At 46.8% G+C, this 288,358-nt stretch overlaps 1 protein-coding gene across 3 annotated transcripts; it reads left to right on the top strand.

The window, feature by feature from the left end:
• Positions 1 to 46,858: 46,858 nt before the first annotated feature.
• COL5A1 (collagen type V alpha 1 chain) lies at positions 46,859 to 268,788 on the top strand. 3 transcript variants are annotated; one of them, XM_088453033.1, is made up of 66 exons: positions 46,859 to 47,317; positions 94,281 to 94,448; positions 103,016 to 103,229; positions 107,902 to 108,064; positions 138,139 to 138,270; positions 139,956 to 140,096; positions 140,587 to 141,039; positions 145,873 to 146,073; positions 147,300 to 147,359; positions 154,283 to 154,324; positions 154,693 to 154,755; positions 159,778 to 159,852; positions 163,303 to 163,395; positions 164,111 to 164,167; positions 164,529 to 164,582; positions 164,925 to 164,978; positions 165,311 to 165,364; positions 165,460 to 165,513; positions 165,603 to 165,656; positions 166,102 to 166,146; positions 167,863 to 167,916; positions 171,253 to 171,297; positions 171,389 to 171,442; positions 173,419 to 173,463; positions 174,179 to 174,232; positions 175,116 to 175,160; positions 185,745 to 185,798; positions 189,430 to 189,474; positions 195,746 to 195,799; positions 197,416 to 197,523; positions 199,180 to 199,233; positions 199,711 to 199,764; positions 200,684 to 200,728; positions 200,833 to 200,886; positions 201,412 to 201,456; positions 204,063 to 204,116; positions 204,619 to 204,672; positions 206,690 to 206,743; positions 207,140 to 207,247; positions 207,342 to 207,431; positions 207,552 to 207,605; positions 208,202 to 208,309; positions 217,382 to 217,489; positions 217,637 to 217,690; positions 217,774 to 217,827; positions 217,915 to 218,022; positions 219,340 to 219,393; positions 219,758 to 219,865; positions 219,955 to 220,008; positions 221,174 to 221,281; positions 221,380 to 221,433; positions 221,636 to 221,689; positions 221,771 to 221,824; positions 221,964 to 222,017; positions 222,095 to 222,202; positions 222,297 to 222,350; positions 223,313 to 223,366; positions 227,799 to 227,906; positions 229,335 to 229,388; positions 229,493 to 229,528; positions 229,659 to 229,712; positions 229,805 to 230,066; positions 231,731 to 231,843; positions 233,907 to 233,975; positions 237,978 to 238,211; positions 266,426 to 268,788. In XM_088453033.1, exons 1-66 carry the CDS (start codon positions 47,218 to 47,220, stop codon positions 266,570 to 266,572), a joined length of 5,766 nt encoding a protein of 1,921 aa, XP_088309159.1. In that variant the 5' UTR covers positions 46,859 to 47,217; the 3' UTR covers positions 266,573 to 268,788. The 3 variants fall into 3 exon arrangements, 2 of the variants coding, with proteins under 2 accessions (XP_088309159.1, XP_088309158.1); XM_088453032.1 differs by lacking the exon at positions 233,907 to 233,975 and adding an exon at positions 233,786 to 233,854; XR_015871843.1 differs by lacking the exon at positions 266,426 to 268,788 and having other exon boundaries at positions 233,786 to 233,975; positions 237,978 to 238,002.
• Positions 268,789 to 288,358: the final 19,570 nt, after the last annotated feature.

Raw genomic sequence — 288,358 nt, 5'->3', positions numbered from 1 at the left:
TGCATAGTGTAAAATAACAGGCACTGGTCCTGATTCAGACCCGCTCGCAAGAGGGTCGATGGCCGGGCAGTGCGCACGCCCCGGAGCGAGCGAGAAATCGCTCGCTCCGGGGCTCGCAGCAAAAACGGGGCGGCTGTCGATGTTGATCGACAGCTCGCCCCGTTTTGTAGACGGGGAGGGGGGTTTGCTGGACAAACAGAGGTTTGAGGGCGGCCCTACTGACATCACTCGTGATGTCAGTAGTTGAATTTCCTGCTCTATTAGAGCCGGAAGCTCACTGGGGCTTGTGGGAACGAGACCCTACCACAAGGGTCTCGTCGCAAGCCTGATGGTCGCGACCATCACCTGCTCGCTTGCAAATGCTATGGGTGCTCACCCACAGCTTAGCGAGTGGCCAGGACCCGGCTCCAAAAAAAAAAAAACGACCCTGATTCAGAGCGAGCGATCTGAAAGAGCGTCCGGCTCTGAATCAGGGCCACTGTTCTGTCCAGCGTAGCCCGAGAAAACCTCCAATACAATACACTTATTTTCTATCCCCTGAGGTTGTACTAATTGCATTAGGAGACACATGTACAACAGGCCTGGGCACAATAAAAAATGAATAGAAAAAATGAAATTCCGCTATTCTTACAATATTTATTCCTAATTGTAAAGTAAAACAAAGTGTTACAGTGTGTCTGCCCTCTGGGTGAGGAACCGCCTGGCGTACTCCACCTGAGAGTAGGGAGCAGTAGGGAGTGCCTGCTTTGTTCTGCTACATCTTCAGCCAGCAGCCTACATCCAAGCCCGCTGCTTCCTGCCCTGGATGTTGCTGCACTACCTCACTCAATATGGGCATCTTGCAGAAATACGGCGCTTGGCAGCCTGTGCCAGTACTGATACCGGCCCCATTGTGGAGAGGAAAGATGTGCCAGCTCATAACGTGTATCCTGCCAGCAGAACGGCGCTCTCTAATTATACTGCGTAGGAATTTGGAAAGGCGACACCTGCCAAATGCTCTGCACTCGCAGCACAATACAGGCTTTCTTGTTTCAGCAATTTAAAGAACATCCTACGATGGGAGCACAATCCATAAAGGATCTCACAGGTCACTTCCTAGAAGGGAGAAGTGCTATACGTATGTGGTGTCACTCAGACCCAACATTATTAGGCTGCAATGATAAGTAACCATCATATCCTGCAGGGTCCGTTTATCCCCTATTCACATCCTGAGACCCCAAGTACAGTATGTGCTGTTCCGGGGCCCCAGAATCCTCACTGCGGCTCTGACCTCAGCATCCACACTGAGAGTAAGAAGAAGAATGGACGCAACTTTTACAGCGCACTCAACGGGCACATGGAGGCGATTCAGTTATTTTATCGGGCGCCCGAGTGAGTAATCCAATCGTTGCTCCGTTTGGGCGTCCGTGACGCGGGTAGACACCTTTCTGCTCGCAGCCTCCTTAGGTGGAGAGCAGAAATGTGAGAGAAGTTGGCACTTTGGGCGCCGAAACGGGATTTGGGTCGTCCTAAGCAGTGTTTTAGACGGGTTTCACTCATGCACCCACACGGAGCAACAATTGAATTGCTCCATGGCGTGACCGTTAGTTAAGGCGCCCGATAAGAGATTTCAATCGCTCCTTAGAAGTTAACATCTCTGAAATTCCCCTATTTGCCCAAATTGGTTCATACTTGGGCAAAAAATGCGGAGTGTAATAAGCCTTGTTGCTCTAATGAGGAGCTGGTGCATAATACAGGTTGTTAGCACCTCATTTTACCATTACATAGTGTCACAATACAATTTCACATCCGTAACGATCAGAGGACCTCATTCATAGGCGCTCGCAAAAAGCGAGCGTTCGCTCTGAATGAGGACGGCCGCTTTTTTTTTAAACCGACCTCCTGGCCGCTCGCTAAGCTTTTGCGAGCGGCCAGGTGATGGTCGCGATGAGACCCTTGTGGTAGGGTCTCGTCTGCCGCAAGCCCCAGCGAGCTTCCGGCTCTAATAGAGCCGGAAGCTCACTACTGACATCACTCGTGATGTCAGTAGGGCCGCCCCCAAACGTCAGACGTTCCTTCAGTAACGCCTCCGTTTGTACAGCCACCCCCCCCCCCCTCGCCTGCAAAACTGGGCAAGCTGTCGTTCAACATCGACAGCCGCCCCGTTTGTAGCGTGCCCCGGAGCAAGTGAATTTGTCACTCGCTGTGGGGCTTGCGCACACGCGCGGCGCATGCGTAGTGCCCCACCATCGACCCGCTTGCAAGCGGGTCTGAATGAGGGCCAGAGAGAGTACAGTAGGTTCTATGTGGAAAAGCCAACAAAAGTGCCTCAAATAATGTCATATTTGTTCTGCGTCCACGGACAACTCCCTCGGGCACTTGCTGCCATAGATGAAATTTCCAGCGATATGTTTCATGTTTATTGACCGGTCCGTATAACCTGGAGTTTCACATCTCTACACAGCATAGCCGCCCGATATCTGACGTTTACAGCGTAACGTTATTGTACCAGAGTTTTACAGTTTCTGAAATCCGCACCCCAGTTCCTGATACCATCACGTCCCCTCTCTCACAGTCTTTAGAGTTACTGCCAGAATAATTCCCAAAGGTATTTTCCCTTCAGCCACCTGTGATCACCTAGCAATGCAGCTTAGCAAATGCTTTCCCATGTAATTGTCGGGCTTTTCTGTCTACAACGTCACTGAGGAAAGAGAAGCCGGAATAGAGTTTCGCCATTGCGCGGAGATGCGTTATCCTGCAGATGCTGTTCTGCTTTTGTTTTTGCTATTCCAAGTAATGCCATTTCCACACTTTATGAATGACTGGGTCAATGCAGGGTAAATAAATACTGGCTGTTTTTTTGCATGTTGCCCACAGAAGGTTGAACAGTTTTATTACACTGCAATTTAGCTTTCAGTTTGGACACACTCCTCCCAAATCTAAGGGACCTATTTATTAAAGTATATTTGCAGCATATATCCCCCACAAATATTAAATATCCCCAAGAAGTAACAAGGAGGGGACCACAGGAGATATCTCCGATACACTATAGAATAGGGGGGGGCAATAATCTGCTCCCTACCTGTTTGAAGAAGGGTGTAGTATGTATTACTGCCAGCCGCGGAAGCCCGGCAGAGGTGAAGATCCCGATCGCTAATTAGGTAAATATAACTAACCCTATTTTCCACCCTAACTCTCCCTTAGGGGTGCCTAACTCTAACCTCCCCCCAAGTGCCTAACCCTAACCCCCCTCTAAGTGCCTAAATCTAATCCCCCCTTCCCCGCAGCCTAACCCTAACCTCCCCCGGGGGTGCCTAACCCTAAGTCCTCCCGGGAGCCCTAAAACCTAACCCTCTCACCCCCCCCCCCCCACGCGCAGTCCTACCTTCGTTCGGTATGCTGGGCGTAGGTCTAATGACAGGCGTCGGGATTCGACGCCTGTCATTAGTACCTTGCCGGGATTTGACAGTCGGGCAGTCGGCGGTCGGTATTTAGACCGTCGGCTTCCTGACTACGTCCCATTGAAGAACTACACATCCCAGGATGCCTTGCCACAGTTTTGCTTTTTTGTCAGGTCAGATCTTCTGTAAATGTGTCAATAGCTGATGTGCATCGATGGTACCACACAGGAGTGTGATGTATGTATATGAGAATATTTATGTCGCTGCGTTCCCTATGGATTTGCTGCTGTGATCGCAATTGCGATCTCTACCGAATCAGGCCCTTAGTACACGGGAGCCGGCATTCTGCTGCCGATGTCCTGCTTGTCGACATTATGATTGCCGATATGCAGAAGCACCCGGGTGACGCACAGAAGTATTCGTATCCCCGACTGCTTCATGTTCCTGTAGCAAATGCCGTCTTCATCATGAGAAAACAGGGAACCCATGAATAACGATCTGTAATTGGGGATTATAGCGAAGCTGCGTAGGACGTGTGTACAGCCAGTGCAGAGCTGTGTGTGAGAACAAGGATTCAGTGTGTTACATGTAGATTTGTGACACTCCTCAGACAGCTGATGATACAAAGCAGTGTGGGGAGCCGGGATGAGAAGGAAGCATGAATTCTGACTGCTGTACAGCGGATGACGGACGGTGTCTGATCAGAGACAAGCGATGGGTGCAAGGTGTGAAACCTAAGTTTGCAGTGCACGATTTGGCACATTACATTGCTGGTGTTGTGGTGGGTGAAATCATTAATGCCAGAGGTGAGACGGGAAGGCGAGGCTCCCATATAACCCTCTGCGCAGAGCGAACGCTGGCTTCTGCTCGGCGAGGATTCTGGCTGATCCCTGGAAGGTCCTACACACCTATAACAAGGAATTTATTATTATTATTCAACTTTCAGACAAAACCCTGCTCATGTCAAAGTGTAAGGAGCAATCACTTTAGCTGTATAATGCAATAGGGGCACGTGACTGCGCCATTGTACTCTTTGCGTTATGAATAGCGACTGATAACCAAAAACTGTACATTAGGGGATTGGAGGCTGGTTGTGTTTGGAGTTTGCCTGTGGGCACTAATAGTGCTTGTACCCCCATGTGATGCCATCTCCACTCTCCTCACCTATGCTGCCCCCATCATTCTCACATGTGTGCCCAAACCACACCGGTGCAATGTAGTATAGCTACGATCTGTATAGCAGCGATCACTTTTGCTTAAAGTGGGAATTGGGGGTATGGAAATGTGAATATCGCTGGCACTGTAAAGTAGCATTTTGCATGCAGATGCACCCGCAGTTGCACACAGAATGGAGGCATTGCCGCATATCATTACTTTGTGAATAAGATGCATTTGAAGGTAAAAAGTTGCATGGTAAGACAATGGGCACTCCCGCGTTGCATGGCACTCACACGTTATGTTTAACGAGACTCGTAGAGCATTGAGGATAGATGTATGTGGACACATCTGTATAAAAGGATAATAATAACATGGCTACTATACAAAGCGCAGCCTCATTATGGAGCCTAATATACAAAGCACAGTTCCATTATGGTGGCTGTTATACAAAGCAGAGGCCCATTATGGTGGCTGTTATACAAAGCAGAGACCCATTATGGTGGCTGTTATACAAAGCAGAGGCCCATTATGGTGGCTGTAATACAGAGCAGAGGCCCATTATGGTGGCAGTTATACAGAGCAGAGGCCCATTATGGTGGCAGTTATACAAAGCAGAGGCTCATTATGGTGGTTACTACAGTATATAAACCAGAGGCCCATTATGGAGACTGCTATACAAAGCAGAGGCCCATTTTGGTGGCCACCACTATATAAAGTAGGTGCCCATTATGGAGGCTACTATACAAAGCAGAGGCCCATTATGGTGGTATTATACAAAGCAGTGATCCATTATGGTGGCTATTATACAGAGCAGAGGCCTCATTATGGTGGTTACTGTACAAAGCAGATGCCTATTATGGTGGTTACTGTACAAAGCAGAGGCCTATTATGTTGGTATTATACAAAGCAGAGGCCCATTATGGTAGTTACTGTACAAAGCAGAGGCCCATTATGGTGTCTACTATACAAAGCAGAGGCCTCATTATGGTGGTTACTGTACAAAGCAGAGGCCTATTATGTTGGTATTATACAAAGCAGAGGCCCATTATGGTGGTTACTGTACAAAGCAGAGTCCCATTATGGTGTCTACTATACAAAGCAGAGGCCTCATTATGGTGGTTACTGTACAAAGCAGAGGCCCATTATGGTGGTTACTGTACAAAGCAGAGGCCCATTATGGTGTCTACTATACAAAGCAGGGTGCCATTATGGTGGTTACTATACAAAGCAAATGCCCAGTATGTTGACTACAATTCAAAGCAGGTTCCCATTATGGTGTCTACTATACAAAGCAGAGGCCCATTATGGTGTCTACTATACAAAGCAGAGGCCCATTATGGTGGTTACTGTACAAAACAGAGGGCCATTATGGTGTCTACTATACAAAGCAGAGGCCCATTATGGTGTCTACTATACAAAGCAGAGGCCCATTATGGTGGTTATTGTACAAAGCAGAGTCCCATTATGGTGTCTACTATACAAAGCAGAGGCCCATTATGGTGGTTACTGTACAAAGCAGAGGCCCATTATGGTGGTTATTGTACAAAGCAGAGGCCCATTATGGTGTCTACTATACAAAGCAGGGTCCCATTATGGTGCTTACTATACAAAGCAAAGGCCCAGTATGTTAACTACTATACAAAGCAGATGCCCATTATGGTGGTTATTGTACAAAGCAGAGGCCCATTATGGTGGTTACTGTAGAAAGCAGAGGCCTATTATGGTGTCTACTATACAAAGCAGAGTCCCATTATGGTGTCTACTATACAAAGCAGAGGCCCATTATGGTGGTTACTGTACAAAGCAGATGCCCATTATGGTGGTTATTGTACAAAGCAGAGGCCCATTATGGTGGTTACTGTACAAAGCAGAGGTCCATTATGGTGTCTACTATACAACGCAGATGCCTATTATGGTGTCTACTATACAAAGCAGAGGCCTATTATGGTGTCTGCTATACAAAGCAGAGTCCCATTATGGTGTCTACTATACAAAGCAGAGGCCCATTATGGTGGTTACTATACAAAGCAAAGGTCCAGTATGTTAACTACTATACAAAGCAGTGGCCCATTATGGTGGTTATTGTACTAAGCAGTGGCCCATTATGGTGGTTATTGTACAAAGCAGAGGCCCATTATGGTGGTTACTGTACAAAACCGAGGCCCATTATGGTGTCTACTGTACAAAACAGAGGCCCATTATGGTGTCTACTATACAAAACAGAGGCCCATTATGGTGTCTACTATACAAAACAGAGGCCCATTATGGTGTCTACTATACAAAACAGAGGCCCATTATGGTGTCTACTATACAAACAGAGGCCCATTATGGTGTCTACTATACAAACAGGCCCATTATGGTGTCAACCACTATACAGATCGGAGGCTTATTTTGGTGGCTACTATACAGAGCAGAGGCCCATTATGGTGGTTACTATACAGAGCAGAGGCCCATTATGGTGGTTACTATACAGAGCAGAGGCCCCTTATGGTGCTTACTATACAAATCAGAGCACAAACAGAGTATGAAGTGGAAGAGTTAGAGGATTGGAATGGAAGTGGAGGATCTCTGACAGCCAACTGCTACCTTCCAGAACTCTAGCCCTGTGGGTGTCTGTCACTTTGATGTAGCCCAGCCCAGGTTACATAGGGTTCAGACAGGTACAGAAATCAGATGTTCCCGTCCTTCCCACAGATCGTTAGACAGCTCATCTGAGCCAAGATGGTTTATTACTCTATAAAACCCAGCTAGGAACAGTCTGTTTCCTTCATCTGCAGCTGTATATTTATTTATAGCCTTTAATCACTTTAAAACTAGAGGATCATTCCTTTCTATTCCCTTTACATTTTATTATATTATTATATAGCAATATCTGCCAAACAACCCTTGTGCCATCATATACTTTAAAACATAAACACTTTTTTCACGAGGTAATATATATATTTAGCTTTCCTGAGCTACTAAGTAATGGCCCTGCCTAAATGTCACAGTTATGAGGAGGAGATGTATCAAACCTTCTAAAGAGAACAAGTGGAGACGTTACCCATAGCAACCAATCAGTTACTATAAGTGACAGCTAAAAGCGGTTTTGTTGCTATTGGACAACTTCTCTACTTGTCCTATTTAGAAGGTTCCATAAGTCTCCCTGTTAGAGGGGACGCTATAAGGCCACAGAAAGCTAAGACATTACTATTGTCCGAAATGACTCTTACTTGTTGAAGTGACCGATTTGTTTTATTATTGCAAGTTGTCCAGAATTGGTACGAGAAGCATTCTGTAAAGTTCTGACGAATGGTGTGGCCACCACGTTCGCCCGACATGAACCCAATTCAGCATTTATGGGACGTGGTGGAGGGGTCCAGGCGCACCCACGATCTGCACCTACAAATATCAGAGCTGTGGGAAGCTATCCAGAAGGCATGGGTCAGCATCTCTCCAGAGGTCTTCCGTCCACTTGTGGAATTGATGCCACGTTGAATTGCTGCACATGGCTGGGCTAGAGGGGGTCCTACTTTAGATTAGGCATCTACACCATGACTTTTGGCATATCTTTGTATTATTATTATTATTATTCACATTTGACTGCAATACCCCATTTTCAGCAGACATAACTTAATTAATAATGTGTAAATATTTATAAGACAAACCACTGTAATTGTGCCAGCACAGCTCAAACCCATTATTCTGTTCTATAAAACAAGTACATTGTCTTAAATTGAGTTGTAAACTGTGTGCTGGCATTCTCTAAAGTTCAATTACAGGTTCAAGAATAGCCAAAACTAAACCTCTTTCCTAGCAAACATGTCAGTCTATTGTTCATTTGAAAAATGAAGGTTATTCCATGTGTCAGATTGTCCAGAAACTAGAGATTTCATACAAATCCATGAGAGAAAAGGGAAATCTAGATGTTACCAGGAGAGAAAGAGAAGCAGAAGACCCAGGTGTACAACCGCTCAAGTGTACAACCGCTCAAGTGTACGACCGCTCAAGTGTACGACCGCTCAAGTGTACAACCTCTCAAGTGTACAACCTCTCAAGTGTACAACCGCTCAAGTGTACAACCGCACAAGTGTACGACCGCTCAAGTGTACGACCGCTCAAGTGTACGACCGCTCAAGTGTACAACCGCTCAAGTGTACAACCGCACAAGTGTACAACCGCTCAAGTGTACAACCGCTCAAGTGTGCAACCGCTCAAGTGTGCAACCGCTCAAGTGTACAACCGCACAAGTGTGCAACCGCTCAAGTGTACAACCGCTCAAGTGTACAACCGCACAAGTGATAAGTGCACTAGAGTCTGCAGTTTGAGAACCAGACGCCTATTCACTTTTGCCGGAGAGCTGCACCTTGTGAGTGTCGACGTATAGAGGTTAGTTGTAAATAATGTGGTATGCGGCCATTATGGGTTGTAGTTCAGATCCAAGCGCACACATTGCCGGCGGCCGCAATACCGACGCCGGAATCCCGACAAGGGTCAGAAACCCGGCTCCACAGTCCTGGTGGCCACGATTCTGAAAGTAAGTTTTAGTGTTAGATACTAGGGGAGGGTTAGCGTTATGCTGCAAGAGCAGAGGGTTAGGGATAGGGTAAGGGTTAGTTTATTTACCTGCAGGCGTCTGCATTTCAACCGTCGGGATTCCGGCGTCGTTATTGTGGCTGCCGGCATTCTGCGCGCTGGGATCACGTACCCAACCTGCAATTATGACAAGGCACCAATGTGAATTTTAAAGGGCTTATTGGATAAATGAGTCACAGTGCTCTCTTAAGGTATTTGTCTGAAAGTTTAAAACAGAGGTTCCCAAACGCGGTCCTCAAGGCTCCCCAACAGTTCATGTTTTAGAGATATCCATGGTTAAGCACAGGTAATTAAATCAAATTGACTGAGGTACTAATTACATCACCTCTGCTCAACCATGGATATCTCTAACACCTGAACTGTTGGGGCGTCTTGAGGACCATGATTGGGAACCTTTGGTCTAGGATATTATGCCCTTTAGACAATACTTGGGTGACAAAGACTACTTGGGCCTTTTGATGGCCTTTGGTGTTATTGAGGTGTAGGTTACTCCTGCAGGGAGTACCTTCCGTACATACCTGGTCCTGATGGCCTTCGTTATACGCCCCCCTTTGTTTGACTAGCCGTGAGATCTACCTCTTTGTATCAGGTGGGGTTTCGGTGTCCCGCAGTTTGGATAGGCTGACACCTCACTGGTGTGGTACGCTGATAATCCTCCGGCACTGGAGCTTAGGGGCTGCGGGCCTTATAGGCCAAATTGCAAAAACTGGCGAATGGCGAGGCTGCGGGGTGGGGGGAGGTTAAAATAGACCAAAAACACAGACGTTAGGTGGCAGATGGCTGGAAAGAGTATTATGGACGGATGAGTCTAATTGGAGACTGTGAACAATGGAAGGGTGCGCTGCAGGAGTGCTTGTTGCCGTCTGTCCAGCATGGTGCAGGAAATGTAATGGGTATGGGACTGGTTTGGTACAGAGGGGATAATTACACAGAGTGCAGGGAATAATGAACCAGGAAGGCTAGCACTCTATTTTGCAGCATCATACCACTATACTTTCAATTCAACTTAATGGAACCATTTAAAACATCTTGGTTCCCTAAAAAAACCTCTTGTTAATTGTCCACAAAGCCCAGACTTCTCCCTTCCCTCTGCCCCATGCTCATTATTCCATAAGCCCATTGCCCGGGGCGACATCTACATGGACTTGTGTATATCAAGCTCCAGTGCTTGTTTTGAACTTTATAAGTGATTTCCTGCGATTATTATGATGCAGTTGATTCCTTTCCACTAAATGTCTGTTTTCTCCATTGAAATTGTTAGATTTTGTGAGCGGTACCTTCTCTTCCTCTGCGTGTTTCCCATTTTACTTGCTTTCTTTTCTTGTCTCTATAGTGCCGTGGGTTGTTATTAGTCCATGAACGTAGACTGATCACTTCCACGTTGCCACCAGGTCAGGATAATCTCTACATTATGGGGTCAGCGTTTCTTGTACAGAAGAGCATGCCCAGCTGATAACCGTGGCTTGGAACTGTGGGCCTGATTCAGAGCTGAACGCTCTGACCAGAGCGCTCGTTCTGAATCAGGGCCCTCCTACCTGTTTTAGGAGCGTCCTCATGGACGCTCGCATAGCTGTGGGTTACCACCCACAGCTTATGCGAGCATCCATGATGATGGTCGCGATGGTCAAGACCATCGCGACCATCGGGCTTGCGACGGAGACCCTGCGGTAGGATCTCGCTGCCGCAAGCCCTGGAGTGATTTTGGCTCTATCAGAGCCAAAATCACTCCCACTGACATCACTAGTGATGTCAGTGGGGCCGGCTTCAGACGGTAGGCATTCCCATGGGAACGCCTACGTCTGGCAGGCACGCCCCGGCACGCCCACCAAAGGGGGCGTGCTGTCAATCTACATCGACAGCACGCCCCCTTTGGTGCGAGACCCGGAGCGATGGAAAGCCCGTCGCTCCCCGGGTCTCGCGCATGCGCACGACGGAGCTCCCTCCGTCGTGCACATGCGCAGTGGGGAACATTGACCCACTTGCGAGCGTACTGCCGCTCGCGAGCGGGTCTGAATGACCCCCTAAGGCCCTGATTCAGAGGCAAATGAAAAATCAAATCTTTACTGCGCTAAGCACTTCTAATAAATTTATGTATAAATATCTATATCAGGTTTGCTGTCTGTTAATAAACAGGAGGCTTGGTATAACATAATATTAATATTTTAATAAATACAATACAATCCACCTACAAAAACAACAGAAAATGAAATCATGTGCACATGAATAGAAATAGATCATATAGATAACTGTAGCAAGTATATATCTCTCTAACTGTAATATGTTTACTAAAAGAAATTAAATGTAAGTAGCACTGGCTGAGGTTCCACAGCACAGCATTCTAGTGATGCCTCTAATGATGCCTCTAATGATGCCTCTAATGCAACAATGTAGCTTTGGGAGCAACAATTGGATTCCAATGATGAGATAGTCTAAGCAGCTTCGTTCCGCTGCTGGTAATACATTCACTACTGGCGTCCCTGTGTGAAGTAAAGTCACGCTGGAGAATAAAGGGTGGAAGGGGGGAAGAAAATAATACCTCAGCCCCTGGAAGTCTGTATCCACGCTGTTGTCCGTCCTGGCTCAGCCCGTCTATTTCCTGTGAAGCCGCGGCTGAGTGAAGCCGACTGCCGTGTAGCGGAAGACCAGGGCTGCCTGATTCAGAGGCGCTCGCGCTTTGCAAGCGCTCGCTCTGAATCAGGGCGGGCCGTTTTTTTTTTTTAGCCCCGGCCTCCAGGCCGCTTGCTAAGCTGTGGGTGGCAACCCACAGCTTTAGCGGGCAACCTGACGATGGTCACGATTATCGCAACCATTGGGCTTGCGACGAGACCCTTGTGGGTCTAATAGAGCAGGAAGTTCTCTACTGACATCACGAGTGATGTCAGTAGGGCCGCCCACAAACGTCAGGCGTTCCTAAGGGAACGCCTCCGTTTGTGCAGCCACCCCCTGACCCGCCTACAAAATGGGACGAGCTGTCGATCAACATTGACAGCCGCCCCGTCTTGTGGCGAGCCCCGGAGCGAGTGATTTCTCGCTCGCTCCGGGGCTCGCGCACGTGCAGTCGTGCGCACCGCCCGGCCATCGACCCGCTTGCGAGCCCTATGTGCTCGCGAGCGGGTCTGAATCGGGCCCTAAATGTTCAATGTGTGAAGCTTTGAAGTTGGATTACATGTATGTGGAAACTACGGGGCACCATGTTCTGTCTGGTTGGTGTATATTGTTCCATTATTTGGTCATTTAAGGAGATATTTATCAAAGCTTCCAAAGGGCACAAGTGGAGGTGTTTGCCCCTACCAACCAATCAGATCCTAGCTCTTATTTTGTAGAATGTATTGGATAAATGACAGGTAGAAGCTATTTGGACGCAAGAGGCAACACCTCCACTAGTCCTCTTTAGAAGGTAAAGTGATGTTAGTTACCCAGAGTAAAGGCCTTCTGATTGCATTCAAACCGTGGTACCCTAACCTATGTAAACCTATGTGTTTAGCCAGTGGGGTATCGGTTCTCAGGTGTCCAGTAGTGGAGTCTCCTAGTACAAGAGACAGACAGCCAGTGTTCCTAAAAAGTACTTAAGTATGTTTTCAGACGTTCCCTCCGGATGCTCCGGTTCCTTCCCAAAATATTATAGTAAGTTAATTGGCTGCTGATCAAATGGACCCTAGTATGTATGTGGCAGGGAATTTAGGCTGTAAGCACCTGTAGTGTGACTAATAAAATATTCTGGGGAAAGCGCTGGCTGAGTGCTATGGTGGCGCTATGTAAATAAGCAATAATAATGTCTAGCACCCCTCTCCACAAGTTACAATGAGCCTCACGGTCTGTACTGCCTGAGCATAATGCCTTACGGTATCAGTGACTGTTGCTGGTTCCCTGGAACCAAGGTGTGACACTGGCCCTATAGTAACCTTATTATCCGCACCATGCCGCCGCTATTCTGTGTTTGTGCAGGGTTCAGAGTACGTGCAGCGAATCCCCGTTTGGACGAGGGATGGTCATAGGAACAGTGGTATTAGGCAACAAACATCAATGGTTGCTAACCATGGGTTACCGATGGCCTTCCCGTATGACCAGCTTCGCCAAACCCTGGAACCAAGGTGTGACACTGGCCCTATAGTAACCTTATTATCCGCACCATGCCGCCGCTATTCTGTGTTTGTGCAGGGTTCAGAGTACGTGCAGCGAATCCCCGTTTGGACGAGGGATGGTCATAGGAACAGTGGTATTAGGCAACAAACATCAATGGTTGCTAACCATGGGTTACCGATGGCCTTCCCGTATGACCAGCTTCGCCAAACCCCCTTTCATTGTCGTAACGGCTGCTCCAACGCCACATCCCTGCTCTTTTAATGCGGCTGGAAATAATTAAGGAGTTGAGAGCAACAAATACTCTTTACAAAATATCTCTTCATTGCATAAGGGCAGATTTGAGCCTTGAAGACAGATTTGTACTTTTGTTGCAATTTGGTTTCAATCGACATTTGTACAGGTATGCGCAACGGAGTCCGAATCTCTGTACAAACGGCTCCATTGTGAACAGCCACGATTTACTCTCAATTTGACCATATTTTACACGATCTGTCGTTCCAATGTGTCGGAATCGGCCAGATCGGGTAAAATATCGCCATGTGGTGGCCAGCAAAATACAGCGTGCTGCTCATCTAGGAGCGTCTCGGCCATGCCGGGTGTATGATCGCCAATGGTTCTTGTGTTGAGTAGTATTGAAGTTAGAAAATAAATAACGGGGAATAAGAAAGTAAGTAAGAAACCTGCGGAGAATACTCTGTGGCATGCTCCGACAGTAACGGCAGGCGTAATTCAGGGTGTGTGCATTCCGCACTAATACCGATGCAGTTTTACTCTAACGCATAGTAATTCAGGAATTTAGGAGCTCTCCGTAATGAGGTCTGAGGGGCTTTGCTCAGGTGCCTATCCCGGGGGTTTTCCGTGAGAATAAACTCCTCTAGGGCCATTTATTCAGTGTAAATATTCTTCTGGAATCTTTCTGAAATGCTGATGAGGTTTTCCCAGAGGCAGCTGCTGTTTGTGTCTATGGACCTGATAATGGATGGTCTTTCTGTAAGCGCATCCCCATTCACCTTTTGTCTTCTATGTAAATACTGTTATTTTTCCTTAGAATTCTCTGCAGCCACAATGAGGAGAAATTCTTATAATTCCCGAGGAACTCTTCCCAGCCGTTAAAGAGGTGAATACAATGATGATTATCCTAGTAACTGGATCTCCTGGGCGTCCCTACTGCTGGGCTTCTAACTCTAGCACTCCTTTCCCTCTCACTTTCACCCGTCTTTACTGTAGCCAGGGGTGTATCTAGGGATCCGAGCGCCCCTGGCACGGTAATGGACTGGCGCTTCCCTCCCCCCCGTGATTTCAGGAAGTGCCCCCTATGCAGTGCCCACAGTAGTAGTTCCCTCTCTGCAGTGCCCCCAGTAGTAGTCCACCCTATGCAGTGCCCCCAGTAGTAGTCCATCCTATGCATTGCCCCAGTAGTAGTCCCCCCTATACAGTGCCCCCAGTAGCGCCCCCCCTATACAGTGCCCCCAGTAGCGGCCATCCCCCCATAACGTGCCTCCAGTAGCGTCCCCCCTATACAGTGCCCCCAGTAGCGGCCATCCTATGCATTGCCCCAGTAGTAGTCCCCCCTATACAGTGCCCCCAGTAGCGCCCCCCCTATACAGTGCCCCCAGTAGCGGCCATCCCCCCATAACGTGCCTCCAGTAGCGTCCCCCCTATACAGTGCCCCCAGTAGCGGCCATCCCCCCATAACGTGCCTCCAGTAGCGTCCCCCCTATACAGTGCCCCCAGTAGCGGCCATCCCCCCATAACGTGCCTCCAGTAGCGGCCCCGCTATACAGTGCCCCCAGTAACGGCCACCCTCTATTCAGTGCCCCCTAGTAGCCACCCTCCCCTCCCCCACTGTGTTATAGTGTCTGAGGGTGTGATTCACTACGGAACGCTATTCTGCTTAGACGCAGCACAGTTGCTAATATCAGCGGTGATATGTAAATGTTTGTAATCGCATTGCGATCGCAGCCTGGCATTAGGACTCCCACTTCCCCTTACTCACATCCGTATACATGTCAACATAGCGAAACCATCGGTACAAGCGCGTTCCATCTGACCCATACGCACACTTGCACAAGCCCTGACCTCACTGCTAACAGCCACGCACGCTATGAGGCCTCAGGCTGCGTATAATATCACGGTGGATTATTTACGCACGCCCCCACAACGGGCGAACATCCCCACCCCCCGTTACCACCCACGTACGGCACTTCCTGTCAATCACTCTGCCATGGGTCTGCGGATCCTATGTGATCTCATTCCCGTGGCTAGTTTTCGCACAGCGATGCATGCGCAGTACGCAACAGTCGGCCGACTGCGTGCGTCTTAGCGCTTGCGTTCCTTGCTCAATCAGGCCCTGAGCCATATACCAAGGGATTACTGCAGCCGGTGTCAGAGATATATGCTGCCATTAAATAGCCCATTTTCCAAAGCTTAGCTGTACAGAACTTGGCCCACTAGCTGATGCCATCTTCAGATGGCGTTAGCGTATTATGCCCTATGGGCGACATCCACAATCCCTCTGTTTCCCATGAACTCTGAGCCTGGTTCAGAGATGTACGGTAATGCCTCCGCAGCGGCAAATTTGTACGCAGCGACTGTGCGAAAATATGCAGATGACGCAGCCACCGGGATTTGTATTAAGACGCAGCTCAGTCGCAGATCAGCCAGTTACCGGACTTCTAAGCATCTCGATAGTCTTGCAGAATGGCCACCGGAACTGAGATGACGGAACCATTTTCATTGCACATGGGGTCGCAGACAGAGAAACGCCTCGAAAACTGCTGCAACGCGCCTGCGTTTTTGTCGCATCCTCCCCGTTGCTGCCCATGAGCCTGTCTACCTGCCTGTCTACCAGTTTGTCAGTAAATCTAAATTTGTGAGCGACATCGGTAATGAAACTTGGCGCATGCACAGACCACCGATAATTGCTCAACTGCGTAAAACATCGTCACGGCATCCATCTTTGAAACAGGCGCTCTCTCCGGTAAATACAGCTTGCACCTGCACGGCCCGATAGCTGCATATTAGCTCAGCCAGATACCAGCCTGGAAGACACTGATGGTGGAAGCGCGATCACTTTAATTGTTATTTTCCTTCGGGCAGGCGCGTTTTTGAGCCCTTGTCCTGGCTAGTGACTTTAGTAGACTGATTTGATAAAACATTTTGTCAGCGACATCGCCTGTCAGACCTGCATGCCGAATGCAGCATGGCCCCCGCTGACACACCGTCGCTCCCGGCATTGGCAAGTGTGTACGCACTCCCCCCCCTCCATCCCCCGGGACCCGCCGCACGATAGATTGCGCTGGGTACACATCATTTAATGTGTACCCAGCATCACAATATATAGAACGTTACAGCTTTCACGGATCAGTTTCTGCGCTCAGCAGGTTCCACAACTATAAAGTAATCAGTTCCTGTCCCTCTAATGACTCTGCAGCAATAATATTGATGTCTTTTTTTCTATGAACCTTTTTTAGTTAATTAGGTAGTAAGTATTTTATTTTACTTCAAGTATCGCATGACACAATCTGAATGACTTGTAGGATGTTAATTATGTATATGATAGAACAAAGCCTCTGTTACTGCTGTTTTGTTTGAGAGATTTATCAAGCCTTGGAGCGTTGCCCATAGCATCCAATCAGCCTCTAATTGTCATTTTTCTAGCACAACCTGTAGAGCGATGCTGATCAGTTGGGTTTTTATCTATTTCCACTTTATCTCTCTCTAAGATTTGATAAATCTCCCCCAATTGTGTGACCAGGTTCTTGTGTGGAAGAAGTACTGGCCCGCAATGTGGATCACCCCTCCAAGGGGCATAGTCATGTTGTGATTCGTGTCATTATGCCCAATGCAGCGTCTTCCTGCAGTTTGGGAATGTGAGGAGCCACGATGATGCAATTCACAGCGAAACGCATTATCAAGACTCCAACCAGGTCAGCGGGGAAACACCGCTGACTCAGTGATACTGGCCTTGGCAGTAAGGGCTAAATTACCACTTATCGAAGCAGGGGTATTCGCATGCCAGAGCCACATGGCATGGGGAGCCTACTGTGGGCATACAGTGAGTGAATGAATCTTTAAGCAGACAGTAACCCACTCATGTACAGGACAAAGTGATAACAAGTCCTGTCGCCGACAAACAGCTATGGGATTCTTCACACTTTTATAATCTGTTGAGATTTCTTCGAAGAGAAATCTTCTTTCCCTTGTTTCACACCATCATGTACAGTTCTGTGCAAAAGTTTTAGGCAGGTGCGCAAAAAATCATGCAAAGTAAGAATGCTTTCAAAAATAGTAGTGTTAATAGTTTATTTTTATCAATTAACAAAATGCAGAGTGAATGAACAGAAGAAAAATCTAAATCAAATCAATATTTGGCGTGACCACCCTTTGCCTTCAAAACAGCATCATTTCTTCTAGGTACACTTGCACACAGTTTTTGAAGGAACTCGGCAGGGAGGTTGTTTCAAACATTATGGAGAACTAACCCCAGATCTTCTGTGGATGTAGCTGGCTCAGATCCTTCTGTCTCTTCATGTAATCCCAGACAGACTCGATGATGGTGAGATCAGGGCTCTGTGGGGGCCATATCATCACTTCCAGGACTCCTTGTTCTTCTTTACGCTGAAGATAGTCCTTAGTGACATCGGCTGTATGTTTGGGGTCGTTGTCCTGCTGCAGAATAAATTTGGAGCCAATCAGATGCCTCCCTGGTGGTATTACATGATGGATAAGTACCTGCCTGTATTTCTCAGCATTGAGGACACCATTAATCCTGACCAAATCCCCAACTCCATTTGCTGAAATGCAGCCTCAAACTTGCAAGGAACCTCCACCATGCTTCACTGTTACCTACAGACACTCATTATTGCACCGCTGTCCTTTGTGGCTCTGTCACAGCCATCAGTCATAAGTTCAGAGCACCTGCTGCCATTTTTCTGCACCCCAGATCCATGTTTTTGTGCATAGTTGGGTCGCTTGGCCTTGATTCCACGTAGAAGGTATGGCTTTTGGCCGCAATTCTTCTATGAAGACCACTTCTGGCCAGACTTCTCCGAACAGTAGATGGGTGTACCTGAGTCCCACTGGTTTCTGCCAGTTCTGAGCATCCAATTAAATGACTGCGTTAAGTTTCTATTTTGCAAGATGTCCTTTGGGTCGACTTTCCACCATTGGCACACAAATAATTCTACTAATTATTATATATTACCAATACATGGAGATTATCTTTATCATTTATGACCGTTTCCTGTTTGCTGCTGACGCTACGGAAATTTTCCTGCGATCGATTTTGGAGCATTGTCCGCCTATGAACGCGCTTTCCTACTGAAGTGCGCTTCTTATTAAAAATATAGGAGATCAAATTTCCGATGAGCTCAGGTACAGTAGAGAAAAATAGTTAATTTGCGAGAAAGAGTTTACGTCCTCCCACTAAGCCGCTCGCACCCCCACACACTGTATGATCATACGCATTTTCTTTCTTTTTCTATGCAGTTTCGTGAGGCGTTCCCAATCTTTACATTCTCCCAGGTTACTTTCTGCTACTTGTGAATTATTGGCCGTGAAGTGGTTGCCAAATCCCCCACCATCTCCTCCGACATATGTCCGGCTTATTGGATGCACATTGTCAGCCGAATGGGTGTAACCCACATTTCTACCCAATTGTGGAGTCATTTTGGACGTCTCGCCTTCACCGGCGTCCAGAACGGATTGTGAATGGTTTCAGAAATGGTGACGATGTTCTAACTGATCTTGAGGGGTCCGAGCAGGTGGTCACCGTTATTAAACCTCTGGGTCCTCTGCTCCAGATGTGCAGCATTGTTTCAAGATGGAGTAAAACGAACTTGCAAGTCCCTGATTTAATAGACATATTCCATAGTGTGAACATTGTTTTGCTGGAGCTGCTCCTATAGCATTTTATTAAAAAGAATCTGCTCTATGATGTGGTGACAGATTAACGGTTGCTTTACTCAGTATCTACCCAGCGCGGCGTCCTGCGTCCAGCTTCCTGCTTACCTGGCGTAAACGCTAAATGTCCATAATATGTAACATCAGGTGATTATAGGTTTCTAATACTTTGGGAATCTTTTTTTATAAATTAACATCTAAATATATAAATATATATATATTACCACAATTAATCAATAAAAAAATTTGCTAAGGGCATCAGAGCGATATTCACCTGCCTTGGTAATACTGATTCGGTGTCATAAATTTAACGTACGACTTTGCCAAGCAAGCCTCTGCACCTGCGGGACCTGGCTAGCTGGCTCAGAACTGTCAGTCTTTGGGTTTTATTCTATATGTTTCATGGATTTATAGAGAAGCAAATTTGTACAGTAGGTGCCTGTAAGCTACAGTAAGAAAGGGTCTCATATGCACAAAAAAAGTCATTGGCCCGTCCCGCTGTCCCCTTCTCTTGTATGGGTAATTGAAGCCTTAAATGTAGCTACACAGAACAACGTTGAAAGAGAAAAATATAAATCTACTCGTTAATGAAAGGGATATTGCTGAAGTGGCGGGTGGGACGGACTCTTAATATAATATAACTCTCTTGCACACTGCACCATAGTTTGCATCTCTTTGTACATTTAACACACTTATCTGTGACTCAGTAGTTTCACCTTGAGATGTATTTTGGTGGACCATCCAGCCTGGTGTGTCTATTGTATTGGATGCGATACTATGGAAACAGCCTTAAACACGTTCACTATTCGCTTTCCACAATTTCCGCATGTACAAAGTTGCATGTAAGATGCGTGTAGGTCGACTCCAGTAGCGTATGCGCTAGCTTTGCGCCAGGCACACATCATACACTTACACCTGTGTTCTTAACTCTTTGTTTTGCTTGCAAACTACGAATTCACTATTAGGCTTCCAAGAAACTTTGCAACCCTCTCTCTAACATACAGACAGATAAGCTAAAACATGATATGTACTTGAACAACGAAGAAAGCACCTTTCAGTGTCAGCGCTGTGTTCGCAATCAGCCAATCGCAGGAGGTTCTATAGTGCCGGCAACTGTCGACGTGTATTTTCACCAACCGGAAACTGCATATAGGGACTGATTCTGGGTTGTGCGCTACGTTGATGTCGGACGTAGTTGTGCAATTTTTTTCACAGCACACTAAGGGCCTGATTCAGAGGTGCTCACTATTTGCGAGCGCACGCTCTGAATCAGGGCGTTTTTTTTTTTTTTTTTTTAGTTTCGGCCTCCAGACCGCTCGCAAAGCTGTGGGTGACCAGGGAAGGGAACGCCTGCGTTTGTGCAGCCACCCCCACTCCCTGCCTACAAAACGGGGCGAGCTGTCAATCAACATCGACAGCCGCCCCGTCTTGTAGTGAGCGACGGAGCTGCTGGGGCTCACGCATGCGTACGCCGGAGGCGGCGCATACGCAGGGGCCAAACATCGACCCGCTCGAGCGGGTCTGAATCAGGCCCTAAGTCTCCCGGTACGTGCGTCCCGATTGTGTTCGTACAGAGTCGCAGTTGCGATTTCAGATGCACTCAGGGAGAAGTACATTGAAAATGTTTTGGGCATTCCTGGCAGAGACTGGGCCACATCTTTGGCCAAACATGTTACATTTAAAACCATGTTAATTATTGCAGTCTATTATAGATATTTTGATCATTTGTATTCTTAGTGCTTATAGTGTGCACCTGCTCCCCCCCCCCCTCCTTTGTGCTGTAGAACTACTGGTCTCAGCATGGTAGCACCTATTATCATGTTTAATATTAGGATGTGCAGCCCAGCCCCTCCCATTTCCTGTGTGTGTGTATTTAAGGTACATTCTAAAGGTGAGACCCCTTCTTTGGGCTAGCACTCTTCCTGCCTGCCCCAGGTGATTTTAACTGGTATGGGTCCTTGCATTGCAGTACACACATTTAATGGGCTCTATGATAGGTAAGACCTAGATACATTAATTAGTGTGTCAGTATTAGAGATGTTAGGGACCCACCTGTATAAGGTTCACCGTGACGTGTTAGGTGGGCAAACATCTTTGGCCAAACATGTACTAAGAAACCTTACATTTAAACCATGTTAATTATTGCAGTCTATTATAGATATTTTGATCATTTGTATTCTTAGTGCTTATAGTGTGCACCTGCTCCTCCCCCCCCCCCCTCCTTTTTGCTGGAGACTGGGGTGGCTAACCAGATGCACCGCACACATATGGTCCATCTTATGGGCGTGTTATGGGTGTCGCTGAAGTGTTTGTATACACAGACGGTCAATCGTTCACATAGGGGCCAAAATCAGATGAAAATCTGCACCTATAGTACTGCAGGGCTAAAAAAGCACCAAGTGGTATTTCAACATCTACAGAAGCTGACAGTGGACGTCTAAGACCTCACAGCAGGGGTGGGGAACCTTTTTTCTGCCGAGGGCCATTTTGATATATATAACAGTATGCGTGGGCCTGCTGCAGGCCACGCTCCCTCCGTGTGACATCACAAGGTGGCGAGGCCACAATCGCCGGTGATTACAGCAATGCATGGAGCATCCTGAGGATGCTTCGGGGAGCTGTAAGGGCAGCGATGTGACCATCTGAAGCATCCTAAGGATGCTCCAGGCCGCACTGCTGTATAGATTCTAGCTGCAGGGTGCCATTCTAGGCACCCTGGTACCCAGATGAGGCTAGCAGAAAAAAGCTCCGAGGGCCATACCAAATGATTCCGGGGGCCTTATACGGCCCCCAGGACTGAGGTTCCCCATCCCAGCCTTACAGATTGGGACGCACAGATGCAGAAAGTCACAGACCTGTGACCGGCAGGAGACACGGAAGCGTCCGACTCAGGATAAGGACCATAATGAAGCTTGGACAGGCGTAGGACTCACTATCCAATAGCCCCAGAGTTAGTAACGATGACATTATTCCGCCAAGTTCCCCCAATTCCCTGAGCTCATCATTCAGTGGTTCTCTTGGTGCATGTCTTTCATTTCTGTACCTAGCTGAGCTCGCAGGATGTAAGGCACGTACATGAAAGGAACATGTATATTGTAGCACCGTGTGGCATTCAGATGAAGGCATATTTGTACTAATCAGGTCAGAGCCGTGTGAATGATGAAAAAGGGAGTCTCGTCTATTGGGAGATAGCTGCTCAGTGATGTCCATGGGGAGAAGAGGATTTGGTGCAGAGGCTTCGTCTCCCCTTCAAGTAACAGGAACCACATTGCCGGCATGTTTGTGAGAGGATTGTAAAATAATAAAGATATTAAAGTGCTGATTACTCGTAAGGAAAACATCCCTTTACTTCAAAGGAGAATATCTACTCGGCTTTATTACTACCGCTTTCCTGCTAAATGAGAAAAATAAAAGTATATTCTGCAGGGAAACTGCTTTCTAGTAACATAATAGAGAGAATAGGATGAGACACTCAGAGCTGATGCAGCATTTTAAGAAGCTTTATAAGCAACTTGTCACCCTCTAGTAAACATCACTGGTATATTAAAATCCGATAACGATTTGTCTGGCTCATACGAACGGATGTAATGGTTTCTCTATGTAAATTGCTGCAGTCCCTAATAAATCCAGCTCCTCTTACTTGTAGGTATATAATGCAAAAACCGGACATAAGCCAGAAGATTGATGTTAGAACTGGGAAAATGTAGTTGCTCGGATTGGTTACGCGTTTCACTAACTGCTCCCACTATAAGTTTGCTTATATACGTATAGGGGCGAATTTAATTACATGCAAACTATCATTGCTTGTTCTGGTGCGAGGCACGGGCGATGTGCAGTCACGCCTCTCTGATTGTGCCCTCCCTGTAGTGCATCTCCAAGACATTGCAGTGTTTAGCCGCATCCAAATAAATTCTACATGTCCCAGTTTTAAAGGGTGACTGCTATAGGTGCTTTCACCCTAGTGGAAAAGACATTAAATTACGTACTTCCGAACCACTTAACGCTAATGTAAAATAGACTGTAAGGTAATACTGTTTAAGTAAAGGTTCATATAACCTTTTTGTTGCTAGGGAATTCTTTTGTACTCATTTTCTATGTCCATTTATATTCTGTAACAAGCCCCTCCCACTTTTCTATGTCCATCTATATTCTGAAACAAGCCCCTCCCACTTCTCTATGTCCGTCTATATTCTGTAACAAGCCCCTCCCACTTCTGTCTATATTCTGTAACAAGCCCCTCCCACTTCTCCATGTCCATCTGTATTCTGTAACAAGCCCCTCCCACTTCTCCATGTCAGTCTATATTCTGTAACAAGCCCCTCTCACTTCTGTCAGTCTATTCTGTAACAAGCCCCTCCCATTTCTCTATGTCCATCTATATTCTGTAACAAGCCCCTCCCACTTCTGTCAGTCTATATTCAGTAACAAGCCCCTCCCACTTCTCTGTCCGTCTAGTCTAACAAGCCCCACCCACTTCTCTTTCTATATTCTGTAACAAGCCCCTCCCACTTCTCTGTCTGTCTATATTCAGTAACAAGCCCCTCCCACTTCTCTGTCCATCTATATTGTGTAACGAGGCCCTCCCACTTCTCTGTCCGTCTATAGTCTGTAACAAGCCCCTCCCATTTCTCTATGTCCATCTATATTCTGTAACAAGCCCCTCCCACTTCTGTCAGTCTATATTCAGTAACAAGCCCCTCCCACTTCTCTGTCCGTCTAGTCTAACAAGCCCCACCCACTTCTTTCTATATTCTGTAACAAGCCCCTCCCACTTCTCTGTCTATATTCTGTAACAAGCCCCTCCCACTTCTCTGTCCGTCTATAGTCTGTAACAAGCCCCTCCCATTTCTCTATGTCCATCTATATTCAGTAACAAGCCCCTCCCACTTCTCTGTCCATCTATATTGTGTAACAAGGCCCTCCCACTTCTCTGTCCGTCTATAGTCTGTAACAAGCCCCTCCCACTTCTCTGTCTATTCTGTAACAAGCCCCTCCCACTTCTCTGCCTATTCTGTAACAAACTCCTCCCACTTCTCTGTCTATATTCTGTAACAAGCCCCTCCTACTTCTCTCTATATTCTGTATCAAGCCCCTCCTACTTCTCTGTCTATATGCTGTAACAAGCCCCTCCCACTTCTCTGTCTATATTCTGTAACAAGCCCCTCCCACTTCTAGAATCCCTTTTAGTCCGTGACGCCACATTTTTGTTCTGCGGATAATTCTGTATCAGTAACTTGTTACAGTCCTGCAGTTTAGGATCATGTTCTCAATAATCTTAGAATCTCCTCAGATCTCTCTAAGGGGCCCATTTATTAATGATGGCATCTGGGCATGATATTACCGCCCTTAAACGCATTGCAGGACGCGATCATAGCGCCGGAATGTGTCATCCAGGACATGCAGGAACAGGGGCTTCTGAAAGGAGCCCGCCCCTGCGATGTGCCCGGAGTGCTGTCGGGGATACGGCGCATACACAGTCCCGCTGACTGCACATGCGCGGCCGCCATTGCTGGTGGAGGCTTCCCATGGAACCCTCTCCCGGTAAGTTTTGCGATCCACATTCCGGATGTTGGTAAATCTGGCAGCACCTATGGGGCGAATGGAGGGATTGCAGCAAGTATCGGAGATATCTGCTATGGTCCCCCCTTCATACATTGAGGTGATACTAATTATTTGCAGTTACCCCTGAGAATAAGCCGCAGATATTTAACGATAAAAGGGCTCCTTAGGGGGGGAACTCAATTCAAAGCGGTAATCTGCCGGGTATTGCCGCGGTGCCCTGCTGCATACATATCAGACGCTTACAGTCCTGCCGACCATGCAAGTTTGTCCTCGCACCCCTGTGCCTGGGTGATGTCAGGGAATTGAATTCTGTTCTTCGGGGGAGATACACGTATTAAACATACTAAAGAGGAGAAGTTGCCATAGCAACCAGTCTGGTGCTACCTAGCTTTTATCTGGTGCAGTGTTCCTCATGGAACCCTAACAGTGCATGTTTTCCAGATCATCTATCTGGAGCACAGATGTGTTGTTTGACTAACACAATAGAGCTACAGTACAGGTGGTGCCGACTATTCCTGAGGATACCTTGAAAATACGCTCTGGGTTCCACGAGGTCCGAGATTGAGAAACACTGATCTAGCACATTCTATAAAATCATATCTAGAATCCATCTGGCCTCTTTGGGTTTGATACATCTCCCCCAAAGTATTTTATCAACTTCTCGTACCTTTTTTAAATACTTTAAAAAGTTTCAGATTTATTTTATGTTTCGGGTATAAAGCAGGGGTTGCATACTAATGTCCTGTGAGCGTCTGTAATATCCACCTGGTGCCAACTGACACAGAGACGACCAGCGATTCGCACTGGTTTAATAACGCATTTATAAACCACAAAGAGGGGGTGTTAGGGTTAGGCACCCCTAGGGAGGGTTAGGGGAGTTAGGTTAGGACGATCGGGAATTCCGTTGTCGGGCAGCTGCTGTCTGAAATTGAACCGCCGGCCATTGAAGTTGCGCCTACGTCAGCCTTTGGCGGGATGTGGGCTACAGACAAAGCAGGTAAACAAGGAGGGTGTATATGTAGCCGGCACATAACTGTATAGACCTCAGCACTATTCCAGAATGTAATCATTTAATAAACTCCAGCCCTTCATCAGATGAGAGCGGGTAAGTTACACTGCGGAGATATCACTTTTTGGGATGATTGCGGACTTCTAAATGGAAAATCTTACAGGCGTGGGTTGTCCGCTATGTTATACTGGAGAGATAAATATTCCCATCTCATCACCTTTCTCAAAAGGGGATATTTCAGACAGCGTGGTTCCTTCAGATGTACAGTAATACAGAGTCATTTCTTTTCTCGTAGATGAAAGAGGAGCGAGTTTAAATGCACTTATTATTATTAGTGTGGTACACTGGCTACTAAGTATATTGAGTATATGATTTCATCTAGCATAGAAATGATGTTTGATCCACTGCTCATCTTTCCTAATCAATATAATCTGATACATAATAGCAGTGGGGACTTTATCAGAATGCGGAGCGATGGCATCAAACACAGGAGTAATTATTCCTCTGTAGACGATCAGTGTCTGTGATATAAATGTTATAGCAGATTGGAACACTGTAATTACTTAGATTAGATATCATCTATAATTGTGTAGTCTTTAGTATGTATACATAATATATTTATTGTATATAATCATCAATACATACCCTGCTTTTTTGATTTATACTTCATATCCAGTGTAGCATTCTATTAAAAATCGATATAATTAAATCCCGGCGCCTTAGAGTGCGTCCCCTGCTACAGCCCCCTACCCTGGTGCCTTAGAGTGCGTCCCTTGCTACAGCCACCTACCCTGGCGCCTTAGAGTGCGTCCCCTGCTACAGCCACCTCCCCCGGCGCATTAGAGTGCGTCCCCTGCTACAGCCGCCTACCCTGGCGCCTTAGAGTGCTTCCACTGCTACAGCCACCTACCCCGGCGCCTTAGAGTGCGTCCCCTGCTACAGCCACCTACCCTGGTGCCTTAGAGTGCGTCCCCTGCTACAGCCACCTCCCCCGGCGCCTTAGAGTGCGTCCCCTCCTACAGCAACCTACCCCGGCATCTTAGAGTGCGTCCCCTGCTACAGTCACCTACCCTGGCGCCTTAGAGTGCGTCCCCTGCTACAGTCACCTACCCCGGCGCCCTAGAGTGCGTCCCCTGCTACAGCCACCTACCCCGGCGCCTTAGAGTGCGTCCCCTGCTACAGCCACCTACCCTGGCGCCTTAGAGTGCGTCCCCTGCTACAGCCACCTCCCCCGGCGCCTTAGAGTGCATCCCCTCCTACAGCCCCCTACCCTGGCGCCTTAGAGTGCGTCCCCTGCTACAGTCACCTACCCCGGCGCCTTAGAGTGCGTCCCCTGCTTCAGCCACCTACCCCGGCACCTTAGAGTGCGTCCCCTCCTACAGCCACCTACCCCGGCGCCTTAGAGTGTGTCCCCTCCTACAGCCACCAACCCCGGCGCCTTAGAGTGCGTCCCCTGCTACAGCCACCTACCCCGGCGCCTTAGAGTGCGTCCCCTCCTACAGCAACCTACCCCGGCACCTTAGAGTGCGTCCCCTGCTACAGCCACCTACCCCGGCACCTTAGAGTGCATCCCCTGCTACAGCCTCCTAACTGAAATGTTGCCGTTCTTATTGCGTTACGAATACACCACTCGCCAAGAGGCTCCAGAAGGCGACCGATGGTCGGTCCCTGCCAAACGCTTCAAATGCTAATAAATAAGTCAGACGGTATATTTAGTTTAATTGACTCCTAAATGAATAACCGTTTATAGGCCAACACAAACAAGGAGAAACCTTTCCATAAACACATTCTTTTCACATGCTGTTCAGTTGTCCTTGGGCATATTTTTTTCCATGTTATAGATGACGGTTCTGTTGTGCTTTGCAATCTCCATTGAGATCTCAAGATTTGTATAATTTGTCCAGTGTGTAAGATGGTTTTCAGAAAGCAGAATGGTGGTACTCCCATAGCTGAGCAAGCATCCATACCTGTAGGCAGCAAGACTGCGGTTACTCTCTGACCGAGTCTCCCTGGCTGGTTAGCGGTTAACCTAAGGTTGTGCAGTGTTTAATTATACCTATTTCACCATCTGCTATGCCGGTAAGAGACGATTTTCAAAACTCTGGGGGTGTTCTGTGGTCTGTGGCTGTTCCCCCTACCCTACAGAAATGTAAAACTTCTGGACTTCATAGAGTCACTAGAAATACAACACCCGCCCCAAAACTAACGCGTTTTACTCTCCATGAAATCAGTTTGTACCTTTTAAGAATGTGAGCAAGGATCTCACTTCATTTAAAACATAACATAACAAGATTTCAAATAAAAATAAAGTTTTTTTTTTTATTTATTCATTTGTATTTTTTTAAATCAGAAAATAAGTTAACTTAAAAACATTTAATCCTTTAAAACTGAGAATAAATTTCAGACAGAGAGATCTGAAAATGAAACAAATAATTGTACAAGATTAAAGGGGGGATTTATTTAGCCGCTGTACTTTACCGCAGTGTGCGCTGGGCTGCTGACGGGTAAAGGGGTCAGCAGGAGGGGGGTGGGGGTGCACATTTTCCTCCAAAAATAAAAAACCCTTGTGTCAGTGATGATGATGACATTTCATTTGGCTTTAAATACCTCATTGAGCCCTAGGCAATAAACTGCTTTAGAACCTCACTTAAAAAAAAAATTGATCAGTGTAATCCCGGTTCCTGAGCACATAAAGGTTCCTAGGTAGGAGCCCAGGTTGTTTCTGATATAAATTAACCCTAGTGTGTGTATGTCCATGTGATAGGGAACATAGATTGTAAGCTCCACTGGCGCAGGGACTGATGTGAATGAGTAAGATATTCTCTGTAATACTGTATGGGTGCGCTATATAGAAATAACTGTAAATAAGTAGCAAATAAAGCATTGAGTAAACTCCCCATCGTCTGATGAGTGTTCTTCCTCCTAACAGTGCAGGATAAACCATCAACCCTAATCATAATGAAATAACGACACAGAGACTTGTATAAGGGGAAAGGAGGGTCAGCTTTATTTATTTGAAACTAATTAAACTATTTAATGTATAACTGAACTAACTAAGAAGAAGAAAGAAAGACAGACAAAGTATGGTGGCGCTGAAAGAACGTCCCCACAATGCAAGATCACCAACTTTATATTCACACCCATCTTCTAAATGGGAGGCGAGCAGCCAGCCCATTACCACGCCCAAGGTATCCACCTCCCACCCCAATGACACGACGTGTGGCCCACCTGGTTAGGTGGTTGCCGCTGACCCCAGTAGGGTAGAATCAGCCTAAGCCATGTATTGGAAGGGAGAGCACCTCAAGCTCCAAAGTCAGATGGCGACTGCTACCGTTCTTTCCCGCCAACAGCGGTTCCCAGATTAGAACCGCACCGCCATCATACCCTAATCTACCACACCTTGACTCCCTCCAACTAACTCCTCAATAAATCTACCGAAACACCCTTTGACATTCCAATGCACCATCCATTCTTCAGTGATGAACATCCCTTGACCTAATCAAAGCATGTAAAAGGACCACTCCTCCAAAACCCAGGACACTGCAACTCACAACCAAGTTTATCTATCTTCTGACCACCTCCAGGGCCCTAGGAGACAAAACCAGCTCTCTAGACCCACTGTGGAATGATATCAAACCACAAAACTAAACAATAGTGGGCACATGGCAATGATTGTTTCCAAATGAGCTGAAATGGGACACCCCAAAACCCCTAAGCCATCTAACCCTCTCCAAAACCGGGAATAAATACTGTATATTAAATAAATGCACAACAAAAACAGAAATAGGAAAGAAAAGAGTAGCAAAGACAGAAGCCTAATACAGGGGGAGAGAGGGAGGGTGGGGAGGGGGGATCCTAACTTGACCTGAGGCAAAACACAAAACGTCCACCAGCCGGCATGCAGCCTAAGTTAAAAACCAGTGGTAAAACAAAATTCCTCAGGACCCCCAAGTATGACGAGTAGCTAGTCCTCAAGTTAGGATGCAAAGCAACATTTTGCCGAAGTCTAAGGTATGTTTATAAGCACTAGACTTCCATCGGCCCATGGCCTTACTCTGATCAATGAAAAACCAGATGCAGCAGTCAACACAGCTGCATCGATCCGGACTCTAAAAAAAAAAAACAGGCAGAATAAACTTGCAATAACCACGCAGAATGACGCAAATAGATTGGGCGCCGACCAGCAGGAGGAACAGGGACCAACTTGGCCCACCCCTTCAAGGCTCTCTTGATCACACAGGCAAGCAGCAACTCTGGAATAGCACTGAAAAACCCAATCCTATAGGCTAACCAAACCTAACCCCACCCCCTGCCCAATCCTATAGGCTAACAAAACCTAACCCCACCACACAACACTACCTCACTAAACAACTAGCACCTTCATGTCCAGAGGCCAACACCCACAGGCTCGGGTGTTTAATTACCTCCATGCATATGAAATGCACTCCGTCCTACTTCTTCTGTATGCTCTGTGGTTTTAAGAGACTCCAATTTTCGGGACTCGTTCGCCGGCATCTATAGTGTGGGCGAGCAGGATTCCCCACTTGTGTTTCCCAGGTCGCTAGGGCACAGGGAAGTTGTCAGCCCAGGGAATTGTGTCCACATCCCAGAACAGAGGGGTTTATGAGGCAGGAATTCTGTGCACATCTGTGTCTTTACTGCTGGAGTAGCACAAATCTAAGTGCTAGATAAATGACAGCTGGAGAACCCTATAGGGATGTGTTAGTACTTCATAGTGAGGGTCTGGGATACATTAACATACTTCCTTTCAAGGTGGACATAAAGGGAGAGGAGAGGACTGCAAGCTGTGCGGCAAGAAGCCATCGAGCTCAAGGTGTGGATGCATCTCCTGAGATGTTACAGAGGCCACTAATGATATTAAACATCGCGCAAGTAGACTGATAGGAAACTGGGGACATCAGAAAGCAGAAACGTCTGCAAAGTTTGAATTGATTTCCTGCTCCGAAATGCAACCTCTCTGGGAGATTGTTCCATGTTCTTACAAGTATTTTATGTCTGACAATCTGCCTAATCTGAAACAAATGTCCTGTGGGTCCAGGAAACTAAGGTGAGTCATCCAGGGCTGAGGGTCCTGAGTCAGGTTCCTAATATGGAGCAGAGGCGAAGCTATGAAGTCATCTTTCCTTTTGCACAAACACAAATCTGTGCTGTTACAGTAGCCACGGTCTGACTACTCCTTCCTACGTGTCAGAGAGCAAAGTGCCGACTGGCCCAGTAATCGCAGCTTGTGCTGCAGATCAGGGTGCACGGGAGACCTATAGAGCTTACCCGTGCTGGTAACTACTGTGATAGGAGCTTGGTCCTGGAGACTTGCGCGACCGGTTACGGTGATGATGGGGGACATTGTTTAACCTGTGCCATATGGGAGCAGGATCTGTGCTGATTATCATGGAGCATGTTAGTATTGGGTGAAATAAAGGTGATTAATATTCATCACAGTTGGAATTATCAGCACAAAGGAACATGCACATGTTCAACACCATTCAGAGTCCGAGGATGCAGGAATAATCGTCTGCTCCAGAGGTGTCGTTTAGGCCCCTGGTGCAAAATTCGGGCACTCCCCCCCCCAAAGTGACTATCTCCTCCACTATGAAGTCTATAAGTCAGTTTGTAATATGAGTAATGGATGCTCATGTACATGGACCATTACATTGCGGGAAGAAAAACATGACCCCCTCCTTTTTACCATACACCAGGGGCATTTTAATAAATTAAAGTGCCTGAATGCAATTTGGGCTGATTGAAAAGTAATGAGACTGCCTCTGGTTTTCTGTCCCAGAGGTAGACGTGACAACGCTATGCTGGTTATTGTGAGGCTCATACATCCATGTGTCTGAACCTACGGTTGGACTCTTCTTTGTTTGGTCACAGCGAGTGGAAGATCTTCGTACGTTTTGAGGAAAACGTGTCTGTGAGATTACGTCAGAGATGTGTGATTGAATGTTGGGTTAAATCGGAACCCCCCACCCAGTCTTTCAGAAGAGGAGGCTCCCTGTTCTGCCTCCATCTTTTGCTCTTTGCAGACTGATGATGAGGCACTTCAGACATTATAGCTCCATATGAAGGAAGCTCACCTCTAATAACACAAGAGGCCTCTTTCTCTGCTCTTGATGTTTTTGTTGCAAGGAGCCTCAGTATTCAAGCCCTTATGTTATTCCTTAGGTCTCCAAATTTCTGTGCCATTGTATCCTGGAAAATATGCTGCTAGGATATATCGATAGCAGATAAAAGGACAGGAGTTTGTCACCAGTAATGCTTCCCACATGGGAAAAGGTCAATATTACTGTCAGACAACAGACATAAACTTTATTTACAAAGCAACACTAGCTTATACATTGAACTGTCAAAAGTCATGGGATAGCAGTATGTGAAGGTAATGGTAGAGGGCATCACCGCACTGTGACGTCTTGGAAATGCCCAGACCTGCATCAGTGGCAATCTGACATCTCGTGAGTTCGTTTGAACACCGACTAGGCTGCTCTTGGCAAGGCGACGTGAATTATCAGAGTACGAATGGGGCATGATTGTGGGTGCCAGACGGATGGGACATTCCACTTCTGAAGTCGTGTGGACATTCAACATTCCTCGATTTACGGTGTCACGTGTGTGCCGGTAATATCTTACCACCCACCATGGACAGTGCAGTGGCTGGCCACCAGAATGGTTCGTGTTAACAGACAAGCGACACAGGTTCAAATCACATCCACCTTCATTGCTGGAGGTATCCAACAGGTCAGTGCAGTGCTCTTTAGCTTCCTTTAGCTTCCATGGGATATATGGAAGCAGAAGACCCACCAGAGTGCTCATGGTAACATTATGACACCCGGACAAAGCGCCTCACCAGGGCTTGTGATGTCGCTACTGGCAACATGTGGCATGGTCCAATGAATCATGGCTCGAGTTGTTTCGGGCTGATGGTAAGGTTCGGGTGTGACGCAGACCCCATGAGGCCATGGATCCCAGTTGTCAACAAGGCACTGTGCAGGCTGGTGGTGAACACATCGTTGACCAGTAACCGCTACGTTACAATGCTTGATTACATTTGCAGCCCTTCATGGTCTTCATGTAACCCTACAACAATGGAAAATTCCAGCAGGATAATGCACCGTGTCATCATTCCCAGGTTGGCCAGAATTGGTTCAAGGACAATTCTGGAGAGTTCCGATGAATGGTGTGGCCACCACGTTCGCCTGACATGAACCTAATCGGCCATTTATGGGATGTGGTGGAGAGGTCAAGATTCTGCACCTACAAATATCAGGGAGCTGTGAGAAGCTATCCACATGGCATGGGTCAGCATCTCTCCAGGGGTGTACTGTCCACTTGTGGAATCAATGCCACATTGAGTTGCAGCACTATGCCGGGCTAGAGGGGATCCTACACAATATTAGGCATCTATCCTATACATTTTGGTACTTCAGTGTATAAAACTGCGCAAAAAGGAAAATGTGTGACCAGACATTGCACACAATTGATACAGATATTTTTGCATGTGAGAACTTGCAATCTATTTTAAAGGTCCAAGACCAAGGTCTGAGAATGGCAGTCAAAGCTTATTTGAAAGCTGATGGTTGTAATAAGCATCAGCTTTGGTCAGTAATTGGATTTGTGGATGTAAGAAGAAGTCCAAGGCTTTGTTTGGACAGGTCAGGGCTGTAGGATGGTCTTGGTAGTGCCGTTACAATTCACACGTGCGGTTGGAGTTATCGTGCAGCAATGTAACGCCTGTTCTCAGCAACCCAGGTCGTTTTCCACTAATTGTCCTTCACAAACGGCTCAATGTGTCCAAATAGCGGACAGCATAAATAGTGTCTCCCTTGGTGAGGAAAGCAATAAGAAGCACGCCCTTGTGGTCCCAGAACACAGAAGGAGTTGTTTTAAATTGCTTTGAAGGTAGGGATGATGCATATTTTAATGTCATAGATGCTTCTTCTCTGTTATCACATGATGCACCCCCATTCAGTCACTTGTAACAATGTGCTGCAGGAACTGCAGTCCCTCCTTATGGTACCGCATTAAGGCCCTGATTCAGAGGCGGCCATACGGTCTACGACCGCACGGCCGCCTCGATGTTTTGCCAGTGCGCATGCGCATGAGGCAGCCGGCTCCCTCGTGCGCATGCGTGAGACCCGCTACGACCGACAGCGCTGGTCGTAGCGGGTCTCTTTCCAAAGGGGGCGAGCTGTCGATGTTGATTGACAGCTCGCCCCGTTTGGAAGGCGGGCTGGGGGGGTGGCAGCCCAAACGGAGGCGTTCCTATGGGAACGCCTGCCGTTTGGGGGAGGCCCCACTGACATCACTAGTGATGTCAGTGGAGAGCTTCCGGCTCTGACAGAGCCAGAAGCTCTCCGGGGCTTACGACAAGTGAGACCCTACCCTAGGGTCTCGTCGTAAGCCCCGATGGTCGCGATGGTCTCTGACCATCGCGACCATCACCCGAGCGGTCGTTAGAGCTGTGGGTGTTAACCCACAGCCTAACGACCGCAACAGAGGCAGGCGGTCAGGATGCAAGTGGCCTCCCAGTTTCTGAGCGACCGCTTGCATCCTCCGACCGCCTCTGAATGAGGCCCTCAGGCCCTGATTCAGAGGCGCTTGCAAAAAGCGAGCGCTCGCTCTGAATCAGAGAGGCCGCTTTTTTTTTCTTAACCCGGTCTCCTGGCCGCTCGCTAAGCTGTGGGTGACCACCCACAGCTTTTGAGAGCGGCCAGGTGATGGTCGCGATTATCGCGACCATCGGGCTTGCGACAAGACCCTTGCGGTAGGGTCTCGTCTGCCGCAATCCCCAGTGAGCTTCCTGCTCAAATAGAGCAGGAAGCTCAATACTGACATCACGAGTGATATCAGTAGGGCCACCCACAAACGGCCTCAGTTTGACCAGCCTACGAAACGGGGCGAGCTGTCGATCGACATCAACAGCCGCCCCGTTTTAGCGAGCCCCGGAGTGAGAGAATTTCTCATTCACTCCGGGACTCGCGCACGTGCAGTGCCCCACCATTGAACCGCTTGCGAGCGAGTCTGAATGAGGCCCTAAGTGCACAAGAGACAATCCCATGCTATTGGTTTTGTGAACTTCTGTGAGATGATTCTGTACCCAGTGTGATCACTTTTTCCTGTACCCCAGTTGCTCATGAACGATGTTGTGCACTGTACCCACTAAGATGTTCAGTTCCTCAGCAATATCACTAACGCGAATGCATCTGTCCTCCTGAATCAGACCTTCAGTGAGGCACAAATTGTCATCTGTGGTGGACGTGCTTGGCCGGCAGGATCGCTGCTCATCTTGAATGTCTGTCCTGCCATTATCAAAGGCAGAGACCAAACCCAAACCTGTTTCCGTGACATGGCGTTATCACCGTACACCTCGACACGTTGGCGATGAATTGCAGCTGCTGATGAGCCCTTAGACACAGAAATCTCATCACAATACGCACCTCAATGTGTGAGCATGTTTCCGCCAGCACCGACATCTCACATGAGATATGAGGCGCAGTCTAATGGCTGTGAGGGGCAGCAGTGGTCTACCTGGTGGGAAATAGAGAATATTACACACGTGAAAGGTCTTCTTACCTTATTTATTGTACCACCCTTGTACATCATTAGAGTGGTAATGGAAGTTGATTGTTTTAGATGATCAAGAGAGAATGTGTTGATTGATCATAGTGGAGGACCAGCTTGAGGTGCACCATTAACAAATAAAAGACACTAAGTAGTCGTTAATTTGTGGCGCATAACAATATGCACTACCGTACTGTGCGTATGTATTATAAAGCAAAGCAGTACCATCAAAACTCTTATTCATCCACTCATCCTATCCCGTCTGGACTACTGCAACCTCATCCCTTTTGGCCTCCCTCTCGCTTGTGCTGTGTAATTAGTCAATTTCATTAGCCCAGTCTCAGTGGAGGGCTGTGGCCAGGTATCACGTTGTAGCTGGTAAAGTTGGTGAATGGAAGTAGGTCCAGAACTTCATGGACTCACATATTCCCAGAACAATCCATATTCTTTTTTCCCCCAGTAGAATTTTCTTAACCTGCCCTGCTACTTTTCCCACAGCAATGATGCCCCTAAATTAGCAGGACAAGCCGGGATAGATTTAGCTCATTTGCAACCTAAAAGACAGTATGGGGTAAATTGTATGGCTTGAGTAAGCTCAAGTCACAAGGGGGTCAATTCTATTAACTGCGATGTTGAATTGCAGCAGGAGCGAGAGCCCGGAGCTATTCAGTTGGCTGTTAACCTGCGACTATAGGATTTCTGCTCGCACCCTCCAGAGCAGTAATCCGGGTTAACTAGCGCCGCGATGCTAGTTGCGGGCTTAGCGCATGCGCTAACAGCATCACGGCCGACACTTAAGACGGAGAATGCTGTTTACCACGACTGCACAACCCGCATTACACGCCGTAAACGGCATCTCCTGACTTAAGTGCATAATGCGATGGAGACAATTGAATAACTCTGGGCACTCATTCCCAGCGCAATTTAACATTACATTTAATTGAATTACCCCCAAGGTGTCCCGGAGTATCATTCCTAGATGATGGGTCAGATGAATGGGCCAGTTACTCCAAGGGTTTGATGAATAGGCGAAAGGAGATGCAAGTTGTTGAAACAAATTTGGGCAAATAAGATGTTCTGTATAGTTAGGGGTATATTTACTAAAATGCGGGTTTTTAGATGTTGCCCATAGAAACCAATCAGGTTCTAGCTATTATATTCTAGATAAATGTTAAGTAGAATCTGATTGGTTGCTATGGGCAACATCTCCACTTCTAAAATAATGCACTTTAGTAAATATATCCCCTTGGAGTATTGGGGGTATGTTTTGGGGAAGAGGAAAAAAATGTTGAAGAGAATAATATATATGAAGATGGAGACGGCCCCGATGTGGGTGAGCGATCGCCTTGTCCGGACTCCTCCTGCACAGCCTGCGTAGCAGAGGTGCAATTGTCCTGTAACGTTTTATGACTGAGGGTGGGGGGTGGGATGGGGAGCAGTGGAGCAAACAGGACCAAGGGGGCAGGTAGTTACGGTGAGAGAATCAGCGGCTCTTACAGAACTGAATGAATAAAGAAGGAATCTCTGCGGAGCAAGATGGAGACCGGAGGACTGATGCGCAGAAACGTAATTTACTCTGTGCTGCTTTTCCAGTTCTTTCTGCACAGAATGTGTCCCTGGGCTGCCCTAGTGGAGAAATGACTCTCTGGATATTAAGATGTTTCAAATTATAGAAACAACATTGAAGGCCGGGTAATTTTCTCCTCCAGTTAGTTTCTGATTAGTGTAACTTTATACATTTGCACTAATATGGCTCAAGTCAGCAATTTCAGTTATCTAGAATTACCTTTTTAGATCACTGTTTTCAACTGTAAACACGTAGACGGCTTTTTCCAAAGACTTCATAAGGTTTCATTTTTATTTTTGTATTTTTAACGTTTGAGCTGTGTTGCCACTGGGTGAGCTGGGAAGATGCTGTTGGGTAAGCTGGGAAATGGCTACTGGGTGAGCTGGGAAGATGCTGTTGGGTGAGCTGGGAAATGGCTACTGGGTGAGCTGGGAAGTTGCTGCTGGGTGAGCTGGGAAGATGCTGCTGGGAAGTTACTGGATGAGCTGGGAAGTTGCTGCTGGGTGAGCTGGGAAGTTGCTGTTAGGTGAGCTGGGAAGTTGCTGTTGGGTGAGCTGGGAAGTTGCTGCTGGGTGAGCTGGGAAGTTACTGCTGGGTGAGCTTGGAAGTTGCTGCTGGGTGAGCTGGGAAGATGCTGTTGGGTGAGCTGGGAAATGGCTACTGGGTGAGCTGGGAAGTTGCTGCTGGGTGAGCTGGGAAGTTACTGCTGGGTGAGCTGGGAAATGGCTACTGGGTGAGCTGGTAGGTTACTGTTGGTTGAGCTGGGAAATTGTCGCTGGGTGAGCTGGGAAGTTGCTGCTGGGAAGTTACTGGGCGAGCTGGGAAGTTGCTGCTGAGGGTTCAGGAAACTTGCCACTGGGAGAGCTGTGAAGTTGCCACTGCGTGAGCTGGGAAATTACAGTTGGGTGAGCTGGGAGGTTGCCGCTGGGTGAGCTGGGAGCTTGCCGCTGCGTGAGCTGGGAAGTTGCCGTTAGGTGAGCTGGGATGTTGCCGTTGGGTGAGCTGGGAAGTTGATGCTCGGTGAGCTGGGAAGTTGCTGCTGGGTGAGCTGGGAAGTTGCTGCTGGGTGAGCTGGTTAGTTTCTGCTGGTTGAGCTGGTTAGTTGCTGCTGGGTGAGCTGGGAAGTTGCTGCTGGGTGAGCTGGGAAGTTGCTGCTGGGTGAGCTGGGAAGTTGCTGCTGGGTGAGCTGGGAAGTTGCTGCTGGTTGAGCTGGTTAGTTGCTGCTGGGTGAGCTGGGAAGTTGCTGCTGGGTGAGCTGGGAAGTTGCTGCTGGGTGAGCTGGTTAGTTGCTGCTGGGTGAGCTGGGAAGTTGCTGCTGGGTGAGCTGGGAAGTTGCTGCTGGGTGAGCTGGGAAGTTGCTGCTGGGTGAGCTGGGATGTTGCTGCAGGGAAATTGCTGCTGGGTGAGCTGGTTAGTTGCTGCTGGGTGAGCTGGGAAGTTGCTGCTGGGTGAGCTGGGAAGTTGCTGCTGGGTGAGCTGGGAAGTTGCTGCTGGGTGAGCTGGGATGTTGCTGCAGGGAAATTGCTGCTGGGTGAGCTGGTTAGTTGCTGCTGGGTGAGCTGGGAAGTTGCTGCTGGGTGAGCTGGGAAGTTGCTGCTGGGTGAGCTGGGAAGTTGCTGCTGGGTGAGCTGGGATGTTGCTGCTGGGTGAGCTGGGAAGTTGCTGCTGGGTGAGCTGGGAAGTTGCTGCTGGGTGAGCTGGGAAGTTGCTGCTGGGTGAGCTGGGATGTTGCTGCTGGGTGAGCTGGGATGTTGCTACTGGGTGAGCTGCGTTCCTGGATGCTAGGAAGAAACTTTTCAAAATTAGTTTTCTGCATTTCCTTTTATCCATTGCAACTTCCCTATAGCTCCCACCAGTCGTACTTTAACTATATGGAATCATATACATGGATGTACTGCAGTGAGATCCTTCCTGTATTCCAATCAATGCTTTTAAAACAATTTATTATTGATTATAAAACAAATGTGGGTTGTTTGAAAATCGCAGCCCTGTTATACATTAAATTGATATTTCTATTTTGAGGCAGGTACATGATTATGCTGAATACATTTAGATTGAGTAAAGCCTCTATAGGATAGGAATGGACTATTATGTACAGTGTTGTTGATTGAGAGATTTACGTTGAATCAATATTCACTCAAACCTCTGTTTTCTTTGTAAATATGCTCAGCAGGTGCACTGCGCGAGTGCAGACCTGGACCTGTGACGTCGGTCGCAGTACCCCGAAAGTCGCAGCATGACTGACAACGGGGAGCACGCCAGACAGAAAACGGGGGCATCAGACCCGTTTTCTGGGCGTGCCGAAGCCAGTGGTTGAGTCCTGCGGCTTTTGCATGTTTTAGTACAAAGACCCACCGGGGTGTGTTGGCCAATGGGCCGTTTTGAACAGAATAACATTTGTATGTGCACTAACAGTTTTGTACATAAAGATTGTCATTATCTCTCTATAATAACTTTCTTTTATTTCCATTTACTAAGACATAATCCGCCAGCATTTCTCACATGACTCTACAAGCTCCCACAGCTCCAGGAAAGCAAATGTTGGAACCCACCATAGACCTTTATTTGTTTTATTTTGAGTGCATATTTCATCTGGTTGCAACGCCTGGAAACCGGATGAGAATGGCACACATGTAAGTGAGCTTGTACGTTCTGCGTTAATGGATTATGTTGACTCTCCGGGCATTCTCAGTGCATTTTTTTGGCATGGGTGCAGTACAGAAATGACTATTATGATGATTATTTTGTAATTAACCCTCTCCCCTCTACGCTTACCTGAAATGGATAACTGAGACCTGGGACATAGACAGTAGTGCTATTTACATGAAGCTGAGAAAGAAATGTTCGTCACGTTGCTGCCAGCAAGAACAGAATGCGTCTCAGAATCCTCGCCGGTAACCAAGCAAAAGACTTCATTGACAAAGTGAACATAGCGCAGAGGTTCCTCGAGGCACCCCAACAGTCCAGCTTTTAGAGATGTCCATTGTTGAGCACAGGTTTTTAAATTAAATTGGCTGAGGCACTAATTAAGTCACCTATGGTCAAGCATGGATATCCTGAAAACCTGGACTGTTAGGGTGCCTTGAGGGAACCTCTGATCTAGCGAGTATAATGCAGTTCCTTTTTATGTACAGGAAGTGGACAATAAATGTAAATGGCAATCAAGTCATTTAATAAGAGGTCCAGCTGCCACGCGTGACTAGACATCGGAGAGAGATAAAATAGCCACCAATCAGCTCCTGTCATTTTACAGACTGCGGGCCTGATTCTCTACTGATCGCTATTCTGCTAGAACGCACACACCGCAGTTGCTAATATCAGCGGGGATATGTAAATGTTTGCAATCGCATTGCAATCACAGCCTGACATAAGGACGCCCACTTCCCCTTACACACATCCGTATACTTGGACAATATAGCGAAATAATCGGTAACATCGGACCCTTGCGCACAGATAAGGCAGGTCAGACCTTACTCGGGAATTGCTCATTTCAGCACACGCTATGAGGCCTCAGGCTGCGTATGGTATCGCAGTGGATAATTTATGCACGCCCCTACAACGGCGTTGCAACGTACTGGTACGCCTGCGTTTGCCAAACCACCCCCCCGTCACCACCCACAAATGGCACTTCCTGTCAATCACTGGGTCTGCGTAGCCTCTGCAAATACATTTCCCATCGCAATTGCTTGTTTGCGCACTCGCACTGCAATGCATACGCTTGCGCAATGCGAATTAATCAACCGATTGCATGTGTCTTTGCTACGGCGATCCTTGCTGAATCAGGCCTTGTGTTTGCAAAATGACAGGAGCTGATTGGTTGGTACTTTATCTTACTCCACCTTATCTCTTTCCAAGGCTCAGTACATCTACCCCTAAAAGAGCTATTCATTTCTCTGAGATGTGCCACTGCTTACATTAGCCGCTGGTAAGCAATCTTCGATCGTTTTCCAGTGGGAGGAAAAATGAGGGAAACTGTTGCGCAATGGCTTCGCAAACGTTACTTAGGCATAGGAAGAATTTAATTGGACCCCAAAGTACTTTAACCCTAGGCCATGTACGTCAATTGGGAGAATGTTGAAGGGCTTGTGCAGCAATCCTGGCCTGGGGCGCACTGAAGGGGTGAATCCACCAGGGGCAGGCGAGGCATAAGATGGGTGAAGTTAGCTGTGGGCAACAACCCGGGGTCTATTGAGAACTATGGGCCTGATTCAGAGGCGCTCGCTGTTTGCGAGTGCTCGCTCTGAATCAGGGCGGGGTTTTTTTTTCTCTAGCCCGCTCGCTAAGCTGTGGGTGCCCGCCCACAGCTTGTGCGAGCGAGCTGGAGATGGTCGCGATTATCGTGACCATCGGCATTGCGAGGAGACCCTAAGGTAAGGTCGCAATACCGAGTGAACTTCCTGCTCTAATAGGAAAACACCTCAGTTTGTGCAGCCACCCCCCCCTACCCGCCTACAAAAAACGGGGCGAGCTGTCGATCAACATCGACAGCCGCCCCGTTTTGTTGCGAGCCCCGGAGCGAGTGAAGTTCTCACTCGCTGCGGGGCTTGCACGTGCGCACTGGGCCACCATCGACCTGCTTGCGAGTGCTATGCGCTGAATCAGGCCCTATGCCCCTGAAGCAGGCTGCATGGTAATATAGATTTAGAAGTCAAGCAGGTAATTTGGAGCAAAGGATGAATTTTCATACGTGCAGATTTATGCTTCAGGCTTCAAAGAAGATCAGTTTAAAGGGAACGGAAGACAGGGATATAAAAAGAGGGACAGTCAGGAGTCATGGAGTATGAATGTGTCACCTTGTGATACACTGAACAGTGTACTGTAGTACTCAGGAACGGCATGAGTAATATGTGGTTCTGTTCAGTAGCGTCGAGCTATACAGTGTGTTTTATATAACTTACCACCCAGTCTCAGGAATTCCTGACACATTTATAGAATCAGATGGTTTATAACTGAGATTCATCCTCCATGCAAATCACAGAGGTTTCTAATACGCACACACCGTCCGTGCTGCAAGTTCCCTAACTATACACATGTTTTACACCTAAGCTGACCGCACGCCAGAGCCACCTAGTAAATGGAGCCTTCACATCAATGGAGTTTTTCATTCCCGAGGTTCATTCAAAAATTCCAATCAAACAAATTCCTTGTTGAGTAGAAAGCTGCAGCACATTTTTCTTTTTTTTTCCGCCCTTTCGTCCCATTTGGTTCCGTCCCTGAATTGAATATGTACAGGACCAGGAATGTCAGGAAGCCATGAATCTGACAGATATATGCAGTGATAAGACGGGGAAGTGGGTAGTTTTATCCCCCTGATTTAACAGGTATGAAGAAGGATAACGGTTGTCTTTTCCGGGCTGTGCTGGGTCTTTGGTAGTCAGCCTAGATATGAGCGTGTCTTGTGCTGCAGAATACTCTGTACATCATGTCAGAACATTTGGCTTCTGTCAGTATGTGCCACAGCGGAAACATGTTTTCCTTTAGTTCTGTAAAAGAAATGTGATGATTCCCCAGTGTGGGACTAAGGATCTGTACATGATTTGCACCAAACAACCATGTGGTCTGCATCAGGGCTAGATAAACAATGGGTCGGATGGAGCTACAGCTCCAGGCCTCCAAATAAAAATAGGCCCATCATCATGGTAGCAGAATAATGACGAGCTGCTTAGCTGGCACTCAGTCGGCCATAAATTCTAAGTATTAATATTCTATTTCTAGTTTTGTCACAAAATTAGGCAATTTTTCTATTTTTATGTATTTAGGGAGACAGTGGGCTTGATAGTGTAGGCGGTCTTCACGCCCACATGGCTCTGGCCACACCCACACAGCACTGGTCACACCCAGTGGCACTGGCAACACCCACACAACTCTGGTCACAGCTCCTCCCCTTCATAGTATAGGCCCTTGAACATTTTTAGCCCCAGGCCCATATGGCTCTTAATATGTGTCTGTCAAAGGGTGTGAATTATATAAAATGACACAGGTTAAGGAATCAGAGACACAGGGGAAGGTAGAGAGAGACGAAACGGCATGAGAAATGTGTTAATCAGTAGGAAGTCCCAAATATAGTTGGAGAAGAGCCAAGTGTCTACTTTGGGGAAGAGTAAGCGACATAAAAACCAGATCACTACATTACAAGTACTTGTGCATCATGTTATGGTAGAAGATGGGACAGGGAGTCAGATGGTGGTCCTAAAGAGACAGGATGCCATGTTATGGCAGAGGAAAGGCTAGCCAATACTATGTGTGAGAAAAATGACTTAAGCACCATGTTATGCCAGATGAAGGGCTCAGGAAAAATGTCATGGTATACAAAGGACATGGGCACTAGGTTATGGCAGAGGAAGGGCTCGGGGAGCATATGGTAGAGGAAGGACTTGGGCACCGTGTTATTTCAGAAAAAGGGCTTAGGAAGCATGTTATGGCAGAGGAAGGGCTCAGGAAGCATGTTATGGCAGAGGAAGGGCCCGGGCACCATGTTAGGTCAGAAGAAGGGCACAAAAAGCATGTTATGGCAGAGGAAGGGCTCAAGTACAATGTTATGGCATAGGAAGGGCTCAAGAACAATGTTATGGCAAAGGAAGGACTCAAGAACATTGTTATCCCAGTGAAAGAGCTCGGGAGCATGTTATGGCATAAGAAGGACTCAAGAACAATGTTATGGCAGAGGAAAGGCTAGGCAACAATATGTCTGAGAAAAATGACTTAGGCACCATGTTATGCCAGATGAAGGGCTCAGGCTCAATGTTATGGCATAGGAAGGACTTGGACACCAGGTTATGGCAAAGGAAGGGCTCAGGGAGCATATGGTAGAGGAAGGACTCTGGCATCATGTTATGTCAGAAAAAGGGCTTAGGAAGCATGTTATGGTAGAGGAAGAGCTCAAGTACAATGTTATGGCATACAGTAGGATGGACTCAAGAACAATGTTATGTCATAAGAAGGACTCAAGAACAATGTTATGTCATAAGAAGGACTCAAGATCAATGTTATGGCATAGAAAGTATTCAAGAAAACTCAAAAACAATGTTATGGTAGAGGAAGGACTCAAGAACAATGTTATGGCATAGGAAGAGTTCAAGAACAATGTTATGTGATAGGAAGGACTCAAGCACAATGTTATGGCATAGGAAGAGCTCAAGAACAATGTTATGGCATAGGAAGAGTTCAAGAACAATGTTATGTGATAGGAAGGACTCAAGCACAATGTTATGGCATAGGAAGAGCTCAAGAACAATGTTATGGCAGTGAAAGAGCTCGGGAGCTTGTTATGGCAGAGGAAGGGCTCAGGTAGTCTATTATGGCAGAGGAAGAGGTCGGAGAACATGCTATGGCAGAGGAAGGGCACATGGAGCATGTTATGGCAGAGGAAGGACTCAAGAACAATGTTATGGTCTAGGAAGGACTCAAAAACAATGTTAGGAAGGCCTTGGGCAGTGTATTATGGCAGAGGAAGGGCCTGGGTAGTGTATTATGGCAGAGGAAGGCCTTGGGTAGTGTATTATGGCAGAGGAAGGGCTTGGGTAGTTGTACAGATCTGTATGTGCATATACTGTACTGTGACGTAAGCCGCACCTTACCATGATTTACTTAGCAGCCACTTTGTGGAGCTGGTGAAGGACACCCAAAGAAGCAAATATAAAGGGCGATAGTGAAAGAAAGGGAGAATATGAGGTCCATGATAGAGACCGTTGGGACTAAGGGCCTGATTCAGAGCCGCTCGTAAGCGGCAGCTCGTTCGCTCCGAGTGATGTTTGCCCAACTGTGCATGTGTACGGATCGTTATACGCATGCGCGAACCAGTCAGTGCGGTCGAAATTCATGTGCTCGCAAAATAGCCAATGCCTGATAATTTGAGTGACAGGAGGAGGCGTATGTGGGTGGTAACGGGGGAAGGTGCTTGAAAACGGGGAGTGGAGATCCGATCGCAGGCGTGCTTAAAGGTCAAAACGGGCGTTTTATGGGTGTGCATAATTAATACAGCAGCGTCATTGACCACGTCACTGGGTTATTTTATAGCCAGAACTGCTCGCAAAATTGTGGTAGCAAAAACCAACCACAAGAATAGCGAGCAGCTCATACCCTGGTCAATGTACTCGATTAATCTAATAAATAGCGGACATGACGTAGGATGCGAGCTGCCAGGGGGCGTAGTTTCCCAAAAAACGACCGCAAGTTTTGTTCGCTCGTTCAGACCTAGAGGCGTGAACAGACCGCAAACAGCGAACGGTTCATTTGAATATCCACCCCTATTTTCTGGACGAGCGAGCGCTAATTGCGTCCGGCTCTGAATCAGGCCCTAAAGCTGGCCACACATCTAAAGATTATCTGTCCAACCAGCCAACTAGTTGATTGATTGGAATGAAAATCTGGTAAGGAATTCAATCAGCAATTTGCTCCCAAATGCTGAAAAATAGACAAAAACTGTTTGAAAAAATTGTTCAGATCAAACATTTAACAAACTTGTCTGACGTCATTTTCATCTGTTTTCTGGCATTTAGGAGCAAATTGCTGATCATCAGTTACTCCCCATACGTTACCAGATTTTCATTCCAACCAATCAACTAGATGGCTGGTTGGATGTAAGTTGGTCTAGTGTGTGGCCAGCTTTAGAAATGTGGGTTGTCAGTGGCCTTAATATTGCACTTTGTATATTTCCAGCTGTTACGGTCCCATTAATTCGCCTGAAGGGTTTTTGTGGTCTGTGCTTATTTTTCTTTCTTTGTTTACGCTGCTGTAATAAACGCCGTCTCTCCCTTATATACTCCAGAAGGCTGCTGGTGGAGGCCTTACCCAAATCAATGTGCTCATTCGTGTTGCGATCATCACATCCTCTTCTAAGCAAGCACTGCGCTGTTATTGGCCTATTCAGGCTCTTCACAGTCTTTTTGGACAAAATTTGCTAAGCGGCGGGTTCAAAACCCCGGCGGTCTGGTGGCGGTTTTGCTATCCGCAGATTTACTAAGGCCAAAACCGCTGCAAAACCGCAGACAAAACACATTTTAGAATAGAATAGAACAGGGCTGTCATTTAGAAACTGCCGCAAAACGGCCACCAAACCCCCGGGGTTTAGACCCCGCTGCTTCGTAATTTTTGCCCTTTGTGCTTGATGCAGCGCACACATAAGAATATGCTTTCATTGGCCTGTATGCAGCGCTGAGTTTAGATGCGTACGCTTGGCTTGATACTAGTCCACCACCATGGGTGAGTAGTTTCACCTGCCCTATATTTGTTGCAGAAGATAACCAGGAAAACAGATGTAATTATATGTATGTCCAGGTTTGTGTTGCCAACACTTCCGCCAACACTCCCTCACTGAGCTCCCCTTAATGAAAGAACGCACCATTACAGCCCAGTTACCCCCCTTCATTCGTAAGCATAGCTGCAACTAAGAGCCGCGGTGCTCTATGCGCCTATATGCAGTGTGAAAAACGCACAAGGCTCCGCTGGCAGGTGTGCATCTTAACTCTGCATGAGACCCTAGAACTGTTCGAGGAGTTAAAAAAAAAGAAGGGGTCTCATCTGTCATTGTTTGCATCCCGGTAATAAAGGGGAGCAGTTGTAGGAACAGCACGCCAGGCGATCACTCAATGGCATTTGGCTCTAATTTGTAGCTACTGCAGAACCTCTTGCAAACCACAGCTGTCAATCACCGTCCCTTGCAGTGACAGCTGTTTAACAAGCCCTTCACTCTGTGTGAATAGTCTGATGCTTTGTCCAGCCCTGTGTGTATTCTCTGGAACTGGGCGCCCAGAGCCAGTAAAAATCATCTGTTCTCTAGTTTAACACGGCATGTCTGCCCGAAGTTATAAAAAAAATGGAGTTGGATCTTGGGAATGTTCTTGGTTTAACCCTTTGCGGCCCTCGCAGCGTGGTCTCTGAACATGCCTCTGTCCCACACTTTTTTTTTTCTTTCCTCTCTTCTCCAAACTGTTTTTTTTTTTTTTTTAACACAATCTTTCCTCCACCCTTCTCCCCACCCTTTTCTCTCCCCCTTTTCCTGGTCCCAGGGATAGGAGGCTGAGCTAGCAAGGCAGTTCAGTTTCTGATTTGCTGTCCCTGTCTGGGACTCGACAGTCCTCACATCTCCCTAAAAAAAGTTTTTCACTCTCCAATCGGTCGACCAGGGGGCATCACCTCTCAAGACAACCCCAGTAGGACCAGACCAGAGAAGGGGACAGGAGAGGAGAAGGAACAGCAGGACCTGGGGCTTTGCAGGCACTCAAAGTAACTGCCCAGAAAATACAGCTGCCCCCCCATCCCCCCCCCAAACACCCACAAAATCACAACCTAATGGCTTTATAAAAAAGTGCAATTGCTCCAGGGTTCCTGCCCTATCATTTTCCTCCTTTTTGCATTCCATAATCTGAATCCTAAGGAATTGGCCCCACAGTGGTGGAGAGGTAATGAACATGGATACACATACGAGATGGAAAAGAAGAACTTGGAGGAAAGACTTGTCCCTTCTTGTAGCACTAAGCTTTATATGTACCCAGTGCCATGCAGGTAAGGACCCTCTAACCCTGAACTGGTCCTCAGCTTAACCCTTCCCATAACCCACCGACAGTCTGTGCATGAAACCAGCACCGCAACACTTTCCCCCTTTTTGGTTGCTTTAGCATTTGTGCAGACCTTTTTGTCTTTATTCGGATACCATTTGTTAGGAGGCCCATTTAAGGGCAAAACTTCTTAAAAACCTGGCTTGTGTGTATTCTCCATCCATCACCAGAGACTTTCTGCACCTATCCTTGCTGCCTGTGTCTCCTCCTTTCCTTCTCAGATATTCCATAATTCAACCTCCGCTACACAGAGAAAACTTTCTGACATGTAATCTTAGATCATTCTGCAGCCAACTTACAAACTTGAAAAACTTTTTCTCTCCCCCCCCCCCTTCTGTGAAACTAGCGGCATAGCGCCACCTATAGTCTGATTGTGGAACTGCCCAGAGTGATTCCTTTCTCCAGTTACTGGTGTGTACATGATAAGGGAGGCATTGGCAGGCTGCTGCACTCCCAAAATAATACTGGTTTGTTTTACAATTTTGTGGAGCGAATATTGAGAGATATCTAAGGATTCAAGTGCACTTACAGAGTTTTTCTTGCTAAATGTTCTGTAACGTAAGGCAGATGCCTTAACACACAACCAAATTAGGATACTTACCTTTCTAGAGTTTTGGAGCCATTTACTGTATAGTGATAATCATCAACTTACCGAACACCTATTGCTGCCTACACCTATGAGCATGGGCGATAGTTCTGTATTGGTTACTAGGACTGATGAATTATTCTTGGAGATATGTATGTATGTGTGTGTATATATATATATATATATATTTATATATATATACAAACACACACAGTATGCATACATGAGCATTGTATAATGCCAAATCAATTAAGTTGTCTGTTTCCATCTTGTTCTGGTGCTGAACGGCCATTGGATGGGTGTGCTCAGTGTACACTATACCGTATATTATTACACGGCATATGACCATATAACATTCCAATGGCGACTCGTGTAACCTGGTGACTTACTGTAGCCACCCCGCAGTTCTGTTCTGTTTGGGTTTTTCAGCTCTTTGACAATTATATAGGTTTACACTGTCCTCCATGCAATATTTATTCCTGTCCATGTCACGTATATAATGCTATTTCCCCATTATTCTCAAATTCATCTTCTTGGTTACTTTACTGCAGCGTTTAGTCAGCCCGGTCTTGTTTGGCTTTATCTGGATGGAAGCCGGTATGTTCCCAGCTGGAGAGAGGATGTTTGGCAGAATTTCCATTTCAGCATTTTGTGGTTTTATGTTTTGCAGTAAACGTTTATAACTCGAGTTCAGTCTCGTTTAGTTTTGTAACCAATATATAGTTTTAGAGTAGAAATAGATGACATAAGTGTCTGTAGCTATTGTGCAGCTATACGTCTGTGCTGTGGCATGATGATGCTTGTAGTTCCACGACAGATAGCGACCCTAAAATTGCGGGAGTCTACTATAAATTATGTGTGCGTATATATATATATATATGTATATATATATATATATATTTATATTTGTGTGTGCGTGTAGGCATCTATATGTTTGTGTGTGTGTATACATGTATATGTGTGCGTGCTTATATATATATATATATATATGTGTGTGTACTGTATGTATGTGTATAAGTGTGTGTGTATATATATATATGTGTGTGTGTACTGTATGTATGTGTATAAGTGTGTGTGTGTATATATATATATGTGTGTGTACTGTATGTATGTGTATAAGTGTGTGTGTGTGTATATATATATATATATATATGTGTGTGTGTACTGTATGTATGTGTATAAGTGTGTGTGTGTATATATATATATGTGTGTGTACTGTATGTATGTGTATAAGTGTGTGTGTGTGTGTATATATATATGTGTGTGTGTACTGTATATATGTGTGTATATATATATATATATATAAATATATATAATGTGTGTAATATATGCTATATTTTATCAGAGATGGACTATTCTTGGTGATGATAAGCTAGTACTTGATGACAGAAGATAAATGCTATATACTGTAACCCGCAGGGTACACATTGCTGAGTAGACATCTGGAGAAATGGCTTAGTGACAAGTAGTTATCTGCGTATGTGAGAGTGCAGGAAGGACTGGAGTAACAGTGGAGTGAAGTCATGGCTATAGAATTCTAAGTAAATACCCTTTTAACCCCAGTGTATCTCTTCTTCTTTTTCATAAATACAAAGTTACTGGGTCACGTGGCTTCAAAAGGAGTCGCTCCTTAATTTGCTGTGTAATTGCTGTGTTGTTACTTAGCTTCATGGTCTTGCTCTCAAGAGCTTACAATCTAGTATTATTTATTTATTACCAGTTATTTATTTAGCGCACACATATTCCGCAGCGCTTTACAGAGAGTATGTGACCAATCACAACAGTCCCTGCCCCAGTGAGGCTTACAATCTATGGGGCTCATTCAGACCTGCTCGCACCTAGCGTATGCAAATCCAGCGCGCGCCCAGCAAGGCAGGCGATCGCACGGCAAGGCATTTGCACGCCCACTATGTCTTGGCGTGCGATCACTTTGTGTAAGCAGATGCCCACCAGCCATTCATAAGACGCCCACTTGCGCACATCATTTCCTGGAAGTGCATGAAAACATCGGTACATCGAGCACCATCGGAAGCGGTCGCAGTGCTTGAGGTTGACTATACCCTGCCGCAAACACTGCAATCACTTCAGTGTGAAATTCAACCAGGTGACGTATATAAAGACGCTGCCTGTTAATTATGCACGTCTCTGAAACAGCGTTGAGACGCCCAGGCACGCCTGCGTTCGCACCTCCACTCCCCCGTTTCTTGTGGCCTGCCCCTGTCACCACCCATAAACGGCTCCTCCTGTCACTCACTCTGGTGGGCAGTCTATGCGCAACGAGCGACTGCTTCCCGTTCTCTCGCGCTGGTTCACGCACGCGCACTGGGATGCGTACGCATGCTCAGAAAGCGACAATTGTCCAGCTACGAGCAAACGCCTCCTAGCGAGCGGGTCTGAATCAGCTCCTATGTTCCCTACCACAGGCACACACATATACACACTAGGGTTAATTTTTGTTGGGAGCAAATTAACGTACCAGTATATTTTTGGATTGTGGGAGGGAACCGGAGCACCCGCAGGAAATCCACACATTAACCATTATAAAAACTTTGGTGCTTTATGGAATTGAGGGCCTGATTCAGATCCGCTCACAAGCGGGACGATATTTGCCCCCTGCGCATGCGCGAGCCCCTGCGAGCGACTGAAGTTCAGTCGCTCCGGGGCTTGCTACAAGACGGGGCGGCTGTCGATGTTGATTGACAGCTCGCTTTGTTTTGTAGGCGGGTAGGGGGGTGGTTGAGCAACCCCAGGCGTTTGTGGGCGGCCCTACTGACATCACTAGTGATGTCAGTAGTGGACTTCCTCCTCTGTTAGAGCAGGAAGTCCACACGGGCTTTCGAGAGCTGAGACCCTACCACAGGGTCTCCTCGCAAGCCCGATGGTCACGATAATCACAACCATCTCCAGGCCGCTCACCCACAGCTTAGCGAGCGGCCTGAACAAAAAAAAAAAAAAACCCGCCCTGATTCAGAGCGAGCGACTCTGAATCAGGCCCTGAAACATTTATCACAGAGAAACGAGAAGCTGAAGTGTAAAGATAAATACTCTGCATTACCTGGTAGGAGATGGTCTTGAGCAGTGTTTCTCAAAGGCATTCTTCAGGGAGCACTAGCCGTGCATGTTTTCCAGATCTCCTAGTTGGTGTACAGGTGTATTTATTACTGTCTGACACATTTTAAAAGAAGCACAGTTGGAGCTAATTATTTCACTTGTGTTTCTGCGAGGAGACTTGGAAAACTGTTAGTGCTCCCTGAGGAATGAGTTTGGGAAACCCTGGTCTAGGGATGCCACTGCTGGTCCTCTTCTTCAAGTGTTTGGTCCCTGATAATTGAGCTGAGCTCTCCGCAGACCAGGTGAATGAGTAATCCCAGTGCTGACTATGAGAAGATTAGGTGGATATAAAGTGCCTGGATTGTGTTTCCCTAGTACAGTGTGTGGCGTCAGATTACACAGAGCGGAGCTATGACCTCTCATAGTGAAGGTGAAACTGGTGCAAACGCTTAGTGCTCGGCCCCAGCTTACCAGGAAATGCTGTACGGTGAGGCATGGATAATGCATCGTGTTTCACCTGGTAACACCATAGTGTAGTATAGAGTCTGGATATAAAGTCAGTATAGAATGTGGACAGTGGCTCAGTATGTCAGTATAGAATGTGGACATTGGATCAGTATAAGTTCAGTATAGAATGTGGACAGTGGCTCAGTATAAGGTCAGTATAGAATGTGGACAGTGGCTCAGTATAAGGTCAGTATAGAATAGAATGTGGACAGTGGCTCAGTATAAGGTCAGTATAGAGTGTGGACATTGGATCAGTATAAGATCAGTATAGAGTGTGGACATTGATTCCATATAAGGTCAGTATAGAGTGTGGACATTGATTCCATATAAGGTCAGTATAGAGTGTGGACATTGGCTCAGTATAAGGTCAGTATAGAGTGTGGACATTGGCTCAGTATAAGGTGAGTATAGAATGTGGAAATTGGCTCAGTATAAGATCAGTATAGAGTGTGGACATTGGATCAGTATAAGTTCAGTATAGAATGTGGACATTGGCTCAGTATAAGGTCAGTATAGAGTGTGGACATTGGATCAGTATAAGGTCAGTATAGAGTGTGGACATTGGATCAGTATAAGGTCAGTATAGAATGTGGACAGTGGCTCAGTATAAGGTCAGTATAAAGTGTGGACATTGGCTCAGTATAAGGTCAGTATAGAGTGTGGACATTGGATCAGTATAAGGTCAGTATAGAGTGTGGACATTGGATCAGTATAAGGTCAGTATAGAATGTGGACAGTGGCTCAGTATAAGGTCAGTATAAAGTGTGGACATTGGCTCAGTATAAGGTCAGTATAGAGTGTGGAAATTGGCTCAGTATAAGATCAGTATAGAGTGTGGACATTGGATCAGTATAAGTTCAGTATAGAATGTGGACATTGGCTCAGTATAAGGTCAGTATAGAGTGTGGACATTGGATCAGTATAAGGTCAGTATAGAGTGTGGACATTGGATCAGTATAAGGTCAGTATAGAATGTGGACAGTGGCTCAGTATGTCAGTATAGAATGTGGACATTGGATCAGTATAAGTTCAGTATAGAATGTGGACAGTGGCTCAGTATAAGGTCAGTATAGAATGTGGACAGTGGCTCAGTATAAGGTCAGTATAGAATAGAATGTGGACAGTGGCTCAGTATAAGGTCAGTATAGAGTGTGGACATTGGATCAGTATAAGATCAGTATAGAGTGTGGACATTGATTCCATATAAGGTCAGTATAGAGTGTGGACATTGATTCCATATAAGGTCAGTATAGAGTGTGGACATTGGCTCAGTATAAGGTCAGTATAGAGTGTGGACATTGGCTCAGTATAAGGTGAGTATAGAATGTGGAAATTGGCTCAGTATAAGATCAGTATAGAGTGTGGACATTGGATCAGTATAAGTTCAGTATAGAATGTGGACATTGGCTCAGTATAAGGTCAGTATAGAGTGTGGACATTGGATCAGTATAAGGTCAGTATAGAGTGTGGACATTGGCTCAGTATAAGGTCAGTATAGAGTGTGGACATTGGCTCAGTATAAGGTCAGTATAAAGTGTGGACATTGGCTCAGTATAAGGTCAGTATAGAGTGTGGACATTGGATCAGTATAAGGTCAGTATAGAGTGTGGACATTGGATCAGTATAAGGTCAGTATAGAATGTGGACAGTGGCTCAGTATGTCAGTATAGAATGTGGACATTGGATCAGTATAAGTTCAGTATAGAATGTGAACAGTGGCTCAGTATAAGGTCAGTATAGAATGTGGACATTGGCTCAGTATAAGGTCAGTATAGAGTGTGGACATTGGCTCAGTATAAGGTCAGTATAGAGTGTGGACATTGGCTCAGTATAAGGTGAGTATAGAATGTGGAAATTGGCTCAGTATAAGATCAGTATAGAGTGTGGACATTGGCTCAGTATAAGGTCAGTATAGAGTGTGGACATTGGCTCAGTATAAGGTCAGTATAGAGTGTGGACATTGGCTCAGTATAAGGTCAGTATAGAGTGTGGACATTGGATCAGTATAAGGTCAGTATAGAGTGTGGACATTGGATCAGTATAAGGTCAGTATAGAATGTGGACAGTGGCTCAGTATGTCAGTATAGAATGTGGACATTGGATCAGTATAAGTTCAGTATAGAATGTGGACAGTGGCTCAGTATAAGGTCAGTATAGAATGTGGACATTGGCTCAGTATAAGGTCAGTATAGAGTGTGGACATTGGCTCAGTATAAGGTCAGTATAGAGTGTGGACATTGGCTCAGTATAAGGTCAGTATAGAGTGTGGACATTGGCTCAGTATAAGGTCAGTATAGGGTGTGGACATTGACTCCGTATAAGGTCAGTATAGAATGTGGATATTATCTCATTATAAGGTCAGTATAGAGTCTGGACATTATCTCAGTATGAAGTCAGCATAGAGGGCCTGATTCATCAAGGAACGCAGTTGTTAATACGCACGCAATCAGACGATTGTTGCATACTGCGTATGCGTAAACATCACAGTGTGCATGCGTGAATCAGCCACTGCAATCAGAACCACGATCGCCGTGACTACGCAGACCCATTGCAGAGTGATTGACAGGAAGTGCCGTTTGTGGGTGGTAACGGGGGGGGGGCGAACGCAAGCGTGCATAAATTATCCACTGCGATGCCCTACGTAGCCTGATATTATTGCGTGGATGTTAGCAATCCTGAGTAAGGTCAGGGCTTGTGCAAGTGTGCGTGAGGCTGCGTTGGTACTCGATTGTACCGATGGTTTCGCTTTCTTGCTAAACATTACGGACGTGTGTAAGGTAAAGTGGGCGCCCTTATGTTGTGCAGCAGTGGCATAGCGATTGCAATGGATTAGCATACTATCGCAGTTGAACGGCGTGTGTAATAGCTATTGCATTCGCAATTGCGTTCCTTGCTGAATCAGGCCAAGAGTCTGGACATTGGGCCTGATTCAGACCCACTCGCGAGCGGCTGTCCGCTCGCAAGTGGGTCGATGTTATGCACTGAGCATGCGCACGACGGAGGGAGCTCCGTCGTGCGCATGCGCCAGACGCGACGAGCGAAGGAAAGTCCTTCGCTCGTTGTGTCCGATCAAAGGGGGCGTGCTGTCAATGTTGATTGACAGCACGCCCCCTTTGGTGGGCGTGCCTCCCTGACGGGGGCGTTCCCACAGGAACGCCTCCCGTCAGAAGCCGGCCCACTGACATCACTAGTGATGTCAGTGGGAGTGATTTTGGCTCTGATAGAGCCAAAATCACTCCGGAGCTTGCGGTTGAAAACCTCAACCGCAGGCTTCGGCTCGCAATTTCGATGGTTGCGATGGTCTCGACCATCGCGGCCATCAAAAAGCACGCTCGTATAGCCTGTGGGTGGTGACCCACAGCTATACGAGCGTCCAGGAGGACGCTCCATGAAAATGGAGCCCGGCCCTCATTCAGAGCGTGCGCTCTGCTCAGAGCGTACGGCTCTGAATGAGGGCCATTGTCTCAGTATAAGGTCAGTATAGATAGGGAGCAATATCTCAGTATAAGGTGAGTATAGAATGTGGACATTGGCTCAGTATAAGATCAGTATAGAACGTGGACATTGGCTCAGTGTATGCTCAGTATAGAATGTGAGCATTGGCTCAGTGTATGCTCAGTATAGAATGTGAGCATTGGCTCAGTGTATGCTCAGTATAGAATGTTGGCATTGGCTCAGTTTATGCTCCGTATAGAGTGTGGACTTTAGCTCAGTATAGAGTGTGGACTTTAGCTCAGTATAGAATGTGGACATTGGCTCAGTATAAGATCAGTATAGAATGTGGACATTGGCTCAGTGTATGCTCAGTATAGATTGTCAGCATTGGCTCAGTGTATGCTCAGTATAGAATGTGAGCATTGGCTCAGTTTATGCTCAGTATAGAGTATGGACTTTGGCTCAGTATAGAGTGTGGACTTTGGCTCAGTATAGAGTGTGGACTTTGGCTCAGTATAGAGTGTGGACTTTGGCTCAGTATAGAGTGTGGACTTTGGCTCGGTATAGAGTGTGGACTTTGGCTCAGTATAGAGTGTGGACTTTGGCTCAGTATAGAGTGTGGACTTTGGCTCAGTATAGAGTGTGGACTTTGGCTCAGTATAGAGTGTGGACTTTGGCTCAGTATAGAGTGTGGACTTTGGCTCAGTATAGAGTGTGGACTTTGGCTCAGTATAGCGTGTGGACTTTGGCTCAGTATAGCGTGTGGACTTTGGCGCAGTATAGAGTGTGGACTTTGGCTCAGTATAGAGTGTGGACTTTGGCTCGGTATAGCATGACATTGGATCAGTATAAGTTCAGTATACAGTGTGGCCATTGGATCAGTATAAGATCAGTATGGAATTCTAGAGGGCCAATCTGCCGTATAATTTACAGATCTGAATAACACTTTATATAGCTGACATCTTATATACCAGCCCCAATTATGTACCAGCCCCAAACAAGAGTCTTATCTAGAACTTATATGTGTCACACAGCCTGGTGGTTCATTTCAAATCAGCTCATTCATTCCCAAGGATGTGGCTTAGGACATCCCCAACCGATAAAGCATGTTGTGGGGGAAACAATCATTTCCTGTGTCTTGTGGTGGGAAAATGGGTGGAGCTTCATGGAAAGGAGGTGTGGCCTATCAGTGGTAATGTACTTAGACTAGGGAATGGTAGGTGACATTATATTTAAAACTAGCTATTATGTTTCTACAGATCTTTTCATCAGTTCCTCCTGACAATATCACTTATATAAAGTCCCCCCTGGAGTCGTCACTACGTGATACTGGTGTCGCTGGAGTGTTTGTCGTGTTTCATCATATACCACAAATCTCCGTCTTCACTGTCAACATCGAGAGGATTTATTAAAGACCCATTTTCCTATCGTACTGAGTATGTCTGGTACAGAACACAAATAGTACTGAAGAAATAATTGGCAGGGTATTTTAGCTGGCTTAGTGACTTTACCTAAATCAAATTTCCTTTGTACTCCCTTGTGAATAACCTTATGCGGTTCGTTACAGGATTACATCATTCCCCCAAACGTGCCAAAGAAGCACTCATATATATTTTTTTAGATTTAATAGCCCATGCCGAACCCATAAAGACAGGATGTAAATCCCAGTTCCCAATGAACTCCTAAGGATTTAATCCTTTGTGGTTTGCATCAAATCTGTATCCAACTGGGATCTCAGCTTCTCTGTCTATAACGAAGATCTTCGGCCTCGGGCCATGTGCTTTATTGAAAACCCCCCAAAAATAGAGGATTTTGTCACCACCTATCGTTTGTAGATCTTACCCCAGTTCCAGACATTAGGTCACGGCAGCTGCCCGGGTCCATGGCTCCATGATGCGTAGGGTTTGTAACACTCTTTGGAACAGTCCCCTGATTAAAAATCACTTTTGTTTGGTAAATATTACACCAAAGCAACCGCTGAACCTCCCATATGTTTTTAAGGGTTTGGCAGAGGCGTGATGCTGTTGTTGAGGGAGAACACAGATGTTGCCAATTTAAAGCCCCCAATTTACTATACATCAAACTCCCTCTTATGGGACATGTGTTTCCGATCACCCAAATTCTGAGTATCTGTCTATTAAATGAAGCCAATAAAAAAAAAAAAAAAAGATTTCTTTAAAGCGCAGGAATCCTGCCAGCGTGGTTTATGTGTTTTGTCCTTGCTCGTCTTTTATCGTCCTTCCAATTCCCAGCACGTTTCCTGTCGTTTTAAGTTTGACTTTAGCGCCCACTGATGTAATCAGGGAGAGGATTTTTTTAGCTTCTATGGGACTGATTAGTTGGGGGATTTGTTTCTATAAGATCCGTTTAGGGGACGCTTAGATGGATCGTAGTGCAGAGGCACGCATCACCATTATTGGATAGCACCATGGAGGAGAAAAGTATCGGGGTTAGGGGGCGGGATAGGCTGTGAGGGGGGGGGGGGTTAGGGTTAGGCTGCGGGGAGATTGGGTTAGGGATAGGCTGTGGGGAGAGAGGGTTAGGGTTAGGCTGCGGGGAGAGAGGGTTAGGCTGCGGGGAGAGAGGGTTAGGGTTAGGCTGCGGGGAGGGAGGGTTAGGTATAGGCTGCAGGGAGAGAGGGTTAGGGATAGGCTGCGGGGAGAGAGGGTTAGGCTGCGGGGAGAGAGGGTTAGGGATAGGCTGCGGGGAGAGAGGGATAGGCTGCAGGGAGAGAGGGTTAGGGATAGGCTGCGGGGAGAGAGGGTTAGGGATAGGCTGCAGGGAGAGAGGGTTAGGGATAGGCTGCGGGGAGAGAGGGTTAGGGATAGGCTGCAGGGAGAGAGGGTTAGGGATAGGCTGCAGGGAGAGAGGGTTAGGGTTAGGCTGTGGGGAGAGAGGGTTAGGGTTAGGCTGCGGGGAGATAGGGTTAGGCTGTGGGGAGGGAGGGTTAGGGATAGGCTGCAGGGAGAGAGGGTTAGGGATAGGCTGTGGGGAGAGAGGGTTAGGCTGTGGGGAGAGAGGGTTAGGGTTAGGCTGTGGGGAGAGAGGGTTAGGGATAGGCTGCAGGGAGAGAGGGTTAGGGATAGGCTGCGGGGAGAGAGGGTTAGGGATAGGCTGCAGGGAGAGAGGGTTAGGGATAGGCTGCGGGGAGAGAGGGTTAGGGTTAGGCTGTGGGGAGAGAGGGTTAGGGTTAGGCTGTGGGGAGAGAGGGTTAGGGATAGGCTGCAGGGAGAGAGGGTTAGGGATAGGCTGCAGGGAGAGAGGGTTAGGGAGAGGGTTAGGGTTAGGCTGCGGGGAGAGAGGGTTAGGCTGTGGGGAGAGAGGGTTAGGGATTGGCTACGGGGAGAGAGGGTTAGGGATAGGCTGCAGGGAGAGAGGGTTAGGGATAGGCTGCAGGGAGAGAGGGTTAGGGTTAGGCTGCGGGGAGAGAGGGTTAGGGATAGGCTGTGGGGAGAGAGGGTTAGGGTTAGGCTGCGGGGAGAGAGGGTTAGGGATAGGCTGCGGGGAGAGGGTTAGGGATAGGCTGCGGGGAGAGGGTTAGGGATAGGCTGCGGGGAGAGAGGGTTAGGGATAGGCTGTGGGGAGAGAGGGTTAGGGTAATTACTCACCTGTAGGCGTCGGGATTGTGACCCGGTCGGGATGGCGGCATCAGGATTTTCACCGCCTGGATCCTCAGTGCCGGCATCTCCTACCCAGTCCAGGTATTGGATTAATCCCTGACATTTAATGTACAGATACATTTTTATGAATTAATACCAGGCTTATCAATAGCTCCCCAATATCTATACCATTCTCTTTTGCTCTGAATGATAATAGAAAAAAAAAATCACAATGCCGATGTTTGAGCGATTAGCAGTAATCTGCGCTTGCGTCTCAGTCGCACGGTGCATGCATTAAGTTTCATTTTCGTTGTGGCTCGTAGCGAGGATTTATTCGCAAAGCAAATGACAGGCAGGGACCTATTATGTCCATAAAAAAGGAAGGTTTTCTCCACGGCCGTATAAAGAAATAGACTTTTCTGTAGTCATTGTCCTTCTGTGTACTTAGGGCCTGATTCAGTGCCGCTCGTAAGCGGACGCTCGTTCGCTCCGAGCGATGTTCGCACAACTGCGCATGTGTATGGGTCGTAATGCGCATGCGCCAACCAGTCATTGCGGTCGGAAATCGCGAAATAGCGAGTGCCTGCTAATTTGAGTGACAGGATGAGGCGTTTGTGGGTGGTAACAGGGGAAGGTGCTTGAAAACGGGGAGTGGTGATCCGAACGCAGGCGTGCCAAACGGTCAAAACGGGCGTTTTAAGGGTGTGCATAATTAAAAAAGCAGCGTCATCGACCACGTCACTTGGTTGTCTCTTAGCCTGGACTGTTCGCATGATTGCGGTAGAAAAATCCAACCACAAGCACTGCGAGCAGTTCAGACGCCTTTCGATGTACTCGATGAATCTAATAAATAGTGGAGATGACATAGGATGCGAGCGGCCAGGGGGCGCCTTTACAAAATAGCGAGCGCATGTTTAGTTCGCTCGCTCAGACATAGAGGCGTCAACAGACCGCAAAGAGCGAGCGCTCAATTTAAATAGCCGGCCCCTTTTTCTGAACGAGCGAGCGCAAATAGCGTCCGGCTCTGAATCAGGCCCTTAGCGCCGCTGATTTTCAGTGGGGATAAAAACATGTGAAATATGTCTAAATAACATAATTGTGTTGTTACTTAAACCCCATCTAGTTCTAAAGTCTTCATATCAGACATATGGAATAAATGCTGTTACCACCTTGTAGACAATGAAGTGCAACTAAGGACAGTCCTTGTATCTTTGTTTAGGCAAATCCAATCCCCCTGATTTACTGACTATGCCGCAGAGATGGCTGCTTCGGGCTAATTGACAACATCCCCTTCTCTGCACGCTGTAGCCAATTTCCTTATTTCGGTGACTCCTTTGATATAAATGAAGCTGATTGTGTTTTATTTATTACAAAGCAGATGTATATTTATCATTGGCAGCGAGGTTGTCACAGTCGGTTTGTTTTTTGAGCCTGGCTACGCTCGTTGGAAGTGCAGATTACCCTCTTGCCGATTCATGCCTGGCATATCCCATTCCGTGTGATGCCCAGCACAGCCTCTGTAGCTGTCCTCGGTGTGCGGAGCAGCCAGCTCTTACCTAGTCTGTTGGAGTTTGGAAACTTTCTGTCTCACCTGGAGATTCGCTTGGCCTCCTAGGACACAGCAGTGACGCTCTTTGGAAAGTTTGCAAGAACTATTTTTGCCACTTTTTATTTTCTCTATGTAAATGTTCAATGACCTATTTTCTCACAGGTCATTCAGCAATAATAAACATTTTGTTAAAACAGTTAAATATATTTGTCTTCATATCTACATGAGAAGCATCTGCCCCGGGGAGATAATAGTTCAACAGCTTAGCACAGAGCGTGAGTGCCCAGCTACATAGGGGGCATGTCTGACACTAGACTACCCAATACCCTCCTTCCTCAACATCCAGGGAAGAGTCTGCACCCACCTACCTTCCAGGCACCAGGCACGCCCCCATAGCTCCACCCTCTCCACCTGTTGTAGAAACCATTTTGCATGAGCTTCATCTTGCTACCCTTATCACCAACCTACTGTATACCATTATATGCAGCTAATGGGGTCTGTAGAATCCCCCTGAAAGTGATGCAGTGGTGAGGTCTTTGCAGGTGCCGAGGAGTGTAGGGAGCACAGGGTAGTTAGTGCACATGGATGACGGCAGAGGAATGGGTCAGGGTGGCAGGTCCTGGGGGAAGCCCACCATCAGGAAGTGTAGCTATTGTGGGTTAATCATAGGTAATAAAAACAGGGAGTAGGAATAAAGTTCCCTGATCAGGGGAGTCTCTTCTTGGGCAGCGGTTTGGTGATGCCCATGTCTAGGGTGGCTCAGGCAGTCCACTATAGAAGAGGCCTGTGGGGCATATACCATCCTGCCTCATGACCCATAGCTTGTGCACTGTTGACTAGTATCTCCAGTAGAGCATATTTACCTCTCATGCATATCCTGCTATCTTAGGGGTGACGGGTGTCTGTAGAGCGCCCTCCATCTGCTGTCTATCTCCACCATTCTCTATTCCAGTGATGCCAGCAAGAAGGAGAGGCCTCGCTATGACCGGTGCCCCGGAAATGGCCATAGTTTAGTGTCGCAACACAATGTGACAAAACCGCTTCACAAGACTGCAGTGACTCATTTGATATGCGTCACTTGTGTATCTGTGTGCGACTGAGGGCCATAACCAATTAGCCGCGGTAAATTACCGCGGCTAATTAGCTCGCTTGGGGCTATCCAATTAGCCCCGTAGTCGGCCTGACGACGGCACTTATCGGGGTTTTTTTTCCGGGACCTGATGTGTCCCGAAAAATAATCCACGATAAGTGCCGTTTTTCGCCCCAAAAAAGGCGAGAACACATAGGGCCGGGAGCTTATCGCGGCTCCTATGTGAAAACGGGCGAACTATCCTATTATTTTGCCCGATTTAATAGGATAGGGAGTAAATAAATATCAGCGAAAATTGGGGATTATTGTCGAAAAATCCGCCGATAACGGGGAACAATTAGTGCCCGCACAGTGTTCGGGGCTAATTGGATATGGCCCTGAGTCTGAATCTGTGCAACGGAAATTGGCGTGGAAAAAATCCGCAACTGCTGTATCGTAGCCCTTTGTATTCAGATTCAGGGGTCCATTCATCATCGCTAAATCTCTACAAAAAAAATTTTAATTTTCACCTACTTTTGTAGAATTTAAGGATCGGGGCCATTCGCTATAAAGGTAACACATGAGATATCACTGATATCTCCTGCTTACCTTTCAGCCCCGCTGTCCCCATACACTAGTATGGGGACCTAAATTCATGAAGTTTCTGAAAATATTATATTGTCGGAGCTTGACTGCGGGAGCTTTCACTTCTCATGTTTGCTCCTGCACCTCCTGCTCCTTCCGCCGGACGCCGGGGTTTTGTGCGTCCGCGTGAATCCCAGTTCAGTCAGACTTCGCAGTGCTAAGTTTCTCTGCGCAAAAGGAGCATTAAGGGGAACGAGGAGATGGCTGATTTTCAGATCAGCTGTCTCCGAACCAGAGCAATGTTGCTCCGGTGAACTTGTATCTACCGCTGCAACCCGCAATGAGTTGGATACTTAATTATCAGGAGCCGTCCCAGCCCCCAATAATTAACATAATGAATGGACCCCAAAATAACTCATGAGGTGACAGCTAGGTCCTTCTGTAGGAGGATTATGGCGCCAACTTTTGCTCCTACAGCCTTGAGGGACATTTCCTGTGTGACTACTGTCCGGATATATATATATATATATACATGATTTTTTTGCAGTGTATGGTCAGTTAAAGGTTAGCGTTATAGTGTGAGGGTTTTAAGAGGGGCAGGAGGGCCTATTGGTGTTTTTGCAAATAAGGGCCAGAAAAGAGAGAAGGAAAAAGATCCGTGTTGGTGCAGTGTTTGTGTGTGTGTGTATATATATATATATATATATATACACACATTTGTTTCCTTTTCTCTTTCCTGCTACCCTTTAACTGACCATACACTGCAAAAAAATCATGCAACATTTATCATTCACTGTCCTGTACCATAATCGCTCACAGCCTGAAAACTGCCAATAAACTCTCTGCATTGTCCCATTTGGATATCAAATGTATCTGATCCACAGGAACCCATCATTCAGCCAACTTTAGGTAGTGAATGGCGATGGCCTGTATACATTGCTCCGATTATAGGGCTGTCACCCCGGCCCTCTTCCCTGTCGGCTGGCCGGCGACACTGCATGGCCAGTTTTAAATTACAACCACTCTGCCACAAAGAAACATCTTGCTGACTAACTTCCCCAGTGTATGGCGCTATCTGCGCTCCCTGTCCTGCGCTGGAATGTGGGAATGGACACACATGAGTGGGACCTCCGGTCAGGGAGAGAGGGCAGCTGGTACGGGGTTACTCTAAATTTCCCAGCAGTCCCTCTTTTTCCCATAATCACAGAGAGATACACAGCCTAAATTATTGCTTAATGTGCACTTTGCTTTAATTAGTCATAATAATCTCTTTAAAGTTCTTTCTCGCTGTCAGGAGACGGAAGCCATATGTTTTATATCACAGGGAAAGAGAAAATGGCAGGAGGCAGCAAATTTGTGTCATCATTATAGCACCCCTGTGATGGTCAATCTGTGACTCTCCAGCTCTTGTGGAACTACAAGTTACAGCATGGCTTGATAGTGCTAGAGGTGGCTTTGGATGGTTGTCTAAGATCCATTGACCATAGGTCAGGGGTTCACAACCTCTGGGCCTGGTCCAGGTTGGATCGCGGCTGCGATTACGCACGCAGTCTCACTGCGATAGTACGCTAATCCACTGCGATTGCTATGCCATCACAGCACAACATAAGGACTCCCACCTTACCTTACACACATCCGTAATACTTAGCAAGACTAAGAAACCATCGGTAACAGCGAGTACCATCGCAGCCTCACGCACACTTGCACAAGCTCTGACCTTACTCAGAAATTGCTAACCTCATCGCACGCCATCAGGCCTCAGACTGCGTACGGCATCATAGTGGATAATTAATGCACGCCCCTGCAATGGCGTTCAAATGCCCTGGTACGCCTGCTTTTCTCTGACCACCCCTCCCCCCGTCACCACCTCCAAACAGTACTTCATGTCAATCACTCTGCGATGGGTCTGCGTAGACACTATGATCGCAGTCGCGATCGCAGTGAAGCATTCGCGCTAGCGCACTGCGATGCATGCGCAGTACACAACTATCGGACGATTAGCGTGCGTAATTGCAGTTGCGGTCCCACCTGAATCAGGCCCTCTGTCCTCAAGGCACCCTAACAGTCCAGGTTTTAAGGATATCCATGCTTGTGCATAGATGGTATAATCAAAATGACTGAGGTACTACTTAAGTCATGGATGTCCTGAAAACCTGGACAGTTAGGACTGAGGAGCTCATTCAGACCTGCTCACAAGATGCGGGCGCCCGCTGGCAAAAAGGGGCCAGATATTCAATTCCACGCTCGCACTGCGAGGCGTAAGGACGACCTCTATGTCTTAGCGAGCTACGGCACTGAGCGCTCGCTAGTGTATGAAGACGCCCCCTTTCCCCTCGCAACATACATCATCTCTTGGAATTGTTGGATTAATCGGTAACATCGAGAGCCATCGGAGCTGCTCGTAGCCCTTGAGGTAGCCCTACCCCGCCGCAAGCACAGCGATCAGTGTGAGCTGAAATTCATGCAGGAGGCATGTACAATGACGCTACTTTGCTAATTATGCACGTCCTTTAAACGGCGTTTTGTTGGCCTGACGCGCCTGCGTCCGCAACACCACTCCCTCGTTTACAAGCACCTTCCCCTGTAACCACCCACAAACGGCGCTATCTGTCACTCAAAGTAGCGCTCTGGCTTTGTGCTACGAGCACACGACTCCCCATCACAGTGACTGGCTTACGCATGCGCACTGCGAATTATACGCATGCGCACTGAGCAACAATCGCCCGGCAGCGAGCGATCGCACCTTAGCGAACGGGTCTGAATCAGGGCCTGAGTTTGGGGACCATTGCAATAGGTAGATAAGTGAACTATTCATACGCGCCTAACCCCTGTAATCACTAATTGGGTTTCATTGATATCCCGTAATGTAGATTGTAAGCTCTCCACAACCTGTGCCAGAAATACAAGCATTTTTGTAGCATATTTACAGAAGGGATCTCAGTAGGTTGTTTGCACATCGGCTTCTGTCTCCCACACACAGACAGAGGATTCTCAGCCCCTCTCCTCATACATACCATTGCACATTGCCTCCAGTTGTTTGTTGTAGCACTGGAGAGTATTTGAAGTGGACAGGACTCCCATACAGACATGGCACTTGACAGCTGTGGGATATTTTGGCTTTGGAGCATGCTATTTACAGTGCCGGGACACTCATCCGTCTCCATTTAGAATACTGAATACCTTTTAAAAAGTTTGCAGTCATCGTTTCTGGTCAGAAAGTTTATTTGTCCCTGAGGGTGAGAAAAGCAAATGTCGTATTTAATCCTTAAGGAAATCTGAAGTTTAATGGAAAAGAAAGTTGTGTTTTTTATGTTTTTAACTGCAGACGGAATGTCCTGTAATCAGTTTTGCAATAAAATAATTATCTGTTCAGTGTTCTGTTCTGTTTTAGTGGTTATATGGATGGTATCAGTGGAACTCGGTCATCATGGAACCCTAACCGTGCGTGTTTTCAAGGCATCCTCGGGAATAATTGGTACCACCTGTAGATCTATTGTGTTAGTCAATTAACACAGCTGTGCTCCAGCTAGATGATCTGGTAAACATGCACTGTTAGGGTTACATGAGGACCTAGTTTGAGAAACACTGGTGTAGGTCAACTGTGTTTGTACAAAAAGCCCTGCGCATAGTTGGGACTCAGCTGGTGATATCGCAATATGCTGGGTCTGCTCCGAATCTTTAAGGACAATTCCGTCTATATACCGGTCTCACAGCAGCCTGGCCAGGTGCACTGTGAAAAGTAACCAAAGATTGTAATTGTTAGGGAGAAAGCTGTAGAGATAGCCGTTGCATGGCAACAATTCAGCAATAGTATTATATCAATGTAGCCTTAAGGTGCATATATACATACACACAACGATTTTGTTACCAACGATTTAATGAACGATTTTCTGTCAGATTTTTTAAAGAGTAATTAACGAATTTTTTTTTAACTACAAAGATTTTTTGCATATTCCCTTAATGAAAGTTGGTCAGTCTGACTGAACTGCAAACGTGAACTCGCATGAACAATAATCGTTCATCGTTTTAACTTAGAAAGTGAACGATTTTTTCAATGATGAACAATAATCGATATATTTTAACAATAATCATTCAAAAAAATTGTGTATGTGTGCACCTTTAATGTGATATAATATATTTCACTATGGCAGTGGTTCTCAAACTCTGGGCCTGATTCAGACCCGCTCGCGAGCGCTCGCAAGCGGGTCGATGTTGGCCCAGTGCGCATGCGCACGACGGAGGCGTCTCCGTTGTGCGCATGCACGAGACCCGGATAGCGACGGGCAAGCCGTCGCTCCGGGTCTCGCTACAAAGGGGGCGTTGCTGTCGATGTTGAGTGACAGCACGCCCCCTTTGGTGGGCGTGCTGGGGGCGTGGCTGCCCAGACGGAGGCGTTCCCATGGCTCTGATAGAGCCGAAAGCACTCCAGGGCTTGCGGCAACGAGACCCTACCAGAAGGATCTCGTCGCAAGCCCAGTGGTCGCGATGGTCTTGACCATCGTGACCATCTTCCTGGCCACTCGCTATAGCTGTGGTTGGTCACCCACAACTATACCAGCGGCCAGGGGGCCGCTCTAAAAATTAAGAGGGACGGCCCTGATTCAGAGCGTGCGCTCTGTCAGAGCGTCCGGCTCTGAAGCAGGGACTCTGTCCTCAGGACCCCACACAGGTCACATTTTCCAGGTCACTCAGCAGGTGCACAGGTGTAGTCATTGTTCACTGACACATTTTAAAAGATCCACAGGTGGTAGCTAATTATTTCACTTCTGTGAGGAGACCTGGAAAACATGCACTGTGTGGGGGTCCTGAGGACCGAGTTTGAGAACCTCTGCACTATGGGGATTGGTCTTTAGATATTGGGCCCATGCGCACAATTATATGGGGATTATCTCCGGCTGATAATTAGATATTTTGGGGTGCGTCTGCGTCTTTATGCTAATCCCACGGGCGATTTTGTGAATAATGAGACCCCCACTTACATCAACTTGCGGTGGTGCAAATCACCATCAAAATTTGCATCAGCGCTATGGCAGGTGTAGATTCTCCGTCTGAGTTAGGGCGTCCTGAGTGAGTGTTTGTACTAGTCTAGGCGCAGCCGCTTACAACAAGACGCCCGCATCTGCTTAGCCACCCCCTGTTACCGCCCAGGAGCGCCCACTGAATTCCACTGACCGCGTGTGTAATTCTGTTCTGCGTCTCTGATTTGAGCACTAACAATTGTGGCGTATGCGCATCGCAACTTAAAACATCGGGCAACCGTGTGCGGCATCGGGTTCTGTGGAAATAGTCACGTTTGTTGGATGTACATTTTTTTTTTAGGTTTGATTCTTAAGTTTTCTGTTTTCATTAGTTCTGGTATTCAGTGAATTGTATGTAAATAAATTGACGGTGTTGTAGTATTAGAGAGATTTCAGATCCTATCCCGCAGGGCACAGCTATTCGCAGATACACTAATCTACGCTGGCTGGATGCCCGGTCTGCCGAGGTGCACTCAGGCCTCCTAGACCAGCGTCAGGTGTGCCCGAATAATGCAGTGGGAATTGCAGAATCCCTTCCCCGGCAACAGATCCAAAGCTTGGGAAGAACGTCTGCGACTCTCGACTCAGACGCTGTCCTATTTGCACCTCGATTCAACATCGTACAGATAATAAATAGGTTCCTGGCTGCCAATGGACTCTGAATAACCCCAGCAGCAGATTGGTTTCTCCGCCAATCCCCTCCACCCTCCTCTCTCTCTCCCTCTTGAAATATATTGTAGATTTGTCTTTGATGCTATATCATGTCCTTGACATAAGTTTGCCCTACAGGTAATCAGATAAGGAATTAATTCTTTCCATATCTAAAATAGGAATCTGGAAGACTTGCGGCCAGGCATGCAGCGTATCTGCAAGGTGTGTTTGGCACTGATTGTGGGGAAAGAATCCTAGAAAATAAATAGCATATTCTAAAGCTTGCAATTAATTACCTAAAAACAAGAGTAATCCCTACTGATTTATGACCCCTTGTTTATTAGACATGTGGTGCAAGACTCAAGGGCTTATTTATTTTGAGAGCGCTGGATACTCTACCGGTTCCAAAAGCTGGCAGGTTCCATTTAATAGCGTCTCTGTATATTAGCAAGTTCTCCGGATCAAAAGGAGATGTACCCTTCAGTCAGTCAAGGAAGCTTGGGCAACATCTGGTCCAGAAGGGCTTCCGAATGTACGCAGAGCAAGTTAGGACCCCACCTGGCCCCAGACAAGATTCTGGTTTTGGCCTCCTTGCCCCCTCCCTCCAACTGTTTGTTAAATTTAAAAAGATTTATAAAAATGGTTTATAGTACTCCAGGCGTCTCCATGCCTACTGGGCTCTAGGCGGGAGTCTAGGCTGAGTGATGGATGAGTGCGAGTAGTCAGTGCTGTCTTCTTGCTGCATAGCCATAAGTCTTGTTAAAGCTGGACATCCTAGGTGTTCTCCTGAGGCCTTGTGGGCAATCTACCAAGGGTTCCAGGTATAGGCAGTGAGACAGGAAACATTTAAACGTAGGTGTTCTACACGCTGACTGTATACGGCAGAAAAATCTCTGCCTCTCAGTGCCAGTCCCATCGCTAAGAACAGGAATGGCCCAAGGGTGCTGCCCCTTCACCCGCTGCTGCAACTTTTCCACTAACTTCCTGTTTTACTATTAATAGCAAATGAAAGTTCAAATACAGAAAAAGAAAAACTATTCTCAGCCACAGTGATGGATTTTCTGGCTGCTCAGCCTGGGATGATCAAACAGGGACATGCTTCATTCCTGACCTGCCCGCGCATACACTGTGCAAGCGTGAATGTGTTCATATGAATAAATGGCCTTGTCTGGACACTGAATGAATGGAGCTAGGCTGACATAGACCCCGTGGGAGAGATTTCAAAGTACTTTTGTTTTACTTTGTAGGGTCTTGTACCCTGTACCCCCTCTGACGTGTTACCATATATTCTAGTTCTTCCCGCTCCACTTTTTACATACAATGAAAAAGATATAAAAGTTTAGCTGCACCATAGTCAGGTAGCAGTTCTTAATGATTATCAGTATTTTAATTATCAGTCCTATTGCAATAGTTGAGGTAGCCATTGGTACTAGCTACCTGTCTGTACAATCTTCTGGCTATACTAAGAGACCCCCTATTGGAGTCGAAGTGTCAAGATCTCAGATCTCATCCGATTTGTCTGCCTATATTTATGGGCAAATAAAAAAACGACCGTGTCGCTCAGTGCGCGATATGCGGCAGAATGGACTGTTATAGTCACTGACCAATTAATAACGTCTACGGTTACAGCAGCATTAGCCATATCCATATTTTATGCATTAATCACAATTTTTGCTTTTTCCTGACAATTTTAAGCTTGTTCCCAAAAGTAAAAATTTCCCTGTGATTCATTTTAGTTTCAGCTATATCTGTGGAGGAGGAAATATAACACAGAGGCGAAATGCGTAGTTAGTTGTTCTGATATAATGACTCTTTCTGGTGGCTGTAGGCAGCTAGTTTGTGGCCCGGGATGGAACCGTATTCATAAGAACCCAGCCTATCACTTTGTCTGGGGTCCAGGTGACCTACAGCACTTTCTCTAACCACTCTTACATTCAATACTTTCAGTTAGTTTTATATTAAGTTTTACAAATGAACAGTTGGGAGCTGGGAGGGCGGCTGAATACGAAGCCGTCACAGAGTATCATGGAACGGACCTGATACTGATTGTGTTGCAGCTTTTTCCGGAACAGCATAATATAAGCATGAATTCATTTATGTTGATTTATATTTGTTCTATGCCCATCAATCCTGTAATGCTCTCATCTTTGTAAGTATGATCGAAGGCTTTGTCGTTAAGGCTCACATTAATGGCATTTTGTGCAGCTTTTTTGTGTTTCATTGTATATATTGTAGGGCAAGGGGAAGCTTCCTGCTATATTTGTTATTCATCCAATAGTTTCTTTTCTAGTTTTTATTGTTATTATTTGTTTACCATTGGGGGTTCTGTTACTCTAAGTCAGTGTACCATTGGGGGTTCTGTTACTGTAAGTCAGTGTACCATTGGGGTTCCTGTTCCCCTAAGTCAGTGTACCATTGGAGGTCCTGTTCCCCTAAGTCAGTGTACCATTGGAGGGGGTCCTGTTCCCCTAACTCAGTGTACCATTGGGGGGGTCCTGTTCCCCTAACTCAGTGTACCATTGGGGGGGTCCTGTTCCCCTAAGTCAGTGTACCATTGGGGGTCCTGTTCTCCTAAGACAGTGTACCATTGGGGGTTTTGTTCCCCTAAGTCAGTGTACCATCAGGGGGGTCCTGTTCCCCTAACTCAGTGTACCATTGGGGGGGTCCTGTTCCCCTAACTCAGTGTACCATTAGGGGGTCCTGTTCCCCTAAGTCAGTGTACCATTGGGGTTCTGTTCCCCTAAGACAGTGTACCATTGGGGGTCCTGTTCCCCTTAGTGTACCATTAGGGGTCCTGTTCCCCTTAATCAGTGTACCATTGGGGGTCCTGTTCCCCTAAGTCAGTGTACCATTGGGGAGTCCTCTTTCCCTAAGTCAGTGTACCATTGGTGGGTCCTGTTCCCCTTAGTGTACCATTAGGGGTCCTGTTCCCCTTAATCAGTGTATACCATTGGGGGTCCTGTTCCCCTAAGTCAGTGTACCATTGGGGTTCTGTTCCCCTAAGACAGTGTACCATTGGGGGTCCTGTTCCCCTTAGTGTACCATTAGGGGTCCTGTTCCCCTTAATCAGTGTACCATTGGGGGTCCTGTTCCCCTAAGTCAGTGTACCATTGGGGAGTCCTCTTTCCCTAAGTCAGTGTACCATTGGGGGTCCTGTTCCCCTTAGTGTACCATTAGGGGTCCTGTTCCCCTTAATCAGTGTATACCATTGGGGGTCCTGTTCCCCTAAGTCAGTGTACCATTGGGGAGTCCTCTTTCCCTAAGTCAGTGTACCATTGGGGGTCCTGTACCATTGGTGGGTCCTGTTCCCCTAAGACAGTGTACCATTGGGGGTCCTGTTTCCCTAAGTCAGTGTACCATTGGGGGTCCTGTTCCCCTAACTCAGTGTACCATTGGGGGGGTCCTGTTCCCCTAAGTCAGTGTACCATTGGGGAGTCCTCTTTCCCTAAGTCAGTGTACCATTGGGGGTCCTGTACCATTGGTGGGTCCTGTTCCCCTAAGACAGTGTACCATTGGGGGTCCTGTTCCCCTAAGTCAGTGTACCATTGGTGGGTCCTGTTCCCCTAAGACAGTGTACTATTGGGGGTCCTGTTCCCCTAAGACAGTGTAGCATTGGGGGTCCTGTTCCCCTTAATCAGTGTACCATTGGGGGTCCTGTTCCCCTAAGACAGTGTACCATTGGGGGACCTGTTCCCCTTAATCAGTGTACCATTGGGGGTCCTGTTCCCCTAAGACAGTGTACCATATGGGGGTCCTGTTCCCCTTAATCAGTGTACCATTGGGGGTCCTGTTCCCCTAAGACAGTGTACCATTGGAGGTCCTGTTCTCCTAAGTCAGTGTACCATCAGGGGGGTCCTGTTCCCCTAAGACAGTGTACCATTAGGGGGTCCTGTTCCCCTAAGTCAGTGTACCATTGGGGTTCTGTTCCCCTAAGACAGTGTACCATTGGGGGTCCTGTTCCCCTTAGTGTACCATTAGGGGTCCTGTTCCCCTTAATCAGTGTACCATTGGGGGTCCTGTTCCCCTAAGTCAGTGTACCATTGGGGAGTCCTCTTTCCCTAAGTCAGTGTACCATTGGTGGGTCCTGTTCCCCTAAGACAGTGTACCATTGGGGGTCCTGTTCCCCTTAGTGTACCATTAGGGGTCCTGTTCCCCTTAATCAGTGTATACCATTGGGGGTCCTGTTCCCCTAAGTCAGTGTACCATTGGGGAGTCCTCTTTCCCTAAGTCAGTGTACCATTGGGGGTCCTGTACCATTGGTGGGTCCTGTTCCCCTAAGACAGTGTACCATTGGGGGTCCTGTTTCCCTAAGTCAGTGTACCATTGGGGGTCCTGTTCCCCTAACTCAGTGTACCATTGGGGGGGTCCTGTTCCCCTAAGTCAGTGTACCATTGGGGAGTCCTCTTTCCCTAAGTCAGTGTACCATTGGGGGTCCTGTACCATTGGTGGGTCCTGTTCCCCTAAGACAGTGTACCATTGGGGGTCCTGTTCCCCTAAGTCAGTGTACCATTGGTGGGTCCTGTTCCCCTAAGACAGTGTACTATTGGGGGTCCTGTTCCCCTAAGACAGTGTAGCATTGGGGGTCCTGTTCCCCTTAATCAGTGTACCATTGGGGGTCCTGTTCCCCTAAGACAGTGTACCATTGGGGGACCTGTTCCCCTTAATCAGTGTACCATTGGGGGTCCTGTTCCCCTAAGACAGTGTACCATTGGGGGTCCTGTTCCCCTTAATCAGTGTACCATTGGGGAGTCCTCTTTCCCTAAGTCAGTGTACCATTGGGGGTCCTGTACCATTGGTGGGTCCTGTTCCCCTAAGACAGTGTACCATTGGGGGTCCTGTTTCCCTAAGTCAGTGTACCATTGGGGGTCCTGTTCCCCTAACTCAGTGTACCATTGGGGGGGTCCTGTTCCCCTAAGTCAGTGTACCATTGGGGAGTCCTCTTTCCCTAAGTCAGTGTACCATTGGGGGTCCTGTACCATTGGTGGGTCCTGTTCCCCTAAGACAGTGTACCATTGGGGGTCCTGTTCCCCTAAGTCAGTGTACCATTGGTGGGTCCTGTTCCCCTAAGACAGTGTACTATTGGGGGTCCTGTTCCCCTAAGACAGTGTAGCATTGGGGGTCCTGTTCCCCTTAATCAGTGTACCATTGGGGGTCCTGTTCCCCTAAGACAGTGTACCATTGGGGGACCTGTTCCCCTTAATCAGTGTACCATTGGGGGTCCTGTTCCCCTAAGACAGTGTACCATATGGGGGTCCTGTTCCCCTTAATCAGTGTACCATTGGGGGTCCTGTTCCCCTAAGACAGTGTACCATTGGGGGTCCTGTTCTCCTAAGTCAGTGTACCATCAGGGGGGTCCTGTTCCCCTAAGACAGTGTACCATTAGGGGGTCCTGTTCCCCTAAGTCAGTGTACCATTGGGGTTCTGTTCCCCTAAGACAGTGTACCATTGGGGGTCCTGTTCCCCTTAGTGTACCATTAGGGGTCCTGTTCCCCTTAATCAGTGTACCATTGGGGGTCCTGTTCCCCTAAGTCAGTGTACCATTGGGGAGTCCTCTTTCCCTAAGTCAGTGTACCATTGGTGGGTCCTGTTCCCCTAAGACAGTGTACCATTGGGGGTCCTGTTCCCCTTAGTGTACCATTAGGGGTCCTGTTCCCCTTAATCAGTGTATACCATTGGGGGTCCTGTTCCCCTAAGTCAGTGTACCATTGGGGAGTCCTCTTTCCCTAAGTCAGTGTACCATTGGGGGTCCTGTACCATTGGTGGGTCCTGTTCCCCTAAGACAGTGTACCATTGGGGGTCCTGTTTCCCTAAGTCAGTGTACCATTGGGGGTCCTGTTCCCCTAACTCAGTGTACCATTGGGGGGGTCCTGTTCCCCTAAGTCAGTGTACCATTGGGGAGTCCTCTTTCCCTAAGTCAGTGTACCATTGGGGGTCCTGTACCATTGGTGGGTCCTGTTCCCCTAAGACAGTGTACCATTGGGGGTCCTGTTCCCCTAAGTCAGTGTACCATTGGTGGGTCCTGTTCCCCTAAGACAGTGTACTATTGGGGGTCCTGTTCCCCTAAGACAGTGTAGCATTGGGGGTCCTGTTCCCCTTAATCAGTGTACCATTGGGGGTCCTGTTCCCCTAAGACAGTGTACCATTGGGGGACCTGTTCCCCTTAATCAGTGTACCATTGGGGGTCCTGTTCCCCTAAGACAGTGTACCATTGGCGGTCCTGTTCCCCTTAATCAGTGTACCATTGGGGGTCCTGTTCCCCTAAGACAGTGTACCATTGGGGGTCCTGTTCTCCTAAGTCAGTGTACCATTGGGCAGGTCCTGTTCCCTTAAATCAGTGTACTATTGGGGATCCTGTTCTCCTAAGTTATAAGGTGCCAAGATTTCTGGGAATCCTGTATTATACGCCTTGTGATGGACGAGCTCGATCCCAGTCTTGCGTGCACTTTTCACAATGTTTTATTAGTTTTTAGATGTATTAGTCTATGTTCTAAGCATGCACTTGTCTAGCATATTGTGTGTAATCTTCCTTTGAACATTGTGAATATATTGTGTTTCGGCTGTCTCTCTTTAGCCAGGGCCTCGAACATGTTCTTGTCCGTGCGTGCTGGGAACATGGCAGAGACTCATTGGAATTCCTCCTAATTGTTGTCAACTTGTCTTTTGGATTGGAGCGATATTTATCTGTTGTGACGTTACATGACTGCAATGACATCAGCAGCTCCCGCAGGCAGTTTCCTGTGCACTAGGAAGGACGGTTAGGGTTAGGCACTAGGAGGAACGGTTAGGGTGAAGATTAGGGTTAGAAAAAAACCTAAGTTGACTATTTTTTTGAGACGACGATCATATGGCGACCTTTTGGACATGTCGACTTTACGTCCATGTCGACCTTTTGACTATACTGGACACACAGCACCTCTTAATTGGTACATATGCCAGATGTAATACTCTGTTTACCTGCACTTATATTGTATAAATGGTATAATAGCCAGTGCCCGTCTCATGCTCTGTGTGCTGTAGGGTATTCAGAGTATCTTCTATTATTCTCTCTCTGTACCATATGTACACAAGATTTGCGGAAGGACTCGGAGTCTTTGCACGGAATATAACTGTAATTGGCTTTGGAAAATTAACTTTGCAGGTGGAAATACTCATTAATTCTACAGCAGGATGTTTGTCATAGCAAAGTCTGATACGTGCTATATAATGTGCAGATTACAAGTAGTGTTTTGCTGTTACAGTTGATGCTTATTTTAGGTTTGGGGCGTTGGCAGGATAAGAAGTGGGATCAGCTAAGTGTACGAGGGACCGTCCTGCCTTGTGGTCCCGTCTTTACCTCCTGTCGGTACTGTCGGAGGGTGGGGTCCTCAGACCTGCATACCGCACCTTTCCGCATGTTCCAGCCTGAGACTGCGGGATCGCTTCCAAGCCATAGGTGATGGATTTTCATTATTATACAAGGTGTTATGAAATATGTTGCCAGCAGGCAATAAGTAGATGACTTGAGAGCAATCATCCAAGCTTTCCACGTCGGCTGGATATATTCCTATCTAAGAACAGGAAAATCTACAGCTAGCGACAATCTCTTACAAAAAAAAATACTATAGGTGTCGTATCACATCCCCCAAGGCGTGTATACATACCTACTGTACGTCCTCTGCCGGGGTACATGCAAATGGGTCATTCCATGGTAACTCACGTTACAACGTGACATAGCAAACAATTAGCAATTCCTGTGTGCAGTTTTTTAAAGCATGACCTGTCTCATTATTTTCTTAATGCATAAAATAAATTTCACATAAATTCCTTTTGCTGTTGATAGCCATGCATATACTTGCTAATGTCACTTTGTAACGTGAGTTACCATGGAATGACCCAGATTAACCGCAAAGACATTTGCATATATTCATTACTTTTAATGGAGAACAACCAGCATAAAGGTACAGTACAGTAGGTACAGTACACACCAGACAGATAATGGGAACCATCCACAATTTTATTTTCTGGGAGCTGTAACATTCCTATTCGCTATCCTGTATATACACTATATATATATCACGCACGCACATAGCCATCGCAGAGTGAGTGATGGGATGTCAGCATTTGGGGATGGTGATGAGGGAGTGGTCAGAGGAACGCAGGCGTGCCAGTCCGTTTAAACGTTACGTGGGCGTGCATATATTAGCCACTGCGACAGAATACGCAGCTTGAGTACTGACTGCGTGCGACGGGACTTGTAATTTCTGAGACAGGTCAGAGCTGCTGTAATTGTGCGTGAGAGTCCGATATTACTGATCTGTACACAGGACTGCGAGTTATTACGGATGTGAGAAAGCCGTAGTGGGCGACTCTATGCTGGCTGAGCGGTTGCAAACATTAGCATATTATCACAGCAGAACTGCGTGCGATTACGGAGCTGCGATCGCAATAGCGATATGTGCTGAATGATAGGCCCAATTAGCGCAAGCCGAGCTTTGAGTGTCTTGCAGGGAAAGGCTCGCCGTCATATCGGCATACATGTGTGCGCATCCATGCAGAATTGTGTGAATCTGACACGCCCACTGTTGCCTGGAGAAGCGGATTGGGGGAGGGAAATTGGGGAGAGTACAGTAAGGGCGTGCTTGTGAACAGATGCTCACCTGCACAGAGACACAGTATGACCTGGAGATAGCAGGGCAATGGTCACCAGCATTAGCTAGCAGCTGCTGATTGGCTGACTACAAACACACAGCTGATAGGTGCGTTCTGTATTGCTCGTACCTGTGTGCATGTCTCGGCACATGTATACATTGTTTGTACAGGGGATGGATAGCTCCTGCTGATGTCATTGTCCGGTTATCTATGTTTTATTGAAGCCTAATAGCAAAAGCACTTGTGTGGCACGCTTTCAGAATATACAGTATTGTTCTCTAGGGTGTACAGATGTGCCCACAGACACCTATCCTCAGTTTTTGTTACCAAATTTGAGTCTTATTCACATCACTTATGCAACAAAAGCACAATGCACGGGTACCCTGGCACCCTGGCACTGACATTGCATGTAGTAGCTGTGTACGGCCTCCTTCAGTCACAGCGCCCCCTCTAGTCACAGTGCCCTTTCCAGTCACAGCACCCACTCCAGTCACAAGGCCCCCTCCAGTCACAGCACCCCCTCCAGTCACAGCACCCCTTCCAGTCACAAGGCCCCCACCAGTCACAGCGCCTTCTCCAGTCACAGCGCCCCCTCCAGTCACAGCACCCATCCAGTCACAGCACCCATCCAGTCACAGCACCCTCTCCAGTCACAGGGCCTCTCCAGTCACAGGGCCTCTCCAGTCACAGCACCCCCTCCAGTCACAGCGCCCCCTCCAGTCACAGGGCCTCTCCAGTCACAGCACCCCCTCCAGTCACAGCGCCCCCTCCAGTCACAGGGCCTCTCAAGTCACAGCACCCCCTCCAGTCACAGCACCCCCTCCAGTCACAGCACCCATCCAGTCACAGCACCCCCTCCAGTCACAGCACCCATCCAGTCACAGCACCCCCTCCAGTCACAGGGCCTCTCCAGTCACAGCACCCCCTCCAGTCACAGCGCCCCCTCCAGTCACAGCACCCCCTCCAGTCACAGCGCCCCCTCCAGTCACAGCACCCCCTCCAGTCACAGCGCCCCTTCCAGTAGTAGAATATCTTGGATGGTTGAACAATTGCTGGAATAGGCTCCTGATCCCCCCCCCCTCCCCCTCCCTTCTCATCCCTCATTGCTATGATCTAGACTTTCCCCTGGAGTTTTCCCATCCTGTGTTGTTTTAATATAATGCATTATTTTGTTGGCAGTGGGAATATGGCTTTCCCTGGAGGGATGCAGTGATTCATTACTGAAATATCCTCTCATAATACTGAGTTTAGGACTTTTTTTTTTTTGGCTCTGACAGACGCTCAGATTTTGGGGGATAATATTCCTAATGTGATTCAGCCCTTGACATACTTAAGAATGGCCACAGCCTGTATATGAGAGAATAGTGAGTGATGTGGTAAATAGAATATGCTGCTTGCTGATTGTGTAACTCTCCCATTCTGCCTCCTGGAGTACCTGTGTTACCCTGCTGCTGCCTGGTCCCATGTTTGGGGTCATTGGGAGATGCTGACTCACATACCGTGTAAATTGGAGTCAGACCGACCCACGACTGTGATGTCTGTAACCTAGTTTTCCAAGTGGGTTAAAATTGTAACTTGCACTATCTAGGATGGCTTAGGTAACTGCGCAGTTAGAGAACTAGAAAACCCAGTAGGTTGCACCTGGATCATAGTAAAGTACAGCTGGAAATACAGATGTGTCCTCATACATCTCGCCTCCTTGCGCGTTAAACAGCCCTTGTAATAGAGCTATGCCGTGGCAAGACTTGATAGCGCCAAGCGTATTTTTCTGCTACTTTTTCCCTTTAAATGCGTCTTATTTACACTGTGATGCGAATTTGACGCACAAGCATCTTCTCCTGATTAAAATTATATGCAGATGCCTATGTTCTCTGTGCGATTGCGGCTGTATCTGCATGCGAAATGCTACGTTAGTGTCACAGTTACTGACACTGTAACACAGCCGCTGACACTGTAACGTTGCATTTCGCGTGCAAATACAGCCGCAGTCGTACACAGAATATAGGCGTGCTTTCTGTCCCGACACTGCTGCTGCGTTCCGTCCCGAGGCTGCTGCGTTCTGTCCCGAGGCTGCTGGGTTCTGTCTCGGGGCTGCAGGGTTCTGTCTCGGGGCTGCAGGGTTCTGTCTCGGGGCTGCAGGGTTCCGTCTCGGGGCTGCTGGGTTCCGTCCCGAGGCTGCTGCGTTCTGTCCCGAGGCTGCTGGGTTCTGTCTCGGGGCTGCAGGGTTCTGTCTCGAGGCTGCTGGGTTCTGTCCCGAGGCTGCTGGGTTCTGTCTCGAGGCTGCTGGGTTCTGTCTCGGGGCTGCAGGGTTCTGACCCGAGGCTGCTGGGTTCTGTCTCGGGGCTGCTGGGTTCTGTCCCAAGGCTGCTGGGTTCTGTCTCGAGGCTGCTGGGTTCTGTCTCGGGGCTGCTGCGTTCTGTCCCGAGGCTGCTGGGTTCTGTCTCGGGGCTGCAGGGTTCTGTCTCGAGGCTGCTGGGTTCTGTCCCGAGGCTGCTGGGTTCTGTCTCGAGGCTGCTGGGTTCTGTCTCGGGGCTGCAGGGTTCTGTCCCGAGGCTGCTGGGTTCTGTCTCGGGGCTGCTGGGTTCTGTCTCGGGGCTGCAGGGTTCTGTCCCGAGGCTGCTGGGTTCTGTCTCGAGGCTGCTGGGTTCTGTCTCGGGGCTGCAGGGTTCTGTCTCGAGACTGCTGGGTTCTGTCTCGGGGCTGCAGGGTTCTGTCCCGAGGCTGCTGGGTTCTGTCTCGGGGCTGCAGGGTTCTGTCATGACATTGCTGCATTCTGTCCCAGGACTGCTGGGTTAGATCCTGACACTGCTGGATTTTGTCCCAGTGCTGCTGGATTTTGTCCCGGCGCAGTGTTTCCTACACAAAGAGTAGGGACTCTAAAAGAGTGGAGGGAACAGTCGCTTTGTTCCATTGGACAGAGACTGCTAACGCCATATGAAGATGCCAATCGCTATCGGAGACAGGCTAGGAGAAATTTAGTTTTTCTTGCTTGATAAATACAATATTGCGATGTCCCCCTATACATTGAATCGGGATGGTGGTATGCACCGATTATGTCTATAATGCTGATATCTGCAATATATTCTACATTACACAATGGTAAAATCATGCACAAGCTACGTGATTTTATGTGCTTGATAGATAGGCCCCTAACACTTCCCCTTTTATTCAATTCTAGATGAAACCAAATCCTCTATGAGTAACGTTTTGTATAGTCTGGGAGCTGCTCATCCAGCTAAACGTTTTCCATATGCAAATGAGCTGCGCACTTCTCCCAATCGCACCAGTTTGACTTCTGGATCTGACGATGGGGGTGGTTTAGAAAAGGCCTGTACTGTAGGTTTTTACCGGGCTCCTGTGCCTAAACCTATACCCATTTTCATTAATGTCCCCGGGGGCAAGAATTTGTCTCTTCAGTCATTTGTTGGCGTAATGAACGTTACTATCCACTATGAGCAAAACAAACAGATTTAAGCGGCTGTGTACTGCGCTGCTGGGAATGAGCCCCGGGGGCCGGGGGAAGATGTGTGAAGAACATTGACAGCAGAAATAAGAGCTTGGTCATTGTAACAGCAGCTGTGTACGCACTGTCAGATTGTCCCTCTTTTCTGCAGGCTTTAGCCAAATACCGGGCACAAAGAGCAGAGAACAGGCCGCTCGCTCGCTTTGTTTTGATACCTGTGAGCTAATATTGACTCTTTAATTACTAACATTCCATTTTTAGGAACTGGGAAACTTACGCGTTTCTCTTTTAATTGCGTTCAATGTGAACTTTTTAACTTTCTTATAACCTGATCCATTATTATCTGTTTTACTCCTGAAGATAGGCAGCAAAATAAATGTGCAGCTCCAAACCATGCGAGAGTGAAACCGTTTCTTCATTCCCCGTCGTTCAGCGCTTAACGCCACATTATCCTGACACCGAACCTGCAACATGTATTGCTACTCCTGCGCCAATGTCTGTTCCCCCAGGTGCCGGGCCCGGACCTGGCGGAATTATTTGGCACTTGATAAAGGGTGGATTTAGAAGTGGTTAATCCACCTCAGATTGCGTGTTCGTGTGTCTGTGTCCTCGTATATTGCGGCACTGCTGTCATTATACGTTCTAGGTGTCTGGCTGATGGCTCGCCCTGCAGAACGTTTTGCTGATGCTGCGTGAATATGTTTCCAGCTCCTTGTACACACTCCTGGAATGTCTGGGTATTCTCAAGTTTTTGGGCGACCCTCCTGGAATCCCAGATACAATGTGAATCGGGTCATCACGGTTACGCCCCTGATACAGGATGCACATCAAATCATAAGCCCCCCCCGCACTTTGGGTCCAAAAGGCAGGCAGCATGTGAATAAATGCCTGGGAATAAGACCTGGCACTTAATTAGATGTGTGAGCTTTGGTTTAGTGCACCAGTGCGTTAGATGCGCCGTACGCCATCACCAGGGAGCCTCACATCGCTGCCGTGTCTGATGTAAATGTTCATTGGATTGGCTAAAGCCCACCCATATTGCAGATAGTCACACATATAGCGCCTGATACAGCGATGTACGCAACCCAATGGTTTGCATACAACGCCAATGGTTGCAAATCGGCGCATGCGTGTGATCTGTACTGTGCACGTGCCGATCATTGTCTGCAACAACGGTCGCAGTGTCCCCTAAGCTGCAGCATGGTTGACATGCTGCAGCCGTTGCAGTGGCATGGAAGGAGTGGCGACGACCCAGCGTCCTAGTAAATGGAGGCGTGTTGGCCATATTTTGTGGCCATGCCGAGGCCAGTGTCTGCGTCTTGTGACCGGGGCCGTAACTAGGGGGGGTGGGTGCGGCCGCACAAAGTGCAGGGCTCTGTGGGCGACGCCGGCACCACCCCACGGCCCCATGACGCTACAGGCAGGCACCCTGCCATAATTACAGCTGCCTGGAGCGTCTTGAAGATGCTTCGGGCACTGCTGCAGCTTCAGGTGCCAACGGCCCCACCCCCTTATAGATGACATCACGCGCAAAGGGGGCGGGGACGGCACAGGGCGCTCAGAGCCCTAGTTATGGCTCTGCTTTTAACGCAGCTTCACTGGCCCCGGCAGCGTGAATTTCACGAGTACCCTGAGTGTTAGTCAGGTGTCCGATGCTCACGCAAGCGATCCGATGGCTTGGGCACAGCGTCGGATCACAGAAGTCAGCAGGAGGCTCATAACTCCGGATCAGGCCCCTAGTTAGCTGGTGAAAAATACTCTGCACTGCTGTTAATATTCTGATGTTCCAACTGGCTACACAGATGCTCCTCTCGTACTTCTTACATCCGCAGAGTCCATAAACCGTCGGTTAGCGGCTCTAAGACGTTCTGTTGTTCCGGTAATCCGGGACGAGACATTTTACTTGCACAATGGAACCCGAGAAGCCTTCTTGTGCCCATAGGACTTGTCCATGGAGATTTATTGGAATCGGGAGTTCTGCGTCTGAGTTTACCGCCCACTGACACCCATTTAGTCTGCAAGCCGCAAACCCTCATTAAGACAGCGCGCCGGTGTTATAGAGGCTGGAGAAAGGTGACCCAATCTTCCTCCTGTATACAGCACCGTCTGTAATCCGTGTGACCTGATCCAGCGCAGAACGATTCTCTCTTCCTGTGGAGCAGATGTTACGTTACTGCTGCTCCAAAACTGTCCTCGCTCCATTCACAAAGCGGAATTTCTCCTCTCACCGCGATAGACGCGTCTGTCCGCCAGGTACATGGCGATCATCGGGACAGTGCTTTCTCTGACCGGGCACAGGAGAGCCGGCGATATTGAAGATGGTTCATAGAGCATACTGTAAAGTCTTCCATCTGGGGCCTTGGTTTGGTCGCTGTTCCAGGCCTCAAATGCAGTAATTAGAACATAAGGAACTTCCTGTACTGCATGAGCCTGCCAATGTACCCCTGGCATATCAAACTTGATGGATATTGGGGGGAACAGAATTTGTATTCTCTGTCTGTATTTCATTTATATTATAATTGAAAACAATCTTTGCTGCTGTTTTTAATATTTTTTAAATGGAAATGCAGAGAGGTGATAATCTGCAGATAATCTGGTTAATCTCTGTACGGCCTCTGGATATGCTCCAGGATCACGTTCCCAGGGGATGAGGGGGTGGCTGATGGAGATCTAACGTCTGAGCGTTATAGGGGGGGTTCACATTGGCCGTCCTCTTTTTCTCAGGGTCTCAGGGCTTTATTCAGAGGTGGCCGTACGGTCTACGACCGCACGGCCGCCTCGATGTTTGTCTACTGCGCATGCGCACGAGGGAGCCGGCTCCTTCATGCGCATGCGTGAGACCCGCTACGACCGACAGCGCCGATCGTAGCGGGTCTCTTTCCAAAGGGGGCGAGCTGTCGATGTTGATTGACAGCCCGCCCCGTTTGGAAGGCGGGCCGGGGAGGTGGCAGCCCAAACGGAGGCGTTCCCATGAGAACGCCTGCCGTTTGGGGGAGGCCCCACTGACATCACTAGTGATGTCAGTGGAGAGCTCCCGGCTCTGACAGAGCCAGAAGCTCTCCGGGGCTTACGACAAGTGAGACCCTACCCTAGGGTCGTTAGAGCTGTGGGTGTTAACCCACAGCCTGACCGAAACAGAGGCGGGAGGTCAGGATGCAAGCGGCCGCCCAGTTTCTGAGCGACCACTTGCATCCTCCGACCGCCTCTGAATGAGGGCCTCAGTGTCTTGTGGGGAGGCCCCTAGATGTCTCCTGTAGGCAGTTTAGATGCCCCATTAATTAATCTGTAACACGATGAATACCCGGTGCCCACCACATACCCAGATGTGACCTGGATACTTCTATTCCTAAAATTGTACTCTCTGTTGTACTGTAGCACAAGGCGGACTGAATCGTTGATTTGAATAGGATTAATATTCATTTTGTAAGGCTAGAAAAATATTAATAACGACCTCAATTGTTAATCCATTCCACTGAAACCAGTCATATGTACTTTATTACATACAGCACGTGGTGTACAAGCCGTGTTCACAACAAGCATCAGATATGTAATTCCGTAACTCACCCATTCATGGGCATAACTATCATAGGTGCAAGGAGTGCAGCTGCTATAGGGCCCAGAGCTGAGGGGGCCATCTTCCTTGTCACATGGGTGTAATTACCATAGGTGTAAGGGGTGCAGCTGCTATAGGGCCCAGAGCTGAGGGCCCATCTTCCTTGTCACATGGGTGTAACTACCATAGTTGCAAGGGGTGCAGCTGCTATAGGGCCCAGAGCTGAGGGCCCATCTTCCTTGTCACATGGGTGTAACTACCATAGGTGTAAGGGGGCAGCTGCTATGGGGCCCAGAGCTGAGAGGGCATCTTCCTTGTCACATGGGTGTAATTACCATAGGTGTAAGGGGTGCAGCTGCTATGGGGCCCAGAGCTGAGGGCCCATCTTCCTTGTCACATGGGTGTAACTACCATAGGTGTAAGGGGTGCAGCTGCTATAGAGCCCAGAGCTGAGGGCTCATCTTCCTTGTCACATGGGTGTAACTACCATAGGTGTAAGGGGTGCAGCTGCTATAGGGCCAGAGCTGAGGGGGCATCTTCCTTGTCACATGGGTGTAACTACCATAGGTGTAAGGGGGGCAGCTGCTATAGGGCCCAGAGCTGAGGGGCCATCTTCCTTGTCACATGGGTGTAACTACCATAGATGTAAGGGGGGCAGCTGCTATAGGGCCCAGAGCTGAGGGGCCATCTTCCTTGTCACATGGGTGTAACTACCATAGGTGTAAGGGGGGCAGCTGCTATGGGGCCCAGAGCTGAGAGGCCATCTTCCTTGTCACATGGGTGTAACTACCATAGGTGTAAAGGGTACAGCTGCTATAGGGCCCAGAGCTGAGGGGGCCATCTTCCTTGTCACATGGGTGTAACTACCATAGGTGTAAGGGGGGCAGCTGCTATAGGGCCCAGAGCTGAGGGGCCATCTTCCTTGTCACATGGGTGTAACTACCATAGATGTAAGGGGGGCAGCTGCTATAGGGCCCAGAGCTGAGGGGCCATCTTCCTTGTCACATGGGTGTAACTACCATAGGTGTAAGGGGGGCAGCTGCTATGGGGCCCAGAGCTGAGAGGCCATCTTCCTTGTCACATGGGTGTAACTACCATAGGTGTAAATGGTACAGCTGCTATAGGGCCCAGAGCTGAGGGGGCCATCTTCCTTGTCACATGGGTGTAACTACAATAGGTGTAAGGGTGCAGCTGCTATAGGGCCCAGAGCTGAAGGCCCATCTTCCTTGTCACATGGGTGTAACTACCATAGGTGTAAGGGGTGCAGCTGCTATGGGGCCCAGAGCTGAGGGGCCATCTTCCTTGTCACATGGGTGTAACTACCATAGGTGTAAGGGGGGCAGCTGCTATAGAGCCCAGAGCTGAGGGCTCATCTTCCTTGTCACATGGGTGTAACTACCATAGGTGTAAGGGGTGCAGCTGCTATAGGGCCAGAGCTGAGGGGGCATCTTCCTTGTCACATGGGTGTAACTACCATAGGTGTAAGGGGGGCAGCTGCTATAGGGCCCAGAGCTGAGGGGCCATCTTCCTTGTCACATGGGTGTAACTACCATAGATGTAAGGGGGGCAGCTGCTATAGGGCCCAGAGCTGAGGGGCCATCTTCCTTGTCACATGGGTGTAACTACCATAGGTGTAAGGGGGGCAGCTGCTATGGGGCCCAGAGCTGAGAGGCCATCTTCCTTGTCACATGGGTGTAACTACCATAGGTGTAAAGGGTACAGCTGCTATAGGGCCCAGAGCTGAGGGCCCATCTTCCTTGTCACATGGGTGTAACTACCATAGGTGTAAGGGGGGCAGCTGCTATGGGGCCCAGAGCTGAGAGGCCATCTTCCTTGTCACATGGGTGTAACTACCATAGGTGTAAATGGTACAGCTGCTATAGGGCCCAGAGCTGAGGGGGCCATCTTCCTTGTCACATGGGTGTAACTACAATAGGTGTAAGGGTGCAGCTGCTATAGGGCCCAGAGCTGAAGGCCCATCTTCCTTGTCACATGGGTGTAACTACCATAGGTGTAAGGGGTGCAGCTGCAATGGGGCCCAGAGCTGAGGGGCCATCTTCCTTGTCACATGGGTGTAACTACCATAGGTGTAAGGGGGGCAGCTGCTATAGAGCCCAGAGCTGAGGGCTCATCTTCCTTGTCACATGGGTGTAACTACCATAGGTGTAAGGGGTGCAGCTGCTATAGGGCCAGAGCTGAGGGGGCATCTTCCTTGTCACATGGGTGTAACTACCATAGGTGTAAGGGGGGCAGCTGCTATAGGGCCCAGAGCTGAGGGGCCATCTTCCTTGTCACATGGGTGTAACTACCATAGATGTAAGGGGGGCAGCTGCTATAGGGCCCAGAGCTGAGGGGCCATCTTCCTTGTCACATGGGTGTAACTACCATAGGTGTAAGGGGGGCAGCTGCTATGGGGCCCAGAGCTGAGGGCCCATCTTCCTTGTCACATGGGTGTAACTACCATAGGTGTAAGGGGTGCAGCTGCTATGGGGCCCAGAGCTGAGGGGCCCATCTTCCTTGTCACATGGGTGTAATTACCATAGGTGTAAGGGGTGCAGCTGCTATAGGGCCCACAGCTGAGGGGCCATCTTCCTTGTCACATGGGTGTAATTACCATAGGTGTAAGGGATGCAGCTGCTATAGGGCCCAGAGCTGAGGGGGGACATCTTCCTTGTCATAGTTACATGTGTTATTTACATTTTTCACCATTGGGTGGTACATAGGGGCCCTTACAAACTTGGCTATGGGGCCTTCAAATACCTAGTTACATCCGTCCACCCAAGGACTCCATATTGTACAGAGCGGCATGGTGCTGCTAATTAGAAGAATGACAGGGTCCTAAAAGTGCACAGCTCACCCTCACAGAGGCGGCAGCCATGTTTGTGGTCTGATCCGCTGCACAATGCTTCAGATTTCATGGAGGTCATTGGCAACTCGTGAATTGTCTGCAAATGAATGAATGTTGGATTCAGCCCACAAGATGGCTGACTCCTCTCACACTGGCCTTCTTTTCCCAAGATGTCTGGGAGACCCTCAAATTTATGTGCCTTTCTCCCCAATTCCAGAGGGACTAGGCCAACCTCCTGGATCCCGCCCACTTCCGTAGTGACCTGAAATATTTGCTGCAGTTGATGTCATCATAACCTTGCCCACTGCACAATGACATTGCGCAGCGGCGGGGGTTGGGGGCAGTGTCATGATGTCGCAAATCTTAAAGGGGCGGGCCTTGGGGAAATGTCACTGCTGTGTGTAGCGGGCAGCGCTCCCTGTCGCTGACATCCTCCCCATCCGCTCTGTTCCTGGCACCCGTCTTCCCTCTCAGGATGGCAGATCAAAGCTTTATATTCAGGGCCTGACCAGAGCGAGTCACAGCTGTGCTAGATCAGGGAACTCGCAGCTCATTTATCAGCTTCCAGAATTTTGTTTGAAAGTTAGAATTTCCCTGAAGGGTCTAAGCTGGAGCGTCGGGGTCTGTATCCGCTCATCTGTTTTATAGTGAGAATATTCCTGTGTGATGTTCATGTATGTAAGCCCTGCTTTCTGCAGCAGGGCCTAGTGACCAATACGTCCATTTAACGGCAATAACTTAGTATTTTTTTATAGGTCTCTGTATGCAAAGTTCCTGTGCGGAACCTAGAATAGCCACGCCATTGCTGGCAGTATGTATAGTGCGAATTGTTTAATATTGAATGAGTTTCATAAGGAAGAAGATTGTATTCACTGTCAACACATGGAAAGTATATATATGTAAGAAGTAAGAAAATATATATAAGTATCAATGTTCCGCTGGATGTTTCCTGTACTAGGGTTTGGCTGCTGGCCTATGAGAGACCGCTGGATGTGTCCTTTGAGCCCGTATTCCCATAGGGTGCTATCAGCTGTCTGTCCGGTATCACCGCACACATACTGGCAGTAATGGCAGTGGAGAGGACGCATTGACACCCCAAATATGATGGAGTCTACAGGCTACACACTTCCAAAGGAGATTGCTGGGACACACTTAAAAAATTGAATAAATGACGGAACGATCACTGGGCCTGATTCAGAGCCGGACGCTATTTGCGGACGGTCGTTCTAAAAAAGGGTCCGGATATTTAAATTGAGCGATCGCTCTTTGCGGTGTGTTGACGCCTCTATGTCTTAGCGAGCGTCCAAAAAATGCGCTCGCTATTTTGTAAAGACGCCCCTTTGCCGTTCGCATCACACGTCATCTCCAGTATTTATTAGATTAATCGGGAACATCGAAAGGCATCTGGTAGGTTTTTCTTACCGCTATCACTGCGAGCAGTTCAGGCTAAAAGACAACCAAGTGATGTGGTCGATGACGCTCCTTTACTAATTATGCACTCCCATTAAACGCCCTTTTTACCGTTAGGCACGCCTGCGTTCGGATCTCCACTTCCCCGTTTTCAACCACCTTCCCCTGTTACCACCCACAAACGGTACATTCTGTCAACCAAATTAGCAGCCCCTCGCTGTTTTACGAGCGCACGATTTCCGACCGCAATGACTGGTTTGCGCATGCGCATTACGACTCATGCGCATCGCTCAGAGCGAACGAGCGGCCGCTTACGAGCGGCTCTGAACCAGGCCCACTGTTCCTTCACTAATGTTTACAGCCTCGCATGCGATATCGTATGATTGGCCGTGCAGCACGACCAATCACACGACATCGCATGCGACCCGCATCGCGTGCGTGATGTGCCCGATCTGTCATTCTGATTTACCCAAATAGGGCCAGTATTGTGCAAGTGTGTACCCGCCCCAGGCCTGACCATGACTGGGCCTTAGTGGTGCAGCAACAACTGCAGAGCCAGCAATATCCCCCCATGCTCCCAGCAATGCTCCGCATACTGTTCCTTTGTCCCTCCAGTCGGATGCTCCAGGGCAGGTGTCTGCTTAATTTACCTCCGGGATTGGATGATAGGAGCTTAGTGTAAGGTAATAAGGTTTGTGGGAAAAATCAGACACCACAGAAAAGCAGAATAACCTGTAGTAATATTGAATCTGACATTCCGTTATTTTAGAGATAATTAAGAGAGATGTTGTTGCTTTAATACGTGGTGTTTGTTGATGGATGCGGTAATCGGCGCCATTGTTCCGCATGGTGGATTGTAACAAATTGAGGAAGTCACAGAAAGCTTTTTAGTGGCAGAGATGTATTAATCTGCTGCTCCCGAGCTGACATCTCCCTGCGCTTTATATGTCTGCATTACACTCTCCGTCTCCAGCAGTCAGACAGCAGCGCTGGATGCGATCATCAATCAGTCGCTTCCATCTCAGAAGCCGCAGCAGTTTCCTGAGCACTCGGCCTTCAGCAGCTGAAAGTTCTGACTTTGATCAGCTTTAGGTGCAGCTGTCACCCGTACACAGTGGGAGCACCATGCACAGTGGGAGCACCATGCACAGTAGGAGCACCATACACAGTGGGAGCACCATGCACAGTGGGAGCACCATGCACAGTGGGAGCACCATGCACAGTGGGAGCACCATACACAGTGGGAGCACCATGCACAGTGGGAGCACCATGCACAGTAGGAGCACCATGCACAGTGGGAGCACCATGCACAGTGGGAGCACCATGCACAGTGGGAGCACCATGCACAGTGGGAGCACCATGCACAGTAGGAGCACCATGCACAGTGGGAGCACCATGCACAGTGGGAGCACCATGCACAGTGGGAGCACCATGCACAGTGGGAGCACCATGCACAGTGGGAGCACCATGCACAGTGGGAGCACCATGCACAGTGGGAGCACCATGCACAGTGGGAGCACCATGCACAGTGGGAGCACCATACACAGTGGGAGCACAATGCACAGTGGGAGCACCATACACAGTGGGAGCACCATGCACAGTGGGAGCACCATGCACAGTGGGAGCACCATGCACAGTGGGAGCACCATGCACAGTGGGAGCACCATGCACAGTGGGAGCACCATGCACAGTGGGAGCACCATGCACAGTGGGAGCACCATGCACAGTGGGAGCACCATGCACAGTGGGAGCACCATGCACAGTGGGAGCACCATGCACAGTGGGAGCACCATGCACAGTGGGAGCACCATGCACAGTGGGAGCACCATGCACAGTGGGAGCACCATGCACAGTGGGAGCACCATGCACAGTGGGAGCACCATGCACAGTGGGAGCACCATGCACAGTGGGAGCACCATGCACAGTGGGAGCACCATGCACAGTGGGAGCACCATGCACAGTGGGAGCACCATGCACAGTGGGAGCACCATGCACAGTGGGAGCACCATGCACAGTGGGAGCACCATGCACAGTGGGAGCACCATGCACAGTGGGAGCACCATGCACAGTGGGAGCACCATGCACAGTGGGAGCACCATGCACAGTGGGAGCACCATGCACAGTGGGAGCACCATGCACAGTGGGAGCACCATGCACAGTGGGAGCACCATGCACAGTGGGAGCACCATGCACAGTGGGAGCACCATGCACAGTGGGAGCACCATGCACAGTGGGAGCACCATGCACAGTGGGAGCACCATGCACAGTGGGAGCACCATGCACAGTGGGAGCACCATGCACAGTGGGAGCACCATGCACAGTGGGAGCACCATGCACAGTGGGAGCACCATGCACAGTGGGAGCACCATGCACAGTGGGAGCACCATGCACAGTGGGAGCACCATGCACAGTGGGAGCACCATGCACAGTGGGAGCACCATGCACAGTGGGAGCACCATGCACAGTGGGAGCACCATGCACAGTGGGAGCACCATGCACAGTGGGAGCACCATGCACAGTGGGAGCACCATGCACAGTGGGAGCACCATGCACAGTGGGAGCACCATGCACAGTGGGAGCACCATGCACAGTGGGAGCACCATGCACAGTGGGAGCACCATGCACAGTGGGAGCACCATGCACAGTGGGAGCACCATGCACAGTGGGAGCACCATGCACAGTGGGAGCACCATGCACAGTGGGAGCACCATGCACAGTGGGAGCACCATGCACAGTGGGAGCACCATGCACAGTGGGAGCACCATGCACAGTGGGAGCACCATGCACAGTGGGAGCACCATGCACAGTGGGAGCACCATGCACAGTGGGAGCACCATGCACAGTGGGAGCACCATGCACAGTGGGAGCACCATGCACAGTGGGAGCACCATGCACAGTGGGAGCACCATGCACAGTGGGAGCACCATGCACAGTGGGAGCACCATGCACAGTGGGAGCACCATGCACAGTGGGAGCACCATGCACAGTGGGAGCACCATGCACAGTGGGAGCACCATGCACAGTGGGAGCACCATGCACAGTGGGAGCACCATGCACAGTGGGAGCACCATGCACAGTGGGAGCACCATGCACAGTGGGAGCACCATGCACAGTGGGAGCACCATGCACAGTGGGAGCACCATGCACAGTGGGAGCACCATGCACAGTGGGAGCACCATGCACAGTGGGAGCACCATGCACAGTGGGAGCACCATGCACAGTGGGAGCACCATGCACAGTGGGAGCACCATGCACAGTGGGAGCACCATGCACAGTGGGAGCACCATGCACAGTGGGAGCACCATGCACAGTGGGAGCACCATGCACAGTGGGAGCACCATGCACAGTGGGAGCACCATGCACAGTGGGAGCACCATGCACAGTGGGAGCACCATGCACAGTGGGAGCACCATGCACAGTGGGAGCACCATGCACAGTGGGAGCACCATGCACAGTGGGAGCACCATGCACAGTGGGAGCACCATGCACAGTGGGAGCACCATGCACAGTGGGAGCACCATGCACAGTGGGAGCACCATGCACAGTGGGAGCACCATGCACAGTGGGAGCACCATGCACAGTGGGAGCACCATGCACAGTGGGAGCACCATGCACAGTGGGAGCACCATGCACAGTGGGAGCACCATGCACAGTGGGAGCACCATGCACAGTGGGAGCACCATACACAGTGGGAGCACCATGCACAGTGGGAGCACCATGCACAGTGGGAGCACCATACACAGTGGGAGCACCATGCACAGTAGGAGCACCATGCTACAGTGATCGGATATTCAGCCTACTGTATCCGCTCACCATAGCGACATTACTGAGACACCAAGTATAGCACTGGCTGTATTGTTATTATTGTGCGGTGGTCTGTATATATATGTACAAGCCACTGCACTATACTCCGTGTAATATGTACAAACCACTGCGCTGTACTGTAATTTACACCAATCACTGTGCTGTACTGTAATATACACAAACCACTGCAATGTACTGTAATATACACAAGCAACTGCACTGTACTGTAATTTACACAAACCACTGTGCTGTACTATAATATACACAAACCACTGCACTGTACTGTAATATACACAAGCAACTACGCTGTACTGTAATATACACAAGCCACTGCACTGTACTGTAATATACACAAGCCACTACGCTGTACTGTAATATACACAAGCCACTGCGCTGTACTGTAATTTACACCAACCACTGTACTGTAATATACACAAGCCACTGCACTGTACTGTAATTTACACAAACCACTGCGATGTACTGTAATATACACAAGCCACTGCGCTGTACTGTAATTTACACCAACCACTGTACTGTAATATACACAAGCCACTGCACTGTACTGTAATTTACACAAACCACTGCGATGTAATGTAATATACACAAGCCACTGCACTGTACTGTAATTTACACAAACCACTGCGCTGTACTGTAATATACACAAGACACTGTGCTGTACTGTAATATACCCAAACCACTGTACTGTAATATACACAAGCCACTGTGCTGTACTGTAATATACACAAACCACTGCCCTGTACTGTAATATACACAAGACACTGCACTGTACTGTAATATACACAAGACACTGCGCTGTACTGTAATATACACAAGACACTGCACTGTACTGTAATGTACACAAGACACTGCGCTGTACTGTAATATACACAAGACACTGCGCTGTACTGTAATATACACAAGACACTGCGCTGTACTGTAATATACACAAGACACTGTGCTGTACTGTAATATACACAAGACACTGCACTGTACTGTAATATACACAAGACACTGTGCTGTACTGTAACATACACAAGACACTGCACTGTACTGTAACATACACAAGACACTGTGCTGTACTGTAATATACACAAGACACTGTACTGAACAGTACTGTAATATACACAAGACACTGTGCTGTACTGTAATATACACAAGACACTGCACTGTACTGTAATATACACAAGACACTGTGCTGTACTGTAATATACACAAGACACTGCTGTACTGTAATATACACAAGACACTGTACTGTACAGTACTGTAATATACACAAGACACTGTGCTGTACTGTAATATACACAAGACACTGCACTGTACTGTAATATACACAAGACACTGTGCTGTACTGTAATATATACAAGATACTGTGCTGTACTGTAATATACACAAGACACTGCACTGTACTGTAATGTACACAAGACACTGTACTGTAATATACACAAGACACTGTGCTGTACTGTAATATACACAAGATACTGTGCTGTACTGTAATATACACAAGACACTGCACTGTACTGTAATATACACAAGAAACTGTACTGTAATATACACAAGACACTGTGCTGTACTGTAATATACACAAGACACTGTGCTGTGCTGTACTGTAATATACACAAACCACTGCGGTGTACTGTAATATACACAAGACACTGCGCTGTACTGTAATATACACAAGACACTGCACTGTACTGTAATATACACAAGACACTGCGCTGTACTGTAATATACACAAGACACTGCACTGTACTGTAATGTACACAAGACACTGCGCTGTACTGTAATATACACAAGCCACTGCGCTGTACTGTAATATACACAAGACACTGCGCTGTACTGTAATATACACAAGACACTGCGCTGTACTGTAATATACACAAGACACTGTGCTGTACTGTAATATACACAAGACACTGCACTGTACTGTAATATACACAAGACACTGTGCTGTACTGTAATATACACAAGACACTGCACTGTACTGTAATATACACAAGACACTGTACTGTAATATACACAAGACACTGTACTGTACAGTACTGTAATATACACAAGACACTGTGCTGTACTGTAATATACACAAGACACTGCACTGTACTGTAATATACACAAGACACTGTGCTGTACTGTAATATACACAAGACACTGCTGTACTGTAATATACACAAGACACTGTACTGTACAGTACTGTAATATACACAAGACACTGTGCTGTACTGTAATATACACAAGACACTGCACTGTACTGTAATATACACAAGACACTGCACTGTACTGTAATGTACACAAGCCACTGCGCTATACTGTAATATACACAAGCCACTGTACTGTAATATACACAAGATACTGCGCTGTACTGTAATATACACAAGACACTGCACTGTACTGTAATATACACAAGACACTGCACTGTACTGTAATATACACAAGACACTGCACTGTACTGTAATCTCTATCTCTCATCTGTTTTTCAGTAACTTAAAACTTTATTGGTTTTGCTAAACCCTGTGTTCAGTCATTGCCTTGTTCCAGTTCCATGTTCGTATAAGGTTTCGGTTAGATGTTTTTGCTGTTGTGTCTCTTTAGTTACTATGTTACAGAGGGACAGACGGACGGGTTACACCTTTCATGTGGATACTGTCCCTGGAGTGTCCCTCTGGTCTATGGATGACACTGACTATCAGCAGCTGACCGTCCCCGCAGTGCTGGTAACTCTCTGCCAGCTGTAAGGAAGCTGGCAATCAGCAGTCAGGGCTGCCCATGTGGGTTATAGATAGAATAGGATATGAGGCACTGACACTGAAACAGGGACATGTTACTCACCCCTCGTGCCTCTTCCTTTCATTTCCGTCCTTTATGAGGTCAGAAAGAGGAGTAGCAGCAGCAGGCGGGAGATGTCGTGACCCTAAATCCACCTCTAAGGCGACACTATTCCTGTTTTGTTAGCAGGAAATTGGCGCCACCAGTTCTGCACCCGAGAGCCCGGTATATCCCTCCTATGGAGTGCGTCACATATGATATGTATGCTGCGTTAGCACGCCGGGCTATGTGTGTGGTATTGTTCTGCGGTTCAGGCTCGTTGCCGTATTACTATGATTATAATACTCGTATTTATACCGATGTAATGATCCTCTTTCTCGTCCTCTCCCGGCAGGTGACCCCGCAGATGTTTTGAAGGTATTAGATTTTCACAATTTACCTGACGGAGTAAAAAAAACGTCAGGGTTTTGTGCGTTCAGAAAATCTTCAAAGGGACCAGACGTAGCGTACCGGGTGTCAAAGCACGCGCAGCTCAGCGCACCGACCAAGCAACTGTTCCCAGGTAAGATACTGTTATCCTGCCGATGATGGCGTGGGCAGCGCTGCTCCGGTTCTGTGTGCTCGGACTGTTATATCAAACATAGGGGGGGAATTACATGCATTAACCTATAACCCTCTACCACTTACATTATGACCTTATACAGATGTGTCCACATGCATCTAGCCCCCTTGCACGCTAAACAGCCCTTCTAGTCACGCCATGTCGTGGTATGACTTGGTAGCGCTGAGTGTCTTTTTGTGCGACTCTTTACCTTCAAATGCCTGTTAGTCGCATAGCGATTCAAATAGCTAGCACAAGCAGCTTCTGCTGAGTAAAATGATATGCAGCATACCTATGTTCTGTGTGTGACTATGGGTGTAACTGCCTGCGAAACGCTATGTTACAGTGTCAGCGACTGTAACGTAGCGACTGTAACACTGTAACGTTGCATTTTGCTGATACACCCGTAGTCACACACAGAACACAGGCATGCTGCATATCATTTTAATCAGCAGAAGCTGCTTGTGCTAAATATTCACATCACGTTGCTTATAAGATGCATTTGAAGGTAAAAAGTCACACAGAGCTCCCACGTTATGTCCGAGTCACACACAGCTCCCACGTCATGTCCGAGTCACACACAGCTCCCACGTCATGTCCGAGTCACACACAGCTCCCACGTTATGTCCGAGTCACACACAGCTCCCACGTTATGTCCGAGTCACACACAGCTCCCACGTTATGTCCGAGTCACACACAGCTCCCACGTTATGTCCGAGTCACACACAGCTCCCACGTTATGTCCGAGTCACACACAGCTCCCACGTTATGTCCGAGTCACACACAGCTCCCACGTTATGTCCGAGTCACACACAGCTCCCACGTTATGTCCGAGTCACACACAGCTCCCACGTTATGTCCGAGTCACACACAGCTCCCACGTTATGTCCGAGTCACACACAGCTCCCACGTTATGTCCGAGTCACACAGAGCTCCCACGTTATGTCCGAGTCACACACAGCTCCCACGTTATGTCCGAGTCACACACAGCTCCCACGTTATGTGTGGCGCAACTTGTAGCGCACGGAGGATAGATGTATGTGGACACATCTGTATATTGTCTTTTATATAAGTAGGATACAGTTATAACAGTTATTTATATAGAGCACTCATATTCTGCAGCGCTTTACAGAGAATATTTGTAGCATTCACATCAGTCCCTGCGCCAGTGGAGCTTACACTCTATATTACCTACCACATGGATAAAATATATACACATTAGGGTTAGTTTTTGTCAGGAGACAATTAACCTACCGGTACCAGTATGTTTTTGGACTGTGGGAGGAAACCGGAGCACCCGGAGGAAACCCATGCACACACACATGGGAAGAACATACAAACCCCACACAGACAGGTTATTGGTGGGAATCCAACCCAAGACGGCATGGCTGTGAGGCAGTAATGCTAACCACTATGCCATCCGTGCTGCCGCTCAGATATACACATACGTAATATTACACCAATAGTGTTGTCCTATTATATAGTGCTGTATTAGGGTGTATGTTTCTCCGGCTTTTATTTTTAACAATCCCGAATTATTGTGTGCTGAGATATGTTTGTATTAAGCCGCTGCCTGAGCTGCGGAACTGGTTTTTTTCACTGTGCTCTATTATTCTGAGATGTGTCGGCAGAGTAACGGCAGGGCAGCTTTACAAGATAGCTCATTCAATCCAGTTACAATTTATTTTGCAGTGCAGACACTGACCTCCCATTTAGCTTAGTCGGTGCCGGCTTCCTGCATTTGCTAAATTGAACGACAATCGGATGTAACCTTCAGCTAACCTTCGTTCCGACAAAAACACTTTTCTGCCGCTAATAGGGTGAACGTTTGGCGGCCCATTCATACAGCGAGATGTTCCCAATAGTTTATTGAAATAATAATCCAGCTATTCCGTGTCACCCTGATAATGAGAACTGAGCGTTCTTGTTTTTTTGTGGGAGCTGAACATTATCCTTTCTAATAAAAGCTATAAAATGACAGGGGCGCCTCTGATTGCTGTACCTACGTGGATCGATTCTTCGGCCTACGGTCATAGTATATACAAGTAACCGTATAACCCATATACTGCCCATTGCTACATCAGACACGTCTCCTGCTGACCTGTTGCATGTTTTCAGTGGGGGAGGGGGGGGTTCCTGGAGGATCATCTGGTAGCTCAGCCGGTGGTCTCTTGTTGTAAATTTAGGACCATTGCCTGGAAGTGCAGTGTGTGATTTTATTACAGCAGGTGATAATACCTCCAGCAAGTCTCACCCTCTCCGGGATGGGATGAGTTGCTGACTCTGAGGGCCCTAGCTGGTCCCTCATGACAGGTCAGTCCATCATTATAGGGGGCGGCAAATATATAGGTTGCAGGGGGAACCCCAGGCTGAGCAACCAGTTATGAAATGAAAAATGACAGCCTGCTATGATTAGTGATCAGTGCTAATCTGCAAGGTGTATTTAGGAAGTAAATAGTCCGCTCACTCTGCCTCCTGCTCTGTCACATGATCGCTATTTAAATGTTAAGAAATCCCAGTAGAGGACATAAGGGCTTTTAAATAACCTTGCTCTAATCTGAAAATCTGCAGCAACCAATCAGACGCTGGTTTTTATCTGTATATTGCAAGTTGGACAATGAGCAAACGCCTGGCTGGCTGCATTGGTCTCAGTGAATAGACGCAGCTTTGAGCCATGATAATAAATTAACTTATTGACTGTTCGTCCCCAGAGTCATCGCTGATCACTGCAGAAATAATAAAAGCATTTATTATTCCGCGATGTGCGCCAACTACATGAATAAGATAATAAGGCGAGTGGCCTACAGAAAAATATCGCCACTGAGCACGCACCGCCTTTTCACCTCGCTTGCTCAGTTACTTCAGCAGGGGACACCCAGGAAGAGATGACCTTCTCCGCAGACTCATCTCATCATCTCAGAAAGAGAGCCACTCATCTCCAGCCACTAATATCTGACTTTGTGGCGCTCCCACGTGAGCCGGAATACCGCATTTCCCATTTAGTGCAATGTTGGCGTGTCTCATTGTAGATTTTTAAATATCTTCATCACGTGGGGATCTGAATAGCCCAAATCTTTACTCAGTCATCCTAAACGGGTCATCACTTTATCTGTGTTCGGAGGCGAGGTTGCCAGCGTATCCCTTCAGTATGGGAATATTAGATTTATCCGGGTCCTGGGAACTCGTGACGGGTACGATGGAGTCTGCAGAAATCGTGTGTGTCCCTTGTTATTGAGACTCGCTGGCAAAATCATTAATGGAGATCTGGAAAACATGCACTGTTTGGGCAGCGGAATTTGGAAAAACACGTTTCACAAGGGAAAGAATGGATATAAGGCAACGGAAAAGGCTGGGAATAGAGATAGCACTTGATAGATGAAGGGTATGTTTAATCCTTTTTTATAGTAATCAGACTTACAGCAGGTGATGAGGGAAAGGAATGGGTCTGATTAAGCTGCTGTTCTCCTCATCACCTACGCGTTTCGGATTTCTCCTTGCTGAGGCCGTATGGAGACAATTCACTGTGACCCGTTCATACAACTTTTCCTATTCATCTGCTGTAAGTGTGAAATCTGTATTAATAAAAGGGGTCACTCATACGCTTCATCTATCAAGTGCTCCATGTATACATCCACTGATTGCAGCGCTTGGCGTGGCGGCACATCGGAGGATAAATCCTCCAATCAGAGCAGCTGATACTCTGTTTTGGGCCTGATTCAGAGCTGTATACCAGGCCGATGTTTTCGCAGTTGAGCGATTATCGTCCGTCTGCACATGTGACTGCTTCGCACTGCGCAGGTGTCAAGGACCATTACCATAGTCGCTTCCAGCGAGTATTTATTTGCAATGTGATTGACAGTCGGGGAGTGTTTGGGGGTGGTCACGGGGAGCGTTGGATAAAAGCACAGACGTGCGGCGACCATTTGGGGGGCATGTCACATATTGCGTCTGCGATCCCCGAATGCAAGAAATATTGCTCCGCCGTCTCACTAACCGTGCTCATTCTGCGCAACCATGGGCTCGCTACCGTCAAATGATCTGCTACCGATGCTGCGTTTTTATGCGCAGATGCTAGGATTTGTACAGACGCCGGCGGGCGTCTCAATACATCTTCCAGCGGCTGCAACATTTGCACATTATGGCACAGCCGCTGCGTACGGGAACGATGCTGCGATGGCATTATGGCGTAACTCTGTACAGGCTCGTTTATCCCTTTTGGCCGCTGAGAATGCCAAGTAAATGACTGCGAGGAACCGCATCTGCCGCAAAACTATATATTATGGAGTCTAAGTGAGCCACACAGTTACAAGAGAACAACTTTTTAGATTTTTTTTTTTGTTTGTTTTATTATGTTCTTAAGTGTTCTGAAAACTTGGACTCTGGGAGCTGCCAAAAAAATCCCCCATTTTTGCTACTGCGCTCCCAATAGTAATGCGCAATGGGATAAGTAAATTGTTGGACTATTCATCTGCCAGGTTCCCTCAGCCACTGCGCCTTTTCCCGTTAACATCCCCGTACCCTCCCATCCCGCTATACTTATACACGTACACGGTCGTCTTCTATCCCTCCACTAAGGCACGCGTGCGGATGTCACATCCAAAGCATATGGTATTCACAGCGGGAGCTACGCCGTGAGATGACCACATTTCGATCAGGGTCCAACTTTATAATAACAAATGTTCATAATATAAAAGAATCTTTTTTTAAACCTGAAACTTTTTTCTTTTTGAGATCACGGCCCATTGAGTCTCATGCGGGATACTCGCTCGGCAGCGGCACTGAAGAAGTTAACCATACGTGCCCAAACTGGTGACCTGTTTCCACTTATTTGGCCAGCTTCATCCCTTGTGGTTTTCCGGTGTCTGTAATATTATAGCCATTCCATTTCTGTGTCAGCGCAGAACATCCGATTTGGTGTCATCCTGCATTTCTCAAACCCACGCAACGTCGGGGAAATCCTGCCGCGTAAGCACCGTTCCTGTAATTACACTTGCCACGATGTACAAAGGAAGATGAATGTGAGCCGGTTGGCTGACGCCTATTATGCATTAGACTGAAAACAGTTATACGAGAGACCAGGCTGGATTTAGTGCACCGCTGGCTTTGGGTTACCAGACAACTCAGCCAGGATTTACACTACTCACAGCTTACGTTTTGTATCTCTGCTGGGATGATGCGAGATTTTATTTCCCCATAATAAATAAGCATTTTGTACAACTGCTGCATGTTTGGGTTGTAGCGTTCCTTCTAGTCTCGGCCCCAAATGGATCACAGTCTTACTCCTAAAACAGGGAGAGTGGGTCATTTATGGGTATAATATCCAAAGTTTCTGCATTGTATAAACGCTGCTTTTTGTAACAGCCAAAAGTCGGAGCTCTCATATTCGATACATACAATGCATAATGCTAGTAGGTACACACCTGAATGACTGACCGACTTTATGATTTTCAGAGCGATGAATCGACCTTGAGAACATGGAGTGTACACACACGTGGTTTATCCTTTCCGATTCTAACGATTATCTGTCCTAAGATTGTCACAGAGGTGACGTTTATAAATGGACTATCGGCAGATATGTAGCACAGACAAACTTACCTACTCTCCCAGAATCACCAGTTATATAGCGCAGACATTTTCCGCAGCGCTTTACAGAGATTATTTCACCATTCACATCAGTCCCTGCCCTAGTGGATTAATTACCCTTAGCATTCATGGTGGGTACACACCTGTCCGATATATCTGCAGATGATGGTCGTTCATACACACTGAACGGCCATCAACTGCTTGCGCCTCGGGTCCCAGCGGCCAGCGGTGGAACCCGGCGGCCGGGGCTGGGCCCGCCCGGTTTCGCCCCCCTCCTTACGGCTTCCGCTGTATGCGTACGATCTTCAGAACGCCCGTACACACTTGCCGATGGACGGATATGTCTGCACACAGATCTGTCCATTGGCTGTGCAGCACAGCCAATGCGATACGTCTGCGAACGACTCAGTTAACACAGATATATCGCGGGTACACACTGGCCGATGGGCAGCAGATATATTGGCCGATCAATTGATTGGCCAATATATCTGTCAGTGTGTACCCAGCTTTACTCTACCAAGTCTGAATAATAATTAGTAATATAACAAATACCCGTATGTAATATTTAGTAATGGCATCAGTATCACATAGCCCGTACGGTGCAAGACTCGCCCAATAATATGGCAGAAGGCAGATGACTATGTCTCCATGAAACATTGTAACCTACTGATCAGGGACGTCTCTTTCCTTAAAGGAATGTAAAAAAAAAAAAAAACCCTATAGAGGTAACAAGCGAGGACAATCTGGAATTCCTGCCATTCCCAAGCGGTGACACAGCTTCTATGATGGAGACTAGCTATCATCTGCCCCATCGTCTCCTGTAACAGACTCCTTGTGACTCAAGAGCTGCGTATGAAAAGCCTTTCCATAGACATTCACTAAACTCACTGAGGAATGAAGCCGACTGACCCCCTGCGCAGGCCCATTCCCTAATAGTACTGTGGGGGCATGCTGTATGCAGCCGGTATGTTATCGAGGCATTGTGGTTATACAGCGCAGTGGGAAGCAGCCTTTGGTCTGCATTTTATTTATTAACACTTATCTGTATAGTGCACACACGTTACGCAGCGCTGTACAGGGAATGTTTAGTCATCACATCAGTCCCTGCTCCAGTGGTACTTACACTCTAATGGCCTGATTCAGAGCCGAACGCTCTGACCAGAGCGCTCGCTCTGAATCAGGGCCCTCCTCCATGAAAATGGAGCGTCCTCCTGGACGCTCGCATAGCCGTGGGTGACCACCCACAGCTTATGCGAGCGTCCATGATGATGGTCAAGACCATCGCGACCATCGGGCTTGCGACGGAGACCCTGCGGTAGGGTCTCCCTGCCGCAAGCCCTGGAGTGATTTTGGCTCTATCAGAGCCAAAATCACTCCCACTGACATCACTAGTGATGTCAGTGGGGCCGGCTTCAGACGGTAGGCGTTCCCATGGGAACGCCTCCGTCTGGCAGCCACGCCCCCGGCACGCCCACCAAAGGGGGCGTGCTGTCAATCAACATCGACAGCACGCCCCCTTTGGTGCGAGACCCGGAGCGACGGAGAGCCCGTCGCTATCCGGGTCTCGCGCATGCGCACGACGGAGCTCCCTCTGTCGTGCGCATACGCAGTGGGGCAACATTGACCCGCTTGCGAGCGTCCTGCGCTCGCGAGCTGGTCTGAATGACCTCCTATATTCCCTACCACGTGGATGGACACAAACACACACGATACGCAGCGCTGTACAGGGAATGTTTAGTCATCACATCAGTCCCTGCCCCAGTGGTGCTTACACTCTATATTCCCTATCACATGGTTGGACACAAACACACACACGAGAATAGTTTGCCATAAGCCCAGTAACCCACCAGTACCAGTTGGATCGTGGGAGGAAACCGTTGCACTCGGAAGAAACCCACGCAATCACTGGGAGAACATTCAAACTCCACACAGATAGTGCCTTTGCTGTGAGGCAGCAATGCTAACCCCTACGCCAACCAGCCTACCATTGTGGGGAATTGAACTATTAAATACCAAGCGGAAAGCGTTTCAAATGGCATTTACCAGCAGTTTAGAGGGTTAAAAACAGCTTCAACATGCTAGGAAAAATGCCTCATTAGATTTGCTGATAATATTGATTGGTTGAGTGCTCGGAGGGGGTGACCCGGGTGAGACTATAGGACTGGAGGCTGAGATGTATCAGGTAAGGGTGAGGGAAATGTAATATTACCAAGGTCTGATTTATACTAAACAATCACATGTGAGACGTAAGCTGTATGTGGCAGGATTTACAGGACCTGTGATGCATGTAGGGAGCAGTGAAAGGAGGCAAAGCGATGAGACTACAGTCTCAAGGGCAGGATTTTGGGCATAGGGCTGACACTGGGATCTGAAGTGGAGAATAGATTGGACAGGAGTGTCTTTGTGTAAGTGACAGAGATAATATGACCTCTGTATGATATCCAACTGGCAGAAGATCTTTGGAAGGGTGTCCAGCGCCAGGAGCCATGATGACTGAATGTTTTTCCGGTTAGTAACAAGCCAGACAGTATAATTGGGCAAACACGTGGCAGTCCGTCTGCCCAGTGGTCAGGTCTCTGCCCATATGTGCATGTGGGTAAAATCTGGGGGTTCCAGAACATAGAGGCGGGTCTGATAGGGCACCATAAACGTCTGGATTTAACATTCGCCTTAAACGACACCTTGTACATCCCAATCAGATGTGGCTCTGTGGTCATCTGAGCGCATAGAAGCTGCGGTTTGTGGCCAACTGCAGAGCCAGTCACCAAAATGGCAGCGTGTATGGGCAGGGAAGCCGAGATGGGCACACGAAAAGGTGAGAGACGTGGGCAAGTCACCAAGCATTGTAGCCAATACTTTTACATCCTGCAAAGAGAAGTGTATAGAAATCCTCACAGATAAACATGTGGCACATTGGTGATTGTTACATTCTGTCTCCCGCACAGATTCCCCATTTCCAGAAGACTTTTCCATATTGATAACTGTGAAACCCAAAAAGGGAAGCCAGTCATTCCTGATGTCCATTTACAACGAGCAGGGCATCCAGCAGATTGGCGTAGAGCTCGGCAGGTCACCCGTCTTCCTATTCGAAGATCACTTGGGAAAACCCGGCCCCGAGGATTACCCGCTCTTCAGTGGCATAAACTTTTCCGATGGGAAGTAAGTAGCACATGGTTAGAGAGACGTTACTGCTGTACACAGACACTCTGCCGGGGGCAGATGACTTTATTCACTTTACTTTTGTTACTTTTAAAAGTTTTTGTTTCTGGATTTAAGAGCCAATGTTTGTGTTGCTAATGGGTTACCGCTTCTATTTCTGCAAGTTATAAAAATACACCCTAGCATTTCCTGACTCTTTATCACACAGTGGGCCCGATTTACTAACGTATGCAATTGTGATTACTCAGGCAGTTCAACTGCGATAGTACGCTAATCCGTTGCGATCGCTATCCCGCCGCAGTACAACATAAGGACGCCCACTTTACTCAGCACACATCCGTAATGTTTAGCAAGACTGCGAAACCATCGGTAACATGGAGTACCATCGCAGCCTCACGCACACTTGCACAATCTCTGACCTTACTCAGAAATTGCTAACTTCCACGCACGTTATAAGGCCTCAGGCTGCGTTCGGCACCAGCAGTGGGTAATTTATTCACGCCCCTGCAGTGGCGTGCGAACGTACTGTGACACTTGCATTTCGCAGACCACCCTCCCGTCACCACCCCCAAACGGCACTTCTGGTCATTCACTCGGCGATGGGCCTACGTGGTCCCCATCGCAGCGGCCGGTTCACACACACGCACCGCGGACATTCTGTGTAGCCATAGGGTTATGCAGAACTGTGATAAACGCTTGATCTGTGACCGATGCTATATCTCTGTACGCAGATGCTTGGATTAGCGTACGGGATCGCGGCTGCGATGGCAGTAGCATGCGTCTGTGGATCAGGCCCTCAGACACTAGAATAGCGCATTATTTATACTGTGTACATGGTAATAGCACCCCTGGTCTCACATTACATGTGTGTTCTGTGTATCGGGTCCTACAATGACCCCTCCCCACCATCATTCATCCTCTTGCACGTCAGCTTTCAGCAAAGGGCTAAGGGGTTGATTCAGTCGCTCTCTCGCTGCCAAATGGGGCCGGGTATGCAAATTCCGCGATCGCACTGTCTGGTGTTAGGACGCCCTCTATGTCTTAGAGAGCGACGACAGAACGAACGCACGCCGGTATAAAGATGCCCACTTTTCTTTCTTAGCACACGTCCAGGAAGTGTCTGATTAATCAGAACTATCGAGATTCATCGGAGCTGCTCGCAGCACTTGAGGTAGACCCTCCCCTGCCGCAAGCACTGCAATCACTGCAGGCTGAAATACAACCAAGTGACGTGTACAATGAGGCCTCCATGCTAATTATGCACACCCATAAAACGCCATTTAGTCTGAGCACGCAATTCCCGAGCGCAGTGGGTGAGTCACGCATGCACATATTGACGCAAACGCATGCGCAAATGGGTGATTATCAGCCATAGCGTGCGTCCGCGGCTTAGAGTCCAGGTCTGAATCGGGCCCTAAGACAGGTAAAATGTGACGTCTTCAATATAAATCTGATTCCAAGATTAACGCAATGGCGAAATTTATGCAGATCAAGCGAATGTTAGCCATTGCGCATGCGTGAATGCCGCACCTCACAGGCGCAGCCATTGTATTGCGATCACGCTCGCACAGAGAATTCACTCGCAAACTGAGTGACAGGTAGTCAGCGTTCGGGGGAGGTAACAGCGCGGGTGGCTAGGCAAACGCAGGTGTGTCAGGACCATTTAAACGCCGTCACATGGGCGCGCTTAAATAACCTCCTTCGCAATATGAGAGCTCTCTGCGTGAGAGCTGCAGCGTTTACTGCTGGTCAGACGTGACTTACAAGCTGCGCGGCTGCCCGATCTGCGTCCATGTTTCCGATATTTACTATGTCGCACGTCGTAGGACGGATATGAGAAGGCAGCAGTGGGCGTCCCCATGCTCGGCTAAGCTTTGGAAGGAATTAGCATATTCTAGCAATTGTGATCCGTAAGAGATCGCAGTTGCGATTGCATTAGCGTACATCTCGGAATCAGGCCCTTATTTTAGTTAGTAATTAGGCAGCCTTTTGAATATTTTAATGACCAATAGTGGCTTTTCTTGCTCTTTAATTAGTAAACTGTGTTACTTTACCTCCTGACTCATTTGGAGTGATCACCTAATTTTGTGCTGGCACAGAAAATATGACTGTCCCCAGGCACCGCATTCCAATAGTATATTAGTCTCATTAGCGCTGACGGCATTTAAAATGCAGCAGCACTGAGAAGCCGCCAGCTCCTACACATCATTAACAGGGAGAATTTCAGCTGATAAGTGAATGTCCTGCACGGTAATTACACCGCAGGTTCTGGGGCCCTTCTCGCCGGTACACTCTTCCCACCGAACAATTAAGATAACAAGAGGAATTTCTGAGATCCTATCCCTGCTTTATGCGACATGGAGAGGGAGGATAAAGATTTTCAATATTAAGCATCGTTACGCTGACTCAGGTAATGACAAAGCAACAAAGTATTTTCTGCAATGTTCTCTTTTCCATGGACATATCCAATAGTGCTTAGCAATACATAATATGGAAGTAAACAGCATTTATAACCCTATAAAAGTGATATACAACAAATAAAAAATGGCAACTGCTCAATCAATCTGGTCAATCTATGCTGGTCACAGCAGCCAGGGACAGTTCTCCTGGCTGCAGATGTATGTGTGACTATGCTGGTCACAGCAGCCAGGGACAGTTCTCCTGGCTGCAGATGTATGTGTGACTATGCTGGTCACAGCAGCTATGGGCAGTTCTCCTGACTGCAGATATATGTGTGACTATGCTGGTCACAGCAGGCACGGACAGTTCTCCTGGCTGCAGATATATGTGTGACTATGCTGGTCACAGCAGCTACGGATAGTTCTCCTGGCTGCAGATGTAGGTGTGACTATGCTGGTCACAGCAGCTACGGACAGTTCTCCTGGCTACAGATGTATGTGTGACTATGCTGGTCACAGCAGCTACGGACAGTTCTCCTGGCTGCAGATGTATGTGTGACTATGCTGGTCACAGCAGCCACGGACAGTTCTCCTGGCTGCAGATGTATGTGTGACTATGCTGGTCACAGCAGCCACGGGCAGTTCTCCTGGCTGCAGATGTAGGTGTGACTATGCTGGTCACAGCAGCTATGGACAGGTGTGACTATGCTGGTCACAGCAGCTACAGATAGTTCTCCTGGTTGCAGATGTATGTGTGACTATGCTGGTCACAGCAGCCACGGACAGTTCTCCTGGCTACAGATGTATGTGTGACTATGCTGGTCACAGCAGCCACGGACAGTTCTCCTGGCTACAGATGTATGTGTGACTATGCTGGTCACAGCAGCCACAGACAGTTCTCCTGGCTGCAGATGTATGTGTGACTATGCTGGTCACAGCAGCCATGGACAGTTCTCCTGGCTGCAGATGTATGTGTGACTATGCTGGTCACAGCAGCCATGGACAGTTCTCCTGGCTGCAGATGTATGTGTGACTATGCTGGTCACAGCAGCCATGGACAGTTCTCCTGGCTGCAGATGTAGGTGTGACTTTCCTGGTCACAGTAGCTACGGATAGTTCTCGTGGCTGCAGATATATGTGTGACTATGCTGGTCACAGCAGCCACGGACAGTTCTCCTGGCTGCAGATGTATGTGTGACTATGCTGGTCACAGCAGCCACGGACAGTTCTCCTGGCTGCAGATATATTTGGTTTCACCCATAACCTATACCGGGCCTCCACACTCACATCCTGAACTTTCTGCGAAACGCATCATATGCTATAGGAAACACTTTTAGCAAACTATACTCTCCTCTACTGCGGGATATTTCTGCTGTTAGCTCTATTTATACTACATAGATGTGTGAGCCAAAATACCCTAGTACCGTATTATAATGTTAATTCTAGCTCCCTGCACAGTCTGTGCAGTTCCTTTTTCCTGCCTCGGGTGTCCCTCTCTGCTCTGGTGGTTCTGGCGAACTCTCAGCAGTTTATTGCATCACAGAGTGTGCTAGAAGCACCAGAGCAGAGAGTGACACCCTAGGCAGGAAAAAGGAACTGCACGGGTTGTGACAGGTGCAGGGTGCTAGAATGAACACTACGCTTTGCATCCTATGCAGATCACAACAGAGACTCATATGTGCAGGACATATAAATATATATATATACATATACATATCATGCTTGTGCACAATCAGCGTGGTTTAGCATTACTTACTAACTGTCTGAAAAACATCGGTCAAAGCTGCCAATCACCGAAGGCTTTGTAAACCCGGTGTTTAGTAAATCTGCCCCAGACTGTGTTATGGATATGACCAGTGATTAAAGTGCTATATTCTGAATAAATAGTGTACTATAAGGTTAGCACTAAGGCCCTCATTCAGAGCCGTACGCTCTGAGCAGAGCGCACGCTCTGAATGAGGGCCGGCCTCCATGAAAATGGAGCGTCCTTCTCGTATAGCTGTGGGTCACCACTTTGCAGAAATTCATAGGGATCATTGTGCCTTATAATAACCAATGCAAGGAAATGACACTAATGATCCCATTGGAATGTGTATATCTCTGTGTTTTAATATAACAGCTTCATAATGGGGGTAAGGATGAAATGAGGGAGATTGCTGGACTCTTCGGGGAGTCAGGGAGATTGCTACAATTTCAGGGAGTTTCCCTGACAATGAGGGAGCGTTGGCAAGTATGCGAAATGTCTGACCCTGAGCCTGTCCCGTCTTCTGCAGGTGGCACCGGATAGCAATCAGCGTGCACAAGAAACAAGTCACACTGGTCCTGGACTGCAAGAAGCGAGCGCAGAAAGTGCTTGAGCGCAGCGACCACGCCATCATCGACACCAACGGCATCATTGTGTTCGGGACCAGAATCTTGGATGAGGAGGTGTTTGAGGTAAGGTGTCGCCCTGTCCGCACAGCGCCTAATGGAATGTCCCTGCTCGTTAGGCCAGTTCTGATTGTGGATAGTGGGATGACAGAACCAGACCCTGTCTGAGAGGGAATGTGATTTCCTACCTCGTCTAGCCGCAAATGTAACGTGCCTTCCAGGATTGAGGGCGTGCTGCGGAATATATATATATATATATATATATACATATATATATATATATATATATATATATATATATATATATATAATGTGTGTGTGTCCATGTCTCACATTTTGTGGTAGACTTTCAGCTTTTTGTGTGTGTTTGAATAAGATACATGCTTGTGCGGGTGAACTTAGATTTATGCCATACATGCAAACAGGGAGCTGTTCTGTGCTGTTAGCTTACACTGTGGTCCTCCAACTGCTCTGGAACTACAAATCCCAGCATGCCCTGGAACAGTTTTAACATGCCATAATAGCAAAACTCTGCCAGGGCATGCTGGGATGAGTAGTTCCACAGCAGCTGTTGGGCCGCATGTTGAATTAACCCTGCGATATATACGCTGATACACTGACACTAAGTCATACTCTTCCTGTTACATAGTGTTACATGTCCGTGTCTGTACAAGCGGCACTGGGTATAGGATAATTACCACAAGTGCCTCTGTTAGATAATGAGGTTAGGCTGAATTTCTCAGGGATCAGGTTACCGTCGCTAATGTAACATATATATATAATAGGCAGGAAACAGGAAAGGTTGAAGACAGATCTTAAAAAAAGGTTATATACAAATCCCTTATATCGGCCACCATGAAATCTTAATCTGTATATAATTTACACCACTTGCTGTTTCAGAAATCCCCTCTCATTGGGGGAAGTGTACTAAGCCTTGGAGGGAGAGAAAGTGCCAGCCAATCAGCTCCTAACTCCTAACAGGATGTGTTTGGAAAATGACAGTTAGGAGCTGATTGGTTGGTACTTTGTCTCTGTCCACATTATCTCTCACCAAGGCTCAGTACATATCCCCCAATATCGCCTTTATCCTCTGCCAGACCTCATTAGCATACTGACCCGCCTACAGAGCTGTAATTCCCACCCTCTATTAATCAAATGGAATCTCTCCACCAATCAGCAGCAAGCTCTCTCCTTCCTGTGCCTGATACTCCTAATTAGTAGGATGAGGAAGGAGGAAGATTGTAGCTGATTGGTGTAGGGAGGGGGAGGTACTGTGCGAGCAGGCCATGACTGACGTGACCTAGACAGACCCCAGGTGACTGTGCGGAGCGTCCGTATGCTAATGAGGTAATTGAAAAGTGGATATTAGTACGGATTATCCTTTATATGGCACCGCAAGGGGTCTGCAGCCCCTTACACAGTACGGAAACAATAAACGTGGCAACGAAACGAGGAAAAAAAAACAGCAAACGATGGAACAAAATCCAACATGTACAGTTACAGTAACAATGGAGTTTGTAATTTGCTTTAAGGGGCGAGATGTCCTTAAGGGGAAAATGTGGTAAGCCCCCCTGAAAATTCCGGTTACAGGGGTTTTACTGAATACCCCATATGTACTAAGCATCAGAATGTACTGCTTCGTCCCGATGGATAACGCCATCTTCGGGTGGCGTTACCCATTAGAAGTCTGTGGGCTTTTTTTCGGGACGCCTCTCCTGAGAGGGATGAGAACAGATCACCCCTGCTGCCTTTTTCGCATGGGCTGAAGAACGTCAGAGGGATTCTGAGTGTTAAACCCGGAAGCCCTTCTGTTCGGTGCCATCGCAAAGGACAGCTCTTATCGGGGCGGCTTTTACCGCATTGCGGATGCGAGGCTTAGTACATCTCGCCCTCAGCGTCTATGTCAGGGTGTAAGAGCTGTTTTGTGCACATGTGAGTCTTCATACAGGAGCAGCTGGTACATTAGCTTCCCTGGCTGAAAACAGCAGCACACATGGAGAAGAAGGCTGTACAGGTTCTCCCCCTCCCCAGAAGCACACATGGAGTAGAAGGCTGTACAGGTTCTCCCCCTCCCCAGCAGCACACATGGAGTAGAAGGCTGTACAGGTTCTCCCCCTCCCCAGCAGCACACATGGAGTAGAAGGCTGTACAGGTTCTCCCCCTCCCCAGCAGTACACATGGAGTAGAAGGCTGTACAGGTTCTCCCCCTCCCCAGCAGCACACATGGAGTAGAAGGCTGTACAGGTTCTCCTCTTCCCCAGCAGCACACATGGAGTAGAAGGCTGTACAGGTTCTCCCCCTCCCCAGCAGCACACATGGAGTAGAAGGCTGTACAGGTTCTCCCCCTCCCCAGCAGCACACATGGAGTAGAAGGCTGTACAGGTTCTCCCCCTCCCCAGCAGCACACATGGAGTAGAAGGCTGTACAGGTTCTCCCCCTCCCCAGCAGCACACATGGAGTAGAAGGCTGTACAGGTTCTCCCCCTCCCCAGCAGTACACATGGAGTAGAAGGCTGTACAGGTTCTCCCCCTCCCCAGCAGCACACATGGAGTAGAAGGCTGTACAGGTTCTCCTCTTCCCCAGCAGCACACATGGAGTAGAAGGCTGTACAGGTTCTCCCCCTCCCCAGCAGCACACATGGAGTAGAAGGCTGTACAGGTTCTCCCCCTCCCCAGCAGCACACATGGAGTAGAAGGCTGTACAGGTTCTCCCCCTCCCCAGCAGCACACATGGAGTAGAAGGCTGTACAGGTTCTCCCCCTCCCCAGCAGCACACATGGAGTAGAAGGCTGTACAGGTTCTCCCCCTCCCCAGCAGTACACATGGAGTAGAAGGCTGTACAGGTTCTCCCCCTCCCCAGCAGCACACATGGAGTAGAAGGCTGTACAGGTTCTCCTCTTCCCCAGCAGCACACATGGAGTAGAAGGCTGTACAGGTTCTCCCCCTCCCCAGCAGCACACATGGAGTAGAAGGTTGTACAGGTTCTCCCCCTCCCCAGCAGCACACATGGAGTAGAAGGCTGTACAGGTTCTCCCCCTCCCCAGCACACATGGAGAAGAAGGCTGTACAGGTTCTCCCCCTCCCCAGCAGCACACATGGAGTAGAAGGCTGTACAGGTTCTCCCCCTCCCCAGCAGCACACATGGAGTAGAAGGCTGTACAGGTTCTCCCCCTCCCCAGCAGCACACATGGAGTAGAAGGCTGTACAGGTTCTCCCCCTCCCCAGCACACATGGAGTAGAAGGCTGTACAGGTTCTCCCCCTCCCCAACAGCACACATGGAGTAGAAGGCTGTACAGGTTCTCCCCCTCCCCAGCAGCACACATGGAGTAGAAGGCTGTACATGTTCTCCCCCTCCCCAGCAGCACACATGGAGTAGAAGGCTGTACAGGTTCTCCGCTTCCCCAGCAGCACACATGGAGTAGAAGGCTGTACAGGTTCTCCCCCTCCCCAGCAGCACACATGGAGTAGAAGGCTGTACAGGTTCTCCCCCTCCCCAGCAGTACACATGGAGTAGAAGGCTGTACAGGTTCTCCCCCTCCCCAGCAGCACACATGGAGTAGAAGGCTGTACAGGTTCTCCCCCTCCCCAGCAGCACACATGGAGTAGAAGGCTGTACAGGTTCTCCCCCTCCCCAGCAGCACACATGGAGTAGAAGGCTGTACAGGTTATCCCCCTCCCCAGCATCAGACATGGAGTAGAAGGCTGTACAGGTTCTCCTCTTCCCCAGCAGCACACATGGAGTAGAAGGCTGTACAGGTTCTCCCCCTCCCCAGCAGCACACATGGAGTAGAAGGCTGTACAGGTTCTCCCCCTCCCCAGCAGCACACATGGAGTAGAAAGCTGTACAGGTTCTCCTCTTCCCCAGCAGCACACATGGAGTAGAAGGCTGTACAGGTTCTCCCCCTCCCCAGCACACATGGAGTAGAAGGCTGTACAGGTTCTCCCCCTCCCCAGCACACATGGAGTAGAAGGCTGTACAGGTTCTCCCCCTTCCCAGCAGCACACATGGAGTAGAAGGTTGTACAGGTTCTCCCCCTCCCCAGCAGCACACATGGAGTAGAAGGCTGTACAGGTTCTCCCCCTCCCCAGCAGCGCACATGGAGTAGAAAGCTGTACAGGTTCTCCGCTTCCCCAGCAGCACACATGGAGTAGAAGGCTGTACAGGTTCTCCCCCTCCCCAGCAGCACACATGGAGTAGAAGGCTGTACAGGTTCTCCCCCTCCCCAGCACACATGGAGTAGAAGGCTGTACAGGTTCTCCCCCTTCCCAGCAGCACACATGGAGTAGAAGGTTGTACAGGTTCTCCCCCTCCCCAGCAGCACACATGGAGTAGAAGGCTGTACAGGTTCTCCTCTTCCCCAGTAGCACACATGGAGTAGAAGGCTGTACAGGTTCTCCCCCTCCCCAGCAGCACACATGGAGTAGAAGGCTGTACAGGTTCTCCCCCTCCCCAGCAGCACACATGGAGTAGAAGGCTGTACAGGTTCTCCCCCTCCCCAGCAGCACACATGGAGTAGAAGGCTGTACAGGTTCTCCCCCTCCCCAGCAGCACACATGGAGTAGAAGGCTGTACAGGTTCTCCCTCTCCCCAGCAGCACACATGGAGTAGAAGGCTGTACAGGTTCTCCCCCTCCCCAGCAGCACACATGGAGTAGAAGGCTGTACAGGTTCTCCCTCTCCCCAGCAGCACACATGGAGTAGAAGGCTGTACAGGTTCTCCCCCTCCCCAGCAGTACACATGGAGTAGAAGGCTGTACAGGTTCTCCCCCTCCCCAGCAGCACACATGGAGTAGAAGGCTGTACAGGTTCTCCTCTTCCCCAGCAGCACACATGGAGTAGAAGGCTGTACAGGTTCTCCCCCTCCCCAGCAGCACACATGGAGTAGAAGGCTGTACAGGTTCTCCCCCTCCCCAGCAGCACACATGGAGTAGAAGGCTGTACAGGTTCTCCCCCTCCCCAGCAGCACACATGGAGTAGAAGGCTGTACAGGTTCTCCCCCTCCCCAGCAGCACACATGGAGTAGAAGGCTGTACAGGTTCTCCCCCTCCCCAGCAGCACACATGGAGTAGAAGGCTGTACAGGTTCTCCCCCTCCCCAGCAGCACACATGGAGTAGAAGGCTGTACAGGTTCTCCCCCTCCACAGCAGTACACATGGAGTAGAAGGCTGTACAGGTTCTCCCCCTCCCCAGCAGCACACATGGAGTAGAAAGCTGTACAGGTTCTCCGCTTCCCCAGCAGCACACATGGAGTAGAAGGCTGTACAGGTTCTCCCCCTCCCCAGCAGCACACATGGAGTAGAAGGCTGTATAGGTTCTCCCCCTCCCCAGCAGCACACATGGAGTAGATGGCTGTACAGGTTCTCCGCTTCCCCAGCAGCACACATGGAGTAGAAGGCTGTACAGGTTCTCCCCCTCCACAGCAGCACACATGGAGTTGAAGGCTGTACAGGTTCTCCCCCTCCCCAGCAGCACACATGGAGTAGAAGGCTGTACAGGTTCTCCCCCTCCCCAGCAGCACACATGGAGTAGAAGGCTGTACAGGTTCTCCCCCTCCCCAGCAGCACACATGGAGTAGAAGGCTGTACAGGTTCTCCCCCTTCCAGCAGCACACATGGAGTAGAAGGTTGTACAGGTTCTCCCCCTCCCCAGCAGCACACATGGAGTAGAAGGCTGTACAGGTTCTCCCCTTCCCCAGCAGCACACATGGAGTAGAAAGCTGTACAGGTTCTCCTCTTCCCCAGCAGCACACATGGAGTAGAAGGCTATACAGGTTCTCCTCTTCCCCAGCAGCACACATGGAGTAGAAGGCTGTACAGGTTCTCCCCCTCCCCAGCAGCACACATGGAGTAGAAGGCTGTACAGGTTCTCCCCCTCCCCAGCAGCACACATGGAGTAGAAGGCTGTACAGGTTCTCCCCCTCCCCAGCAGTACACATGGAGTAGAAGGCTGTACAGGTTCTCCCCCTCCCCAGCAGCACACATGGAGTAGAAAGCTGTACAGGTTCTCCGCTTCCCCAGCAGCACACATGGAGTAGAAGGCTGTACAGGTTCTCCCCCTCCCCAGCAGCACACATGGAGTAGAAGGCTGTATAGGTTCTCCCCCTCCCCAGCAGCACACATGGAGTAGATGGCTGTACAGGTTCTCCGCTTCCCCAGCAGCACACATGGAGTAGAAGGCTGTACAGGTTCTCCCCCTCCACAGCGGCACACATGGAGTTGAAGGCTGTACAGGTTCTCCCCCTCCCCAGCAGCACACATGGAGTAGAAGGCTGTACAGGTTCTCCCCCTCCCCAGCAGCACACATGGAGTAGAAGGCTGTACAGGTTCTCCCCCTCCCCAGCAGCACACATGGAGTAGAAGGCTGTACAGGTTCTCCCCCTTCCAGCAGCACACATGGAGTAGAAGGTTGTACAGGTTCTCCCCCTCCCCAGCAGCACACATGGAGTAGAAGGCTGTACAGGTTCTCCCCTTCCCCAGCAGCACACATGGAGTAGAAAGCTGTACAGGTTCTCCTCTTCCCCAGCAGCACACATGGAGTAGAAGGCTATACAGGTTCTCCTCTTCCCCAGCAGCACACATGGAGTAGAAGGCTGTACAGGTTCTCCCCCTCCCCAGCAGCACACATGGAGTAGAAGGCTGTACAGGTTCTCCTCTTCCCCAGCAGCACACATGGAGTAGAAGGCTGTAGGTACATACTGTATGGACAGGTTCTCCCCCCTCCCCAGCAGCAGATTGGGCGTTTATGTGAAGTTTTCATGTTTGCCTTTTTACCTTCACAGGAAAGTTCATAAATTAGGCTTTCCCCTGCGTGCCAAACGTTGTATACTGGATACATAACATCTGTTGCTTTGAACAATGCTGGTGGCCTGTGAGCCATTTGGGAATCCGTTTTGGATTTTCTCATTATTCTCCATGAATTTGTACAGAAACTTTTAGAAGGGTGAAGAGCCGACATGTGAAATGCTGGTGGTGTGTGCACCCGGAATCGGTATGATTCACCGCCGGCCGCATGGCCACAGAGGAGGAAATCCCGATCGTCCCCAGGTAAGTATGGGCAGCACAGACAGTGTAATGGTTAGCATTACTGCCTCACAGCTCTGAGGTCATGGGTTTGATTCCCACCATGGGATATATTTTCCCTGTGCTTGCGTGGGTTTCCTCCGGGTACTCCGGTTTCCTCCCACACTCCAAAAATATACTGGTAGGTTAATTGGCTCCCAACAAAATTGACCATAGTGTGTATGTGTGTGAGCATGTGATAGGGAACATAGATTGTAAGCTCCACTGGGGCAGGGACTGATGTGAATGGTAAGATATTCTCTGTACAGCGCTGCGGAATATGTGTGCGCTATATAAATAACTGGTAATAATAATAATAAGTATAAGCTAACCTAATTTTACCCCCTAACCCTCCTTTAGGATGCCTAACCCTAACCCCCCCCCTGTGCCTAACCCTAATCCCCCCTCTAAGTGCCTAAGCCTAACTCCCCCTCCCCGCCGCCTAAACCTAAGTCCCCCGGGGGGTGCCTAACCCTAACCTTCTGGGGGGGGGGTGCCTAACCCTCCCTCCCCCTTGCCGAACCCTAACCTCCCGGGGGGGGGTGCCTAGCCCTAGGTCCCCCCCGGAAACCCTAAACCGAATACTCCCCCCCACCCCCCGCTGCTGTCCGCGCCCGGCATCCCTTTCGATCGGGATGCCGGGCGCCGGTCTCCCGGCATCGGTAAAATGACAGGCGTCTAGATTTAGACGCCTGTCATTTAACCCTCGCCGGGATTAAGTAGTCTAGAAGCTGGCGGTCGGCATTCCGTCCTCCGGCTTCATAAACGTATACCGTGCACCCTACATAGCCAGATCATCCTGCCTAAGGCTCATTGTGCACCGAGGGGTCCAGATTACCCTCACCCATGTCATTTATTTATTTACAAAAGGAAGTGGGTGTGGGCCCCCATGGGGTCTTTAATCCAGCTCCAAATCTGACAGTTACAGGATTGCATTGGCTGGCCATACTCACAGAGTGGAGGTTATAGAAGTATCCGGCAGTGCTGGTTTATATTTCATAGTTGTGAGCACCAGCGTCGGGTAATGCCCGTGACATGGCGAGCGACCACGGAAAGAATGATCTTATTGCCAGGGTCTCGTAGATCCCAGCAGGGTCTCAGTGTTGCTGCTTCTCGTCAAAAGGGGAAAAAACTGACACAGCCAAAAGTTTTGTTGACATTAGAGACGACATCCCTTTTACAGAACCAGCTTTCAGGGACATACGGAGCGTTCATTTCCTTCCATGTAGAAACCGGGTTCACCCTTTCCAACTAACGCCGTATAGCTGCGCTCCTGCCTCGTAAACCAGGGGCCCCAGGCCAAAGTGCTGCATTATGATACAGAACCAGCCAATTACATTATCCACCTTTACATGGCGGGGAGGGGGTGAGTGAGAGGACTGATCGCAATGGAGGGTCTCTCACTCTCCCACAGGGCTGCTTATTACATCCAATAATCCCAGGGAAAATCATTGCTCTCTGCATTATTTTCATTAATTTGGGATCGTAAGCAGAAATAATTTGCCTTATGCTGTAGTGTAGAAGCGTCCTCCTTACGTACATGCCTGTCTGTGACGTACACGTGTACTAATGCCTGCAAGCAATCCAAATGTACACTACAGTGTGAGCATACAATAGTGCATGGGACAGAGATGGCAGAGTGGTAGCTGCTATATTGATAACTCTGTAAGGTTTAAATTTATTCTATGGATCTGTGGCACCACCCAGACTCAGAGTACCTTTGTTTTATGCAGCATAGACTCCTATAATGCATCTATTAAAAGGTCAATTCTGTAAACGCAAAAGGGCAGTTTACGCAGTGCAAATTCCATTAGCGCCTGTTTATAAAAGATTGGGCCCATTTCTGTGCAAAGGACCCGGGGTGCTGACTGCTAAATCCGGCCGTGTAGACGTGGGCGCCTCATTTTGCACCCACATGTAATCTGAGGTTTTGTCTTGTGTGTAACGACATGTTAAATTGACTGCGGGGGTATTATGGGGATGACCGCACAGTGTTATACTATTACACGTCCTCTGAGGTCATGGGTTACACTACCAGTGGGGGCCTTGTACCCTTTCTAGTGCAGGACTATGAGGAATGGATGAGTATAGGGTCACAATGTGTATATAAGGTAGGGAATGATACAGAAGTGTAGGAGAAGTTATGTAGAGGACAGAGAAGGTATAAGGTAGGAAAATGTATATATAGGCAGAGAAAGGTTGGAGAAGCTATTGTATATAAGGTAGGGTTGATATATAAGGGTAGGAGATGATATATAAGGTAGGGATGATATATAAGGGTAGGAGAAGCTATATAAGGTAGTGGGTCATATATAAGAGTAGGAGAAGCTATGTAAGGTAGTGGGTCATATATAAGTGTAGGAGAAGCTATATAAGGTAGTGGGTGATATATAAGGTAGGGATGATATATAAGGTAGTGGGTGATATATAAGGTAGGGATGATATATAAGAGTAGGAGAAGCTATGTAAGGTAGTGGGTGATATATAAGTGTAGGAGAAGCTATATAAGGTAGTGGGTGATATATAAGGGTAGGAGAAGCTATATAAGGTAGGGGTGATATATAAGGGTAGGAGAAGCTATATAAGGTAGTGGGTGATATATAAGGGTAGGAGAAGCTATATAAGGTAGTGGGTGATATATAAGGTAGGGATGATATATAAGAGTAGGAGAAGCTATATAAGGTAGGGGTGATATATAAGTGTAGGAGAAGCTATATAAGGTAGTGGGTGATATATAAGGTAGGGATGATATATAAGGGTAGGAGAAGCTATATAAGGTAGGGGTGATATATAAGGTAGTGGGTGATATATAAGGTAGGGGTGATATATAAGTGTAGGAGAAGCTATATAAGGTAGTGGGTGATATATAAGGGTAGGAGAAGCTATATAAGGTAGGGGTGATATATAAGGGTAGGAGAAGCTATATAAGGTAGTGGGTGATATATAAGGGTAGGAGAAGCTATATAAGGTAGTGGGTGATATATAAGGTAGGGATGATATATAAGAGTAGGAGAAGCTATATAAGGTAGGGGTGATATATAAGTGTAGGAGAAGCTATATAAGGTAGTGGGTGATATATAAGGTAGGGATGATATATAAGGGTAGGAGAAGCTATATAAGGTAGGGGTGATATATAAGGGTAGGAGAAGCTATATAAGGTAGTGGGTGATATATAAGGTAGGGATGATATATAAGAGTAGGAGAAGCTATATAAGGTAGGGGTGATATATAAGGTAGTGGGTGATATATAAGTGTAGGAGAAGCTATATAAGGTAGTGGGTGATATATAAGGTAGGGATGATATATAAGGGTAGGAGAAGCTATATAAGGTAGTGGGTGATATAAGGGTAGGAGAAGCTATATAAGGTAGGGATGATATATAAGGGTAGGAGAAGCTATATAAGGTAGGGGTGATATATAAGGGTAGGAGAAGCTATATAAGGTAGTGGGTGATATATAAGTGTAGGAGAAGCTATATAAGGTAGTGGGTGATATATAAGGTAGGGATGATATATAAGGTAGTGGGTGATATATAAGGTAGTGGGTGATATATAAGTGTAGGAGAAGCTGTATAAGGTAGTGGGTGATATATAAGGTAGGGGTGATATATAAGGGTAGGAGAAGCTATATAAGGTAGGGATGATATATAAGGGTAGGAGAAGCTATATAAGGTAGGGATGATATATAAGAGTAGGAGAAGCTATATAAGGTAGGGGTGATATATAAGTGTAGGAGAAGCTATATAAGGTAGGGATGATATATAAGGGTAGGAGAAGGTATATAAGGTAGGGGTGATATATAAGGGTAGGAGAAGATATATAAGGTAGTGGATGATATATAAGGGTAGGAGAAGCTATATAAGGTAGTGGGTGATATATAAGGTAGGGATGATATATAAGGGTAGGAGAAGCTATATAAGGTAGGGGTGATATATAAGGGTAGGAGAAGCTATATAAGGTAGTGGGTGATATATAAGAGTAGGAGAAGCTATATAAGGTAGGGGTGATATATAAGTGTAGGAGAAGCTATATAAGGTAGTGGGTGATATATAAGGTAGGGATGATATATAAGGGTAGGAGAAGCTATATAAGGTAGTGGGTGATATAAGGGTAGGAGAAGCTATATAAGGTAGGGATGATATATAAGGTAGGGGTGATATATAAGTGTAGGAGAAGCTATATAAGGTAGTGGGTGATATATAAGGTAGGGATGATATATAAGGTAGTGGGTGATATATAAGGTAGGGATGATATATAAGAGTAGGAGAAGCTATGTAAGGTAGGGGTGATATGTAAGTGTAGGAGAAGCTATATAAGGTAGTGGGTGATATATAAGGTAGTGGATGATATATAAGGGTAGGAGAAGATATATAAGGTAGTGGATGATATATAAGGGTAGGAGAAGCTATATAAGGTAGTGGGTGATATATAAGGGTAGGAGAAGCTATATAAGGTAGGGATGATATATAAGGGTAGGAGAAGGTATATAAGGTAGGGGTGATATATAAGGGTAGGAGAAGATATATAAGGTAGTGGATGATATATAAGGGTAGGAGAAGCTATATAAGGTAGTGGGTGATATATAAGGGTAGGAGAAGCTATATAAGGTAGGGATGATATATAAGTGTAGGAGAAGATATATAAGGTAGTGGGTGATATATAAGGGTAGGAGAAGCTATATAAGGTAGTGGGTGATATATATAAGGGTGGGAGAAGCTATATAAGGTAGGGGTGATACATAAGGGTAGGAGAAGCTATATAAGGTAGTGGGTGATATATAGGGGAAGCCTGCAGACACCTTAATTCTTTGGAGATAACACCTGTACAGACACCTATTCTCTGTGTATCAGATAAGGCTGATGATAGGGAAGTGTCAGGACACGCAGCAGTCTGATTCTATACCCCGCTGTCGCCTGTGGTACATTATTCCGAGGAGCCTTTAATCAGACATCTCAGATGTGAAACATCAGCTCCCACTGCACCCTGTGATTGGAATAAAGAGGTTTAGCAGGAGCCCGGCTGTTCTGGAGACACAAACACAGGGAACACATGTTTCTTATGCCTCAGTATTTTCTCTGACAGCCCGGGCAGATGGCCAAGGCCCAGAGGAAAATCCTCCGACCACAGCAGACATCCCCAGTGTGCAGGTGAAACTCTGACTCACATTCCCTCAGACATGATTAGAGGCCTATAGTGATGCATGTCCCTGGCTTGGGACGGCTGATGGCTTGTGCAGAACACCGGACGCGCTGATCAGGCTAATTGTGATCTGTCATTTCCTCAAAGCAGACGGAAAAATTAAATCCCCCTATTATTAAGATGTTTTATGCAAAGGAGAAAAGACGGCTTGTACCTCTGCGGGGAAGGCGGGGGTCCTCTGATCCGGGTCACAGAAATAGCCTCAGAATGGTTATATAACTCCCTGTGGACCTAATGCAACTGCGATTTGCTAAAGTCGCAGCTGATGGAATTCTTACAGACACGCCCACAAGCTGTGGGGTTAATCCACAGATCTGCGCATTAAGACGCACCATTGGACATTGCACCAGCCCTATGGAGGCGCAGAATGTCGGTCTGACTATGCCCGCATCTGGCTAGCCACCCCTACCCCTTTACCACCCAGGAATGCCCACTAAAATGATTAGGAAATAAGCACAAAAGTTTGCAAAGCATAGGTGTATGAGGGGGGATGTAGTCTGCATCCTGGCGTGCGGGATACCAGCACCAGTATCCCGACCGCCAGCATCCCGAAGGTAAGTATCGGAGTGTTAGGGGGAGGTTAGGGTTAGGTAGCGGGGATAGGGTTAGGCACTAAGGGGGGGTTAGGGTTAGGCACTAGGGGGAGGGTTAGGGTGCAGGGAGGTTAGGGTTAGGCACTAGGGGGAGGGTTAGAGTGCAGGGAGGTTAGGGTTAGGCACTAGGGGGAGGTTAGGGTGCGGGGAAGTTAGGGTTACGCACTAGGGGGAGGGCTAGGGTGCGGGAAAATTAGGGTTAGGCACTAGGGGGGAGGTTAGGGTGCATCGTTAGGGTTACACATTAGGGGGAGAGTTAGGGATAGGCACCGGGGAGGGAGTGTTAGAATTAGGGTGCGGGGAGGGGGAGGTTAGGTTTAGGCAGTAGAGAGGAGGTTACGTTTAGGCACCGAAGAGGGTGTTAGTTTTAGGGTGTGGGGAGGGGGAGGTTACGCTAAGGCACTAGGAGGGAGAGGTTATGGTTAGGCGCCGGGGAGGCAGGGTTAGGGTAGGGGTTAGAAAAATACTTACGTTACTTCCTATGGCTGTCAGGATTCTGGCTGTCGAGATGGCGCTGTCTGTATTCTGACCAGTGGTATCCGACAGCCGGGATTTCATACCCAACCTGTATGAGGGCACACATGTAAGGAGCCAGTGTACAGTATACTGCAGGCGTTGTCATGAAACTATAAAATAGACCCAACAAAAGGACAGCAGGAAATGGTAACAAAGCTTCTGTGCGCAGAAGAGGAGCAGTTACGTTGTTACATTAGCTGATCATGTATGTAAGAAGCAGCGTGTTGTGTGTCAGAATAAATATACTTTAGTGTCGTGTTATTGTCCTGTGAGAAGGAGCCGCAGTCTCCTATAGACAGTGAGAGGGGCCGCAGTCTCCTATAGACAGTAAGAGGGAGCCGCAGTCTCCTATAGACAGGCCGTGTGAGAGGGGCCGCAGTCTCCTATAGACAGGCCGTGTGAGAGGGGCCGCAGTCTCCTATAGACAGGCCGTGTGAGAGGAGCCGCAGTCTCCTATAGACAGGCCGTGTGAGAGGGGCCGCAGTCTCCTATAGACAGGCCGTGTGAGAGGGAGCCGCAGTCTCCTATAGACAGGCCGTGTGAGAGGGGCCGCTGACTTGTGGCCTTTTGTCAGGCGGAATAATGTGCTGTTTGTCTGCTTAGCTGTTGAGGACCCCAAGAAATGTACTTGGAATTTGTCAGTGGAGGTTTCACAGGCGGGAGGACTGACATAGCTTTTGTTGCAGTTTCCTGGCTCTCCCCCAACAGATGTGCTGGATTTATAGTGTATAATGTATAGCTCGCAGGCCGCCAGCGCTGAGGAATCACCTCCTTCCATTACACGGTTCTCAGTACGCCGGAGGAACCATCATCCCAGGTCTCCAGAATCTGTTTAGTATACATTTAGTACACACAACTCAGGCTGGGATGGGGTTTCCCTGCATGTTAGTAACTTGCCTCTTAAGGACAAGATTTTATTATAAGGGGTCACTGCAAAGTCTCTGCAGGAGCCTCAGTAGTCATTGAAAACCATCTGGCACTATGGAGGCCTCCATCTTGAGGCCCCCACACACCAGCGACGGATCGCCGCGATGCAGAGTTCCTGCGATGCCGGGTTGGAGGATTCGCGAAATCCAACATGTAGGATTTCACCGATTTGCCGATCATGATCAAAATATGAGCGTGATTAGCAAATGGCTGAAATTTAACGTATAATTCCACAGATCCTCTGACGGATCTCGTAAAATCGGTGCACGCCGGACAGTATTTCCAACTGGCAGATTGACGTTTCCGATTCCTATTTAGAACTAATGACAGCAGGGCTGCGAGGCAGAAATGCTGACCACAACACCAACTGTGCTGATATATATATTTATGTATAGTAACTTGGCTCTGCCATAGTTCAGAACCAGACCTGTGATATATTAGCCAGTGTTCCTAATGTCTATTGTCCCCACACAGGACAGTTCTATTACAATGGCCGCAATGTCTGTAGAGAGAAGCCCCTTCCTCTCCTGCTGGATGGAAATTGTAGTCAGGGGACTCGGGAAGATCCTGGCCTCTTGCCACTGTGGGGGCTAGATGGAACGGCAGGGCGAGGAGGCCCAGCTCACTACATAAATGTCTGCGTAGGAAGTTTAACTAAGTTGGAAGAAAACAATAAACTTTGTAGATTGATTTCTGACCACGGAACTAATCGGCTAATTACAGACCGAAACCAAACGTCTGACCAGCAGGTTCCTCGGGAGCTGCAGAAGGCGATCAGAGATCATTAGTCTGGCCGGCACCCTGGTGGGGTTTATGGTGGGCTGTTTTTTTCTCTCTCCCTCGCAAATGACTCAGTGCAGAAAAATGTCAAAACAAGAACAAGTATTTTAATTTGATTTGTTTTGGCCGATGGGAACCTGGGAAGTGTGGTGGTTAATTTCGTGCGCGGCTCCGCCGGTGGAATCCAGACACAAACCAGACCTAACTGTTTTATGGGTTGGTAAAACGTTGCTCACATTAATAATACCGATACGTTACCCCTCTGAGTGGATTATTATCTGGCTGGAATGTTCCATCCTACATTGTGTGGGAGGCTCATCGCACTGTGTTTAGACAAGTTTGGATCTCTGCCTATATAAGTCCATAGCTACATTTGGCCCGTGGACCCTTCCTTTATTATTTTATTTTTACCCATGAGCCTATGGTCCGTGATAGAACCGTTACCTATATAAAAGGTGCGGTATGCAGAATTCCACTCTCTAGCGTGTTTTCCTGCATGGAACAGCCCAGATACTGGAGGCCTACAGATAGTGATTGCAACGTATAGAATATCAGCGGCGTATTAATGCGTTCTTTAGCGCTTTGTGGTGTGATTGGGTATTTGCATTACTGTATATCATGCTGCCTTCTGGGGTAGTTTGGGGCATAAAGTGTCCTGTAGCGCACACGAGTTGCCACTATGTTCTATACCTCCACTGGTTGCCAGAGGCAACGCCTCCACTGGTTTCTCTTTACAAGGTGTGATACACCTCACCCTAAAACATTTCTGTGACTGGATCTGGTTCATACATTGCTAGGATACATTTTAAAATGTTGAAACCCCACCCCCCAAATGTAATAAGTAACCTTGATGAACAGCGATCCCATCTGCAGGGGGCAGTAACACGGTGCTACCCACCCCCGTCTGACGCTATAAACATTCTCATTTCAGCTTCTGCGCTGTCACTAACATTATGCAGGAGATGGAGCCTTTTTCCTGGAAATCATCGTAACTAAATATTTGTTTAATCTTCTCATACCTAGAAGTCTTATAAGCGCTCAGTCAGTCTTAAAGTTACAGTGTAACAGTTCCAATCTGTTTAAACAGTTCCTAGATTTCCAAATGAACATGAGCGAGTACACATAGACATATTATCATAGACCCATGTGAGTCACATGGGTAAGGTAAGGGTGGTGTTATTTGGGGGCGTTTAACTCCACGTTATAATTGCCCCAAGGTTCAGAAAAACTTAAATCAATGAGCGAGTTACTCGCTTGTGCCGCAGCAATTTTGAACCCGTGTCCAAAGCACTCCGCAAAAATAGGTATCCGGATAGAAGATAGACAATGTAAGGGTCGACACCAAATTGTCGACATGCAATCGGTCGACACGGGCAAAAGGTCGGCAGTGCAAGAGGTCGACAGGGTTGAAAGGCTGACAGGTTCAAATGGTCAAGCCTGTTTTTTTCTGGTTTTTCAAAAAAAATTTATGTTAGGGGTTAGAGTAACGCACCCCATGTCACTCGTCACACTCCCACCGTACTGGTCACACCCCCTGTGCAGACCACACCCCATGTCACTAGTCACACTCCCACGGTACTGGTCACACCCCCTGTGCAGACCACACCCCTACAACACTGGTCACACACCCCATGTCACTAGTCACACTCCCACTGTGCTGGTCCCACCCCCTGTGCAGACCACACCCACATAACACTGGTCACAACACCCCAAGTCACACTCCCACGGTACTGGTCACACCGACTGTGCAGACCACACCCACATAACACTGGTGACACATCCCATATCACTAGTCACACCCTCTGCGGCAGCACACAGTAGGCCCTTGTTAGATTCCAGCTTCGGGCCCATGTGGACCTTAATCTGGTACTGCATTAGGTCATACAAAAAGTAATAAAATATATACAACAAATACAGAATACTAAGGCGCGCTGCGTTACTGATATATGTCTATATGAAAAATCTAAATATTGTGGGTTTTGCAGTTCCCTTGTCTACATCTCCCCCTAGATTTCCATGGTGTATTTCCTTATTATTAGATAGAAAGGTCACAGGCACCAGCTAAGCGCTCTGTCCCCCCATTCTTCTCCGTGTGACATTACAGCGAGATGGAGGAACGCGGCCTCAGATGTTCCATGTCTAACAGGTCAGTTGGGACAAAGAGCCCTATTCATGGTGTTCTGCGACCCACTGAAAGGCCCTTAGTTAAAAAAGATAATGCAACCCCCTGTTCTGTTTCTGTTCCTTGTAGAGGTGCAGACACATGCTGTCATGTTAACCCCGGATTAATCTGGCTGGTGAGGCATTCCGGATACCTCGGGCCTCTGAATTGGATGGTCCTGATATACTCATCATGTATTCTGGCACGTCATAAGTATATTCTCATTGCCAGTAATACCACCAATTCTCACCAGAGCACCCCACACTGACGACTTGGCCTTTAGGGTGCACGGAGAAGGTTCTAGTAGGAATTGGGGCATTTGGTGGTCTTGGATATTTATTACTTATTCACTGATCACATTTTATAAAATATATGCCCCATAATTGATCCGGATGTTAGTTCCCACCCCATGATAAATGTATTGGAAATTGCCGTGTGAGCCAAAAGCAGCAGCCAGGGGTCCTTATGCCTCACGTACTGCCCAAACCTCAGGGGCACATATTACAGTATCCTCTCCCCATCTGTACAGAAGGGTGAGCCCCTCCCAAATCTTTAGCACCATCTCCTAATGGGATCTCATCATTTTACAAATGAGTAAAATGCAGTCATTTGAGCTGCTGTGACATCACTGCTCTGTGGCCAATCCATGCGCATCAGTCGGCCAAGCCACAAAGCAGGCGTGACAAGCTGTCAGTCCCTCTGTGTGACATGTTACAGAAGCTCCTCCTCCTAACATGGGAGCTTTCCAGTCATTTCCCATATATTATTCAGCTCGGCAATACACAGCCTTTGACATAGGCTAATGTTATGTAGGTGCTTATTTAGGACTAACAGTATCATTATTATCTGTACACTAATTCAGAAAAATGCTGCAGAGTGTGATAATTTTGTGGTACCCATGTTCTATGCCACATTACAGCTACAGGCTGCAATACCATCCATCTGTGTTCTGTCTTCCATGTTCTGATATGTATCCTATCATAGCTATCACATGGCAACATCTCACGTCTGCTAAAGCCTGGAGAAGTGGACGAGATGCTTGAGACTCTGTTTATTGCAAAAAAAAACATTCATGATGCAGAATTGCATACAGTATATTAAACCTGTTTTGGTATAATTATATTTATATCTGTATTGTTTCCAAGTACAGCGCTGTATCGTTGTCTGAGCTCCTGTAACTACTTTATTATATTGTATAATGTCTTATTCCAGCCCTATACATTGTATCAGCTCCTAGTAAGGTGTCTGTTTGCAGTATCTGGTGTTTTTATACTTATGTTTTATTGTCTGTGTTGTTATAATGGTTATTACATTGCATCAGTTCTTCTTACAACTGACCCAGCTCTGATACATTGTAGGATCCCTTATTGTGGCCCCCATGTGTTATATGACATGCGTTCTCCTGCTATCTGTTATAGTAGCTCTTACCCAGTTCTGATACATTGTATGATCCTTATTGTGGCCCCCATGTGTTATATGACATGTGTTCTCCTGTTACCTGTTATATTAGCTCTTACCCAGCTCTGATACATTGTAGGATCCCTTATTGTGGCCCCCATGTGTTATATGACATGTGTTCTCCTGTTACCTGTAATACTAGCTATTACCCAGCTCTGATACATTGAAGGATCCCTTTTTGTGGCCCCCATGTGTTATATGACATGTGTTCTCCTGTTACCTGTTATATTAGCTCTTACCCAGCTCTGATACATTGTAGGATCCCTTATTGTGGCCCCCATGTGTTATATGACATGTGTTCTCCTGTTACCTGTTATATTAGCTATTACCCAGCTCTGATACATTGAAGGATCCCTTTTTGTGGCCCCCATGTGTTATATGACATGCGTTCTCCTGCTATCTGTTACATTAGCTCTTACCCAGCTCTGATACATTGTAGGATCCCTTATTGTGGCCCCCATGTGTTATCTGACAGGTGTTCTCCTGCTACCTGTTATATTAGCTCTTACCCAGCTTTGATACATTGTAGGATCCCTTATTGTGGCCCCAATATGTTATATGACATGCGTTCTCCTGCTACCTGTTATATTAGTTCTTACCCAGCTCTGATACATTGTAGGATCCCTTATTGTGGCCCCCATGTGTTATATGACATGCGTTCTCCTGTTACCTGTTATATTAGCTCTTACCTAGCTCTGATACATTGTAGGATCCCTTATTGTGGCCCCGATGTGTTATATGACATGTGTTCTCCTGTTACCTGTTATATTAGCTCTTACCCAGCTCTGATACATGGTAGGATCCCTTATTGTGGCCCCCATGTGTTATATGACATGTGTCCTCCTGCTACCTGTTATATTAGCTCTTACCCCAATCTAATACATTGTAGGATCCCTTATTGTGGCCCCCATGTGTTATATGACATGCGTTCTCCTCTTACTTGTTATATTAGCTGTGACCCAGCTCTGATATATTAGCTCTGTTATATTAGCTCTTACTCAGCTCTGATACATTGTAGGAGCCCTTATTGTGGCCCCCATGTGTTATATGACATGTGTTCTCCTGCTACCTGTTATATTAGCTCTTACCCAAATCTAATACATTGTAGGATCCCTTATTGTGGCCCCCATGTGTTATATGACATGTGTTCTCCTGCTACCTGTTATATTAGCTCTTACCCAGCTCTGATACATTGTAGGATCCCTTATTGTGGCCCCCATGTGTTATATGACATGTGTTCTCCTGTAACTGTTATATTAGCTCTTACCCAGCTCTGATACATTGTAGGATCCCTTATTATGGCCCCCATGTGTTATATGACATGTGTTCTCCTGTTACCTGTAATACTAGCTATTACCCAGCTCTGATACATTGTAGGATCCCTTATTGTGGCCCCCATGTGTTATATGACATGTGTTCTATAGTTACCTGTTATATTAGCTCTTACCCAGCTCTGATACATTGTAGGATCCCTTATTGTGGCCCCCATGTGTTATATGACATGTGTTCTCCTGTTACCTGTTATATTAGGTCTTACCCAGCTCTGATACATTGTAGGATCCCTTATTGTGGCCCCCATGTGTTATAAGACATGTGTTCTCCTGTTACTTGTTATATTAGCTGTGACCCAGCTCTGATATATTAGCTCTGTTATATTAGCTCTTACTCAGCTCTGATACATTGTAGGAGCCCTTATTGTGGCCCCCATGTGTTATATGACATGTGTTCTCCTGCTACCTGTTATATTAGCTCTTACCCAGCTCTGATACATTGTAGGATCCCTTATTGTGGCCCCCATGTGTTATATGACATGCGTTCTACTGTTTCCTGTTATATTAGCTCTTACCCAGCTCTGATACATTGTAGGATCCCTTATTGTGGCCCCCATATGTTATATGACATGTGTTTTCCTGTTACCTGTTATATTAGCTCTTACCCTGCTCTGATACATTGTAGGATCCCTTATTGTGGCCCCCATGTGTTATTTGACATACGTTCTCCTGTTACCTGTTATATTAGCTCTTACCCAGCTCTGATACATTGTAGGATCTCTTATTGTGGCCCCATGTGTTATATGACATGCGTTCTCCTGTTACCTGTTATATTAGCTCTTACCCAGCTCTGATACATTGTAGGATCCCTTATTGTGGCCCCCATGTGTTATATGACATGCGTTCTCCTGTTACCTGTTATATTAGCTCTTACCCAGCTCTGATACATTGTAGGATCCCTTATTGTGGCCCCCATGTGTTATATGACATGCGTTCTCCTGTTACCTGTTATATTAGCTCTTACCCAGCTCTGATACATTGTAGGATCCCTTATTGTGGCCCCCATGTGTTATATGACATGTGTTCTCCTGTTACCTGTTATATTAGGTCTTACCCAGCTCTGATACTTTGTAGGAGCCCTTATTGTGGCCCCGATGTGTTATATGACATGTGTTCTCCTGTTACCTGTTATATTAGCTCTTACCCAGCTCTGATACATTGTAGGATCCCTTATTGTGGCCCCCATGTGTTATAAGACATGTGTTCTCCTGTTACTTGTTATATTAGCTCTTACCCAAATCTAATACATTGTAGGATCCCTTATTGTGGCCCCCATGTGTTATATGACATGCGTTCTCCTGTTACCTGTTATATTAGCTCTTACCCAGCTCTGATACATTGTAGGATCCCTTATTGTGGCCCCCGTGTGTTATATGACATGCGTTCTCCTGTTACCTGTTATATTAGGTCTTACCCAGCTCTGATACATTGTAGGATCCCTTTTTGTGGCCCCCATGTGTTATATGACATGCGTTCTCCTGCTACCTGTTATATTAGCTCTTACCCAAATCTAATACATTGTAGGATCCCTTATTGTGGCCCCCATGTGTTATATGACATGCGTTCTCCTGTTACCTGTTATATTAGCTCTTACCCAGCTCTGATACATTGTAGGATCCCTTATTGTGGCCCCCATATGTTATATGACATGCGTTCTCCTGCTACCTGTTATATTAGTTCTTACCCAGCTCTGATACATTGTAGGATCCCTTATTGTGGCCCCCATGTGTTATATGACATGTGTTCTCCTGTTACCTGTTATATTAGCTCTTACCCAGCTCTGATACATGGTAGGATCCCTTATTGTGGCCCCCATGTGTTATATGACATGCGTTCTCCTGCTATCTGTTACATTAGCTCTTACCCAGCTCTGATACATTGTAGGATCCCTTATTGTGGCCCCCATGTGTTATATGACATGTGTTCTCCTGTTACCTGTTATATTATCTCTTACTAATCTCTGATACATTGTAGGGTCCCTTATTGTGGCCCCCATGTGTTATATGACATGTGTTATCCTGTAACTGTTATATTAGCTCTTACCCAGCTCTGATACATTGTAGGATCCCTTATTGTGACCCCCATGTGTTATATGACATGCGTTCTCCTGTTTCCTGTTATATTAGCTCTTACCCAGCTCTGATACATTGTAGGGTCCCTTATTGTGGCCCCCATGTGGTATATGACGCGTTCTCCTGTTACCTGTTATATTAGGTCTTACCCAGCTCTGATACATTGTAGGATCCCTTATTGTGGCCCCCATGTGTTATATGACATGCGTTCTCCTGTTACCTGTTATATTAGCTCTTACCCAGCTCTGATACATTGTAGGATCCCTTATTGTGGCCCCCATGTGTTATATGACATGCGTTCTCCTGCTATCTGTTATATTAGCTCTTACCCAGCTCTGATACATTGTAGGATCCCTTATTGTGGCCCTCATGTGTTATATGACATGCGTTCTCCTGTTACCTGTTATATTAGCTCTTACCCAGCTCTGATACATTGTAGGATCCCTTATTGTGGCCCCCATGTGTTATATGACATGCGTTCTCCTGCTATCTGTTATATTAGCTCTTACCCAGCTCTGATACATTGTAGGATCCCTTATTGTGGCCCTCATGTGTTATATGACATGCGTTCTCCTGTTACCTGTTATATTAGCTCTTACCCAGCTTTGATACATTGTAGGATCCCTTATTGTGGCCCCCATGTGTTATATGACATGCGTTCTCCTGCTATCTGTTATATTAGCTCTTACCCAGCTCTGATACATTGTAGGATCCCTTATTGTGGCCCCCATGTGTTATATGACATGCGTTCTCCTGTTACCTGTTATATTAGCTCTTACCCAGCTCTGATACATTGTAGGATCCCTTATTGTGGCCCCCATGTGTTATATGACATGCGTTCTCCTGTTATATTAGCTCTTACCCAGCTCTGATACATTGTAGGATCCCTTATTGTGGTCCCAAGGGTTATATGACATGTGTTCTCCTGTTACCTGTTATATTAGCTCTTACCCAGCTCTGATACATTGTAGGATCCCTTATTGTGGCCCCATGTGTTATATGACATGCGTTCCCCTGTTACCTGTTATATTAGCTCTTACCCAGCTCTGATACATTGTAGGATCCCTTATTGTGGCCCCCACGTGTTATATGACATGCGTTCTCCTGTTACCTGTTATATTAGCTCTTACCCAGCTCTGATACATTGTAGGATCCCTTGTTGTGGCCCCCATGTGTTATATGACATGTGTTCTCCTGTTATATTAGCTCTTACCCAGCTCTTATAGCTGCCGTTCATCCTCCTCCTTCCATACCAGCACTCAGGGAGCCCTGGAAGTAGAAGTATTTATGGCCTGCAGCTGTTTAGCAGAGCAGGGCTGAGATGGCTGCTGTCATGTCTTGGTGTCCCCCAGTTACCAGGTGACAATGGAGATGACATATGTCCGTCAGGCGAGAGGTCACATTCCTGGTCTCCCTGTTGTGACTGGCATGGGGGGGCTTCCCAGCCTCTGCCCCCTATAGCATGCCATTCTCAGACAATGCTACAAATCACTGCCCCTTCCCTTTCCCCAGAGTCCCAGGGGACCCCAGAAACCGCCCTAGGTGCCTGCAGCCTGACCCAGGGAAGAACCATGAACTCTGTCCTTGGAATTTATGTCGTCTGATATTTCCTCTTGTGTTATCTCCTCCCAGGGGACTAATTGTAATTCTGCAAAACCCTGTGTATTTAACTTCTAAAAAACTATTTATTTATGTTCTAAGAACTATTTATATAGAGTGCGCATATTGCTGTACAGAGAATAGAGTATTTCTGTCACTCACATCAGTTCCTGTCCCAGAAGAGCTTACAATCTATATTCTTTATCACACACACACTCATACACACTAGTGTTATTTATTTATTTTTTTGTCAGACCATGCAAACTCCATGCAGATACTGTTAGTGCCTTGGTGGGAATCAAACCTAAGACCTCGGTGCTGTCTCTATTGCTCTCCACTACGCCAACTGTGAAAAGATCATTATCATAATTGTATCATTTACATTTATTTTTAAACATAACGTCTAGAAGCCTATTAAAATCGAAATTTGCCTGGATTTGTTGTTGTACAGTAATAGTCCTTTTGTTGTGTAATACAGTATAATTAATGTGTCCTTGGTGTTTTTTTAATAAATAATAGTTAATTCAAAATGGGCAAAAATAAATACCATATTATCTATCCTTTCCAATAGCCAATAAACCCCCCCCCCTGTGTTTCTGCAGAGAGAAAGCCAGCAGGAAGTGAGGACACTGATACATTGTGTCACTCTGGAGGCCCGGCAGACAGCTGGATAGTATCGCAGCTATTTTGTTACACATATGCTGATGTGGATGTGCAGATATGCGCTGAAGTTTGTTTTTCCTTTCCCGTCTATAAGACAAACATTAAGTTTGCGTTTCATGTTCGCCGGGGACATGTGATAGTTTTTGCAGACTTCTGTCTGTTCTCAGAGCGCAAAACATAATATTAACCACGAAGAGAAGCCGTATCCGTTCCGCTTACATCAGCAGAAAGTGCGCCCAATGGAAAATGGGAATATTGTCTTAACAGGAGTGAAATTTAAACTATCATTCATCTTAATTCTGTGGTTACCTAGTTAATGTTCTCTCTGCATCTGTTTCCTATTTGGTGCTGGTTACGCACATATTCCCAAACCTGAGGTCACCACCTCCCCCCCCCCCCCCCCCCCTCCCCTAGTCTTTGTCTCTTTCTTCCAGAAACCCTGAGTCTGCAGAAAAACTCATTAGGGTTTCTTATACATACTGTACATGCTAAGCTAAGGTGGTCAGAGGGGTTTACTGCGCCCAAACACCCCCCAGAAAATATTATCCATTACACATTATTAACATTAAAATAGTAACAGATCTGGTCCACATATTCCAGCCTTAATTATACCAATAGGTTACGTCTGCTGGTCCTTGGTGAGGGATGTGCTAAATAGTTTAGGCCAGGGAATATGAATATTAGATAGTAAAGGGTGTTTATACACCAAAATGCGTGTGTTTAATACAGCATGTAACCTCCACTATTGCCTTACAGACCAATAAAGCCCCTCTCCCAATGTCGATGAGACAAAAACATTTAAATTGCAGTCAGTTAAGCCGCTGTGACATCACTAGCCCCAAACCTTTTATTACTCTTGGATGTGAAATTTTCCCAATCCTGCCACTTTCATGCTAGGCTTCCGCCCTATTCTAGGCCGAGCTTTGACCCTCCTGTGATGGAACTGCAAGACATGCTGGGACTTGTAGTTCCACAATGGATAGCGACCCACAGGTTTACGCAGTTGTGGTAGATCATGTTTATCCGGGACAAGTATATCCAGAGTATCCATAGGATTAAGACTTTTCCCAGATAAATGTATTAAAGCTCGCTGGTGTGAAGTACGTCCTCAGGTGTCTGTAACATTCTGTCTGTGTGTTTCTCGTCCCCTGTATTATGTCCCGGCCTAGTAGTGTAGTTCTACGTTGTGTGACACACACGATACAGTATATAGTATGGTGTCTAGTGAGGTTATAAAGTCCTCATGCTCTTCTTTTTTGTTAATAAATCTTACCATTCGTTTCAGTTACTCTCCTGCTCTTTGCATACCTGTTATATCCCAAATATTACATACCCGTTATATCCCAAATATTACATACCCGTTATATCCCAAATATTACATACCCGTTATATCCCAAATATTACATACCTGTTATATCCCAAATATTACATACCCGTTATATCCCAAATATTACATACCCGTTATATCCCAAATATTACATACCCGTTATATCCCAAATATTACATACCTGTTATATCCCAAATATTACATACCCGTTATATCCCAAATATTACATACCCGTTATATCCCAAATATTACATACCCGTTATATCCCAAATATTACATACCCGTTATATCCCAAATATTACATACCTGTTATATCCCAAATATTACATTCCCGTTATATCCCAAATATTACATACCCGTTATATCCCAAATATTACATACCTGTTATATCCCAAATATTACATTCCCGTTATATCCCAAATATTACATATCCGTTATATCCCAAATATTACATACCTGTTATATCCCAAATATTACATTCCCGTTATATCCCATATCTTACATATCCGTTATATCCCAAATATTACATACCTGTTATATCCCAAATATTACATTCCCGTTATATCCCATATCTTACATATCCGTTATATCCCAAATATTACATACCTGTTATATCCCAAATATTACATTCCCGTTATATGCCAAATATTACATACCCATTATTTGCCAAATAGTACATACCCGTTATATCCGAAATTTACATACCCGTTATATGCCAAATATTACATACCCATTCTATCCCAAATATTACATACCCGTTCTATCCCAATTATTACATACCCGTTATATCCCAAATATTACATACCTGTTATATCCCAAATATTACATACCCGTTATATGCCAAATATTATATACCCGTTATATGCCAAATATTACGTACCCGTTATATCCCAAATTTACATACCCGTTATATGCCAAATATTACATACCCATTCTAGCCCAAATATTACATACCCGCTCTATCCGAAATATTACATACCCGTTTTATCCCAAATATTACATACCCGTTTTAGCCCAAATATTACATACCCGTTATATGCCACATATTACATACCTGTTATATCCCATATATTACATACCCGTTATATCCCAAATATTACATACCCGTTATATCCGTGCAGTATATTAGTTTGTTCTGCTTTTATTCTGATGACAATGACAAACCTGCCCGGCCTGCTGGTGGGTAAATCATAGAATCCATAGGGTAGGCCCAGGGGACTAGTATATAGGAGCGTCTCACTCTTTATTGCGTCCTTATTGTGGCTGGACCTGAGACGGTTGTGTCATGGGCCCCCTGCTCATTTCTCTCTGATGGTGGGAAGGCTAAAATGACATTTATCCTGAAGGAACTCTACCCTAAATGTACAGCTGTGTCCCCATACCCTCAGTGCGCCAGGACTCTGACGTCTCCGCTGCACAGAGCGGCTTTTCCTTCACTATGTGCGTCCTATACACACAAACTACTGTATTGTTGGTGTACGCAGATCATTGTGATGAGCGACATTTGTGCTTCTGTGCGCGACTGACTCTGAATCTGGGCAGAAAGGGCTGTAACGCGCATAGTCGCAGCTTTCCTCACGCCGAATTCTGTTGTGCTTAATCTGCGACTTTGTGCTTGTGTGAGATCACTTCCTGTGCGGTCAGTGTCGCCTCTAGTACCCTGTGTGCGGATTATCACCGAGTCTGCGATGCACATAATACAAGATACATGTAATACGTTACTTCTCAGTGTCTCGGTTGTGACGGGCGGCTCGCGCCATATGGCATGTAGATGATAAGTGCATGAGAATACATCTGTACAGTATTTATAACACCTGATGACACTACATCCAACAGGAATAACACCTTTATATAAGACCACCTGACAGAGGCTACCGGTATGAATTGCATAGGAAGGGGAATATATGCCTGTAGTCACGGTACTCCCAGGTGTGAGAGTACCAATGTTTGTCCCACAGGTGATATAAGAACTGACCTGTATTTGGACCTAGTTGCTGACCGCAGACAAATTGTCATTGATCCCTGCACGTTCCCCTGATCACATTCTCTTTTCCAGGCCCAAGGCGGGATACAGTACATGAGAGTCATTTGTCCTTGTGGCTATGAATGGCACGGTGTCATCTGGCGCTAAATGGTGATGTTGGTGATGATGTTGTGTGTCTAAGACCTGGCAGAGGAGGATACTGGGTAATCTTATGGGTTCAGTCCATTTCTATTTATCCAATGATGTCTCAGCTGGGAATGGCACAGCCCGGCTCCCAGTTGGATGGCTTTCTGGGACAGTTGCTGGAAAGCTGGAATCCTTTTGTACATGATTCACTTACCCCAGTTCTGCTGCTCTGTGTCACCGGAACCCCTGAGTCATCCCCGGGCACTTTGTCTAATTGAAGGCACATTCTGGCCTCCGTTTGTTTAATCAACAGTTCTGAGACCTTGGAGGAGCTGGACCTGATATTTCAGGTGTGCCCAATACTTGGCGCATTTCTTTCCTCTTGTATGATAATATGAAGAGAGGCTTGCCCCCCCTTCTCCCTCCCCCCCTCTTGCATTATGTCACTACTTAACATTCTACGCACACGGTAGATTTAGACAATTTGTGGACTGAAACAATATTCATAACACCCTATACATCCCAGTGTATGGTTATACTGCATTCACAGTGATGTCATTGCTTCCTTCTGACTGGATACGCTGCATTCACAGTGATGTCATTGCTTCCTTCTGACTGGATACACTGCATTCACGGTGATGTCACTTCTTCCTTGTGACTGGATAGGCTGCACTTTTTGTGATGTCACTGGTTCCTAGTGACTGGATAGGCTGCATTCTCTGTGATGTCTCTGTTTCCTAGTTAAGTGACTGGCTGCATTTTCAGTGATGTGATTGGTCCTAGCGACTGGATAGGCTGCATTCTCAGTGATGTCACTGGCTCCTAGTGACTGGATAGGCTGTATTCTCGGTGATGTCTCCGTTTCCTGGTTAAGTGACTGGCTGCATTTTCAGTGATGTGATTGGTCCTAGGGAATGGATAGGCTGCATTCTCAGTGATGTCACTGGCTCCTAGTGACTGGATAGGCTGCATTCTCAGTGATGTCACTGGCTCCTAGTTAAGTGACTGGCTGCATTTTCAGTGATGTGATTGGTCCTAGCGACTGGATAGGCTGCATTCTCAGTGATGTCACTGGCTCCTAGTGACTGGATAGGCTGCATTCTCGGTGATGTCTCCGTTTCCTAGTTAAGTGACTGGCTGCATTTTCAGTGATGTGATTGGTCCTAGCGACTGGATAGGCTGCATTCTCAGTGATGTCACTGGCTCCTAGTGACTGGATAGGCTGCATTCTCGGTGATGTCTCTGTTTCCTAGTTAAGTGACTGGCTGCATTTTCAGTGATGTGATTGGTCCTAGTGAATGGATAGGCTGCATTCTCAGTGATGTCACTGGCTCCTAGTGACTGGATAGGCTGCATTCTCAGTGATGTCACTGGCTCCTAGTGACTGGATAGGCTGCATTCTCGGTGATGTCACTGTCTCCTAGTTAAGTGATTGGCTGCATTTTCAGTGATGTGATTGGTTCCTAGTAAAGGCATATGATGCATTCTTTTAAATATTGGTCTAGACCAGAAAATAGTTGCCGCCTCTTTCTTTGTGTAGGTGACAGAAATGAATTATTCCTGGAAGACCTGCATAATAATGTTTAATAGGACCTGCATATTAATTATTGAGCTATACTTGGATCCGGGAGCTGGAAGTCCAGAGGGGAGAGGGGAGGGCTGGACAGTAATCACGCCGTGCACCCCGGGAGATGATGCTGCGATTTACGGCACCATGTCAGGGGGGTGGGCCCATAAGGATGCAATTCATAGCCATGAGGCAGGCGGGATCCCGGAGGGCTGATTACTCTCTTAGGATTTGGCCGGGAATGCCAGGAGAGCAGGTGAGTACGCAGCGAGCATTTCATTTATTAATAGATATATCCTACAAAGGGACATTTCACTGAGTACAGGGTTTGCTGATTTATTTTTATTTATTTTTTTATTTTTAAGAATTAAGGGAGAGATGTATCAAAGAGGCTTAAAGTGGAGAGAGATAAAGAACCAACCAGTCAGCTCCTAACTGTCATTTTTCAAATACAGCCCGTAACATGACAGTTCGGAGCTGACTGATTGGTACTTTATCTCTCGCCACTTTATGTCACTCCAAGGTTTCATACATCTCCCCCTAAGCAATTGGTTTTAGCTGTTTTTGGGTTAGATGTAGATCTAATTCCTGCATTAGGTTGACGTTCCTTCCCCTGACAGCGCCGGCCTTGTACGGCATAAGGCGAATGGTGACCAGTGCACGGCCCTTGCTCAGCGTCCCATGTGCATACGTTCTGAGTGTTTCTTACGCTGAACGCGATCCCTCTCGCTGTATGTCATTGACCGTCTGTCTCACTGATATTCTCTGTTGTCATTTTAGGGAGATATTCAACAACTCTTAATTGTGTCGGATCATCGAGCTGCGTTTGATTATTGTGAACACTACAGTCCAGACTGCGACACTGCCGCCCCCGATACCCCCCAGTCTCAGGATCCCAACCAAGATGAATATGTAAGTAGTCAACAAAAGAGACACAAATTGTTTATATTAGGTGCGTAAATGGCGCAGAAAGGGGACAATCTTACTCTGCAGTAGGAATGGGTCTTACTTTACAGGGTCCTAAACAAACTACAGAAATATTTGTGGCCTCCAACATTACAACCCCTGTGTGAGGTCTAAATGTATCCATGTGTGACGTCCCGTCATTGCGCCCCTTATAGACTCCTCTGTCTGGATGTATCCACCTGCCCAGTGAGGTCTAGTGTAGCCTGAGGGAATTATCACACCTGAATAAGATGGACAGGAAGGCTTCTGGAGGAGATATATTAAAGAATATGCAATATAGACAAGGACACTCTAATAGCTGGCCTGTCTAGACGAGTTCTTAAAATGTATGTTTTAATATTTGATTAATACAGTGATTGCATTTGAACTATAAAAAGAATCCGGGTTAGTGCATGTATAAATCTGTACAGGGCTTTAAGACCTTGAGCTGCAGAATTGTCAGAGTTCCCCGTCATTGTTCCAGGTATTACAGTGAATTTTCCCTTCTGTTTCCTGACTCCGGGCCCCCTCACACTTGGATGCCCTAGGCAGCTGCCAGCGTAGCCTTGTAGATGATCCTGGCTACAAGTTCCAGCCTGTGCCTGGCATGTCACGCTGGGATGTGCTGCAGATTGCCTGTTTGTGTAGCGTTTGAGCCAGTTACACTGGTAAGGCCCCATACCTCCGATCTAAGACCCCATACCTCCGATCTAGGGGCCTGATTCCCTACCCATCGCAACTGCAACTATGGCAGATCGTGCGACTGTTTGCCATGGTAAATGCGTCTAAGCCCGTACTGCCCATGCGCTGATATCGCACTGCTAATACGGACACGCAGAGGAATCCATCTCAGAGTGAGCGACAGATGTGGTCAGCAAAACGCAGGCGTGGCTGCCCGTTTGAACGCCGTTTCTCGGACGCGCCTAAATTAGCCACTGCGATGGCCTACGCTGCATGAGCGCTCTCTGCGTGCGAGGAGACTGTCTGCGGCTGGTTAGGTTGCTGTAAATGCTGAGTGAGTGGTCGATGTGCGTCGATAGTACCGATGTTCACGCAGAAGAGCGACAGTGGGCGTATGTTAGAAAGCAGCAGCGAGCGTCTTTATGCCCGTGAAGCATTAGCCTATTCTACCAGCTGCGTAGGTTGGTTCTTGCCCATGTTAGGATTTCTCCCTTGTAACAATGACATGGTGATGCACTTACAGCAGAAGTTTAACACTTTGTTTGCTGGCCATGCCTTGTCACACACAGACCACCCCATTATGCTGTTCCCCAGAGTTATTCATCATGCGGTCCTCCAGCTGCTGCAGAACTATGCATCCCAGCATGCCCTGCCACAGTTTAGCTATTAAGTCAAGTTAATACTGTGGCAGGGCATTCTGGGATGTGTAGTTTCATAGCTGGAGGGCTGCATGTTGGTGTCCCCTGCGTACCCTAATGCTTGGCGTGGTTGAACACAAGGAATGCTCTCAGTCTATTGGGGTCCGTACAGGGACTGTGTAACTCCCTGCATTCCTGCACATAGTGTTTCAGGCCCTCTTGTATATCCAGCGCATTTCTTATTTATTAAATAAATGACGTCCCCTCGCTGGACGGTGATTATTATAGCCGCGTCTCCCGCCTTTATCTGCGTCTTGTTTATACATTTATCAGTACCCCGAAGCTGCTGAAGGGGATGAAGGTTATTATTATGAATACCCATATTATGAAGACGACAACGACAAACCTCCTACCACCAAACCACCTCACGCCGCAGGGGAAGAAGCTGTACGGCCGCAGCCAGACATTGAAGAGGTAACGCTAAGTAACGCCCGCAATCTAAGCCTTCTGCCGCTGCGTCCTATTCTAGGTTGTGTCTGTCACGTTAGATAAAAGGTCTAATTTCCGCGCCTTGGGAATGGGCCTGCCAAGGGTTTTGCAAACAAATTAAAAATCTGCTGCAGAATCTGCGCAGGGAATGAGCAGTAGATGTGTTGCGCAACGCGCCCCTAATCTCACAACGCGCCAGTCACCCGCAGAGCTCACAGAAAGAATTCAGAAAAGAAAGAAAATGAGCAGGACGGCTGTAAAGTACATAAAGCAGATTATTTACAATGGGGATCAGTTGCCGTGTCTTACGGCACATTTCCCTCATCTGCGTTATCTGAGAGCCTCCGTGCAGCGCAGTACTAACAGCAGCGCACAGCAGTGATGTGAGGGTCCTGTCATCCTGGCCCCTCTATATGTAACGCGTTTCACACATAGAATTCATTCTCTTGTTACCGGACGTTTTTTTGTCTGTCAGGAGGAAGAGCCAGTAACCACTGAAGCCCCCATTATTGTAACTACACGAGCTGCACGGATAGAGACCAGAGTGGAAAGCACAGTGTATGACGACTATGTTTATAGCGTGCACGAAGACTATTATACCCCGCAACCCGATGAAAACAACTATGAAGAGGGGGGCGAGACTGAGGATAGAGTCACTATCGATGGGGATAGAGTCATCATCGGTGAGGATAGAGTCCACATCGGTGGGGATAGAATCCACATCGGTGGGGATAGAGTCAAGATCGGTGAGGATAGAGTCCACATCGGTGGGGATAGAGTCAACATCGGTGAGGATAGAGTCATCATCGGGGAGGATAGAGTAAACATCGGTGAGGATAGAACCACCATTTATGGGGATAGAACCTCCATCGATGAATCCTCTGTCCATAGGACCAATGTCTTCACCAGCACCAATGCCACATTCAATGTAAGTTGTATGTTTGCGTGTCCGTAATAACTGCGGCATGGTCCGGACATTACAGTGGAGGTTTCACTTCTGTGGTGGAGTAGGACCTCCTTTGTGATGTGATTTTTGTATTGATTCTGAATATATATTAGATTTATTTTATTTAGACTAGTATCTAGATTCTAATATAATCACCTCTGGGCTGGTCTGTGTTGAGCTCCTTTCCAGAAAGTATTCACGTTACCTTACTTACAAAATGTCACCACTGGAGATCCCCCCCCTCTATTCCCGTCCCCTATAATTCCGTATAAAATATCCCCTCAGTTATTTCCACAATTGGGGGCTTCCTACCTCTAAAACATCAAAATCTCTCCCATGTCCTGTTGCCAATGTAGCCAAACCTATACCCAATCCTATACCCAAGCCTATACCCAAGCCTATACCCAAACCGATACCCAATCCTATACCCAAACCTATACCCGGAATAACAATATGTGCTGTGACTTGTGAGTTTGCAGCAGAGCTTGTATTCAGCTAGTATATAAAGGTACAGTACCTACAATGTCACTGTAATATCTGTATTTGTGCCTGTCACAGGATTCTGTAATAGATGGGACTGGATTTGTGCCTGTCACAGGATTCTGTAATGGATGGGACTGGACTTGTGCCTGTCACAGGATTCTGTAATGGATGGGACTGGACTTGTGCCTGTCACAGGATTCTGTAATAGATGGGACTGGACTTGTGCCTGTCACAGGACTCTGTAATGGATGGGACTGGATTTGTGCCTGTCACAGGATTCTGTATTGGATGGGACTGGATTTGTGCCTGTCACAGGATTCTGTAATAGATGGGACTGGATTTGTGCCTGTCACAGGATTCTGTAATAGATGGGACTGGACTTGTGCCTGTCACAGGACTCTGTAATGGATGGGGATGGACTTGTGCCTGTCACAGGACTCTGTAATGGATGGGACTGGATTTGTGCCTGTCACAGGATTCTGTAATAGATGGGACTGGATTTGTGCCTGTCACAGGATTCTGTAATAGATGGGACTGGACTTGTGCCTGTCACAGGATTCTGTAATAGATGGGACTGGACTTGTGCCTGTCACAGGATTCTGTAATGGATGGGACTGGACTTGTGCCTGTCACAGGATTCTGTAATGGATGGGACTGGACTTGTGCCTGTCACAGGATTCTGTAATGGATGGGACTGGACTTGTGCCTGTCACAGGATTCTGTAATAGATGGGACTGGACTTGTGCCTGTCACAGGACTCTGTAATGGATGGGACTGGATTTGTGCCTGTCACAGGATTCTGTATTGGATGGGACTGGATTTGTGCCTGTCACAGGATTCTGTAATAGATGGGACTGGATTTGTGCCTGTCACAGGATTCTGTAATAGATGGGACTGGACTTGTGCCTGTCACAGGACTCTGTAATGGATGGGGATGGACTTGTGCCTGTCACAGGACTCTGTAATGGATGGGACTGGATTTGTGCCTGTCACAGGATTCTGTAATAGATGGGACTGGATTTGTGCCTGTCACAGGATTCTGTAATAGATGGGACTGGACTTGTGCCTGTCACAGGATTCTGTAATAGATGGGACTGGACTTGTGCCTGTCACAGGATTCTGTAATGGATGGGACTGGACTTGTGCCTGTCACAGGATTCTGTAATGGATGGGACTGGACTTGTGCCTGTCACAGGATTCTGTAATGGATGGGACTGGACTTGTGCCTGTCACAGGATTCTGTAATAGATGGGACTGGATTTGTGCCTGTCACAGGATACTGTAATAGATGGGACTGGACTTGTGCCTGTCACAGGATTCTGTAATGGATGGGACTGGACTTGTGCCTGTCACAGGATTCTGTAATGGATGGGACTGGATTTGTGCCTGTCACAGGACTCTGTAATAGATGGGACTGGATTTGTGCCTGTCACAGGATTCTGTAATAGATGGGACTGGACTTGTGCCTGTCACAGGATTCTGTAATGGATGGGAATGGACTTGTGCCTGTCACAGGACTCTGTAATGGATGGGACTGGATTTGTGCCTGTCACAGGATTCTGTAATGGATGGGACTGGATTTGTGCCTGTCACAGGACTCTGTAATGGATGGGGATGGACTTGTGCCTGTCACAGGACTCTGTAATGGATGGGACTGGATTTGTGCCTGTCACAGGATTCTGTAATGGATGGGACTGGATTTGTGCCTGTCACAGGATTCTGTAATAGATGGGACTGGATTTGTGCCTGTCACAGGACTCTGTAATGGATGGGACTGGACTTGTGCCTGTCACAGGATTCTGTAATGGATGGGACTGGACTTGTGCCTGTCACAGGATTCTGTAATGGATGGGACTGGATTTGTGCCTGTCACAGGATTCTGTAATAGATGGGACTGGACTTGTGCCTGTCACAGGATTCTGTAATGGATGGGACTGGACTTGTGCCTGTCACAGGATTCTGTAATAGATGGGATTGGACTTGTGCCTGTCACAGGACTCTGTAATGGATGGGACTGGATTTGTGCCTGTCACAGGATTCTGTATTGGATGGGACTGGATTTGTGCCTGTCACAGGATTCTGTAATAGATGGGACTGGATTTGTGCCTGTCACAGGATTCTGTAATAGATGGGACTGGATTTGTGCCTGTCACAGGATTCTGTAATGGATGGGACTGGACTTGTGCCTGTCACAGGATTCTGTAATGGATGGGACTGGATTTGTGCCTGTCACAGGATTCTGTAATGGATGGGACTGGACTTGTGCCTGTCACAGGATTCTGTAATAGATGGGACTGGACTTGTGCCTGTCACAGGATTCTGTAATGGATGGGACTGGACTTGTGCCTGTCACAGGATTCTGTAATGGATGGGACTGGACTTGTGCCTGTCACAGGATTCTGTAATAGATGGGACTGGATTTGTGCCTGTCACAGGATACTGTAATAGATGGGACTGGACTTGTGCCTGTCACAGGATTCTGTAATAGATGGGACTGGACTTGTGCCTGTCACAGGATTCTGTAATGGATGGGAATGGACTTGTGCCTGTCACAGACTCTGTAATGGATGGGACTGGATTTGTGCCTGTCACAGGATTCTGTAATAGATGGGACTGGATGTGTGCCTGTCACAGGATACTGTAATGGATGGGACTGGATTTGTGCCTGTCACAGGATTCTGTAATAGATGGGACTGGATTTGTGCCTGTCACAGGATTCTGTAATGGATGGGACTGGATTTGTGCCTGTCACAGGATTCTGTAATGGATGGGACTGGATTTGTGCCTGTCACAGGACTCTGTAATGGATGGGACTGGACTTGTGCCTGTCACAGGTTTCTGTATTGGATGGGACTGGACTTGTGCCTGTCACAGGACTCTGTAATAGATGGGACTGGACTTGTGCCTGTCACAGGATTCTGTAATGGATGGGACTGGATTTGTGCCTGTCACAGGACTCTGTATTGGATGGGACTGGAGTTGTGCCTGTCACAGGATTCTGTAATAGATGGGACTGGACTTGTGCCTGTCACAGGATACTGTAATGGATGGGACTGGAGTTGTGCCTGTCACAGGATTCTGTAATAGATGGGACTGGACTTGTGCCTGTCACAGGATTCTGTAATAGATGGGACTGGATTTGTGCCTGTCACAGGATTCTGTAATGGATGGGACTGGATTTGTGCCTGTCACAGGATTCTGTAATGGATGGGACTGGAGTTGTGCCTGTCACAGGATTCTGTAATAGATGGGACTGGACTTGTGCCTGTCACAGGATTCTGTAATAGATGGGACTGGATTTGTGCCCGTCACAGGATTCTGTAATAGATGGGACTGGATTTGTGCCTGTCACAGGATTCTGTAATAGATGGGACTGGACTTATGCCTGTCACAGGATTCTGTAATAGATGGGACTGGACTTGTGCCCGTCACAGGATTCTGTAATAGATGGGACTGGACTTGTGCCTGTCACAGGATTCTGTAATAGATGGGACTGGATTTGTGCCCGACACAGGATTCTGTATTGGATGGGACTGGATTTGTGCCCGTCACAGGATTCTGTATTGGATGGGACTGGACTTGTGCCTGTCACAGGATTCTGTAATGGATGGGACTGGACTTGTGCCCGTCACAGGACTCTGTATTGGATGGGACTGGAGTTGTGCCTGTCACAGGATTCTGTAATGGATGGGACTGGATTTGTGCCTGTCACAGGATTCTGTAATGGATGGGACTGGATTTGTGCCCGTCACAGGATTCTGTAATGGATGGGACTGGACTTGTGCCTGTCACAGGATTCTGTATTGGATGGGACTGGATTTGTGCCTGTCACAGGATTCTGTAATAGATGGGACTGGACTTGTGCCTGTCACAGGATTCTGTAATAGATGGGACTGGATTTGTGCCCGTCACAGGATTCTGTAATGGATGGGACTGGATTTGTGCCCGTCACAGGATTCTGTAATGGATGGGACTGGACTTGTGCCTGTCACAGGATTCTGTAATAGATGGGACTGGACTTGTGCCCGTCACAGGATTCTGTAATAGATGGGACTGGACTTGTGCCTGTCACAGGATTCTGTAATAGATGGGACTGGATTTGTGCCCGTCACAGGACTCTGTATTGGATGGGACTGGACTTGTGGCTGTCACAGGATTCTGTAATGGATGGGACTGGACTTGTGCCCGTCACAGGACTCTGTAATGGATGGGACTGGATTTGTGGCCCGGCCTTATCCCCGTCATGTGTTTAGTTTGTCATACAGAATGTTTAGTCATCTGCTGTGCACAAGACTTTTATGTACTGAAGTTGTCCATTCTCTTTGCTCTCAGGGAACCTCCGTTACTGGTGCTGGGACCGGGAGCTCCAGAAGGGGAGGAGGACAGGGGGGACACGGAGGAAATGTCAATGAAGATTTTGTGGAGGAGACTATAGATAACTATGAGAGCGTATATCCTGATAATTATGAAGACGTGGAAGGTGTGGACGACGATATCAAAGGCTCCCCTGCCGTCACCCGGGAGGAATTAGAGGTATTCCTACATTTGGGCGTCACTTTGATTTTATTTGCAATTAAGAGTGTAGTCATTCAGAGTTAAACATCCAAACAGCACTCACATTATGGTTCCTATTGCTGTGCAGCTAAATTCTTTTATTATGTAAGATCTGCAGCAGTGACCTCTGCTGGCGAAGAGAAGTTACTGCACGTCATTAGAAATAAAACTTCCTGGTGAGGAGCAGAGGCATAAATGTAATAAAAAAAACAGCGAATGCTGTCTAAAGGAAGGAATTGCAAACACCTGCTTTATTATTTAGTACACAACCTATATAAAATATAATGATATAACCATGATCTATAAACTGCTCAAATCCATACATTACTGTCATTATATAAATTGCTTAAAAAGCGCCATTAATAGATTAAATATAGGTAGACTAATTCATGTGATCTATGGACGTGGAATCAGATCTGGTGGGGGGGTGGTGGGGATAAATCCAATAGCTATCGGAAACCTTTAAATATCAATAATTACGATGAAGAGATAGTAAAATGGTAAATAGCGCAGGGCGATGTTATTGAACCACAATCGGGGGTAGGTGGATAACGACCTGTATGTGACGTAGCTGAGGGCACAGCGCAAAGGAATTTTAATTAAATACAGGGGGTCTTTTATGTGTCTTCCGTTTGGCTGAATCCACGCTCAACATTAAAAAGAGTCCACAAACACAAAGGAAAAAAGGATGAGCAATAGATATAACAACCTAAAAAAGAACTTTGCAATATAATATAATGTCCGATTGAGTAGTTGTATTTTTTATTATGTTTTTATTAGAGATATAAAAACAAAAAACAAAACATTCGAACACTTTTGTAAAATACCCCTCCCCCTCCCCCAATAATGACACGTCACTGATCCGACACAGATCAGAACGCTGACCCCTACCACAAATGTTCTCAATAATTGGAAAGCTTCCCAGACGCAGACACTTGAAGGTGTCTATATTCCTCATTGCCCGCTGCATTTGTAGTCGTGTCATCGTAGGCGGGGTGCTGTGACATCACGGCGCCGCCATGATCGCTACAGATGGTGATAAACGGAAAATTCAAAAATACTAAAAGAGCAGAAAAGTAAAATAAAAACCCCACAAAATGTGTTTTATGTTCAATGCAAATAATCTGCTGTATTGCTAAGCGCGTGTTAGCGTTTCCAGCGCACGGCGGATTTGTGTGTGATTTGTGTCATTGTGCTTCTCGCAGTATGCCGGAGGTGCTCGGGGTGAGAAGGGACAGAAAGGAGAACCTGCGATTATCGAGCCTGTAAGTTTTACTTTATACTTTATTGTCCCGTCTCGGCCTGTATTTATCCTTTACCTCCCCCGTGTACCAGGTGCAAATAACATGTGATATAACATACAGACGGGCAGTGTCACATTCCATTGGCTGTGAGCTAAGGGGGCAGAAGTGAGAGGAAAATCGTGGCTACATCCCCCCCCTACTGGGACATCTGGGTATTGCAGCTGTGCTCATTGGAAGGATCGTCCATACTGGAATTCTGATAATGGCCCTCATTCAGAGCCGCTCGCTATCTGCGGCGTTCGTTTTCTAAAAAGGGGCCGGCTATTCAAATGAACCGTTCGCACTTTGCGGTCTGTTTACGCCTCTAAGTCTGAACGAGCGAGCAAAACATGCGAACGTAAATTTGAAAAATACGCCCCCTGGCCGCTCGCACCATACGTCATGTCCGCTATTTATTAGATTAATCGAGTACATCGACCAGCGTATGAACTGCTCGCTATTCTTGTGGTTGGTTTTTTGCGAGCAGTTCTGACTATAAAACAACCAAGTGACGTTGTCAATGACGCTGCTGGATTAATTAAGCACTCCCTTAAAACGCCCGTTTTGACCTTTAAGCACGCCTGCGATCGGATTTCCACTCCCCGTTTTCAAGCACCTTCCCCTGTTACCACCCACATACGCCTCCTCCTGTCACTCAAATTATCAGGCATTCGCTATTTTGCAAGCACATGAATTTCAACCGCACTGACTGGTTCGCGCATGCGTATAACGATCCGTACGCATGCGCAGTTGGGCAAACATCGCTCGGAGCGAACGAGCTGCCGCTTACGAGTGGCTCTGAATCAGGCCCAATGACAACCACATTCTCGGACATTATAAATACTGACTCAAAGAATATAACTGCAGACTCCCCCGCCCACCCATTGTTGCTGGTAATGTGAGCATTTGGCTCCTGACTGCACTGTCTAGATTTTTCCAAAGAGCCTGAAGAAAACATTTAACACAAAAAGCAGAATAAATATCCAATGCCTCCGATGTTGCACTATGAGTCTGCAAATGCCACCTTTCCGGAGAGGGTCCAGGGCAAGTCTTCGCCATTGTCGGTGACCAAGGACTTGACCATAAGCTTCCACCATATCCAGACTTCAGCAAGCTAAATCGTTCCTCTTATTCTACTGTTCATGTTCTTCACTTCCTATGTGACGTAAGAACATGTGATGCTGATATCGCCACGTGCTAGTACATCCTCCTACACCGACAGGGAAGCAATCTCGCAGCTTTGTCCCATTGATGTAAAAATTACGCAGAATGTTGCGTCACAGACTCAGAACGCAGAATGTTGCGTCACAGACTCAGAACGCAGAATGTTGCGTCACAGACTCAGAACGCAGAATGTTGCGTCACAGACTCAGAACGCAGAATGTTGCGTCACAGACTCAGAACGCAGAATGTTGCCTCACAGACTCAGAACGCAGAATGTTGCGTCACAGACTCAGAACGCAGAATGTTGCGTCACAGACTCAGAACGCAGAATGTTGCGTCACAGACTCAGAACGCAGAATGTTGCGTCACAGACTCAGAACGCAGAATGTTGCGTCACAGACTGATCAAATGCAGAATGACATGTCACACACTCCAAACGAACGCAGAATGACACGTCACACACTCCAATAGAACGCAGAATGACACGTCACACACCCCACTGGAATGGAGACTGTCACGTCACACACTCCATTAGAGCGCAGAATGTCGTGTCACATACTCCATTAAAGCGCAGAATGTCGCGTCACATACTCCATTAGAGCGCAGAATGTCACATCACACACTCTAATAGAACGCAGAATTATACGTCACACACTTCATTAGAGCGCATAATGTCACGTCACACACTCCATTAGAGTGCAGAATGACATGTCACACACTCCATTAGAGCGCAGAATGACGCGTCACACAGTCCAATATAACACAGAATATCTTGTCACACACTCTGATAGTACGCAGAATGATGCAGTACAGACTCTGATAGAACGCAGAATGTCACATCAGTCTCTGACAGAACACAGAATGCCGCGTCACCGTCTCTGACAGAACATAGTATGTCGCATCAGTCTCTGACAGAACGCAGAATGCTGCGTCACAGTCTCTGACAGAACACAGAATGTCGCATCAGTCTCTGACAGAACGCAGAATGCTGCGTCACAGTCTCTGACAGAACATAGTATGTCGCATCAGTCTCTGACAGAACGCAGAATGCCGCGTCACAGTCTCTGACAGAACACAGAATGCCGCGTCACAGTCTCTGACAGAACACAGTATGTCGCATCAGTCTCTGACAGAACGCAGAATGCTGTGTCACAGTCTCTGACAGAACACAGAATGTCGCATCAGTCTCTGACAGAACACAGAATGCCGCGTCACAGTCTCTGACAGAACACAGAATGCCGCGTCACAGTCTCTGACAGAACACAGAATGTCGCATCAGTCTGACAGTACACAGAATGCCGCGTCACAGTCTCTGACAGAACACAGAATGTCGCATCAGTCTCTGACAGTACACAGAATGCCGCGTCACAGTCTCTGACAGAACACAGAATGTCGCATCAGTCTCTGACAGTACACAGAATGCCGCGTCACAGTCTCTGACAGAACACAGAATGTCGCATCAGTCTCTGACAGTACACAGAATGTCGCGTCAGTCTCTGACAGTACACAGAATGCCGCGTCACAGTCTCTGACAGAACACAGAATGTCGCGTCACAGTCTCTGACAGAACACAGAATGTCGCATCAGTCTCTGACAGTACACAGAATGCCGCGTCACAGTCTCTGACAGAACACAGAATGTCGCATCAGTCTCTGACAGTACACAGAATGCCGCGTCACAGTCTCTGACAGAACACAGAATGTTGCATCAGTCTCTGACAGAACACAGAATGCCGCGTCACAGTCTCTGACAGAACATAGTATGTTGCATCAGTCTCTGACAGAACGCAGAATGCTGCGTCACAGTCTTTGACAGTACACAGAATGTCGCATCAGTCTCTGACAGAACACAGAATGCCGCGTCACAGTCTCTGACAGTACACAGAATGTCGCATCAGTCTCTGACAGTACACAGAATGCCGCGTCACAGTCTCTGACAGAACACAGAATGTCGCATCAGTCTCTGACAGAACACAGAATGCCGCGTCACAGTCTCTGACAGAACACAGAATGTCGCATCAGTCTCTGACAGAACACAGAATGCCGCGTCACAGTCTCTGACAGAACATAGTATGTCGCATCAGTCTCTGACAGAACGCAGAATGCTGCGTCACAGTCTCTGACAGTACACAGAATGTCGCATCAGTCTCTGACAGAACACAGAATGCCGCGTCACAGTCTCTGACAGAACACAGAATGCCGCGTCACAGTCTCTGACAGTACACAGAATGTCGCATCAGTCTCTGACAGAACACAGTATGTCGCATCAGTCTCTGACAGAACACAGAATGCCGCGTCACAGTCTCTGACAGAACACAGTATGCCGCGTCACAGTCTCTGACAGAATGCAGAATACCGCGTCACAGTCTCCGATAGAACACAGACTCTACAGTGTTACCTAATCTCCTGTCCATGCACAGTACCGATAAGACGCTATTACACTTTGCCACATCTCAGACGCCGCCCTGGACTATAACGCAGTGTTAAATGTCACAGCACTATAGGCCTCCGCACCTAGAAAGGGGAAATAGTTTGTAGCAGAATACAGGGTATAATATATAGATTTATAACTATATCTGTATCTATATTTATAGTCCTAGACTAGCGCTTATACCTCATAGCTGGTCCATATGCAGATACAGTGCGCCACAGCGATCTGGATCCAAAGTGACGATTCTCAGCGCAAAGTGCTGGACAAAGCCGAGAGACGGATCGCTGCAGAGCATTGCGGAGCGGGCGCCTTCCTGTCACATGCTCTGTCCCGGAGCTGCTGACTACAAGATAAGCTCAGAATTAGGTTGTAAATTGTGAATTATGGCCCTGATTCAGAGCCAGACGCTCTGACCAGAGCGCTCGCTCTGAATCAGGGCCCACCTCCATAATTATGGAGCGTCGGGTCACCACCCACAGCCTATACGAGCGTGCAGGTTGATGGTCGCGATGGTCTTGACCATCGCGACCATCGCCACTGCGAGCCGGAGCCTGCGGTTGAGTTTCTCAACCGCAAGGCCCGGAGTGATTTTGGCTCTATCAGAGCCAAAATCACTCCCACTGACATCACTAGTGATGTCAGTGGGCCGGCTTCTGACGGTAGGCGTTCCCTTGGGAACGCCTCCGTCTGGGAGGCACGCCCCCTGGCACGCCCACCAAAGGGGGCGTGCTGTCAATCAACATCGACAGCACGTCCCCTTTGATCAGACACAACGAGCGAAGGAAAGTCCTTCGCTCGTCGTGTCTCGCACATGCGCACGACGGAGCTCCCTCCGTCGTGCGCATGCTCAGTGCACACCATCGACCCACTTGCGAGCGGACAGCCGCTCGTGAGTGGGTCTGTTCTCAGGTATATGTTTCAATCCAGCATAGTGTTAGGACCGTTATGTACTAACATTTGTTTATATAGCGGCAGTATACTCTGTATCACTGTATGAATGGAATATTGCATATTATAGTATATAAAAGAACATGTCGGTCTAGTTATCAGCATTGCTCTCATTCAGATGACTTTGGCACACTAAGGTGTAAAGCGCAGGTAATACACATGTGCATTAACAGATTGCAGCCAATCAGATGTCAGTTTGCATTAGACTGATCAGAGCTTCCTCCTGGTTGGCTGGTGCCTGGTTACCGGCTGCGCTGTGCAGTGACACATCCCACCGCTGCTGCGCTGGATCACCACGGTCAATGGATTACAGCTGTTTGGAATTTCTTAGGAGGCCGAGTATTTTCCCAGTGACAAATCCGCCCCCCCCCCTCCCGATCCACCCCCACCAACAGCTGATGAAGGAGCTGAGAGGGGAACACACAACGGACCCGGCTCATGTTTGTCATACCACCCACAGAGGAAACCTTGTTTGGGAACAAGTCTGCTGGAATTATAACGTCGGAATTTCTTCTCAGCAGATAAAAGGACACAAAAATAATCATTTATAACCAGCTGAGGACAAAAGCCGCGTTTCTGTACATAGCAGATCCGTCGCATTATCCGCAAACCACCGGTACATGACCTGGCGGAGGACAGGGAAAGACCCCTGTGTGTATTCATCGCAATAGTTTAATTCACAGTACCCCCTATGTATAACCCCTGACCCATACCTATAAATAGAGTATATTATATTACCATACATTACTCCATGTACTCAGCCAGATGATCAGGAGATATAATAGGGTACCATGTGCCCGGAGGCTGAATTACACAGAACACAGGCCCTGATTCAAAGCCGCTCGTAAGCGGCCACTCGTTCGCACATCTGCGAATGCGTATGGGTTGTAATACACATGCGCGAACCAGTCAGTGCGGTTGGAAATCGTGTGCTCGCAAAATAGCGAATGCCTGCTAATTTCAGTGACAGGATGAGGCGTTTGTGGGTGGTAACAGGGGAAGGTGCTTGAAAACGGGGAGTGGTGATCCGAACGCAGGCGTGCCTAACGGTCAAAACGGGCGTTTTAAGGGTGTGCATAATTAACAAAGCAGCGTCATCAACCACGTCACTTGGTTGTCTTTTAGTCTGAACTGCTCGCATGATTGCGGTAGGAAAATGCTACCACAAGAATAGCGAGCAGTTCAGACGCCTTTCGATGTACTCGATTAATCTAATAAATAGCGGAGATGATGTATGATGCGAGCAGCCAGGGGGCGTTTTTTTCAAAATAGCGAGCGCATGTTTCGTTCGCTCGTTCAGACATAGAGGCGTCAACGGACCGCAAAGAGCAAGCGCTTAATTTAAATATCCGGCCCCTTTTTCAGAACGACCGTCCGCAAATAGCATCCGGCTCTGAATCAGGCCCACAGCCCCTTGTGAATGTCTTCTTTTAATTAGCGCCTATAACAATGTATTTTTATGCCAGCCGTTTGCGGCCTGTCTGTAAGCTGTGCCTTGTACTGCTCGGAGACCATCCCTGAGTATTCACTGTTCCTTCATATAGAAAACATTGTTTTATTCTTTTTAAAAATGATAGACGTATAGGAGTTTATACACCTATCTCACGTCTGTCGGAGAACGGAATAAAATTCCACCAGTCAGTCTACCGCGGAGAAATGGAAGGTGACGGGACAAATAACGGCTGCGGCAGATCCAGGGGGAGTGGGGGGGGACTCTATTTAAACGCACCATTATCTTCCCGTGATCCAGAGTTAGATGTTCCCCGAGCATTAGCCCCAGCCTGAGCTGCAGAACAATTATCCACTTACATGATGTCCTTATCTAATGTCAGTCTGTTATCCGAGCGCTGCGCTCACAAGGACCCAAACTCCTGTTTAACTCTATGCTGCTGCATTTTAATTTGCCCTCCACTTGCAAAGGATTGCCATTTCTTACTAGAACCAGACAAACGTGCTCAGTTCCCAGGGTGGCAGGATGCCAGGCACTTCATCACCCCCCCTGCACTCCTCAGGGTCGTTTGGTCTATTACTATGGGGAAGAGGGGAAACATAACATCCCTCTACTCTGGGCGAAAGCTAATAAGGAGGAGAGCTCCTGTACATTGCTGTCTGCAGCAGATTGCAGTAAGGTAATGATCTGCAGCCCATGGAAATCACCCCTCCTATCAGGGCACGCAGGATGTACTAAACTGTTTATTATTATGCAGATTATGGTATCAGCATCATCAGATCGCTGGCCCTGAAGTTTTGACTCTCTGGGGTTTATAGCAGGAGTCAATAAAGCTGTGTGAAACCACGATAAAGTGGGCAGAGGGCGATTTGTATGAATGTGTCTCTAATGTACAGTATGTGTCTCTTTCCAGGGAATGCTGATCGAAGGCCCCCCCGGCCCCGAGGGACCCGCCGTAAGTCTCACACTTTTATTTTATTCTCTTACTTGATATAGGCCGGATGATTGTTAAACAGAATATTGTAAATCTCATTGGTTATCACAATGAATAAGGCCGGTCCCGCCTGTATCTTAATTCGTGGCTGCTCAGGGACGGCAGCATGGCAGGTGTTTAGCCTATCCCTGTTTAGGCACCATCATGTGACCGGCTTAGTAGTTTGCTGAGCTGGATACAAACCTCGTTAATGACTATTTATAGAGGTTCAGAGCTATGAGTTAATGTAATGCCAGTTGCCCTCAGCAATTCCATGTATTGTCCTGTTATCAGATAATTACCACTATGGAACTTTTATTGAATCAGTCTCCTTTTCTCGCACCTTACAGGGATACCCCGGACCTCCAGGTACTTCTGGTCCCTCTGGTCCTTCTGGTGACCCCGGTGAAAGGGTAAGAAAGATCCTGCTTATTATATGTATAGCCCCCCGCCCTGATAGCCCCCCTGTGATTACAGCCAGGGCACAAGAGCTCCTTCTCCATATGTTTGTGTTGCCCCGTTCATCGCTAAGACGTCTGTATGACAAATGTGATATACAGTTATATAATATGGATACTGCCCCAATCATTATCCCTCTCCCTGTCCTATAATGATGATTATGTCCAGCACAGGACACTGACTTCTATACCGTACATATGTCTTCTATAGATGGCACAATGATGCCCTGTTTGCTGGGAGTACCATCATTATCATGTATTACCCCAACAAGATATCAGCCATTGGCTGTGATGGTCGCATTAGCCAGAATAGACGCGGGATTATATTATGTAATTATAAATTGTAGGAGGAATAAATTCCCTAGACATGGTTTATCCTTTGTATCCAGTAGAAGAATTATCTGTTAATTAAAGTTGCAGGAAAGCCGAGCATTGTACATTGTGCAGGTATCATGGTGCGCGGGGCATATATAGTGCGTTACTGCATCTTTCCCATTACAGCCCTTTGTCCTTCCCAGCTCACATTTATATTCCAGGTTCCTGTACGATGTATTCAGACTTCATTAGGCCTAATGCAAATACGTGCAAATCTAGTACTGCGCGATACAGAATGACTAATAGCGACTGAGTGTAATAATCATTCCAAACACGGGTCTATGCACTAAGCCTTGTAGAGAGAGAGAGGACGGATATAAAGTACCAACCAATCAGCTCCTAACTGTCTCATTACATGCTGTGTTTGAAAAATGAAAGTTAGGAGCTGATTGGTTGGTACTTTATCTCCGACCACTTTATCTCTCTGCAAGACTTAGTACATAGACCCCTAGAGCCATTGTAAGGAACTCAGCCGCTAGTATTTATTTATGTGGTGCCACGTAAGGCGCCCAGCGCCTGGCAGACCGCATCGGAATCTATAAGCTCTCACCAGAGTGACCTCATACCCTCCCCGTTGTGCCATATCCCTCACAGTGTACCAGTCACCCATACTCCGGGGCAGCAGTCGGTTTGAGGGCCGAATGGATATTCATGATAAATTCACAAGGAGCCAGTGACATCACTGAGGCACGAGGCACCAAGTAAAGGGTCGTTGCTCAGGCTGCCCCCCCCCCCCTCCCCTCCCTGTAGAGATCTGGTACTTTTACATACAATTATATATGCTGAAATAACGATCACTGATAGCTGCCAGTGGTGGACACTTTACACGGGGAGAGGGGGGAGTGTGTGAATTTCCCGGTGTTTGGACACTTTTGTGATTTATATTTTCACCAGTAATAACAGCCAATTGTATTAATGATTTGAGTTGTGACAGCTGGTGCCTCTGGCATAAGCGGGCAGTGAGCTGGGCCGATGTCTCCGCCACGTCCAAGGTTCATCAGGACCTGTAATCGCTGTTAGGTTTAGCTGCCCACTCATTGCAGGGGAGCGTGTCCACACGGTGTGACGGCATCTGACGTAGGCGATGAAACGTAACGCTCTGTCTGAGGGGCAGGAAGGCAACCTGTCAGTCATGATCGCCCAGGCACTGTAACCACTCTCCAGGGACAAATGGCGGCCATGCGGGGAGACTTTTCAGCGGCATAGAGAAATGACATCATACGCTACTGCTGGGGCATATGATTCTCATTAGGTATAAGAACTGCTCGCAGGGCGTATACTGCTGTTCAGCCCTGTACACCGTGGGAGCCAAGCCAAGGAGCCTGGGGGTGGGAGAGCTGGAGATGGGACTAGGAATCCCTCCAATTAACCTCCTCCTGCCCGGACTGATACTTTCTGGCCGCGTCACCGATACTCATGAATATCCTCGTGTCCCTTTAACTGATCAGATGCCCTTTCCAAAATCCAGAATACATTCCCAAAGCGTCCTAGATATAAAAGGGCCTGAAATACATATTCAGATCAGGCTGATTGTTGTGATCTAGAGCAGGGGTGGACGATAAGCGACCCTCCAGCTCTTGTTGAACTAAACATCCCAGCATGCCTTGCAACAGTTTTAGCAAGGCCAGATAGCAAAATTGTGACAGGGCATACTGACATGTGTAGTTCTACAACAGCTAAGGGGCTGCTTATTGCCCACCCCTAATCTAGAGGAACAGCCTGACAATTTGGACTTTAATTTTAACCAGCTGTGACTACTCTATAGTGTAACGTGCCAGAGATTTCCATACTGCCATCTAGTGGCCGAGACTCAGTAATGCAGTCATTCTTAATGGTGATTACTGTTCAGTTGCTACATCACAGAAACCTGTAACATTGTATCACATTGCCCCACAATAGCTGGGTGTGGGGAGTTCCGTCCCCAGTAAGCCCGCGTGACCTTGCGCTGGCATGGAGCTTTACGGTGACTTCTAATTCCGTTATATTATACACCAGGAGTTACATTACCCCCCCCTGTAATTATTGAGAAGCGATGTAAGATCGTCTTACTATAAAGGCATTGTTTCTGTAGGCTGTAACAGATAGTGATGAAATCACTGAAGTATTTTTGGATTTTGCATACATTAGAGAAGTTCATGTGAGAGGCAGATGTAAAGGGTCAGAATTCTGCTGCCGTTTATAAGTAGAACCTCATGTTGACTGGCTCAGCTAAAGTTCTTTAACATGAATATATAGAATAAAACTGCAGCGGCCGCTACACTTAGTGGGGACCGCCATGCTGTGCAGGACCCTTATCCACATACCACATCTCCTGTAGCAGTTACCAAGCTACCGACCCATAATACGGTATGCATTCATTATGTTGACAATCATAGTGTCGACACCAGAATGTCGGAGGTCATTCTGTTGTCATGTTTAAATGATGGCATCTGGAAAGTGTCCACATGGACAAAATGTCAACAGATAAAATGTCGACATAGTGAAAGTGCCAACATTATGGTTAGGTGTCTACATGGCGACAATATGTCAGTGTCTACGTGTTGCAAGTCGACACCTGCTCTGCTGACACGGTGCATGTTGAAATTATGAAGTCTAAATACTCTACGCCGACATTCTGGATGCCAGAATAACGTATGTATCAGGATAATACACGTCCCTTTTGACCAATGAAAATTGGGACTGTCCCTATCACCTAAAAGTAGGGGCATTTAGGTAAATGTACCGAATGCAAAAACCATTCAGGAGAATATAGAACTTTATTTCTCACAGATGTCCCAATCCATTAACCAAATCTATAAAGGCAATGGTATTAGTGCACAGTGAGTGGGGAGCACCAGTACTGCGCACTATGGCGAGTCCCATTATACCGGTGGGATATTCTGAGATGAGAAAACACTTATTATCATACTTTCTAATTGGTGCGCTTGCGAGCGGTCTGAATCAGGCCCTTAGTAGACAAAAAAAACACCAATTTTTTTGGCGAAAATACATAGGATCTGGGATAAATGAACGGATCCATGTGTTTTCACGATCGCGGATGCGAAAAAAGGGCAATGACCAGGAATTTGGTTTCACCTGCCTCTGAAAAAATCCACAAGAGGGTCGGCTAATAGGGACAACTAAATTACCCTCCCCCATGAAGCAATTAGCCACAACTAATTGAATTCCCCCTATTTTCGGTACATAAATGTGTGGCTTTCTCGCAAAATATGGGGCTGTTTGGCGTGATCTGAGGGTCGCTGTATGTGGGCTCATCTATATTACTATACTAATCATATAAAAGACACTTTGTTAATTTGAAGCCACAGTTAATGTGTCGGCCATAACAGAAATATAAAGATATATCTTCGCCCTTCCACCCCGAGCGGGTACGAGTATTTTATCAATGGTCTTAAAGCCGCAATGACAATCAAAAATATTATGTGATGTGTAGGGAGCAAAGAGGATTTGGAGTACCCCTTTTCTCACACCACAACCCCCCTCCCCCCAACCTTTCCTTCCTCTGCCGTCACATGACCACTGAGGAGTATCCTGACTGACTGGCTCTGACTCTGAGATCTCTGCTGGGGAAGGGGCCGAGAGACGCTTTTTATTCTGGTGGCAGATGTATAAATAGACCACCACAGAGCAATACTGAGATGGGGGTGATAGGAGGAAACCCTGGAAAAATGACTGTGCGCTTCACGTTACAAAGACGCTAAAGTCGCTGTCTGTCTGTCTGTGTGACTGCAGCTATAATGCCGATAAACCGGTCTCCAAATCTGCTGCAATTCCAGCTCTTGTCAGGTCGATCTTCAAAGCGAGTCTGAGGCTGATAAACAGATTGGCGCGTAGCGCTGCATTATCTCATGTTAATGCCAATGTTCCCTTTAGTTCCATTATCGTTTCACTGAGATAAAGTGGGACTGCGCTGGGAGCCCATTATAGTCTATAAAGCTGTTTAGCATCTAATACGCTGTAATGGAGTTATGTGATAATGTGTTCCTGCGCTGCCGCTGAATGTGAAACCAATGGCTGTTACTGTAAAAAGAGACAGCGCTTTCCAGGATTGTCCCGAAGATCACGGGGAACATATATTTGGGCGTATCTTAGCCTTTACGGCCCCCTGTGCCTGGAGAGGCGAAGCGAGACGGGCGAGTGTTAGCTGATCACAGTAATAGCATTTACATGTCCGGGTAGGAAGCCCCCTGAGACTTGGACAAGATAAACTTCTTAGGGGACATCTCTCTTGTGTGTACCGAAGCTTGGCGTAAAGATACGCGGTGATGATGTCACCAGCTGCAGTACCTTGTCACTTCTGATTGGCTGTCTGCACACTGACCGCTAAAAGTTGATAATACTTATTTAATTTACGTTGTGGTTATATTATCCCGAAATTCACATTATATGTCCCTTCCTTTTATCTTACCGCAGAAAACAATAGTCCTATTGGATTTATAAGGTGGCATAGTATGTGAGGGAGGTTGTATTAGATCACATTTTGGAAAGATAACGCGACTTCTATGCTATGGAACGTATAGATTCGGCCCTGGTAGTTTACATCCTGTATTTAGATAACAGTATAATGTATAATTCTACTACTGGTTTCTTCTCACTCACCAGGGACTACCCGGACGAGCAGGACTTCCAGGAGCTGACGGGTTACCAGGACCACCAGGCACCATGCTCATGTTACCCGTAAGTAGACTTGCGTGTTACAGTCTCCATAAACGACCAGTCTCCCCTGTACTGAGCCTGTAATCCGGAGCAATCGTGGCTTCAATTTGTGGCTGCGCAGTCTGTACGCCACTCTGAGTATAGCTGGGCTCTGACCACCGGCCACTTTGCAGCCATAACAATTCATTGCGTTTACGTGTGGACAGCTGCGGCTGAATTATATATCACAGGCCGCTCGTTTGCTTCGTTGTATCCTGTTTACCACGTTACAGTCCCCATTTATTTATTCTGTGTGTTAAACAGAATCAGAATCATTGGCAGAAGAATCGTTTAATAATCGCAAACAAAAATAAAAATCACCCCATTGCTATAGATCGGCTGCAAGTGTCCCATTAGTAACCGTTATTACTGGTACGATGAGAATAATCCCGGAACTTGCTTCATAGATCTCTGCCACCTGCCAGATCCACAGCGACGTTTCATGGCGTTACTTTATAAATCGGATCTAGACAGCGATAGGTAACATTATGTCGCCGAGCAGCTGTAGTGCTTGTTACTACATCAGGCTCGTACGAGTCGGGGTATCGGCAGAATGTGATTGGTCATCGTCCATTCTGTTCGTTTCAGCAAAAGTCAATCGATTTGTTCGGCCGCCAGAATCCCTACCCTAACCCTCCCCTAGTGCGTAACCACTAACCCTAACCTTCCCCTAACCCTAATACTTACCGTCAGCATGCCGGCGTTCAGGATTCTGACACCGGGATTTCGACTGCTGTAGGGATTCTGTCGCTGGGATTCCGATTGCTATTTAGATTCCGGTGCCGGTATTCTGAGCACCAGCACGCCAATCGCCGGGATGCCGATGACATCCCAGGTGGGAGGCATTAGAATAAGCCCCATTCCCGGACAGGATTGGAAACCATCAATAATTTACTGACGGTAAAGAAGCCAAAGTTTCGCCCATCAGTAAGAATAGAATGAAGGTTAGTAAAAAGTGAGCCCTCCCTGTCCCTACGACTAATACACACCAGTGTCACACCACCTATTAGTAACAGGTAAGTGCAGCCACAGGTGAGAGGTGCAGAGTATGGAAGGGGCAGATTTTGGTGCATTGGTAAAGGCAAAGAGTCCCAGAGGTCAGGAGCAGTTATAGAGAAAGGTGCAGAAAGAATTCGCTCCCACGGGAACAGTGGAGAAATATTAATAAGTAGACGCAGTGGGTAGTATGTCATTCATCATTCACCACAAAGGTTTATACAGCAAATGAAAAATGGGTTCAGAAATAAAGCTAGCCGTCAGTAATTTTTAGCATAAATCTTGTCAGTAAAAATATGTTTGTGGATTCTTAATGCCTTTCTCAGGCTCATGATGTCACACGGGGCGGGGCCACAATCACCAGTGATTACAGCAATGCCTGGAGCATCCTGAGGATGCTCCGGGGAGCTGTAAGGGCAGCGGAGTGACCGTCTGAAGCATCCTAAGGAGGCTCCTGGCAGCACTGCTGCGTAGATTCTGGCCATAGGGTGACATTCTAGGCCAGATGAGGCTAGCAGAAAAAGCTTAGAGGGCCAGACAAAATGATTCCGGGGGCCTTATACGGCCCCAGGGCCTGGGGTTCCCCACCCCTGCACTAGAGGGAGCGCTGTACAATCTGGGATAATACAGGTTAAATGCGTCCTCATTAGGCGCTTTGTCGGTGGCACGTTGCCCTCTTGCTGCAGCATTTCTGGTGATATACACGTGATTTATATATTATTCAATACGCAGCAATTTCATGTAGTCTTGATAGGGCCTTTTAAGCAGGAATAAATCTAAGAGCCATTATAAGAGAGAGAGCAGATTTTATTCCGCAGGAAGGCAGCACAAGGGAGGGGGGAGGAAATAAAAATGTCTCATCTGTTAGTTTGTAGTCAACAAAATGGTGTTTTTACTGCGTAGAATAAAATGCAGATAGAGCCGTATGTTGCTGGGTGTGTGGTGCCAGGCCTAGGATTATACTATATACTGCCGAGCTCTGGGAAGAACACTGAGAGTTTGCGATCAGTCCCGACAGAGGAGTGAAAAGGCCGCTGATGAGGTCACTTCACTGCGAGCACGTCGCAAAGGATGGATTCCCCGTCCCTGTATGTGAATGTTCACACATTCTGGTACGATTAGCCGCAGTAAGAAATTTCATTTATCGGGTCTGACACCCAATAATTGTTAAATATGCCCCTATGTATTATACAGATACCAAATTTACCTGTAAAATGTTGTAAGATTTTACAGTAAGACCTCTCTGATTGTCAGGTCAGCGATCCTCTAATTTATTAGTTGCTAACTCATCTGGATGAATTTGGATAAATATTGTCTTGTCCATATTTTGCGAGGGAATGCCGGAATGCATCAGGGTCACCTGCTGTCTGATATCAGTCTGATTGTCCCACTTCCTCTCAGTCCTGGAGAACTGAACGTGTGTGAGATCAGTCTGGTTGTCCAACTTCCTCTCAGTCCTGGAGAACTGAACGTGTGTGAGATCAGTCTGGTTGTCCCACTTCCTCTCAGTCCTGGAGAACTGAATGTGTGTGCGATCAGTCTGGTTGTCCAACTTCCTCTCAGTCCTGGAGAACTGAATGTGTGTGCGATCAGTCTGGTTGTCCAACTTCCTCTCAGTCCTGGAGAACTGAACGTGTGCATGATCAGCCTGGTTGTCTCACTTCCTCTCAGTCCTGGAGAACTGAATGTGTGTGAGATCAGTCTGGTTGTCCCAATTCCTCTCAGTCCTGGAGAACTGAACGTGTGTGAGATCAGTCTGGTTGTCCCACTTCCTCTCAGTCCTGGAGAACGGAACGTGTGTGAGATCAGTCTGGTTGTCCCACTTCCTCTCAGTCCTGGAGAACTGAACGTGTGTGAGATCAGTCTGGTAGTCCCACTTCCTCTCAGTCCTGGAGAAATGAACGTGTGTGAGATCAGTCTGGTTGTCCCACTTCCTCTCAGTCCTGGAGAACGGAACGTGTGTGAGATCAGTCTGGTTGTCCCACTTCCTCTCAGTCCTGGAGAACTGAACATGTGTAAGATCAGTCTGGTTGTCCCACTTCCTCTCAGTCCTGGAGAACTGAACATGTGTGCGATCAATCTGGTTGTCCCACTTCCTCTCAGTCCTGTAGAACTGAACGTGTGTGCGACCAGTCTGGTTGTCCCACTTCCTCTCAGTCCTGAAGAACTGAATGTGTATAAGATCAGTCTGGTTGTCCCACTTATTCTCAGCCCTGGAGAACTGAACATGTGTGAGATCAGTCTGGTTGTCCCACTTCCTCTCAGTCCTGGAGAACTGAACATGTGTGCGATCAATCTGGTTGTCCCACTTCTTCTCTGTCCTGTAGAACTGAATGTGTGTGCGACCAGTCTGGTTTTCCCACTTCCTGTCATGTGATGCATCCATCTCTGGCCACATAGACCAATACTAACGCGCGCTCTGTTCCCTCCCTGCAGTTCCGCTTCTCTGGAGGATCTGATGCTTCATCCAAAGGGCCCCAACTTTCTGCACAAGAGTCCCAGGCTCAGGCAATTCTGCAACAGGCCAGAGTAAGTCAGCGTCTTCGGGGGGTAACCTGTGATGTGCTGACAGTGATGGGAATATACATTGTTAGTACATGGGAGTAATTGGTTCACAGTGAGCAGTACAGAGCAATATAACGTTGTAGCAAGTGAGATGAGCTGGGTCCAATTCATGAGTTACATTTAGCTACATTTTATCACGGTTCTCTGATGTCAGTATGTCAGCCTAATAGGTAATTGAACAACGTTTAGATGCCTATAAATGGGATTTATCCCATGTGTGCCCAGTCTTCTGGTTATGTACATGAGCACCTCCGCAAGGTTATAGAGAACACAGAAGCCGTGAGGTGAACGGTACATAGTATAGCAGCATTCTAAGCCTAAAGCTTGCCGTGAAATACCCAATTAACCTAACGCAGGCACCGCAGCAGGAAAGCCAGATAGACGGGAATATGCAGAGGTTACTATGGAGCTTCCTTCCAGAATAAAATAAATTCCTTAGCGTGGGGCGGGGGGGTCACTGTAAGTACAGTAGATGGATGGGACTAACTTCCAGCAGATGTAGTTATAAAACATCAGTGATGGAGGGTAAACATCCTTGGGATAAACACGGATCTGTCCTGAGGATAAAACAGGAATGGAATTGGCAGCACAGGTCGGACAAATGGTTTCCATCTGCTGTCTACGTTCTGTGTTCCTATGTAAGTCAGGATTCTCATATCTGGTGTCTTCCTGCTTCCAGCTGGCATTGAGGGGACCTTCAGGTCCAATGGGACTCACTGGAAGACCCGGCCCAATGGTAAGTTAATGGCGGTCATGTGATGTAGCTCACTTGTCACGTGGTGTTGGATCTGGCTGGTCATGTGGTGTTGGATCTTGCTGGTCACGTGGTGTTGGATCTGGCTGGTCATGTGATGTTGGATCTTGCTGGTCATGTGGTGTTGTATCTTGCTGGTCATGTGCTGTTGTATCTTGCTGGTCATGTGCTGTTGTATCTTGCTGGTTATGTGATGTTGTATCATGCTGGTCATGTGATGTTGTATCTTGCTGGTCATGTGATGTTGTATCTTGCTGGTCATGTGATGTTATATCTTGCTGGTCATGTGATGTTGTATCTCGCTGGTTACGCCATGTTGTTGCTGAGCTTGTTTTCATTGCAGGGATCGTCAGGTCCTTCCGGGTTAAAGGGGGAGTCAGGAGATTTAGGACCACAGGTGAGGAAACTTACCATTTCTGCACAAACGTCCGTACCTACTGTCCTTTACTGGATAATAATTTGGGATCAGAATTCCCCGTACACCTGTTTCCTTTATGTATCAACTCCTCTATGGATTCCAGTAATTGATTTTGGCTTGTATAATAGCACAGATCATATATAATGCATAATATCCTTTAAACCTCTGTAGTATCTACAATTCTAATTAGTATCCAGCAGTCTCCTGAGGTTGTCATAACCCATTATTTGTGTCACATTGGCCATCGGAAACGCTGTATGGTCATGTGACCTGTAATGTCATGTCACATCTCATTGTGACATTATATTTGTTATTTTATAGGGTCCACGTGGTTCACAAGGTTCCCCAGGCCCTACCGGAAAGCCAGGACGAAGGGTAAGTCTGCAGTTCGTACGAAGCAAGCTTAGGAGGAACTACAAGTACATGCATGCCCTTCCAGCCAAAATACAAGCCTGTTTTACAACTTGTATTTGTTTTGAATTAACTGTCCTATAAAGAACCTGCAGTACAGAAGGTGAGGCGGAGCTGTTACAGTAGATGGAAGATCCGCAGATATAACATTAATAATATAAATAGTCATCGGTGGCCCTAGAGGCGATAGATTGCATTGCAGCCTATATTGTGACATCTCTTCCCTCCACCAATCAGAGCGGATCATCAGGAAAGCGTCACTGACTCTTTTGTGTCTGTCACCTTTCACCCCCCAGGGTCGGGCAGGGAGCGATGGCGCTCGGGGAATGCCAGGACAGACTGGGACCAAGGTAGGACACGCCGTATTCTGTTCTCTCTGCCCGTCAGGTGCGTATTAGTCATTGCTGGGAAACCTGTAATAACTTTATATTGGCCTCCTCTATAGGGTGACCGAGGATTTGATGGCTTAGCCGGTTTACCTGGAGAGAAGGGACATCGGGTAGGTGCATTTTCTGTCCTGCTTTTAATTCTCTGGTGCTTGGCTACATGAGCATGTGCTGATTAATGTCTTCTACTGATTATTCATAGGGTGAATCCGGTCCCCACGGGCCTCCAGGCCCACCAGGAGAGGACGGGGAGAGGGTATGTAGACCGGCTCCCGTATCGTACAGCCTCTGAGCTGCGAATAGGCTATATAACCACCCAGCAAACATCCGGTGGGTGCGATGTGATTCGCTCAGCGGCCTCGTATATAGCGCAACGCTCCGGAGATCTCTGGTCAGATTTAATCCAGCTCAAGAGTTTGTGAAATGTACATTGCTGAGCGGTTGCCGTAGAGATATTATACAGATATCTTATAGTAATTGTTAGAATGAATTGGGCGTAACTAGGTATCTGAAGGCCCCTTAGCAAACGTATGTAAGGGCCCCTATGTACCATCCAATGGTGAGAAATGGATATAACACGTGTAACTTTGATTTAGCGAGAGGGGTGCCGTGGGCCGCGCTGGGGGTGACTATGAGTGACGGGTAACGGGATGTATTACAGAGAGAATGAGCTGGATATAACGTCTCTCTGCTTTCTGTAGGGTGATGACGGAGATGTAGGACCCCGGGGATTGCCAGGCGAACCTGTAAGTATTTTATATCTCCTTATAATCACCTCGCTTATTTATATCTATAGAGAATCCCTGCGTGTAATGCACCATTAATTGGTCCTTCCAGTTCTGAGCACCCACAGGTCATAGAATAAAACTCGCCAATATGAATATATATGTTATCCATACCGTGTCCCATGTGTGTTATAGTTACACAGATAAGACACGCCTGTGTATATTAGCACTCACAGATCGCAGCCTCACATCTTATCCGGACTCTCCGCAGCGACTATAAATAATTATTACAGATGTAACAAGTGCTACATGAGGGGACTGTTAGGAGACCCCAGTATTTCTCCCAGCACTACCCTGGCCATAGAGCTGCCATCCCCCCTTCCCCGTACTAGGGGTACGTCCCTGCTTCCTCCTTTATTTCAGCATTGCGCTAAAGGCGTAAGGTTCCCCCCGACGTTGCGTATTTGTGTCGGACGGTAGCTATTGGGTGTGACCGCAGATATTCCAAGTTGGGGGAATCCTAGCACCTTCAGGGACTCGTCCCCATAACTTTTCTATTTTATCTTCAAACAAGAGCAAAACTGGCACTATCCCAAAATGAAAATATTTATTTTACTATAGACAGTGATAGCAATAGTGACCTTGGTGTGCTGTGTGCCTGGGTCTCTGATGTATATAACACTCCACCCTAAGCTGATGTGTTGGACATATTTATGGGGAAGGGGCATTGACACTCACTCCATCTGCTTGTTAGAGACCGAGGGGTGAGAGTAAAGGAGTGTGAGGAAATATCAGCACACGCGGTGAGCAATGATCGGCACACGCGGTGAGCAATGATCGGTACACGTGGGAGCAATGATCGGCACACCTGGTGAGCAATGATCGACACACGTGGGAGCAATGATCGGCACACCCGGTGAGCAATGATCGGCACACGCGGTGAGCAGTGATCGGCACACGCGGTGAGCAGTGATCGGCACACGCGGTGAGCAGTGATCGGCACACGCGGTGAGCAGTGATCGGCACGCCCGGTGAGCAGTGATCGGCACGCCCGGTGAGCAATGATCGGCACACGCGGTGAGCAATGACCGGCACACGCGGTGAGCTATGATCGGCACACGCGTGATTGGCACACCCGGTGAGCAATGATCGGCACACGCGGTGAGCTATGATCGGCACACGCGTGATCGGCACACCCGGTGAGCACCGCATCCAAGCTGAGTGGTCTCCCTTTCTATAGTATCTGCTACAACTCCACCCAGACATTTTTACTTTTGTGTGGAGTTACTGCGTTTTTACCATTGTATATTGTGAATCTGCCCAAGAACAGAGTGACTATTGATTTGGTCAGTTTAACCAAACCGATTGGCATCGCAGCATCGTTGGGTCTCCAAACCGATTACCAAGCGCATTCAACATCCGACTCTATTGGTGCAGTGGCCTCCGTGTGTCTGTGTGTGTGTGTGTGTGTGTGTGTGTGTGTTTGTGCGATCACTGTTGTATGTCAGCACCTGGACAAGTGAGCTGGGCAACGATTGTGCCGAATGATCCCAACCTATGGGTAAGGACAGAGCCCAGCTCCAATGAGGGGGTCAGGTACTAGGAATCCTCCTTTGCTGAACAGAATTTTGCGGCATTATTCAGAACACAGAGAAACCTATTCACATCCTGTGCTGGGATTTCATCAATAGGGTGTCTTTAATACTTTGTAATCCCTATTTTCTTCCTTTGTTTTAGGGACCACGTGGGTTGCTTGGACCAAAGGGACCGCCAGGCCCTCCCGGACCTCATGTAAGTACCCCCCGGGTGGATGCATGAGAGCCCAGGCGCTGTGTGATACAGAGGAAACGCTGCTGCAGTAATCCGTCTATCGCGTCATTTCCAGATCCACACACAGCGGCGAAGCTCAATGAGCCTGAACCCGGGAAATTAATGGGCATTTCTTGGCCGTATTAAAGTATTGCTGATAAGTTGCAGTGTGAATTCACAATTAACAGGGCCCAGCAAATACACATCTGTCATTACTGTGTTAGGACTGTGTAATGTGCTCCAAGTATCCCCCACTGTACACAGAGCAGATGCTTCTGTCCAGAATGCCAGCCCCTGCTACAGTAACACAGTCACCGGGCTCGTATCTGAGCTGACGCTTTATGGCCCATTACAGAAATAGGGTTATGGGTAATGTATTATCATAATTGTTAGTATGATGAGTTGTAAGGTTTGTAATTTCTGCTTCAGTAATGGATCACGGCTGTTCTAGTGCTCTGCGTCCTCATAGTACCGAGCATGCTCAGTGCTCTACCTCTAACCCGGACACTGCGGATTCCAGAGGGGAGAAGATTAGACAGCAGGTCTGGGCCGGGGCAGATAATGGAGGGCGAGTGAGGGAGAACTTATGAGTGAGAGAGGGCAAGTAGCTAAATGAGATGGGAGGACAAGGAGAGTTCAAGATGGATCGTAGTTGCCAAGTTGAATAGAGGCAGCAGGTGATGGGTCAGAGTGGATGGGAGGACAGATGACATACTGTAGTGGGGTGAATAGAGGCAGCAGGTGGTGGGTGAGAGTGGATGGGAGCACAGATTACATACTGTAGTGGGGTGAATAGAGGCAGCAGGTGATGGGTCAGAGTGGATGAGAGGACAGATGACATACTGTAGTGGGGTGAATAGAGGCAGCAGGTGGTGGGTCAGAGTGGATGGGAGGACAGATGACATACTGTAGTGGGGTGAATAGAGGCAGCAGGTGATGGGTCAGAGTGGATGAGAGGACAGATGACATACTGTAGTGAGGTGAATAGAGGCAGCAGGTGATGGGTCAGAGTGGATGGGAGGACAGATGACATACTGTAGTGGGGGGAATAGAGGCAGCAGGTGATGGGTCAGGGTGGATGGGAGGACAGATGACATACTGTAGTGGGGTGAATAGAGGCAGCAGATGGTGGGTGAGAGTGGATGGGAGGACAGATTACATACTGTAGTGGGGGGAATAGAGGCAGCAGGTGGTGGGTCAGAGTGGATGAGAGGACAGATGACATACTGTAGTGGGGTGAATAGAGGCAGCAGGTGATGGGTCAGAGTGGATGGGAGGACAGATGACATACTGTAGTGGGGGGAATAGAGGCAGCAGGTGATGGGTCAGGGTGGATGGGAGGACAGATGACATACTGTAGTGGGGTGAATAGAGGCAGCAGATGGTGGGTGAGAGTGGATGGGAGGACAGATTACATACTGTAGTGGGGGGAATAGAGGCAGCAGGTGATGGGTCAGAGTGAATGAGAGGACAGATGACATACTGTAGTGGGGGGAATAGAGACAGCAGGTGGTGGGTCAGAGTGGATGAGAGGACGGATGACATACTGTAGTGGGGGGAATAGAGGCAGCAGGTGATGGGTCAGAGTGGATGAGAGGACAGATGACATACTGTAGTGGGGTGAATAGAGGCAGCAGGTGGTGGGTCAGAGTGGATGAGAGGACAGATGACATACTGTAGTGGGGTGAATAGAGGCAGCAGGTGATGGGTCAGAGTGGATGGGAGGACAGATGACATACTGTAGTGGGGGGAATAGAGACAGCAGGTGGTGGGTCAGAGTGGATGGGAGGACAGATGACATACTGTAGTGGGGGGAATAGAGGCAGCAGGTGATGGGTCAGAGTGGATGGGAGGACAGATGACATACTGTAGTGGGGGGAATAGAGACAGCAGGTGGTGGGTCAGAGTGGATGGGAGGACAGATGACATACTGTAGTGGGGGGAATAGAGGCAGCAGGTGGTGGGTCAGAGTGGATGGGAGGACCCATCCACTCTGACCCATCAGAGTGGATGGGAGGACAGATGACATACTGTAGTGGGGGGAATAGAGGCAGCAGGTGATGGGTCAGAGTGGATGGGAGGACAGATGACATACTGTAGTGGGGGGAATAGAGGCAGCAGGTGATGGGTCAGAGTGGATGGGAGGACAGATGACATACTGTAGTGGGGGAATAGAGGCAGCAGGTGATGGGTGAGAGTGGATGGGAGGACAGATGACATACTGTAGTGGGGGCAATAGAGGCAGCAGGTGATGGGTCAGAGTGGATGGGAGGACAGATGACATACTGTAGTGGGGTGAATAGAGGCAGCAGGTGATGGGTCAGAGTGGATGGGAGGACAGATTACATACTGTAGTGGGGTGAATAGAGGCAGCAGGTGATGGGTCAGAGTGGATGAGAGGACAGATTACATACTGTAGTGGGGTGAATAGAGGCAGCAGGTGGTGGGTGAGAGTGGATGGGAGGACAGATAACATACTGTAGTGGGGTGAATAGAGGCAGCTGGTGATGGGTCAGAGTGGATGAGAGGACAGATGACATACTGTAGTGGGGTGAATAGAGGCAGCAGGTGATGGGTCAGAGTGGATGAGAGGACAGATGACATACTGTAGTGGGGTGAATAGAGGCAGCAGGTGGTGGGTGAGAGTGGATGGGAGGACAGATTACATACTGTAGTGGGGTGAATAGAGGCAGCTGGTGATGGGTCAGAGTGGATGTGAGGACAGATGACATACTGTAGTGGGGGGAATAGAGGCAGCTGGTGATGGGTGAGAGTGGATGGGAGGACAGATGACATACTGTAGTGGGGGGAATAGAGGCAGCAGGTGGTGGGTCAGAGTGGATGAGAGGACAGATGACATACTGTAGTGGGGTGAATAGAGGCAGCAGGTGGTGGGTCAGAGTGGATGAGAGGACAGATGACATACTGTAGTGGGGTGAATAGAGGCAGCACGTGGTGGGTCAGAGTGGATGGGAGGACAGATGACATACTGTAGTGGGGGGAATAGAGGCAGCAGGTGATGGGTCAGAGTGGATGAGAGAACAGATGACATACTGTAGTGGGGGGAACAGAGGCAGCACGTGGTGGGTCAGAGTGGATGGGAGGACAGATGACATACTGTAGTGGGGTGAATCAATTGCTAATTGAATTATTGTATATTGTAGAAATCATGTTTTTGAAAATAAAGAATGTATTAAAAAAATAAAATAAAAAAAACATACATTGGAATAATTTTTTGGACCTTCATTTTCTGGTATTGTGCTTACTTGTTGCCTTGATGGAATAATCTAGCTAAGCCCTTTATTCTGCTTTTTCCAGGGTGTTCCTGGAATGGACGGCCAGGTCGGACCCAAGGGTAATGTGGTAAGTGTTTGAATGGTCCATGTCACTCAGGAGCTGGTCAGATACGGGATTAAATGTCCTTCATAGTGACCTTTGCGCTGACTTCTTTCAGGGACCTCAAGGTGAGCCAGGACCTCCAGGACAGCAGGGAAACCCAGGCGCACAGGTGAGACTCCATCCTCCACAGGTTCAGCTCTAGGTTGTCCCATAGAAGAAGTGTCTGTGGCTTCCCCAATTATAACACCCCATATCCAGCTGCTGATCGTGCTGTATGTAACGGAGGCCTTAGGTTGTCTTCTCCCCATTAGTGCGGTGATGTCTGTGTAATATCTCTGCTCTCAACATATTAAACGCAGCGAGGAAACAATTCTCTGGATTTTTCACAAATGTAATTTTCTGTTTAAACTAATTAAGCCCAACTGAAAGGACCTGAAACACAACTGAACAATGTGCCAAGTGACGGAGCGTTAGGCGGTTACACAGATTTTTGTAGTTTTTAAATGCAAAGTTAGTTCCGGATCTGTACCCCCAGCCTGAATCTACTGTCCTGTCCCACTGAGAGGGGTGTCAGGAAACCCCCAATGTGGGAGGGGGCTACTGACTAGGCTGTCCGCTTCAATTGATGGTCAAATATCAGTAGCCTCCCAGGACAGCTATACCCCTTTTCCACTGCCGCTATAACCTGGTCAACCCGGGTCGTGGCTCAGTGGAAAAGGGTCCCCCCCCCAAAAAAAAACCTGGGTCGAATGACCCAGGAATCCAACCCAGGTAGTGTCCAGGGTTGGACACCGGAATGACTCAGGTAATGCTGCGGTATAAACGGTGCGACCGGGCCACTGGGAAAGAAGCTGATTGGAGCTGCAGTGAGTGGTACTCACCACCCTTTTATGACCTTATCTATGTGAGCCTGTAATAGGCCATTTTTATGGCATCCATAGTGTAAATGGTTAAACATGGTTGAAGCCATGTTTAATGTCCTGGGTTGGACCTGGGGTTTTTGGTGGAAAAGGGATATTAGACAGTGAGCTTAGCAGGGCGATAGACGCTCGCTGTGCAATAATATCTTTATTTCCGCCGTGCAATAAAGCGCAGAAAGTTTATTTAGCATTTTTGTGTTACTTTCCCTTTAATATGTAGATTTATTTTTATTGTAAAATGTCTGATTCCTGTAGTCCTGCCATTAGTTATATGATTAGTATGACCTTGTCAGTACCGACCACTCATTTGATTTACGGCGTGCCCAGATGGTGATGTACGAGCATTAGATTCCCTCAGGGCTGCACATCCTGACGCGTGGACCCCCGGTGACCTTTTCTATCGTCTGAATTTTAATAGGGGTAAAAAATCGATGCGATTATATTTACAGGATCATTACAAGGTCTTATTGCCATCAGGGCACGACGATCGGTACCTGTAGCAATAACCAGACTATGGGGTCTATGTACTAAACCTTTGGAAATAAAGTACAAACCAATCAGCTCCTGTCATTTTTCAAACACAGCCTGTAAAGTGACAGCAGCTGAATGGTTGGTACTTTATCTATCTCCTAGGCTTAGTACATAGACCCCCTATGGCTGAACAGTTCTATTATGAGATTATAACACTTATAATCACATCCTATGCTCTTCTGTATTTACCGTACTGTAATATGACATCGGTATACACTGCCCATAGCCAGTACTTATTTTTACGTACTATGTATTTATGTGCTGCCATCTTCCATTGCTGACTGGGCATTTTCGGACTTGTAGTTCCACAACCTTTGGTGCGGCACTGCCTGCCTTTTGTCCATATGCTTATGATTTGGTTTCTTCATGTGAGGTAGTTCCTTTCACGACCAGTAGGTGGGATCAGTATACAACACTCAGGTTTAGTCAGCGACTGGAAGTATCCTACGGACACATGTACTGTTCTGCCAGTCACACAGTCCCGGGGACCTGCAGCCACGTGTATGTGTCACTTCTCTAATGTATTGTCCGGCTGCTGTCTGTGTGACTCTGAGGGTCTGCATACACCTCCCCTCCATCCGTTCACCTCTCCCCAGGGTGCCACATATAAATCCATGCACAGAGTATCATTGCTGTCAGCATTGGGTTCTGTTATGCCCTTTATGAATTTATAACATCCTTTGTATTTCCGTAGGGTCTTCCAGGTCCTCAGGGAGCAATCGGACCACCAGGAGAAAAGGTAACGTAACACGTCCCAGCTGGCTGGACACTTCCTACACTAACATCTGCTCCATCTGCGTTTGCGAGGGAGACGTGGACACAACCCACCCTCCCTCCACTCTGTTATCGGGGGGGAGCTACTAAGATGTGTTTGGGTTACTGGCGCCCCCACCAATTAGGAATGACACTGTTTACATTGAGCCCATACAACTGGAGCTGGGGAACGTGGCCCGGATTTCATGTTTCCATTAACCTCGCACTAAATCACGTAACGTGTAATGTAAACGGGATGTTCTTGGCCTGGATCGCTCCGAAGACGTGGTATATAATCGTGAGCATCTTACTTCTCCACCGCCTGGCCAGGGGAGGGGGGGAGAGAAAGACCCTGAGTGGCGGGGAAGCCCACCCTGAGTTATGGCGCTTGCCATCAGACCCCTGTGATCATGACGCCGCATTATATAGATGTGATCTGTAACCTGAGCATTTCGTGGAGTTGTCCTGTGTCCGTGGCGCTCTACGGACACGAGATGCATGATCCAGGTCCCCATTTTGCCATGTGCGTACTGTAACCTGACACAATGACGTCTCGCCAACACTTCTGTGTCCCCACTTACTAACCCTACCACAGCCACTGCGATAGATAGATACAGGGTAGTGCCAGGGATCTGGTCCCCTATCTGGGGCACATGAGACCCAACCCGTGAACTTCTGAATTTATTTTGTGTCATTTTCAGGGACCCTTAGGGAAATCTGGACTTCCTGGAATGCCCGGAGCCGACGGCCCACCCGTGAGTATCCTCACTGATCACTGACCTACGGCTATTCCGTCATGCACGCATTTGCGCCTGTACGTCATTATAAGGAGGCGGAACGCTAGCAGCCATAGTGCCTGCGCAGACGACGGACTGGGTACTATGCAGCTGACAATAGACATCTCATTGGAACATAAGATACTGTTTATTCGCCTATTTTAGCAGCTATAAAGTATCCTATGTGTGATATTCACAGCTGGGGAGATCCAAGAGTAACCTCAGCAATTGTGTTACTTCCGTATAATATTAATGTATAGAGGCACGGGCGTTTCCCGGACCTCTGATGATAGTAAGATTTCACTTTTGGGACGAGGTGAGGGTTGCGCTACTAATGCTCCTAAGAATGGAGCCCGTCAATGCACTATGCAGCAGTGCCTCGTGCCTCAGTGAGGTGTCTGGTGTGTAACAGAATAATGCGACAGAAAGTGTAAATATGTCATAAATACATATACAGAGGCATTTTCCCTTATTAGGACTAGTGAATAATTACCAGTGATTACAGGTAAAGCCTCTGTTTTAGCTTTAAAAGAGAAATGTTCCTTCCGCCCTGAGCCGCGCACAGAGACGCTTCTGTTTGGATGAATTCAAATGATTTTTTCCGAGAGTTGCACAAACTGCGCAGCTTGAATGTAAAGTGAGGACTGTGGGAAAGGAAATCTATGTAATGACTTCAGGTGAGGAAAGCGCAGAGCTCTCCTCCCAGCGCAGGGCTCGTTCAGCGCAGACAAACAACAGTACTGAGTGGTTGGTATGCAGATAGCGTCCTGGCGTTTATACGGGATGTGCGATGCCAGGAGCCCGGGTGTGCTGCTAATTGTGATGTGCAAGTGTCTAACTCTGTCTCCTCTTCATTTCACAGGGTCACCCAGGGAAGGAAGGTCCCTCCGGGGAGAAAGGCGGCCAGGTATGGGGGTGTTGTGTTCTGTCTGTGTCACCTTGATGTGTGCGTAGGAGATGGTGCCCCCTCAGGGACATGTACCGGAGGGGAGGGGGGTAAGCGGCAGTGTGATAACTGTGCTCTGTGATAGAGGATTTCTGCCCCCTGCATGTACTGTCGTCTACATCACGTTAGATTGGCCGGGCGTACCCGGATAATACATCTTTAGTTCATATTTTCCGTGGTTCTGCCACCTCCTGAGGGGTAAATAATGGACTGTGCGAATGTCCCATTGATAAAGGGATAGAATGAGCTCCAGGGGCACAAGCAGGATTTCTAGAGGAGGGGGTTTCCAGACACAGAACTGCCATGGCCTGTGTGCAAGTAGCGAGGCAGCGCTAGGCCTCTCTATAACCCTGTCCCATCACATTCAGGTACACAGGTAATGCGGCGTGCGCTACTGCTAGGTGCGGGCAGCTCTACCTTGGCAAACAGAACTGTGTGAAGTCCCTGCAGCTGGTACAAAGTCCTGACTGCGGAATAGTCCCCCAGAATCAGGACAGGCGGCAGATTGTCCTACTCTCTCATACCTTTCACTGCTTGTGCCTTTAAGCACAGCGGACGCCTGGCCGGATCTCGGGACGTTGGGGCCCCCTTTGGACACTTCAGGCCTCTCTCTTTACACAAACCAGCCCGACAGTTACATCAATAGCACCCATGTGAAATAGTTAGGCCTGCATTCAGTCTCTACAAATTACTAGTGTTCACTTTGAATAATTAGGCCTATACCCCCCCAACCAGAAAATAAACATATTTCCCCATAAAACGTCCTCAACATTACATCATTAGTTTTCACATTTAGTAAATAGCCCCCCCCCCCTCCCCAACTCAGTCCCAGCATTACATTAATAGTCCCCACATCACTCTACTAATAAATGAAAAGCTCCAACCTCACACGATTACCCCCTACCAGGAAATGAATGGCTCACTACCCCCACCCACCACAATACATTGAGACAACGTCTCCCACTAAGCTCGCTTTGTATACTGAGCCCCTCTAAGCGTTTATTCCTCTGCACGCACAATACGAAGGTGGGTACACACGGAGACCCCTGACCAGGAAACAGCTGCACGGTGTCTTGCAATGTGAGTCAGTGTGTTGGCTAATGATGTCCTGGACTCAGCCGGTACCTTCATATAATTCCGTCAGATCAGTGTATTCCTCGCGGTGACGATCGCGGTGTGTGTATACAGCCAGAAGGATGGCTACTCCTCAGTGTGTATTCATACGGCTGACCTGGCACCTCCCACCTCCCGTGATCGCCCCCCAGATCCCCTGTGTTATAGAGACTCTCCTGTAATTGATGCTACCAGACCCCGGGGGCTGTGACAGGTCTGCGCTGCTGCTGCATACATTCTGGCTGATGCGTGATAGCTTGCAGCTCAGTCACACGTGTAGCCCAACCTTTCATTATTCAGGGATTTTATCCAGGAAATCTATATCAGAAATCACGTTCTATAAAAACGGACAATTATTCCAAATAATGACTTCATGCTTTAATCATTTCTAATGTTTTGATAGGAACAAAGACAATATTGTGGGGCTTAAATGGCTGACCCCTGAGATATAAAGAATGCTCAACTTCTATCCTTTATTAATTAAGCTGAAGTAAAATCTAATTAGGAGCAATGTGATAAAGTGGAACAAGCCATATACAGTATATAACCTTTACCCTTTATATAGGGTCATACATGGTCAGCAGCTATCCTATGTAACCCAACTCATTATACAGAGTCATACATGGTCAGCAGCTATCCTGTGTGACCCAACCCTTTATACAGGGTCATACATGATCAGCAGCTATCCTATGTAACCCAACCCATTATACAGGGTCATACATGGTCAGCAGCTATCCTGTGTAACCCAACCCTTTATACAGGGTCATACATGGTCAGCAGCTATCCTGTGTGACCCAACCCTTTATACAGGGTCATACATGGTCAGCAGCTATCCTGTGTAACCCAACCCTTTATACAGGATCATACATGGTCAGCAGCTATCCTGTGTAACCCAACCCTTTATACAGGGTCATACAGGGTCAGCAGCTATCCTGTGTAACCCAACCCTTTATACAGGGTCATACATGGTCAGCAGCTATCCTATGTAACCCAACTCATTATACAGAGTCATACATGGTCAGCAGCTATTCTATGTAACCCAACCCATTATACAGGGTCATACATGGTCAGCAGCTATCCTGTGTAACCCAACCCTTTATACAGGGTCATACATGGTCAGCAGCTATCCTGTGTAACCCAACCCTTTATACAGGGTCATACATGGTCAGCAGCTATCCTGTGTGACCCAACCCTTTATACAGGGTCATACATGGTCAGCAGCTATCCTATGTAACCCAGCCCTTTATACAGGGTCATACATGATCAGCAGCTATCCTGTGTGACCCAACCCTTTATACAGGGTCATACATGATCAGCAGCTATCCTATGTAACCCAACCCATTATACAGGGTCATACATGGTCAGCAGCTATCCTGTGTAACCCAACCCTTTATACAGGGTCATACATGGTCAGCAGCTATCCTGTGTGACCCAACCCTTTATACAGGGTCATACATGGTCAGCAGCTATCCTGTGTAACCAAACCCTTTATACAGGATCATACATGGTCAGCAGCTATCCTGTGTAACCCAACCCTTTATACAGGGTCATACAGGGTCAGCAGCTATCCTGTGTAACCCAACCCTTTATACAGGGTCATACATGGTCAGCAGCTATCCTGTGTAACCCAACCCATTATACAGGGTCATACATGGTCAGCAGCTATCCTGTGTAACCCAACCCATTATACAGAGTCATACATTGTCAGCAGCTATCCTATGTAACCCAACTCATTATACAGGGTCATACATGGTCAGCAGCTATCCTGTGTAACCCAACCTATTATACAGGGTCATACATGGTCAGCAGCTATCCTATGTAACCCAACTCATTATACAGGGTCATACATGGTCAGCAGCTATCCTATGTAACCCAACCCATTATACAGAGTCATACATGGTCAGCAGCTATCCTGTGTAACCCAACCTATTATACAGGGTCATACATGGTCAGCAGCTATCCTATGTAACCCAACTCATTATACAGGGTCATACATGGTCAGCAGCTATCCTATGTAACGAAACCCATTATACAGGGTCAGCAGCTATCCTATGTAACCCAACCCATTATACAGTCATACATGGTTAGCAGCTATCCTATGTAACCCAACTCATTATACAGGGTCATACATGGTCAGCAGCTATCCTGTGTAACCCACCCCATTATACAGGGTCATACATGGTCAGCAGCTATCCTATGTAACCCAACCCTTTATACAGGGTCATACATGGTCAGCAGCTATCCTGTATAACCCAACTCATTATACAGGGTCATACATGGTCAGCAGCTATCCCGTGTAACCCAACCCATTATACAGGGTCATACATGGTCAGCAGCTATCCTATGTAACCCAACCTATTATACAGGGTCATACATGGTCAGCAGCTATCCTGTATAACCCAACTCATTATACAGGGTCATACATGGTCAGCAGCTATCCCGTGTAACCCAACCCATTATACAGGTTCATACATGGTCAGCAGCTATCCTGTGTAACCCAACCCATTATACAGGGTCATACATGATCAGCAGCTATCCTATGTAAGCCAGCCCTTTATAGGGTTAAACATCTTCAACAGGTATCCTATATAACCGCAGCCCTTTATAGGGTTAAACATCTTCAACACGTATCCTATGTAACCCCAGACCTATATAAGGTTAAACATCTTCAACAGGTATCCTATGTAACCCCAGCCCTTTATAGGGTTAAACATCTTCAACAGGTATCCTATATAACCGCAGCCCTTTATAGGGTTAAACATCTTCAACACGTATCCTATGTAACCCCAGACCTATATAAGGTTAAACATCTTCAACAGGTATCCTATGTAACCCCAGACCTATATAAGGTTAAACATCTTCAACAGGTATCCTATGTAACCCCAGACCTATATAAGGTTAAACATCTTAACCCCAGCCCTTTATAGGGTTAAACATCTTCAACAGGTATCCTATGTAACCCCAGCCCTATATAGGGTTAATCACTGCCAGCAGTTTACTATCTATGACAAATCCATTACATGGTTACACTGACAGCAGTTATGTTCAGCCTGTTTCTTATTTTAGCTAATTGTGAAGGAGTAATCTTTGTCCCATATTCCTGTATAATCTGCGTTCCCGCACTCCGCTGTATATGCTGTGTTCCCGTACTCCGCTGTATATACTGTGTTCCCGTACTCCGCTGTATATACTGTAGCTTGGCAGCTTTAGGATACAAATCCCTTCTCCAAGCATCTGTCTGCTGTAAGATAAGGAATGCCGAAGACTGTTTCTCTGATTGGCCTCCAGGTGGCAGCGCTGCTCTGCTGAGGATGAACAATTGGCTCCTCTAATGTAATATAGAATAATATAATGTAATATACAATAATATAATGTAATATAGAATAATATAATGTAAAATACAATAATATAATATTACTTGAAATCAAGTTGTTCATGTGGTGACTGAAGAGTTAATGAACTCTCAGAAGGTTATCTCATTGTATTATGTGAGGGGTGCAGCTAGACCCCAGGGCTGCATTTAAGCTTTATTTCTGTAGCCCCAACATAATATGTAGCGGACTACAGGTAATGGGCCTGATTCATTACCGATCGCAACTGCGATTACGCATGGACGATTGTTGCGTTCTGCACGTGCGTATGCATCGCATTGCGTCTACACGAAGACTCCACTGCGGTAGGACTGCGATCACAGTGACCACGCAGACCCATCGCAGTGTGATTGACAGGAAGTGCCGTATGTGGATGGTCACAGGCGAAACGCAGGCGTGCCAGTGTGTTTGAACGCCGTTACAAGGGAGTGCATAAATTAGCCACTGTGATGCCATACGCAGTTTGGGCTCTCACTGCGTGCGATGAGGTTAGCAATGCCTGAGTAAGGTCAGACATTGTGCAAGCGTGCGTGAGGCTGCGATGGTACTCACTGTTACCGATGGTTTCGCTGACATGCTAAGTATTACCGATGTGTGTAAGGTAAAGGAGGCGTCCTAATGTTAGGCTGTGACGGCATTGCGATCACAATCATTAGCATATTTTTGCAGTGAGACTGCCAGCGTGATCATAGCTGTGATCAGAATAGTGATCAGGCCCGATGTTTAATCACTCACATCAGTCCCTGCCCCCAAAGAAACCCCCAAAGAGGCTAAAGAAGGCTGAAAAGCGCTATTGTGATAGGGCTTAACTGGGCTTTTTTTTTATTTTTATTTTGCCCCTTACTATGGAAGGCGCGTCCTGCTGGGGAGCGTTGTCAGCAGCCAGATAACCTGACACTGGGTGTTTGGTTGGAGATCCGAAGCAACCGGACGAAACCCATGCAAAGATGGGGAGAACATACAAACTCCACACAGAATGGTTTCTACTCGAGAATGGAACTCATGCCCTCAGTGCTAGCCACTGTGCCACTGTGCGAGTAAAAACATGCCGTTTATAATTATTTCGTCTCAGAAGTTGGCCCCAGTAGTGTGCTTATAAGAACATGTGATAACGATGTATTTACAAGTCACCTTACCTGCAGTATGCTCCCGTATTTGTGTTTTGGATCCTGTATTGAACCCATATGATATCTGTTATACAGAAGTGGCTCAAGGCCAGAAAGAAAAAGCTCTTCTATAACAATATCCTATATACAGTCACCAGCGAGGAGCACTGCTAAACCATTCATGCAGGGCCGGCTCGAGACACGTTCGACCAGTGCGGTCGAACAGCGGCGCCGCCCCATAGAGGGCGCACCCCTCCCAACCATTCTCGATTACAGCGGGACAGTCACGTTTATTGGGCACTGCCCCGCTGTTCCACCTGCAGGCCGAAGTGTCCCGCGGGCAGTCAGGAGGTTGGGCACCTACACAGCTGTGCGGCGGTGCCGGACCCCAGAGAAGAGAATGGATGCCACGTACGGCGCATTCAGTGTATGAAGAGGGCTGGGGGCGAGCCCAGCACTGACGTTAAACAGGAGGCTTGGCCATTTTGGCTTCACCATGGGTGCCTAAGTCCCGTTCTGCACCGGGCGCGGCGCATACTGCGTATGTGTATGCATCGCAGTGCGCGAACCGGCCGCTGTGATTGGGACTGAGATCGCAGTGATTACGCAGACCCATTGCAGAGTGATTGACAGGAAGTGCCGTTTGCAGGAGGTGATGGGGGGGGTGATGGGGAAAACGCTGGCGTGCCAGTGCGTTTGAACGCCGTTGCAGGGGCGTGCATAAGTTAGCCACTGTGATGCCGTACGCAGCCTGAGGCCTGATGGCGTGTGATGAGGTGAGCAATTCCTGAGTAAGGTCAGAGCCTGTGTAAGTGTGCGTGAGGCTGCGATGGTACTCACTGTTACCGATGGTTTAGCAGATTTGCTAAACATTATGGATGTGTGTAAGGAAAAGTGGGCGTCCTTATGTAGTGCTGCGACGATGTCCTATCGCGCCTGTCGTGCAGCTCAGCGGGTTGAGGTTATATAAATGAACGATTATTTCATCTCTGGCCCAATTTAAAACCTCAATATAATGATTCTGATTGCATAAACCCTAGTCACCAGACCTGGCAGAGCATGCTGGAAGATGTAGTTCAACAGCAGCTAACTACCTGCCCCTGATATAAGGAATAAATGAATTTGAGGTTCCATAAATCTATTTCCATCACATAGATGACTTCCCATCACTCTATTCCTGCATAGATCAGACCCGCTGGCCATAAAGTCTTCTAAATTAAAACTTGCCCAGAAATAGTCTTTGCTGCCTCCTTTTCCCCCTCTGGGCGCCAATGTAGAGAGGATTTATTGCGTAAAATAGGAAACGCACCTCAGGTCTGTTCTGTCAGCTCGTCTCTCATTAGTCACCTCCCGGGAATGAATGACAGGTTAACTCTCCCCGGCCGCGGCACTGAGACACTGAGCCGATCACCAGGCCGACCTGCGGCGGCAGAGTTACAGCATTTACATTCAGCCGGCGTCCATCTTGGCGCCCTGTCAGGCAGCCAATACACCTGTACGATCAATTTGCTGATACTAGAACTTTCTTGTCCCGCTCTCTTCTCCGTTTTATGTTTCCCAACGTTCTTTGAGATTGATACTTAATAGAAGATTATATGTCGTCTTTTTCTTCTTCTCCTCAAACCGCATATTAATTAAGTGTAGCAGCCTCCTGTGCCTGCAGCGCGCTCCGTTATCAGTGTGAGACGTAGGTGTCACAGGTGTTGTGCGAGGAACTTGTGAGTTTCCTGTTGTGTCAGGTTTGGTGTAAACATATCACAGGCCCGGATTACCCCTCCACCGCCAATTAGCGCACAGCAGTACCTGAGCGTTCCCTAGAATAATCCTCTGGGAGGGGAACAGGGGGGAGTGTAGCCGCCAGTTGCTGAATTTAGACCTGGGAAGTGTTGGAGCATTATGTAAATATATAGATCAGACCAGTTCTCTGTATATAGAACGGGGGAGCTGCCTGTAACTGCCTGAGCGTCTTCTATAATATAACGGCAGGATTCAGTGATGAATGTGTCTCTCCGATGGTAAGGGGGTCTACGTCTGCTCAGGACCCGTTCATGCACATAGCTGGTGACCGTTCCTGGAAATAGGGGCGTGTTGTCCCCGTTCAGGTTAGGCTGCGGGAAGCTTCTACTCCTGCAGCCTGACCTAAAGGAGCCACCATTGGTCGCAATGGCTGCGATGATGCCTGACACCTCCTTCTGCATCTGATGGATACAATTGCGCAGGTGCTCGTGTGCGACTCTGCAAGATCAGGCCCTAAGTCCGTTAAGTGTCAGAGGGCCTGACTCAGAGACGGACACAATGGCGATTTTTTTTTACGCAGATCGACTGATAGTTTGCGCATCAGTCGCACCGTGCAGTGCGACTGAGGAGTGGTCAGAAAAACGCAGGTGTTTCTTACCGTTTAAACGCCGTTTCATGCATAAATTAGCCATTGTGATCACATACGCAGACTGAGAGCCCTCTGCTTGCCGCAAAGGCAAGATGGCTGCTCGATGTGCGTCGATGTTGCCGATCTTTACGCAGGTAAGCAATGTCGTACGCACAAGGCAGCGGTGGGCGTCCGTATACCCGGGTAAGATATAGAACTCACAGCTGCGTTCCGTGCAAAATCGTATTAGCGGACATCTTTGGATTGGACCCAGTGCTCGCACGCTGAGGTGTTAATGTACCGTTCCCAGTACGCAATCTCAGAGACCGTTATAGGCGACTGATCGCTGCCAGACAAAAATAATGTAAGAGAATGGACTTGTACACACACGTTGTGACGAGCATTCACTCTACATTACATCCGTGTCAGCGTACAGAGGCATTAATGTATATAGTATAATATAACAGGGGCAGTGCCGTCACAAGGGGGTGCGGGCCGCACTCGAATGTCACCCACCAAGGGGTTACACCAAAATGCCGACCCCCCCCTCAGTGACAGCAGCCGGGTGCTGCTTTGTATCATTACGTGCAGTGAGGGAGCCAGCACTGCACACAGAGTCTCAATCAGACCTGCTCGCGAGCGCAGGACGCTCGCAAGCGGGTTGATGGTACCCAAATGCGCATGTGCACGACGGAGGCTGCTCCGTCGTGCGCATGCGCGAGACCCGCCGAGCGACGGGGAAGCCTTCACTCGGGGTCTCGCACCAAAGGGGGCGTGCTGTCGATGGTGAGTGACAGCGCGCCCCCTTTGGTGGGCGTGGCTGCCCAGACGGAAGCATTCCCATGGGAACGACTACCGTCTGGGTCCGGCCCCACTGACATCACTAGTGATGTCAGTGGGAGTGACTTTGGCTCTGAGAGAGCCGAAAGCACTCCAGGGCTTGCGGCAGCGAGACCCTACCGCAAGGGTCTCGTCGCAAGCCCGATGGTCTTGACCATCGCGACCATCATCATGGACGCTCGCATAAGCTGTGGGTGGTAACCCACAGCTATGCGAGCGTCCAGGAGGACGCACCAAAAAAAACCAAAAACACGCCCCGATTCAGAGCGGGCGCTCGTTCAGAGCGTCCGGCTCTGAATCAGGCCCACAGTCCGCACCTCTGGGACCACGCTGGAGTGATTACAACGGGGGTTCGGGCCATAAGGCCATGCCCCCTTTCCCATCGCATGGCTTCACCGCACAAACGACATCCCTCCCTGCACTGGGTGTCACGCCACTGATGAGGGAGCCTATGTATTGTTAGCAGTCCGTCTCACTTTTTATAAAAATGTCCCCGTTATGTACTAACTAAACCGCAGGGACAACAGTAGCGATACCCACTGTCCCTGCGAATTACATCCTCGGGGTCTGGGAGGAGACTTTCACATTTTTTTTACTTCGTTCCCGGTAAGATCCCTCTCGTGCGAGAATCTTTCCATAGGCGTAAAGCAGCAGTCCCCATTGATAATAAGCCTTTTGCAGGTTGCAGATCTCTATTTGCGGTTTCTGTGCAGAGAAATGACTGGTGTGAATATTGGCAGAACCCCGGCTGCTCTCTGTGTGCGCCACATGCTGGAGGAGGTGCCTCTTTATTGATAAATCGGAAGCCGCACATCTGGCTCATGTCTCAGGCAGCTGAATGCATATTCATCGGTAACCGTACCCGACCTGTACAGCGAGCGCCGGTGACTGCGGCAGGTTTCATCCGTCGGTTTCCAGGCAACAACACAGAAGCTTCATTCAAAGCTTAAACACTGATCAGACAGGTTGGAGAAACAGAGAGAGGAAAACACAGGGCGATATAAATACCGCACCAAGGGCTTGTGGGTAGATTCCAATAAATAGTGTAGTATAGAAGAGGTAGGCAACCCCTGTGCATCTGCTGGAATTTGTAGTTCCACAATAACCCTCTAACCTCTTGTACTTCTCCCTACTTTAGTTCAGGGTTGCCTACCCTCCCGATTCGGGCGGGAGCCTCCCGATAAACGGGTGCAGCTTCCGCCCCCCTGAAAGGCAGGCAAGCCTCCCGCCGATCCCCCCTCCCCATTACCTGATAAACCCCTGCAGTGGGGGGGGGGGCGCTGACGCGATTCGCGTCATTTTGGCCCTGTCCCCTGCTTCGCAATGCCTTTTTTCTGCATTGTGTAGCGGGGGCGGGGCTAAAATGATGCGTTTGCGTGGCCCCGCCCCCTGTCACGCCCGCAAACCGACCTCAGCTCGTTTGGACCGCCCCCTTTTGCCGGCCACGCCCCCTGTTCTGCCGATCTGGCTGCTCCCTCCCGGAAGGAGCATCCAGATTGTCGGCGAGTATGCTTTAGTTTCATCTACTTCTTACCCCCCACTAGGGCACCTAACACTTGGTGCTTATGCCACCTATGTAGCAATATATATAATCCGTGTCCTGGTCCTGTATTGTATTGTTCTGTAAGTCGCTTGTCTACAACTTGTTTATGTACTGTGTAAGGCGCTGCGGAACACTTGTGGCGCCATATAAGTAAATGATGATAAATGACGATAACTGTTCTAAAGCTATTTGTCTTGTTGCTTACAGGGACCAGCTGGACCTCAAGGACCAATCGGGTATCCGGGACCACGCGGCGTGAAGGTAGGTGGAGGCCGGCCGGCCCGGGTCACAGGAAGCGTTACCGCTGAGACTACTGGCTAAACAGAGATATTCTCCATTAGGGACACATTAAAAGTGTGTGAAGTGTAAAATATCTGGCTATAGATCTGTCATTAAACTAATTGAATTATTCTGCATTACTACGGAGAAGGGGGAAATGCAGAACGGCAGAAATGCGCTTCCAAAGTGTCATAATTAAATTGGCTGAAGTGGAGATGGATGTGCGCAGCGCGGGACTTAATAGGGACGATTTAGTACTTTTAGATTTTTTTTATTTTCTTTACTGTGTAGAAGAAGCCATTAGCTGTCATTATGCGGCACCGCGCTCGTTTACAGAGGCAATCAGAGCGCAGACTCCAGGCGCAGGGGGACGAGGTGATATCTGGGGCAGCCCGGTGGGATCTTGTGTGCTGGAATAATGGGGGGTCAGGATCAGACTAGTGTCACTGCCGTAACGTCACCTGCCCAGACAGCGCCGGAAAGGGAAGCCAGGGAGACCGCGGTTACACGCGTTGCCGCCAGTGTCTGCTGTGGGCGAAATCCTTTGTGTGTACTGTATGTCCTTTTGTCTATTACGCTAAACGTGATTATAGTGCGGCTCTATTGTAGCATAAATACTAATTTTCAGTACATCTTAATGTGTTTCCAGTGCTGGTGTAGAATTGTCCATACATAGAGAATTCTTATAAATGGTTTGTAGAACAGGATATGCGCCACCGTGGAGCTTATCATACAATACATACAGAGTGATAAAAACAGCAAGAGAGGTGTTACTGTGTAATATTCCATACATAGAGAGGAACAGCATTCTGAGTCTTACACCCAGTATACAGGACAAGAGAGGTGGTACTGTGTAATATTCCATACATAGAGAGGAACAGCATACTGAGACTTACACCCAGCATACAGGACAAAAGAAGAGTAACTGTGTAGTATTCCATACATAGAGAGGAACAGCATACTGAGACTTACCCTCAGCATACAGGACAAGAGAAGTGGTACTGTGTAATATTCCATACATAGAGAGGAACAGCATATAGAGACTTACACCCAGCATACAGGATAAGAGATGTGGTACTGTGTAATATTCCATACATAGAGAGCAACAGCATACTGAGACTTACCCTCAGCATACAGGACAAGAGAGGTGGTACTGTGTAATATTCCATACATAGAGAGGAAATGCGTACCGAGACTTACCCTCAGCATACCGGACAAGAAATGTGGTACTGTGTAATATTCCATACATAGAGAGGAACATCATTCTGAGAATTACCCCCAGCATACAGGACAAAAGAGGTGGTACTGTGTAATATTCCATACATAGAGAGGAAAAGCATACAGAGACTTACACCCAGCATACAGGACAAGAGATGTGGTACTGTGTAGTAATATTCCATACATAGAGAGGAACAGCATACTGAGACTTACACCCAGCATACAGGACAAAAGAAGTGTAACTGTGTAGTATTCCATACATAGAGAGGAATAGCATACTGAGACTTACCCCAAGCAAACAGGACAAAAGAAGTGTAACTGTGTAGTATTCCATACATAGAGAGGAACAGCATACTGAGACTTACCCTCAGCATACAGGACAAGAGAGGTGGTACTGTGTAATATTCCATACATAGAGAGGAAATGCATACCGAGACTTACCCTCAGCATACCGGACAAGAGATGTGGTACTGTGTAATACTCCATACATAGAGAGGAACAGCATTCTGAGAATTACCCCCAGCATACAGGACAAAAGAGGTGGTACTGTGCCTTATGGCCACTGACAGCCTCTATATGGTCCTGCTATCTCAGTTGTCACTAACAGCCTTTTACAGTATATGGTCCTGCTATCTCAGTTGTCACTAACAGCCTCTATATGGTCCTACTATCTCAGTTGTCACTAACAGCCTCTATATGGTCCGGCTATCTCAGTTGTCACTAACAGCCTCTATATGGTCCTGTTATCTTAGTTGTCACTAACAGCCTCTATATGGTTCTGCTATCTCAGTTGTCACTAACAGCCTCTATATGGTGTGGCTATCTCAGTTGTCACTAACAGTCTCTATATGGTGCTGCTATCTCAGTTGTCACTAACAGTCTCTATATGGTCCTGCTATCTCAGTTTTTACTAACAGCCTCTATATGGTCCTCCTATCTCAGTTGTCACTAACAGCCTCTATATGGTCCTGCTATCTCAGCTGTCACTAACAGCCTCTATATGGTCCTGCTATCTCAGTTGTTACTAACAGCCTCTATATGGTCCTGTTATCTCATTTGTCACTGACAGCCTCTATATGGTCCTGCTATCTCAGTTGTTACTAACAGCCTCTATATGGACCTGCTATCTCCGCTGTCACTAAGCCTCTATATGGTCCTGCTATCTCAGTTGTCACTAACATCTTCTATATGGTCCTGCTATCTCAGTTATTACTAACAGCCTCTATATGGTCCTGCTATCTCAGTTGTCACTAACAGCCTCTATATGGTCCTGCTATCTGAGCCATCAGTTTTTTGAGGTCCAGGATGGTTTCCCCACTTTTTCATGCCTTTCTTCCCGGTTGCATTTTGTAGAAAAGTCGCACAGCCTCACTGTGACTACTGTGAATGGGCATTTCTAATAAGATTTCGCATTTCTCAGGTGATTGCATTGGTGCCGATGTGTGCAATTTTCATGAAAGAAACTCACTCCTAATTGGATTGACCCCATAGAGCACAGGTTCTCAAACTCGGTCCTCAGGACCCCAAACAGTGCATGTTTTCCAGGTCTCACAGAATCACAGGTGAAATAATTAGCTCCACCTGTGGATCTCTTAAAATATGTCAGGTGACTAATGACTGCACCTGTGCACCTGCTGGGTGACCTGGAAAACATGACCTGTGTGAGGTCCTGAGGATCGAGTTTGAGAAACACCGAGTTAGGCAGTATATTCCCTCAAGGATGCTTGTTACATAGCTGCAGGCGTGAGGTCACTACTGCTAATAATAATATGACAATAATAATAGTGCAATTAGTGTACTACTGGTCCGGCCACTAGGGGCGCAGTGATTTTAGGGTGACTTTTGCCTCTTGTGCTGGTCACTGTATATTAGACCTTTATAACTATTTCTTTGTGTTGGTCCTAAAGTCTCTTTGTTACCCGGGAGAAAGTCATTTCCAGACCCGCTGATGCTTTTTTTTTTCTAGCAATAAATCTGTTACAATGTAAAAAACCTGTATAGGAAGTGTGTAAAGAATTGTATAAATCTCAGTATCAATGTCTGGAAATGATTCCATACCACCAACATTATAGCTATCTTTAGATTCATTACACTGTGCACATGATGTGTGAACCAATATTTATCAGACTGCAGTCCATTCATTAGGAACTAGTCACATCACTGAGGCAAAGTGTGCCTCGTGTCTCCCAAACTACTATTGAATTGATTGTCTGAATAGCAGATCAACGTATAAAGTGGCTGCCTCTGCTGTGAATAGATGAAACACAAGATCTCTGAATCAGTTACAATATCCTAGATATCCAGCTATGTTATGTATATGGTTATTTTCCTGATCACACAATGCTCTGTGTACGAGGATCTGTATGCTCAGTGGTCTCTCTTGTTCCTTTCACAGGGAGCTGACGGAATCCGTGGTCTGAAGGGGACTAAGGGAGAGAAGGTAGGTGGTGAGGGGTCTCTGCTACACATGGTACAGACAAAGCCCATAGATGTCACCAGCGTGATCTTCCAGCACAGATAACAGAATACAGGATGTGTCTGGCAACAAAACCAGGCTACACAACCTTCTGCAACACATGTATGTAACTATTACCATCAGTAACTGATACATTGTTACATTATGTGGCAGTGATACAGAGATATAGGATGTAGAGGTACAGTAGGTGTGTGACTATTACTATCAGTAACTGATACATTGTTACATTATATGGCAGTGATACAGAGATATAGGATGTAGAGGTACAGTAGGTGTGTGACTATTACCATCAGTAACTGATACATTGTTACATTATGCGGCAGTGATATAGGCTGTAGAGGTAGGTGTGTGACTATTACCATTAGTAACTGATACATTGTTACATTATGTGGCAGTGATACAGAGATATAGGATGTAGAGGTACAGTAGGTGTGTGGCTATTACCATCAGTAACTGATACATTGTTACATTATATGGCAGTGATACAGAGATATAGGATGTAGAGGTATGTGTGTGCGTATTACTATCAGTAACTGATACATTGTTACATTATGTGGCAGTGATACAGAGATATAGGCTGTAGAGGTACAGTAGGTGTGTGGCTATTACCATCAGTAACTGATACATTGTTACATTATATGGCAGTGATACAGAGATATAGGATGTAGAGGTATGTGTGTGCGTATTACTATCAGTAACTGATACATTGTTACATTATGTGGCAGTGATACAGAGATATAGGCTGTAGAGGTACAGTAGATGTGTGGCTATTACCATCAGTAACTGATACATTGTTACATTATATGGCAGTGATACAGAGATATAGGATGTAGAGGTATGTGTGTGCGTATTACTATCAGTAACTGATACATTGTTACATTATGTGGCAGTGATACAGAGATATAGGATGTAGAGGTACAGTAGATGTGTGGCTATTACCATCAGTAACTGATACATTGTTACATTATATGGCAGTGATACAGAGATATAGGATGTAGAGGTATGTGTGTGCGTATTACTATCAGTAACTGATACATTGTTACATTATGTGGCAGTGATACAGAGATATAGGCTGTAGAGGTATGTGTGTGGGTATTACTATCAGTAACTGATACATTGTTACATTATATGGCAGTGATGCAGAGATATAGGATGTAGAGGTACAGTAGATGTGTGGCTATTACCATCAGTAACTGATACATTGTTACATTATATGGCAGTGATACAGAGATATAGGATGTAGAGGTATGTGTGGCTATTACCATCAGTAACTGATACATTGTTACATTATATGGCAGTGATACAGAGATATAGGATGTAGAGGTATGTGTGTGCGTATTACTATCAGTAACTGATACATTGTTACATTATGTGGCAGTGATACAGAGATATAGGATGTAGAGGTATGTGTGTGGGTATTACTATCAGTAACTGATACATTGTTACATTATGTGGCAGTAGGATGTAGAGGTGTCTGGCAGTGGTACAGAGATATAGGATGTAGAGGTGTGACTATTACCATCAGTAACTGATACATTGTTACATTATGTGGCAGTGATACAGAGATATAGGATGTAGAGGTACAGTAGGTGTGTGGCTATTACCATGAGTAACTGATACATTGTTACATTATGTGGCAGTGATATAGGATGTAGAGGTAGGTGTGTGACTATTACCATCAGTAACTGATACATTGTTACATTATGTGGCAGTGATATAGGATATAGAGGTATGTGTGTGACTATTACTATCAGTAACTGATACATTGTTACATTATGTGGCAGTGATACAGAGATATAGGATGTAGAGGTACAGTAGGTGTGTGGCAGTGATACAGAGATATAGGATGTAGAGGTACAGTAGGTGTGTGGCAGTGATACAGAGATATAGGATTTAGAGGTACAGTAGGTGTGTGGCAGTGATACAGAGATATAGGATGTAGAGATACAGTAGGTGTGTGGCAGTGATACAGAGATATAGGATGTAGAGGTACAGTAGGTGTGTGGCAGTGATACAGAGATATAGGATGTAGAGGTACAGTAGGTGTGTGGCAGTGATACAGAGATATAGGATGTAGAGGTACAGTAGGTGTGTGGCAGTGATACAGAGATATAGGCTGTAGAGGTATGTGTGTGGCTATTACTATCAGTAACTGATACATTGTTACATTATGTGGCAGTGATACAGAGATATAGGATGTAGAGGTACAGTAGGTGTGTGACTATTACTATCAGTAACTGATACATTGTTACATTATGTTGCAGAGATATAGGCTGTAGAGGTAGGTGTGTGACTATTACTATCAGTAACTGATACATTGTTACATTATGTGGCAGTGATATAGGATGTAGAGGTAGGTGTGTGACTATTACTATCAGTAACTGATACATTGTTACATTATGTGGCAGTGATACAGAGATATAGGATGTAGAGGTACAGTAGGTGTGTGACTATTACTATCAGTAACTGATACATTGTTACATTATGTTGCAGAGATATAGGCTGTAGAGGTAGGTGTGTGACTATTACTATCAGTAACTGATACATTGTTACATTATGTGGCAGTGATATAGGATGTAGAGGTAGGTGTGTGACTATTACTATCAGTAACTGATACATTGTTACATTATGTGGCAGTGATATAGGATGTAGAGGTATGTGTGTGACTATTACCATCAGTAACTGTTACATTATTTGGCAGTGATACAGAGATATAGGCTGTAGAGGTACAGTAGATGTGTGGCTATTACCATCAGTAACTGATACATTGTTACATTATATGGCAGTGATACAGAGATATAGGATGTAGAGGTATGTGTGTGCGTATTACTATCAGTAACTGATACATTGTTACATTATGTGGCAGTGATACAGAGATATAGGATGTAGAGGTATGTGTGTGGGTATTACTATCAGTAACTGATACATTGTTACATTATGTGGCAGTAGGATGTAGAGGTGTCTGGCAGTGGTACAGAGATATAGGATGTAGAGGTGTGGCTATTACCATCAGTAACTGAACTGATACATTGTTACATTATATGGCAGTGATACAGAGATATAGGATGTAGAGGTATGTGTGTGCGTATTACTATCAGTAACTGATACATTGTTACATTATGTGGCAGTGATACAGAGATATAGGATGTAGAGGTATGTGTGTGACTATTACTATCAGTAACTGATACATTGGTACATTATGTGGCAGTGATACAGAGATATAGGATGTAGAGGTACAGTAGGTGTGTGACTAATACCATCAGTAACTGATACATTGTTACATTATGTGGCAGTGATATAAGATATAGAGGTATGTGTGTGTCACTATTACTATCAGTAACTGATACATTGTTACATGATGTGGCAGTGATACAGAAATATAGGATGTAAAGGTATGTGTGTGACTATTACTATCAGTAACTGATACATTGTTACATTATGTGGCAGTGATACAGAGATATAGGATGTAGAGGTACAGTAGGTGTGTGGCAGTGATACAGAGATATAGGATGTAGAGGTACAGTAGGTGTGTGGCAGTGATACAGAGATATAGGATGTAGAGGTACAGTAGGTGTGTGGCAGTGATACAGAGATATAGGATTTAGAGGTACAGTAGGTGTGTGGCAGTGATACAGAGATATAGGATGTAGAGCTACAGTAGGTGTGTGGCAGTGATACAGAGATATAGGATGTAGAGGTACAGTAGGTGTGTGGCAGTGATACAGAGATATAGGATGTAGAGGTACAGTAGGTGTGTGGCAGTGATACAGAGATATAGGCTGTAGAGGTATGTGTGTGGCTATTACTATCAGTAACTGATACATTGTTACATTATGTGGCAGTGATACAGAGATATAGGATGTAGAGGTACAGTAGGTGTGTGACTATTACTATCAGTAACTGATACATTGTTACATTATGTTGCAGAGATATAGGCTGTAGAGGTAGGTGTGTGACTATTACTATCAGTAACTGATACATTGTTACATTATGTGGCAGTGATATAGGATGTAGAGGTAGGTGTGTGACTATTACTATCAGTAACTGATACATTGTTACATTATGTGGCAGTGATATAGGATGTAGAGGTAGGTGTGTGACTATTACTATCAGTAACTGATACATTGTTACATTATGTGGCAGTGATATAGGATGTAGAGGTATGTGTGTGACTATTACCATCAGTAACTGTTACATTATGTGGCAGTGATACAGAGATATAGGCTGTAGAGGTACAGTAGATGTGTGGCTATTACCATCAGTAACTGATACATTGTTACATTATATGGCAGTGATACAGAGATATAGGATGTAGAGGTATGTGTGTGCGTATTACTATCAGTAACTGATACATTGTTACATTATGTGGCAGTGATACAGAGATATAGGATGTAGAGGTATGTGTGTGGGTATTACTATCAGTAACTGATACATTGTTACATTATGTGGCAGTAGGATGTAGAGGTGTCTGGCAGTGGTACAGAGATATAGGATGTAGAGGTGTGGCTATTACCATCAGTAACTGATACATTGTTACATTATATGGCAGTGATACAGAGATATAGGATGTAGAGGTATGTGTGTGACTATTACTATCAGTAACTGATACATTGTTACATTATGTGGCAGTGATACAGAGATATAGGATGTAGAGGTACAGTAGATGTGTGGCTATTACCATCAGTAACTGATACATTGGTACATTATGTGGCAGTGATACAGAGATATAGGATGTAGAGGTACAGTAGGTGTGTGACTAATACCATCAGTAACTGATACATTGTTACATTATGTGGCAGTGATATAAGATATAGAGGTATGTGTGTGACTATTACTATCAGTAACTGATACATTGTTACATGATGTGGCAGTGATACAGAGATATAGGATGTAAAGGTATGTGTGTGACTATTACTATCAGTAACTGATACATTGTTACATTATGTGGCAGTGACACAGAGATATAGGATGTAGAGGTATGTGTGTGACTATTACTATCAGTAACTGATACATTGTTACATTATGTGGCAGTGATACAGAGATATAGGATATAGAGGTATGTGTGTGACTATTACTATCAGTAACTGATACATTGTTACATTATTTGGCAGTGATATAGGATGTAGAGGTACAGTAGGTGTGTGGCTATTACCATCAGTAATTGATACATTGTTACATGATGTGGCAGTGATACAGAGATATAGGATGTAGTGGTATGTGTGTGGCAGTGATACAGAGATATAGGATGTAGAGGTACAGTAGGTGTGTGGCAGTGATACAGAGATATAGGATGTAGAGGTACAGTAGGTGTGTGGCAGTGATGCAGAGATATAGGATGTAGAGGTACAGTAGGTGTGTGGCTATTACTATCAGTAACTGATACATTGTTACATGATGTGGCAGTGATACAGAGATATAGGATGTAGAGGTAGGTGTGTGGCATCAGTAACTGATACATTGTTACATTATGTGGCAGTGATACAGAGATATAGGATGTAGAGGTACAGTAGGTGTGTGGCAGTGATACAGAGATATAGGATGTAGAGGTACAGTAGGTGTGTGGCTATTACTATCAGTAACTGATACATTGTTACATGATGTGGCAGTGATACAGAGATATAGGATGTAGAGATAGGTGTGTGGCATCAGTAACTGATACATTGTTACATTATGTGGCAGTGATACAGAGATATAGGATGTAGAGATACAGTAGGTGTGTGGCAGTGATACAGAGATAGAGGATGTAGAGGTACAGTAGGTGTGTGGCAGTGATACAGAGATATAGGATGTAGAGGTACAGTAGGTGTGTGGCAGTGATACAGAGATATAGGATGTAGAGGTACAGTAGGTGTGTGCCAGGGATGTCTATGAGGGCTGGAGACCTGCAGGAGACAGTTAATGGCAGCTGGCAGGAGCCGTGTGTGTGACAAGGATTGATGGATAAGAGCTCGGCGAGAAGCCGGGCACCATATATACCACTGAGAGCAGAGGGACGCGCAGCCCTTCACATCGAGCCGGCTACAACATATCTCTATTAATAGAAGCAATTGAGTGTGGAGGAGCTCAGATCCCATGGCAACAGCCCGGCAGCTCACATTTTATCTGACTTTCCAATCTCTTCCAGGCTGGCTGCCACCCTCCGTGCCCAGGGAGCCGCTGGCACATCCTTAACCACTGCACTGCTACACCGCACATTGCTGATTGTCTCACCGACCTGTTTTCTGTCTCTGCGTAGGGTGAAGATGGCTTCCCGGGATTTAAGGGTGACATGGGACCCAAAGGAGACAGAGTAAGCTTGCCCGAAATACATGTGATAGGGGCACACTGTGGTCTGCCATTATATCATATCCTATCATTGGACTATAGTGAATGTTTGTTTAAATGTCAGTTTTATTGTTCTTTGCTTTTCTGGAACGTTATACTGTATATTACACAGGGGAGGCCGGCATATTGTCCCCGATGCCGCAGTGATGTCACTAGTTCCTAGAGAGCTGATTGGCTGCATTCTCAAGAATGGTTCAGCCCACAAAATGGCCACCGCGCTGTGCTGACTACATGCGCGCTTTTATATGTAATACTATAGTATTATATACAGTATGGTGCTATTCATAAACTACGATGTTGCAGGATATACCGTCGCTCTATAGCTTTGGAAGTAAAACTTTTTGTGACCCCAGAGTAAAACTTTTTGCTGAACTTCAGTCCCGCTCTGTTTTTCCGGCAGATCATGTAGTTTATATATTATTTACCAGAGGTTAATAAACTGTGTCATAATGGGGGGAAGAAATAGGCTGTTACTCGCTGTGAGCGGAGCGATCCTGTGCTACAAAGAGACGTTCATTATTTATACTCTTTAAACATTAAGTACTTCCACCTCTGCGGCTTCTGGGTAAATAATTAAAGCCGACATAAAAGGACTCGCATGTAAGTTTTCGGGCCGCGGGGAACATTGTCTGGTGCCCCTCTGGGTCATTGGTCGCAAATGGAGGCACTGGGCGTCTGACATACTCTTCACCTTTATCTGTCTGTAACAAGCTCCCTAAAAGCAGTCTCACGAGAGACGGACGGCCTGATACCTGAGCGTGTCTGTCAGTCCCATGTCTGAGCGTAGAGCAGTGCATGCTGGGAACACTCCGGCCCAAACCACATGACAGAAATCACCGTCCAACAAGTCTCTACTAATGGCGCTGATTAATTGGAGCCAATGTTTGGAGCCTGTTTTACACTCATTTATCTCCGTGCTCCAAGCTCTAGAGAGTCCGTCATAAACCAATTTACCACTTGTTGGAAGTGAGGGTGATTAGATTTCTCTTTGGTAAGTCGCTAATGTGGGAAAGTAATATGAATATATTGTCTCAGGTGAGCGAGGCGGAAGTAATGTGCCCACTCAGGTGAGCGAGGCGGCAATAATGTGCCCACTCAGGTGAGCGAGGCGGCAGTAATGTGCCCAGTCAGGTGAGCGAGGCGGCAGTAATGTGCCCACTCAGGTGAGCGAGGCGGCAGTAATGTGCCCAGTTTCAGGCCCCTCACTTGTTTAGTGCCCCATATTCTCAGGTCGGTCATATGCCGTCCATCCATGTTGGTAATGGGCTGGGATTCGGTGCCAGGCAGGGATTCTCCCAAGGTGAGGGCATGATGCCCTGTTCTGTACCAGGTGAGAAATGGCGGCTGGGCAGCACCTTCTGTCTTTGTATCAGTCTGACTAGTTATGGCCGCTGTTTGGCGAGAATCCCGGACGTGTTATAGAATAGGAACCTTTAGCGATATATGTGTAGAATGACCAGACTCCATTTATAGACCGAGTGAATATATTTCCCCTGTTAATGTTATGATTGGGCTAAAGCTTCATATTTATTCCTCTATTATCCTGTGTTCTTTTGATTGATTGTTTTTTTGTACCACCAGGGTGAAATCGGGCCTTCAGGCCCAAGGGGTGAAGATGGCCCAGAGGGTCCGAAGGGGCGAGGTGGTCCTAATGGAGAAACGGGTCTCCTTGGTCCTGCTGGTGAGAAGGTAAGTTATCCCTACCAGGAGAGAGTGTGATCTCCGGGTTACCTCGGCCCAGTATCGCTCTCTGTCCTCCCAATGCTTCCCGCTGGCCTCTCCCCGGGGTGGGTTCTGCAGATCCTTAGCTGGGGTCAGACCTGAATACAGTGTTAGGCGGCTGAGGGTTCACCTGGCTCAGGATATGTGACAAATGAGTCCATGGGGCGGGGGACAGCCAGGGAATCAGACGGGTTCTCCCTATTATTGCGTCTGCAGGTTGAAAGTGAGGAAATAAGCCCTCGCCCCATCATTGAACCCCGTATATCCCGCCATATCATGTCACTAACAGAACACTAAGGGAAAACGCTGACGCCGTAATTGGCTTTTTGCGCACGGATCCCTTCCAGCGTTTGTCAGGAGTTGTGAAGAACACAGTTAATGCTGGAAGTGGGATTATAATGAGAACATCAGAGATGGGAATCCATCCCCTGCTCAGAGCTCGGCTCCCATTACCTGACATATAGACGGGTGCTGGCTGGAAACCGAACAATTAAGTCGCTAATGGCCCATTTGCATTTCTGTCTGTCTGCTTCATTCCGAAGGACAATCTCGGGGGCTTATTCACGCCTTTCATAGTAGCGAGCAGTTGTTGTCACTCTGTGTCTGATGCTGTCGCTGTGTAGTCTAATTGGGAGACTCGCTTCTTCCTTGGAACTAATGTGTCTATCGAAATATGAGGCTGACTTGTTACACTGCAGCCAGATAGATCTGTACCAAGAACTACCTGGTCCCATGCCGTAACCTGGCCCTCCATGGCGAGCTCCCACTGCGCTCTAGTGTAAACGGACGCTGTCCCAGGTGCTTAATCTGCTTACTTAGAACCAGCCAAGTGTCGGCGCTCATTAGTTCCAGGAGCCTAAATAAAAAGATTTCCAAACAGAACTGTAAGCATCCGATTCTAAGACCCCACGTGGGGTCCTGTCGCCTCTGCTGTGGGCCAATGCTGTCTGATAATATACAGTATGTCTGATACAATATAGGTCACCGGCCAATGAAATAAAGGCGACTGTTGCAGGGAGATCCTTTATTTGGAAGTAACTATTGTCCAGATCTTCGATTTTGGAGATGATGGACTCCGCTCTGGAGCGTCTGTAGTAATTAGGGGATGTCCAGTATTACAGCTCCCATCAGCTATGGCTGCAGATAGGGAAATGGGGTAATATTGTCAATTTAGTTCATATTCTCAAACATCTACAGTCATTGTAAGAGCACTACATTTATAGTTATCTTAAAACTAAATCTAATTAATACTAGAATTCTTTACTTAATATCTGGTGTCACTGTGATACTATACTATTATTACAGTGTGTACAGTGTAGACGTCTTTTTTCCGGGGAGTGTGAATAGAAGGGGACATATATCACAGTGTGACCTCCGACACGTGTGGAACGTCTGCAGGGAAAACCATTACGGCTCATTACGGTGGAATCATCTATGACCGACAAATACTTTGTGATCTCCGTTCTGTTATTTTTATAAAAATTCTTAAAAGCAGCAAAATACTTTTTGTTGTTGTAGTTCTGGGAGCGGAATACGGGAACACGGGGTCCTCAGCAGATACAGTCTTATTATCAATATTTAATGACCCCGGTAATCGTTATAACCATCTGATTTTCTTTTTAGGGAAAACTCGGTGTTCCAGGATTACCCGGATACCCAGGACGACAGGGTCCAAAGGTAGCGTTCTCCAGACATCACATTATAGAAGGGCTGAAAATGCAAGTTACATACAAGTCTGTGATCCTGTATCACTGACAGCTCCTGGTGTACAATTGTGCTGTTGCCTGTACAGTTTCCTCATGGGCGGCCTCATGTTACTAGAACACTCGATCTGCAGACATAAGAAGAGGATATAACCGGAATAGGGGAAGCCGGCTCCCAGGCGTAGCTCTGTGGATGATTCTGCAGGGAGTGAGGGCTCCTCCCGGTGCATAATGTATATTTATCGTTATTCTAGGTCACGTCAAGTCACTGACTGTGTGCCACAAATGGTCGCCTAATGTAGCTAATTACATTTAGGATATAAAACCGTGCGCTGTCTTGTAATATGTCTCCCATGTCTCCGTCGCCTCCGACAACTTGTCCTGTTTATATAATTATGTTTATTTTCTCCTATTAGATATCAATAACGTTTTATTCCATTCTTCCATGAAGGGATCGATTGGCTTTCCGGGTTTCCCAGGAGCTAACGGAGAGAAAGGCACGAGAGTAAGTCCCCCACGTGGGTGTCACAATAAATAAATACGTAATGGAGTCCTGGACGCTCCCCAAAGATACAAGGGCCATAGATTAGCCTTGGAGGGCCCCAGGGCACACACCCCTTGTCACCCACTAACAGGGCAGTGCTAGATCAGGAACCGGTAGCCGTTCACCATTCCGGTTGGTATACCGGTATCACCCATGGCGCTCCGGGCCGTGCCAGGGGAGCTACAGAAACCGCCGAGTTACAAGCGTCCTAGATTCACCTCTAGCTGTGGAGACGACAATTCACATTTTTACATTTATTACGGACTCACTGTATAGTTCGCTGTAATAAGATAGAATTGAGAATCTGCCGTCATTCACTTTATATTCTTAGCCCAGTAATGGGAGACTTTACATTCATGTTCTCCTCTCAAGACTTCACCGGCTAAAATAGAACAGAGAAAATCCAATATAGCAATACGCTGAGCTGGCAAAAAGCATAAGGAATTAGCATTAAATGTCACTGATTTAATATTATTTCTGGAGCGGCTGCATAAAGCTTCCAAACGACAGATACAGACAGCAGAAAAGCTCTAATTCTCTAGTAAAATCTGCCCTGAGAGCAGTACTGCAGGCCAGGATTTCAGAGATTCCCCGAATGAGCTGAATGAAGTGCACCAACACATAGTATACAATACAAGCATTGTACACACACACATATATATATATATATATATATTATATATATAATATATATATATGGTTCTTCTTTGGGCATTAGAGAATTTCTGCATGAATAGTGTTGCAGATGTACTATGGCGTTCAGCAGTTTTGTTTTTCCTCTCTGATATTTTCCAGCCGTCACCGTGATTGAATGATTCCCGTCTCATCCCGCTCCCTACCAATACGTTATTATACAGTTCTGTTTCCTTCTCTCTTACAGGGGACCCCTGGCAAACCAGGTCCAAGGGGGCAACGAGGTCCTACGGTAAGATATTAGCAGTTTCCTCTGATAGAATGTATTCCTGTATGGTCATATAGTAATATATGCACCGTTCATTAGTGCTAATATATGTGCTGTGCTTCCTTAAGGGTCCACGTGGTGAAAGAGGTCCAAGGGGTACGACAGGAAAGCCAGGCCCGAAGGTGAGCGTTGTTCTGTGGCCGACGTCGGCTCTCACGTCCGTAATGTGTATATAACGCTGGGGTGTAATAAGAGGAGGGAATGGGGTTCGGATTCCTCCTAAGGAGACCTAATATAACTCGCGGCATTGATGGGACTACAAGTTCCGTACAGATTTTATAGCAAATTTCTTATGTGCCGCGATAGATTTATAGTATAGCGAGGTCATTACGCAGCCATATATCCGGTGATGGGCTGAGGTTTGTAAGGACCCCCGGTAGATCCAATTGTAAGAGTCTGACGAAACAATGTTATACAATATAGGCGCATTTGGAGAATGGTTTTACTGGTGACCGCATTAAGATTGGGGTGCACTGGGTGATTTCCATAGCCCCGCCCAGCCTGCATAGATAATGATGTTCCGTTGGGTATAGTACAAGCTGCAGAGAGCCAGTGATCTGGATAAATTCGGTAGCGCTCTTCCAGATTTATATCACTGACACCCATCACACATGCTAATCAGTATCTTCCATTCCTCTGTATTGCAGGGTAACTCCGGAGGGGATGGCCCAGCAGGTCCTCCTGGTGAAAGGGTAAGATGTTTTATTCTAATTAGATGGGCGTGGCATGGATAGGCCTGGGCGTGGTTTCAGTAGATGGGGTGTCGCCTCATTTACATAACTTTTCCATTTGAGAATGTTGTGTTAGGACCAATATTCAGCTTCCAAGTGTTTTTATCACAATGCAGAGTTACATTTTCTAGGACCCCGGGATCTGTTGCAGCCATTGGTAACCCCCCCATTGCGTTATCCTGTCTGATTGTTATATGTGAACTGTACGGACAGAATACAGATTCTTCTCCTCCGTAATGAGACGATCACAGGCAGCAGCTGTAGGCTCCTCTTTTTGGGATCCCGCATAGCCCCCTATAGCTGTAACAGTCCCCCCCCCTCTCTACACTGACTGGTACAATACAGATGCTGGTGCCCCTGCCGCCATGTCAGTGGGAAGGGAATAGCAATGACACCCGCTTGTTACGCCAAGTAGTAAGAGAGGGGAGTGGGGGGTGGGACAGTTACAGCTATAAGGGGTCCCGGCATATCTGGTGAGCGGTGCTTAGAAGGGAAATTCGCGGTCTTATTTTTGGAACTTTGCCTTAAAATTCTTCTTTTGGAGCTGCGTTCTAGAAGTTAAAATTAAAAAACAAAAGCATACTTACCTTCTATACCATAGTAAATATTTATATATAGCATATATTATGTGTAAGACCAGGTCTTCTTATTTATAATGACACCAAATGCAAGATTTAAAGATGATATGTTCTGCGCTGTCAGGCTGGGAAATGGCAGCTTGCCCCCTGGTTTGGAGAAATGTTTGGAGATAACAGTTTGCTGAGCACTAGATACGTACAATGATTTTATCACCATGGTTATTAATCCTAGCGCAGAAAACGCCACGGTCCGTTCCTCACATCGCGCCTTTTCCTGGTTCAGAGAAAGAGGAACAATCTGAGTGTTCTGGTCCAGATATAGATTGTAGCGCGATCGTTCTGATACGTTACCACGGTGTAGGCGCACAGCCAGAGCCGGGCATCCATTATAATCCTTAAGGCTTAGGGATATCTCAGGGATATAAGAGTCAGTATCTGGTGACATAATGCTGCAGTATTATCATTCATCTTCTATTAATGCCGGGATCTGTCAGTGTCCATATCTTTCCTATAGACACGGTCCAGTCATTCATGATGCTGTTACCTACGTAAGCCAGTTTTCTTAGCGCCCATTGCACAGATTCGCACTGTGCGTACCCACAAAGAAAGCAGATGCCAATGCAGACTTTTGTGTTTCTGGCGCTTTCCCTTTTCTTCCGACTAGCGATGCGGATCAGGGGAGGGGCTGCCTGGCGGAGGCCGAGTACCATTCTGGCGTTCTCGCTGACCTGTAGAGACGCCTTTGCCCACCTGGTGAGAGGCGTATCTTTTGCACCTGGCGCACATGAGATACAGTATATACGGCTCTGCATATGGGTGGAAATAAGTGTTTATTAGAGCAATTCATCCCTATTTTGCTACCAACTCAGCTGCCCCAAAATATCAATAATTAGAATATATTGGGAGGACCAGGCGGAGTTGGAGAATGGGGGCGCTGGAGGGGAGCTACAGTAGCTACATATTTTTTTCGGGCCGTTTACACTCCGGAAATGAGTCAGCAGCTCTACGGAATGAGGAACATTGGGGGCAATGACACCGTCCTTCATCCATTGTTCTCTGCGGAGCTTCCAAACTTTTCAGATCTCCACAAAAGGGAGGAACCTCGGGACGTAGGTGTCTCAATGAATAAGCCGTCATATACGCCGTCACCTGTTCATAAATACAGTATGTGTCACGAATGAGATTAATGGTTCATTTAGCATCAAATACAACCAAACCCAACTAAGAGAGAGGTTGTGAGAGCTATCTCTTCCCATCTAAGCCGTGGTTTGGAACTAACGGAAACAGGAACACAAACGAAGCCTTTGCGTAACTAAAAACAGGTAGAACTTCAACTGCATGGTTCCGTCCAACATAGCTGCAAGGCCGGCTAGAACAATGGGGCATACCTGGCATCAATCATGGCATTGGGGGGGCATACAGGCTGGACTTGGTCTGGCGCCAGTCATGGCATTGGGGGCATACAAACTGGGCTTGTTCTGGCATCAGTCATGGCAGCATGGTGCCGTGAGTAAATTAACCCTGTACAATGTAGCCAGTAGGTTCTTGCGTGTTAGAAAATGTTCTAATTAAATTAGAACATGCAGTTTGAGCTCCGTGCTAGAATACTTCCGCCTGTGCTACCATGTCTGAGAGGCTGAATTGTGCATACCATCCATAACCTGACATACATTCCTGCCCATTCATTGCTTGTAGCTGTATCATTGTGTGAGGCAATCCCGTGCTTTCCATTGACCCGTGGGTCTAGCTTGACAACTTATAACTGCGGGACATTCTGAAAGCGCCATGTTCTACGCTCAGCATGTGGTACCATAACGCCTCATCCATCCGCTCCTTATATTCCGTCAGTGACCCGCTCCTGGCTTCAGTTCCAGCTTTCAGAAGCAGCATTGCCCGTGCATGTAGCAGAAGACTTCTGTTGTTCATAGCTGGGTAAAAACATTTTTTTTTTATTTATTTAGTATGTAACTCAACTTTCTGTTATCACAGGGACCACCCGGACCTCAAGGACCCACTGGATTTCCAGGACCGAAGGGCCCCCCTGTAAGTAAATAAATCACAAAAACTCTAATTTCATGCCAGTAAAGTAGGGTAAAAAAAAAAAAACATATATTCAAAAATATCGCTCAGAATTTATCAAAAATCAAGAGAATAGTTTCTTTGAAATTTTTAATCATTATTGTTGACTAGTCGGGCGCTGGACAGTCAGAGGTACAAACCAGTCAGAATTTAATCGCTCATAAGAGAACAAGCACAGATGAGGTTGATGCGGGGTAGGAAGGGACCTGCTCGCGGGAGCTTACAGTCTAGAGGGAGCATTGCCGAGACAGTAGGAGCTAGTGGCACGCAGACAGGAGATGGCACTGCAGTGGGTTCTATCAGGTGGAGGTAGGAGAGGCTTTGGGGAAGAAATTAGTTCTGAGACTGAGGGATAGGAGGTTGGGGAAGAGTCCGGGCTGGGTGGGGTGTGAGAATTCTTGTTAATGTCTTGGATGTGTTTGATAAAAGACTACCGGCTCTCACCACGTTTCTTCTACACTTTCAGGGTCCACCAGGGAAAGACGGACTTCCCGGCCATCCTGGGCAGAGAGGTGAAACTGTGAGTACTCCATATTGGGTCATCTCGTCCTTACGTCTGACTGTCGCCGGAGGTGCGATTGCTGGAGACCATTCCCTGCAGATGAGGAGATGTCGCCTAACTTTTCAGCACAGGGCGTGTGTCTCTTCAGCTACATGGAAGGGTCTACAGAAATCCCCCCTATTACTCCGGCCCAGTCAGAGTAACGATGATTCCGTAGGGCCGGTATTGCGAATTACTCGGAGATGACACTTGGTGCAAAAGCATCAGCGCATTCACCGACTAAAGCGCCCCGAGGAGAGGATACGATGGGGTTATTTATAGCGATCACGTATGTATCACTCAGTCACACAAACACGTTTCTCATCCCATGACAAGATCACGAGATGTTACTAGCGCTTTCCACACAGCGTTCCGGGTGTGAAGACACTCTGGGAACCTGACGTGGAAATGTGTAACCTCACCATTACCTAGCAGCGTAAGGCTCCACGGCCGTCTTAACCATTAATCTATAGCCGCTCATAGCTTGGCCCCATGTTACACATATATATGGGACATCCTGGTAGGACGTATAACGCGCTGCTTCAGGCCTTTGCTCAGCCTCGCTCCTGGCTGTGCGCACTCTCTCACTGGACGTATGTATGCGGCAGGGCGTAGAAGTACAGTCGGTGTGACAATCGTATATCTGTGTTTTTCCTGATAACTTTCTCCATTCTTGAAGATCCTTCTGTCAAAAATGTGTTCTTAGGAAATATATGTTTGTGCTAAAGCTGCGCAGTGTCACGTGCGGCCCCTATGGGAGGAGGTCAGAGATTCACGTTACTTTAACTAAATTGAAAACAGATTAAGTGTGATCAAACCCCCCTCCCTTCCAGCAGCCAATCAGGTGACGGAAAACTTGGCACCAAGTTCTGAACTTATTACTATTATGTTATAGTCCTGTATTCACTGATTGCATTATCCCGGCCTAACGTTATATAGTTCAGAATCTTGAAGGGGGATTTTATACTTAAATGATACGGTAGAATTGGGATTAATAGAGCAGAATTATACATGAATTATGGGAGTGGCGTCCCGTACATTCACCCTTTACAGTGTGGTATATTGGTATTGGAGGGCAGATGTACCAAGCCTCAGAGAGAGAGGAAGTGGAGAAGTTGCCAAAGCAACCAATCAGCTTCTAGCTATCATTTCATAGACTGTGCTAGATACATGACAGCTACAAGCTGATTGGGCGCTTTTGCAACTTCTCCGCGTTATCTCTCTCCAAGCTTTGATACACCTCCCCCTCTGTCACGTATATTCTTTCAATGAAAAGCGTTCCATGTCTTAGTGGTAAGGTAGGTTTGGGACGGCTCTGTAAGTAGCCAACACTGGGGGGGGGGGAGGTATATGTACTAAAGTGCAGGGTTATTAGAAGTGGAGGTGTTTCCCATAGCAACCAATCAGATCCTAGCTTTTATCTTCTAGAAGGTGCTGGATAAATGATAAGTACAATCTGGTTGCTATGGGCAACATCTCCACTTCTAAAACCCTGCATTTTAGTAAATATACTCCTGAGTCTCATCCAAGTACAAGACCTCTATGGCTGCATTGTAATTAATGCCAATAATTCACTGCTGATTGTATTTCAGAGCCAGCGGTAAGTCTCACTGTGAATCCCCCCCTGATATGCGTCCCCCTCCTCCCTCCTCATGTCTTGTCCCTTATTCTAATTTGCTGTCCCTAGTAGTCCTTTAGATCTTCTGAGTTACATAGAAGAAGTTACTGACTGCAGGCACACAGGTATTTCCTCCTTCCGTGTCCTCGGTCACCCATGTTGTATGATGGAGCCGGCCCATCTCTCTGTGTAATCCTTATATAATAAGCGTGTTCCAGGCATATCCAGAGATACCGTGACCTCTTCCTATCTCTACATCCCTGTGCGTGTCATCTCCTCTTGTACGTACGAGGGTCTTCCAGAGCAGCAGTGACCGTCCCACCCCACCAGAGTCCAGGCACCTCTACCTCAACTCACCTTGTCTATTCCTGTCACCAGGGCTTCCAAGGCAAGACGGGCCCTCCGGGTCCACCGGGCGTTGTCGGCCCCCAGGTAAGTCACCGCTTTGTGCTATCAGTCAGGGGAAGCAGCGGCTCTTTCATATAACGTGCATGAAGTCATTTCACAGATCTTTGATGTGTATTGGAAATGTATCTCAGGGGGGGAGGGGGTTCCCTGGGCTGTGATCTCCGGCCAGCTCCGTTCATCTCCACCTCATCTGCTATCAGGTGTAATTAGTGGCTGCAGCCAGATCAGATACCATCCTGTGACGGGATCTTGTATCTGAAGTCTCAGGTTTGCCTTAGGCCATGTTGGTTCCCTGGTCAGGACCCCTCTTGGCAGGACCATTGCTGGAGCCCCACCCGCTTAGCGTTGTGATATGAGGACGTTTTCTCCACAGTCCCTGATATGATAAAACGCGCTAATTCCCATTGCGGCTGTCTGTAGGGTCCTACTGGAGAGACAGGTCCGATGGGTGAAAGAGGGCATCCAGGCCCTCCAGGGCCACCCGGCGAGCAAGGATTACCTGGCCTGGCGGGAAAAGAAGGATCCAAGGTGGGTAACGATAGACGCAGGGGGTACATACAGTAGAGGTTCCTGACTTCACATAGCCAGAGAATAAGGTCGTCTCTGTCTCTTTGTGTTTCAGGGAGACCCTGGCCCAGCAGGCCTTCCCGGCAAGGATGGACCCCCAGGTTTAAGGGGTTTCAGCGGTGAAAGAGGACTTCCCGGCCCAATTGTGAGTACAGCATCCTGGCAGAATGGAAGCCTGTAGACCTGGGCCTGTTATGCCTGGATATAGCCGACATCTTTTATAAAATAAATTAAAACTTTATATATATATTTTTTTTTTCTGTAGGGATCTCCTGGATTGAAAGGCAACGAAGGACCCCCGGGACCGCCCGGCCCTGCTGTAAGTGTTTATGTGCGATTAGATTATCTGCTCCGGGACGGGAGATCTTGCTGTCGGGTGTAAATACGAGGTAACAGGAAAGGTACCGTATAGGCAACGAGGGGGGGGCTGTGTAGACTGTAAAAGTACGCTGCAAAGTTGTTAGTAATTCTCTCAGCACCTTTGAGATTAATTAGGAAGAGAAAAATAAAACGTGTCCATTCGTAGCGCACAGTAATGAATTTGCAGGTTAAAACAGTGAATTCATTAATTTGGAATTGGTGCAGAGGAGGAAATGATTTTGCATGCGCAGAAAGCGGCTCCTCGCCGGTAGCTGCGTTATGGGAAATCATTTCTCTTATTTGCCTTGTTCAATCTCTTTCTGAGACTTAAATTGGCAACTTTGTAAAGGATTTACAGCAAAGAAAGAAAATTAGATTTTAATTGCAACAAAATTACAATTTGAACCACGTCTGTAGCGGGGGGGCCATGCGGACGGAGCGTTAGATATTGCAGCACTTTCACGCGCAGCCGCGGTCTGATCATTTCTTATAACGGAATTGTTACTTTGTGTGTCCGCCACTACGTCACACGTTCCCTGGTTTCTTCCTCTATAGGGTTCTCCTGGGGAAAGAGGCGCAGCCGGTCCGGCCGGGCCAATCGGACTACCAGGAAGACCAGGTCCTCAAGGACCACCCGGTCCTGCCGGTGAAAAGGGGACTCCAGTAAGTAAATGTCTTCCTCTAGTTACAAAGGAGCGGCGCCTCTATGAGAAGCTTTTCCTATGATTATTCTACTGTAGACATTACTGCCGCCATATTTATATATCTGTGTTGTGACTGGTATAGTAGGTATTACCGCCGGCCGCATGTTCAAATCCTGACAGCGGCAGCCCGACAAGGGTGAAGATCCCGATCGTCCCTAAGGTAAGTATCGCTAACCTAATTCCCCCCCCCCCCCTAACCCTAACCTCCCTTAGGGGTGCCTAACCCTAATCCTCCCCCCCAGTGTCTAACCCTAATCCCCCCTCTAAGTGCCTAAACCTAACACCCCCTTCCCCGCAGCCTAAGTCTAAGTCCCCCGGGAGGGTGCCTAACCCTAACCTCCCCCTGGGGGCGCCTAAGCCTAACCCCCCCTTCCCCTAGCCTAAACCTAATACTCCTGGGGGGGTGCCTATCCCTAAGTCCTAAACCTAACCCCCCCCCTCCCCGCAGCTGTCCGCGCCCGGCTTACCTTCATTCGGTATGCCAGGCATCGGTCTCCGGCGTCTGGTTAATGACAGGCGTCAAGTTTTCGACGCCTGTCATTAGTACCACGCCGGGATTAGAAAGTCTGGAAGCCGGCGGTCGGCATTTAGACCGTCGGCTTCCAAACTACATCCCGTTGTGACAGCCAGTGATTTACAGCAGAGTGTTGAATGTATATTACTTTCTTGTGATGCTCGTTTTCCTTAGGAAGATGTCTGTGACGGCTTGCAGTACCATTTGCGACCTACAGGTGTCACTCTGACTACTGATGGCTGCAGAGAGAATTGGTCACCGGCTAATTCTTATTTAAGGGCTACAAAAAAGCTTTGTGATTTATAATATCATGATCCTCACCAGCCTGCAAATCTGATCCAACAAATAATACACAATACTTACATTTTATTATTAGGATATAATTACCCTCTCTCTCTCTTTGGGCCGTATTCAATTGCCGGCCGAAAGTCCCGAACTTTTCACATGCCGGACTTTCCGCCGTCATCGCTAGTTTTGCCTCCGGAAAAGTATCGCGCTCGTCCCCGCTATTCTCCCTATTCAATTGCAAAGGACGCGAGAACACGTCCCGGTGAAAGTCAAATCGTGAAAAGTCCTGTCAGGTTTGGGGAAATCAACCTGACACCCCCCAAAAGATGCACTGACATAGGGGGTCACTATGGATAACCCCGAATAGCCCTGCTGAAGGTATTTGGGGTACTTAAATGGTCTCAATAGGTGCTACTTGGCGTATTTGCATATGGGGTGAAGAATAGCATTTAGCAATACTTTTACTTCAAAATCACTAGTCCCAGCTAATTTGGGGTACCTGCAAATGGGGGCTAGCATATTTAAAAGTTGCTAAAGTTGAAGTTTTATAAACCATGAAAAATCCACCTGCTGCAAACTCCTGCAAAGAAATAAAACACCTGGGGCGTACGCGGGGAACTTGGGGACCCCCTGGAGTCTATTTCGCTAGTTTGTTTGTTTGTCGCCCAACTTTGCACTTTTTCGCCCCCAAAACGAAAGTACTTTTTTGGGATGTTCTAATGTTTTTGGCTTTTTTTTTGACGCAGTTTACCTTTGGGGGACTGTCCTAGCACTGCACGGGGGTTCCCGCAACTTTGTACCCCTAAACCTGAAAACTGCACTTTTTTCCGCCTCCTTTCAGAGGTGAATCTTGTCCGCCTATCTGAATGCATTGACTTTCCACTTAGGCGAAAAGTCATTGCAATTGAATTGGGCGGAAAGTTTCTGACAGACGAAATGAGGTCATCGGCGAGAACTTTTCGCCGGCAATTGAATACGACCCTTTGTTGGAAAATTGTTATACTTTCATCTACTTCTTACCCCCCCACCAGGGCACCAAACACTTGGTTTCTTATGTTCTGTTACAGATCTGGGTGTTATGGTCGCTAATGTAGCAATGTATATTATCCATGTCCTTATCCTATATGTTCTATAAGTCACTGGTCCCCTATTTGTTTATGTTCTGTGTAAGGCACTGCGGAACACTTGTGGCGCCATATATATAAATGATGGTGATGAATTACAGTCAGTGTTCTGATGAATGAGATTACAATCAGACACGAATCCCTTGTTGGTCAGCATCGGTCTTGCCCTGTATGATGCAGGTTTTTGGAAGTGGATCATCTTTAGGTAAAAGGGGTTTCGGAGGATTTACCATAGAAGGATGGACACGTTACAGTGTTACAGCCGCTGACACTGCAATGTAGCGTTTCTCACGCAGATGGACTCGCAGTCGCACACAGGATATAAGCATGCTGCAGCCGCTGACACTGTAACGTAGCGTTTCTCACGCAGATGCACAAGCAGTCGCACACAGAATATAAGCATGCTGCAGCCGCTGACACTGTAACGTAGCGTTTCTCACGCAGATGGACTCGCAGTCGCACACAGAATATAGGCATGCTGCAGCCGCTGACACTGCAATGTAGCGTTTCTCACGCAGATGCACCTGCAGTCGCACACAGAATATAAGCATGCTGCAGCCGCTGACACTGTAACGTAGCGTTTCTCACGCAGATGGACTCGCAGTCGCACACAGAATGTAGGCATGCTGCAGCCGCTGACACTGCAATGTAGCGTTTCTCGCGCAGATAGACTCGTAGTCGCACACAGAATGTAGGCATACTGCAGCCGCTGACACTGTAATGTAGCGTTTCTCACGCAGATGCACCCGCAGTCGCACACAGAATATAAGCATGCTGCAGCCGCTGTGACACTGTAATGTAGCGTTTCTCACGCAGATGCACCCGCAGTCGCACACAGAATATAGGCATGCTGCAGCCGCTGACACTGTAATGTAGCGTTTCTCACGCAGATGGACTCGCAGTCGCACACAGAATATAGGCATGCTGCAGCCGCTGACACTGTAATGTAGCGTTTCTCACGCAGATGCACCCGCAGACGCACACAGAATATAGGCATGCTGCAGCCGCTGTGACACTGTAACGTAGCGTTTCTCACGCAGATGCACCCGCAGTCGCACACAGAATATAGGCATGCTGCAGCCGCTGTGACACTGTAATGTAGCGTTTCTCACGCAGATGGACTCGCAGTCGCACACAGAATATAGGCATGCTGCAGCCGCTGTGCCACTGTAACGTAGCGTTTCTCATGCAGATGCACCCGCAGTCGCACACAGAATATAGGCATGCTGCAGCCGCTGTGACACTGTAATGTAGCGTTTCTCACGCAGATGGACTCGCAGTCGCACACAGAATATAGGCATGCTGCAGCCGCTGTGCCACTGTAACGTAGCGTTTCTCATGCAGATGCACCCGCAGTCGCACACAGAATATAGGCATGCTGCAGCTGCTGTGACACTGTAATGTAGCGTTTCTCACGCAGATGGACTCGCAGTCACACACAGAATATAGGCATGCTGCAGCCGCTGTGACACTGTAATGTAGCGTTTCTCACGCAGATGCACCCGCAGTCGCACACAGAATATAGGCATGCTGCAGCCGCTGACACTGTAATGTAGCGTTTCTCACGCAGATGCACCCGCAGTCGCACACAGAATATAGGCATGCTGCAGCCGCTGACACTGTAATGTAGCGTTTCTCACGCAGACGCACCTGCAGACGCACACAGAATATAGGCATGCTGCAGCCGCTGACACTGCAATGTAGCGTTTCTCACGCAGATGCACCCGCAGTCGCACACAGAATATAAGCATGCTGCAGCCGCTGTGACACTGTAACGTAGCGTTTCTCACGCAGACGGACTCGCAGTCGCACACAGAATATAGGCATGCTGCAGCCGCTGTGACACTGTAACGTGGCGTTTCTCACGCAGATGGACTCGCAGTCGCACACAGAATATAAGCATGCTGCAGCCGCTGACACTTTAATGTAGCTTTTCTCACGCAGATGCACCCGCAGTCGCACACAGAATATAAGCATGCTGCAGTCGCTGACACTGTAATGTAGCGTTTCTCACGCAGATGGACTCGCAGTCGCACACAGAATATAAGCATGCTGCAGCCGCTGACACTGTAATGTAGCGTTTCTCACGCAGATGGACTCGCAGTCGCACACAGAATATAAGCATGCTGCAGCCGCTGACACTGTAATGTAGCGTTTCTCACGCAGATGCACCTGCAGTCGCACACAGAATATAGGCATGCTGCAGCCGCTGACACTGTAACGTAGCGTTTCTCACGCAGATGGACTCCCAGTCGCACACAGAATATAAGCATGCTGCAGCCGCTGACACTGCAATGTAGCGTTTCTCACGCAGATGCACCCGCAGTCGCACAAAGAATATAAGCATGCTGCAGCCGTTGACACTGTAACGTAGCGTTTCTCACGCAGATGGACTCGCAGTCGCACACAGAATATAGGCATACCGCATATTGTGAGTCCTATTCGCATCGCTGTGTGCCTAAGATGCACTGTAAGATAAAAAGTCGCACGAAAAGACGCTTAGCGCTACCGAGTCACACGGAGCTCCCGTGTTTTGTGTAACATGACTGAATATATGGATTGCAAGGCTTTGTATAATGGCAAATGTAATACAGGGCAGCACTCCTACAATGGCAACATGGAGCATAGGACAGCATTGGCACAGGGTATGTAGGTCATAGGAGAGCGCAGGACAGCATTGGTACACGGTATGTAGGGGCATAGGAGTGCGCAGGACAGCATTGGTACAGGGTATGTAGGTGCATAGGAGAGCGCAGGACAGCGTTGGTACAGGGTATGTAGGTGCATAGGAGAGCACAGGACAGCGTTGGTACAGGGTCTGTAGGGGCATAGGACAGCATTGGTACAGGGTCTGTAGGGGCATAGGACAGCATTGGTACAGGGTCTGTAGGGGCATAGGACAGCATTGGTACAGGGTCTGTAGGGGCATAGGAGACCGCAGGACAGCACTGGTACACCAGCGGTATGTAGGGGCATGGGAGAGCGCAGGATAGCACTGGTACACCGGCAGTATGTAGGGGCATAGGAGAGCGCAGGACAGCACTGGTTGGTACACCGGCAGTATGTAAGGGCATGGGAGAGCACAGGACAGCACTGGTACACTGGCAGTATGTAGGGGCATAGGAGAGCACAGGACAGCACTGGTACACTGGCAGTATGTAGGGGCATAGGAGAGCACAGGGCAGCACTGGTACACGGGCAGTATGTAGGGGCATGGGAGAGCACAGGACAGCACTGGTACACTGGCAGTATGTAGGGGCATAGGAGAGCACAGGACAGCAGTGGTACACCGGCGGTATGTAGGGGCATAGGAGAGGTACACCGGCAGTATGTAGGGGCATAGGAGAGTGCAGGACAGCACCGGTACACCGGCGGTGTGTAGGGGCATAGGAGAGCGCAGGACAGCGCTGGTACATCGGCAGTATGTAGGGGCATAGGAGAGCGCAGGACAGCACTGGTACACCGGCGGTATGTAGGGGCATAGGAGAGCGCAGGATAGCATCGGTACACCGGTGGTATGTAGGGGCATGGAAGAGCGCAGGACAGCACCGGTACACCGGCGGTATGTAGGGGCATAGGAGAGCGCAGGACAGCACCGGTACACCGGCGGTATGTAGGGGCATAGGAGAGCGCAGGACAGCACCGGTACACCGGCGGTATGTAGGGGCATAGGAGAGCGCAGGACAGCACCGGTACACCGGCGGTATGTAGGGGCATGGGAGAGCACAGGACAGCACCGGTACACCGGCGGTGTGTAGGGGCATAGGAGAGCGCAGGACAGCACCGGTACACCGGCGGTATGTAGGGGCATAGGAGAGCGCAGGACAGCACCGGTACACCGGCGGTATGTAGGGGGCATAGGACAGCACTGGTACACCGGCGGTATGTAGGGGCATAGGAGAGCGCAGGACAGCACCGGTACACCGGCGGTATGTAGGGGGCATAGGACAGCATCGGTACACCGGCGGTATGTAGGGGGCATAGGACAGCACTGGTACACCGGCGGTATGTAGGGGCATAGGAGAGCGCAGGACAGCACCGGTACACCGGCGGTATGTAGGGGGCATAGGACAGCATCGGTACACCGGCGGTATGTAGGGGCATAGGAGAGCGCAGGACAGCACCGGTACACCGGCGGTATGTAGGGGCATAGGAGAGCGCAGGACAGCACCGGTACACCGGCGGTATGTAGGGGCATAGGAGAGCGCAGGACAGCACCGGTACACCGGCGGTATGTAGGGGCATGGGAGAGCACAGGACAGCACCGGTACACCGGCGGTATGTAGGGGCATAGGAGAGCGCAGGACAGCACCGGTACACCGGCGGTATGTAGGGGGCATAGGACAGCACTGGTACACCGGCGGTATGTAGGGGCATAGGAGAGCGCAGGACAGCACCGGTACACCGGCGGTATGTAGGGGGCATAGGACAGCATCGGTACACCGGCGGTATGTAGGGGCATAGGAGAGCGCAGGACAGCACTGGTACACCGGCGGTATGTAGGGGCATAGGAGAGCGCAGGACAGCATCGGTACACCGGCGGTATGTAGGGGCATAGGAGAGCGCAGGACAGCACTGTTATAAAATGGTGTAAGAGAGTATAGGACAGCATTAATATAATATCACTGTATAAGCATCGGGTATTATAGTACACACATATAGATAAGAGCCTGGTATCGGGTGCTCCCTTTGTACGACCTAATCTGGCGTTTATGTACATTTGCTGCGGTAAATCCTCCGTTACCTTCCTCCTATCTGCTATCAGCATGTGACGTTACAGATTCCTGATAACGGGGAGCGTGATGTGACTAATGGGGGAAGGGGCTTATTCCCTAACGCCTGTGACCTCGCTCAGAAACTGATGATAAGTATATGAGCCCATAGCAGGTGTGATGTGTAGTAATTCCTGACGAGTCTCAGTGCCGACAACAATCCCTGATTATCATGTTGTGGAGAAATGAAACGTTACATGCGCTGTATCCCGCCGGGACAGGGCCGGGAGCAGGACTGACTTCCAACTGAATCGGGACATTAATGCTGATGGATTCTGGTTATTAAAGGTGCTTTTTTCACGGCTGGATTTTCGCTGACGTTGGCATATTAAAAGATGACAGACCTGGGGCAGGAAAAACAACTTGATAAGGGGCTCTTGCTGGGGGAAGCTCGCAGACCACACTTCACGTCAGATGAAAGTGCCATTTATTTTATTTATAGGCATTTACCGCTGGCTCCAAGGATTCATAATGTAGCGGAGATATTCACTGCTCATGGCTTAAACAATTGCGCAATGCTCGGCCGCTAAAAGGCCCTTTATTTCATTTGTACTAATGGCTGCTGGAGTACTCGGCTCCGAGATACAGTTCTTTAATTTAGCTCGTCCAGTGCTATTGTTATTTATGGCAGCCGGTATCCGCATTACACATATACTGAGATACAAGAACACAACCTGATTACTGTGTATGTCTGTATCACTGCCATCGGTATTGCCATGTACTCTGGATATTAATATGAAATTAGTAACGGTGCATGGCGCCGCAGCATTGCCGCTAATGGGCAGATCATGGACCATTCATCTAAGCCAGTGGTTCTCAAACTCGGTCCACACAGGTCACATTTTCCAGGTCACCCAGCAGGTGCACAGGTGTATTAATTACTCACTGACAGCAGCGGCTTCTGGCCCCTTACCTGAGGGGGGCTAACGCTGTTGCTATCCTGGGTCCCGGCGCCTGCTCTATAAATCTGGCAGGCGTCGGGGCGGCGCATGTACATGAGCAGCGGTGGCGCCAAGCATGCGCACGCTTAGCACCAGCTTCTCGGGGCTGCAAACAATGCCCTGTAGGGCTGCCTGAAAGGCAGAGGAGCCGCTCTCTGCTGCAGCCCGGACTGGCAGTCCCAGGGGGAAGAGACACCTCCCGCTGGCTGCCTGCCGACAGCGTGATTGGCAGGTGGCACTTCCAATGGGAAGCCACCTCCAGTCACAGGGAAGCCAGTGACTGCACTGGCCCACTGAACAGTGGCGGATTTTACTGGGGGGGAGGGGGGGTAGCTGCAGCCTCGCAGCCCCTAGGTGTAAGATTCACCACTGCTCACTGACACATTTTAAAATATCCACAGGTGGAGCTAATTATGTCACTCGTGATTCTGTGAGGAGACCTGGAAAACATGCTCTGTTTGGGGTCCTGAGGACCGAGTTTGAGAGAACCTGTGATCTAAGCCAAATTGTTGTAGAATGTTTGTAGTGCGGCTTTCTCCTGCCTGTGATGTGGTTTCTGCACCTACCCCCCATTTCTAGTACCTACCTACCTCAGACTCCATGGGGCAGATGTACTAAGCTCTGGAAAGTGATAAAGTACCAACCAATCAGCTCCTACCTCATTTTTTTTCAAACACAGCCTGTAACATGACAGTTAGGAGCTTAGTGGCTGGTAGTTTATCACTTTCCAGAGCTTAGTACATCTCCCCCTCCCGTGTTCTTTAACCGTATCCCTCAGTAGAGGTCCACAGAGCAGACTGCTTGCTACAGTAGTTTGCTCTTCTGCTCCACCGGAGGTTTCTGTCCTCCCTGAGCTCGCCTCAGGTCACCTGCGTTACGGGTTTGACAGGTGTACCGCCCCAGTCAAACTCCCCACCAGCCACCGTCCCCAGCTACTTATCTCACGTTGTTTCATTATACCCTGGCCACGGAATACAGCCGTGACATCGGAAGGTAACTCATGTATCCCAGTCCGCCGGCAAAATGACACGTGCCGATTGCCAGATAACCAGGCGTCCCAGATGAAGTGAATCATATCCGCACTGGATTTTAAACCAGCGAAGCAATCACTGGTCCTGCAGGTGTTGCGATATTGGGCTGTGGGGTTCCACCATTAGTTCTTGTCCTGTGTTATATTCTTTTTATTGAAGGATGTGTTGTCACACAGATGTACAACTTCTTATTACCCGATACTAACTGAGAATAGTGTAACGTTTATTTCTGCATTGGCAGCGTTCTACTTGGAAAATAGTTTGATCATTGGCCGGCTGCCTCCGGCAAAGCACTTTCTCCTGGTCTAGAACGTAATCTGTGATCCTTTCTCCTCCTTACATTTGTCTCCTGTAATTACAGGGAGAAAAGGGTCCTCAGGGGCCCGCTGGGCGTGATGGCATCCAAGGTCCTGTTGGTCTCCCAGGTCCTGCTGGACCAGTTGGGCCACCGGGTGAAGATGGGGATAAGGTAAGTGGAGTGAATAACCGTGTGGCTGCAATGCGCAATTGTCTCAGGGCGCATATCCCGTGATCTGTTACCGCTCAGGTTACCCTACATATGGTGAAACGCGGCATCGATTCCGCCGGAAGATAACTTTAACTTTCCATTGCCCAGGGTGAAATTGGCGAGCCAGGACAGAAGGGAAACCGAGGTGACAAGGGGGAACAGGTACAGTGTGTTTCCAGGTCAGCTTTAATTGTTTGCCTCATCATAAAACAGTTCAGATATAATGATCATTTCTCTGCCTGCAGGGACCACCCGGGCCATCAGGTCCCCAGGGCCCAATTGGCCAGCCTGGTCCATCGGTGAGTAGATCCCGAACTGCTTGTACACTGACATTGCGGTTTCCAAATAATCAGGTAATTAATTCTGTGCCTTCTGTGTCATCACAGGGAGCTGACGGAGAGCCAGGACCGAGGGGGCAGCAAGGACTCTTTGGGCAGAAAGGTGATGAGGGTCCTAGAGGTTTCCCCGGCCCACCAGGTCCAGTTGGATTGCAGGTAATAAATACAAGCACATTAAATACATTTTATCACCAAGCAGTGGTGATAAACTAAATCCACTGTGGTCTTGCAAGCTATAATTACAGAGGAACCCAAATACTTCTGTAACATTGGTGACTACTACTAATAATGATGGAGAAAAATAAAAATCTTCCATGAATTGTTCACGTCTCCTCTTTGCTAGATCCTATTTTTGTACTATATCTTACTGCCAGCCCTAGCATCCCATCCTTGTCTTACCTCCTGTCCCAGTATCCCATCTATGAATCTTACCTCCTGTCCCAGCATCCCATCCATGTGTCTTATCTCCTATCCCAGCTTCCCATCCATGTATTACCTCCTGCCCCAGCTTCCCATCCAGGTCTTATCTCCTATCCCAGCTTCCCATCTATGAACCTTACCTCCTGCCCCAGCATCCCATCCATGTCTTATCTCCTGCCCTAGCATCCCATCCATGTGTCTTACCTCCTGCCCCAGCTTCCCATCCATGTCTTATCTCCTGTCCCACCTTCCCGTCCACGTGTCTTACCTCCTGCCCCAGCATCCCTACCATGTCTTACCTCCTGTCCCAGTATCCGATCCTTGTCTTACCTCCTGTCCCAGTATCTCATCTATGAGTCTTACCTCCTGCCCCAGCATCCCATCCACGTGTCTTACCTCCTGCCCCAGCATCCCATCCACGTGTCTTACCTCCTGCCCCAGCATCCCATCCTTGTCTTACCTCCTGTCCCAGTATCCGATCCTTGTCTTACCACCTGCCCCTGCATCCCATCAATGTCTCTTACCTCCTACCCCAGCATTCCATCCATGTGTCTTACCGCCTGCCCCAGCATCCCATCCACGTGTCTTACCTCCTGTCCCAGTATCCGATCCTTGTCTTACCTCCTGCCCCAGTATCCCATCTATGAGTCTTACCTCCTGCCCCAGCATCCCATCCACGTGTCTTACCTCCTGCCCCAGTATCCCATCTATGAGTCTTACCTCCTGCCCCAGCATCCCATCCTTGTCTTACCTCCTGTCCCAGTATCCGATCCTTGTCTTACCACCTGCCCCAGCATCCCATCCACGTGTCTTACCGCCTGCCCAGCTGTCCCTCGCTGCGCTGTGTCCATGGCCTCAATATTTACTGACCTCAACACAGTGCGTCTTTCCACCATCCAAGGCCTGATAGGTCCTACTCTACATTACCCTTTATAATATGGACTTGTAGATTATTACGGTGCTAATCTCATTATTGGAACATTGTCCTGTGATCTATAAATAGATATATTCCAGTTGCTGATGTACCATTGTTTATGTCTGTGCCTTGCGTAGGGTCTGCCTGGGCCACCTGGAGAAAAGGGAGAGACAGGAGATGTCGGGCAGATGGTGAGTTCTTGTCTCCTGTGTTTGGAGAAGACACGTGAGGTGTTAGATGTAATGCGTGACCCGATTTCAACATATGTACTGTACACAACACATCCCTTATTACATAGCTCCTCGTGCAAAGATTAACATTACTGTGCCATAAAGACAGGCAATAATAATACTAATATGAGATTATACAGAAAAAATGAATTGTATGTATAATAAGATAGTACTCTATGATCGATTGATAGATAGATGTGAGATAGATAGATCTCTGCCTGTAGACACTCACCAATAGAATAGAACATGTTGTGCTGTTCCAGCTGGAACTATGTTTCGTTTTTTCTTTTTCGTTATTTGCAACCATGTTTCATCAAATTGTCAGGGTCCCCCTGGTCCACCCGGCCCTAGAGGCCCCAATGGTCCCCCTGGAGCCGATGGTCCACAAGGTCCTCCTGGAGGAATTGGCAATCCCGGTGCTGTTGGAGAGAAGGCAAGTGTCCTTCATAGTAAATTATTACATTGGAAGTTATGGACCTAAGTGGCTTTCTGTAACCTATGATTTTCCCCTCATATTGACAGGGTGATCCCGGAGAGGCTGGTGAGCCTGGTCTTCCCGGAGAGCTTGGACCTCCTGTAAGTATAAAAGAGATGCATCTTCCAGTAGACATGTCATTGTACGGTCTTTATTCTAATAAACCAAGGCCCCATCCATCAGCCTGTGTTGTGTTTGTCCATATGAAGTATGGATGATGTTACTTTCTTCAAATCTTCAGAAAGATTGAAGTTCCTTTTGGAGTTTTCATCTTTAGGACTAGCGGATCATCATGTCTTCGCACGCGAGCATATCTCGCCACAGCCCCTTGCATCTCATAACAACCTACGCCATGTCACCACAGCCCCCTGCATCGCACCAGTGTCACCACAACCTCCACTGCTGGGGCCCAGCCACTGGGATGTGCTGGGAAGGGCAGGAGAATCATGGATGAGAGATTTGTATTGCAGCTAACATAAGCATTATCAGCGGGGGCTGGGACACCTGAGCTTTTTTCCGCAGCCTCCATGCACACCCCTCCCCAGCTGCCGAACATGGCGATGAGCATTGTACCCTGTATTTCCTGGGCTTCCTGTTGAGCTTCCTCGTTGGACATCAGAATCTGATGGTTACTAACCATCAATGTTTTTGTTCCAAAGGTAGTGTTTTTACCGTTTGTTGGTGGCGGTCCGATGTTTGCCACCATTGAATGGAATCATTTGATAGTGTTCCGATAGTTGTTTGTTTTTGTTAAATTCCTGATAACTATGCCTCCCCTGACTCCTTCCTGGCTACTGAGTCTGCATCAGGGCATCTTCATAAGTTCGTCGGAGGCGGTCTCTCTCTGTCTGCCTCAGACGTGACCCATTTCAGTTCCTGAATCCCCCCTCTCTCTAGGCTGCTGCTAAGCAACAGGGCACATTACTATTTGTGACTGGCTCAGTTTCAGCTGCTCTCTTGCTGTTTCAGCACCCTGGACAGCTCCTATGCAGCAGCTTGGTGCAAGATTTTTTTCTGTGACTTGCTTCACTAAAATCGGGACTGCTCGGCACCCTTTTGTCACAGATGAATGGTTCATACATCTAAACCTTCCTCAACCAATGCTGTATAGAATAGTGAAAACCCCATCAAAATCTGTCCAGTGGTTCGAGAGATTAGCCCGAACAAACAGGCAGACTCCTAAACCGGGGACTTTATTTTACATATATAGACATTCATTTAAAATGTTTTGTCAAGAACACTTTGCTTTTTTTTTTTTTTGCATAGGGCCCTAAGGGTGAAAGAGGTGAAAAGGGCGAAACAGGTCTTCAAGGGACAGCTGGACCACCTGGTCCTAAAGGTCCACCTGGTGACGATGGCCCAAAAGGTAGCCCTGTAAGTATTTCCTATATCTGAGCTATATTAGGCTGTAATAGAGATTAAAATCAGTGGATCATCTCTCGTTTGTTTGTAACATCTTTCTTTGTTTCCAGGGTCCAGTTGGATTTCCTGGGGATCCTGGTCCTCCTGGAGAATCTGGCCCAGCTGTAAGTGACTCCCACGGGTGCAGACACCTCTATTCAACGGCATAGTCTTAAAACGCTCAGATACCAGATCTGATTCATTTTGAACATCACTATCACAAGACTAGTGAACTGAAGACCAATGCTGCAAAATGTGAAGATGAGGGCCTACCTATACGAGATGAGAATATCTATTGTTAAATATTTCCTTTCTTTTATATTTCAGGGTCAAGATGGGCCTCCTGGTGATAAGGGTGACGATGGTGAAGCTGGTCAGACAGTGAGTATCATGTGTATTGTCTTATTTGTCATCATATTTAATCACGGTTGGCAACATCATGCTCTGCTTTCTGCTTTTCAGGGATCTCCAGGTCCTACAGGAGAGCCTGGCCCATCTGGACCACCAGGGAAGAGGGTGAGTAACAATATCTGACACTTCAATGGTTACCAAACTTGCACCTAGAAACGCAAAGGTCCAGAATGATTGCCTTTATATATTGTAGACTGTTGATATCTCGTGTTGTATTGCTTAATGGTTTGGTCTTCTTTCATAGGGTCCTCCTGGTCCAGCAGGTCCAGAAGGACGACAAGGAGAGAAAGGTGGAAAGGTTAGTCAGGCTCCTTTTGTGACTTATTGCTCTAAGCATTTAGCATGCCTTAACAACCTTATTTCTTCTGCACTAAGGGTGAATCTGGCTTAGAAGGTCCTCCTGGAAAGACCGGTCCTATTGGTCCTCAAGGATCTCCTGGGAAACCTGGGCCTGAAGGTCTAAGAGGAATCCCTGGACCTGTGGTGAGTATTCCCATGGAAGACCTGGGAGGATGAGGGTTTGGTTAATGATGTTGATATAATGAATGCCTGAGGATATAATTTCCATTTATTTTAGGGAGAGCAAGGTCTGCCAGGTTCACCTGGTCCCGATGGCCCGCCTGGACCAATGGTAAGCGCCATCATTTCATTCTGCTCACTAGCGCCAACAGTGTAGTTATTATCCCTTATGTATAAAGCCCTGACGCACTACACAGCACTGTGATTTGAGGGATCATAATACAAACAAAGGACAAGATACAGTACATAAGGATGACTCTGCCCAATGACATGACAGTATTAGAGGTGGTATATAAGGGAGCGGAATAACAGTTGCTGATGCTGGTGGAGGAAGTGCGGGCACCTAGTGCAAGGTAGAAACGCCATCAGCCACCAATATTAAAGCAGCGACTGGAATCCTGAGATAAGGAGAAACAGCGGATAGTGATTCAGTCATTATAGGAATCGGCTGATATCAGATGCGGCTGTCCCTCATCATTTACATGGACCAAACCTTGTTCATCTTCTAGATGTGGTAAAGGCCCTTTTGTCCTGCATTGGCACAGTTGTGCATATCTGCTAGCTCTGTGTATAGATGTTTGCCCTCATGACGTGTGGTGGAAGTTCTACCACCACAAGGATCTACGTGGCCACCACATAGGCCACGGATATCCTCAAGGGAGGAACCGAGATGACAGCAGAAATCATTCATCATGTCGACATTATCAACCTTTTCACTACATCCTGCTGCTGAAACGAGAGATTCCTCCAGCAGATTCCTGGGGTGATGGACGCTTATGCACTTCTCAAATTTCCAGCTAACTTCAGCATTGTCTTATATTTGGGAGACGGACTAAACTGCAGCCATTGTTCGCTGCGGCCATACTCTAGCACATGACTAAATATACTACAGACTCTTCCCGAAGCCGTGTGTGGGGGGTTAATGTACCGCTCCTGTTCCTCTAGTGGTTCTAATGTGACATTGCCGAGGACATAGAATGATCGCCAGTTACTGACGCCCCTTATTTTGGGGGCTGTGATAACTAGGTCAGACACATTATTGGCTGTTTAATAACGTTGCTATCGTTGTTACAGGGCCCCCCAGGTCTGCCAGGATTAAAGGGAGATTCAGGTCCAAAGGGTGAAAAGGTAAGTCCCCTCCTCTATACTACTTACCTACACGCTTGTTCAGCCGACATTTTTTTTTTTCCATCTACCATTTAAGTCACTAATTTAAACGGTACAAATGGTACTTTTTATTTATTTGTAATTTCAGTGTTAGTATCAAATAATGCCCAGGGGGAAATAGCCCCATATTAATAAAAATAAAAGCGTTTAAGGAGAGATTTTATGAAGAAATGATACGTTTTTTTGTGATTGCACCGATGGTGTTTTCCCTTTGTATTATCAGACAGGAAACGGCAATACGCATCCTGTCCACTTCCCAGCAGCCCCATAACCCAGTTTCCCAGCCCCCTTTATTCCCGATGGTGCAGCGATGATGTATAACTTCCTTGTGGTCAGCGTACCCTCTATTACAGATTAATCTGAGCACTCCCCGTATCGATGTCCGGCGGGTAATGTACTCCGGATACATCACTCTTTCCCTTTAGTGCTGCCTTATACAAAAACAATATTTCATACAGTTCTTATTTTTAGCCATCCCTGATGAGTGTAATGTAATCAAATGTAATACATACCCCCCACTCCCTCCCGGCCAATTCCAGTAGCTTTGATCAGTCTTATTATGGTTCATCCATTCGGGAAAGTCGTCCTTTAAACAGTGAAAATAGAAGACAGAAACCCCGGGAAGTGCCAGGCTTGGAGGTGTCTAAGGGAAAATGTGATAACGAGAATACATTTGCATATTGCATAGGATAAGATTAAAAAGAGAATTTCAGTTTAATAGTAAGGTGACCCTGGAAAATTCCCCACAACACCCTAAATATGCAGGTATGAAACGCAACTATTTTTCCCTCGTGTGTTAAACTAAAAATCCTAACCGAGATCTTGTTTCCATCTACGGAGTTTTCATTCATTATAACGCACAAGTGACATTAATACTGTCAGTGTATAAACTCCTGCATGTTATATACCAGCTACATAGTGTGGTATCCAAACACTTGTGCAGGACAGAGTATAACAGACTGTAACCTGCACTATATATAATGCCTGGTCCTTGTACAGATATATAGCATCCCAGCTGTATTATTATAGGGACAATAATAATAACAGACTGTAACCTGCACTATATATAATGTCTGGTCCTTGTACAGTTATATAGCATCCCAGCTGTATTATTATAGGGACAATAATAATAACAGACTGTAACCTGCACTATATATAATGCCTGGTCCTTGTACAGATATATAGCATCCCAGCTGTATTTTTATTATAGGGACAATAATAATAACAGACTGTAACCTGCACTATATATAATGCCTGGTCCTTGTACAGATATATAGCATCCCAGCTGTATTATTATAGGGACAATAATAATAACAGACTGTAACCTGCACTATATATAATGCCTGGTCCTTGTACAGTTATATAGCATCCCAGCTGTATTATTATAGGGACAATAATAATAACAGACTGTAACCTGCACTATATATAATGCCTGGTCCTTGTACAGATATATAGCATCCCAGCTGTATTATTATAGGGACAATAATAATAACAGACTGTAACCTGCACTATATATAATGCCTGGTCCTTGTACAGATATATAGCATCCCAGCTGTATTATTATAGGGACAATAATAATAACAGACTGTAACCTGCACTATATATAATGCCTGGTCCTTGTACAGATATATAGCATCCCAGCTGTATTATTATAGGGACAATAATAATAACAGACTGTAACCTGGTCCTTGTACAGTTATATAGCATCCCAGCTGTATTATTATAGGGACAATAATAATAACAGACTGTAACCTGCACTATATATAATGCCTGGTCCTTGTACAGATATATAGCATCCCAGCTGTATTATTATAGGGACAATAATAATAACAGACTGTAACCTGCACTATATATAATGTCTGGTACTTGTACAGATATATAGCATCCCAGCTGTATTATTATAGGGACAATAATAATAACAGACTGTAACCTGCACTATATATAATGTCTGGTCCTTGTACAGTTATATAGCATCACAGCTGTATTATTATAGGGACAATAATAATAATAACAGACTGTAACCTGCACTATATACAGTATAATGCCTGGTCCTTGTACAGTTATATAGCATCCCAGCTGTATTATTATAGGGACAATAATAATAACAGACTGTAACCTGCACTATATATAATGCCTGGTCCTTGTACAGATATATAGCATCCCAGCTGTATTATTATAGGGACAATAATAATAACAGACTGTAACCTGCACTATATATAATGCCTGGTCCTTGTACAGTTATATAGCATCCCAGCTGTATTATTATAGGGACAATAATAATAACAGACTGTAACCTGCACTATATATAATGCCTGGTCCTTGTACAGATATATAGCATCCCAGCTGTATTTTTATTATAGGGACAATAATAATAACAGACTGTAACCTGCACTATATATAATGCCTGGTCCTTGTACAGTTATATAGCATCCCAGCTGTATTATTATAGGGACAATAATAATAACAGACTGTAACCTGCACTATATATAATGCCTGGTCCTTGTACAGATATATAGCATCCCAGCTGTATTATTATAGGGACAATAATAATAACAGACTGTAACCTGCACTATATATAATGTCTGGTACTTGTACAGATATATAGCATCCCAGCTGTATTATTATAGGGACAATAATAATAACAGACTGTAACCTGCACTATATATAATGTCTGGTCCTTGTACAGTTATATAGCATCACAGCTGTATTATTATAGGGACAATAATAATAATAACAGACTGTAACCTGCACTATATACAGTATAATGCCTGGTCCTTGTACAGTTATATAGCATCCCAGCTGTATTATTATAGGGACAATAATAATAACAGACTGTAACCTGCACTATATATAATGTCTGGTCCTTGTACAGTTATATAGCATCCCAGCTGTATTATTATAGGGACAATAATAATAACAGACTGTAACCTGCACTATATATAATGCCTGGTCCTTGTACAGTTATATAGCATACCAGCTGTATTATTATAGGGACAATAATAATAACAGACTGTAACCTGCACTATATATAATGTCTGGTCCTTGTACAGTTATATAGCATACCAGCTGTATTATTATAGGGACAATAATAATAACAGACTGTAACCTGCACTATATATAATGCCTGGTCCTTGTACAGTTATATAGCATCCCAGCTGTAGCTCAGTAAGGGGGTGATTACAGGGGAGGTGGGAAGGGGGGGGTCAGGTGCAGATGGAGCACAGTAAGGGGTGATTACAGGGGAGGTAGGAAGGGGCGGTAAGGCGCAGATGGAGCACAGTAAGGGGGTGATTACAGGGGAGGTGGGAAGGGGCGGTCAGGCACAGATGGAGCACAGTAAGGGGGTGATTACAGGGGAGGTGGGAAGGGGTAATCAGGTGCAGATGGAGCACAGTAAGGGGGTGATTACAGGGGAGGTGGGAAGGGGGGCGGTCAGGTGCAGATGGAGCACAGTAAGGGGTGATTACAGGGGAGGTAGGAAGGGGTGGTCAGGTGCAGATGGAGCACAGTAAGGGGGTGATTACAGGGGAGGTAGGAAGGGGTGGTAAGGCGCAGATGGAGCACAGTAAGGGGGTGATTACAGGGGAGGTGGGAAGGGGGGCGGTCAGGTGCAGATGGAGCACAGTAAGGGGTGATTACAGGGGAGGTAGGAAGGGGTGGTCAGGTGCAGATGGAGCACAGTAAGGGGGTGATTACAGGGGAGGTGGGAAGGGGTGGTCAGGTGCAGATGGAGCACAGTACGGGGTGATTACAGGGGAGGTGGGAAGGGGGTGGTCAGGTGCAGATGGAGCACAGTAAGGGGGTGATTACAGGGGACGTGGGAAGGGGCGGTCAGGTGTAGATGGAGCACAGTAAGGGGGTGATTACAGGGGAGGTGGGAAGGGGTGGTCAGGTGCAGATGGAGCACAGTAAGGGGGTGATTACAGGGGAGGTGGGAAGGGGTGGTCAAGTGCAGATGGAGCACAGTAAGGGGGTGATTACAGGGGAGGTGGGAAGGGGCGGTCAGGTGCAGATGGAGCACAGTACGGGGTGATTACAGGGGAGGTGGGAAGGGGGTGGTCAGGTGCAGATGGAGCACAGTAAGGGGGTGATTACAGGGGAGGTGGGAAGGGGCAGTCAGGTGCAGATGGAGCACAGTAAGGGGTAATTACAGGGGAGGTGGGAAGGGGCAGTCAGGTGCAGATGGAATGTTTTTCACTATCAAAACCAACATTAAAGAAATGTCTTGAGCTTCTGTCACTGTTGGGTGTAAGTGGATCTGACCTATATGTGGCACATACGGGCATAAACACGCCATTTTTACGTGCGTTAGATGTCAGCGGGGTTTCTGTGACGTATATATGTCTAATTTAGAATCAGATCCTACATGTAACATTTCATGCTTCTACCATAGGGTCACCCCGGATTGATTGGTCTCATCGGACCTCCAGGAGAGCAAGGAGAGAAGGGAGATCGCGGCCTTCCAGGTTCTCAAGGCTCCCAAGGATCTAAAGGCGAACAGGTGACATAGACCCCATTGTGTCCTGCAGGTTCCCAGCCCGCAGACATTACACAATCACAGTAATCAGTGTCCGCAGCGCTTTGGCTAGACCATAACCGGGCAGCTCCTTCCAACTCACACAGTCACTTGGCAATGACAGTATGAGATGAGCGACTGGCTGCTTCCCATCATTACTCCAGACCAAATAACGGAGGCCCTTATCTCCCACAATGCACATTAGTAATGAATACAGAGCACAATACACTGATGAATAAATGGTCTATGACAGCAGATGAACACCCGGGAAGTATTTATATTGGCAGCAATTTTGTTTCTTTAATTTACTGTACACAGGCTGGGATCCCAGTTATATACAGTACTGACACCGTGGTTTAACCACTTATTACTCTCTCTGACCACTCAACACTCTTTTCCCTCTTATTACTCTCTCCTATACCTACTCACTCTCTCTTACCATTTATTACTCTCTCTTCCCCCCTTACTACTCTCTTCCCCGTTATTACTCTCTCTTACCACTTATTATTCTCTCCCCCCCCCCCCCCCCTTATTACCCTCTTCGCCGTTATTACCACAAAAAAAAAGTCTCTGGCGCTCCTCTCCCCCCCCAAAGACTATGTTTATCTGCACGCGTCTCTTATAACCTATTGTACCACACCATAATGCTCTTATAACAAATTATGCCACACCGTAATGCCCCTATAACACATTATGCCACACCATAATGCCTCTTACACATTATGCCACATAATGCCCTTAATAATACATAATGCCACACAGTAATGACCTTTATAACACATTATGCCACACGAATACCCCTAATAGCACATTGTGTCACACAGTAATGCCTGTTACACATTATGCCACACAGTAATGCCCATTACATCCCACTGTGAAAGATCTACCTCACCAACCTCCTCTCCGCTCCTGCCACTCAGTCACCACAGCTCAAGACAGGGTGCACAGTTTCTATGTCAGTGTAGAACCAGATTATTGGGAACATAGCGTATAACCTGTAAACTCTGCGTGTATCAAGTTAGTGCCCCTGAGGCTGTGCACCCTGTAGTAGTGCCCATTATGCAGTGTTTCCTGTAGTAGTGATTCTTAGGCAGTGCCCCCTGTAGTTGTGCCCATTATGCAGTTCTTCCTGTAGTAGTGCCCCTTATACAATGCCCATTATACAGTGCTCCCTGTAGTTGTGGAAGTAACAGTTGATCATCTTCCCCCTTATTACTCTTATAACTCTCTCCTCTCCCTTATTACACTAACCACGTTTATTACGCTCTCTCTTTCCCTTATAACTCTCTCTTTCCCTTATTACGCTCTCTCTTTCCCTTATTACGCTCTCCTCTCCTTCAGGGTATCATTGTAATCAGTAATATTCTGACACAGTTTTTGCCACTTACTGTACTACTCTCTCTTCCCCTTCAGGGTATCTTTGGCCCATCTGGGCCTGTAGGTCCTCCTGGTCCTCCTGGATTGCCGGTATGTATTATATTGTGCACGTGCCTGGGATACATCCATGTTCCGTTGCTCTGTATGACTGACAGCTGATACGGATGATGTGACATATTTCCAATCTATTTCAGGGTGGTCCCGGGCCTAAAGGTGCTAAGGGGTCATCGGTAAGTAGAGGACTCCTGTAACTCTCTTCCGTGTCACCTGCTGCTCATCACACCATCTCAATGTCCCATAATTTTCACCAAAACCATCTGCACTTCCATCCCGTGTAAACCTGCAATGTTCTCTTTCCAGGGTCCAACTGGTCCAAAGGGTGAAACTGGAACTTCTGGCCCGCCAGGCCCTCCGGTAAGTGGTAATGCTCTGCACATGAATAGATTCTAGACAAGTAACTGCATCTTGCTCAGGACAGGTCCCTAATGCTATGGCTGTGATCCTAGGGTCCCCCAGGGGAAGTTATACAGCCACTTCCTGTCCAATCATCGAAGAGAACCAAGCGCAGTATCGATGCTAGCCAAGTGGTTGATGAAGGGAACGCAGACAATAATTACATGGACTATGCTGACGGCATGGAGGAAATCTTTGGCTCTCTTAATTCCCTAAAACTGGAAATTGAACAGATGAAACACCCCTTGGGCACTCAGGGTAACCCAGCAAGGACCTGCAAGGACTTACAGCTCTGTCACACGGACTTCCCAGATGGTGAGTCCATGCTGCAAGCACACCCCCTTCCAGGACGGCATTGCACCCTAAAACCTTTGTAGTATATTCACATTTAATAAATAAGTGACCTGAGCCCCAAGGCAGCGTCCAATCAGGATTAGTACGATATTGATCAGCGCCGCCTGGAAATCCGTGAGCTGCTGATCACACTAACTGTACCCTGAGTAGCTCAGCAGCAAATGGGGTGTGTAGAAGTTACGCCCAGAAGAGGGCGATAGCGGTGAGGGGTATTATTTACAAGTGCAATGCAGAAAACACAGAGTCATCGGGTTGGGTACGGGATGGCGGCAGTCAGAATCCCAACGCTGGCATCCCGACAGGGTCAGTATCCTAACCATACCCCTAAACCTAACCCTCCGTCCCCACAGCCTAACCCAAACCCTCCCTCCCTCACGCCTAACCCTAACCCCAGCACTTACCGTCGGGATGGCATTGCCAGAATTGATCCCGAGTCATCTTCATACTGATCCACTTGTGTCTTTCAATAGCAATATTGAACATTTATTCTGAAATCAATAGCGAATTTCACCTGTAATGGGTATCGCTGCCTCTTCATTGGGGCGGGTCACTTGGAATGGTTAAAAAGGTTAGTGCCTGAACGTTACCATACACAGGTACATTTCATACCCCAGTATCCTGGCTCTGTGCTATCAAAAGACCCCGCTCCTTCCACGGTCTAATTCACAGTCTGTTCCTAGCACATTAAGCTCCTGAAACACTCTGTCCTGATGTCAACATCCTGGTCAGCTACAAAGAAAAACTGGGGGCATCCCGGATGATCAGGAAATAATTAGGATCCAGTAAGGTGCTCTAAGTCCCTATACAAAGTCCCTGTCCCGGATGATGTTACGGTATTTTGCTGAGATGCCTGATCTGTATTACATACCATGTGCTCGATCAGACATCCCATTAAGATGACCTTTCCCGAGCCCCAGTGTGACCTCTGACCTTAGATGGTCTTTATAGCGACCTTACAGCCTGTGTAACACGCAGGATACATAATCAGCTCCTATGCCCGGGGTTTTGTAAGTCAGATTTACAACACAAAATGTATTCCACATCTGTGCTAAGTTCTGCATGCATAAGTAATGTGGTTTATGTTTAATTTATATGTATAGAGCTGGCGGGGTCATATCGCTGTGTATATGTGCTGGGGTACAGCTAGATCAGGTGCTTTGTTCTAAAACAGCTACACAATGGGATATCAGAACTTGTACTTGGCGGACTGACGCATCCCTGGACCGATAAAATAAGTGCGGTCACTGAAGGAGTTACATATCCCACGTAGCTCTGCATGATCAGATCATTCCTGTAATAGCCTGATAACTTACACCAGTGGTTACATTATCGCGTATATTAATTCTATTAATTCTGCCGCGCCAATCTTTTCACCTTTCAAATAGAAATGCATAAAAATGTTCTATTATTGTGCAAATTAGAGGCGATAACTTCCCAGGCTCAACACAGGCTGCTTCTGCCAGCAACGAGGTTGAGCTGGAAGACAAAGGGAATCCAGAGACTCATAATCGGGATTTAATACAATAAATAGAAAACAATGGTCGTTAATCACTCTCCGCGCAGTTGCCAAACGCCGGCCGCTGTAAAACTCGCCTGCTTCATTCTCCTTTTCTCTTCAAATTTAGGTGAATACTGGATTGATCCTAACCAGGGCTGCTCTCGAGACTCCTTTAAGGTTTTCTGCAATTTCACCGCTGGAGGGGAGTCTTGTATATTCCCCGACAAGAAGTCTGAAGGAGTAAGTGGTGTAGACTCTCTTTGAATTTGGCATCACAATCAATTGAAGCGTCTGGCACCAGAAAGGCTTGGCAAGTGAAAGAACACTTTGCGTCCAGTATTTTAAGATCACTTAATTAATTGCTGCTTCTCCTTAGACGCTTCGTGCCGGAGGTATAGACTGCCTTGGCCTGATGAAAGCAATGAGTTATGCGTTAATATTATTACTCACCGCTTAATGGATTCACACATCGATAACATAAGCCACATCGCAGGGCCTCAGAGAGGTCATCTGCTCGGTCCAGGGGCAATCTATGTGTTTTGTGACCGGTCTGCAGGCCACGTACAGTAGCTTTCTATAAAAGGTGGCAGGGTCTGGTTGAAGCCGTTGTTCTGTGGTTGTGGCACCTGGGGAAGGCGGATACTGGCATTTGGATATTATCTTCCGCCGCGTGTCCGGCAGTTTTAGAAGTGAGCGTGCACCTTTGCGACTGGGCTCGCTTACGCACTTATAGAAACATTGCGAGCGGTCATTTACAAATTGCAGTGATTTATGCCGTAGTTATTCCCCCACTACACCGTCTGCTATGGCCGATGTTACACACTGTGACCGCCATTCTCTCAGCTCCCTGCACACAATATAATCCGCATCTGTCTGTCAGATCCGGCCGTCACGGAGTCTTCTGCAGCTTCTTAGCTGGGAAATATTTAATTTTCTCCACGTTTCTCTGTCACTTTACCATGTTCCTTGTACGGGCTGATTACTAGACCACCGTATCTCCATCCTGGCTTTAATATATGTACACCCACCACGCAGAAATGCCGGGAAATGGTATTAAACGTAACGTCTTGGGAGTGATCTGAAACAGATTGGTCCAACCCCTTGTTCTAAATCTCAGCCGCAGCAGCCTTGCCGGGCTGTCCCCTCATAGCCTCCTGTAGTCCAAATTAAATTGTACCCTTCACTTAGACACTGCGGCGACGGCGGCCATTTTACAAGAATCCAGTTACTCAATTCAAAAGGAAGCTGAGGTATGAGGTGCAGAGTTATGTGAAGTCACACACACGTTACTATTAAATTGATGAGCTGAAATATTGTCGGCGAGCGAACACACCATGTGCAGGTCACCGGTACGCGTTCGCGCACACCTGTGCAATTACGCCATTGCCGCCTCGCCAGGGAGAGAAAAGCTACTTGATTTTACTTTAATCTGTCATCAATAAACTTGTTGAGAACAGTATTGCGGTGACTATTCCATGACCCTGATCTGCTGGAGGCGTTGTATTGACAGACAGAATGTAATACCGTGCTGCTTTCACAGGGAGGAATTAATGCAGAATTAGGTTTCTCTTTGAAGTCTGCTTTTGAGCATTGGGATACTTCTAATTGTTGAATTAAGACAATGTCTCATTCTATCCTGCAATGCCCAGAGGAGAGATATTTCATTATTTACGCCTGTGTCAGCCACCTCTAGCCACAGTCATAAAACTTGTTTAACTGCCTCTAGAACTTTAATGGATACAGTCGGCGTTTAAGGTTATATAGCGCTAGCCGGCTACAACTCACCGCTAATGAAACTGGCCTCAGTGTATCAGCCAAACTGTACGGGAGACGGGCTGCACAGATTTCTACTCGCCCAACAATTTAGATGTTCATAGGGTGTAAATCTAGGCAATAGGACCGAAGATCTTTGTGGTGTTACGCAGGAGCCGGAAATGGGGGTAGTCAGTGTGCCGCTTTACAGTTTGGGGCACAGTTTCCCAATCTCCGCCATTACAGTCCAGGTTTGGAGGATATCCAGAAGTTTAAATCAAATTGACCAAGGTACTAATTAAGCCACTTGTGCTCAAGCAAGGATATCCTTAAAACCTGGACTGTAATGGCAGAGTTTGGAAAACTCTGGTTCGGGGGTATTGGTCATTAACTTTCTGTTTCTTACGTTCCTTTCCGTTCCACAATTCAGGCTAAGCTTACATCCTGGCCCAAAGAGAATCCAGGTTCCTGGTTCAGTGAATTCAAGCGTGGTAAACTGGTAAGATTCAGCCTTAGAATTCTCTCTCTGTAACACATGTCGTATTTTGCAGAATAAAATCGCTCGTTGGCCCAAAGAGCTGCCCGGTACTTGGTATAGTCATTACAAGCGAGGTTCCATGGTAAGTGCTAACCCGGCCTTAAGTCTGGACCCAAGCACGGAGTCTGCTTCGGTTATGGCCAAACCACTCTGCATGTCTCACTAATCCCGGGTGTGGGGGAAACAGTGTTTCCGGATGAAAAGGAAAATGGATTTAAGGTGGAACTGGATGCGAAGGTCGGTTTGCTTGGCATTTTATAACATTGAGTTAGAGGATTGGCTGTCAGTCACCTTACCGCATACCTGGCAATTAGTGACTGCAAAAGAGAGTCCCGCAATCAGTCATTTAATTAAAAATCAAGAAAAAGACATTAAATCCATAGGTGTCTGCAGCAAGCGGTAATGGGTTTTATTTAATTAACTTACGACTGATCCGTTAAGGTGTCGTGGATGCTGTATTTTAATTAAATAAATCCTTCCTCTATCTGGTCTTCAATGCCCTGTCTGAGTGATACGGCTAAAGTAATTCCTATATGGAGAACTACATACAGATGTTTCCCAAGTCATTGTGTGATCTCGGGGCGGTTTGTTATGAGACGATTGACTTCCAGTTATAACATATAACATAAGACCAGTTCAGACCCCACACATTGGTGCTAGTGGTCACCAGTAAGTACTAGAAGAGGTTCGGGCTTAGAGCTGTAAGTGGCCCAGCTCTAAAGGTAGGTATGACGACTATCCGGACTCACGAATATAGGCCGGAAAAGCAACAATGAACCAAGGGAATCGGTATGACATACCGCCGAACCTAAGCCCGGTGGATGAAATACCGACGTTTGGCAGATGAAGATCCCAATGGCGCCTGGTAAGTATCCTAACCCTCTCCCCCCAACCCTCACTTAGGGGTGCCCAACCCTAACCTCCCCCCTAGTGCATAACTCTAACCCTCCAACCCAGGGGTGCCTAAACCTAACCCCCCCCTCCCCGCTCTCTAACCCTCCCGGGGGGGGGGGGGGGGTGCCTTACCCTAGTTTCCCCCCTGGGGGTGCCTGACCCTAACCCCCCTTCCCCTAGCCTAATCCTTAAGCCTAACCATAAGTCCCCCTGTGAGTCCCTAAACCTAACCCCCACCCCCCGCGGCTAACAGGTCCTGACGCACGGCTTACCTACTTTCGGAATGCCGGGCGTTGGGATTTCGGCGTGGGGCTGATGATCGGCATCGGTATTTAGATGCCTATCATTAGTCCCATGCCAGGATTTCACAGTCGGCATTTCGACCGCCGGCTTCCTGACTTCATCCCGAACCAAGCTATAGCCATAAAACAAATGCAGCCGTCACCAGCTCCCCTATAATGAGGGTGTAGCGGGAAGTGGTTACCACGCGACATCTTGGATATTATTATGATACGATAAAGATATTTTATACAGATACCAGAGTTCACATAAAGGTCATACCCGAGGGACCATGACCTGAAAACAACCACAATATCCCGATTCAATATCATTTATATTCTGTATATCAACACAGGATTAAGTCACTTTTTCAGCTGTGGTTTTTATTTTTTTTAAATACCCAAATAATTTTGTTGAGCGTTTGTGATTCTCCTACTGACTGAGCCGTCCGGCGTATCCTCACAGGAAAGTGGCAGTGACTTGGGCTCCATCTGTATGATGTAGTAATATAGGGCTGAAGGAAAGACCACTCTTTAGGGCTGTGCCTTGGGCCGAATGTCCACCTTAAAAGACACTTTGCTTCCTCTGGGTATGTTTGATGCCGGATTTTTGGCTTTCAGGCTGCTTTCCGTAATGTTTTTCTTTAGAGACACAACACAAAAACTTGTCTCCTCTTTTGGGTACCTATGATCTCTTCATGACAACATACAATGGCGAAATGCGTAGTCAGTTAAATATCCCCTTCTATAGAGCACCTGGGGTAACCAGCCGCATCAATCCAGATACCAGGATGATGCACACTGGAGTTGAGGTAGATTCACAGATTTATTTTTGGAATAGACATTGGCCGATAGATCTGGGCTTCTCGGCTGAATGCGTTTTTATTGCATCTTCAAAGCCCACTTTACTAAGTAGTTATCTAAGTATCATTGCCACCCCACAGTTTATGCCTTAGACTTAGGCTATTAGATTACTGCCTTTAGTGGGTGCATGTATCTGCTCAATTATCTCAGCACTCCGAATACCCCCCCACCCCCCAAGTATTAAAGCGATCAGACTAGTTTAGCAGTCATGGAGAAATAATCAACACCGCGCCTGTGCTCTCTCTTCTGCTTTCAATATCATAGGTACTCACTTCGGCTTAGGGTGACTGCTGGCACTAGTGGCTCCTCCGTATCTTAACTTCACAGCATCTGTCCAGCCAGCTATATTTTCATGTCGTTTTCTGAACTATTGAGCAATTTCCTTATAAGCCTCTTTTATCCTGAATCCCCCAAGTGCTTCCCGCTTAGGGTACAGAAGTTCCGTTAACTCCAGGTATTGTGGAACATATTTTAAAGAAACAGCCAGCAACACATCTGTACGCTATACGTCCAGTGCCGCCGACAGTGCCCGGGCCGTAGGTACCAGCCATTCGTGTCTGCTAAGGGCCTGATTCTAGCCGCATGTAATGCTGAGAAGCGGATTGCAGGAAAGGCAGTAAGGATTGCGCACAACAGGAGCCTAATCAGCGCTTGCTTAGCTCGATGCTTCCAATAGGAACTGTGGGTCTATTTTGAGTCTCACCACACCACTGCCACCAAGTAACGCCCATGCAGCTGTAGGTGAGAGGCGACTGAGATTCTGCCGTCTCGGAACCGCTCGTAATTGGTCTAAGCTGCATATACAGTCCCCGCGTGTGCGAGATGTGTCTGCATTAGGTGTACTATGCATTAGGCTCTATGGCTGCTGTCAGCGGAGGTCATTAACTACCCAGAGCCGGTCTTACTTATAAGATTGGCCAATGGCATTAAATGATCACAGCAAAAGCGTATGAGAAGTGCGCACAGGTCAGATGCGATAGCGATCAGTACGTGTTGCTGGCTGTCTCTGTCTTGCATGCCTGCTCCCCCCTGTTCAGTCATGTTTATCTCTGGGACCATTCTGCCGTCTGGTTTGTATAATTTTATCTTTTCCTTTTACATATATTGTATTTACTGTACGTCAATGCCTTTTTTGTGTCTTTTGTTTGTTTCAGTATGTGACAACTGTATCACAAGTTTTACTATTTCTCATTGTGACCGATATCTCACAGAAACCTGATTTATGATTAGAGTAAAAACAATTCATCTATAGTTACTATGAGATGATATAATAATGTTATAATAGTACATGAAACAGCACGGCAGGGAGGAATTATTTGGGTCCCACCATAGGAATTGCTATATCATCACCGTAAATCACTGGTGGCACAATGGACAATTGGCCACACGATCACAAATTGTCAACTTCAAGCAACAAAGCTTCTGATGTAACATTAAAGGATAAACCTACTGAAGAATAGTTTTTGGGTGTCGTAGTTACTTACCTTCTCATACACCAGGTTCCACCTCGGGTATAGCGAGGACTATAAACACCACGCTCCACTGTCCTCCTCCCGATTGGCCTGTTTGTAACCGGCCGTATGAGTATTAAAGTCCCCAGGCCCGAGCGCGTAACAGCGCCGCGACACGGACACCTGCTGGGCTTGGTTCAAACAGGCCGATCGGGTAAGAAAGATGGAGACGTTGGGCCGTTCTATCCATCGAGGACACGGTCACTCTGGAGAATGGTGTGTAGAAGGTACAGTAAAGAGAATATATATAAATATATAAATTGTTTTTTAATTTAAGTTAATGCTACTTAAAACACTTTTGCGGTCTGTTATGGTGGAATTTAGTAGTAGCTGCATTGTCTCATTGGCTGCCCCACGTGGTGAGTTAAAGACAAGAGACCTAGTTGGACTATTTTGGGGACCGACATTCAAGGACTAAATAAAGCTCAGTGTGCGACTCCTAGGGGAATCCGCTGTTACATATAGAAAGGCAGGTTTGCGCAGCCTCCCCCCGACCGCTCACTGTTCACCCTGTAGCTGTCTCTGATTTTTCTCCAGCTGTCCTACGTGGATGCAGATGGAAACCCAATCGGCGTTGTACAAATGACTTTCCTGAGGCTATTAAGTGCGTCTGCCAAGCAGAACATAACGTACAACTGCTACCAGTCGGTAGCTTGGCACGACAGCACCACCAACAGCTACGACAAGGCCATCCGCTTCCTGGGGTCCAACGATGAAGAAATGTCTTATGACAACAATCCTTACATTCAGGCCATCATGGATGGATGCGCAGTAAGTGATGTCTCCTCTTACTGATAGCGACTTCCGTCACGCGGACGTATAATGTATAAGAATCAGTAGCAGAAAGAGAGAAGTGATAATACCACTGTATAGGTCATTGGTACGTCCTCATCTCTAATACTGTGTTCAGTTCTGGAGGCCATACGTTATCTCCAGAAGGATATTAATACATTAGAGTCTGTACAAAGAAGGGCAACTAAAATGGTGCAAGGTCTACACCACGAAACGTACCAGGAAAGACTAAAAGATCTTATATGTATAGTTTGGAGCAGAGAAGGGAAAGAGGGACATGATAGAAACGTTCAAATATATAAAGGGTTTTACCAAGGTAAAGGAAGGAGACATTCTTCATAGAAAGAGGAGTATTAGAACAAGAGGACATGTTCTGACACTGGGGGGTGGTAATTTGAGGAAAAACGATTTCACAGAAAGGGTAGTGGAGAAGTAGAATAGCCCCCATCAGAGGTGGTAGAGGCTAAGGGCCTGATTCAGTCCCGCTCGTAAGTGGGTCGATGGTGGCCCAGTACACACGCGCGGTGTGCGCAAACCCGCTCCGGGGCTCGCAACAGAACGGGGCGACTGTCGATGTTGATCGACGGCACGCCCCATTTTGTAGGCGGGGAGGGGGGAGTGGCTGAACAAACTGAGGCATTCCCGAAGTAGGGGCCTGCCGTTTGTGGGCGGCCCTACTGACATCACTGGTGATGTCAGTAGTGGACTTCCGGCTCTATTAGAGCAGGAAGTCCACTAAGGCTTGCAAGACCTGAGACCCTACCACAGGGTCTCCTCGCAAGCCCGATGCTCGCGATAATCGCGACCATCTCCTGCCCGCTCGCACTAGCTGTGGGTGGGCACCCACAGCTTTGCGAGTGGACAGGAAAAAAAATTCCTCCCCGCCCTGATTCAGAGCGTGCGCTGGCAAATAGCGAACGCCTCTGAATCCGGCCCTAAGACAGTAGAGCAAAGTAAACTTGCACGGGATAGACATAAGGATATCCTTCAGAGGAAGCGAGGATCAATAAGGGTCGAGGTAACAATTTGTTTAAAAATGGGGCAGACTAGATGGTCCAAGTGGCTCTTATCTGACGTCACATTCTATGTATCTATGAGCCGTGACACGAGTTTAGCGTTACTGCACCTAAATGCACGTTCATCTCGGGTTATTAAAGCACTGGACAGGCGTCATCAATGAAATTGGTCTCTGTGTTCTACTGACAGAGAGTTAATTCCTCTGAAAAGTCTGTATCTTGATCCGGCCTGGCTGGTGGGAATAACGCAATGTATTGATCAGCGTTACGATCTCAGCCTGCCAGACTGCAATAAGAGACATGAGAGCAGCATTATTAGTTTTGACACAAGAAACAAAAATCTATCAATAGGAAATGATTCTGGAGCTGTGTGCAGGAGCCGGGCACAGTCCAGTTTATTTATTTAGTATAGATTTTTATTTTAAGTGAAATGGCTGGAAATCCCACAATTTACTTACAGTAACAGATAATTGATGTGTAAATCTTTTGGAGAGTAATCGCGTTGTCCATACGCGGGGGTGGCTGAGCCCTCGGGGAGGGAGAGGGGGTCCTGCATACAGGCAGAGAGACAATCCCGCCGATGATACAAACGATTTTACTGTCAGCTCCCCATCAGGCCATTATATATATGTTCTGCGCATGTTTCCACAGGTTTCGTAACAAGAAACTACAGTATATGATGTCAGTAAATAGTCTTCTGATCTATAGGAGGAGTTTGAATTGTTTTATTGCGCCAGATCTCCCGGCTAAAGTGATGGGTTGGTTAAGGGGTCCCACCAGGACTTGTCGCACATTTCTGCTGGTCATCTTAGGAGAGTGCGAGCAGAATTGCCGCCAGCGCAAACAACTGAATTCCCCCCATAGTGTCATATACTATATGGGAGTAATATTAGAAGTATATACACATGAGCCCTGTGTACAGTGTAATATAGAGGTATATACACATGAGCCCTGTGTACAGTGTAATATAGAGGTATATACACATGAGCCCTGTGTACAGTGTAATATAGAGTTATATACACATGAGCCCTGTGTACAGTGTAATATAGAGGTATATACACATGAGCCCTGTGTACAGTGTAATATAGAGGTATATACACATGAGCCCTGTGTACAGTGTAATATAGAGGTATATACACATGAGCCCTGTGTACAGTGTAATATAGAGGTATATACACATGAGCCCTGTGTACAGTGTAATATAGAGGTATATACACATGAGCCCTGTGTACAGTGTAATATAGACGTATGTAGGCATGTGCTCTGATGTACAGTATATTATTAGCAGTATAGGCATGTGCTCTGATGTACAGTATATTATTAGCAGTATAGGCATGTGCTCTGATGTACAGTATATTAGCAGTATAGGCATGTGCTCTGATGTACAGTATATTAGCAGTATAGGCATGTGCTCTGATGTACAGTATATTAGCAGTATAGGCATGTGCTCTGATGTACAGTATATTAGCAGTATAGGCATGTACTCTGATGTACAGTATATTAGCAGTATAGGCATGTACTCTGATGTACAGTATATTAGCAGTATAGGCATGTGCTCTGATGTACAGTATATTAGCAGTATAGGCATGTGCTCTGATGTACAGTATATTAGCAGTATAGGCATGTGCTCTGATGTACAGTATATTAGCAGTATAGGCATGTGCTCTGATGTACAGTATATTAGCAGTATAGGCATGTACTCTGATGTACAGTATATTAGCAGTATAGGCATGTACTCTGATGTACAGTATATTATTAGCAGTATAGGCATGTACTCTGATGTACAGTATATTATTAGCAGTATAGGCATGTGCTCTGATGTACAGTATATTATTAGCAGTATAGGCATGTGCTCTGATGTACAGTATATTAGCAGTATAGGCATGTGCTCTGATGTACAGTATATTAGCAGTATAGGCATGTACCCTGATGTACAGTATATTATTAGCAGTATAGGCATGTGCTCTGATGTACAGTATATTAGCAGTATAGGCATGTACCCTGATGTACAGTATATTATTAGCAGTATAGGCATGTGCTCTGATGTACAGTATATTATTAGCAGTATAAGCATGTGCTCTGATGTACAGTATATTATTAGCAGTATAGGCATGTGCTCTGATGTACAGTATATTAGCAGTATAGGCATGTGCTCTGATGTACAGTATATTAGCAGTATAGGCATGTGCTCTGATGTACAGTATATTATTAGCAGTATAGGCATGTGCTCTGATGTACAGTATATTAGCAGTATAGGCATGTGCTCTGATGTACAGTATATTAGCAGTATAGGCATGTGCTCTAATGTACAGTATATTAGCAGTATAGGCATGTACTCTGATGTACAGTATATTATTAGCAGTATAGGCATGTACTCTGATGTACAGTATATTAGCAGTATAGGCATGTGCTCTGATGTACAGTATATTAGCAGTATAGGCATGTGCTCTGATGTACAGTATATTAGCAGTATAGGCATGTACTCTGATGTACAGTATATTAGCAGTATAGGCATGTGCTCTGATGTACAGTATATTAGCAGTATAGGCATGTGCTCTGATGTACAGTATATTAGCAGTATAGGCATGTGCTCTGATGTACAGTATATTAGCAGTATAGGCATGTGCTCTGATGTACAGTATATTATTAGCAGTATAGGCATGTGCTCTGATGTACAGTATATTAGCAGTATAGGCATGTGCTCTGATGTACAGTATATTATTAGCAGTATAGGCATGTGCTCTGATGTACAGTATATTAGCAGTATAGGCATGTACCCTGATGTACAGTATATTATTAGCAGTATAGGCATGTGCTCTGATGTACAGTATATTAGCAGTATAGGCATGTGCTCTGATGTACAGTATATTAGCAGTATAGGCATGTGCTCTGATATACAGTATATTATTAGCAGTATAGGCATGTGCTCTGATGTACAGTATATTAGCAGTATAGGCATGTGCTCTGATGTACAGTATATTATTAGCAGTATAGGCATGTGCTCTGATGTACAGTATATTAGCAGTATAGGCATGTGCTCTGATGTACAGTATATTAGCAGTATAGGCATGTGCTCTGATGTACAGTATATTATTAGCAGTATAGGCATGTGCTCTGATGTACAGTATATTAGCAGTATAGGCATGTGCTCTGATGTACAGTATATTATTAGCAGTATAGGCATGTGCTCTGATGTACAGTATATTATTAGCAGTATAGGCATGTGCTCTGATGTACAGTATATTATTAGCAGTATAGGCATGTGCTCTGATGTACAGTATATTATTAGCAGTATAGGCATGTGCTCTGATGTACAGTATATTATTAGCAGTATAGGCATGTGCTCTGATGTACAGTATATTATTAGCAGTATAGGCATGTGCTCTGATGTACAGTATATTATTAGCAGTATAGGCATGTGCTCTGATGTACAGTATATTATTAGCAGTATAGGCATGTGCTCTGATGTACAGTATATTATTAGCAGTATAGGCATGTACTCTGATGTACAGTATATTAGCAGTATAGGCATGTGCTCTGATGTACAGTATATTAGCAGTATAGGCATGTACTCTGATGTACAGTATATTAGCAGTATAGGCATGTACTCTGATGTACAGTATATTATTAGCAGTATAGGCATGTGCTCTGATGTACAGTATATTAGCAGTATAGGCATGTGCTCTGATGTACAGTATATTATTAGCAGTATAGGCATGTGCTCTGATGTACAGTATATTAGCAGTATAGGCATGTGCTCTGATGTACAGTATATTATTAGCAGTATAGGCATGTGCTCTGATGTACAGTATATTATTAGCAGTATAGGCATGTGCTCTGATGTACAGTATATTAGCAGTATAGGCATGTGCTCTGATGTACAGTATATTATTAGCAGTATAGGCATGTACTCTGATGTACAGTATATTAGCAGTATAGGCATGTACTCTGATGTACAGTATATTAGCAGTATAGGCATGTGCTCTGATGTACAGTATATTAGCAGTATAGGCATGTGCTCTGATGTACAGTATATTATTAGCAGTATAGGCATGTGCTCTGATGTACAGTATATTATTAGCAGTATAGGCATGTACTCTGATGTACAGTATATTATTAGCAGTATAGGCATGTGCTCTGATGTACAGTATATTAGCAGTATAGGCATGTGCTCTGATGTACAGTATATTAGCAGTATAGGCATGTGCTCTGATGTACAGTATATTAGCAGTATAGGCATGTACTCTGATGTACAGTATATTAGCAGTATAGGCATGTACTCTGATGTACAGTATATTATTAGCAGTATAGGCATGTGCTCTGATGTACAGTATATTAGCAGTATAGGCATGTGCTCTGATGTACAGTATATTATTAGCAGTATAGGCATGTGCTCTGATGTACAGTATATTATTAGCAGTATAGGCATGTACTCTGATGTACAGTATATTAGCAGTATAGGCATGTACTCTGATGTACAGTATATTATTAGCAGTATAGGCATGTACTCTGATGTACAGTATATTATTAGCAGTATAGGCATGTGCTCTGATGTACAGTATATTATTAGCAGTATAGGCATGTGCTCTGATGTACAGTATATTATTAGCAGTATAGGCATGTACTCTGATGTACAGTATATTAGCAGTATAGGCATGTACTCTGATGTACAGTATATTATTAGCAGTATAGGCATGTGCTCTGATGTACAGTATATTATTAGCAGTATAGGCATGTGCTCTGATGTACAGTATATTATTAGCAGTATAGGCATGTACTCTGATGTACAGTATATTATTAGCAGTATAGGCATGTGCTCTGATGTACAGTATATTAGCAGTATAGGCATGTGTTCTGATGTACAGTATATTATTAGCAGTATAGGCATGTGCTCTGATGTACAGTATATTAGCAGTATAGGCATGTGCTCTGATGTACATTATATTAGCAGTATAGGCATGTGCTCTGATGTACAGTATATTATTAGCAGTATAGGCATGTGCTCTGATGTACAGTATATTAGCAGTATAGGCATGTACCCTGATGTACAGTATATTAGCAGTATAGGCATGTGCTCTGATGTACAGTATATTAGCAGTATAGGCATGTGCTCTAATCTACAGTATATTATTAGCAGTATAGGCATGTGCTCTGATGTACAGTATATTAGCAGTATAGGCATGTGCTCTGATGTACATTATATTAGCAGTATAGGCATGTGCTCTGATGTACAGTATATTATTAGCAGTATAGGCATGTGCTCTGATGTACAGTATATTAGCAGTATAGGCATGTACCCTGATGTACAGTATATTAGCAGTATAGGCATGTGCTCTGATGTACAGTATATTAGCAGTATAGGCATGTGCTCTGATGTACAGTATATTATTAGCAGTATAGGCATGTGCTCTGATGTACAGTATATTATTAGCAGTATAGGCATGTACCCTGATGTACAGTATATTAGCAGTATAGGCATGTGCTCTGATGTACAGTATATTATTAGCAGTATAGGCATGTACACTGATGTACAGTATATTAGCAGTATAGGCATGTACTCTGATGTACAGTATATTATTAGCAGTATAGGCATGTGCTCTGATGTACAGTATATTATTAGCAGTATAGGCATGTGCTCTGATGTACAGTATATTAGCACTATAGGCATGTGCTCTGATGTACAGTATATTATTAGCAGTATAGGCATGTGCTCTGATGTACAGTATATTATTAGCAGTATAGGCATGTGCTCTGATGTACAGTATATTAGCAGTATAGGCATGTGCTCTGATGTACAGTATATTAGCAGTATAGGCATGTGCTCTGATGTACAGTATATTAGTAGTATAGGCATGTACTCTGATGTACAGTATATTATTAGCAGTATAGGCATGTGCTCTGATGTACAGTATATTAGCAGTATAGGCATGTGCTCTGATGTACAGTATATTATTAGCAGTATAGGCATGTACTCTGATGTACAGTATATTATTAGCAGTATAGGCATGTGCTCTGATGTACAGTATATTAGCAGTATAAGCATGTGCTCTGATGTACAGTATATTATTAGCAGTATAGGCATGTGCTCTGATGTACAGTATATTATTAGCAGTATAGGCATGTGCTCTGATGTACAGTATATTATTAGCAGTATAGGCATGTGCTCTGATGTACAGTATATTAGCTGTATAGGCATGTGCTCTGATGTACAGTATATTAGCTGTATAGGCATGTACTCTGATGTACAGTATATTATTAGCAGTATAGGCATGTGCTCTGATGTACAGTATATTAGCAGTATAGGCATGTGCTCTGATGTACAGTATATTATTAGCAGTATAGGCATGTACTCTGATGTACAGTATATTAGCAGTATAGGCATGTGCTCTGATGTACAGTATATTATTAGCAGTATAGGCATGTACCCTGATGTACAGTATATTATTAGCAGTATAGGCATGTGCTCTGATGTACAGTATATTAGCAGTATAGGCATGTGCTCTGATGTACAGTATATTATTAGCAGTATAGGCATGTGCTCTGATGTACAGTATATTAGCAGTATAGGCATGTACTCTGATGTACAGTATATTATTAGCAGTATAGGCATGTGCTCTGATGTACAGTATATTATTAGCAGTATAGGCATGTGCTCTGATGTACAGTATATTATTAGCAGTATAGGCATGTGCTCTGATGTACAGTATATTAGCAGTATAGGCATGTGCTCTGATGTACAGTATATTATTAGCAGTATAGGCATGTGCTCTGATGTACAGTATATTAGCAGTATAGGCATGTACTCTGATGTACAGTATATTAGCAGTATAGGCATGTGCTCTGATGTACAGTATATTATTAGCAGTATAGGCATGTGCTCTGATGTACAGTATATTAGCAGTATAGGCATGTACTCTGATGTACAGTATATTATTAGCAGTATAGGCATGTGCTCTGATGTACAGTATATTATTAGCAGTATAGGCATGTGCTCTGATGTACAGTATATTATTAGCAGTATAGGCATGTGCTCTGATGTACAGTATATTAGCACTATAGGCATGTGCTCTGATGTACAGTATATTATTAGCAGTATAGGCATGTGCTCTGATGTACAGTATATTAGCTGTATAGGCATGTGCTCTGATGTACAGTATATTAGCAGTATAGGCATGTACTCTGATGTACAGTATATTATTAGCAGTATAGGCATGTGCTCTGATGTACAGTATATTAGCAGTATAGGCATGTACTCTGATGTACAGTATATTATTAGCAGTATAGGCATGTACTCTGATGTACAGTATATTAGCAGTATAGGCATGTGCTCTGATGTACAGTATATTATTAGCAGTATAGGCATGTACCCTGATGTACAGTATATTATTAGCAGTATAGGCATGTGCTCTGATGTACAGTATATTAGCAGTATAGGCATGTGCTCTGATGTACAGTATATTAGCAGTATAGGCATGTGCTCTGATGTACAGTATATTATTAGCAGTATAGGCATGTGCTCTGATGTACAGTATATTATTAGCAGTATAGGCATGTGCTCTGATGTACAGTATATTATTAGCAGTATAGGCATGTGCTCTGATGTACAGTATATTAGCAGTATAGGCATGTGCTCTGATGTACAGTATATTAGCAGTATAGGCATGTGCTCTGATGTACAGTATATTATTAGCAGTATAGGCATGTGCTCTGATGTACAGTATATTATTAGCAGTATAGGCATGTGCTCTGATGTACAGTATATTAGCAGTATAGGCATGTGCTCTGATGTACAGTATATTATTAGCAGTATAGGCATGTGCTCTGATGTACAGTATATTAGCAGTATAGGCATGTGCTCTGATGTACAGTATATTATTAGCAGTATAGGCATGTGCTCTGATGTACAGTATAATAGCAGTATAGGCATGTGCTCTGATGTACAGTATATTAGCAGTATAGGCATGTACTCTGATGTACAGTATATTATTAGCAGTATAGGCATGTGCTCTGATGTACAGTATATTAGCAGTATAGGCATGTGCTCTGATGTACAGTATATTATTAGCAGTATAGGCATGTGCTCTGATGTACAGTATATTAGCAGTATAGGCATGTGCTCTGATGTACAGTATATTATTAGCAGTATAGGCATGTGCTCTGATGTACAGTATATTAGCAGTATAGGCATGTGCTCTGATGTACAGTATATTAGCAGTATAGGCATGTACTCTGATGTACAGTATATTATTAGCAGTATAGGCATGTGCTCTGATGTACAGTATATTAGCAGTATAGGCATGTACTCTGATGTACAGTATATTATTAGCAGTATAGGCATGTGCTCTGATGTACAGTATATTAGCAGTATAGGCATGTGCTCTGATGTACAGTATATTATTAGCAGTATAGGCATGTGCTCTGATGTACAGTATATTAGCAGTATAGGCATGTACTCTGATGTACAGTATATTATTAGCAGTATAGGCATGTGCTCTGATGTACAGTATATTAGCAGTATAGGCATGTGCTCTGATGTACAGTATATTAGCAGTATAGGCATGTGCTCTGATGTACAGTATATTAGCAGTATAGGCATGTACTCTGATGTACAGTATATTATTAGCAGTATAGGCATGTGCTCTGATGTACAGTATATTAGCAGTATAGGCATGTGCTCTGATGTACAGTATATTAGCAGTATAGGCATGTGCTCTGATGTACAGTATATTAGCAGTATAGGCATGTGCTCTGATGTACAGTATATTAGCAGTATAGGCATGTGCTCTGATGTACAGTATCTTAGCAGTATAGGCATGTACCCTGATGTACAGTATATTAGCAGTATAAGCATGTGCTCTGATGTACAGTATATTATTAGCAGTATAGGCATGTGTTCTGATGTACAGTATATTAGCAGTATAGGCATGTGCTCTGATGTACAGTATATTAGCAGTATAGGCATGTGCTCTGATGTACAGTATATTATTAGCAGTATAGGCATGTGCTCTGATGTACAGTATATTAGCAGTATAGGCATGTGCTCTGATGTACAGTATATTAGCAGTATAGGCATGTGCTCTGATGTACAGTATATTATTAGCAGTATAGGCATGTGCTCTGATGTACAGTATATTATTAGCAGTATTGGCATGTGCTCTGATGTACAGTATATTAGCAGTATAGGCATGTACCCTGATGTACAGTATATTATTAGCAGTATAGGCATGTACCCTGATGTACAGTATATTATTAGCAGTATAGGCATGTGCTCTGATGTACAGTATATTAGCAGTATAGGCATGTGCTCTGATGTACAGTATATTATTAGCAGTATAGGCATGTGCTCTGATGTACAGTATATTATTAGCAGTATAGGCATGTACTCTGATGTACAGTATATTATTAGCAGTATAGGCATGTGCTCTGATGTACAGTATGTTAGCAGTATAGGCATGTACTCTGATGTACAGTATATTATTAGCAGTATAGGCATGTACTCTGATGTACAGTATATTATTAGCAGTATAGGCATGTACTCTGATGTACAGTATATTATTAGCAGTATAGGCATGTACTCTGATGTACAGTATATTATTAGCAGTATAGGCATGTGCTCTGATGTACAGTATATTATTAGCAGTATTGGCATGTGCTCTGATGTACAGTATATTAGCAGTATAGGCATGTACCCTGATGTACAGTATATTATTAGCAGTATAGGCATGTACCCTGATGTACAGTATATTATTAGCAGTATAGGCATGTGCTCTGATGTACAGTATATTAGCAGTATAGGCATGTGCTCTGATGTACAGTATATTATTAGCAGTATAGGCATGTGCTCTGATGTACAGTATATTAGCAGTATAGGCATGTGCTCTGATGTACAGTATATTATTAGCAGTATAGGCATGTGCTCTGATGTACAGTATATTAGCAGTATAGGCATGTGCTCTGATGTACAGTATATTATTAGCAGTATAGGCATGTGCTCTGATGTACAGTATATTAGCAGTATAGGCATGTGCTCTGATGTACAGTATATTATTAGCAGTATAGGCATGTACTCTGATGTACACTATATTAGCAGTATAGGCATGTGCTCTGATGTACAGTATATTAGCAGTATAGGCATGTGCTCTGATGTACAGTATATTAGCAGTATAGGCATGTGCTCTGATGTACAGTATATTAGCAGTATAGGCATGTGCTCTGATGTACAGTATATTAGCAGTATAGGCATGTGCTCTGATGTACAGTATATTATTAGCAGTATAAGCATGTGCTCTGATGTACAGTATATTAGCAGTATAGGCATGTGCTCTGATGTACAGTATATTAGCAGTATAGGCATGTGCTCTGATGTACAGTATATTAGCAGTATAGGCATGTGCTCTGATGTACAGTATATTAGCAGTATAGGCATGTGCTCTGATGTACAGTATATTATTAGCAGTATAGGCATGTGCTCTGATGTACAGTATTTCTACTTCAGGGTCCATAGGGGTTATAGCTGGAACAGGATCCATGGGCACCACACAGTTAAGCTTTTAGCTCCCAGGATGCACTTGGGTCCTCCTCTATACCCCGCCCCCGAGCCACAGGCACCTCAGTGTAAGCTGGTGCCCGGCCGGAGTCGGTCACCGCGCAGGGGGGCTGCAGGAGCAGCCCCCAGAAGCTTTTTTTATTTTAAGTTAGATTTTATTTATTTTAATCTTTTTACTACAGACGGCAGCGAAGGGCTGTCTGTACAGACGCCCACGCTGCCGCTCTGATCCCCGACTGGCGCCGCGACGCCAGTACTGATCTGGGGATCGCGGCGGGAGGGCAGAGTCCGTACTAGCCGGACTCTGTCTACCTCCCAGGACTGCTGCCGGAGACGCCGGGGATTCAGGTAAGCCGCGCGTCGCTGGCTAGCAGCGGCGCACGGAATGCCTTAAATGCAGTCCTTTAGCCTCCGGTCCTGGGGACAGACCGGAGGCTGCTGGCAGTGGCGGCGGGCCCCCCCATAACCCGTGGGACCACTAGACCACCAGGGATAAAAGGGCAAGCGGGAAGCCAGCATCCCTGGGGTTATGGCCAGCCAGGGGAGGAAGCCTTCCCTGTCAGCGGCTCCTCCCCTCAGCTCAGCGCGCCTTTCAGCACGGAGTCTGGCATCGCTGAGCTGCAGATTCCTCGGCCACTCCTCCTCTGAGGTCTCCAGCGGCCATTTTCCCAGTGGCAGCGCAGATCTCAGGGAGCACGCGGACCGGTCCCCCTGTGTATCTCTCCCCTGATTAAGGACAGCGTACACAGCACTATAGCCCTCCCAGACACTGAATCTGGGCAGGTTGATTGTAGTGTAAAGGTGCAGTGAGTATATCTTCCTGCATGGTATGTGACTATTGCTAGTGCTGCCGTCTGTGCTTATTTTCTACTTACTGTCAGCTTATACCTATCCCTTTACTTCTCCTACAAGCCCTACAGGTGTGTGGGGGAGGGGCGTTTCTACTGACCTCACTTATATAGATCACGTATTTGTGAGGTCCGTCACATACAGTTGTGTGCTACTCAGTGCCATATTGTGGGCTGTTGTTCAGCACACCGGTGAGTGCGTTTTACTTCTACCCTGGTGCCAGATATATAATATATTCTGTCATGTCAGACGAGGAGGTTGAGCGCTCAGTGGCTCCGGTGTTGGCCTCCTGCGGACGCTGTTCTGCAGGAGTAGATAGGGAGGATTTGTCACAGGATGGCCTGTGTAGTCGATGCCAGGTGGCTCCTGGCCCATCCAGACCTTCTCTGGCGCAGGAACCACCGTGGGCGATGTTTTCTCAAGTGCTGGTGTCTATTGCGGACCGTCTGTCGGTCCCGACTGCTCTCCCTACTAGGGCGGTGCCCCAGCCGACCATCCCCCATTCCCCGGGTGTCCCGCAGTTATTGCGGAGTCCTCCTGGGTCTCAATCAGTAGGTCCCTATGCGGGGTTGCCTATGTATATACAGGCTTCCCCTGTGCCGCAGCAGCCTGTGGTACCTTTTCAGGCCCCTATGGCGACTCCTCCACCCTGGGTGGATGTGCTCTCCAACTCCATGCAAAATTTGGCGGCCGCTTCCTCGGCTTTTCAGTCAATGTTGCAGACTGACATGCCTTCTAGGATTTCAAAACGCCCACTCATGACACGGGCTGCTCAGGTATCGGACTCAGAGGGTTCATCAGATGATGGGGAGGTCCCTGATGACACTGACTCGGACGCCTCGGTCCAGGAAATGGATACCAAGTCGTCCATTAATGTGCGAGCACTAGTTAGGGCGGTGCGAGCTATTCTTCTTATAGAGGATGAGGTACCGGTTCCTAAGTCGAAGTTTCCTAGTTTAAAAAAAACTAAGGTGGCTTCTGCGGTGTTTCCCCTGTCGGATCAGTTGACGGATCATATGGCGGTAGCTTGGCAGGCGCCCAGTAAGAGATTCCTTCCTCAGAAGCGGTTGGCTTCTAATTACCCCTTCCCTGAGGCACATTGTAAAAAATGGGAAACTCCACCGGCGGTGGATTCCCATGTCACCCGTTTAACTCGGGGCGCCACCTTACCATTACCGTCGATATCCTCGCTGAAGGATCCCACGGACAGGAAAGTTGAGACTTGCTTAAAGTCTATTTACTCCCTCTCCGGGGCGGTGGCCCGACCGTCCATGGCCATCTCCTGGGTGGCCAAGGCCATTGAGGGGTGGGCCAATGCATTGGAAGATACCTTCCCAGACGACGCTCCGGATGTCCAGCGGGCGTTGTTGGGACAAATGAGGGACGCTGCTTCTTACATTGGTGAAGCTTCTTTAGATGCTAGTCTGCTGACCTCGCGGGTATCGGCTGCAGCGGTGTCTGGCCGCCGATCCTTGTGGTTGCGGTCCTGGAGAGCGGACTCTGATTCAAAGAAGGGTCTGGAGGCCTTACCTTTCAATGGGGTATTACTATTTGGTCCGGACTTGGACAAAATAGTGGACACCCTGGCTAAATCCAAGTCGGCCTTCCTCCCTTCGGCGGCACTGCCTGCTAAGGTTCGGAGTTCGGCTTTTCGTTCATTTCGGGTTCAGGGTAAGGCGAAAGGTCAGTCCTTCCCGAGACAGTCTGCGAGTAAGACTGCCTCTAAACCCAAGAAGCAAGCCTGGAGTGCTCGGCGCCCTTCTTCCAAGCAGGAAGATAAACCTGCGGCCTGATGGGACGGGCCTCCCTCTGGGGGACCTCAGAGTGGGAGGCCGACTTCTTCTATTTGCCCAGTGCTGGCACAATACCACCACGGATGCCTGGGTTCGAGAAGTGGTCTCCCAGGGGTACGCCCTGTCTTTTCGGCACAGACCACCCCACCAGTTTTTCTGCACAAGTCCTTCTCAGGACAAGACCAAGGCGTTACAGGTTCAGGAGGCTATAGAGTCCTTGCTGAAAGCAGGGGTCATTGTTCCCGTTCCTCTATCACAACGAGGGACGGGGTATTATTCGTCTCTGTTTCTGGTGCAGAAACCCAATGGTTCTCATCGCCCTATCCTCAACTTGAAGTCTCTGAACAAATTCCTCAGAGTTCCCAAGTTCAGGATGGAAACGTTACGTTCCATCATTCTGGCGATGGAACCGGGGGATTACATGGTGTCCCTGGACATCCAGGACGCCTACCTCCATGTTCCGATAGCATTTTCACACCAGCGGTATCTGAGGTTCGCTATCCTTCAACACCACTATCAGTTCCGGGCGCTACCCTTTGGCCTCTCCACGGCACCAAGGGTGTTCACGAAGATTATGGCGGTCATGGCCGCACATCTTCGGAACCAGAATGTACGGCTGCTGCCGTATCTGGACGACCTCCTGTTGCTGGCGAGCTCCCCGGAGGTACTGCTTCAACATCTCCACCTGACGATCGCTTGCCTGCAAGCACACGGGTGGTTGATAAATTGGAAAAAGTCCTCCCTGATTCCATCACAGCGGATGGTTCATTTGGGAGCCCTGCTGGATTCGCGTCAGCAAAGGATCTTCCTGACTCCGGAGAAGGTCGCCTCCCTACAGCTGCGGATACGCAGTTGCCTGAGCCGTTGCCGTCTGTCGGTCCATTCGGCTATGAGAGTTCTGGGGTCCATGGTGTCGACATTCGACATGGTGGAATTTGCCCAGTTCCATTCCCGGCCCCTGCAGGGGCTGATTCTATCAGAATGGAACGGGTTACCTCACCGGATCCGCTCTCAGGTGCTGGTGTTGTCTCCGGACGTTCGGCAATCTTTGGCTTGGTGGCTTCAGACAGCTCATCTGGTCGAGGGGCGCCCATTTTGGATCCCGGACTGGGTCCTGCTCACGACGGATGCCAGTCTCCGGGGTTGGGGGGCAGTGACCGGCTCTTTGTCGCTTCAGGGTCGTTGGTCAGCGGAAGAAGCACTTCTCCCCATCAACATCCTGGAACTGCGGGCAGTATACAGGGCCCTGCAGTCGTCCGGTCCCGCTCTTCACGGAAGGGCGGTACAGGTGCAGTCCGACAACGCCACCACGGTGGCGTATATCAACCACCAAGGCGGAACTCGCAGTCAGGCAGCGATGTCGGAGGTGTCTCGTATCCTGACTTGGGCGGAGGGTCACATTCCGGCGATCTCGGCGGTCTTCATCCCCGGAGTCCTCAATTGGGAGGCGGACTTCCTCAGCCGTCACGACGTGCATCCCGGGGAATGGTCGCTTCACCCAGAGGTGTTTCAGCTACTCGTGGACAGGTGGGGACTGCCGGAGCTGGACTTGATGGCCTCCCGTCACAATCACAAGTTGCCCGTTTACGGGTCAAGGACAAGAGACGCAGGCGCAAGTCTGGTGGACGCGCTGTCGGTGAAATGGACGTTTCACCTGGCGTATCTGTTTCCTCCGCTATCCCTGCTTCCTCGGGTTCTGCGGAAATTCAAGCAGGACGGCGGCATGCTCGTGCTGGTAGCTCCGGCGTGGCCCAGACGTCCTTGGTACTCCGATCTCAGGAGCCTCTCCATCGACGCTCCGTACCTTCTTCCTCAGCGTCGGGACCTGTTGTCTCAGGGGCCCTGCCTTTACCCGGATCTGGGTCGGCTGTCTTTGACGGCGTGGCTCTTGAGACAGCCGTCTTGAGGTCTCGGGGCTTCTCCAGTTCGGTTATTGGTACCATGCTCAGGGCACGCAAGCCTGCTTCAGCACGGATTTATCACAGAGTGTGGCACACTTACTTTCAGTAGTGTGAGTCCAGACATTATGATCCTCAGGTGTTCAGAGTTTCCAGGATCTCGGAATTTCTTCAGTCAGGATTGGATCTCGGCTTACGCCTAGCATCTCTGAAGGTTCATGTGTCCGCCTTGTCCGTGTGGTTTCAACGGCGGATTGCAATACTACCAGACGTTCACACCTTTTTCCAGGGTGTTCTCAGGATCCAGCCTCCCTTTGTGCCTCCTGTGGCTCCTTGGGACTTGGCGGTGGTGCTACGGGTCCTGCAGGGTCCTCCGTTTGAGCCTCTTGAGGCGGTGGAACTCAAGTGGCTGACATTTAAGACGGTTTTTCTCCTGGCAATTGCTTCGGCCAGGAGGGTGTCTGAATTGGGGGCGCTTTCCTGTCGCCCTCCTTTCCTGATTTTTCACCAGGACAGAGCGGTGCTCCGCACTCGTCCTGAGTTTTTGCCCAAAGTGGTCTCGAAGTTCCACATTAATCAGGAACTTGTTGTGCCAGCTTTTCAGTCCCCTGATCTTTCAGCTGGTGAGACTTCCTTAGATGTGGTCCGGGCGCTTAGAATTTATGTAGACCGGACGGCTTCGGTTAGGAAGTCTGATTCCTTGTTTATCCTCTTTGGTTTTCACAAGAGGGGTTGGCCTGCCAACAAACAAACGTTAGCCCGTTGGCTTCGTTCCGTTATTTGTGAGGCTTATGCACAAGAGGGTTTACCTGTGCCAGCCTCTGTTAAGGCTCATTCCACTCGTTCTGTGGGTCCCTCTTGGGCTGCTAGAAGTGGCGCTTCTGCTGTTCAGCTGTGTAAGGCGGCCACTTGGTCTTCTATTCAAACGTTTTTGAGGTTCTATGCGTTTGACACCTTCGCCTCTCAGGATGCTTCCTTTGGGCGCCGGGTGCTCCTTTCAGCACAGGAGCGTCCCCGCCCTTAGTTGAACTGCTTTGGGACATCCCCAAGGTCAACCCTGTGGACCCCCTATGGACCCTGAAGTAGAAAACAGGAGATATGGTAAGAACTTACCTTTGTTATCTCTGTTTCTACGAAGTCCATAGGGTCCACAGGGCGCCCGCCCTGACGCACCTGGCTTCAAATGGGCTGTGTGGCTGGTCACCGGTTTTCCGTCTCCTATTGCTGTGAGTATGGTTTCTTGTGTGTTCCAGTCTTCCTTCTCTCTGTTCCATATTCTCCTCCGGCCTAGGCTGCTTACCAACTGAGGTGCCTGTGGCTCGGGGGCGGGGTATAGAGGAGGACCCAAGTGCATCCTGGGAGCTAAAAGCTTAACTGTGTGGTGCCCATGGATCCTGTTCCAGCTATAACCCCAAGGTCAACCCTGTGGACCCTATGGACTTCGTAGAAACAGAGATAACAAAGGTAAGTTCTTACCATATCTCCTGTTATTAGCAGTATAGGCATGTACCCTGATGTACAGTATATTAGCAGTATAGGCATGTACTCTGATGTACAGTATATTAGCAGTATAGGCATGTGCTCTGATGTACAGTATATTAGCAGTATAGGCATGTGCTCTGATGTACAGTATATTATTAGCAGTATAGGCATGTGCTCTGATGTACAGTATATTAGCAGTATAGGCATGTACCCTGATGTACAGTATATTAGCAGTATAGGCATGTACTCTGATGTACAGTATATTAGCAGTATTGGCATGTGCTCTGATGTACAGTATATTAGCAGTATAGGCATGTGCTCTGATGTACAGTATATTAGCAGTATAGGCATGTGCTCTGATGTACAGTATATTATTAGCAGTATAGGCATGTGCTCTGATGTACAGTATATTAGCAGTATAGGCATGTGCTCTGATGTACAGTATATTAGAAGTATAGGCATGTGCTCTGATGTACAGTATATTATTAGCAGTATAGGCATGTGCTCTGATGTACAGTATATTAGCAGTATAGGCATGTGCTCTGATGTACAGTATATTATTAGCAGTATAGGCATGTGCTCTGATGTACAGTATATTAGCAGTATAGGCATGTACTCTGATGTACAGTATATTAGCAGTATAGGCATGTACTCTGATGTACAGTATATTAGCAGTATTGGCATGTGCTCTGATGTACAGTATATTAGCAGTATAGGCATGTGCTCTGATGTACAGTATATTAGCAGTATAGGCATGTGCTCTGATGTACAGTATATTATTAGCAGTATAGGCATGTGCTCTGATGTACAGTATATTATTAGCAGTATAGGCATGTACTCTGATGTACAGTATATTAGCAGTATAGGCATGTGCTCTGATGTACAGTATATTAGAAGTATAGGCATGTGCTCTGATGTACAGTATATTAGCTGTATAGGCATGTGCTCTGATGTACAGTATATTATTAGCAGTATAGGCATGTGCTCTGATGTACAGTATATTAGCTGTATAGGCATGTACTCTGATGTACAGTATATTATTAGCAGTATAGGCATGTACTCTGATGTACAGTATATTAGCAGTATAGGCATGTGCTCTGATGTACAGTATATTAGCAGTATAGGCATGTGCTCTGATGTACAGTATATTATTAGCAGTATAGGCATGTGCTCTGATGTACAGTATATTAGCAGTATAGGCATGTACTCTGATGTACAGTATATTATTCACAGTATAGGCATGTGCTCTGATGTACAGTATATTAGCAGTATAAGCATGTGCTCTGATGTACAGTATATTATTAGCAGTATAAGCATGTGCTCTGATGTACAGTATATTAGCAGTATAGGCATGTGCTCTGATGTACAGTATATTAGCAGTATAGGCATGTACCCTGATGTACAGTATATTAGCAGTATAGGCATGTGCTCTGATGTACAGTATATTAGCAGTATAGGCATGTACCCTGATGTACAGTATATTAGCAGTATAGGCATGTACTCTGATGTACAGTATATTAGCAGTATAGGCATGTGCTCTGATGTACAGTATATTATTAGCAGTATAGGCATGTGCTCTGATGTACAGTATATTATTAGCAGTATAGGCATGTGCTCTGATGTACAGTATATTAGCAGTATAGGCATGTACCCTGATGTACAGTATATTAGCAGTATAGGCATGTACTCTGATGTACAGTATATTAGCAGTATTGGCATGTGCTCTGATGTACAGTATATTAGCAGTATAGGCATGTACCCTGATGTACAGTATATTAGAAGTATAGGCATGTGCTCTGATGTACAGTATATTATTAGCAGTATAGGCATGTGCTCTGATGTACAGTATATTAGCAGTATAGGCATGTACTCTGATGTACAGTATATTAGCAGTATAGGCATGTGCTCTGATGTACAGTATATTAGCAGTATAGGCATGTGCTCTGATGTACAGTATATTATTAGCAGTATAGGCATGTGCTCTGATGTACAGTATATTAGCAGTATAGGCATGTGCTCTGATGTACAGTATATTATTAGCAGTATAGGTATGTGCTCTGATGTACAGTATATTATTAGCAGTATAGGCATGTGCTCTGATGTACAGTATATTAGCTGTATAGGCATGTACTCTGATGTACAGTATATTATTAGCAGTATAGGCATGTACCCTGATGTACAGTATATTAGCAGTATAGGCATGTGCTCTGATGTACAGTATATTATTAGCAGTATAGGCATGTGCTCTGATGTACAGTATATTATTAGCAGTATAGGCATGTGCTCTGATGTACAGTATATTAGCAGTATAGGCATGTACTCTGATGTACAGTATATTATTCACAGTATAGGCATGTGCTCTGATGTACAGTATATTAGCAGTATAGGCATGTGCTCTGATGTACAGTATATTATTAGCAGTATAAGCATGTGCTCTGATGTACAGTATATTAGCAGTATAGGCATGTGCTCTGATGTACAGTATATTATTAGCAGTATAGGCATGTGCTCTGATGTACAGTATATTATTAGCAGTATAGGCATGTGCTCTGATGTACAGTATATTAGCAGTATAGGCATGTACTCTGATGTACAGTATATTATTCACAGTATAGGCATGTGCTCTGATGTACAGTATATTAGCAGTATAAGCATGTGCTCTGATGTACAGTATATTATTAGCAGTATAAGCATGTACCCTGATGTACAGTATATTAGCAGTATAGGCATGTGCTCTGATGTACAGTATATTAGCAGTATAGGCATGTGCTCTGATGTACAGTATATTAGCAGTATAGGCATGTACCCTGATGTACAGTATATTAGCAGTATAGGCATGTGCTCTGATGTACAGTATATTAGCAGTATAGGCATGTACCCTGATGTACAGTATATTAGCAGTATAGGCATGTACTCTGATGTACAGTATATTAGCAGTATAGGCATGTGCTCTGATGTACAGTATATTATTAGCAGTATAGGCATGTGCTCTGATGTACAGTATATTATTAGCAGTATAGGCATGTGTTCTGATGTACAGTATATTAGCAGTATAGGCATGTACCCTGATGTACAGTATATTAGCAGTATAGACATGTACTCTGATGTACAGTATATTAGCAGTATTGGCATGTGCTCTGATGTACAGTATATTAGCAGTATAGGCATGTGCTCTGATGTACAGTATATTATTAGCAGTATAAGCATGTGCTCTGATGTACAGTATATTAGCAGTATAGGCATGTGCTCTGATGTACAGTATATTATTAGCAGTATAGGCATGTACTCTGATGTACAGTATATTAGCAGTATAGGCATGTGCTCTGATGTACAGTATATTAGCAGTATAGGCATGTGCTCTGATGTACAGTATATTATTAGCAGTATAGGCATGTGCTCTGATGTACAGTATATTAGCAGTATAGGCATGTACTCTGATGTACAGTATATTATTCACAGTATAGGCATGTGCTCTGATGTACAGTATATTAGCAGTATAAGCATGTGCTCTGATGTACAGTATATTATTAGCAGTATAAGCATGTGCTCTGATGTACAGTATATTAGCAGTATAGGCATGTGCTCTGATGTACAGTATATTAGCAGTATAGGCATGTACCCTGATGTACAGTATATTAGCAGTATAGGCATGTGCTCTGATGTACAGTATATTAGCAGTATAGGCATGTACCCTGATGTACAGTATATTAGCAGTATAGGCATGTACTCTGATGTACAGTATATTAGCAGTATAGGCATGTGCTCTGATGTACAGTATATTATTAGCAGTATAGGCATGTGCTCTGATGTACAGTATATTATTAGCAGTATAGGCATGTGCTCTGATGTACAGTATATTAGCAGTATAGGCATGTACCCTGATGTACAGTATATTAGCAGTATAGGCATGTACTCTGATGTACAGTATATTAGCAGTATTGGCATGTGCTCTGATGTACAGTATATTAGCAGTATAGGCATGTACCCTGATGTACAGTATATTAGAAGTATAGGCATGTGCTCTGATGTACAGTATATTATTAGCAGTATAGGCATGTGCTCTGATGTACAGTATATTAGCAGTATAGGCATGTACTCTGATGTACAGTATATTAGCAGTATAGGCATGTGCTCTGATGTACAGTATATTAGCAGTATAGGCATGTGCTCTGATGTACAGTATATTATTAGCAGTATAGGCATGTGCTCTGATGTACAGTATATTAGCAGTATAGGCATGTGCTCTGATGTACAGTATATTATTAGCAGTATAGGTATGTGCTCTGATGTACAGTATATTATTAGCAGTATAGGCATGTGCTCTGATGTACAGTATATTAGCTGTATAGGCATGTACTCTGATGTACAGTATATTATTAGCAGTATAGGCATGTACCCTGATGTACAGTATATTAGCAGTATAGGCATGTGCTCTGATGTACAGTATATTATTAGCAGTATAGGCATGTGCTCTGATGTACAGTATATTATTAGCAGTATAGGCATGTGCTCTGATGTACAGTATATTAGCAGTATAGGCATGTACTCTGATGTACAGTATATTATTCACAGTATAGGCATGTGCTCTGATGTACAGTATATTAGCAGTATAGGCATGTGCTCTGATGTACAGTATATTATTAGCAGTATAAGCATGTGCTCTGATGTACAGTATATTAGCAGTATAGGCATGTGCTCTGATGTACAGTATATTATTAGCAGTATAGGCATGTGCTCTGATGTACAGTATATTATTAGCAGTATAGGCATGTGCTCTGATGTACAGTATATTAGCAGTATAGGCATGTACTCTGATGTACAGTATATTATTCACAGTATAGGCATGTGCTCTGATGTACAGTATATTAGCAGTATAAGCATGTGCTCTGATGTACAGTATATTATTAGCAGTATAAGCATGTACCCTGATGTACAGTATATTAGCAGTATAGGCATGTGCTCTGATGTACAGTATATTAGCAGTATAGGCATGTGCTCTGATGTACAGTATATTAGCAGTATAGGCATGTACCCTGATGTACAGTATATTAGCAGTATAGGCATGTGCTCTGATGTACAGTATATTAGCAGTATAGGCATGTACCCTGATGTACAGTATATTAGCAGTATAGGCATGTACTCTGATGTACAGTATATTAGCAGTATAGGCATGTGCTCTGATGTACAGTATATTATTAGCAGTATAGGCATGTGCTCTGATGTACAGTATATTATTAGCAGTATAGGCATGTGTTCTGATGTACAGTATATTAGCAGTATAGGCATGTACCCTGATGTACAGTATATTAGCAGTATAGACATGTACTCTGATGTACAGTATATTAGCAGTATTGGCATGTGCTCTGATGTACAGTATATTAGCAGTATAGGCATGTGCTCTGATGTACAGTATATTATTAGCAGTATAAGCATGTGCTCTGATGTACAGTATATTAGCAGTATAGGCATGTGCTCTGATGTACAGTATATTAGCAGTATAGGCATGTACCCTGATGTACAGTATATTAGCAGTATAGACATGTACTCTGATGTACAGTATATTAGCAGTATTGGCATGTGCTCTGATGTACAGTATATTAGCAGTATAGGCATGTACCCTGATGTACAGTATATTATTAGCAGTATAGGCATGTGCTCTGATGTACAGTATATTAGCAGTATAGGCATGTACTCTGATGTACAGTATATTAGCAGTATAGGCATGTGCTCTGATGTACAGTATATTAGCAGTATAGGCATGTGCTCTGATGTACAGTATATTAGCAGTATAGGCATGTGCTCTGATGTACAGTATATTAGCAGTATAGGCATGTGCTCTGATGTACAGTATATTATTAGCAGTATAGGCATGTGCTCTGATGTACAGTATATTAGCAGTATAGGCATGTACTCTGATGTACAGTATATTAGCAGTATAGGCATGTGCTCTGATGTACAGTATATTAGCAGTATAGGCATGTGCTCTGATGTACAGTATATTAGCAGTATAGGCATGTGCTCTGATGTACAGTATATTAGCAGTATAGGCATGTGCTCTGATGTACAGTATATTATTAGCAGTATAGGTATGTGCTCTGATGTACAGTATATTATTAGCAGTATAGGCATGTGCTCTGATGTACAGTATATTAGCTGTATAGGCATGTACTCTGATGTACAGTATATTATTAGCAGTATAGGCATGTACTCTGATGTACAGTATATTAGCAGTATAGGCATGTGCTCTGATGTACAGTATATTAGCAGTATAGGCATGTACCCTGATGTACAGTATATTAGCAGTATAGGCATGTGCTCTGATGTACAGTATATTATTAGCAGTATAGGCATGTGCTCTGATGTACAGTATATTAGCAGTATAGGCATGTGCTCTGATGTACAGTATATTATTAGCAGTATAGGCATGTGCTCTGATGTACAGTATATTAGCAGTATAGGCATGTACTCTGATGTACAGTATATTATTCACAGTATAGGCATGTGCTCTGATGTACAGTATATTAGCAGTATAGGCATGTGCTCTGATGTACAGTATATTATTAGCAGTATAAGCATGTGCTCTGATGTACAGTATATTAGCAGTATAGGCATGTACCCTGATGTACAGTATATTAGCAGTATAGGCATGTGCCCTGATGTACAGTATATTAGCAGTATAGGCATGTACCCTGATGTACAGTATATTAGCAGTATAGGCATGTGCTCTGATGTACAGTATATTAGCAGTATAGGCATGTGCTCTGATGTACAGTATATTAGCAGTATAGGCATGTACCCTGATGTACAGTATATTAGCAGTATAGGCATGTGCTCTGATGTACAGTATATTAGCCGTATAGGCATGTGCTCTGATGTACAGTATATTATTAGCAGTATAGGCATGTGCTCTGATGTACAGTATATTATTAGCAGTATAGACATGTACTCTGATGTACAGTATATTAGCAGTATAGGCATGTACTCTGATGTACAGTATATTAGCAGTATAGGCATGTGCTCTGATGTACAGTATATTAGCAGTATAGGCATGTGCTCTGATGTACAGTATATTAGCAGTATAGGCATGTGCTCTGATGTACAGTATATTATTAGCAGTATAGGCATGTGCTCTGATGTACAGTATATTAGCAGTATAGGCATGTGCTCTGATGTACAGTATATTAGCAGTATAGGCATGTGCTCTGATGTACAGTATATTATTAGCAGTATAGGCATGTGCTCTGATGTACAGTATATTATTAGCAGTATAGGCATGTGCTCTGATGTACAGTATATTAGCAGTATAGGCATGTGCTCTGATGTACAGTATATTATTAGCAGTATAGGCATGTACTCTGATGTACAGTATATTAGCAGTATAGGCATGTACTCTGATGTACAGTATATTAGCAGTATAGGCATGTGCTCTGATGTACAGTATATTATTAGCAGTATAGGCTGTACCCTGATGTACAGTATATTAGCAGTATAGGCATGTACTCTGATGTACAGTATATTATTAGCAGTATAGGCATGTGCTCTGATGTACAGTATATTATTAGCAGTATAGGCTGTACCCTGATGTACAGTATGTTATTAGCAGTATAGGCATGTGCTCTGATGTACAGTATATTAGCAGTATAGGCATGTACCCTGATGTACAGTATATTAGCAGTATAGGCATGTTGTCTGTGGACAGTGTAATATTTGTACAGTAGTATAGAAATGTATCCTGTGTACAGTGTAATATTAGAAGTACTATTAAATGCACAACCTGCTTCTGCTGATTATAATGATATGCGGCATGCCTATATTCTGTGTGCAACTGCGGGTGTATCTGCCTGCGGAAAGCTACATTAGAGTGTCTGTGTTACAGTGTCAGCGGCTGTTACAGTGACAGTAACTAACACTGTAACGTAGCATTTACAGTAGCAGGCAGATACAGCCGCAGTCGCACACAGATTATAGGCACGCCACATATCATTTTCATCAGAAGCTGCTTGGGCGTCCCGTTCACATCACTTTGTGAATAAGGCACATAATATATGGGTGTAATATTCGCATTATAGACATGTATCCTGTGTCCCGTGTAATATTAGTAGTAATATGACGACCGCCATCAGGTTGCCATGTTCGGGGATGATTGATTTGCATACACTGAACATCTGAACACTCAGTATATGCACTTCACCCCGCGGGAGACGACGGCGTCGTAATCGTGCAGTCGTCCCCGCATCGTGTAAAGGATGGGCAGCTTAACTGTGAGGTTTAGGGAGCGAGGTAGGGAGGGTTAGTATCAGGGTGCAGGAAAGGAGGGTTAGGGGGTAAATAGGACAGGGGAATGCTACTTACCGTTCCCATGTCGGGTTTGTTAACATCGGGATGCCGCTGTCAGTATATTGACAGCCGGCATCCCAAGTGTCGTGATATCATACCCAATCCCATAAAGAGCATTGGTGCTGCCATTCACAATTGAAGCAGCGCATTCCAAAGCTAAGCGATGAAAAAAAAAGGTGTGGTCTTGCTGGGAAGACACAGTAGTGTCCCTTTGTCACATTAAACCACACAGTAGTGCCCCTTAGTCACATTACACAGCACAGTAGTGTCCCGTAGTCAAATTACACAGCGCAGTAGTGTCCCGTAGTGCACCTTATTCACATTACACCACACAGTTAGGCCCATTCCATTCACGTTATGCCACACAGTAGTACTCCTTATACACATTATGCCACTTACGAAATTGATATGAAATACCGTCAGCGGGGATCCTGGCGGTCAGAATCCCGACGCCTGGATCTCGACAGAGTTAACATAGCGACACTTGTTGGTCGGTAAGCTCACCCTCTCCCTCCCCTAACCCCCTGGTGACTGAAACTAACCTCCCGAACCCTAAACCTAACCCTCCCCCTAATGCCTAACCATCCCCCCAACCCCGTTACTTACTTTCGGAATCCCGGTGCCAGGATTCTGACCGGCATTTGTATTCTGCCGCCGGTAATGTAAGCGTCGGCATCCCGACCGCCAGGATGCCGAATGCATACCCCACTTAAACATTATTACGCCACACACAGTAATGCCCCTTACACATTATTATGCCACACACAGTAATGCCCCTTACACATTATTATGCCACATACAGTAATGCCCTTACACATGTAGTAATTTCTAGCCAAAAGAATGTTTCATTCTTTTAAGCATTAACTAATTTGAATACACTTTTGTCTAAACTATATTAGATTTATTGGTATTTCACACATTTATTATTCTAGAAGTACTTACAAGACAACCCTGCAGTCCATACCCTCTGTGAGGACGGATAACTGTTATTAGTTGAGATTAGTCCAAAAGTGTTAGGGTGATTTTATTAGCCCTGTTATATTTATTAATTTGTAATATATATATATTTCCAACGGTCTACTGTCTAGGCCTTATGGTTACTAATAATATAAGTATGCGGGGATAAAGAGCAGGAGAAATTTTGAACATCAGGATTTTGGTGCTTTCTAGTACGCTACTGTGTTATGCTCAATGCTGCTTTTATTTTTTTCATTAATATAAATGTGAAAGAATCTCATACTGAGAATATAACTCGGGGCCTGATTCAGCAAAGGACGGAATTACAAAGCCGCACACAAGCAGCTCTGCTACTCTATCCTTGGTAATGTAGCAGGAGGCATCACGTCTCCTGCTGCATTAATGATCCCAGCTGCGTCCTCGGACGCCACATTGGGTCATCTGCGTGTCTCCTGGCTGGCTGAGTAACCATAGGGTCACTCAGGTCACGCAAGCCAGCCGTCGCAGATGAGGGAGAGAGGTCGATGGAGATCCTGGCCTCTGCCCCCTACCATAATAAACATAGCTATATATTAGTGACCTTGACACCCACATAAGCAGCCAAGTGTTAGTTGCCCTAGTGGGGAGTAAGAGATAAATGAAATTTGGGAGAAGCACAAGAGGGTAGAGGGCCCTGCTCGAAAGAGCTTTACATTCTCTAAGGGAGGGGCAGACAAACAGGAGTGACACAGATTGTATACGATTTATCGTTGCTCCCGTACACACTACAACCATTGGCCTAGTCAAAATTAGCTTATCAGCCCGACATTGTCCGGTTGGTCGTACACACTACATGATAGGCACCAAGTTGCATATAATACAGTCTGGTTGGCCGTGCAGCACAGCCAACCAGGAGAGCCTTTATGCGACCCGCTGAAGCGTGTAACTGTGCGTACACACTATACGATGTAGACAATTGTCGTTCCAATATGGCAAATCGTCCCGATATCATTCAGGTGTGTACCCGGTCTTACTGTGCAGGGAGTATGGTTTCCTATAGCGTGACACACCTGGGATCATGTTAATTAGATTCTCTTCCATACAATGCCACGGGAGACTGATCTGGATAATTGCCAGGGAGATTATATTTGCTAACACAATCTCAATGGGGGTAGGGGGGGTGTACTGAGCATACTACCTAGGGAAGGTTGGGTATATCAAGGGGTCAAATCTCATTTATAAAGTTCTGCTAAATCTTTTGTCGCCAGTCACAGGTTTGCCCACCAACCACAATGAATTGCTGACTCACTCACATTCTCTCTCCCTCTCCTACCAGTCAAAGAAAAGCTCGCAAAAGACTATTCTGGAACTCAACACCCCCAAGGTGGAACAAGCTCCAATAGTGGACCTTATGTTCAATGACTTCGGAGACCCAACGCAAAAATTCGGCTTTGAAGTGGGACCAGTGTGTTTCCTAGGCTAAAAAAAAAAAAAAAGACTCTCCAGAAAAAAAAAACCACAAAAAAAAGAGATAAGTAAATATACATAAATACACTTGTTTTGAGAAGAGGCCAATAGCATACCAGAACGACGCCAAGTTTCCAAATGAGCAACCTTGAAACCTCATCACAGTTTATTATTTTTTCACATGCACGTTCTCAAACTGGGACGGTGAAGGGTTGAACCCCAATTTGCTTGAGGCTATGCGCCTGGACCACCAATATATTAGGGAAAGAAAAATAACCACTTGGTGTCCAAAGCCTTGGGATCACATGACCTAAACGGCATCACGTGACAATCACTAGAAGCACAGGACTCCTGTTTATGATGAATTATCTGCTCCCAGTCTATAAAATGCGTCTGTATAATGATTAGAATATCATTACCTGTGTGACGGAGATGCTTGAACATAATAATCCAGCCTGACACAAATTTGGACCAGAAAGGGCTCTTGTTTTTCACTCAGTCTTCCTAATTAATGCACTCGTCATTGTGCTCGCCTTGTCCCTTTGTATTAAAGGTGCTTATATTTTTGTATGTAATTATTTGTATTGTATATTATTATTATTATTCTGTTTTTAAGGAAAAAAGAAAAAAAGTTGCCTTATCCTAGCTTTAAACCTTGCATGTCAGCTGATTTTAAATCAGGGTTTTTACAGATAAATACTGGCATTTGTGGCAATATGTAAATTTTTTTTTTTTTTTTTTTAGAATCACAGATTTAAGTTCTCCATCATGTGCTTTGGGCCCAATTCTTTACAGTCTTCTTAAAGAATAATTAGTCCAGGGATAAATTAAACACACAATGGGAATTTGCCAGTACACTATGCAAAAAATAACTGTGCTACGTTGTCAAAAACACTAGCTATGCAATTATGCCACATTTTCCGTATTTCACTTAACAGGACATTTTAATGGATGGCGCCTCTCAAAAGACAGCTAGGTCACTGATTTCTATAGAACTGCGGTGTGATCATGATTATGGAAATTTGTTTTTTTACTTAAATTTCAACCTAGTTTCAAGTGCATGCCATAGCCAATGATCCTGCTGTAGGAGCTCATTAATGCATATGTTTGACATGTGCCGCCAGTAGGGCAAACCTAAAATTTCTTGGGCAAACTGCTTCGGATAGCAAAGAGATCCAGCAACAATGCGATCGCGTGACAAGGGCTGAGACAGGCTAAGGAGTTATTATTATTGTACAGTATTTTACCTCTATGTTGCCTTGTCACAGAGTGGGAGATTGCCTGTAGTAGGGAAAATCTTGTCAGAAATAGGTGCTATGTTGTTCCGTTTTCCTGTGGTGCTATATTTTTTTATATTTTGATGAACTCCCTGACAGTGCTCCTCTCTGGGCGAACTGCCACTACTTCCTGTCCGACATATCCCACTCAGAGTGCTAGCGGGAAGGGTTATAATGCATGCTTCTCTTGTATTCATATACAATGTAGATACAGTATGGCGTAATAAACAAAAAAAATGAACTGTATTGTGGTAGCTTCCCATGTAGATTTTTTTTTTACAAAAAGAAAATCTCTCCATTTCTGTGTTTATAATTATTCCGGATTTGTACTCAGATGCTGATTAATTGTGGTGCTAACTTATGTTGTTTGTTTAAAAGTGTTGAAAAAAATAATGTCTTTTCTTGTGTGCTGATGTTGGCGAATGTGCAAATTGGTTCTTACGATTTCTAGTTTGATGAGCGTTTACATGACCAGTACTGTACAAGGCTGAAACGTCAGTGAACCTCACTGAACTAATAAAAAAAAAAGGGACAAAATGTGCACATATTTGCCTCTTTTATGAATAGTTAGAGGACAACTAGAAATCTGTAGAAGTATCAGATATCAGTCACTGACTGAATTCCATGTGCAGATACAAGGCCCTTTACTATGGTTGTTATGTTTCCAGTATAAAGATTATTATTTTTTTTTTTTATAAAAATGGTCGTTTAGATGAATACAGTACATTAATTACATGTGTGAAAATGAAGCAAAATAATTCCTAAAACTATTCATAGAAAGGGATTATTTTATTATTTTTCTTTTAAACTAAATGTGACCCATTTAAACTTTTTTTTACCGATATCTTCCATTTTTATTTTGTACAGATTTCTTCCAATGTTATAATTTTTTTTGCTCTTTGGAAACCACGTGACCTTCATGTTTATATCAGTGAAAAATAAATTTTCAACAATGTGTCCATTGTATTGAAACAGACTGTAGAAGACTACTCTGTATGACCATTAGAAGACTTTCTACAACTTCAAAAACAGACATAGCTCTAATTCACAAACCGCCTGACACTAATATTTATTTAGGGGGAAGCACAATGTTAAACCAACTCACTGGGACATCTGTATTTAGAGGGAAATTGAAGCTAATTAATATAATGACAGTGTTTTGTGCCTTGTATTTCACACTTCTCCCGTCAAATAATAATTTTATACACATAAAATTGTCATGCTCACAGTGCATTCTGTCCATACAGCACAACCACCAAGTAGTGAGCAATTTGATGGGTAGATAGCACTTATTTAGTTGTGTAAGACCAGTATGGTTCCCATGATGTTTTGGTGAATGGTCATATTAGTTTTCATACCCATTGGAATGGAAAATCAAGTGCATGAGTCCTTTTCCCAATAATAATAGCCATTAACAGGTATGTGAAGGACAAAACATCCTTAAACTTTACAACATTGTTATCTGAGCTTAAAAAAATCTGAATTTTTTTCTAACAATAAAACCAATTCCAACCTTCAACAATTATTAACACTTCATTTGAGCATTTTCTAACCATGAAGAATATAAACCTGATCCGTGTGCACTTTTTGCTTTGGGAGAATCTGAATTTTAGCAATGATGGCTTCATGCAAACTCCTGGCCTAAAACATAGTCACTGTAAAGACCTTTCTTGTTTTGCAAAAACTTTTTATAGAAAGCAATCTCCTTAAACATGTTTATATATCTACTCTTCTACCTAGTGAACCCATGTTTCTTAAAAGGCACACTTTAATTTTAATTGGGAGTGTACATTTCAAAAGGGAATTAGAACAAGACTTTTTGAATTTAAAGGTTTGTAAACCTCCCATCATTTCATCCCCCAGCCCCCCTTTGAGGATTCTCAGTTACATTAATTGATATCTCTAAACGGAGCATTCAGAAGTCATCCTGAATACGTTCAAATGTTTTTCTCGCTTGAATAGGTTTCTCATGCATAGCTAAGAGGCTCCAATCGAATACAAAATTTGAGAGATCATCCCTATTAAAGTTTGTGTTCATTAGTACATCGAGGCTCCAATTTCTCAAGCAAAACCTGGTAGGGATTTTTTTTCCCCCCACTAAGATGACCTAAAGGTAACCACAACTGGCAGAAATACCTTAAATGAACAGAAATACAATTTCTAAAATCTTTAAATACTTTTAAAATATATGATACAGTAGTTTTTAGAGGGGGAAGAAGTAAAATAATAATCCTGCACTTACAACGATACTGTCCTTAGAAAGTATTATTATTGTACACATTTGGTATTTTGAGGTTTTATTAAACATGGTTCAAGCTTCAAAATGAAACTAAAATTTATGCTTAATAAATCTAGGTATAATTATGTCCTCTGGCTGGCAAACAAATGTTTGTGCACCAAGGAACCAGCACTGGTTTGCACATTCATTTCATAACAAACCAAAAGATATTCAGATGTATTTGAGCTCATCAATGATAACGTTTAGGTCATGTGATTTTTGTTTTCATTAATTAAAAAAAAAGTGTTTCTGACTACATCAATTACAACTGTTTGTGAAATTTGTTAAATCATCACTATTATTCTGCCCTAAAAAAATAAAATACATACAACAGCTATACTGAAATTAACATCCTTCCTGTACCTGCATGAACAAAACATTTCCTGGTGTAATTTTATTTGAGTTTATTCTTTATTAAATAAATATATATGAATCGAATAGCTATGCACTCCACTTCCACTAGAATGTAAATGCCACGGTGCCCGCTACATAGTAAATACAAACACCTCCAGGTGGAGTGCCACACCTGGAGGTGTTATATACACACACACACACATATATTTTATAGCAAACGCGGATGGCGGCGGCATTCCAAATAAACAGTCGACAACGTTTAAGACCCTTTGTACTTTCCTGACAAAAGTCCATAGGGACTGAAACGTTGAAGCAAATAGAGGCCCTTTGACCCATATGTGTTCGACTGTTAATTTGGAGTGCCGCTGCCATCTGCATTTGCTGTATTTGTTCACTGCAGAGGGCACCCAGCATACCAGTTCTCAGAGGAGGAGGGCCGAGCCTGTGCTAATTTATAATATATTTATATATATATATATATATATATATTTCAAAACAAAGACAAATTATAGCTTCAGAGAAGAAAACTCACTTCCTTAGAGTTGTCAAGTCAGAAACTGTACAGTCTTTAACCATAATCAAATTCCATGAAATATGTAATATTTTTAAATTGAGTTGCCCTCAAAAGGTATTTTATATTTTAAACCTATGTAAAAAAAAAAAAAAAGAAGTAAATTTATTAATTTTTTTTTTCTTCAATAAATCAAGTTTACTGTTTTTACTTGATGTGAATGTTTTCTTAAGTATAATAAAGATTTTTTTTTATTTATTTTTTTGTGCTCTGTTCCATGTGGGAATGTTTGAACAGTGCCTGATGCAAGAAGAACTGTTTTTAGAAACTGTAGGCTATTTTTGTACAGTGGTTTACAAAGTATTTGGGACTAAGGGCCTGATTCAGACCCGCTCGCTGCCGGAGGCAGCTCGCAGGTCTGATGGGCGTTTTTTTTTTTTCCTCAAGCCACTTGCTAACTGTGGGTGACCACCCACAGCTTTTGCGAGTGGCCTGGAGCCCATCGCTATTATCGCGAGCATCGGGCTTGCGAGGAGACCCTGTGGTAGGGTCTCAGCTCTCGCAAGTCCGAGTGGGCTCCCTACTCTAATAGAGCAGGAAGTCCACTACTGACATTACTAGTGATGTCAGTAGGGCCGCCCACAAACGCCAGGCGTTCCTAAGGGAACGCCTGCGTTTGTGCAGTCACCCCCCCCTCCCCGCCTACAAAACGGGGCGAGCTGTCAATCAACATCAACAGCCGCTCCGTCTTGTAGCGAGACCCGTATGGACAGGTCTCGCGCATGTGCACTCCGGAGGCGGCACGTGCGCAGTGGCAGACCATCGACCCACTTACGAGTGCTGTGCGCTTGCGAGCGTGTCTGAATCAGGCCCTAAGTAAGATTTTGGTATTTTAAATGTGGACGTTAGAATGCATACATGAATGAGTGTTTGCTTTATTACTTCCTATGTTTGAGCTGGTAAATCTAGTGTTTCAAGGCTGCTTAAAACTAACGGCAAAAGCAAAAGTGGATCTGTGTGACCAAAACAGAAGGGGAAATCCGGACAGACACTTCGAGCTGGCATTATTGTGGACTTCGACAGGGCAGCGCAGACTTACAGAAGAGGGAAGAACTGATAAAAAGCAACTTGCAACTAAAAGGCAGAAAACTTGTGTAAAACAGGTTACTGCAGCTAAGGGTGGTCAGACTAATAATATTATGTACACAATTCTGTAATTTTTTTCAATAAACAAAGCAGATAAAAAAAAAATTGTCCCAATTAATTTGTACATCACTGTAGATTATCCTTCACATACAGATTTGTAAAATAATTTTCCCACTAATTAACAAAATATTGCCTGGTGATAATATTGTTCTCTTTATTTGGTGCCATATACTGTATGCAGCACCATACTGTACATGGGGTAGATATATCACTATAGTACACATCAGATAACCGTTGAATAAGCATAGCATGAAAATGGGACATTATGTTAAAACAACGGAGAGGGAGAGTACATTGGCACGGGTAGAGCTATTCACTGTAGATTAAAAAGAAATGTTGTGGTGAGTGTAAGGAAAAGGGGGATGAACAACTCTCAATATTCCTTTACCCATTGTACAAGGACATTGGGCCTGATTCAGAGCCGCTCGTAAGCGGCCGCTCGTTCGTTCCCAGCGATGTTTGCCCAACTAAGCATGCGTACAGATCGTAATACGCATGCGCGAACCAGTCTGTGCGGCCGAAAATCGTTTGTTCACTAAATGAGTGACAGGAGGAGGCGTATGTGGGTGGTATCAGGGGAAGGTGCTTGAAAACGGGGAGTGGAAATCAGAACGCAGGCGTGCTTAAAGGTCAAAACGGGCGTTTTATGGGTGTGCATAATTAATACAGCAGCGTCATTGACCACGTCACTGGGTTATTTTATAGCCAGAACTGCTCGCAAGGTTGTGGTAGCAAAAACCAACCACAAGAATAGCGAGCAGTTCATACGCTGGTCGATGTACTCGATTAATCTAATAAATAGCGGACATGACGTAGGATGCGAGCGGCCAGGGGGCGTAGTTTTCAAAAAACGACCGCAAGTTTTGTTCGCTCGTTCAGACATGGAGGAGTGAACAGACCGCAAAGAGCGAACGGTTCATTTGAATAGCCACCCCTTTTTCCTGAACGACCGTCCGCCAATTGCGTCCGGCTCTGAATCAGGCCTGTTGTACAGTATCAGAGTCGCTGAACGATTAGAAGACAAGGGGCACTGGTGGCCTGGGTAGTACTAGAGCGATAACAAGAAGGAAGTTGGTCCTGCATCATTTATTATTATTTATTATTAACAGTATCTTATATGTTGCAGCATATTCCGTTGCGCTTTACAATTGGAACATTAACAGAACAAAACTGGGTAATAACAAACAGATATATAGGTAGGAGGGCCCTGCTCGCAAGCTTACAATCTATAGGGAAATAGGCATTGATACACAAGGATAGGTGCTATATATATTGCAATTTGGTCCGGCCAGAATGCAGAGTTTCTTGGTTGGCTGCATGATCCAGTCACACAGGAATGTCGGCCAAATGTCAGGAGGATGTGAGAGAAAGACGATGTGTGAGATTGTGTGTGGACTGTAAAAGGGGATGTAATTAGATATGGAAGCTATGAAGGTTATGTGGCATCAGAGCTTACATACTAAAGGGAAGGGGCAAACATTTGGAGGATCTACTGGGAGGGAGGCAAGGTGGTGTTGAGTAAGGAGTTAAAGAGGGTGCATTTAAAGCTGGGAAGATGGACCAGAGGAGGGAGGTGATGCGGAGAAATCCTGGAGGAAGTGAGCAGAGTTGAGGTGGCTGTCAGAAGAGGAGCGGTATGGGGCAGGAGGGAGTGTTGACATAGGTGAAGTTGGAGTATGGAGGAGTGATTAAGGGCTTTAATTATGAGGTATTTGTAAACAGGATTCTAAGGTGGCATGGGAGCCTGTGAAGCAGGTTGCAAAGGAGGGAAGTAGAGGCTGTATGGTCAGGAAAATGAGATGAGCCGCAGCAGTAAGAATACACTGAAATGGGGAGAGGCAAATAAGATGGTGGCCAAAAAAAATAAGAGATATGGTAAGAACTTACCCTTGTTATCTCTATTTCTATGAAGTCCATAGGGTTCCACAGGATACCTTGGGGTATTGATGATGACGTCAGGCATCGGACACCACAGAATTAAATTTTCATCCTCCCAGAATGCACTGGGGTCCCTCTCCTATGCCCCGCCCCAGAGCCAAGGCATCTCAGTTTCGTAACAAGCCATAGGCCAGAGGAGGAGAACAAAGAGAGAGAAGAAAGTCTGGAACACACAAGAATCACATTCTCACCAGAAGGAGACGGAAAAACCTGTGACCGACAGGGCGGGAGTCCTGTGGAACCCAATGGACTTCGTAGAAATAGAGATAACAAGGGTAAGTTCTTACCATATCTCTTATTTTTTACATCAGGGTCCATAGGGTATCCACAGGATACCTTGGGGATGTCCCAAAGCAGGATCCTTTAAGGGTGGGGACGCTCCTGTGCTGGAAGGAGAATCCGCCGCCCGAAGGAAGCATCCTGAGAGGCGAAGGTGTCAATAATACCTCACAAAGGTATGGACAGAAGACCACGTGGCTGCCTTGCACAGCTGAACTGCAGAGGCACCACGGCGAGCTGCCCATGAAAGACCCACATACCGAGTAGAGTGAGCTTTAAGAGAGGATGGTACAGACATGCCCTCATGAATGTAAGCCAAGGTTTGCTTAGTGGCAGGCCAACCCTTCTTATGGAAACCATAGAGGACAAACAGTGAGTCCGATTTCCTAAATGAACTGGTATGGTCAACATAAATCCTAAGAGCCCGTACCACATCCAAGGAGGCCTCACCAGCAGATAGGTCTGGGGAATTAAAGGCCGGTACTATAATTTCCTCATTGATGTGGAAACTAGATACCACCTTAGGTAGGAACCCAGGGCGAGTGCACAGCACTGCCCTGTCCCTATGAAAAATTAGGAATGGGGGGGCGACATGGAAGAGCCCCCAAATCTGACACTCTTCTGGCCGAGGCAATGGCCAGAAGAAACACAGTCTTAGCTGTGAGCCATTTTAAATCCACTGAGCCCAGTGGTTCAAATGGCGGTCCTTGGAGAGCCCTTATGACCACAGCCAAGTCCCAAGGAGCCACAGGTGGAACAAAGGGAGGCTGTATGAGAAGTACACAATGCATAAAAGTGTGGACATCAGGAAGTGTAGCAATCCAACGCTGAAACCACACTGAGAAGGCGGAAACCTGCACGTTCAGTGAAGCAAGGCGAAGACCGTAATCTAAGCCCGCTTGTAGGAAAGCCAAAATCCTATCCTCTTGGTCGACACCATTCAAAGAAAGTATGCCTCACTCGGTGGTAAATTCTTGCAGAAGCCGTCTTCCGAGCTCTGAGCATGGTGTTAACAACAGAGCTGGAAAAACCCCTGGACCTCAAGAGGGCAGTCTCAACAGCCGCGCCGTCAAAGACAGATGGCCCAGGTCCGGGTGATGGCAAGGACCTTGATACAACAGGTCCGGACGTTGAGGCAACCACATCGGAACGTTTATGGATAGGCTCCTGAGATCTGAGTACCAGTGCCATCTGGGCCACGCTGGAGCTATCAGCAGGAGCGTGACGCCTTCTTGCTTGAATTTGCAAATCACTCAAGGAAGAAGGAAGAACAGAGGGAAGACGTACGCAAACTGGAAGGTCCCTCGGACCGACAGAGCGTCTACCAGAAGTGCCTCTGTGTCTCTTGTTCTTGACCCGTACACAGGAAGCTTGTTGTTGTGTTGAGAGGCCATGAGGTCTATCTCTGGAAGGCCCCACTTGTTCAGCAGTAGCTGAAAACACCTCCTGGTGAAGAGACCAATCTCCTGGATGCACGTCTTGACTGCTGATAAAGTCTGCTTCCCAGTTGAGGACTCCTGGTATGAACACTGCCGAGATGGCAGGGAGATCGCCTTCCACCCACGCTAGAATGCGGGACACCTGTCAGGGCCGCCTGACTACGGGTTCCTCCTTGGCGGTTTATGTAATCCACTGTGGTGGCATTGTCCAACTGCACCTGCACGAGTTTTCAGTGGAGGACATGTCTTGCTTGTTGGAGAGCTTTGAATACTGCCCTTAGTTCCAAGATGTTGATTGGAAGCACAGATTCTGCTGGCGTCCACCTTCCCTGGAAGAAGTGTGGACCCCACACTGCTCCCCAACCTTGAAGACTGGCGTCCGTCATCAGAAGGACCCAGTCTGCAATCCAAAAGGGGTGGCTCCTGTTCAGGTGAGTAGTCTGCAGCCACCAGACTAACGACAGACGTACCTCCGGTGACAGCACCATTGTCTGTGTCTTTATACGGTGGAGCAACCCATTCCATCTGGAGTGGATCAACTTCTGCAGAAGTCTGGAGTGAAACTGGGCAAACTCCACCATGTCGAACATCGCACCATGGAACTCAGTAACCTCATCACCGAGTGAATAGACACCCGGCGACTCTGCAGGCAACTGCGTACTTTTGCCTGTAATGCAGAGATCTTTTCCTCCATCACAAAGATGCTCTGATGTTGGGAGTCCAACAGGGCTCCGAGATGGAGCATCCTCTGTGATGGCACCAGGGATGACTTCTTCCAGTTTATCAGCCAGCCGTGAGCCTGCAACACAGAGCCTGTCAATTGCAGATGGCGCTGAAGGATCTCTGGAGACCGTGCTAGCGGTGACCCCGGACTACCTGGACTGTGGCCGGATTCAAGAGGGCAGGTAAGTGGCGGGGAAGTGCGGCAGGAAAATACCTTGAACGGACAATTAAGCAACATCGAGTGAGTATAAAGCAGGCGAAGACACAGACGACCCCATTTGCCCTTGAAAAAGTCCAAATTGAGGACGAAACGCGTTGGGACCCACTATTGACCTTTTTAATATGACATTATAGCATGATTGCATTGATGGCAATGTAACCAACTGTTAAATAAATCTTATCTATTCCCATCAGTAAGGTGAGGACAGCTGAGAGAGGAGATCCTGCCCGGTTATTCTCCGGTGATGCAGGATACATGGCCGGTAAGGTAAGGACAGCTGAGAGGGGAGATCCTGCCTGGTTATTCTCCGGTGATGCAGGGTACATGGCCGGTAAGGTGAGGACAGCTGAGAGGGGAGATCCTGCCTGGTTATTCTCCGGTGATACATGGCCAGTAAGGTGAGGACAGCTGAGAGAGGAGATCCTGCCTGGTTATTCTCCGGTGATACATGGCCGGTAAGGTGAGGACAGCTGAGAGAGGAGATCCTGCCTGGTTATTCTCCGGTGATACATGGCCGGTAAGGTGAGGACAGCTGAGAGAGGAGATCCTGCCTGGTTATTCTCCAGTGATACATGGCCGGTAAGGTGAGGACAGCTGAGAGAGGAGATCCTGCCTGGTTATTCTCCGGTGATACATGGCCGGTAAGGTGAGGACAGCTGAGAGAGGAGATCCTGCCTGGTTATTCTCCAGTGATATATGGCCGGTAAGGTGAGGACAGCTGAGAGGGGAGATCCTGCCTGGTTATTCTCCGGTGATGCAGGGTACATGGCCGGTAAGGTGAGGACAGCTGAGAGGGGAGATCCTGCCTGGTTATTCTCCGGTGATGCAGGATACATGGCCAGTAAGGTGAATGCAGCACGGTTTAGGTGACCGGTATGGCGAGGACAGCTGAGAGGGGAGATCCTGCCTGGTTATTCTCCGGTGATACAGGGTACATGGCCGGTAAGGTGAGGACAGCTGAGAGGGGAGATCCTGCCTGGTTATTCTCCGGTGATGCAGGGTACATGGCCGGTAAGGTGAGGACAGCTGAGAGGGGAGATCCTGCCTGGTTATTCTCCGGTGATGCAGGATACATGGCCGGTAAGGTGAATGCAGCACGGTCTAGGTGACCGGTATGGCGAGGACAGCTGAGAGGGGAGATCCTGCCTGGTTATTCTCCGGTGATGCAGGATACATGGCCGGTAAGGCGAGGACAGCTGAGAGGGGAGATCCTGCCTGGTTATTCTCCGGTGATACATGGCCGGTAAGGTGAGGACAGCTGAGAGAGGAGATCCTGCCTGGTTATTCTCCGGTGATACATGGCCGGTAAGGTGAGGACAGCTGAGAGAGGAGATCCTGCCTGGTTATTCTCCAGTGATACATGGCCGGTAAGGTGAGGACAGCTGAGAGAGGAGATCCTGCCTGGTTATTTTCCGGTGATGCAGGATACATGGCCGGTAAGGTGAATGCAGCACGATCTAGGTGACCGGTACGGCGAGGACAGCTGAGAGGGGAGATCCTGCCTGGTTATTCTCCGGTGATGCAGGGTACATGGCCGGTAAGGTGAGGACAGCTGAGAGAGGAGATCCTGCCTGGTTATTCTCCAGTGATACATGGCCGGTAAGGTGAGGACAGCTGAGAGAGGAGATCCTGCCTGGTTATTCTCCGGTGATACATGGCCGGTAAGGTGAGGACAGCTGAGAGAGGAGATCCTGCCTGGTTATTCTCCAGTGATATATGGCCGGTAAGGTGAGGACAGCTGAGAGGGGAGATCCTGCCTGGTTATTCTCCGGTGATGCAGGGTACATGGCCGGTAAGGTGAGGACAGCTGAGAGGGGAGATCCTGCCTGGTTATTCTCCGGTGATGCAGGATACATGGCCAGTAAGGTGAATGCAGCACAGTTTAGGTGACCGGTATGGCGAGGACAGCTGAGAGGGGAGATCCTGCCTGGTTATTCTCCGGTGATACAGGGTACATGGCCGGTAAGGTGAGGACAGCTGAGAGGGGAGATCCTGCCTGGTTATTCTCCGGTGATGCAGGGTACATGGCCGGTAAGGTGAGGACAGCTGAGAGGGGAGATCCTGCCTGGTTATTCTCCGGTGATGCAGGATACATGGCCGGTAAGGTGAATGCAGCACGGTCTAGGTGACCGGTATGGCGAGGACAGCTGAGAGGGGAGATCCTGCCTGGTTATTCTCCGGTGATGCAGGATACATGGCCGGTAAGGCGAGGACAGCTGAGAGGGGAGATCCTGCCTGGTTATTCTCCGGTGATGCAGGATACATGGCCGGTAAGGTGAGGACAGCTGGGAGGGGAGATCCTGCCTGGTTATTCTCCGGTGATGCAGGATACATGGCCGGTAAGGTGAATGCAGCACGGTCTAGGTGACCGGTATGGCGAGGACAGCTGAGAGGGGAGATCCTGCCTGGTTATTCTCCGGTGATGCAGGATACATGGCCGGTAAGGTGAGGACAGCTGAGAGAGGAGATCCTGCCTGGTTATTCTCCGGTGATACATGGCCGGTAAGGTGAGGACAGCTGAGAGAGGAGATCCTGCCTGGTTATTCTCCGGTGATACATGGCCGGTAAGGTGAGGACAGCTGAGAGAGGAGATCCTGCCTGGTTATTCTCCAGTGATACATGGCCGGTAAGGTGAGGACAGCTGAGAGAGGAGATCCTGCCTGGTTATTTTCCGGTGATGCAGGATACATGGCCGGTAAGGTGAATGCAGCACGATCTAGGTGACCGGTACGGCGAGGACAGCTGAGAGGGGAGATCCTGCCTGGTTATTCTCCGGTGATGCAGGGTACATGGCCGGTAAGGTGAGGACAGCTGAGAGGGGAGATCCTGCCTGGTTATTCTCCGGTGATACATGGCCGGTAAGGTGAGGACAGCTGAGAGAGGAGATCCTGCCTGGTTATTCTCCGGTGATACATGGCCGGTAAGGTGAGGACAGCTGAGAGAGGAGATCCTGCCTGGTTATTCTCCGGTGATACATGGCCGGTAAGGTGAGGACAGCTGAGAGAGGAGATCCTGCCTGGTTATTCTCCAGTGATATATGGCCGGTAAGGTGAGGACAGCTGAGAGGGGAGATCCTGCCTGGTTATTCTCCGGTGATGCAGGGTACATGGCCGGTAAGGTGAGGACAGCTGAGAGGGGAGATCCTGCCTGGTTATTCTCCGGTGATGCAGGATACATGGCCGGTAAGGTGAATGCAGCACGGTTTAGGTGACCGGTATGGCGAGGACAGCTGAGAGGGGAGATCCTGCCTGGTTATTCTCCGGTGATACAGGGTACATGGCCGGTAAGGTGAGGACAGCTGAGAGGGGAGATCCTGCCTGGTTATTCTCCGGTGATGCAGGGTACATGGCCGGTAAGGTGAGGACAGCTGAGAGGGGAGATCCTGCCTGGTTATTCTCCGGTGATGCAGGATACATGGCCGGTAAGGTGAATGCAGCACGGTCTAGGTGACCGGTATGGCGAGGACAGCTGAGAGGGGAGATCCTGCCTGGTTATTCTCCGGTGATGCAGGATACATGGCCGGTAAGGCGAGGACAGCTGAGAGGGGAGATCCTGCCTGGTTATTCTCCGGTGATACATGGCCGGTAAGGTGAGGACAGCTGAGAGAGGAGATCCTGCCTGGTTATTCTCCGGTGATACATGGCCGGTAAGGTGAGGACAGCTGAGAGAGGAGATCCTGCCTGGTTATTCTCCAGTGATACATGGCCGGTAAGGTGAGGACAGCTGAGAGAGGAGATCCTGCCTGGTTATTTTCCGGTGATGCAGGATACATGGCCGGTAAGGTGAATGCAGCACGATCTAGGTGACCGGTACGGCGAGGACAGCTGAGAGGGGAGATCCTGCCTGGTTATTCTCCGGTGATGCAGGGTACATGGCCGGTAAGGTGAGGACAGCTGAGAGGGGAGATCCTGCCTGGTTATTCTCCGGTGATACATGGCCGGTAAGGTGAGGACAGCTGAGAGAGGAGATCCTGCCTGGTTATTCTCCGCTGATGCAGGGTACAGACATCAGACTTCCCTCTGTTCTGTCATCTCTCCCAGATATGGCTCATTAGGAAGCCACTAGCACCAACATCTACAGTACAGTAATATAAAACCACCTTTATTATGGAAATGCATAAAACATACTGTAGTAAGATGATTCTATGACAAAAGTACTACACAGAGCAAGATGGTCGTATATATAGAAAAAAGTGGGTTTATGTCTCATGCATTATCTACAGATATGAATCTAGGGTTCCTGTCACCAGCCACAATCTGTAGTAATACCCGTTTAGAAAATTATTATCCCAACCTTAACCCTTTGCCCCCGTCCTGTCTCCCTGAGAGGAGTATTGGTTTCTGCCTGAGGAGGGGGAGGCACAATTTATGCTGTCTCTATGACCCTAGGTGACCCAAGGTATGAAAGTCTGGCTCGGTGAGATAAAGATGGGGATATCTGAGTGGAATTCACTTTCCAGCGACAAAATAATCAAACTTCTCTTGAGACGCTTCCTAGGTCGGGACATACGTCATGAATTCTGTCATGATTCTTCTTATAAGAATCCAAAGGACCGCCATTTAAATCGCGCTCACTTAACCGGAGATCATGTGATTGGCTTCATCACACTTGCTCTAAAAATCCATTAAATAACGACGCTATAGAACTGTACTAAATGGCCAAACTTTCTACCTGCAATACTGTATTTATGTTATTCCAATATGTCATGGTGACAACAAGCTAATAACGTGGCTTCACGCTTCAGGCCCCACTCATGGTGTCTGCCGCTGGGTGTCATTAGTAGGCCGCAGGTTGCCGCACTTGGCCTGTGCAATGTTATCGCACACAAACATTCCTATTCCGTGTTCCCTATGTGCATAACCGTGTGTGATGTATAAAGACCCACAGTGCCGCTAATTGCACTTACTATACAGGCTAATTACTATGCTCTATGAAGGTTATCATCAATATTAATAACACCAATAAACCCCTGAAGTGACTAGTAACTAGCTTGCTGCTGCCTCGGCGAGTAAGGAAGGGGTTAATATGCGCCCGCCCGCTGCGACTTTGCACCTAGAGTGAGCTGTAAACACAGATATGCATTCACACTGGGCAGGAGGTGGCAAATCCCTCATCCTAGTACTGTACTTGTTCAATTAACACATTAACGAGTAAGCGGGGTGATGAGAGGGAAGCGTGGAAATCACATTTGTCGCTGACTCAAGGCTGCGAATTCTGCCCCGGTAACTCTGTAACCCTTAACCTGCCCTAGGCTGTAACATGACTTCAGTGTGGGTCTGACATCAGCTACACACAGAATAACGTCTGCATGTGAGTACACACTAATACCTCTTTATCACCAAAAACCCGGGTCTGACCTGGGTTTTCCGACATGGTTCCAACCCCGGTCAGACACCGTTTACACAGCACCATCGATCTGGGTTATTCCCAGGTCAGCCCCGTTCACACTGAACCTGGGTCTGCCCTGCTAAACTTGTGACGTCATAAAAAGTGGGAGGTGACTGCTCCACAACCACCAATCAGCTCATTTTAGGCATGACCCAGGTCTGATAACCCAGGTTACGCCGTTTACACTGCGCCATTACCCAGGCTCATCCTGGGTCCGACTCTGGTAGCTACCTGGGTTGGATTGTCGGGTCACTTGACCCGGGTTATTTTTCAGGGACCCTTTTACACAGAGTTTTTGCTCTGGTGTAAAAGGGGTATAACTGATAACTAATGCAGAGAGTGTAGCAGGGCACCTTGAACCCTAGGCCCCCCCACTCCATATCTAATGTAACGTCATCACAGAAGAGGAGGTCGGGAGCTGGGCAATGGGCACCAAAGACAGATGCTACCAGGGTCGACGGTGCCGATGCCTCAGCCTATTACCCTGGCAAAGAGCATCAGTTGTACTGTACACCCCTCGTTACGGCCCTGGAGAAGAGTGCAGGATGTATATACTGGCTGTGTGTGACGGATGCACCTCTCTCTGGTGACTAATAGAGAGAGAGAAGGGTATACATCACTGTGGCACTAATACAGAGAGTGAAGGGTATACATCACCGTGGCACTAATACAGAGAGTGAAGGGTATACATCACTGTGGCACTAATACAGAGAGTGAAGGGTATACATCACTGTGGCACTAATACAGAGAGTGAAGGGTGTACCTCTGTCTGTGACTAATACAGAGAGTGAAGAGTGTACCTCTGGTGACTCTAATACAGAGTGAAGTGTGTACCTCGGTCTGTGACTCTAATACAGAGAGTGAAGGGTATACATCACTGTGGCACTAATACAGAGAGTGAAGGGTGTACCTCTGTCTGTGACTAATACAGAGAGTGAAGAGTGTACCTCTGGTGACTCTAATACAGAGTGAAGTGTGTACCTCTGGTGACTATAATACAGAGAGTGAAGGGGGTACCTCTGTCTGTGACTCCAATACAGAGAGTGAAGGGTGTACCTCACTCTGGTGACTCTAATACATTGAGTGAAGGGTGTACTGTACCTCTCTCTGGTGACTCTAATACAGAGAGTGAAGGGTCTACCTCTCTCTGTGACTCTAATACAGAGAGTGAAGGGTGACCTCTCTCTGGTGACTAAAACAGAGAGTGAAGGGTGTACCTCACTCTGTGACTCTGGTGGCTCTAATAAAGAGTGAAGCCGTGGACTGTCCGTAAATCCAAGATGGCTGCCACAGCATAGAGAGAATATATAAAACAAAGTCTGTCCTTAGCCCCTGTCTATGGGTAATGGATCTAGTAGATCGAAAGGGGCGACCCCATGTCTGGTAATCCAGTGAGGGGGCTGCTCCTGGATCTAGCAACAGCATGTAGCCATAGGGTCCCACCAGGCAGTGAGCTGTAGGAGGGTCTTAAGGCCCCCATACACGATGCGATTCAAAGTTGGTAAGATGTGTTGTACGATTGCCCTTGAAATTCTTCATAAGATGTGGTGAAATGGTGTACGATTAATCGTTACAATCATAGGATAAGATGCGGTGAAATGGTGTGCGATTAATCGTTACAATCATAGGATAAGATGTGGTGAGATGGTGTACGATTGATCGGAACGATCATAGGATAAGATGTGGGGAAATGGTGTACGATTGATCGTTAAGATCATAGGATAAGATGTGGTGAAATGGTGTACGATTGGTCGTTACGATCATAGGATAAGATGTGGTGAAATGGTGTACGATTGATCGCTACGATCATAGGATAAGATGTGGTGATATGGTGTACGATTGGTCGTTACGATCATAGGATAAGATGTGGTGAAATGGTGTACGATTGGTCGTTACCATCATAGGATAAGATGTGGTGAAATGGTGTACGATTGGTCGTTACCATCATAGGATAAGATGTGGTGAAATGGTGTACGATTGGTCGTTACCATCATAGGATAAGATGTGGTGAAATGGTGTATGACTGATCGCTACGATCATAGGATAAGATGCGGTGAAATGGTGTACGATTGGTCGTTACGATCATAGGATAAGATGTGGTGAAATGGTGTACGATTGGTCGTTACGATCATAGGATAAGATGAGGTGAAATGGTGTATGATTGATCATTACGATCATAGGATAAGATGTGGTGAAATGGTGTACGATTGATCCTTACGATCATAGGATAAGATGTGGTGATATGGTGTATGATTGATTGTTACGATCATAGGATAAGATGTGGTGAAATGGTGTACGATTGATCCTTACGATCATAGGATAAGATGTGGTGATATGGTGTACGATTGATCGTTACGATTATAGGATAAGATGTGGTGATATGGTGTACGATTGATCGTTACGGTCATAGGATAAGATGTGGTGAAATGGTGTATGATTGATCGCTACGATCATAGGATAAGATGCGGTGAAATGGTGTACGATGATCGCTACGGTCATAGGATAAGATGTGGTGAAATGGTGTACGATTGATCATTATGATCATAGGATAAGATGTGGTGAAATGGTGTACGATTGATCGTTACCATCATAGGATAAGATGTGGTGAAATGGTGTACGATGATTGCTACGATCATAGGAGAAGATGTGGTGAAATGGTGTACGATTGGTCGTTACCATCATAGGATAAGATGTGGTGAAATGGTGTACGATTGATCGTTATGATCATAGGATAAGATGTGGTGAAATGGTGTACGATTGATCGTTATGATCATAGGATAAGATGTGGTGAAATGGTGTACGATTGGTCGTTATGATCATAGGATAAGATGTGGTGAGATGGTGTATGATTGGTCGTTACGATCATAGGATAAGATGTGGTGAAATGGTGTATGATTGGTCGTTACGATCATAGGATAAGATGTGGTGAAATGGTGTACGATTGATCACTACGATCATAGTGTAAGATGTGGTGAAATGGTGTACGATTAATCACTACGATCATAGGATAAGATGTGGTGAAATGGTGTACGATTATTCATTATGATCATAGGATAAGATGTGGTGAAATGGTGTATGATTGGTCATTATGATCATAGGATAAGATGTGGTGAAATGGTGTACGATTGATCCTTACGATCATAGGATAAGATGTGGTGAAATGGTGTACGATTGATCGCTACGATCATAGGATAAGATGTGGTGAAATGGTGTACGATTGATTGTTGCGATCATAGGATAAGATGTGGTGAAATGGTGTACGATTGGTCGTTACGATCATAGGATAAGATGTGGTGAAATGGTGTACGATTGGTCGTTATGATCATAGGATAAGATGTGGTGAAATGGTGTACGATTGATCGCTACGATCATAGGATAAGATGCATAGAAGTGAATCACATTGTACTCAAAAGATCGTAGATCTCTCTGCAAAACCATCTGATCTGCGATCCAACTAGACGACGGCGGGGACACGCAGCGGGTCGCAGAACACACAAAATTCACCTATTTTTATAAGATTGGTCTGTACAACCTGTCGTAACTGTCCATATTGTGTAAAAAATCTTACCGTGTATGGGCACCATTACTATGGCGCTTCCTGAGTTTCAATGAACTCAGGAGATGTTACTGACTCATGACGGCCCCCTACTACTAATCTGCTACACAAAGGTCTTCAGTAGCTGTCACAGGTTTGGCTGTCCCCCTCTGGAGTAGGGATGGCACCCTGAGTGGTGGAGTAGGGAAGGCACCCTGAGTGGTGGTGTAGGGATGGCACCCTGAGTGGTGGGGTAGGGATGGCGCCCTGAGTGGTGGGGTAGGGATGGCGCCCTGAGTGGTGGAGTAGGGATGGCGCCCTGAGTGGTGGAGTAGGGATGGCGCCCTGAGTGGTGGGGCAGGGATGGCACCCTGAGTGGTGGGGTAGGGAAGGCACCCTGAGTGGTGGGGTAGGGAAGGCACCCTGAGTGGTGGAGTAGGGATGGCACCCTGAGTGGTGGGGTAGGGATGGCACCCTGAGTGGTGGGGTAGGGAAAGCGCCCTGAGTGGTGGGGTAGGGATGGCGCCCTGAGTGGTGGGGTAGGGATGGCGCCCTGAGTGGTGGGGTAGGGAAGGCACCCTGAGTGGTGGGGTAGGGATGGCGCCCTGAGTGGTGGAGTAGGGATGGCAACTTGAGTGGTGGGGTAAGGAAGGCACCCTGAGTGGTGGGGTAGGGATGGCGCCCTGAGTGGTGGAGTAGGGAAGGCACCCTGAGTGGTGGGGTAGGGATGGCACCCTGAGTTGTGGAGTAGGGATGGCACCCTGAGTGGTGGGGTAGGGATGGCACCCTGAGTTGTGGAGTAGGGATGGCACCCTGAGTGGTGGGGGAGGGATGGCACCCTGAGTGGTGGTGTAGGGAAGGCACCCTGAGTGGTCGGGTAGGGAAGGCACCCTGAGTGGTGGGGTAGGGAAGGCACCTTGAGTGGTGGAGTAGGGATGGCACCCTGAGTGGTGGTGTAGGGATGGCACCCTGAGTGGTGGAGTAGGGATGGCACCCTGAGTGGTGGGGTAGGGAAGGCGCCCTGAGTGGTGGGGTAGGGATGGCGCCCTGAGTGGTGGGGTAGGGATGGCGCCCTGAGTGGTGGGGTAGGGAAGGCACCCTGAGTGGTGGGGTAGGGATGGCGCCCTGAGTGGTGGAGTAGGGATGGCAACCTGAGTGGTGGGGTAAGGAAGGCACCCTGAGTGGTGGGGTAGGGATGGCGCCCTGAGTGGTGGAGTAGGGAAGGCACCCTGAGTGGTGGGGTAGGGATGGCACCCTGAGTTGTGGAGTAGGGATGGCACCCTGAGTGGTGGGGTAGGGATGGCACCCTGAGTTGTGGAGTAGGGATGGCACCCTGAGTGGTGGGGGAGGGATGGCACCCTGAGTGGTGGTGTAGGGAAGGCACCCTGAGTGGTCGGGTAGGGAAGGCACCCTGAGTGGTGGGGTAGGGAAGGCACCTTGAGTGGTGGAGTAGGGATGGCACCCTGAGTGGTGGTGTAGGGATGGCACCCTGAGTGGTGGAGTAGGGAAGGTGCCCTGAGTGGTGGGGGTAAGGATGGCGCCCTGAGTGGTGGGGGTAAGGATGGCGCCCTGAGTGGTGGGGTAGGGATGGCACCCTGAGTGGTGGAGAAGGGATGGCACCCTGAGTGGTGGAGTAGGGATGGCACCCTGTGTGGTGGAGAAGGGATGGCACCCTGAGTGGTGGAGTAAACCTATCTGGTAACAGACAGGTGTACCCGTACCTTACCGTATGTGACTATGGTGGCTCTAATAACAGAGTAACATTTCATATGCCGCATATACCAGTGGCCGGGGCATGTGATATTAAAGGGGGGATGTGGTCATAATACCGATAGTCAGGAGGCTGGCACTCAGAATTCCGGCGCCGGAATCCCAACACCTGTCAGAATCCCGGTGCTGGCATCCCGGAGGTAAGTACTGGGGTTAGGCACTAAATTGGGAGGGTTAGGTTTAGAGTGCGGGGGAGGTTGGTTTAGGCACCTGGGTGGGAGGGGTAGGGAGAGGGGTAAGGTTGTCAGTATAGGTGTCGGCATCCAGTACCCAACCCATTAGAGGGCTCTTTTTGGGGTGGGGAAGAGGACTGTGGATCAGGACTTTTGTACCAATTCTGGGACAGTAGGGAGAGGTCTGCCCTTCAATGGCATCATACCAGCAGCCGTCGTGGGTGGCACCAACAGATGAGGGACAGGGGCTGCGCATCTTATGTGCAGAGAAACAAAGCAGCAATTTGCGCAATTTATGACCCAACGTCAGAGATATCATCCAGCTTCCGGTGAGGGGAAATAAAATCATTACTGGATGTGTAATAAATGGCCGGATACCGTAATAAATGGCTGATACATAAAGTTTTTGAAGTAAAAGTAAAATTTCTTAAAATCAATCTCACTTCAAGCAAACAGAACACAAACACATTTATCCGTAGATAACTCCGCGCTGCCCTCTAAATCGCCCCCTCTGCCGCCAGGTGACTCCTAAATTGAACAAACACGATTCCCCCGCTCTCTGTTTTCCTTCCATTTATTCTGAATTTCGCATACATTTTTTTTCACAGTGAACTTTACATCAGTACCATAAAGATCAGCGTTCCCACCCACCCCCTACCCCGACAAATTAGTTTTCAGCATGGGTGATCGTAGCAATTAAGAAAGATTCGG

This window comes from Taudactylus pleione, unplaced genomic scaffold (genome assembly GCF_031769625.1).
Source record: "Taudactylus pleione unplaced genomic scaffold, aTauple2 ptg000566l, whole genome shotgun sequence".
Classification (NCBI taxonomy): Eukaryota; Metazoa; Chordata; class Amphibia; order Anura; family Myobatrachidae; genus Taudactylus; species Taudactylus pleione.
Note: the sequence above shows the minus strand (reverse complement) of the source record. Positions and strands in the feature narration are given on the sequence as shown.

Bases quoted from the DNA above. Each gene is read 5' to 3' on its own strand.
- COL5A1 (XM_088453033.1), top strand. From the start codon at position 47,218: ATGAACATGGATACACATACGAGATGGAAAAGAAGAACTTGGAGGAAA. The intron at 108,065-138,138 runs GTAAGGTGTCGC...TTGTCATTTTAG, and splicing joins TGGATGAGGAGGTGTTTGAG to GGAGATATTCAACAACTCTT. The intron at 217,691-217,773 runs GTACAGTGTGTT...CTCTGCCTGCAG, and splicing joins GAGGTGACAAGGGGGAACAG to GGACCACCCGGGCCATCAGG.